General features: G+C 44.9%; 1 protein-coding gene, 1 long non-coding RNA gene, 3 other non-coding genes and 1 pseudogene across 8 annotated transcripts, besides 27 other annotated features; 4 read left to right on the top strand and 2 right to left on the bottom strand.

The window, feature by feature from the left end:
• Positions 2,186-2,685: an enhancer, noted in NCBI's record as "H3K4me1 hESC enhancer chr7:129442517-129443016 (GRCh37/hg19 assembly coordinates)". NCBI's record gives its function as "activates a minimal SCP1, AML or CMV promoter by ChIP-STARR-seq in naive H9 embryonic stem cells {active_cell/tissue: H9 hESC(naive)}" and the evidence as "EXISTENCE:reporter gene assay evidence [ECO:0000049][PMID:30033119]".
• Positions 2,686-3,187: an enhancer, noted in NCBI's record as "H3K4me1 hESC enhancer chr7:129442015-129442516 (GRCh37/hg19 assembly coordinates)". NCBI's record gives its function as "activates a minimal SCP1, AML or CMV promoter by ChIP-STARR-seq in naive H9 embryonic stem cells {active_cell/tissue: H9 hESC(naive)}" and the evidence as "EXISTENCE:reporter gene assay evidence [ECO:0000049][PMID:30033119]".
• Positions 5,139-5,750: an enhancer, noted in NCBI's record as "H3K4me1 hESC enhancer chr7:129439452-129440063 (GRCh37/hg19 assembly coordinates)". NCBI's record gives its function as "activates a minimal SCP1, AML or CMV promoter by ChIP-STARR-seq in primed H9 embryonic stem cells {active_cell/tissue: H9 hESC(primed)}" and the evidence as "EXISTENCE:reporter gene assay evidence [ECO:0000049][PMID:30033119]".
• Positions 12,440-12,940: an enhancer, noted in NCBI's record as "H3K4me1 hESC enhancer chr7:129432262-129432762 (GRCh37/hg19 assembly coordinates)". NCBI's record gives its function as "activates a minimal SCP1, AML or CMV promoter by ChIP-STARR-seq in primed H9 embryonic stem cells {active_cell/tissue: H9 hESC(primed)}" and the evidence as "EXISTENCE:reporter gene assay evidence [ECO:0000049][PMID:30033119]".
• Positions 16,855-17,364: an enhancer, noted in NCBI's record as "H3K4me1 hESC enhancer chr7:129427838-129428347 (GRCh37/hg19 assembly coordinates)". NCBI's record gives its function as "activates a minimal SCP1, AML or CMV promoter by ChIP-STARR-seq in naive H9 embryonic stem cells {active_cell/tissue: H9 hESC(naive)}" and the evidence as "EXISTENCE:reporter gene assay evidence [ECO:0000049][PMID:30033119]".
• Positions 17,365-17,875: an enhancer, noted in NCBI's record as "H3K4me1 hESC enhancer chr7:129427327-129427837 (GRCh37/hg19 assembly coordinates)". NCBI's record gives its function as "activates a minimal SCP1, AML or CMV promoter by ChIP-STARR-seq in naive H9 embryonic stem cells {active_cell/tissue: H9 hESC(naive)}" and the evidence as "EXISTENCE:reporter gene assay evidence [ECO:0000049][PMID:30033119]".
• Positions 17,876-18,386: an enhancer, noted in NCBI's record as "NANOG-H3K4me1 hESC enhancer chr7:129426816-129427326 (GRCh37/hg19 assembly coordinates)". NCBI's record gives its function as "activates a minimal SCP1, AML or CMV promoter by ChIP-STARR-seq in naive H9 embryonic stem cells {active_cell/tissue: H9 hESC(naive)}" and the evidence as "EXISTENCE:reporter gene assay evidence [ECO:0000049][PMID:30033119]".
• Positions 19,506-19,555: an enhancer, noted in NCBI's record as "active region_26634". NCBI's record gives its function as "activates an Ori minimal core promoter by ATAC-STARR-seq in GM12878 lymphoblastoid cells {active_cell/tissue: GM12878}" and the evidence as "EXISTENCE:reporter gene assay evidence [ECO:0000049][PMID:35858748]".
• Positions 19,626-19,685: an enhancer, noted in NCBI's record as "active region_26633". NCBI's record gives its function as "activates an Ori minimal core promoter by ATAC-STARR-seq in GM12878 lymphoblastoid cells {active_cell/tissue: GM12878}" and the evidence as "EXISTENCE:reporter gene assay evidence [ECO:0000049][PMID:35858748]".
• Positions 19,921-20,431: an enhancer, noted in NCBI's record as "H3K27ac-H3K4me1 hESC enhancer chr7:129424771-129425281 (GRCh37/hg19 assembly coordinates)". NCBI's record gives its function as "activates a minimal SCP1, AML or CMV promoter by ChIP-STARR-seq in naive H9 embryonic stem cells {active_cell/tissue: H9 hESC(naive)}" and the evidence as "EXISTENCE:reporter gene assay evidence [ECO:0000049][PMID:30033119]".
• Positions 20,432-20,943: an enhancer, noted in NCBI's record as "H3K4me1 hESC enhancer chr7:129424259-129424770 (GRCh37/hg19 assembly coordinates)". NCBI's record gives its function as "activates a minimal SCP1, AML or CMV promoter by ChIP-STARR-seq in primed H9 embryonic stem cells {active_cell/tissue: H9 hESC(primed)}" and the evidence as "EXISTENCE:reporter gene assay evidence [ECO:0000049][PMID:30033119]".
• Positions 21,657-22,501: an enhancer, noted in NCBI's record as "H3K27ac-H3K4me1 hESC enhancer chr7:129422701-129423545 (GRCh37/hg19 assembly coordinates)". NCBI's record gives its function as "activates a minimal SCP1, AML or CMV promoter by ChIP-STARR-seq in naive H9 embryonic stem cells {active_cell/tissue: H9 hESC(naive)}" and the evidence as "EXISTENCE:reporter gene assay evidence [ECO:0000049][PMID:30033119]".
• Positions 22,502-23,347: an enhancer, noted in NCBI's record as "H3K27ac-H3K4me1 hESC enhancer chr7:129421855-129422700 (GRCh37/hg19 assembly coordinates)". NCBI's record gives its function as "activates a minimal SCP1, AML or CMV promoter by ChIP-STARR-seq in naive H9 embryonic stem cells {active_cell/tissue: H9 hESC(naive)}" and the evidence as "EXISTENCE:reporter gene assay evidence [ECO:0000049][PMID:30033119]".
• Positions 24,194-25,039: an enhancer, noted in NCBI's record as "H3K27ac-H3K4me1 hESC enhancer chr7:129420163-129421008 (GRCh37/hg19 assembly coordinates)". NCBI's record gives its function as "activates a minimal SCP1, AML or CMV promoter by ChIP-STARR-seq in naive H9 embryonic stem cells {active_cell/tissue: H9 hESC(naive)}" and the evidence as "EXISTENCE:reporter gene assay evidence [ECO:0000049][PMID:30033119]".
• Positions 24,194-25,459: a biological region, named in NCBI's record as "H3K27ac-H3K4me1 hESC enhancer GRCh37_chr7:129420163-129421008".
• Positions 24,660-25,459: a silencer, noted in NCBI's record as "silent region_18635". NCBI's record gives its function as "represses an Ori minimal core promoter by ATAC-STARR-seq in GM12878 lymphoblastoid cells {active_cell/tissue: GM12878}" and the evidence as "EXISTENCE:reporter gene assay evidence [ECO:0000049][PMID:35858748]".
• Positions 25,520-25,599: a silencer, noted in NCBI's record as "silent region_18634". NCBI's record gives its function as "represses an Ori minimal core promoter by ATAC-STARR-seq in GM12878 lymphoblastoid cells {active_cell/tissue: GM12878}" and the evidence as "EXISTENCE:reporter gene assay evidence [ECO:0000049][PMID:35858748]".
• Positions 25,750-25,879: a silencer, noted in NCBI's record as "silent region_18633". NCBI's record gives its function as "represses an Ori minimal core promoter by ATAC-STARR-seq in GM12878 lymphoblastoid cells {active_cell/tissue: GM12878}" and the evidence as "EXISTENCE:reporter gene assay evidence [ECO:0000049][PMID:35858748]".
• Positions 27,578-28,424: an enhancer, noted in NCBI's record as "H3K4me1 hESC enhancer chr7:129416778-129417624 (GRCh37/hg19 assembly coordinates)". NCBI's record gives its function as "activates a minimal SCP1, AML or CMV promoter by ChIP-STARR-seq in primed H9 embryonic stem cells {active_cell/tissue: H9 hESC(primed)}" and the evidence as "EXISTENCE:reporter gene assay evidence [ECO:0000049][PMID:30033119]".
• On the top strand, positions 30,348-30,457 carry MIR183 (microRNA 183). Its single transcript, NR_029615.1, has one exon. It is a non-coding gene; the product is annotated as a microRNA 183 (primary transcript).
• On the top strand, positions 30,593-30,670 carry MIR96 (microRNA 96). The gene has a single exon (NR_029512.1). It is a non-coding gene; the product is annotated as a microRNA 96 (primary transcript).
• Positions 31,268-32,129: an enhancer, noted in NCBI's record as "H3K27ac-H3K4me1 hESC enhancer chr7:129413073-129413934 (GRCh37/hg19 assembly coordinates)". NCBI's record gives its function as "activates a minimal SCP1, AML or CMV promoter by ChIP-STARR-seq in naive H9 embryonic stem cells {active_cell/tissue: H9 hESC(naive)}" and the evidence as "EXISTENCE:reporter gene assay evidence [ECO:0000049][PMID:30033119]".
• Positions 33,856-34,719: an enhancer, noted in NCBI's record as "H3K27ac-H3K4me1 hESC enhancer chr7:129410483-129411346 (GRCh37/hg19 assembly coordinates)". NCBI's record gives its function as "activates a minimal SCP1, AML or CMV promoter by ChIP-STARR-seq in primed H9 embryonic stem cells {active_cell/tissue: H9 hESC(primed)}" and the evidence as "EXISTENCE:reporter gene assay evidence [ECO:0000049][PMID:30033119]".
• MIR182 (microRNA 182) lies at positions 34,870-34,979 on the top strand. The gene has a single exon (NR_029614.1). It is a non-coding gene; the product is annotated as a microRNA 182 (primary transcript).
• LOC105375501 (uncharacterized) lies at positions 36,157-42,380 on the top strand. The gene is made up of 3 exons (XR_927963.4): positions 36,157-36,674; positions 37,404-37,475; positions 41,956-42,380. It is a non-coding gene; the product is annotated as an uncharacterized LOC105375501 (long non-coding RNA).
• Positions 42,381-48,285: 5,905 nt separating this feature from the next.
• On the bottom strand, positions 48,286-193,642 carry NRF1 (nuclear respiratory factor 1). 4 transcript variants are annotated; one of them, NM_001293163.2, is made up of 12 exons: positions 193,538-193,642; positions 147,788-148,019; positions 133,819-133,933; positions 127,604-127,730; positions 114,816-114,956; positions 96,129-96,287; positions 94,791-94,988; positions 93,786-93,887; positions 87,986-88,143; positions 77,997-78,121; positions 61,133-61,189; positions 48,286-50,344 (listed from the first exon to the last, which is right to left on the bottom strand). In NM_001293163.2, exons 2-12 carry the CDS (start codon positions 148,008-148,010, stop codon positions 50,181-50,183), a joined length of 1,569 nt encoding a protein of 522 aa, NP_001280092.1. In that variant the 5' UTR covers positions 148,011-148,019; positions 193,538-193,642; the 3' UTR covers positions 48,286-50,180. The 4 variants fall into 4 exon arrangements, with proteins under 4 accessions (NP_001280092.1, NP_005002.3, NP_001035199.1 ...); NM_005011.5 differs by lacking the exon at positions 61,133-61,189 and having other exon boundaries at positions 147,788-148,016; NM_001040110.2 differs by lacking the exons at positions 61,133-61,189; positions 193,538-193,642 and adding an exon at positions 175,194-175,294.
• RNA5SP244 (RNA, 5S ribosomal pseudogene 244) lies at positions 48,985-49,096 on the bottom strand (annotated as a pseudogene).
• Positions 120,219-120,513: a silencer, noted in NCBI's record as "tiled region #6855; K562 Repressive DNase unmatched - State 15:Elon". NCBI's record gives its function as "represses a minimal TATA promoter and a strong SV40 promoter by Sharpr-MPRA in K562 cells {active_cell/tissue: K562}" and the evidence as "EXISTENCE:reporter gene assay evidence [ECO:0000049][PMID:27701403]".
• Positions 192,355-192,494: an enhancer, noted in NCBI's record as "active region_26632". NCBI's record gives its function as "activates an Ori minimal core promoter by ATAC-STARR-seq in GM12878 lymphoblastoid cells {active_cell/tissue: GM12878}" and the evidence as "EXISTENCE:reporter gene assay evidence [ECO:0000049][PMID:35858748]".
• Positions 192,795-193,784: a silencer, noted in NCBI's record as "silent region_18632". NCBI's record gives its function as "represses an Ori minimal core promoter by ATAC-STARR-seq in GM12878 lymphoblastoid cells {active_cell/tissue: GM12878}" and the evidence as "EXISTENCE:reporter gene assay evidence [ECO:0000049][PMID:35858748]".
• Positions 194,175-194,224: an enhancer, noted in NCBI's record as "active region_26631". NCBI's record gives its function as "activates an Ori minimal core promoter by ATAC-STARR-seq in GM12878 lymphoblastoid cells {active_cell/tissue: GM12878}" and the evidence as "EXISTENCE:reporter gene assay evidence [ECO:0000049][PMID:35858748]".
• Positions 198,459-198,548: an enhancer, noted in NCBI's record as "active region_26630". NCBI's record gives its function as "activates an Ori minimal core promoter by ATAC-STARR-seq in GM12878 lymphoblastoid cells {active_cell/tissue: GM12878}" and the evidence as "EXISTENCE:reporter gene assay evidence [ECO:0000049][PMID:35858748]".
• Positions 198,559-198,608: an enhancer, noted in NCBI's record as "active region_26629". NCBI's record gives its function as "activates an Ori minimal core promoter by ATAC-STARR-seq in GM12878 lymphoblastoid cells {active_cell/tissue: GM12878}" and the evidence as "EXISTENCE:reporter gene assay evidence [ECO:0000049][PMID:35858748]".

The following is a 205,381-nucleotide window of genomic DNA, read 5'->3' as shown; positions in this document are numbered from 1 at the left end:
GACAGGCCACAGGCTCAGGACGGAGCCTGGGTCCCTCGAGAGACATCCCAGAGCTGCTGGGAGTGAAAGGTTTGCCAGGTGGGTGCAGGGGGAGAGGCAGGGCTGAAGGCCCTTCCCAGGAAGGTAAGAAGAGCTGCCTCCAGTCTCAGGCTGGATAAATGTCCCAGGGGTCCCCCCATCCCGCAGGCCTGCCCCCTGAGCTGAGGCACCCCCCCCACTCACCAGTGCTCTCTGGATCCACCCATCCTCCAGGCCTGCTTCATCCCCTAATGCCCCCACCCCCAGGAGCCTCTGCCACTGGGCCGTGTTGCTGTCACCACACACGGTCTAGCCTGCTATGGTCTGACCGGGTCCCCTCCACCAGAGTGACCCCCCACATTAGGGCAAGCAATGGGCCCCAGGACCCCAGAACATCAGTGCCAGTGACAGCCTCAGAACAGACCTGTCCACCCCCAGTAAGGAAACTGAGGCCCAGCCCAGGAAGGCCTCACATCTGCGCAAGGTGTCCTCAGAGGCCTCCCTGGGTCTTTCCTAACGCTTCCCATCCAGAAACCTCTCTATGAAGTGATGGTGGGAACAGCTAACGCCCAGGACGTTGAGGAGACATCGCTGGTTTGTGTTTCTCTTCATTTCGATGCAGAGCTGAGAACAAGGAAAAGTAGAGGCATTCAATGGCCCCAGCAACGTAGGGTGGAGCCTGGAGGCAGTGGGCAGCCGGGCTCAGATTACTGCCCCACTCTGGAAACAGGGCGCGGGGCCAGCAGGATCAGTGGCCATTACTAATGCATATGCTGGCTGGGGCCGAGCGGCCATCTCAGCCTCCCTAGCTGGGCGGCCCGGACAGGCCTGGAGGCCTTAGGGCCTGGGGTCGTCCCAGGGCCCCCTTTATGCCAGCCCTGCCTCCGCTATGGCTCTGGGGCAGTGCCGAGAATGACCTGGGCGGTGGGACAGTCAGCCCCCACAGCCTGAGGGCTCAGAGTCACAGGAGGGAGGGGTCAGGCCGAATCCTGGTCCGGTGCTCTCATGTGACATGATCCGCTGCCCCCAGATCCTCCCAAGACACATCTGTGCCCAGCTGCCTCCCCTGGCACTGATGCCACCTCAGATTTGAATTTCATCTTTGCAAGGGAAATGGCCTGTGTTCCTGGCAGGGCCTCCATCTGGGATGTCTCCTTGCTCTTCCCGGGGTGCTCTACCCAGACCCTAGATGGGTAGCTTGCTTTTCCCTAAAGGCAGGATGGAGACAATCCCCGGATCCTTGGGCACAGGGCTTTCCTGGGCTGGGCCTCAGTTTCCCCACCAGGATTCCTGATGCCTTCAGTTTTATTGATAGGTCTGTGTATGCCCTGCCTTGCTGTGGAAAGGACTTCAGGCATTTTGTACCTAACAACCCACTCAGTCTCCTGAGGTACGGAGGCCGATCTCTGGCCTGTTTTCCATGCGCGGTCACATGCTTCAGCACAGAGAGCTTAAGCGACTTGCTCAAAGCCAAACAGAACTCACCCAAGGTCACAGGCCAATCTCCTTATCGCCAGCCCAGGGTTCTTTCCACCGGACTTGTATACCTTCCCATGCATTATTTGCACCCGGCTGGCAGGGCAGTCATCGACCACATCCCTCGTCTCACTTTTCTGGAACATCGACACCGGCCTCTCTGCACTCCCTCTAGCTGCTCTTGACCCACTCCTGTGAGCTGGAGGACGTGAGTGTTTAAAATTCTTAGCCAAATCCTTACCCTCCGGAAAGAAGACAGCCAAATAATGTCTCTGTCCTTCTCCGGGGAGGTCTCATCCCTCGAAAGCCGCCTGTGTCATCCTCATTAGAGTCTCATTCTAAAGTCATTCATTCAGGTCCGGCCCAAATGCAAATATGACACATTCACACACACACACACACACACACACACACACACACACACACACACATTCACATTGCAAGAGCAGCTACAATAAAACATCTTTAATTCATAATTTGACATTTGTGATAATAAGAGCGGGAGAGAATGTACCTTTGCACCCTATATGAAGAAAAAAAAAAGGCTGGGTGAGGTGGCTCACACCTGTAATCCCAGCACTTTGGGAGCCTGAGGCAAGCAGATCCTCACCTGAGGTCAGGAGTTTGAGACCAGCCTGGCCAACATGGTGAAACCCCATCTCTACTAAAAATACAAAAAATTACCCGGGCAAGGTGGCGGAGGCCTGTAACCCCAGATACTCGGAAGGCTGAGGCATGGTAATTGCTTGAACCGGGAGGCGGAGGTTGCAGTGAGCCAAGATTGTGCCACTGCCCTCCAGCCTGGGCCACAGAACAATACTCTGTCTCAAAAAAAATAAAAAGTGTTGAGTAAATAAATAGCATGACTGTGAAAAGAGACATATTTAATATCCTACAAGAATCATATCCACTGGTTCAAGGTTGTCTTCCAGAGTTATGGCAGGGAGACCCGAGGACAGGAATCTGTCTCCTCAGCTGAATCCTGGCCTCCGAGACTCTTCGTATGAAACAGACCTCAGCACCATTTGGGCTCCTGCAGAGCACTTATGAGCTTCCTCTGTGTATGCTAACGGTGCCACACTTCCTAAACCCCAGGCTCCACTCCCTCCTGTGTTACCTACCAAGATGAAGAGCCCTAATTAGGCAGCGGACTCCAAACCTCCTCAAAGGCTGTGGGCCTCCCTGAAGTGCAGTTTGTGGTTGAGTGTCTGGCTCAAGCATCAGTTCTTGGTGCCCTCGATCATGGACAGGATGGTGGGGGATTTCTCCGAAATCGGGATATGTTCTGAAAGAGACACCCAGTAGGCTTGCACAGAACAAGGCTGCAGATACAGAACCTCTCTAAAATGCCAGAACTGACTGTTTCCGGGTGCTTCAGAAATAGACCTGACAACCCGAATGTCCACAAAAGGGAGTAGTCATAGGGATACTCCCTGAGAAGTGCATGCTTAGGTGATTTTGTCATTGTGTGAGCATCACAGGGTGTCCTTACACAAACCTAGATGGCGGAGCCTACTCTAATTCATGATGAGGTCTGGCTGTTTTGTCCAGGCTGGTCTTGAACACCTGGGCTCAATCTTCCTGAGGTAGGAGGCAGGACTCCACTCAGGAGGTGAAACTTGACTCCAGAGGCTGGGCTGGGACACCACACCGAATTGATTTGACGACTCTAGCTACAATAGAAATGGGGCGAAAGCACCTGCCCATATGACACACCCACAGATGCTATTGCAGTTTACTGTTGCCATGCAACAACCGGAAGTTACCACCCCTTTCATGGCAAGATCCCCAAGTTACCACCCCTTCCCATGGCAATGACCTGATGACCTGGAAGTTACCACCCCTTTTCTAGAAATGTCTGCATAATCTGCCCCTTAATTTGCATGTACTTAAAGGGAGCATCGGTAGGAGTGCAGAACTGCCTTTGACCATAAGTCACCTCATTAGCAGAAACTCAAGTGGTATGGAAAGGGCTTCTTATCAATAACAAAAGAGGCTTCCATCACTCAGAAAATTCCAAGGGTTTGGGAACTCTGTGCCAGGACCCAGGAACAAAGACCAGATATTTTTCATATTATACCACACTGCCCACGGCGCCACTGGGAATAGAGATCTGAAATTTGGATGGACACCATCCTGGAGGGACAGACTTGCCATCAACAGTTTATGGCTGTCGTGGACGTTGGGGGTGTGGGTGACATCCCAGAACACCAGCTACATTTGTTTCCTGAAGCTGCTATGACACGTGACCACAATGAGGGGCTTCAAACAACAGAAATTGGTTCTCACAGTTCTGGAAGCCAGAAGTTCAAAATCGAGGCAGGGGCAGGGCCTTCCCCACCTGCTGAGTGTGTCTGTTCCAGGGGTCTCTCCTGGCTGGTGGGAGCTATGGCAGTCCCTGGCGCTCCTGGTAGACGCGTCACTCCAGGCTCTGTCTGCACCATCACCTTGTCTCCTGCTCTGCTGTGTCCATCTCCCCGTGTGTCTCTTATAAGGACACTTGTCATCGCACTTAGGAACCACCTGATAATCCAGGATGACCTCCTCATCTCAAAATCCTTAATTTAATTACATCTGCAAAAGGCCCTTTTTCCAAATAAGGTCCCATTCACAGGTTCTGGGGATCCAGATGTGTATGTATCTTTTGGAGGACACCATTCACTCCACTACACCAACCTTGAAGAAGGAGAACCCAGGCGAGGACCCTGGCTTCCCAGTAGGGAAAGAGTCTGCAGGCACAGGGACGCTGTGGCCCGGTGTGACGAGGGCAAGGGTGTGGGAGACGGAGCTGGGAGGCATTGGGGTAATGATCTGCCTCTCTGAGGTCCTTCGACCTGGGGAAGTGGGAGTCTGGGTGCTGAAAGCAGAGAAGCCCCTTGGTGGAGGAACATCTTAGCAGGTTCCCCTACTTAGGTCATTGGAAGGCTTGCAGATGAGCACGTGCCTGGGGCAGGAAGGCCTCTTGTCCAGTTCTGATTCCCCAGGCCTGACACTGCTTTCCCAGAGAACTGTCGGGAAGAGAGTGTACACCCTGCCTCATGCTGCAGATGCTGGTCCTCAGGAAGTCCTGCTTAGCATCTCTCCTCATGCCCTCATGCTGCAGCCCTGGCAGATGGCCCCGTGTTGGGCTGGGAGACATAGGCACAAGGTCTTTTGTTTTATTTTTATTTTGGGGACAGGGTCTTGCTCTGTCATCCAGGCTGTAGTTCAGTGGTGCAATCTCAGCTCACTGCAGCCTGGACCTGGGCTCAAGCGATCCCCCCACCTCAGTCTCCCGAGTAGCTGGGACCACAGATGCATGTCACCATGCCCGGCTAATTTTTTATTTTTTTGTAGAGATGGGGGCCTCCCTGTGTTGCCCAGGCTGGCCTTGAATTCCTGGGCTCGAATGATCCTCCTGCCTCGATCTCCCAAAGTACTGGGATTATAGGTGTGAGCCTATAATCCTGGGCAGCAGAGGGTCTCTTGGAAAAAAACACACGTCAGGATTGGAGGCTGCTTCCCAGCTCCCTGGTGACAACTACGTGTCTTTGGCTTTGGGGGACAGGTGGGTGGGGAGGGACCCAGCTGCCACCTGGAAGAGACGGGCCAGTCGGTCTTGGAGCTTCATTCCCAGCCTCTGTCAACTTCAAAAGCAATTTCCTTTATTGCTGGTGCCATGGGCTGCAACTCTGGATGAGCGAATCAATGGCAGGAGCAGGTGGGCACAGTTAATACCTGTGTTCAGCTTTATGTTTTCTCAGTGGTAAACAAAGATAACCTGAACTCTAAACAGTCAGTTCCAGGCAGCCCGCAGAGCTCCCCACCCACACTCCTCTCCCTCATTAGATGATGGGCTCATTTGAGCAAAAGGCCTCAGAGCCCTTCCTGGACACCAAGACTAGGGCTGGGTGGGAGTGCAGGGTTCCAGGATGAGAGTCCTGGCACCCCGGCTGGTGGGACGAGCGACTCTGCCTGAGGAAGCTTCCTGCCACTCTCCCGGCCCCCCGCCTGCTCCAGCATCTCAGTGCTCCACAAGCAGACAGTCCTATCTCGCTGCAATTGCTGTGATTATCTCGTTACTCCTGGGGCCTCCAGGCCTGGCTGGCAGAAGGGCACAGGGGCACCTGGGCACCCCTACCACCTGCCCCCCATCCAGTGGGCAGGGGCTGCTTCTGCATCCTGCTGGACCCAGGGCTGGAAGCTGGGGGCAGCTCTCTGCTGGGTGGGCACCTGGGCCTGTGTTCAGTCTCCGGAGGCTGCTAGGGGCGGGGTCCCTCCCCTCCTAGCCTCCTCCCTACCCATGTCTCTGAGGGCAGGACATCATAACTTGGCAGGCCCTCCCTGGCTGACAGTGCACAGCCCCTCAGGGGGCGCCCCTGCAACACCCCAGATGTCAACCCCAGGCTGACCACGGGGATCCCACAGCAGTTCCCATGGGCTTAAGGGGTAAGCCCCCTAGTTACTAGGCTTTCGAACTCTTACCCCAAATGTGCTGAATGCTTTCCATACCTGGGCCTGCAAGGCAGGCACGTTAACCTCATCTACTCCAGGTAAGGAAATAGACTCAGAGACTGGTGGTGTGAGCCCAGGGCACTGAGGGGTTCCCTGAACTTTCCACCCATTGCTTTGTTTGACCCCACGAAGCCCCTTAAGGTGGGCACGCTTGTTATGCCCTGTGCATAGGTCAGGAAATGCGGTGCCTTGCATGAGGTCAGCCAGCCAGGGCATGGCAGCCACCATGGTGCCACGCTGCATGGACCCGAAGGAGGCTGATTTGAACCCCACCTCTCCGGCTAGGGACACCTGGACATTGGGCCTTTGACGCTTCTCTCAGCCCTGACCCCACAGTCAGCAAAAAAGTCAATTCTAGAAGCCGCCTCTATGAAGCCCCACATTCTCTCTCCCATGCTCACACCCCGCATCGTCTCTGGGATTTCCAGCTGTCTCCTCTCCTCCTGCCCTCGGCTTCTGTCCATCCTCACCGCCTGTCACTGCCGTCCCCCCACTGCCTATGGGATCACATGGAAAGCTCCTACCCTCCAAGACCCACCATAACATGACTTTCTGGGCCTCCTGCCCAGAGAAGGAAGGGTCTCGCCAACCCAGGCCGCTCCTCTCCCACCTCAAGCCCCGGGCCCATCCCCCAGGAGGGAGGGGTCTCCCCCATCCTCACTGGGGGGTCTGTCCCAGGTACTGCAGGAGGGAAGAAGCACTTCTGGCTGAGGATCAGAGAAGCTTTCAGTAAGAAGCAGCTTTTCAGGTGGGCCTGAAGGTGGGCTGGGGGTGGGTCAGGTGGGTGGGGGCAAAGCTGAGGTAGGAAGGCTGGCTCTCTTCTGCCACCCAGCCCAGCTGGCCCCAGGTCCCCAGGTATCAATATTGAATCGTCCATGTTTCTGCGGGTGCGGGACCCCTGCAGCCTGAGGTGGGGGGATGGCCAACCTCGAACCCGAGGACAGACAAGCAGGGCAGATCCCATCTCTCCTCCCCATGAAGAACTTTCTAGGCTCCCTAGGCAGCCAACCCACATCAGCTCAGCCCAAGTCAGCCCTCCTCAAGCCTCTGCCTGCAGCCAGGGCCCAGCGCCTGCTGGAATTATGACAGTGTGTTTTGTGTGTGTGTGTGTGTGTGTGTGTGTGTGTGTGCGCGTGTGTGTGCGTGTGTGTGTGTGTGCGCGCGCGCGCGTGCGCAGCTTCTGTAATATGAACCAATAAATGTTTTCGATTTGCACACCTTTGACCCGAAGACACCACTCATCAGAATGTATCCTAAAGAAATTCGCTCTTTCGCAACAGCCAGAAATTGGAAACTGCTCAGCTGTCCTTAGGATGGGCTTTGAATCAATCAGTCAAAGCCAGAAGATGAAACACTATGCAGCTGGTCATTGTCAACAGAATAGAATTTTCCCAAATGGGAAAAGGTTACGCAGTGAGAAAAGGAAGATACAAAAACAGTGTATACAAAATGGTCCCATTTTTTATTAAAACGAAGTGCACATTGGAAAAAAGATGCAGGAACCTGCAGCCGACGGCAGCCAGCGCTTTTCTGGGGTTTGCGTTGTCTGCCGTGGGCTTCCCTGCGATAGGCAGGACTTCTGTAATGGAGGCCAAACATATGTTTTCAAAGGAAATTAGAGAAAAAAGAAAAATAAAATCCCAAAGCATCCAACAAATTCTGCTGGGCCACACACCCAAGGCACACAGGCATGCGGGCCTGGCACCACCCCCAACACCCTCCCACCCCCGCCCCCAGCTTTTTCCCCAGCTTCTCTCACTCAGGTAATGTGATCCCCCCAGGGGAGGGTCTCCTTCCCCAGACTCCTCTCCATAAGGCCAGCCGTGTTTCCTGGGCCCAGGCCCAGAAGGGAAAGGCCTCCTCAGGCCTCGTCTGAGAGCAAAATTATCTCTGCTTCCCATACATGGTACTTCTGGAGTTGCAGTGGGTCTGCAGGACCCTCTGAGATTGGGAGGTAGAGGGGGCGCTCCCTGCCTCCCCATTGGTTAATTATTGTGTAATAAGATACGGAATTGGCTCCTGGCCGGCAGAGACAAAGAGAAGAAATATGCCTCAAGGGTGTCCCATTTCTGTGCACTGTGCTAAGAGCTTGACCTAGATGATTGAATTGAAGCCCATCATGCTCATGAGGTAGGTATGTTTCTAGCCCCATATTGCAGGTGAGGAAACTGAGGCTCACAGAGCTTAGGTAACTTGTTTAAAGTCACACAAGTCTGGGCATGGTGGCTCATGCCTGTAATCCCAGCACTTTGGGAGGCTGAGGCGGGCAGATCGCCTGAAGTCAGGAGTTCAAGACCAGCCTGGCCAACATGGTGAAACCCCGTCTCTATTAAAAATACAAAAAACTGGCTGGGTGTGGTGGCAGGTGCCTGTAATCCCAGCTACTCTGGAGGCTGAGGCAGGAGAATCACTTGAACCTGGGAGGCAAAGGTTGCAGTGAATCGAGATCACACCACTGCACTCTAGCCTGGGCGACAGAGCGAGACTCCGTCCCAAGAAAAATAATAATAAAATAAAATAAAAATAAAGTCACATGAGCCAGGAAGCCAGCACAGTGCTGGTCTCCCAGGCTTGTCCCAGTGGTGCCAGGTCCTAGCCCCTTTCCTGGGTCATCAGGGAAGAGGGAGCTCACTTCTGTTGCTTAGCTGAGGGCCGTGGGTGGGACAGGTCTGGTGAAGCCCTCTGTTCCCAGCCCTCGTCAGCTCTGCCACAGGCAGGTGGGACCTGGGAGCCCAGCCATGGACCGGCTGTTCCTGCTGCCTGCCCCTCTCCCAGGACAGAAGGGACAGGGCTTACCCCTTTAGGGCACGTGCCTGATTGCCTTCTGGATGGTAGAACCTGTTCCCAGGTGAAGCGGGCTCTCCCAGGTGGCTGGAGTGGGAGGGGCTGGAGTTTGGAGTCCTGGGTTTTCCCCATATCCAGGGAAGCAGGGACCAGTCCCCTACGCTCCTCTCACCCTCAGGGGACCCCCTTTGGCTGTGCAGGCTGGCCCTTTGGGGAGCCTGAGTCCTCAGCACCAGGTGTACTAGTCATGTTGCTCAGCGTCACCTTGCAGGACAGCAGGGAACGCAGAGGGAGGCTGAGGAGGGACTGTCTGAGGTAGACAGCAGGGGACAGGAGGGCGAGACTCAAGCAGACAGAAGTGAGAGAAACAGAGCCTGCAAGATCAGGAGCACACAGATTCACAGAGACACTCAAAGCTTGGGAGGGCGCCCACTGGGCACCGGCAGCCTCTGTGGGACATTTTAGCAGCAGGGACTGAGGGGTGGGCCAGGGGATAGGACCAAGGTAGAGTCACCAGACTTAGAAATAAAAATACAAGGCCAGACGCAATGGCTCATGCCTGTAATCCCAGCACTTTGGGAGGCTGAGGTGGGCGGATCACTTGAGGTCAGGAGTTCAAGGCCGACCTGGCCATCATGGCGAAACCCCATCTCTACTAAAAATACAAAAATTAGCCAGGCATGGTGGTGCACACCTGTAATCCTAGATACTTGAGAGGCTGAGGCAGGAGAATCGCTTGAACCCGGGAGGCGGAGGTTGCAGTGAGCCAAGATTGCACCACTGCACTCCCAGCGTGGGCAACAGAGTGAGACTCCGTCTCAAAAACAAACCAAGAAAAAGAAAAGTACAAGATTCCCAGTCAAACTTGAACTTCAGACAAATAACAAATACTTCCAGTATAAGTATATTCTGTGCAATATTTGGGACATACTTATACTAAAAATGTACTCATTGTTTATCTGAAGTTCCAATCTGAATGGTGTCCTGTATTCAACTGGGCACCCAAGACCCAGGGCCTTTTTCTTCAGCTGCAGAGGGCACTTGGAGGGCGTCTCATTGCTCCTTTGGGCCAGGGACGTCCATCTCCATGCAGCTGGGAAGGGGCCTTCAGTCCTGTGCACGCACAGTGGAGGCCAGGCCTTGCCCCAGTGTGGGGAAATGCTGAGCCCCCATCCCCCCGACCAGGACCCCGCCCTCGAGTGCCGGCTCAGACCTAGAAGCCACTCTGCACGACCTGCACCGCACTGTCCTATGGTCCTGGAAACGTGTCAAGGAGCTCGGGTGGGCTGAGGGACTAAGCCTGTGGGTTCCTCAAGGGGTGGGACAAGTGCCCAGAGGAGACACAGCCTCTGCTAAGGGTGTCCAGGGGCCCAGGCCTGGTGGGGAGTGACCAGGGAAATACCACCACCCCACCACCCATAGGCAGCTTGGAACAGCACAGAGTGCCCGGCTGGAAGGGAGCTCCAGCCCTTTGCTTTAATAGATGAGCATCCGAAGGCCTCCAGAGGCCGCTCAGGGTCTAGAGCCCAAGCCCTGGGGCCCTCAGGGCAGTGCTGTCTGCTGTGGTGTGGAGTGCTCCCTTACCTCGGTGGCCTCTGGCCATGACATGTGACTGCCCCTCATGGAGGTCTAGCATTTTCTTTCTTTTTTTGAGACGGAGTCTTGCTCTGTCACCCAGGCTGGAGTGCAGTGGCATGATCTTGGCTCACTGCAACCTCTGCCTCCTGGGTTCAAGCAATTCTCTGCCTCAGCCTCCTGAGTAGAGTAGCTGGGATTACAGGCACCTGCCACCACACCTGGCTAATTTTTGTATTTTTAGTACAGACGGGGTTTCACCATCTTGGCCAGGCTGGTCTTGAACTCCTGACCTCGTGATTCGCCCACCTCGGCTTCCCAAAGTGCTGGGATTGCAGGGCATGAGCCACCGTGACTGGCCGGGTCTAGCATTTTCTACTTAGCAAAGTTCTCTCCCCTCCTCTGTCCCATTTGAGGTGCATAGCCACTCCAGACAACAGACGGACCGGCCAGCACTGCCCTGGTGCACAGCTGGAAACCAAGGCACACACGTCTAGCCCAAAGTTGTACAGAGAGATGGTGGAAGAGCTCCAACCAGAAGCAGAACCCATCTTGGCTGGGGACAGAAGGAGGAACCCAGGGCAACGTGTTGCTCATTCTTCAGCCAGTCTGGGGTGGCCTGGGAGCCCAGAGCTCAGAATTCCCCAGTGCCTGCTGGGCTGAAAGGGATTACTTCTGACCCTCTCCATCACCTCAGTTTCCCCACCTGTGAAGTGGGTGGAACTACGCTGTCATCTCAGGCTCATAGGGGCCCAGAGAGATGCCCTGTTTGATTACAAAATGGATTAAAAGTCTTGGTGTACTTGATACAAGTAATTCTATCCTGCACACAGATAGTTTCATTGAAAAGCAGCCTCGGGTGGCCTTTCACCAGCCTCCCTGTCCCCTGCTCAAGCCCCTGCTGAATGGGCTGTGAGGGAGAGAGACAGAAAGGCGATAAGCTCCTCCTGGAGCCCCAGACGTATTGCTGCAGCTATGTGTTCCTACTGAGGGTTCCCAGTTGGGCAAGGGCTTCCAGGCTGGGCCCTGATCTTGCCCTGCTCCTGCCCACTTTGGGTGCTGGTCTCTGTGGGAAGGGCCATGGTGGCCCTGGCAAAAGGGCTGCAGGCCAGAGGGCAGGGTGCCTGCAGGACACAGGGAAACGCTTGGGTGCCAACCACCTGGCCACAGTGTTCCCAAATTCCACTCACACTGGGCACCGTTGCCAGAGCCTGTGTCTCTCAATGCGAGAGAATCCTGAGTGAAAAATGCTCAGATCTGGCATCTGGCCAAGACCTGGTCCCCTCATGTCCCCTGGACTATCAGGTGGAGGAAAAGTGAGTCAACCCAGGGGAAGCAGCCACGCTGCTACAAAGGCCACCTGAAGACTGTCCCTTGCCACATCACCACTGGCTGGAGGTTCCGTGTAACTCTGTCCCCTCCTTCTGTGGGGCTTTTGTTATTCTTTTTCCATGAACAGCTCTTTTTTTTTTTTTGACACAGTTTCTTCATTATTTTTTTTTTGAGATGGAGTCTCGCTCTGTCACCCAGCCTGGAGTGTGCAACAGCACAATCTTGGCCCACTGCAACCTTCGCCTCCCAGGTTCAAGCGATTCTCCTGCCTCAGCCTCCCAAGTAGCTGGGATTACAGGCGCCTGCCGCCACGCCTGGCTAATGTTTTTTGTATTTGTTGTTTGTTTGTTTGTTTGTTTTTGAGACAGAGTCTCACTCTGTCACCCAGGCTGGAATGCAGTGGTGCGATGTCGACTCGCTGCAACCTCCACCTTCCGGGTTCAAGTGATTCTTTTTTTTGTATTTTTAGTAGAGACAGGGTTTCACCATGTTGGCCAGGCTGGTCTCAAACTTCTGACCTCAGGTGATCTACCCGCCCGGCCTCCCAAAGTGCTGGGATTACAGGCATGAGCCACTGCGCCTGGCCCGTGAACAGCAATTCTGTCGGTGGTCTTTCATTGTCTGCTCCTCGGAGCCCTTCTGGAAGCAGGCCTGAGATAAACAAGCACATAAACGAAATGTGTCCCGGTGGTTTTCAGGAAGTTGGACATTCATGGAGCAGCATTATCATCTCCACAATGACCCCCTCTCCTCCTCCCCGGCGGGGGGCTGGGAACCATCATGCTGGTATCCGGGCCTCTGGTGAACTTGGCCAGTAGCAACCACAAGCTGCAAATGGCTGCTGTGTGTGGCCTGAGACAGGCACAGGCTGGGATGGCAGGGGCTGGACTGCTGATTTCAAAATGGTTGGAAAGTCCCCTGGACTAGAGACTGCTACTTTGGAGCAGAGCAGCTTTCTCTGTTGTTCAGCTGATGCTGTATTGGAATACAGCTCTAGAGTAAAGTTTGAAATTCATAGCTTTTGACCAGGATCTGTGACTGACACAGTCAGCCCAATGAGGCCAAGGCATCTCTAGAGCCCAGGATCTCAGGCTGGCTCCCTGCCCACTGGAAGCCTCTGGGCTTATCCAGGGACACCCAGGATTTCTCTCCTCATGTACAATGGACAGAGGGTCAGTGTGGCACTCAGACCCAGTTCAAATGCTGGCTCTACCCCATCCTAGCTGAGTAACCAAATTATTGAACCCCTCAAGCTTCCATTTTCTTTCTTTTTTTTATTTTTTGAGATGGAGTCTCGCTCTGTCACCCAGGCTGGAGTGCAGTGATGTGATCTCGGCTCACTGCAACCTCCACCTCCTGGATTCAAGCGATTCTCCTGCCTCAGCCTCCCAAGTAGCTGGGACTACAGGCGTGTGCCACCACATCTGGCTAATTTTTTTGTATTTTAGTAGAGACAGGGTTTTGCTATGTTGGTCAGGCTGGTCTTGAACTCCTGAGCTCAGGTAATTTGCCTGCCTCGGCCTCCCAAAATGCTGGGATTACAGGCGTGAGCCACCGCACCCAGCCTTAGCTTCCATTTTCTCATCCATAAAATGGCATAATAATGCTAACCTCACACGGCAGAGGTGAGGAATGGAAAGACCTACCCAATAAATGTCACTTCCCTCCTCTTGGGTTTTAAAATTAATCACAGTTCAGGAAAAGGAAGCCGTGTTCATTAACAAATCCCATTCAACGAACCCCATTCAAATTCATTCAACGAACATTTAATGAATGCCTACTATGTGTCAGACAGGTACTGTCAACTTATGGGCTTTGGGACCATCGGAGATGGGGGTCTGAGCTTGCAGGTAGTGAATAAAGTCAGGGCGAGATCTCACCCTGTGTGGTAATAAGGCATTTTGTACCTGGATTTTTTTTTTTTTTTAGACAGAGTCTCGCTCTGTTGCCAGGCTGTAGTACAGTGGCGTGATCTCGGCTCACTGCAACCTCCGTCTCCCAGGTTCAAGCCATTCTCCTGCCTCAGCCTCCTGGATAGCTGGGACTACAGGCATGCACCACCGCGCCCAGCTAATTTTTGTGTTTTTATTAAAGATGACATTTCACCACGTTGGCCAGGATCGTCTCGATCTCTTGACCTCGTGATTCGCCCGCCTCGGCCTCCCAAAGTGCTGGGATTACAGGCGTGAGCCACCACACCCGGCCATATCTGGATTTTCATGATTAAAACAGAAGATACAACAAATGTGAGAAGAGTCTTTGGGAGGAATATCTTGGTTTTCTAATCTCATGACTGAGAGCAACCTGAGTGAGGTGGCCAGGGGTCTTACAGGTAAGGTCAACACCACCATGTTAACAGTTCTCTAAATGTGGCTCAGCTGAAACTAAGTCGGGACTGGCTCAGCACCTAGGACAGGTGGTCTGAGTAAGTTCCTGCAGTTGCCCCCAGCAGAGTTAAGCAGGGCAGAGCGGACTCCATCAATCCCAACAAGAGAGGTGGAGGTCAGATGAGCCTCTCTAGGGACAAACGGAGGAGCCCGAGGAGTCTCCTCTGCTCTGCAGCTCACTAGCTGGATGGCTTGAGCAAGCCACTCAATCTCTCCAAGTCTCAGTTTTCTCACTCGTAAAATGGGGTTATCCTGAGAATCAGATGAGATGATGTCCATGAAAGCACTTTGTAAACAGCAAAGTGGTACTATGGAGGCCGGGAGCGAGAACGCTTGGGTCTGAGCCTTCATCTGCCAAGTGCCCTCTGAGTGAACTTGGAAAATGCACACTCACAGGAAGCCTCAGATCTTCCCACCCTTCAGAGATCTGAGGGGAAAATGAAAAAGTGTTTGGGTCCTGGCACAGTAGCTCACACCTGCAATCCTAGCACTTTGGGAGGCTGAGGTGTGCAGATCACTTGAGCTCAGGAGCTCAAGCCCAGCCTGGCCAACATGGTAAAACTCTGTCTCTACCAAAATACAAAAATTAGCCCAGGTGGTGGCGGGCTCCTGTAATCCCAGCTACTCGGGAGGCTCAGGTAGGAGAATCGCTTGAACTCAGGAGGCGGAGGTTGCAGTGAGCTGAGATCACACCCCTGCACTTCAGCCTGGGCAACAAATGTCTCAAAAAAAAAAAAAAAGGGTTCAGGGAAGAATTTTGTGCACCATGATCCATCTGGCCTCAGTTGAAGCTGCTTGCTTCCTTGGCTCTCTCTTGGCTCACCTGTGCCCAGTTTCCACAGTGAGCTCCGAAGTGCCTGGAGCCCTTCATTGTGGCGTCTCACTCTGCAACATTCCCCTAACGCTCCAGAGCCAGGCCTTTCTTCTGTCTCCCTCACACTCAGTCACACAGGCACGTAAGCCCATGAAAAGATGCTCACATCATTTGTCATCAAGGAAATGTAAATTAAAACCATGATGAGATATTATTACACACGCACTGGAATGCCCAAACTAAGACATGCTAACATGTATGTGATACCAGTGAATTCACATGTTGCACACCCCAGTACCAATCCGGGATGTGCACCATAGCAGTGAATTTGCATGGTGCATACCCCAGTTTCAATCTTAGAGAAAAATCAAGCCAATGGCTGTCTCTATAGGATAGGCAATGGGGGGAAGCTATTTTGAAGCAGGAAATTTACCTCCTCCTCCAAGTTATACTTACTCCAAGATAGGCCAGGGCCAGCTGGTGTCAGGGATGGCAAGAGTGGGCAGAGGCTACTCCCTGCCTCAGAGACCACCCCCTCCACTTCCTACCCTCCCTTGAAGAAGTTGGCACCCTGTGGATGCTGACTGACTAAAGCCTTGTCATTTCCCCCAAAGGCTGGTGGAACAGAGATAACTAGGGTCATTGATGCTTAGAGGAGAGATGATGGGGGAGGGGGCTCTGAGTGGAGAAGGGACCAAGAACATGCTGCTATTCACCATGTGTGCTTGGAGGGGGAGCATATGGCTAATAATGACCAGCTGTTCTCTGTCAATTCCAGATGGAATCAGAGAAAAATGGGCTTCCCCAGTAGCAAGAAACGTTTAGGTGGGACATAATGATGAACTTCCTGAGAGAGTTGTTGAGAACAGTGGATGTGTGTGTGCACACCCATGCAGGTGCATGTGTGTGCACACCCATGCAGGTGCATGTGTGTGTTGGAGTGTATGCGTGCTGTCACTGGAGCAAGGGAAGACGGCGCTCGGTATAATTCAGAGCACTTTAGGAATTGGAAAGGCAAACCTCAAAGTGACATGAGCCTGTGTCCCTCTGGGCTGGGGACAGAGAGATGGACTCGGGCCCTTTCTCTAGGTACCTCCGAGGGCAATTAGCTAGCTGGTCCATCAGTAAGAACCCCAAACCAGAAATCTGCGGAGCCAGATGGGTACTTACTTTCATGGCCTGACCCCTCCCAGCGGCCTGTGCATTCTCCTCCCCATTAGGGTAGAAGAGTCCATCCATCACCATTGCAGCTGTGATGTCACCACTGCAGGCCTCCACTGCACAGGAAGACGGTTCCAACCCCTCCAAGGCGCTAAATCATTCATGGGCCAGAAAGCCTGGGTGGCAGGAGATTTACTGCCGAAGAAACACTTCAGGGACTTGTGGAAATCAATTCCTTAAAGAGACCCCATCAGCTGGCAGGTGGCCTAGGGCTGAGGCCTGGGTTTGTGTTGGGGACCCATTGAAGTAGGGTTGGAGGGGAGCAGCTCCCTAACTCCAAAACCAAGGATGGAAGGGAGCCCAAGGCTAGGCCCAAGGTTAGGATACATTCCTGACACCCTAGCTTGGGGAGGTGGGAGGAAGAGGAAGAGGAGCGTTCCCCGAATCCAGCCCTGGCTCAGCCGCTCCTCCTGTCACCTGATGGCTGGACTTATACCCATGGGGGCTCTGCTGGTGAATAAGACCAAATGAGGAGGATTGTCAGCATGTGTTTGCTGAGTCTGTTGGCTCCTCAATCTCAGACCACCCCACTTAGTCTCTGCTGGCAGGGGAGCAGGCCAGCTTTGGTTTCTCTGCAGCAGAGGCTGGGAGCATTATCCAGCATGCTTCCTTTTCATCTCAAGGAGAATGTGAGCTCCTCGAAGGCCCACATGGTCTCTGCTTTAAGATCCAGACCAGGCGCAGTGGCTCAGGCCTGTAATCCCAGCACTTTGGGAGGCTGAGGTGGGCAGCTCACTTGAGGCCAGGAGTTCAAGGCTAGCCTGGCCAACATGGCAAAACCCTGTCTTTACTAAAAATATAAAAACTAGCTGGGGTGGGGTGGCATGTGCCTGTAATCCCGGCTACTTTGGAGGCTGAGGCACAAGAATCACTTGAATGGAGGTTGTAGTGAGCCGAGATTGTGCCACTGTACTCCAGCTTGGGTGACACAGAGAAGACTCTGTCTAAAAAAAAAACCAAACAAAAACAAAAACCCAGACCTGTGGGACTTGATGATTAAGTTCTTGGGGTAGCATGTGCTAGTTTTGTTTTGTTTTGTTTTGTTTTGAGACGGAGTCTCGCTCTGTCGCCCAGGCTGGAGTGCAGTGGCGCCATCTCGGCTCACTGCAAGCTCCGCCTACCAGGTTCACACCATTCTCCTGCCTCAGCCTCCGGAGTAGCTGGGACTACAGGCACCCGCCACCACGCCAGGCTAATTTTTTGTATTTTTAGTAGAGACGGGGGTTTCACCGTGTTAGCCAGGATGGTCTCGATCTCCTGACCTCGTGATCCGCCCGCCTCGGCCTTCCAAAGTGCTGGGATTACAGGCATGAGCCACCAAGCCCCACCGCATGTGCTAGTTTAACCAGTTAGAAGAGCATGTGACATCCAGAAGCGGCGTGGGACGTCTGTTGTCCCATGCATATCTAGCATAGTGGGCTCCGTTGGTCCAAGTGCAGCCCAGCTTGTCTGCCTCTGTTTCTGCCTCAACGTGTCTTGGAAAAGAAAAATAAAGGGATGAAGGAAGACAGGAAAGGCTTTTCCTTCCAGCCCTCACTTTACAAATGAGGAAACTGAAGCCTAGAGGTGGAATTGGCTCACTCAAAGACCATATCCATGAGACAGGAAAAAGGGAAGAGGAGAATACCCCTAAAGCCATACTGAGGAGTTTCTGCCTCCCTTGAAATGACCTCCCAAGAGGAAGCCCAGGCATGGCCATTGCTAGCTAAAAGGGGTAGCACAGAGCAGGCAGCTGTGATGGACAGAAAGAAGTCCAGGCCAGCATGTGCTGCCTAGCCTGCCTGAGCCTTAGTTTCTCCGCTCACTGTCCTGCGGGAGAATCCCGCTGGCCCCTGGTTGTGACTGCACCCTGCACAGCCCTTGCTCATTAATTCAAACACATATTCATGGAGCACCTTCCGAGAAAGTCAGGCAGGAGATACCGCAGTCTACAAGGCAGATGTGGCCCTTGCCCTAGTGGGGCTTGCATTTTCCATTAGGAGGGACTTATGCTAAATGCTGGGCAGGAATTCCCCCAAGCTAGCCCATCTGGAGGCTGAGGCCAGGTTCCAACCCAGCATCTGCAGGGAGCTCACAGCAGCTCCAAGTCCTCGACACAGGCCACAGGCTGCTTCCCTTAGGGCAGGGCCTGCTGTTGCTGTGGGAACTCCATCCCCACTGCCTTGGCCAGACCCTCCCTTCTACCGGGGGCCCAGCAGGTTCCCACAGCAGGTACTGCGGAGAGACTGCTGGATTCTGGTTATTGGGGGAGGTTCCTAAAGAGCAGATCAAAGGATTCTGGTTATTGGTGGAGGTTCCTAAAGAGCAGATCAAAGGATTCTGGTTATTGGTGGAGGTTCCTAAAGAGCAGATCAAAGGGCTGGGCACCGTGGCTCATGCCTGTAATCCCAGCACTTTGAGAGGCCGAGGCGGGCGGACCACTTCAGGTCGGAAGGGAAGTTCGAGACCAGCCTGATCAACATTGAGAAATCCGGTCTCTACTAAAAATACAAAATTAACTGGGCATGGTGGCGCACGCCTGTAATCCCAGCTACTGAGGAGGCTGAGGCAGGAGAATCTCTTGAACCCGGGAGGCGGAGGTTGTGGTGAGCCGAGATTGTGCCACTGCCCTCCACCCTGCGCAACGAGAGGGAAACTCCGTCTCAAAAAACAAACAAACAGCAAAGAAAAAAAAAAAAAAAAAAAGAGCAGATCAAAGAACGAACAAAGAGCTTCGGGGATTCTTGATCATTCTTGATCACCTCCCCCCCACCCCCGCAACCCACACACCCCCTCCCCTCCCAACAACCCAAACCGCCTGTGGTCTTTCTCCTCCATCCCCTCCTTCCACACCCGTGCATCCCCTACCCTCTGCCCTGCCTTTTCTCCAAGCAGGAGCGGCTGTGAGCCGGCAGCCAGGGACCCCATGATAACCCTCTTTCTAGGCATCCCAGCAGGAGCTTCGCACCTACCCCTCAGGAGTGTGCCCAGGAAAATCTCTGCAGCTCCCGAGGCCTCTGCTGCCCCACTGGTCCAGAGACCGGAGCCTGCCCAGGGGACCAGGGTGGCCCCACTCCCCAGGTTTCTCTCTGCATTTCTTTAATTTCCGGTTGCGGGAGTTCTCTCCAGACCCACCCAACCTGGCCTAGTGAAAAAAGCCCCAGGAAAGCCTCCAGAGAACTGGGCTCCGTAGGGCTCTGTCTGGAATTAGAAGCCTAGCTGGGCTTCAGATCCCTCCTCTTAAAAACGAGGGGTTGGACCACGCGACTCCCCGCCAGGGCCCAGACACGAACGCGGATGCCCTGCCCCTCCTCCCGCGCCCTGGGAGGGTCGGAGGCGGTGTGCGGTAACCCGGAGGGACGCCCAGGCAGACAGCAAGAGGGGATATTCGCGAAGACGCCGCGGCAGAAAGCAACCCCAGCAGGGCCGGCGGCGTGCAGAGGACAGAGGAGGCGTCCTGGGGAAGAGCGCACCTCAGGCTGGGGGCAAAGAGGCGGTACGCGTCGGGGGAGCTGCCCGCTGTGAGCCGAGGGTGGAGGGAGAAAGGGACTCCTAGGTCCTGGACAGAGCGCATCGCCCCCTCCACAGCGGACTCCTAGCAAGGAAAAGACCGTCCCATCCCCGGGCTGGAGCCGGGCATTCTCATCCAAGAAAGGCACAACGATCTTCCGAATTTGGGTGGTGACTGCAGAGCTAAAAAAAAATTGACCCCTGAAGAAGCGCTTTGCTGCTTACAAAGCACTTGCAAAAACACTTCCTTATTCGAATATTTCCAATTCCAACAGTCCTCCGACCTGGGTAAGCTCCCAATTTACAGACGAAGAAACTGAGGCTCAGAAAGGTCAGGCAGCCAACCAACAAATAACTGTTAAGTGGTTAATAATGCAGATTATTCTAATTTGAGACAGAAAAATCCCAACTCCGAAGAATCCCCAAACGGAAATAAGAGCGTTTTGTTTGGTTTGGGGTCCGAATTATTCAGCTAAATTCTGCTTGGGGCACAGGAAGTGAAACATGGCCCGTGGCCAAAACCATATCTGGGTCACTGACCTTTGGATAATCTGCTGAAGGCTGCGGGGCCCCTCCCCCAACGACCGCAGACACAATCTGCGAGGGAACCTCGCTGGAGTCTTCTGAGCCCTGAAACCTGGTCCTCAGGGCTGGGACCCGGGCTCCACGCATGTGGTGCGTCGAAGGCCGGCTCTTGGGTCTGGGTGCAGAGGGTTGGGGGGCGTTAGGGGATGCAGCGCGGGTCCCTGCTGGGTAGGGGTGGGGAAGCTGGGTTTCTAACCCTGGAGGGACCCAGCCTGTGCAGAGTTCCGCATGGGCCGGAGGGGCTCCTCGCCAGGGCCTGCGCGCAGTTTCTCTCTGGCATCCTCCCAGCCTTCTCCAGAAAGAGGCGCGGATGTTCTCGGCTTATTTTACAGATGAGGAAACCGAGGCTGGACTCGATCCTTTAACCTGGCAGGCCACCTTCTCCTCTGACTTGGGTAGGGGACCCCTCTGGGGTGGACGCTTATGTTTCACCTGCTCGGGGGTCAAAGTCGACCGGGGTGTCGCCTGGTAAAAAGCAGCAAGGGCCGCACCCGCACGCTTCTCTCTCCTCTCGCCTTTGCTCCGAGCGACGATTCTCTACTCATCGAGGATTCATGGGAGCCAAGAGCCCGGGCAAGGCCCGCCGCCCCAGTGCCTCCGCTCTGCAGCTCGCCCTCTGATTCAACTCCTGCAGGCTTCAGCATCCCGAATGCTTATTTTATTTTATTTTATTTCATTTTATTTATTGAGACGGAGTTTCGTTCTTGTTGCCCAGGCTGGAGTGCAATGGCGCGATCTCGGCTCACCGCAACCTCCTCTTTCCGGGTTCAAGCGATTCTCCTGCCTCAGCCTCCGGAGTAGCTGGCATTACAGGCGAGTGCCGCCACACCCGGCTAATTTTGTATTTTTAGTAGAGATGGGCTTTCTCCATGTTAGTCACGCTGGTTGGTCTCGAACTTCTGATCTCAGGTGATCCACCCGCCTCGGCCTCCCAAAGAGCTGGGATTGCAGGCGTGAGCCACTGCGCCCGGCCCAGGTTGCTTTTTAAAAAATCAATTTATTGGCCGGGCGCGGTGGCTCACGCCTGTGATCCCAACACTTTGGGAGACCGAGGTGGGCGGATCACGAGGTCAGGAGATCGAGACCATCCTGACTAACACGGTGAAACCCCGCCTCTACTAAAAAAAAAAAAAAAAAGAAAAAAGGAAAAAAAATTAGCCGGGCGTGGTGGCACGCGCCTGTAATCCCAGCTACTCGGGAGACTGAGGCAGGAGAATCGCTTGAGCCCAGGAGGCGGAGGTTGCAGTGAGCCTAAATAGCGCCACTGCACTCCAGTCTGGGCTACAGAGCGAGACTCCGTCTCAAAACAAACAAACAAACAAAAAACAATTCCTGCAGTTTCTTTTTTTAATTGAAAATTCAATGCAAGAATATGGTAAGCAACACACATTGGCTTCGAACAGTCCCGAAAGACATACAATGAAAAGAAAAATCTCCAACCCTCTGCGCTGAGACCTTTCGTGCAGAAAAAACCTGATGTTTAACCCCCTGCCCCATTTATATTTTTACACAAATAGGAATCCACGTGCCTTTTGCGTTTTTCACTGAACGCCTAGGCGACTTTCCAGGATATATAAAGACCCCATGTTTTCCTCATTCTTTTAAAGAGCTGGGTCGATTCCGAAGACAGAATCTCCTTTCATTTGACAGTCTCTGTGTTTCTCCTTCTTTCGAATCTCTGCATCCTCCGACCCCGCAGCCGGGAAGGAACCACTCCAGCCTCCCGTCCAAACAGAACCCTACAGGGCCCTACCTCGATCAGAGGAAAAACGCACAGAAGCACACGCATACGGTTTTCGAAAAATGTCGGGAAGTTCGTTGGGTTTCCAGTGACTTTGTTGACCCACGAGAATCTAGATGCTAGAGCAAAGGACCGAGGGCTAAGGGCTGGGCCAAGATCGAAAGACTCCCGCTTTGGCTTCCCCGGCACGTGGCCCTGGCGGAGGAAGCACCAGGGACACAGCGGCTGGGGCGGGCACCCGGCGGCAGTCGCGCGGACGAGGGTGCAGGGCGTGCTGAGGCCATCTCGCTGGGCCTGCAGTTTGCAGAGATCTCCGGGTCGCCAAGTACCCACGTGCTCACATGTGCATTTTCTTCATCCCCAGAGGTGCGAGTCATTCTGCCCATTTTGCAAATGGGAAACTGAGGCTTAGAGAGGTGAAGTGAATCCCTCGAGATCGAGATCACAGAGGGACTGGAGCAGGGGAGGACTGGAACTCTGGGTTCCTCTCACTGGGGTTATACTAGTTATGCCATGGGGCCAGGGTTAGCAGGAGAACCTCACCATTCGGAGAGGGGCCAATGGCAGAACCACGGCCGCATCAGTGGGTCTGCGTGAGGGGCTTGTATCCCGGGCACCTTTCCCCCTAGTCCTGCCGCCGGAGGAATGGGAAGGGAGGGGAAGACCGATGGTTACTTCTTTGCCCAAGGTCTTCAGCACGAGTGGGATTGTCATGGAGCTGGCGAAGGGAGCCGTGTGGGGTAGGGACTAGGAGGGAGCAAGCCAGAGGGACAAGCCGCGACACCATTAAAAAGGACGGAGCGCAAGGCGCCGAGTCTCCTAGGTGGGGGCAGCAAGGAAGACAGCGGGTCTTTCCTAAACCTGGCCAAGCGTCGAGGAACCCAAAACTACCCGTCCCGGGGCGCACGACTCCGGGCAGCGTGGGACGCCTGTGGCGAGGCGGAAGGGATCTCTCCAGCGAGAGGGAATGGGGCAATTGCCAGACGGACATTGGATCTGCAGAAGGAGGGGGTAGGATACACGCGGGCTTAGGATGCGCTGGACAGGCCAGCAAAGTGAGGACCCCAGGTCGTCCTGAGCCACCTCTTCCCCCGCCTGAGCCCTGAGCCGTAAGGGATCCAGGGTATCAGGTCCCCGGGGGCCGCCCCCTCACCGTCCGAGTCCAGCTCCGGTTACCTGCCTGGCCTGCTCCTTAAAATATGTATGAGGCCCTTGCGGGTGCAGTTTCGCGGCCCCTCCCGGAGTGGGGCTGGGGGACTCAGGGTGCGAGGGGAGCTGAGGGGGGAGGAAGCGACGCGAGCTCCCCGGCCGGGGCCTTCTCGACTTTCAGCAGCGCATTTAAGAAAAGGTGGAAATCGGATCTGTCTCGGCGGCGCCCCAGCCCCGCCCGCTCCGACGGCCGGACCTCGCGGCCCAGCGGCTAGCTTTCTGCTGCGCGGTGTCTGGTTCTCGACAGCAGGTGAATGGGCCAGGGCGGGGCGCCCGGAGCGCGGGGGGCGGGGCGCGCGTTATAAAGGGGAGCAGCAGGCCGCGGGGGCCACTCGCAGTCCGCAAGGCCTGCGCTTCCCGCTTTGCGGTCCTGGGCACACCCGGCCCGGGTTGCCCAGCATCGCATGGGTCTGAGGACCAGGTAGGGCGCGGGTGCAGAGACAGCCAGGGAGGCTCGAGGCGACCTAGATGGGCGGGGGAATGCTAGTAGGACGGGGAGGGGTTAATGTGGAGCTATCACCCCCTTTTGGCCCGTTGGGCTCTGTGACGTGCTCATTATCTCCGCTGTCCGGGTTCTCGCTCACCGTGCCCATCCCTGGCTGCATGGGGAGAGGGGCCCCGAGGCCCTGAGACTCGTCCAGTTATCCACCTGGGGTGGGAATCTTGCTTCCCGATCCATCTGGCTGCGACATCTACGGCTTCAGCAGGCCCTGCCCGGGAGTCGGGCATATTGAAGGGTTCGTATCCTTGCCGTCACCCTTGGCCCCTCCCGGCTCGGCAGGAGCTGGGGGTGGGGAAACTATAGATTTCCCGGGCCCCGCTTCCACTGCCTCACCCCCTTCTTTTGCTCGAGCCCAAGACAAGGTGTTAACGGTCTTCAAGTGCAAGGGTTAGGTTTGGTGGGAGCATAGGCTAAGCACCACCCTCATTTTACAGGGGCTTCTAGGGTGCCAGATCTGCGGGGGTCGATTGGGAAGAACTAGAAGCTAAAAAGGAGAAGGGCGGATTAACGTTTTATTTTAATCTGGTTTTGAGCTGCCGTTGCCGTCTGGGGCGGCCGGGCGGGGCGGAGCTGGGACTGCCAAGGGCAGCCAAAGCAGCAGGGAGGGAGGGGGCGCTCCGGTGCTCAGGATGCTGGGGAAGAAGGAAGAGGCCACCCCAACGCTGACAGCTTGGAGGACCTAGCCCCTGCCCCCCGGTCCCTTCTGAATGCTCCGGGTGGTGTCAGACCAAAGGACGGTTGAGAAGGATCTAATCCGCGTCCGCGCCCCAGCCCCGGCTGGCCCCGCCCCCTCCCGAGGGAGCCACTGTCGCAGTGGGGGGAGGGGGAGATGGGAACGGGTCTGGGGGGCGGCTCCCCTCCCCCTCCCTCTCTTGGGACAGACAGCCTTTGTTCCCGGCGGCGGCGGCAGCGGTGGCCAGACACCTGTGAGGCCGCAGAACTGGCCGAGGGTGGGCGTGTGAGGACATGGAGGCCCCTTGTCCCCATTCCAGCCCTGCGCCCCTGGGTCCGGGTGCGCCCCCTGAGACAGGTCAGCCTTGAGCACCTTTCTGCGGGGAGACTGCAGAGATCGTCCAGTGGCCCTACGGTGCGCCCCAGCTCCCAACGCACTTCCCCTCCCCCCTCCCAGGGTCGGATTTCCAAGCACGCCACGCCACACACACCTCGGCTAGCTCCGGGCTCAGAGGGCGCTGGGGTGGCAGGGCGTCCGGGCGCACCTCGGCTAGCGGCACCCTAGCCCGAGGGCAGGAGGCGGGGATAGAAGGCGGGCGACGGGACCCCTTGGGGCCAGACCCGGCCGGGTTGGGCAAGCAGGCGGGGCTCCCGGCGTCTCCGCAGTCCCGGACGGGCGTGCCCTGCGCCGCGCACCAACCGGAGCCACATTCAAGGTGAATCATCCCCGGCCCGCCCCCTGCCCCTCCCCGCCTCGCGGCACCTGAGCCAATGGCGCTGCGCGAGGGGCGGGCGGGGCCCGGGGCGGGGGGCGGTAAAACCCTCCTGGAGTCATTCTCTGTGCACTCCGTCGAGCCCCCGCGCAGCCGTGCCGGAGCCGCAGGGCCTCCGTCCAGCCGCGCGGTCCGGGCAGCCCGCGCCCCCTGTTCTTCCGGTCCTCGGGCCCAGGTACCCCTCTGGACCTCCCCCGCCTGCAGCGCGGAGGCGGCTCCTCTTCAGGTGGCCGGGCCGGGGCCTTCCCCGGCAGACCTGTCACCCGACACCCAGGAAGCGCGCGGCCGGGTCCCGGCTCCCCTTTGTTCCCCCGCTGGGCTCGGCGCTCCGGCGCCGCCCCCTCTCGCGGGGCAGCGGAGGTTTGGGCCCGGGCCGGGCGCGCTTCAAGCTCCGTCCATGCGGCTCTTTCCAAACCGGGGCCGTTTTTGCCTGGCTTCTCTGGTGTGGACTCCGCGCGGAGCTGAGAGGCGGCTGTGCGCCCAGCCTGGAGCCGGCGCAGGTGAGTGTCTGGGGCCGGGAGCGGGGGGGCGGGCCGGGCGGAGCCAGAGCGGGGCTCAGTAGAGGAGGCGGAGGCGGGCGCCCGGGACCGGCCGCACTAGAACCCGGGTGCAGGGCAGAAGTCCCGGCGCAGCTGGCTTTCGGGGATGACGCGGCAGTGCCTACTCGCTCTTCCGCGCCTTCAGGCGGAGGCGCCCACGGGGCGCCTGGGTCCCGGGTCCGCCAGTGGCGTCTGCCCAGCGCCCAGCGCTGTTCCCGGGCGGGGGCGGGGGCGGGAGCGGCTGCGGTCCGAGTGCGGCCGGTGCTTGCGAGGTGCCTACCCGCGAGGAGTTTGGCTGGGGTCGGGCTGCGTTTCGCCGCCCTGGTGGGCTCAGGCGGAAGCGCCAGGCTGGGAGGGGGCTGCGGAGAGCGCCGGGGCCCCGGAGCTGGCCCCTCCAGCGTCTTGTCAGGGCTGCGCGGCTGGTTCGAGGCTGCTTCCGTGGCCCGGAGCCGCCCCGCCCAGTCTCTGGGGGAAAGCGGCTCTCAGACCTCCCGTGTGCCTCCACTTCGCGGCCACTCATCCCGGGAACCCCGGCGCACGCGAATGAGACACCGTTCCCCGCCCTCAACTGCCCCATTCCTGTTAATAGCGCTAGTGGCACCCAGGTTCCCAGCCCTTCCCCAAGATCGGCGGCTGGACGGCTTGCCTCTGGCGCCTCACCGGTCAGCGCATCCCAGGACTATGGGCAGTGAGGGTGTCACCCGGGGTCAGGGGTCGCCCGATTCCACGGTGTCCTCCAGGCTGAGCCATTCGTTTGCTCTTCCAACCCGGGCTCCCGGACACCGTGTACAGTAATACCCGCCGGGGGCAGGGGCACTGAGGCCGGCTCTGAGCGATTAGGGCCGAGGGCGGGCGGTGCCGTAATCGACCTCCCCACCCCCACAGGCAAGGTGCGGCGGCGCCTCCCAGGTTTGCGCCCGTCTTCGCAAAGCTCCTGAGGGCGAAAATCCTGCGAGCCAGGTGGCGGATTCTCGGGCCGGGTCACTCAGCTCTACGGGTGCGCATCACCCTCTACCTGTCACCCAGTGAGCCCGACCGATGGGCACCGAGTCGGCGGATCTCTGATCCGAGGCCGAGCCTTCGGAGAAATCTGTCCTAGTGGCCTCATCGTGGCCTGAGCGAACGCAAAGGAACCTGCCCCAAGCCCAGCTCTCAGCCTCGACCCCCACATTCCCCGCGCGGCTCTCGGTTCGGACCTGGGCTCGGAGCGGCAGCCTCCACCACTGCTCGTTTCTTTACCGCTCAAGGCCGCCCCTTCATGCTCCTGCGGGGGAGTTAGCGGGACCTCTGGAGTCGGCCTTACGCAAAGAAGAGAAAATTCTAGGATGCCGGCCTCACTTGTGAGGATTTCGTTTATTCTTTTTCTCCTACCGGGGCCCAGTGGCTCTTGGAGTGAGCTCCGCACCCCAGACACCTGAGTATTTATTTAATGGGTCGGTGGCGGCCTGGGCTTCGGGGAAAGGAGCTCTGGGCCCCTCTCCCAGCACCTCATGGGGACACAGGATGACAGGCGCAGCGTCCAGGGCATGCCCGTTCAAGGGCCCCAGCAGCCTCTAGCCCCTGGGACCTCAGGGGCATTTGATAGAGACTGGAGGGATCAGGACCAGACCGGTTGTGGGTGGCGCGGCTGGGACCCTGGACTCCAGATTCGTTGTGTAGAGGTGGAGAGGAGAGCCAGGAGTCGAGCGGTAGGCTATGTGCTGTCTAAGGACCCCGGAGTACCCATAGCCCAGAGTCCTGCAACACTCACCTCTAACACTGGAAGGGGTTGGGGGCCTGCCCTTTGCATTGGGCACCAGTGCCCAGGAAGGGACACCCCTAGGGGAAAGGGGACTCGAGTTTTAAGAAGGCCCAAGTAGAGTTCAGGAGGGTGGGGCTGAGAGCGACCGAAGGTGGGAGGGGGCGCTTTGTGGAGACCTCCTAGGATGTGTAGGACCCCCACACACCCTGTGAGTCCCTGGCTGCCCAGCCTGGCCTGCAAGTTGCATCTCTTTTGGTCCTCTTCCATTGCCAGGCGCTGACGCCCAGCGGGTGTGGGAGACCTTGTCTTCATCTTCCCACTCCAGAAGCGGATTTCTGTGCCTTTGATCTCAAGGTCAGGGCTGTGTCCTGCAGGGAGGGCAGAAGAGGCTGCTATCCTGACCTGCGCCAAGCCATAGGCCTCTGTTTTCCCTTTTGAGATTCCGAGTGGGGATTCTGCTGCTGATGTCGGAGAGCTCCTCTTACCCGCTTTTCGAGAGAGCTGGGAGACCTTGCTTCCCTAGGGCCCAGGCCCCAGCCTCCCTCCACCAGGATGGAGAGGCCCCAGCGGGCGTGGCACCCCCCAGGCACTGCGGCACTTGGGCTTCCTGTCGCATTTGGGTTAGGAGGGGTGAGGCAGGCGCAGGGGAGGAACCTGGCCCAGCCGACTAGAACTGGAAGTGGAGAGGGATTTGGCTTTGCGAGCTGCTCCCTGTATTCCATCCTATGTCAGTTACAAAGATGAGGAAAACAGACCAAGGAGCTCGACAGAGATGCCACAATTTGAAGGAGCGTACGTGTTTGGCTGCTTTGTTACAGGGCTCTCTCCTCTACCTGGGGTCCCTTTTATTCCTTCCTGGGCTGGGGAGAGCAGAATCCCTGGCTCCATCTGTTCTCCAGCTCTAAGGCCTCTGTGGCTCCTTGGTTGCAAGGTGCTGCGTGTTCCCCTTCCCTAACACCTGCCTCTCCCCATCCTTGGCTGTCCCCAAAAGAAGAATGAAGAATTCTTTTTTTTTTTTTTTTTTTTTTTGTTGTTGTTGAGACAGAATCTCGCTCTGTTGTTGCCCAGGCTGGAGTGCAGTGGTGCGATCTCTGCTCACTGCAACCTCCACCTCCCGGGTTCAAGCGATTCTCCTGCCTCAGCTTCGGGCGCCTGCTACCACGCCTGGCTAATTTTTGTATTTTTAGTAGAGACGGGGGTTTCACCATGCTAACCAGGCTGGTCTCGAGCTTCTAACCTCAGGCGATCCTCCCGTCTCCCAAAGTGCGCTGGGATTACAGGTGTGAGCCACTGCGCCCAGCCAGAAGAAAGAAGAATTCTGCATTCTGTTTAATTATCCCAGGGTGAGGCTTCTTGGGAAAGATTTCTCAAAATAGATCTTCCCACCCCCACCCCCACCCCATGCTGAGCTGTCAGGGTGCTATTAAAATGCAGATTTCCAGGCAGGCTCAAGAATCTACATTTCAACAGGCTCCTTGGGTGATGCTTATGGCTACACCCTAAGCAATGTTCATAACTACCCACCCCATACTCTTTGCTAACACCCTGCCATCACCCCTTCCCCTCCCCACCCAAGGCTGGGAAGTCTGGTCTCTCTTCCTTAGTAGAGTTCAGAAAATTGTAGTAAGGGAAACTGAGGCAGAAGGCTGAGGAGTGACTTCCTGAGATCACCACCTCATCAAGCTGGATTGTCCTCTGGGGAGATAGACCAGCTAGAAGGGCAGAGCCCTGTAGTGGGGGTGTGTGGGAGCAGGACAAAGAGTCCTCGGGAGCAGGAAGGGTGGAGCATTAAGCAGTGTCTAGGGGAGAGCGGATGGCTTTGGCCAAGGTACCCAGATGGAGCTCTGAGGTCCACGGGAGGTAGTTCCTGGGGGTAACATCGCCAAGAGGTCTGCATAGTTTCTGGGCCAGGGCACCTGCTCTGACCCTTCCAGGATATTTTCTAGCCACCCTGCCTTCTGGGCCACCGCTGACCTGGAGTAGGCTGAGACTCTAGTGGCCACTCTGCGGAGGCCCCAGCTTGCCTGCCCTGGGTGCCAGCTCCCCAGAGACCCTCCCTCCCACCCTCTCCCTTCTTCCCGTCCTTCCCCAGGGCCTGTGACACCAGAGGCAGGGCCTCCACAGCAACTTCTCTCTAGGCAGCTGCTCTGGCAACCACTGATGCAACCTTCCCAGCCCCTCCCTCGCTCCTGAGCCTCCGCTTTCCTCCGCAGTCACTCCAGAGCCAGCCAGGAGCCACTCCCTTGCTAGAGTGCATCCGTGCCTCCGGCTCCCTCCAAGCCACCTGGGTGGCTGCAGGACTTCTCTTCTGCCCTCCTTTCCTGGCCTTTTCCTGCCTTGATCCTAGGCCGGCAGCAGAGATGCCCAGCCTGGGCGGTTCACAGTCTGGCCCAATCTGGTCTGGTTTGGGATGGGAGTGGGGGTGAGCAGCAGATTCGGTTTGTTCCTGGGGCTCTGTTTCTGCCACAGGGCAGGCTGGGGGGTGGAGGATAATGGAGACCAAAGTGCCTAGGAGCCTGGGCTGCTGGTGTCTGGGCTCAGAGGCTACGAGAGGCATCTTGGATGTCCCACTGGTCACTGCCCCTGTGGCAGGTTGGGTAGAGAGGAGGCTCTGGCCAGCTGCTTGCCTCTCCGAGCCAGAGTTACTCTGGCAAGGAGATGGATGGTCCTGACCCACTCCCTCCCCAGCCTGGAGGCGCAGTCTGGGTGATGTGGAGGGATGTGGGCCTTCAGGTGGAGATAGGAGACACCTTGGTGTGGTCTTCTCCTCTGCAAGGCCAGAAGGTCAGCTCCTCTCCCGCACTGTCCCTGTCTCCTTGAAGGTCATCTTGGGCTGATGGGGCATGTGGATCTTGTGAAGAGGTGGGATGGGGTGGGGGGTAGAGACCGTAGCAGCCGCTGCTGAGGGCCTGCTGGGGGGCCCCCAAGGGAGTGGGCAGGCTAGGAGCAGGGAACGGGCATCGTGGGCCGCTGGTCTCTCCGCAGGGTCGGCAGGCCGCAGAGTGTGACTCCTGTTCTGTGTATGGCACTGGTAGAATTCACTGTGAACAGTCTCAGTCAGTGAATTACCGAAGGGCCATAAACAGAGCAGAGACAGATCCACGAGGGCCTCCGGAGCACCTTACCCACTTCTGCCTTGAGTGCTCCTAGACGTCGGAAACAGGCTGCTTCCAAGGGTGCAGGGATGCAAGGCCCCTCGTCCAGTGTGTCCCCAGAGAGCCCGCACCAGTGCCATCTGCTTGGCCGATTTTGGCACTAGCACATTTTTGCTTGTGTCTCTCCGCTCTGAGCAATCATGTGCAGTGCCAATATGGGAAAAGCAGGACCCGCAGCTGCGTCCGCCTCCCCTGCATCCTTGTGTCAGGGCCCCAGCCTGCTCCTCCTCAAGGCCTCCTCACCGCCTCCCCAGCCCATCTGGCTCAGCTGCTGTGTGAGGGCCCAGCGCTGGTGGGCAGCCAGATCGCCTTACACTGCCTGGGGCCACGGTAGAGCTGGGAGCCCAGCAATCTGAGCTGGGCCAGCAGATGGGGCCGCCCAGGGCAGAGGTGGGGGAGTCTGAAACCATCTGTAGGGCCATCCTGAATGGTGCCGTGGGTTGGAAAGGCCCAGCCAGGCTCCCAGCACACGCTTGGGGTGAGACCTTGGCTGGCAGCACAGGGCCTGGTCTTTTCTGCTGCAGGTTGTGAAGGGGGCAGCTCCAGGCAGGTGGGCTGCCCTTGAGGTCAGCCTGGGTGTTTCCAGGGGGGCTACCGTCTCTGGAGCTGTAGCCTGCTGTGGAGTGGGTCATCTCCGAACAGCTCCAAGAGGAGGATACTTAGTGGGGCTCGGAGTTGGAGGGCATTTTCAGGCCTGCCCCTAGAAGGTTCTGGAGCAGAGGCCAATGTTCCCCTTCACACACCACACACTGGTAATGTAGCTTCCTGGGTCCCTGGATCTGGGCTATGACTAACTGGCCTATGCTCTCCATCTGGGTGTCAGGTGACATTACATATATAATCCCAACAGTTCCCACCTCAGCCCTGTGGGGCTTGTAATTTTTTAAAATAGTTATCTCATAGATGGGGAACCTGAGGCTTTGAGAGGAAAGGCTTGGCTGAAGAGGTTGGTGAGTGGTAGAGCTGGGTCACTGTGGCTCTTCCGCCACCAGCCACACCTTCCATGGAGGCACCCAGGGCCTGGAGGTGTCTCAGCTCTGAATCTACAGGCCTGGGCTCCCAAGGATGCCCCAGATGGCAGAGACTGAGGCTGGGAGGCCTGGACCTAGTCTGTCAAAGCTGGGGAGAGCCTGGCCAGCCAGGCTGGACCCATGTGAAATCTGGTGGTCAGCAATCAAGCAGGAGACCAGTGGCCGACTTGGGACCAGCTGGGAGCTATCATGCCCCAGGTCACTGGGCCAGCCCCTGATGGGGCTGCTTCTCCCCAGGGAGCCTCAGGCAAGGGTTGGTGGACTTAGCCCAGATCAGTGGGAGTCATTTTAGGTGTCTGAGCCAGGGAGTGCCCGGGTGGGGGATGTGTGTGGTTGAAGCTGGCAGCTGGAGGATGACGGGTCCAGTTGACTGCACAGCAGGAACATGGTGACCAGTGCTGCCTGCCTGGGTGCCCTGGGGACTGCCTTGGGTGGGTTGGGCCTTTTTTTTCTTGTCAGTTAGCTATCACCAAACCGCGAGGAGCCCCCAATAAATTCCCTCTGGGGTGTGGTGCCCGTGTTTCTCTACAGAAGCTCTCCAAGCCCCTGCAGAAAAAAGGAGGGGCTTGTTTATTTCAGGATAGAAGGGGACTTCTGCCCTGGTGAGGTGTCCCTGTAGCTAGGTCTCTCTTCTGATGGCCCCAGCTCTCCCTCTGCCCCTCGGAACCTGGCTGGCCTGTGCCGCACCCTGTCTCTGTGCTCCAGTCCTCCGCCCCGGGTGCTTCCTTAGGGCGTCCTGCTGCAGGTCCCATGGGATAGGAAAGAAGGGATTTCCCGGCCTGAGTGAGAATGAGCCCTGGAGGTGGGGTGGGCACAGAGACCCAGCAAGGGGGGGTGGAAGGCCCCTGGCAGTGACCGGTTCTAGAGCTTTTCCCTGGAGCCTCTGGAGTGTCTGGCCAGGGTTCTGCTCCTTCCTGCCTAGCGGGGAAGGCCGGATGACAGAAGCTGCCCTCAGCCCCTGGGTGGTCTGCAGCTGGGCTCCACCTCCTCACACCTGCCCAGGTGGGCGCCTTTGCTGAGCCCCGAGTGCAGGCACTGGTGTGGGGGCGTGCCTCCACCAGGCTTCAGGCCCGGCTGCTCTGGGGCCCTGCTCCAGCGCTCCAGGGGAGGACCTCAGGCCAAAGCTAGTTTCTAGATCTCCTAATTTACCTAGTTCCGGGCCAGACCTGGGTGGTGAGTTCACCCACAACAGTGACTGTCCCAGAGAGTGGGGGCCACCACAGCTGGCCCTCCTCCCTAAAGACACAATTTCCTACCACCCAGGCTGGGGGCACTTAGGATAGGAGAGGGCCCCTCTTCACCTCCCCACCCTGCAGAACAGGTCCTGGATCCTCCCTTGTGTGGCTTCCAGAAGGTCTGTGAGATGGGCAAAAGGTTCTGCCCATGATCTGTCCAATGGTGTCCAGTGTCAGGCAGGAACGCTGTCCCACTGCAGCGAAGGCCTTTCTTGCTGGAGCGGGAGGGTCACTGAGAAGCACTTTTTGCTTTGTTTTTCTGTTTGTCAAAAGCAGCGGCTCCCAGATGCCCGGGTTTAGGGCGTCCCCCATGTCGGGCACCTTGCTTGGCCTGTCTGGGTGCGTGGAGCGGCAGGAGGGGCAGCTCCCTGGAGGGCTGTATGAGTGGGTTTTCCAGACTCCCCGCCTCCCCCACCACTCCATTTGCTTATTCATTCCAGGCCATTATCCCAGCCTCTGCCCAGCCTCAGGCGGGTCGAAATGCGATCCGGCACCATTGATCGCCTGCAGCCCCAGGCTGCCGATGGAGCCCGGCTGGTGCGGCCACAGCTGGGTGGGGAGGAGGACAGGACCCCCCACATACACACTGGAGGAGGGTGGGAGTGGCCTCCTCAGCAAGTCCCAGGCTTGGGGGCTCCATGGGACCAAGAGAGCCCAGTGCTGCTGATGTCCCAAAGCAGGCCCGCCCACCCTCGGAGAGGCTTCCAGAGTCGTGCCTCTGCTCAGAGGCCAAACCTTCCCCACCAAGCCTCTCCTTTCGGGCAGAGGTGTCCTCCCCAGCGCCCAAGCCCAGGCTGCCGGTCCGGTCTGGGTGCCACCGAGGTCCTGGACTTGGCCCTGGGGATGGCCTGGATCTGTTTGCATCTTAAGCCATCATCCCATCTCACTCCACCCTAAAGGGCAGGCAGGATGGGAGGGGTGGTGGCGGTGGCGGCGGCAGCGGTGTCATTTTGGGGGCCCTGCCAAGTCAGCTGCTCCCCCAGCCGGGGCATGTTCGGAAAATGAGCCTGCTCATGGTGGGCCCATACTGCCCAGGAGGCTTGAGGGCAAAGAGTCCCTTCCAGGCTGCAGGGGAGGCATGGGGATGCAGGGTTGGGGGCAGGCAGCCTGCACCCTTGCTAAAGGCTTGAGATGCCTTCAGGACACTTCAACACCCCTTGGGAAAGGACCTGGCCTCATCAGGGGAAGTGGGAACACGGAAGTGTGCTGCCCTTGGGTAAGTGACTGGCGGTCTGGGGAAATGCCACTCCGAGAATCAGATCGCAGCCAGCCCTCAAAGGGTCTGGGTGTGTGCAGGGCTGCTGGGTGTGTGCAGTGGGTTCTGTGGTCAGGAGAGTGCCGTCTGGATGGGAGATATTTGGTTGGTTTTAGCTTGGCCCATTCCTGCCACTGACTGATGGCCCCAGAGGCTGCCTGTTCCCGTTCCTGGGTAGAAGGTCCCAGCGCCATTGTTTGTCCACTGCTTTTAGGGAAGAGGCCTTGGCAAGTGGAATGCTCTTCCTCCCTTGGACTTGATAGGGAGGAGGAATGTTTTGTGTAGCAACTTCCCTCTCTCCCTTTGGGGTGGGCAGCCTGTGAGCTTTAGGCTCTAGGGAATGGCTTGGGAGCATCTCTCTGGATTAAATGGAGCAGTGACGTGGGCTTAGTAAATAGCAAAACCCAGCCCACATTAGCCATCTCTTCCCCAGCGCCCAGGGGCAGGGCTCTCTGGCCTGGCTTGTGCTGGTTCCCAGAGTCCCTGCTGTCAGGTGCTGGGAGTGGAGGTGCCCTCGGGTTCCCTTGGGAGTGGTGACCACAGCTCAGGGCCTGGGTTGGATCCTGGTGGCTGCCCTAGGGATGGTGTCTGCTCCATGCCTGCCCACAGGAACTGCAGGTTACAGATATGAGGGGAAGGGAGGAGAGGAGGGGGCTGAGGAGGGACCGGGACCAGCAGGAAGGGGGACTGTGGGGTTGGGCCTCCACACCAGGGCGACCCTGCAGGAAGGACCTTGTCGCAGTTGCGGGGATGGGCGCCTCTGTCCTGGCCCTGCCTGGACCATCCTAACTGTCTCTGTCTCTTCCTCAGCACAGACCGAGGCCTCCCCAGCTCCTGGGGGGAGCTGCTTGCCTCCCCCCGTTTTTGGCAATGGTAGAACTCACACTGGTGAGGTAACAGGATCCGGTGGTTCTAGACTTGCCAACTATGGGGCGAGGACTCAGCCGGCACCCTGTGCACAGCCAGCGAGGGAAGGGCCGGCCATGCTGGACCTGCTGTTCTCCGCGAGGAAGGAGGGGACTCAGGTCCCGGACTGCTGGGTAGTGGCAGAGGGCAGGTGCAGCTGGAAGTGACACTCTGTGTTTCCCTGCATCCCCCTGAGGTCACAGGTCCTCAAGTCAGCTGGGAAGCCGTTCTCTGGCCCTCAGGGGTGCTGCCAAGAGGAGCTGGGGTCCAGCTCTGCTCCAGGCTGTGGCCCTGGAGTCTGAATCGAGGAGTGAGGGAACTGGGGGATGTTTGGTTTCAGGGCTTTGGCCTGGCTCCTCTGGGTGGTGAACCTTCTCACCCTCTCCCCTGAAAGGCCCTGTTCAGGGTGGGCTCTAGGGCCCCGAGGGAGGGTCTCCTAACCTTCCACAGGTCACTAAGAGTGGTTCCTTCCTGGGCTGCTGGCTGGGAGGATGAGGGCAGGGAGGGCACGCCGTGCATCACGGACATCCAGTGATCCTGCTGAGGCCATGGAGGGCCAGATGGGATAAGCCTCCAGAGATGTGCAGGAGGAGAGTGTACAAGTCACTTGTGTAAATGCGGGACTGGCCCCCTGGGGTGCAGGTGGCCCATGGGCTGGACCTCTATGCCTCCAGCATTCCACTTCATGGATTTGTTCCTCCTGACGCCTCAGAACCTGAGACAAAGCCTCCACTCACCTTCCCAGAGCTTGTGTTTGCAGTGGGAGCTCCCCTGAGCCGGAGCCGGGCCACAGGGTCAGAGTGAGTGGCACTTCCCAGAGAGTTGGGCTTGGTGGGCAGACCTGCTGGGGAAGCCCGGCCCTGGAGTCTCCTGGCCTGCAGATGGCTCAGGAGCCAGAGTGGGAGCTGCGCGTGTGGTTGAGAGGGTGTGGGTGCAGGTGTAAGTGTGTGTGTGAGTGTGGCCTAGCCCGCAGTGAACGGTGCAAATGCAAATGTGAAGGCCTATCCCCTGCTCCCCAGCCCTCGGCCTGCCAGCCTTCCTTCTCTGGTGCTCCCCATCCCCCAAACCCCTTCTATCAGCCCCCATCAGCCCTCCTTTCTCCTCACCTGCCCTCGGAGGGTCATGTGTGGTTCCATGACCCACCAACCCCTGTGGCTGGGCAGGGCGGGGCAGACATCTATCTGGTGGCTCCAGGCTCAACCGGCTCCGTGCAGCTCACTGCGCTCTTTTGGGGAGACACAGGCCGAGTAGGGAAGGTCTGAGCCGGCAGCTCTTGAGACAGAAAGAGAAGGGAACTGTTCTCCCGCAGGCTGCACTATGCATGTTACATGCCGTGAGCACAAGCAGACGCTGCGTAAACAGGCTGGCTCTGCAGGGCATGAAGAAGGCTGCTCTGAGCTAGGGCCACACGGCACCTGCTGGGACACAGGGAGGGGTGGGGAGTCCTGGAAGATGAGTGACCCTCAGGGAGAGGAGGAGACTCCTGTTGGAGAGCACACAGATTTCCTGGGGTCTATGCCGGGCTGGAAGGCTGGCCATCTTAAGGCTGCATTTGTTCCCGAACCTAAGGACCATGGGAGCCACGCAGCCAGAGGGGGTGTGATCAGATGTGTGTTCTGGTTGGATGGCTCTTGTGGCTGTGTGCAGAATGAAAGGAGGAGTTGGACTTGGCCATTAAGTCCACGATGGCAGAGGAAGCAGGTGCCATGGGAGAAGGACCTTGGATACATGCCCAGGAAGGTGAGTAGGGGTCTGCCAGAGACCAGGGCCTGAAACGGCTCTGCTCTCTGTTCTTTTTTTTTTTTTTTTTTGAGACTTGAGTCTTGCTCTGTCGCCCAGGCTGGAGTGCAGTGGCGCCATCTCGGCTCACTGCAAACCCCGCCTCCCGGGTTCACGCCATTGTCCTGCTTCAGCCTCCTGAGTAGCTGGGACTACAGGCGCCCACCACCACGCCTGGCTAATTTTTTGTATTTTTAGTAGAGACGGGGGTTTCACCGTGTTAGCCAGGATGGTCTCGATCTCCTGACCTCGTGATCTGCCCGCCTTGGTCTCCCAAAGTGCTGGGATTACAGGCATGAGCCACTGCGCCCGGCCTGCTCTCTGTTCTTAAGCTTGTAAATAACAAAACCAGGAGATGTGGGCTGAACGGTTTAGTGTAGTGATCAACAGCAGCATAATCGCGGTGCCCAAGTACTGCTAAGTGCTAAGCATGGAGGTAAGGTCAGTGATTAGAATGCGTTTTATAGTCCAAGCTGGCGTGGAGGAGCCTTGCATCATCTTTGTCCCCCGACCCACATAGCTTCATTTGGCTGGTACAGCTGCTGGTGCTCCATGCTGGCAGGAATAGAATTATTATGGGGCCTCAGCAGGGTGGGCGCTGAAGAAGAAATTGGGGGCTTTGGGCAGATTGAGTCACAGTAAAGCTATTGATCTTTGAGCACAGACTGTGCTACATTTTCATGATTTCAGTGAATCCTCACAACCACGGGCAGCGCACAGATGAGCAAACAGGATCAGGACAATGAAGTGTTTATAGCCAAGGTGAGTGGTGGAGCAGGGAACCCGGGCCCTGGCAACTGCTCCCAGAGGCTGCAGGCCCCGTGCCACACAGCCAGGGGAGGGGGCTGCACTGTGGCCAGTGGACCCTGACCTTCTCCCTGGTGCCCCTTTAGCCCCTGCAGAGACTTCTGCCTTTCCCTAGGATACATGGTTGCTGGGGGTGGCAGAGCTAGAACCAGGGTGGTGGGAAGGCAGGACTGATCAGTGGGATGGTCCCTACGGAATGGAATGTCCCAGCTGCCGTCACCACTGCCACCTCCCCATCTCTGTCCTGCCCTGCTCCACTGACCGTCCTCTGAGCTAATCTGACCACAGTATCCCCACCCTCTCCCTTGGGATAAGCCCAAGCGCCTTACCTGGTTTATGGGGCCTGGTATGACCCAGCCTTGCCATGCAAACTACCCTCCTGCTCCCCCCACCTGTCTTCCTGCTCGCCAGGAAGAAATTGTTTCGCCTTCCTCATGTGGCCTGCCCTCCCCGCCAGCTCTTCCTCCCTTCGAAGCTGGTAAGGCAGCATGTCTCAAATGCCCTGCACACACCTTCCCAGCCTGCCAGTGCTAAAACCACAGGGCTAGGGGTGAGGGTTGAGGTTAGTAGGTCAGCTTCACCCATCAACTGTGGAGGCTTTTTGGGTCCAGGCTGTATCTCACTCACACTTTCATGCCCAGGGCTGGCCTTGGCCTGGTATGGGGCCTGGCATGTGGCAGGGAGGCTGTGGAATTCCAGACCTGGGTGATGCATTCTGACTTCCACACTCTGCGTAACCTCTGACCTCAAGCATCTCCGAAAGTCTTGTCACCCCCCCAAGAGTCTCAGTTCCCGCAGTGGAAGGGACCCTCGTGCATGGGTAGCCCATGGGCCCCCTGAGGTCATAGGAAGGCCTGCCTGGCTCTGACCTCCAAAAGGGAGGGGCTGCCCTGGTGTCAGGGCCTAGGGCGTACAGATGGCTCCACAAGGCAGCTCCTCCAGGTCAGGCAGCTGGAGCCCGGGCACCTTTTGGAGCACAGAGTAAGTGTGCACAAAGTACCATCAAAACCACATGTGAGAGGTTTCCACAAAGACCAGCTTTCCAGCAGAAAGAAGATGGCTGCATTAAGTCCACCAATATTCATTTTTTTTTTTTAAGAGGCATCCAACATTCCTGCAGGGGAAGAGGCTGTTAGGGATGAACTCAGCTGTTCTTTTTTTTTCTTTTTGAGACAGAGTGTTGCTCTGTTTCCCAGGCTGGAGTGTGCTGGCACGATCTTGGTTCACTGCAACCTCTACCTCCTGGGTTCAAGCAATTCTCCTGCCTCAGCCTCCCAAGTAGCTGGGATTACAGGTGCCTGTCACCAAGCCTGGCTAATTTTTGTATTTTTAGTAGAGATGGGGTTTCACCATGTTGGCCAGGCTGGTCTCGAACTCCTGGCCTCAAGTGATCTGCCCACCTCGGCCTCCCAAAGTGCTGGCGTTACAGGTGTGAGCCACCGCGCTCGGCCCCCATCAAGATTCTTGTTAAACACTAACAGCAAAGGGCTGGGCTTGCTGCAGGAGGCATGGCACCCAATGCCAATGGGTCTGCCCTCCTGGTACACACAGCTCAACGCGGGAGCTGGGCTGGGCACGGTTACAAGCCCCACTGGGCAGTGTGGATGGGGCAGGTGCATGTAGTACAGACAGGAAGAGGTGCTGGGGCTGAAGAAAGGCATGGCCTCCAGGGCTGGGGTGGTGCATGGGCTCTGAGTGGAGGGAGCCACCTACATTGAGCCTGAGTAGAGAGAGAAGGGGGAAAGAGCAGGTCCCAGGGGGAGGAATACAGGGGCAAAGTGTGGTGCTTGGAAGGACAGGCTGCAGCCAACTTACAGCAGCAGATTCCTGGAGGAGAATCATGGGAGATGAAGGTTGTGAAGCCCTTGACGTTATCCCTCAGTCTGGGCTCAGTTTGGAGGGCACCCGTGCTGTGGTGTGCGCTGGACCAGACCAGAGATGGTCTGGCTATCCAGGTCCCTTCTGTGGCTTACTCGCTATATTGCTGTGCATTGGAAGACGTTTCAAAACATAAAATCCAGGATTTTTGGTTTTCGTTGGGGGCCACTCAGGAAATTCCAGTTCACTCCATTTCTGGAAACAACTCACCCATCTCCAGGAAAAATGGAAACTGGAGATTTTAGCTATGAAAGATTTGGGTGGTAATGTGAGGTTATTTTCAAGTAGTTGAAAGAATTCTAGTTCTCTATGACTTAAGAGAGCAGAAGCAGGGGCAGTAGCCGACCCCAGACAGGCATGTTCTATACATCACACAGAGCTTCCTGACTGCACCAATGAGGGCCTCGGGTCTGGACCCTCCATCTCTGGAGATGGCCAAGCAAAGGTGCTGGAGTGGGATGCCAACCTCAGGTGGGGACCAGATCAGATGCCCTGTCAGCATGACAATCCTAAGTTTATGTCGAGGCTGGTTCCTCACCCAAGTTGGGGCCTCTCACAACTCCCTAAATTCCCCAGCCATAATCTAGGCATTTAAAAATGTATATAATTGGGAGGCTGAGGCAGGCAGATCGCAAGGTCAGGAGTTCAAGACCAGCCTGGCCAATATGGTGAAACCCCGTCTCTACTAAAAATACAAAAATTAGCTAGGCGTGGTGGTGGGCACCTGTGACCCCAGCTACTCCGGAGGCTGAGGCAGGAGAATCACTTGAACCCAGGAGGTGGAGGTTGCGGTGAGCCAAGATCGCACCACTGCACTCCAGCCTGGGTGACAAAGCGAGACTCCATTTCAAAAAAAAAAGTATAAATGCTGTGATGAGAAAACTGAACACGAAGAGTTTTGCATTCACAGTGGATGTGTCTTTTCTCAAAGAGCAGAAGCTGAACAGTCAGCCCCTGTAGTGGGAGGTGGGCAAGTCCTGTAGGGAGGGTTCTCCAAGCTCTGCTACACGTGTTGGCCCAGGCATGACCTCAATCTTCCAGGGATTGAGGCCTCTCCTTGCACTGGCTTCGCTGGTGTTTCCTGGGGTGAGAGGCCGGCTGGAAAAGGAGGCAGCAGGCCTTGAAGTGGCAGAGAAGGCTCCATCATCAGATGCTAAAACTGCCAGTTTCAACTTTTCCTGGAGATGGAGTTGTTTTCAATAATGGAGTGAACTGGATTTCCTGAACAAGCCTCCCAGTGAAGAGGAAGCACAGCACCCACTGGAGCTTGTCAGGGGAGGTGAGCCACAGGCAGAGGTGCCCATCCCCCATATCCTTGGGGCAGGGTGGGGCTCACACTTTTATGAAAACGGATTTGTGTCTCTTAGGGTTGGGTGGAAATGGAACCTTTCCTTGCCACTGACTAACCCACAAGTCTGAGGTGTCTTCTGTTCATGGAACCAAAGGCATCAGGCTTCTTGATTTGGTGGATCTGGACACAACATGGTTTTATTTTCTATGGTCACTGCCTTGACCTTGTTTGACCTTGTTCTGTTGACTTTCCCTTCTAGCTCCTTTTTTTTTTTTTGAGATGGAGTCTCGCTCTGTCACTCAGGCTGGAGTGCAGTGGCGGGATCTCAGCTCACTGCAACCTCTGCCTCCCAGGTTCAAATGATTCTCCTGCCTCAGCCTCCTGAGTAGTGATCCACCTGCCTTGGCCTCCCAAAGTGCTGGGATTACAGGCGTGAGCCACTGTGCCCGGCCCATTCTAGCTCCTTAATGACATTTTGGGTGAATTCTGTATCTGTGTAAGCATGTACCATCATTCAACCTATCACTTTCAAGCTTCAGTCTCAAACTTGAGTTCAAGTACATGTGCTGCCCTTTTCCTGAGGGGAGGCAGGACCTCGGTGTTGGGAACGTGGTCTTCCTGGTAGACACTTCCCTTCTCTGCTCATGGTCCAGATCCTCCAGAAGCAGGGGGTGGGGGTTTGGGTGGGGGATAGAGGGGTGGGCAAGGAGGGAGGATGGGAAAGGGAAGGCAGAAATCCTTAAGCACTTTCCCCCAGACCTGCGACTCTAATAGCTCCACCCATCTTTGCAGATCTTAGATGGCCCATGGCGGGACCACTGGGGTGGTGGCCAGGGGCAGCTGAGCCCGTTGTATCCTTGTGCTCCCGTGGTTGGCGGTTCTCTTGAGAATGTGGGGTTCCAATATGGGGAGAACTCTGTGTCCACAGTTGTGGCTCTGATCATCCATCCCAGGAAATGGAAAAAGTCACACGCCATTCCTTGCTCAAGCAGCCATTTCAGATGGCCAGTTCACCATACCCGTCTCCCCTCCATCCTTTCCTTAATGCTCTGTAAATAAACACTGAAATGCCACATTAGTTTGGCCCCTCCCAGGAAACTTTCAAAATTGAGGTTTTAAGGTCTAAGGAAATAAAGCTATTTCTTTGGCTATAAAAATGTTGTGAAAGATGCTGAATATAAAATAACTTGGCGTTCTCTTAAACTTAAAAAAAAAAGTACTTAGTGCTTTGTTTCTTCGAGTAACTGTGTCTTGTTCCCTTTCTAGTAATTCCAACCTCTTAGCCAAGACCAGAGCTAAAAGGGCACCTTCATCACACCGCCGACGTTGACCCCAGGCTGACAAATGTGACCTGCTTCCGTTGGTCTTTGAATCCTCATTTCTATTTGCTTTTCAACTTTATTGTATATATCTTTTATGTAACTTACTTCAAGTTATTTTGTAGGGAAATGTGTAAAAAACCCCTGCTTTTTGGGATCATGAAAATATTTCAAAGTTAGATTATGGTGATGGTTGCCCAACTTTGTAAATATACTAAAGATCGTTCAATGGTACGCTTTAAACGGATGAACTTAATGGTATATAAATTATCTCAATAAAACGATTTGAAAAAATTCTTGAGGCTACTGGGGATGGTGGGAGGCGGAGACGGCACACAGCTACCCAAATGACCCCTAATTTACTAAGGCAGGCCTCCACAGACCCAGATAGGCAGTATGGCCCGTGGGGAAGCCGGGGATGCCCGCGCCATCATTCCCCGGCTGCAGCACCCTGGCACATAAAGGCGGCCACTGGCACTCGGGGGTTGCTTTTCCCAGCTCGCTTCCCCCGAGAGCGGCCCATACCCTGCGGTCTGGACCAGGCCTTCCGGATGTCCTGCCATCGCTGATTGGGCCGCAGGTGGACACGTGGTCTCAGCCGGCCAATCGGGTGCGCCCCCGACGGCGGCTCTGGGTTCGGGATGCGCTCGGGCTCTGAGTGACCCCGCGTCGCGTCTCCCGCACCCGGGCCGCCTTCGCCCAGGCCATCTGCGGGCTTCCGCGCTCACAGTCGGGCAGGTGTTGAGCCCCGGCAGGCCTCAGGCGCTTCCCTGCATCGTGGCGTTCAGGCTGGGCTAGAAGACAGGGCCCGCACTGGCTGGGTCCTACGGGAGGAGTGGGCGTCGGCATGGACGGGAGGCCCCTGGGCCAGGGACCCTCAGCTCGGCCGTGCCCCACAGCCCCGCACGAATGCCCTGCTCCCAAGGACCTCAGCAGGGCCCACGAAGTCTTCATCGTCCTTGTCGTTTGACCGCTGTTTTGGACAGATGAGTACCCAGAGGCCCAGGTTAGAGAATCCTATTATGTGATGAGTTACCCCGAACTTCGGCTAACTTAAAAAACATTACTGTATTTAAAAAAAAAAAAAAAAAAAAAAGGTCTATCTTCATGGTTGTTTTCTGCAACCATTTTGGTAAATTCCAGAATTACACATTAATTTATTTGGTGTAAACGTTGCTCTTGCTTTCTATAAAAATAGCTCTGGTAAAGGAAATACCTAACTTCTAAATTAAAAATTTCAGATTTTGAGAATCTGGATGGTAACCCGGGCAGGAGGAGCTGAGTAGGAAAGGGAGCAGAGTGATTTGGGGGATGAGCCAGCCATGTGACCCGGGGCTTCAACTTTCATAGCCCAAATGAGGAGTGGTGGCTAACTTCCCTCGCAGATTAAAGTCCACTATGAGAGGGCCAAGCTTTGGCTTCGTTTCCTGATCACCCAGGGGTTTTTGAGTTCTCCTAGTCTCATTGGGCCCTGAGGTTTTTAAAGACCAACACAGTGCAACTGTTAGTGACCAAGAATGTGTTCAGCATCAACATTTCACTATCCGTCACCCCTGCCAGGATATCACATAGCCAGATTTTTCTTAAGAATACAATCAATGTTATTTTTACATAAAATTATTTAACATTGGATTTTTGCAGAAATATATATATATATATATATATATATATATTTTTTTTTTTTTTTGTAGAGACTGGTGTTGCTCTGTCACCCAGGCTGGTCTCGAACTCCTGGCCCTAAAGCTATCCTCCTGTCCTGGTCTCCCAAAGTCGTGGGATAACAGGTGTGAGCCACCATGCTGGCCAGACTTTTTTGAGTAATGAAAATGTGTGGGAATAGGTGTTTTGGGTTCTCTGAATTTTCTGATTAAACTACCACTGGAAAACTAGGTTCACTCATCCTATGAGATGTATTGAGGCCCTGCTGCATGTAAGGGCACGCGTGTGTGTGGGGGGGGTGGGGAGCGGTAAAAAGGTCCAGCCACGGGAGGCTATTCCAGGTCTATCAAGCTCAGGACACAGTGGAGGTTACTTTATAATCCTGATGTGCAGTTTTGTCCTCTGAATGGTTGGCATAGAGAGCAGAGCTGTAACAGACAGACACATCAGGCCTTATTTCAGCCCTCCAGTTTTTAGTTCTTGGGGAAGATGCCAAGTCTCAGTTTCCACCCCCATAAAATGGAGTCTCTTCTTACCGGATTGTGAAGAGGATTAGAAATAAGGGTGTAAGGTGTTTTACACAGTAAAATGCTAGTAGCCATTTAGTAATTGATAGCTGTAACTTATTATTTTTTGGATAGAGTCTTGCCCTGTCACCCAGGCTGGAGTGCAGTGGCATGATCATGGCAGTCTCAACCTCTTGGGCCCCAGCGAACCTCCCACCTCAGCCTCCTGAGTAGCTGGGACTATAGGCATGGACCACCACACCAGGCTGATTTTTATATTTTTTGTAGAGATGGGGTTTCACCATGTTGCCCAGGCTGATCTCAAACTTCTGGGTTCAAGCAATACACCTGCCTTGGCCTCCTAAAGTGTATTAAGCTTCTTAAAGGGTAGATAAATTCAGAAGTTTCAGTTGAGACCCAGTAAACTTAAATTTCACTAAAAATTTTATTTGCCAAGTACATAAAATTTGGGGAGAACCTCCCAAAAATTAATTAAGCTACTTAAAAAATAACTGAATGCTTTTTTTTTTTTTTTTGAGATGGGAGTCTCACTCTGTCACCCAGGCAGGAGTGCAGTGGCACGATCTCAGCTCACTGCAAGCTCCACCTCCCAGGTTCACGCCATTCTCCTGCCTCAGCCTCCTGAGTAGCTGGGACTACAGGCTCCCGCCACCACGCCCGGCTAATTTTTTGTGTTTTTAGCAGAGATGGGGTTTCACCGTGTTAGCCGGGATGGTCTCGATCTCCTGACCTCGTGATCCGCCCGCCTTGGCCTCCCAAAGTGCTGGGATTACAGGCGTGAGCCACTGCGCCGGGCCCCAACTGAATGCTCTTATACCCTCCACTTTCATCCATTCCAGGCCACAAGAAAAGTGTATCATCGGGGCCTGGCGCAGTGGCTCACACCTGTAATCCCAGCACTTAAGAGAGGCTGAGGCAGGTGGATCACTTGAGGTCAGTTCAAGACCAGCTTGGCCAACAGGGTGAAAGCCCATCTCTACTAAAAATACAAAAAAATTAGCTGGGTGTGGTGGGCACCTGTAATCCCAGCTACTAGGGAGGCTGAGGCAGGAGAATTGCTTGAACTCGGGAGGTGGAGGTTGCAGTGAGCCGAGATCACACCACTGCACTCCAGCCTGGGTGACAGAGTGATGAGGCTCAAGTCATGTTTTTCTAGGCACAGATTCTGGGACCAGCCAGCCTGCCCGCCCAGGTTTGTACCTTAGCTCTGCCTCTTACCAGCAGTGTGAACTTGGCTCAGTTGTTTAACTTAACCTCTCTGTATTTCAGTTTGCTCATCTATAAAACGGGGATGATAGTATTTTGTAAAGGTTAAATAAATTAATATATAGGTAAATCTTTTAATACAGTACAAGGCATATTGTAAGGGCTAAGTGTTCACTGTTATCATTGCTACCATACACTCTGTGTAGACAAACCATAGTTCTCGTAAGCAAGCTAGCAAAGCTTGAGCCCTGGAGAGGGCTCAGGACCCAGGCCTATTCCTGCCTCCTAAGGAGGCTCTAGGTTCTCAGGGCACCTTGGTTCCCCTCTGCAGATGACTGTTATCCCTTCTTCCTCCTTTCCTCACTATATATTCCAGGCCTCCAATACTCAACAAATGTTTGGTAGCAGCCCAGTGGTTTTCAGGATGGAGAAACTCATATTCAGAGGGGCTTGGGGACTAAGAGGAAACCCACGCTCTTCAGTGATTTCAGTCGGAGCCCAGTCCCGGAGCCCTGCCTCCCCTCTCTATTGTACCCCTTCCTCCATGCTGCCGCCAGCATCCTGGGTGACCTCCAAGAGCTGCCTCCTGGAGTAAACAGCAGAGGCCGGGTGGGAGTGCAGGGATGGGGCATCTGAAGCCCCAGTTGTGATGACCAAGGTGCCACCAGCCTGCTGAGGTGGAGTGAGAGGGAAAACACGGACTCTACTCCCTCACCCCACGTAGCTTCTGCTCCAAATAATTAAGCTCCAGTTTCCTCCCTGATGAGTTTTGGTGCTGACACCAAAAGGAAACACCAGGAGCCCGGTACGACTCTGCCATGCCCAGAGCTCAAGCTTCGGAGGCATTACTGAGAGGGGGAGAGAGCGTTCCTTGGGCGTGAGTGAGGCCCAGGGCAAGGAACCCCTCCTCTGCTCTGCCCTTCTGGTTCTCCTCAGCTAATTTGTTCAAGTTTGGAGAATGCCAGTAGTCACCTGTATCACCAGTGGGCCTTCTCAGATGCAAGACTTAAAGCCAGTAACTTTTAGACCAGTCTCCTGGTTTCTGTGAGCACCAGATCCTTGTGTGGAGCCTAGATGATAAACTACGTAACAGAGGACCTTTGAGGGCTCAAATGCGGTAAACAGCTCATTCTGCACTAGTGCTCTGTCCAGATGGTGCCTCATCACCTTGGACTGCAGCGGTTGGTTTATGTAAAGGTCTCCTCCTCACTCCTTGTTTCTCACAGGCAACTACCATGCTTCATTCACCTGGCACATGACAAGCATTCACGTAGTTAAGTGCAACTGACCGTCAGGTCAGGTCTGGTCTACAGATGGGTTTTATTTTGCTTGCAGAGTATGTAAATTTTTTATTTGTTGCGATCACATCTCGTACAAAAATCTGGATTCCCCAGATTCTCTGGACAATTTTGAAGTTGGGGCATTAGGGTCCATCTTCCTGCATGGTGACAATCAGCACCTAGGACAGGCTGCCCCGTTTAGATGGATGCTGTCCACTGTGCCTGTCCCCATCACTCCCTCCTCTCACATGGGAATTGCCTCAGCTTCCTTCATTGATTTGACCTCCCTGGTCTCTATAGACAGCGGAGTTAGCAGCTCCTGTTGGTGACTTAGGCAGGAATGGAAGAGGTCTCCATCGGCCCCACCAAAACCAGTTGTCAATACATGCCTGTGGCAAAGGCAGCATCTGAGGCTTGCCAGGCAAACAGCAGCTAGAAGACGCCTCTGGAGAGACCCTTGGTCAGCAGGTATTCTAAACAACCCAGCTATTTCATGGTAGTCAATAGCACGGATGTGTGGTTGATTTGGCTGCACTCAATCCTTTTTCTAGTCCAGTCTCTGGTGAAAAATAGGCGAGGGTATGCCATTTGTGCAAGAAGGGGGAAAGGTAGGCACTTGGCTTCACTGAACCACCATCAGGCATCAAGGAAAAGGCTTCTTGGCCTTCCCATCCAAGCAAGCATTCTAATCATGGTCACCAGGAAAGTGGCCAAGACACCCAACAATATAAAGAAAGGGTGGTGGGGGTGACAGCAGGTCATTCCAGGCTGAGGCCAGGGCATGCAGAAGCATGGAGGTGCAGGCTACTGGGGTCTATGAAGGGCCTAAGGATGGGGCAGGAGGAACAGCTGGAGCGATGGCATATGCCATGTTAAGAGAGTAAGCTGTGTGAGAAACCAGGGAGTGAGGATGCAGGGGAACAAGTCATGGCTTGAGGCTTCTGCTTGGAGAAAGAAAGACAATTCACTTTAATAGTAATTCCCAAGATGGAGAGGCACCATCACTCACCCTCATTTTTTATTTTTATTTTTTTTTTGAGATGGAGTCTCGCTCTGTTGCCCAGGTTGGAGTGCAGTGGTGTGATCTCAGCTCACTGCAACTTCCGCCTCCTGGGTTCAAGCGATTCTCCTGCCTCAGCCTCCTGAATAGCTGGGATTACAGGCGCCCGCCACCATGCCCAGCTAATTTTTCTATTTTTAGTAGAGACAAGGTTTCACCATGTTGGCCAGGCTGGTCTGGAACTCCTGACCTCAAGTGATCCACTCACCTTGGCCTCCCAAAGTGCTGGGATTACAGGCGGGAGCCACTGTGCCCGGCCTAGGATTTTTTAAATACGATTTTTTCCCCAGAACGTCAGTATAAGAAAACACGTTATATATGAAATGTATGAAATGGAGCAGGTCTGGTGATGGGGCTCGCAGGGGGCTCTGGGCAATCTTCAGTGTCTTCTTTACGGAGGTCCCCAGCGTCGGAGTGGCACAGGTCGGAGACCGCTGATCTCGAGTAGGACTGCATTTTAAACGCAGAACGAGCTGCCCCAAGATAGAGTTCCTTTTGCCTAAGAAGCCAAGAGCTCCTATAGAGATGAACAATTCCACTTCCTGTTGCCACATTTTTAACTATTTATTGAATGAGGCAGTCAAAGACAGAATGGGAAACAACACAGAATCCATGCTCTGCTACTGGGGTTTTGCTTTTTTCTTCGTCTTGGCAACTTCTCAAACTATTTGGAGGTTATTTCACCACAAAGGAACATGGACTTTAAAGTCCCTGGACAACTTCACAATGACGATAAAAAATAATAATTAAAAAAATAACAAATTGTAGAACTAGGACTATTTATATGTAAATTTCCCTCCCCTCCCCCCATTACGTACAGAAAAGAACATATAAAGAACATTAGATAGTTTTATATAAAACAAGCAAATACAAGAATCTGAAACTTCTCTCAAAGGTTGAGCAAGACGTGGAGAATCTTTTAATGTCGCATTAAAAAAACACATTAAATACACCATCACACACATGGGGAGAGCTGGGAGGAGGGAGGAGGAGCTGTCCCTGTACTCAAGGTTCAGAGATTTGGCCTGTTGAAAAGTCAGGTGAATTCAGCTACTGGAGACTCAGGGCTTGCAGCTGAGAAAGACAGAGTTAACGGTTACCAAGAACACCCAGATAGTCAACACCTCTGAGGAGGCAAGCTGCTCCCGGCCTGGGCCACGAGGTTGCATCAAGGAACATGGGCCTCCAGGAGTCCCTTCTGAAGCAGGGCCTGATCCAGGAACACAGCAAACACCCTCAGCTGTTTTCTATGGCCAGGTGTCCCTTCTTCCCTTCCGCGTACTGACCGGGCCCAACCAAGCTTAGCTTCCAAGATCACACAAGATCAGGGGCGTTCAGGGTGCTGTGGCCACAGACCAGATGTCTCTTCTTGTTCATTCCAGCGCCTCCTCTGTGAAGCTACAGACAGTAGAGAAAATTGCTCCCACGGGTGTATCCTGGTCTAGGACGATTTTTCTTTCCTTCCTTTCCCTTCCACTGCCCCCGCCCCCTTCCCATCCTCTCCCCCACCATGCACGCACACACACAAGCACACTTACACGCACGCACTCCTCAAACCCCTAATACTTCGGTTACCTTCAGTTCATATATACGAGCAATTCAGGACTGACCTTAAAACCAGAGCAACATTTTAATAGTCATGAGATCAAGGATTCCTGGGAAGGAGAGGAGATGGGAGGCTGAGGCCCGGGAGCTTTCAAGACATTCATCTGCCTGTGGCAAGGTCAGCACCTGGGCCAGCCCGAGGAGCATCTCAGCTGGCAGACCACGCAGTCCCTGGACCTTGCAAGCACATCTCTGACCCACCCCATGCTGGAGCCTCTTTCCTCAGGTGAGTCCAGCAGGGAGAGTTCTGTGTGGCCACTGGGAGGCAGCTTTGGTGAAGGGCATGGTCACCTCCGCCTGAGTTTGTCAGTAGCTCAACGCATGACCCTGGTATGAACAAAAACTGGGTGACTGTGTCTGGCCACGTACCCTACCACCCACTAAACTGGGTGAATTATTGTTTCCACAGCGCACCTTGATTTCATACAGATAATTCCATGCGGGTTTCATACATATATATATATATATATGTATATATATACTTTATATATATGTAAATGTGTATGTCCATATGTACACATATACATATATTCACACTCACACATACACACACATAAGTATACACACACATTTCCGCAGAAAGAAGTCCTGCCACAATTTGGCTTTTTTGGGACAGTGAAATTGACAATGCAGTTTCTTCACCAATCCCAGAAAATCAAGAGTGGTGCTTTAAAAAATGCAATTCCAAAATCCGCTTTCTTCCTTTTAAAAAAAAAAAGGTTAACAAAACTTTCCTTCCAAAGTCGAGAGACTTAATTCCATTTGATTGCACCTCTGCAAACGTGTAAAAAATTTTGAAGTAGACTAGAAAACGATGCCATAATATGGCTGTATGTCACTGTTCCAATGTCACCACCTCCACAGCTTGGCCGTCCATGGTGACTGCGCTGTCTGATATCCTGGTGGTCACAGGGGCCATGGCCACCTGCACTGGTCCGTTGCCCTGGGCGAGGCTGGTCACCACAGTCTGGTACATGCTCACAGGGATCTGGACCAGGCCTGGAGAGACAAAGAGAAGACCGTTGGTGGGGCTCAGGCTCAAGTTCCCAGATGCTGGCTGGACGGGGGCACCCAAGTCTTGCCTTTGAGGTATCGTGGTCACCAGCCTCAGGTGATCACATACCCATGGCCCAGGCACAAAGACATCTCTTTCCCACCCCATTAAAATTTTTTTCATTAATTTTTAAGATTTATAATTGATATATAGTAACTGTTCATGTTTATGGGGTACAATGTGATGTTTCAATGCATGTATACACTGTAGAATGATCAAATCAAGAAAATTACCATATTAATCTCTTTAAAGATTTATCATTCATTGTGGTGACAACATTCAAAATCTAGCTATCTTGAAACACAGACTACATTGTTATTCGCTACAGTCACCCTACTGTGTAACTGAACACCAGAACTTATTCTTCCTTTGCACCTGCTGGCCAACCTCTCCTGCCCCCCTCCCCAACCCTTCCCCAGACTCTGGTAACTATTATTCTACTCTCTACTTCTAGGAAATCAACTTTTTTCCATTTTAACTTTTTTTTTTTTTTTTTTTAAGAGACAGGGTCTGGCTCTGTAGCCTAGGCTGGAGTGCAGTGGCGTGACCACAGCTCACTGCAACCTCGAACTCCTGGATTCAAGTGATCCTCTCACCTCGGTCTCCTGAGTAGCTGGAACCACAGGCGTGTGCCACCATGCCTGGCTAATATAATTTTTTTTTTTTTTGAGATGGAGTCTTGCTGTGTTGCCCAGGCTGGTCTTGAACTCGTGGCCTCAAGTGATCCTCCCACCTTGGCCTCCTGAATAGCTGGGATTACAGGCGTGAACCACCAACCCTGACCATTTTGATTTTTTTAAAACAGACTATCAGAAAAGAAAAGTTTAGAGAAATTGTGGAAACATGCCTTAGGGTAGGGCCTTCCCAGCTTGCCGTGAGAGGGCCCTGCCTGCCTCCGCATCTAGGAAGCACAGGCCCGTCAGGTGTGAATGTCCCCGGCCTGTCTTCTCCCTCTCAGAACAGGCCACCATTATTTTTCTTTGATATTTGGCTACACTGCCTTCTTCAACCCTCTTTCTGCCTATGCTTAAGTCTCTCTCAGCTTGAAAAGAAAAATCTTGTCCCTCTCCTATCCTGTCTTCTGGCCACTGCTCCGTCTATGTGCCTTCCTTCATAGTCAAGCTTATTTTATTTATTTATTTATTTTTAAAGCCTAGGTCACTTGTTTCCTGATTTCTAGATTTCACACACCAGTAAAATGTAAAAACACATTTTGGGGTCAACTTAAAAAAAAAAGACCCCAGCTACTCCCTAATATCACTATTATTTCAGAGTAGAAAGGATGGCTTAAAGGAAGAAGCACATAACCTCCATAAAGGTAGTCCTGCCTAAAAAGGGAAAGCTGATAATACATTAAAAAAAAGGATTCCCAGTAAGGCAGTAACTAACATATACATCAATCTCTCTTCCTTCTGAAACTAGAATTACAGTGAATGAGGAAAAAAGGATATAACCGAGGGATGTCAACATTTTTTGGGAAGATGCAAAGCAAATGTGAAATGGTTCTGATTGAACAGAGAAGTGGAAGGGGCAACTCCTATGCTCACACAGGGCTCAGCACATAGAGGCCTAGCTACGGCAGAAAGAGGGATGAGGCTAAAAATGAGAATGAGTGGAAAGTTTGAATTTAATTGATTAGACCAACCCCAACATCCAGACCCAAAGACCTTTGCTGACTGGGCCTCTGAGGTTCACCCACTGTATTGAGAAACTGACCCAGAGAGGCCCCTTTTAGTTCTTTTTGACATTTAAACCATAGGCTACTTTGATGAAGATAAAAATTATTTTAAAAAGGGTTGTCAAAATATTTTCTAATGCAAAAAAAATCAAATATAAGATTTTCTTTTCCAATGTTAAATTGTATGTAACTTTTTTCTAAGAGTAAGTTTTGCCAGTTTAGGGATAAGGGGTAAGCATTTGATGATGCAGTGAGACTTCATGAAATGAGACTTGCTGTTATGGTGACGCATCACTAGAAACCCTGGCTCCTCTGGTGTGCCCTCACCGAAATGGAAGACGTGGCCAGTCGCCCCCACACTTGCAATGCAGGCCTGAAAGGAGGAGGAGAGAGGCCAGCCTCCAAGTGCACGTGGGCATGGGGGAAGCACGCAGAAGGGCCAGGCCTTGGCCTACAAAACTGTGGGCTTCAATTTCTTTCAACTAAACCTTTGCAAATTGCTCTTAACTGTCTTTAATTAATCTCTCTTTCAGTTCACCCCTTCCCAGTCACTCAAATTATCTTTCTTTATTATTATTTATTTTTTATTTTTTTAAATAGTGACGAGGTCTCACTATGTTGCCCAGGTTGGTCTTGAACTCCTGAGCTCAAGTGATCCTCCTGCCTCGGCTTTCCAAAGTGCTAGGATTACAGGCATGAGCTACCACACCCAGCCAAAATATCTTTCCATAATGTTACTCCCCTCATCTCAAACATTTAAATTCCATGGTTTTTAAAAGGTTTCCAAAGCTTGTAACAAAGTTCAAATGATTTAGCATGGTCTTCAAGGCCTTTCGTGGTTTGCCCTGGTCCATCTTTCCAGTCTCATCTCCCTCACTCTCTCACAGGTGCCCTGTCCTCTAGGTGCCCCCCACCCCCAGACTACTCTCAGTTCCCCCAATCTATCAGCCACACTCTTTTGGGCCTTTGCTCAGGTTATTCATGAGATAGACTTATCCCCCACTCCTTCCTTTTACACTGGGGTGAGCTTTCCCTCCTTGTGGAACCTGCCCCATCCCAGCCTTATCAATGCTGGAGCAGCCTCCTCTGGATTCACAGGAGGCCCAGGGACAGCCATGGATAAGCCAGCTGGGCCAGTTGATGCATGTCTGCAACAGGCCTTCCCACTTGACAGAGGGTTCTTTCAAGATCAGGCCTGGCTCTGGCTTATTTCATGTTCCTCACAGTATGAAGTACAAAGTGTGCCACAAGTTGCTATCAGCATAGCCTCAAGGGCCATGTACTGCTGGCCTCAACCAACGTGCAGCTGGGCCCTCTCCCCAGCCTCTAGACTCAAGGCATGGGACTGAGTGTATATATATGTGAAGATTGTATAACCCCGTCAGTCCCCCGCCTCCTCCTATCACGATCAGGCTCTCTTCTGGTCAAAACAGGCAAAGTTAACGAAATCACCCAAAATGCCCAGTGGCAAAGCCAAGACACCTGTGTGTTCCTCCAGGGAACCCACATACTGGCAAGTAGCAAGCAAAACCAGAAGCAAAGGTCAGCCTCATTTCACTGCTCTTGCCTCTGGGCTCCATTCAGTTCCAAAAGCTCCAGGCTTGGGGAACAAGTCCCTTGCTGTACAAATACAGTGACTACAGTGTGCAGGGAGATCTTTTCTAACTAACTGTGAGCAACCATCTGGGTTAGGGCTGGTGTGAATAGAAACTAAAAGAATTGTCAAAGTTAAATTTCTTTCACCCTGGCTGTGATGTGTTTGGGTTTCCTATGATGTGGGCCCATGCCCAATTGTTAAAATAGTTTTCATAGTATCACGGAAGATTTTCCCCAGAATAAATGAAGCAAGGTTCTAATGCAAAAATCTATCTATTGGCTGATACTGCCATCATCAGAATGATCTTCTGAACATCTGACCTGATCTTGCTGTTCTCCTTCACAGTTCTTCAGTGGTTTCTAGTGGCCCACGGGATATAAAGTCCAAACCCCTTTGCAGGTATTTAAACTCTTCACGTCGGCCACTGTTGTTCAGTTAAGCCTGGTGATCCACTAATCCCCACTCACTTCACACGCCAGCCAGATGAACTACTTGACTGAGGTTCTCCAAGCACACACCTCCATGCCTTCTGCCTGGAGGGGGCTCCTCCCCAGCCTCTCTCCTCCCCATCTTGGGTCCTCTTCTCCGATGCTCCTCCTCTGCTCCCTGTACAGGCTCCTTGGAGACAGCGGCCTCATTCATCCTCACTGCTCGTATGTCTTGTCCCCAAGGAGACCGTAGATTCCTTAAGGGAGGAATTAAGTCTCCATCTTTGAGTGGCCAGCAGTCAGCAGGTGCTGGAATGTTTTCTACTACCATGAATGAAACCTGCTTACTAAGATTTAACTTGTGTCCCTTCTAGGGACTGCGTGATTAAGGTGGGTGAGCCTTAGGGTGATGAGGCTGTTCTGGAACAAGAGCTTCCAGCCCAGAAAAAAAGCAGCTTCAAAAATACTATATTCAAGACTCACCCAAATAAAGCTGTTTTTGAAAGATTCCATCTTCTGTACTCCACCCCAGACAGGGAAGAAGCATATTTGGCCACACCTGGGTGAGGAAATGGTCCCCACCCAAAGCTCCCAGGGATGAGTAACTGGTGAGGACAGCCACACACCTTAGAAGCACAGGAGAGGGAGGCCATGATGGGAGTCATTTCATAACCTCGCATGCCTTGGAACCCCAATTCCGCTGTTTTCTACATAGAGTTTCTGTCTACTGCCACCTTAAATAAATGCATGACCACTGTAGGGATTTTAAGACCTCTGTCTCTCTCACACACAGCCATTTTGACATGGGATTAGATTAAATCGCCTCAGTGTCTCTGACCTAACAGCCTTCATGTCCCTGGCAAGGGAAAGGGGGAGGGGCTGGAGGCCTGGAAACCCAGCGTGCCCTAAGTCGGGCGGCTGCCCTTGGAAGAGAGATGATTAAATGCTGAGGTACAGTAATCAGGCTGGGACTGTCCCTGCATCTGCTCAGCCTGCCCCTGATTAGCCCTAATCTAGAGGCGCATGTTAATCCAAGCTTGTATTCTGGGTCATTTCGATTGATTAAGCAACAGGAAGCCCTTCGTGTTCTACTTTAAGGGGTGGAAGTGCTCCTTTTTCTTACAGGGCCCTTGTAGAGTCCTGGTAATGAGACCCTTGGCCTCAGTACAGCCCCTTTCTGAGCCCTCTCACCCCCGCTGCATGTCACTTGACTTCTGCTGAGACCCTAGAGAAGTCCACAGGGCAGGGCTCCTTCCCTTTCACGAGTCAGAGCCAGAACCACGGGCTCATCATAAAGGCACATACTTCTAATGTCCTGAAGACTTTAGTATTTCAGAGCTACACACAACCTTGGAGTTAACTCAGTTTAGTAAATACAACCCGTCTTTTTATTTGAACTCAAAAGTAAACATAAAAATTTTATTAAAAAAAAAAACCTCAACACAGATCAAAGGAGGACTGATTTTGTTCCCCAAATGACTGAGTTGATGGTAAAGTCAGGGACCCAGGCCTTTGATTTGGGAGTCTTTTTCCATATATTAGAATGTCCTTAAACACTTAACACCAGGGCCAGGAAGGATCCAGAAGGGAGAGGACTGTCCTCTTTGGGCCCCCTGCTGCTTTTCTTCTCAAGCTTCATGGTAAGGTTTATAGAATTGGTCAAAATGGAAAAAAAGTCAAAGGTGACTCAGAAACTTCAGGTGCCAACATAAAGATTTCCTCGTCAAGCAGCAGTTGGACCCAAATCTCTGGAAGAACTGGCTGCAGGACCATGTTTCCCTGTCAAGGACAATGAGGCCTGACATGGCTCTATTTTTTTTTTTTTTTAATGTGTATCATTCTTGAGCCAAAATGGTGAAACATGCTTTTCCCAAGTCTCCTCTCTTCCCAAATAAATGGCAATAACATTCTTCTAGTTGCTCAGGCCAAAAGCTCTGAAGTCATCCTTTACTTCACACATCCAATGCACCAGCTGATTCTCTCCCTTCAAATACAGAACCCAAATTCAACACTTTTCCCCCTGCCTCCCTGGACAGACACTACCATCTCTTGCCTTCCTTTGTAATAACCCTACTTTAGCGCCTGCCAGAGGGATCTTTTAAAACTTCCGTACAAAGTGATGCCTCTCAGATCACATTACATGGGTGGCAGATGATGATATCTATTCATAAGCCTGGCCTTGCACGCTGCAAAACAAGGGGCCATGAGGTTTTACAGTGGTCTGTCTCTGATGGTGGCACCAGGGGAGCACTGTGGTAGACCACGGGCACCAGTGAGATTTGCTTTAAAGGTTAGGGTCACAGTCTTGCACACTCTGGATTTATCATTCATGAGCCAATCTACTCTATTCCAGATCTCTCCTGGGGCAATGAGTTTCATCACTTGCCTATTGTGTAATGAAATTTACACACATAAACATATGTGCATGTATCCGTGGAAATGGAATTTATTTAGTTATTTTGAGGGACTTTATTTTTCCCAAGGCTAACTTCTTTCAGTATTCAGTATTATTGGATGAATAAGTATGTTTATCATGGTTAACATCTTAAAATATTGTTTGGCAAAAGCCATCCCATCCCATCAAAAACATTACTTTGCTTTCTCCTATCAGGAAAATAAAGTCTAAATAGCTAATAGTTGAAGGAGTTTATGTAGCCTTTCCTGCTAACACCCTACACTATCCCCTCATTACAATCACATGTGTCCCTTGGATGCCATGTGAACTTCCTCAGGCAGGTCTCTCTGTCTGGAATTAGGCCCTGCCAGTCTCAGGCCAGTTCTTCTAGCAGTTTCCACATGGTTCATGGGGTTGCCTCTGAGGGGACAGCCCACCTGGTTTCTCCCTCCTGTGACTTTATTGCCGCCACCATTCATTTGGCCCCAGGTATGTGCTGACCTGTTCCCAAGGAGTTGCTGCTTTTCTGTCTATAAATCTGCATGCTTGCATTGTTGGCAAGACTGTCTTTTTTTTTTTTTTTTTTTTTTGAGACGGAGTCTTGCTTTGTTGCTCAGGCTGGAGTGCAGTGGCCTGATCTCGGCTCACTGCAGCCTCTGCCTCCCAGGTTCAAGTGATTCTCCTGCCTCAGCCTCCTGAGTAGCTGGGATTACAGGCGCGCACCACCACGCCCGGCTAATTTTTGTATTTTTAGTAGAGGTGGGGGTTTCACCATGTTAGTCAGGCTGGTCTTGAACTCCTGACCTCGTGATTCACCTGCCTCGGCCTCCCAAAGTGCTGGGATTATAGGCATGAGCCACCGCGCCCGGCCGAGGACTGTCTTTTAATGTTGAGCAACTTGAACACAGTAGGTGCTCAATAATTGAATATGATATGAAAATGTATCATTGATCATACTCTTCATGAATTTCAGAAACTTGATGGTAGTCCCTTTAGTCTTGCCCTCCACAGACCAAACAGCCTTAACACCTTTTACTCTGATTCAGAATGAAGTCGAATTTTCTCCACAACCATTCTCATGGTGCTGCAGATCAGGTGCATTTTATGTGAGAAAAAGTAGGCTGTTTATTTCCATTAAAGGCTTCCCAGTCAGAAAGACCTACATGTGAATCTTGGTTCTGCTGTTTAATGGCTTGTGAGCCTGTTTCCTCATATGTAAAATGGTGATCACTCATCTCACAGGGCTGCTAAACTAGATAGATGGGATGACACATTAAAATCTATTACAGTGCTTGGCACATAGTAGGTATATAATAAATGCCACTGCTTTTCAAAGATGACTTTGAGTATGAAGTTTGATGGAGTCTGGCTGGGGTCACAGATGTTAGACTAAAGCTCTCGGGAAACAGAAAGAAAAGCAGAGACAACACAGATCTCCTTTCAGCAGTGATTTTCTCCTGCCAGGAAGCACATCATTCACCAAAGGCCTTCAAAGATGTAAAGATTAAAGATAACAGCCATGAAATCAGGGCAGATGGACTGGCAGGCAGCTTCCCTTCTGAAACACAGTGATGGTCAGAACTGGCACTGCACATGACGTAGATGAAGTGGTTGCTAATCGAGTGCACTGGTCAATAAGCAACCAGGCAGAACCACTCCTCAATATTAAGAATGTGAAAAATACAATCAGGGCAGTATGATGTGATGTCATCACCCTGATACATTTCTGAAGTCCTCCAGAAACTAACAGACTTGAGCCAGGCAGAGCACAGGGCTGCAGGGCTGTTGAAGTTATCCAGCACCATAGCTGGCCCTCCTCCCCTCACCCCACGACAAGATAGAGCAGGACAGACAACCTGAGGAAGAATGGGCCTTTCATTTGCCCTCACAGTCTGGGAAACCTTTGGGAATTGTTGTTTGCTGTAACTGAATCTTTCAGCCTGAAGGCCTTCCAAGGTGGTCATGGAAATATCTTTAGTTGGGAGAAAAATATTGATGGCTGTTGAGAGAAAAAGAGAGAGCTAAACAAATAATAAACATGACAGTAGGTGGAAAAGAAATAATTCTTAAAACCCAAAGGGAAATTTACATTACGTAATGCCTTCTTTAGTTTATGAACATGAACGCTAACCATGTACATCAAAGAAATACTGGCCCAAATGGGAACCGGGACCATGATTAGAAAGGAGAGGAATACGTGAGTAAGAAATTAAATTCCGGATTATATTGCTTGAGTTTTTAAGGAGCCAGCAACGGTATCTATAGGTGTTTCTAGGGGTGACAGGCAGGAAGGAAGTCCTTTAAAAATCTTCCATTTACAGGCCTGGAAAAATATTTACATCAGTGGCTGACGTCTAAGGAAAGCCACTATATGAAGAAAAACAGGCATGGTATGTGCCAGTATAGAAGTGGAAGAAGATAACAGGAAATCAGTAAAGAAGCTAGTCTAGCAGGCAGACAGCAGTTAGACAGGCTGAGAATACCAAGGACTAGATGGAAAGAGGACATATGTAGGGCAAGAAGAGGAAGGTCATGAAGAGAATGTCAATATCAAACAAAAAGGAGGTCCAAGTAACCTCATGATAGTAGGGCAAACGGGGAAGAGAAAAAGCATTTCTTTCCCAGTGGTTCTGTTTCTGTTCTATTAGCTGCTTTTGGGACATTTAATCTCCCTTTTCCGTGTTTCCTAAGTCCAAGCTTTTGGGTACATTTGGGGGATTTATGGATTAAAATATGTCTTACATCTGGCAAGTACTGAATATTCTCATGAAGCCAAGAGCAGCCTCACAGGTGCCTTGGTGCACAGGGTGCTTTTCAGCACTCAAAGAGTTTTCTTCTCTCTTGCTGGACCATCTCAAGACTAAGAAAAACTGCTTTCTGGAATAACATTCAAAGGAGTGACTCTGGTTGAGACAGGCTCACTCTATCTTTTGCCTGCTTTTGCAGACCACCAGGAAGCTTTTCATGCCCCTCATCCCATAAGCCAAATATTAAAACTGAATTCATTTTTACTTTATTAGTAAATATATCTCAAGACCTATTTTGGAGATACAATGTCATGATTTCCTCTTGAAATTACTGGCAATGCCCAGGAGCGTTATGAAACGCTCTGTGTTTCAGTATTCAGAACCACCATGGTTTATTATCCTGAAAATTGAGCTCCCAACGTGGGGATGAACAAGCTAACTGCAAGGCCTGTTGACCCTGCCAAGAAGGCTTTAAACTGAAAATGGCAGGAGAGAAAGCGTTCTGCTGAAGCTTGTGGAATATGCACGTGCTCTGGAGCAGCGGTCCCGAGCATTTTTGGCAGCAGGGACTAGTTTCATGGAAGACAGTATTTCCATGGATGGGGGGGGGGTTGAGGGGGATGGTTTGGGGATGAAACTATTCCACCTTAGATCATCAGTTCACAATAGGTTCGTGCTCCTATGAGAATCTGATGCCGCTGATGATCTGACAGTAGGTGGAGCTCGGGCGGTGATGCTTGCTCACCTGCCACCCACCTCCTGCCGTGCCAGGGACTGGGGACCCCTGCTCTGGAGGACATCTGATCTGACTGTACAGAGCAAGGCAAGGGGTACCCAGTAAATTCCCAGAAGAAATCACTAGGAAGAAGGGTGGGAACAACACTCAGGTTGAAGTCTGTGTCCCAGAGGATAGATCATGGCAATATGCAGAGTGCACCAATATTTTAAAATGGAAAGTGGAGCCCAGATGACAAACCTCAGAAGAAGAAAGTCACCAGGAGCCTGCAACAGTCAGGTGCAGAAATGAACAGCAGGCCCACTCAGGAGTTACTCAGAGTTAGGAAGGGAGATTTATTTATTTTTCTGTTATTATTACTTTCAAACTTTTTTTTTTCTTCAAACTTTTTATGATGGAAAATGTCAAATAGGCACCAGGAGAGGGAGGAGTACAATGAACCCCCATGTGCCTGTCATCCAGTCCCTGCCTCTTCTATCTGAGCAGGGATACGCTGAGGCAAGGAAGCTTCCAAAGATGTACTCGTGACTTTTCATCCCCTCACTCAGCATAATCTGTAGAGCACCATTTAGGAAAAAAACCACAAAAAAACTAAAACTTTTTAAGAGCACATAAAGGGCAGAATTAAATTTGCTCTAGGCAGTGAGACACCTGAAAAAAGCAGATCAGTAAGTGGAAATAGACAGTAATGGGGCTTTAGAGTAAGATGGAAAGAACTCTATCCCAATAAAGTTCATCTTCATCAAGTTTTTCTCCTGCTTTTCCTATCTGAACTGTACTTAGCATAGCCAAATTGTTAATGGGGACAAGTTCTTTATAAAAGAATCCCAACTAGAGGTGGGAGGATCACTTGAGGCCAGCAGTTCGAACCTGTAGTCTGGGAATAGCCACTGCACTCCAGCCTGGGTAATGTAGTAAGACCCTGTCTCTTAAAAAAGAATTCCAGCTAATAAATGAAAAGGAAACATTTAACACTAGAAAAATCAGATAATCAATGGAATCAATGGTTACTAAAACTATCAGGTGACCGAGTGAGGGGGACTGCACAGTAGAGGAATCCCACCATCCAAGCAGGAAGCAGCGCCTGGAATGACAGCCTCACAGTGACTCTATCCTCCAGCTGCTTCCTTCTTTCCCCAAAGATGAACCCACCTGTGGCTTTGTCAGTCAGGATCCACTTGCGACCTGCACGATCTGCCATAAAGAGGCCTGACAATAACACAGAACTGTTAAAAAAAAAAAAAAAAAAAAGCACCGGGCAAGATGGGCCACCAGCCCCGCTGCGGCGCTTGCAGCCTCCCATGCACATCTGGTGCAGGGTGCACAGCCTCGCTCCTTCCACCCGTGAGGAAAGCCTTCGGCAAGCATGCCAGCACCAAGTGCTAATGTGCACTTAGACCACCAGATCTTAGTTCAGTTGAAGGGAGAGGAGGTCATTTCCCTCATATTTCCCCCTCGCCGTTGGAATTTGTGATGTGATTTTCTTGTAGCAGACTTACCTTCCTAATTATGTCTTCTTTAAGCTAATATGAAAACTAATTTGTATTCCCTAAGTACCCAGCAGCTGGGTCGGGGGGCAGAGGAGATGGTCCAGGCTTACACTGGCTCGCTCAGAGAAATTGCCCAAGGATTTAAAATGTGTCACGAGTAATCTGCGTGACAGATAATCTGTAGGTAACAAGTAAGAGTTGACTATATTCACATTTGTAAAACCAACAGGCCACTTCTGTATCTTAGGACCACTATGAGGATAAATAACATCATGCTTACATGATTTAAGTTCTTGAGAAAAAAAGACACTGTCTAAATTTGAAGTAGTATTGTTATTTTACGTGGGCTTTCTCCAGGAGTCAAAGCAACTGTGTAGTAGCTACTAGACACAGACAAATGGAAGAAGCAAGATTAAAGGCCCTGTCCTTGGTCCCAAGAGTTGCTGAAAATGGAAAGTGTTGGCAGCCCAGCGTTCCACACCCAGCAGCATTGTCCACACAATGCACAACTTGTTTACACACTCTTGGCCCGAGTGTTCACATGCCCTCTTGTTTTACTAAGGTGCTCCATTTAATGAGAAAAGGACTGTCTGGTCCAACAGCAGGGCTGTGAAAGTTTAATTAGGAGAAGGCCAAGGAGAAGGTCAGCTGAAAGTGGACATTCCTAAAATTAAATTTCCTTTTCATTGTTATAATTCAGGTTTTTTTTTTTTTTTAAACAAGGGGTAGGAGTAGGCAAAGGACATGAAATCCTTGGAGAAAAAAATACAAAAAGGTGAAAAAGAACACAGTCTAGGTAACATGGCTGGAAGGAGTTGTTCCAGAAACATTGAGGCAAATTTCATTTTTTCCTTCCAACAAGCCTGCAATAGAAACTCCCAGGCTTCCTTAAGCAGCCGAGGCATTTCAAGAGGTTCAGACCAACCTCAAACAGTGTGGTCCACTGGAGCTTCCTGTGATGATGGGCACGTTCTGTTTGAGTGCTGTCCGACACAGTGGCTACAGAGTGCTTGAAATGTGGCCAGCGTGACTGAGGAACTGATTTTTAAATTTTATTCTGTTTTAATTAAGTTTAAATAGCCAGAGCACAGCTCTAAAACCTTTCCAGAGCTTCCAGTGTGCCAACTCCATATCATAAACGTGCCTCCGACAGACAGACACATACACTCACACTGTGCAACACTCTTAAGAGTTGCCTTTGTTTAAATGGAAACTCAATCTAAATTGGATGCTTTGTATTCACCTAAAATATAGATTTCTGGTATTTCCCTTATTTAAGTCACAGGTTCTTTCCTTTACTGCCATACCTCATCAACTTATTTTAACACCCTCCAGCCCCTCCCCCACCAGGCCTCTGCATGAGAAACTATCAGCATGTGAGAGCAATGCAGTGTAGGTATCTGCATGTTACAGTGCTACGGGAATAAGGAGAGGATGGGCTGGGCAGAGTCGGAAGACTGCTGGACGCCTCTCTAGCGAGCCAATCTGATAGCATGGTCTTTGTAGTCTCACTCACAGCAGTGTCTCGGTTTCCATATTTAGACCCCTTCAATGATTCTCAGATGCAATTGCTAGGCTTTATGATGGCAAAGTTTTTTGTTTTTTTTTTTTTTTTTAATCAATTTCACTTAGAAAATCCCATTTAGGCTCTGAAAATCTCTAAATTGGGGCCTTTCTAATAATGAAGATTTGGTGTAATTATAATGTCACAGGCAATTGTGCTGACAAAGCAAAACCAGTATGTCTCCTTGCCAGGCCTTTGCTCTCAGTCTGACCAATAGGAGGAGAAAAGAGGCTTTGTCAGGAGCAGATGTGCACTGGGAGGCCCCAGGAAAGCAGATCTGTTGAATGAAGCAGGTGCCACTTAGACATTCACTTCACTGACTCCAACCACAACCTCCCCTTCATTTGATATCCTGCTCTTGGCAGAAGGATGGAGAAAGAGCATCGCACAAAGAGGAAGCATGTTTATCCTGTTCAGATTACTGCTTCTGCCAGGCTGCTGCTGCTGTTGGGTTCTGCACATTTGCTCTTTATTAAGCAAATGTCAGAGCTGGGTGCTGGCAAGTGAATCCCTGTATTTACACAGGTAACCTGAGAGCCAGAGGGCCCCAAACCATCCTGGCTGCGAGGGACAAGCTATTAGAGTTAATAACAGTGCACTGGCATTCCTTCAAAATCCTAATGGAAGCATAAATAAAAAGAGGAAAGTCCCCTTTACCCAAGAACCTGAAAAACTTTATAAGAATTTTTCCTGTTCTAATATTGTGATTCCTGTGTGAACAGTGATTAATGCCCTTTTTACATGCTCAATTAAAACCCACTTTGCCATCCATGTATTGAATAGAAATGACTCCAATTAAACTTGTCCAATTATGGCTCTGGATTTGGTATGCCAGAAAAAAAAATCCCTTTACAGAATAGCGCTCACAATGACAGGCACAAGATTCAGTCTTGGTTTATAAGGAGCTGGAATAATCTAAGACCAAAATCTGCCTTTACATACAAAGACTCCGAAAGATCTGCGGACCTAAAGGGAAGGAGAATGAGACAAAGAAGCATGTAACTTGGCCTTGAGGACACCGTGGATGGAGAGGAGACCACAGTCAGTGGTGTCCATCTGCCAGATGGCAGGGACCTTGGGAATCTGTCCGGAAGCCCTGACCTGAGTTGTCTGCTCGGAATGTCCCTGGCTCAGATTGGTGTTCTGTTCATAGGATGGTGTGCTGGCTCATTGAGTTTCCCCAAGCTGAGAATACCCAACACAGGCAGACCAAAGAGTAAATGAATTTGCATCTATTGAAGTACAGAAAAACAAAAAAAAGAGGACATGAAGGTATGCCAAAGGGACTTGATTCCTTTGGGGCCCTGACATGTCGACTAGAGGTATCCAGTCTTTCACATGAAAAGTATCTAAAAGCTACATCTGAAGGACATGGTCATGGCTTAGATGAGCACTAAGAATAAAGAATGACAGCTACTGGCCTATCATCTCATTGTAAAGGCCCTCTGTGTCTACTTTTGATCTGCAGTCTTTAAGCCTTCAAATAGCAGAGCTTAGGTTAGCAATTCCTGGCATATAAACGATGAATGCCCGAGGCCACCCCAGGTTATAATGGTAGAGAGAGAATGACACATCCCCTCTGGATGTGCAGACTACACAAGGAACCTAAACCCGCAAAGAGGGACAGGAGATACTCTCATGAGGCAGTGCTGGTCTTTCTGAAGGTGTCCACAGCTCAGCATCTCTGCAGGAGGCAAAGAAAAGCACCAAAGAACCCTGGCAACTGGAAATCCCTCCAGCTACGGGGGGTATGCCTGAGGAGTGACAGAAAAGGCCTGGTAATTCTAGAGAAGAGAATCTCAGTATGCCTGAGGGATATGATGGGACTTCCACCAGGAACACAGGCTTCCCGAAGTAGGGATCCTTGTGGGAGATTCACTACCACCTCTCTGCGAATGAAGACTCACTGGCCCTGGCCCTAAGCATATGTGCCAGAAGTACTAAGAGTGAACCTCTGAAGGTTACTTCCCTTCCCATTCGGTGTGAGTGATTAATCATTATAATGGTAATAATCATAACAGCAGTTGTAGCAGTGGTAGTCAACAGTTACTGCATGCCTCCAATGCCCCAGCCAGTAAAGAGAGTAGGACTATAGTCTCTGCTACCCCGCAAATTAGTGCCATCAACACATCTCCCAGGATGGGGGAGATTGGGGAGTCAGGAAACTGCCACCTCTTTCCAAGAGCTATTTTGGAAGGCACTTTGGACTTCAGGAGGTCATTATGAAGACAGAGGAGGAGGACACGTTTGAGAAGTGAAGAATCACCACTGAGCTGTCCCTTCCCCTCCTCAACACCATGAAAAGGTTGGGTGAGAAACACACATGGGGCAGAGAACTGTACCCCTCTTTGAGTGTCTAGAATCAAGAGCCCCAGTGAACAGCTCTGTGCTCCCATTTTTCAGCAGCAGCTCTGTTTCACTGTGAAATCTGGAATTCATGCAATAGTCATGGCTCCTGTCAGCTTTGTGACCCGTCAGGCTTCAGATATTTGATCTTTTGGCGGGCTACTATAAATCCATTACAGCACCTGGCTGCAGATACCTGTAGCCTAGAAGAGAAACTTGCACTTGTGAGGAATCCAAGTGGAAATATGCACATGGCCTGAGTCATGAATAAACTCACTAGGAAGTGAGTCTTGATGTCACCACTGTCTCCGGTCTCAGGTTTTCCTGCTTGGACTCTGCAGTGCATAAAAATAGATCAGTTCTCCTCGCAACCCTCCCACCCTGCTGTTTACTGGCTGCGGATTACTGCAGTCACATGGGTAGATTTTTTTTTTTTTTTTAAAAGCAAAGCCATGCTGTTTATGAGCTGAGAAGGTCACTGGAAGACAAAGCTCATGAAGTATTTGTGTTGTCCTCCCCTGTACAGAGAGGGTACAACTTGCCAGGAGACCACAGTGTTATTGATATAGCCCTTAGATCAGCACCACCCAATAGAACTGTCTTCAGTGATAGACATGTTCTGTATCTACACAGTCCATTAAAGTGGCTACTAGGTACATGTGCCTGTTTACATTTAAATGTGAATAAATTATAATTAAATTAAAAATTCAGTATCTCAGGGCGTATGTGGCTATTCAGCACTTGAAATATGATTGTGACTAATAACTACCTTTTACATTTTATTTCATTTTAATCAACTTGCATTTAAATTCAAATAGCCACATGTAGCTAACAGCTATCATACTGGACAGTACAGATTTAGATGTTAGGTTTTGGTATCATGTTTTTATTTGCCTCTGCTAAGATTTACCGTGAGTCTTTGACTTCTAAAGTGAGTAAAACATAGCTGCCACCATTCTTTAAAATAATCCTGCAAAGGAGTCACCACACCAAGTACTAGCATAACCAGATGAATAATAAAGGCCATGATTTTCATTTGTATTATGCCTTCTTTACTTCCTAGGTAGGCTAAGCTGGCAAGAGGGAGTGAAGGGGAAGAAGGGAGTTTCATTGGGCAGTAGAAAGAGTACTGGAGATCTGGTATGATTTCCAGTCTTACTATTTAAGAGCTGACAGATCCTGGGCAAGTCCCGGTTTTAGCTGCTTCTGAACAGGGCTCAGAAGATCTATTCTACTCAGTTTACTGGGTGAAGGTAGAATAATGCAGACACTGCTTAGCCATTTGCAAGAAGATGATGGTGGCAGTGGTGGTGGTTGTAGCAGTAGTAAAAAAACAAAATGAAAGAATGGACAATGAAAGGAAAAAGATGAAGACCCTAAATAATTATGCTCAATGTGTATAGCCAAAAGGCAAAATTACAGCCGACTGAAATGGTTATTTTCCTGGTATGACATCTACCAACATGCTTCCCAGAATGAAAACGATTCATCTTAGAGAAAAGTTAGCTGACTTAAATGGGAAAGTCCCTGTCTGCAAAGAAAGCCTATTTCCCAGGGGGGCGTGTGGAAGACACTAAGAGACACTGCTGTCCCAAGGTGCTGCACCACATACAGTTCCCAGGAAAAGCCGCCGGCTCCCAGCTCAGCTGGAGCCACAGGCAACGCTGCATACTCCCCTCACTCCTCTTCATTTTGATCCACAGCTCACAGCTCTCCTTATATTACAAGAAGGAATCTTTTCAGGTCTAGGACTATCCCCTCCTCCCCCTCTATTTAAAAAAGGCCTGTGATTCCAAAGGAGAAACAGTTGTAATACACATGAATCTTCATTTGCTTTTTCTTACAGAACAGGCGATGCCTCAGCGCAGTCTGAGACCAGCACTCTAGTGTCTTCATTTTCTCTCAAGGCACTCTATCAACAAGGGAGTGGGTGGAAAAGACCATTTACCTTACAGGAGGGCAGCCTAAAAATCCACAGCTACCAGCTGTGCTGCTCTTTGGGGACCTTGAAGATGAGAGGCTTGTATCCTGGGACTCACAGCTCACACAAAAAACAGTTGCTTAGGGGCTGCCTGCTTCAAGTCCTGAGGCACTGAGCTTACCATCTTTGGATAAAAGCTACAAATAGTATCACAGTGTCATAGAACACAACAGCACTTTTAAGGCTATTATGCTTATGGTGACTGAAAACGCACTCTTACACTAAGACTATTTAATACATTCATTTATTTAAACTTTAAAATAATGAGGCAAAAAGTGATTTAGTACACACTGGAATAGCACATCAGCAACCTTTTTGGGGAGAAACAATAATACAGTTCCTAAATTAACATTTACATCTCAGTGGACTCTTGTGAGAACAAGCCCATATACTGATGTGTCCAGGGAACAAGGAACACAGAAAAAGGTGGAAGGAGATGTGTTTTACAGTCTAACATGTGGAGGATTGGCATCATCCCTCTCATTTTTAAAGAGTTGGAACAGTGGGACATGCAGTAAGTAAAAATGGATGATGGTGGTGACAAAAAGGAAAAAATGGCAAAAGCTACCTTTCATGATAGAGTTGAAATACAATGCATCTGTTGAGATTTGAAGACACATTGTGCCATTTTAGGAGTAAAAAGGCCACACTCATGACCGCAAACTATGTGCAGAAGAGAACAGCAGCCCTAGACAAAGGCAAGTGATAGAGCCTTTAAACAATGTCACCTTGTATTTTCTTCAGTCAAGGTTACAGAAAGGGCTTCTAATCTAGTCCCATTTTTACAGCATCCACCTCTGCAACATACATCTTCATCTGCGAAAGGCAAGCATTCGGATCCGTCTTAAAGACAGGAAAGCAGCGTCTACATAGTACTGTGCACTCCAACATATGTGAGGAATGATGGAGAAGAAATTGATGCTGACAGCTAAAGAATTTTATATTTATGATGCATCCCTGTGCCAGGCACTATGCTAAGAACTTGACAGGAATCATCTTGTTTAATGCTCACAACTTCCTTCTGAGTACAGAACTATCATTATCCTAATTTTTACAGTTAAGGCTTAGAGAGGTTAATTTGCTTGCCTAAGATTACAGAGCTTGTTAGAGGTTCAGCTTTTAGGGTCTCCAGCTCTGCGGGACCTCCCCTCTCCATTGCTCCTCCTTTTACTCTCAGTGCTATACCAGGTATCTACAAAGTTAAATGATCCTCACCACCACCTTCTGTAGCAGAGGTTCTTAACCTTTTTTTGTGGGCTGGAGATGAACAGGGGTGGGGGTGGGGGTGGGAATGCCTCTGGTCTAGTTACACATTCAATCAAAGCTAATACCCTCCCTGCTGCTAGCGGAGGCAAAGAAAAAAAAAAAAGCTATAGATACCAAAAAAAAATACAAATACCTTTGTATAGAATTTCTCAGGGTCCATAGACCCCAGGTTAAGAATATCCTATTGGGCTGGGCGTGATGGCTCATGCCTGAAATCCCAGCACTTTGGGAGGCCGGATCATTTGAGGTCAGGAGTTCGAGACCAGCCTGGCCAACATGGTGAAACCCCATCTCTACTAAAAATTTAAAAAATTAGCTGGGCTCTCTCAGGAGGCTGAGGCAGGAGAATCGCTTGAACCCAGGAGGTGGAGGTTGCAGTGAGCTAAGATTGTGCCACTGCACTCCAGCCTGGGCAAGACAGAGTAAGACTCTGCCTCAAAAAAAAAAAAAAAAAAAAAAATTCTATTGAGCATTGCTGAGATTAAATTCTGCTGAGAAAACATACATATTTTAAAAAGTTTTTAATAAGGTCAAAGAAAACAGGGATGTGAAAAGGTGAAGATTGTCTAGTGTAAAAAGATAGAATGTTTTTCCCTAAAGAAATGTCTATATTAATTTAATTTGGCAGTTGGAATGCATAGTAAAATGTACGTTTGTTTTACAGCACAGTAAGGCAGGGTGGGGTCTTATAATTTTATTTTTTTATTTTGTATTTTATTTATTTATTTTTTTGAGACGGAGTCTCGCTCTGTCACCCAGGCTGGACTGCAGTGGTCTAGGCTTACTGCAAGCTCCACCTCCCAGGTTCACGCCATTCTCCTGCCTCAGCCTCCCAAGTAGCTGGGACTACAGGTGCCTGCCACCACGCATGGCTAATATTTGTATTTTTTAGTAGAGACGGGGTTTCACCGTGTTAGTCAGGATGGTCTCGATCTCCTGACCTCGTGATCCATCTGCCTCGGCCTCCCAAAGTGCTGGGATTACAGGCGTCAGCCACCGCGCCCGGTGGTCTTATAGTTTCAGAAAATATGACGTTGAAGTCTTAAGGTGGAACCTCAGCAGCAAGACTGTTGCCAGGACCAGCCCAGAACGTGGGACACGCTACCCTGAGGATACTTGCGAAGGGCTGTTCCTTCTCTAAGTGTAATGACAATGCCTTGTCATCAGCTTTAATTTTTATTCTATTTTATTTTTATTTTTTATTTACTAGGAAGTCTCACTCTGTCAGCCTGGCTGGAGTGCAGTGGCACAATCTTGGCTCACCGCAACCTCTGCCTCCCGGGTTCAAGCGATTCTCCTGCCTCAGCCTCCCAAGTAGCTGGGACTACAGGCGTGTGCCACCACGCCCGGCTAAATTTTATATTTTTAGTATAGACAGGGTTTCACCATATTGGCCAGGCTGGTCTCGAACTCCTGACCTTGTGATCCGCCCGCGTCGGCATCCCAAAGTGCTGGGATTACAGGCGTGAGCCACCGCACCCAGCAGCTTTAATTTTTAAACAGCCCTCCAGTCCATTTCTCTTCATTCAGAACATGAGGAGGGAGGGTTGAGACCCTAGTCTTAACCAGGGCAGCATAGGTGGTTTCTGAGTCTTCAGTGCTGACCAGCGGAGACAGATGTGCTCTTCAAAATCTCTGGGGGACCCCAAGCAAGGGCTGTAGGCAGAGCCAAGTGGAAGACCCGGTGAGGAGCTGGGGAAACAAATAAGCCAATAAACTCGCTCCAGGCAAAAATGAACACGCCCCTGACCCTTTCCCCAGGATCCACAGCCCTACCACCTTGGTCTCAACTTTGTTAGAGACAGGTGGGAAGGCTGAAAGAGTCCTGGCCTAAACTGAAGGGCAGCAGGAAGGCTTGAGCAGAGGCTTCTAGGAGCTGATGAAACAACTCGTCTGCTGGGGTTCCTTCCTTCTGAATATCATCTACTTCCCCTTAGTTTCCCTGGCTCTAAATAGCACCCGTAGCCCACCACCCAACTCCAGTCAAGAAGACACATTCACTAATTGCAAAGTACTCTGCTCACTGAAAATGTTTAAGGCTGACAGCCAGCCAATGATGAGTTCTGCAACCGGAGAAGCATACAGACCTGTCGGCTCCTCTGGCCAGCAAAGGCAAGCCTGTGTGTGTGCAGAGGGAGGGCTGCTGAGCCCGGGGCACTCAGCAGCATGAACCTCCAGGGTACCCCTACAGCCCTCGGAACAGCTGGGCAGATGGGTGCTGTGGCTAAACTAGACTAAGGCAAGCAGCCTCTGGCAGGGGTGGGGAAAGGTTTGACATTTCCAAATTTATTTGTTCAACAATGGTTATCACCCTGTATTTGTGGAGTCTAGGCAGGAACCCAGAGCTCACATCAAAGGGAGACAGTGTAGTACAGTGGTTTGGAAACAAATTGCCTGAATTGTCTGCCACTCTCTATGTGAACTTGGTTAAGTTACTGAAACTTTCTGTGTCTCAGCTTCCCTATGTGTTAAATCAGTTTAACAGTGTTTACTCATAAAGTTATCATGCGTTTTAAATATAATGCATGTAAAACACTTAGAATGCTTATACATAGTAAGATTATGTAAATTTTGTTAAATGAATAAAATAATGATACAACAGGATTGAGAGACAGAATGCAAGGTCAACAGCTGAGAAGTATGTTGATGTCCTAGGTCAGAGAGCTCCACAAGTGGGGTATGCCTTGCTAACATCTTTTTTTTTTCTTTTTTGAAATGGAGTCTCACTCTGTCATCCTGGCTGGAGTGCAGCGGCATGATCTTGGCTCACTGCAGCCTCGACCTCCTGGGCTCAAGGAATCCTCTCACCTTAGCCTCCTGAGTAGCTGTGACTATAGGCATGAGCCCAGTGCTGGGCTAATTTTTATATTTTTTGTAGAAACAGGGTTTCACCATGTTGCCCAGGCTGGTCTTGAACTCCTGAGCTCAAGCAATCCACCTGCCTCAACCTTTCAAAGCGTTAGGATTATAGGCATGAACTACTTTGTCGGGCCTCCACTAACATCTTTATTACAAAAAATGAAATTGAAAAAAATCAAAAGAATATAAAGGAGAAAGTGAAATTTCAAAGTGCAAGAACACTTGCTTCCCTCACCTGGTCCATCTCTGTGATGAAAACTCCCTATAACCCTGAACCTGGGGAAAGCTGGGGTAGAAGCAGAGGAGAAAACTTGAGTCAATTTTACAGTTTATTAGTGGTTCTGTTTAAAGGCTTGTTAGCATAAAAAATGGCTAAGATAGGGTTTTCTTTCCTTTTCTTTTTTTTTTTTGAGACGGAGTCTCGCTCTATACCCAGGCTGGAGTGCAGTGGCGCAATCTCGGATCACTGCAAACTCCACCTCCCAGGTTCACGCCGTTCTCCTGCCTCAGCCTCCCGAGTAGCTGGGACTACAGGCACCCGCCACCGCGCCTGGCTAATTTTTGGTGTTTTTAGTAGAGACGGGGTTTCACTGTGTTAGCCAGGATGGTCTCAATCTCCTGACCTCATGATCCACCCGCCTCGGCCTCCCAAAGTGCTGGGATTACAGGCGTGAGCCACCGCACACGGCAGGTTTTATTCTTTCAAATGAACTTTAAAATCAGTATAAAGTTCATATTCCCAAAACACTCTTTGGAATTTTGAATAAAAGTTTTTTCAAATTTAAAAGATGAACCTTTTGTTTGTTTGAGACAGTCTCGCTTTGTTGCCCAGGCTGGAGTGCAATGGTGCAATCTCAGCTCACTGCAACCTCTGCCTCCTGGGTTCAAGCAATTCTCCTGCCTCAGCCTCCTGAGTAGCTGGGATTATAGGTGCCCACCACCATGCCCGGCTAATTTTTGTATTTTTAGTAGAGATGGGGTTTGACCATGTTGCCCAGGCTGGTCTGGAACTTTGGGAGGCTGAGGCGGGCAGATCACCTGAGGTCGGGAGTTCGAGACCAGCCTGACCAACATGGAGAAACCCTGTCTCTACTGAAAATACAAAAATAGCTGGGTGTGGTGGTACATGCCTGTAATCCCAGCTACTCGGGAGGCTGAGGCAAGAGAATCACTTGAACCTAGGAGGCAGAGGTTGCGGTGAGCTGAGATTGAGCCACTGCACTCCAGCCTGGACAACAAGAGTGAAACTCCGTCTCAAAAACAAACAAACAAACAAAAACCCCAAAGGACAAAACCCAAAAAAACCCCACTCCAAACCAGCAAATGCTACATCCTCTCTTTTTTCTTGTAGCATCATTAGGAAAAGTGTCAGCTATATTAAAAAATGCTGATGCTTTCTTAGCAGCTCTGCTAAGAGGCTTATTAGGTTGGTGTGAAAGTAATTGCACCAACTTCAAATATGCCATTCCTTCTAATGGCAAAAAAACCCACAATTACTTTTGCACCAACCAATACTTACGAACTTGTTAATCTATTTTGTTTTCCCCCATCTACTTTTCAGGAATGAAAGATAGCTGTATAAATCTGCAATAAGATCTCAGACAGAAGAGTGTTTCTGAGGTGGCCAAGTCCCAATATAATCCTTCTCTTTCATTACGTTTGCTGCAATAGGAAGGAAGAGAAAGGTCTATAGGCCTGGTTTTCTGAGGCTTGCCAACAATGGGTGTTAAGGTCTGGGTGAGAGGTGAGAGGCACTCAGCAAAGAGCTCCTCAAGTCTGAGTGAATGCCTGTATCTGTCAGTCCTGGAGGTCAGGAGTCCTGGAACACAGGGGGTTCTGGGGACCAGCAGAGAGGAAGGCAGAGTGAAGAAAAACAAATGGGCTGAACTGTATGACTTCTTACATTAAGGTGTATAAGATGAAAAGAGTATTGAGATAACTATGTTCAAAAAATGAAGTAAAGGGCCGGGTGTAGTGGCTCATGCCTATAATCCTAACACTTTGGGAGACTAAGGCGGGAGGATCATTTTGAGCCCAGGAGTTTGAGACCAGCCTGGGCAACAAAGGGAGATCCCATCTCTACAAAAAATATAATTTAAAAAATTAGCGCGGTGTGGCAGTGCGCACCTGTGGTCCCAGCGTCTCAGTAGGCTGAGGTGGGAGGATAGCTTTAGCCTGAGGTCAAGGCTGCAGTGAACCAGTCTAGGTGACAGAGTGAGACCCTGTCTCAAAACAAACAAACAAACAAACAAACAAACAAACAAGTAAAGGAAGGAATTAATCTGGTAGCCTTCACCAGCCTTAGGCAATTCTACCTACATCTAAATGAAAAGGCATCTGTGAAAATCTTTATATTGAACCGAACCATGAAACTCCATCCTAAGAGACCAAAGACTCTATTGAAAAAGACAGAGAACATAGAAATAAAGTAATGTGAGTGCTTGGGTAGTTCCTTTAGTGTCGGGGTAGTGTGGGGTACATGTCCAGAAAGAAGTCTTCAGGGTGCGCAGGTGCTAGGTGCAATGTCTTCATCAGGTCTGCTTTGGTGATCCAAAATTTAAACTTCTGGCTTGCATGGGTCATTACCTTTTTTTTTTTTTTTTTCAAGACGGAGTCTTGCTCTGTCGCCCAGGCCGGAGTGCAGTGGCATGATCTCAGCTCATTGCAATCTCCATCTCCTGGGTTCAAGCGATTCTCGTGCCTGGAACTCCCGATTCGCTGGGATTACAGGTGTTGCCACCATGCCTGTCTAATTTTTTGTATTTTAGTAGAAACAGGGTTTCACCATGTTGGTCAGGCTGGTCTCAAACTCCTGACCTCAGGTCATCCACCCACCTTGGCCTCCCAAAGTAGTGGGATTACAGGTGTGAGCCACTGAGCCTGGCTTTTTTTTTTTTTTGAGACAGGGTCTTGATCTCTCACCCAGACTGGAGTGCAGTGGTGTGATCATGGCTCACTGCAGCTTTGACTTCCTGGGCTCTAGCAGTCCTCTCACCTCAGACCCCCAAGTAGCTGGGACTACAGGTGTGCACCACCACTCCTGGCTAATTTTTTAAAATTTTTGTAGAGATGGGGTCTTACTATGTTGTTCAGGTTGGTCTTGGACTCCTGGACTCAAGCAATCCTCCTACCTCGGCCTCCCAAAGTGCTGGGATTACAGGCATGAGCTACTGTGCCTGGCCTATGGGTCATTATCTCTAACTTGAAAAACACCATCCCCTAGGATACTGCTTCATAACCTCACCCGCCCGCGCCACTTCCCAATGGTTATGGACTTCATCAGGCTCCACATGCAGTGGTCCTCTATCCCTGCTAGTTCCATCCCACAAACTCTTTCTACTTCAGAACTGAATGATATCCAAATTGCTCTCAGAAGAGTCATCTGCTATTCCAATTTTGATTTAAACCATACTCTGAAATATGGGATACATGTTTTCCCCTAAGTAGTATCTGTTTCCAAGTTAGTTCTATGTCAACAAACAGCACCTTGTTCTGCTATCATCTGGTTCTTCCTGATAATAAACTCTTTCTGATTAAAAAAACTTGGCCTGGACAGGGTGTGGTGGCTCATGCCTATAATCCCAGCACTTTGGGAGGCAAAAGTGGGAGGATCGCTCGAGCCCGAGAGTTTGAGACCAGCCAGAGCAATATGGAGAGGCCTCATTTCTATTAAAAAAAGAAAAAAGATTAAAAAAAAATGTGACCTACTGGCAGATACCATAAGCTTGTCTGCCCAGAAGTGACAAACATAGGCCCGGCACAGTGGCTTACGCCTGTATTCCCAGTACTTTGGGAGGCTGAGGTGGGTGGATCACCTGAGGCCAGAGTTCAAGACCAGTCATGGCCCATCTCCATTAAAAACACAAAAATTATCTGGGCGTGGTGTGGCACGTCTATAATCCCAGCTACTCGGGAGGCTGAGGCACGAGAATCATTGGAACTTCCAGGAAGCAGAAGTTGCAATGAGTTGAGATTGTGCCACTGCACTCCAGCCTGGGTGACAGAGCAAGACTCTGTCTCAAAAAACAAAAACAAAAACAAAAAGAAGCAACAAACTCTGGCAACAGGACAGAATCCGAAAGAATGATGAAAAAGAGAACCTCTAAAAGTCTAGCCAGATATCAAAATTGCTGATTAAGAGGGAAAAATCTGGTTCCAATCCCAAAGTAAATACTATAGCACTGTGGGCAAAAATGTTAGAAGATAAGAGGATTATCAAAGTTACTTGGATCATATCCCATATGAGATTCATTCTTTGGATTCCCAAGGGCAGATGAAATGATTGGCCTTTGCCTAAAACTGCTGGGATACGGCACAACTCAAGGGTCTGATTTGATACAGAAATGCTGCATTCAGAAAGAGATAACTTCCAACTCTCAAGGCCTGAGTTCAGCAAGTACTGGCAGTCACAGACTGAGGATGGCCTGCTTTGGGGGAAATACTGGCTTTTAGGATGCGAACCAGAATTTTCCCAGATCACAAATGTAGCCAACAACATGAAATCACACCAAATGATTCACACAACCCAATGCTACTGAAAAGAGGCAGCTTCCAGTAATCAATAGTAGCGGGTGTGGTTCAACTTTATTGTATGGCTGAACGGTTCTACTTGGCCGAGAGCCAGAGGGTCCTTGGACTTATTATAAATTCATCCATCTGAAAAGGTGATGCTGGGGAGGAGCCAGAATTATAAAGCAGTCTGTTCTCTCCCAGACAGGTCAAGTCGATTAGAATGGATAATAAAGTTTCCTACTGAACCCACATGGGAAGTTATTTTTAGCAGTTCCATAGTGAATAAGAGCAATCACACTTCACATGAATGCCACATAAGCCAGATATCCTACCCTTTGCTCAGGGTGCCTTAGGACTCTGATGAGGAATAGAAAAAGGTAAAAAAATAGAAGTAGGAGTCTAGCTAGAGAGAGAGGTTCTCCTTAATTCCAACCATGGTCCATTTCATCCTGAACATGTGTGGCTATAAGATGTCCTTTGTCCTACAGCATTCTGGTTGAGATCAACTCTGTCTAGATTTAGATAAGCACAAAAGCCTCTTTCCCTACAGAAAAAGTAGGCTATAGTTTTAGAATTGAATTTGTTTGGCATCTTTGGAAAATGATTCTCAGAAGCCACGATGGCTCTTTGCATTTCCTATGTTATTCTTCTCTGGCGGGACAGAGGTACTTTGTTTCCTCCTATTCCAAAGGAGGACACAGCACTATGTCTTTCTTCAAAGACTTTTCCAACTAACAGAGCATTCGGTTCTTAGGCACCTACCATAAACAAAGTGCCAGGTACTTTTCTTTCTGCCACTAATGCCATTAAGGAACCTTCTGCCTACATGATGAAAGTATGTTATTTATCTATCCTCATTCCAGGATTGGTTTTTTTTTTTTTTTTTTTTTTTTTTGAGACGGAGTCTCATTCTGTCACCCAGGTTGGAGTGCAGTGGCGCAATCTCAGGTCACTGCAACCTCTGCCTCTCGGGTTCAAGCGATTTTCTTGCCTCAGCCTCGCACACCACCATGGACAGGGTTTTGCCATGTTGGCCAGGCTGGTCTTGAACTCCTGACCTCAGGTGATCCACCCACTTTGGCTTCCCAAAGTGCTGGGATTAATAGGCATGAGCCACCGTGCCCAGCCCCATTCCAGGACTTTAAAGCAACAATTTCCCCAAAGCCATGGAGTATTTAATTTGTCCTGCTTAATTATATATTATTTAAAAATATAACAATCACATAGGGTCTCACAGAACAGATCTGGCCCTCCTCTTTGACCCAGACTTCTGAGGCACTTCCTTGGGCAGCTTGTCTTGCCAACTGACTCCTTACCAACATGGACCCAAAGAACTGGGCTGAAGTTGTATATTTTTGCCACCATATTTCTATGAATTTTATCCCTTTTGCTTATTCAGGATATTCACCAATGTCCAGGAAGTCAAAGAGCTGGGGAAGAAGCTCAGGGTAGGGGCATGTAATTGGCTAAATCCAAAGGTCCTTCGTGAGGCTACATATAACAGGAAGCAGAACCACAGTACCAACCAGAGAGGCACCGGCATCACAGCCTGCTGCCTGACCCCAAGCACAGGTGAGACATTGGCGCCTTTCTTGATGTAGTCAGAACTTTCCATGATGGTCCTGCCCATGAGAGAGTCTCTGCTACAGTAAAGGACATTGATCTACCCTATCCGATGAGACAGTAAAAGACAAAATGTGGCTCACAGTGAATTTTAAGGTGCTTCTCAGCAAGTCTTGTCACAAGACGATAATCACTTTTTAAGTAACAATTCAATTAGGTAGCCATTATCACAGTATTTTCCTTCAGGAACCCCCATGTTTCCTACTAGTGAAAGGAATCACAGGCTCCCAGAATATTCCTAGGCATGAAATGTCTACCAATGAAGAAAAAAAAATCGAAGCTCAAACTCTTTCTGAAGGCTTTGTTGCCAGTCATGTCAGGAAGGTTTAAGTGGAAACAGGGAAGAAATTTAATAAAATATTTATGCTCTCTTACCATTAGCATCTTGGACTCCAGTAAGTGCTCCGACGGCTGCTGCGGTTTCCCCAGACAAGACGATCTGTCCCCCACCTTGTAAGGTGGCCTCAGCCAGGGTGGCGACAGCATGGGCGGCAGCTTCGCTGCGGGCACAGGAACAGGAGAGAGGATGATGAATAGAGGAACAGCACTGCAGCCAAGACAAACCATCCTTTCAATGCCTTCCTTGGGTCTTTCTACTGACTCCATGGTTGTGATCCTACCAGCAAATATGTGATAACAGTGCTAATAGATAAAGCCAAGAGTAATTTTGAAATAATATTAATGGCTAGAGAAATCTCAAGTCTTACATAGCTATAAAGCTAATGGTGAGAGTTTCTCAGAACCTCGGTAATTGAGTGTTTGAGGACAGAAGGCACTCATTATCAGTTTCTTCCTTATCAATATCAGCTGAGTGCTTGCAAGCCATAGTGAAAGCTCTGATCCATATTCACAATGCAAAAGCCATTTTGGTTGTCAATCACAAGGTTTTCCTTTTCTCTTTTCTCCTCACAGTAACATAAGGCAGACCATCTGAGACTGTCCTTTTATAGCCAAGGATGAATGATAATATGAGGAGTCAGCAGCAACCTGGACTCACTCTTCAATTAACACTAAATATTAATTTGATTTATAGTTATGCTTTTCAAATACAGAGTAATGGCTGATTAATATCCTGAAAAGTCCAGCTCTTCCCTTTGACTCACTGTATATCCAGGCAGGGCTAAAACAAAGACTTAAAGTTTAAAATTATCACTGCAAGTCCAAACTGTATAAATACAGTTTGCCTCTATAATTACAACAAAATAATAAACCTCCCTACATAGCACAAATGCTCTGTAGAATAGGAAGACATTAACCATTTGTTTATAGCAAGTACTATTTTAGCAGTGTGTCCCATTTTTCTTTCTTTTCCTTGCTATATGCTTTTACTATGTGCATAAATACCCATTTTTCTTGATTCTATGATGCTACAAACTGTAAGACATACTATTATTTCATGGGCCAGTAAGGAAGAAAAATTCCTGACAATTGTAAGATTATAATTTGCCATCCAAATTTCAGAGATGTAAAAATGTGAAAAAACAGGCAATTTCATTATCCCTTCTGGTAAAGTATCAGGTGTCAATTTGCAATTACTGAGGGACTATCGAATTCCAGTAGGCACAGAATAGAGATGGTGGTGCCATTTAGTTTAGCAGAAGTGGACAAATAAGCCAGTCGAGTCAGCTTTGCTCTGAAGCTGCAGGATTTGCTGTAACATGGCAGTGGTCTTGTAAGCACAAGCCGTAAGTGGAGGTGGGTAAGGGGACAGGGACTAATTGGAGTAAACATGTTAGGACTGTGGGCAAAGCAACATGTACCAAACTCAATACAGTCTCCTTTACCTAAGACAGTCAGCACACAAGTAAAACAACAGATATAGTAATTCCCCTGCAAAAGACTTCTTGGTCACTGTAAGGATTTTAGGAAGCAGGAAAAGAAACCGAATGGACAGAAAAGTGTCATTAAATAGAAGAATTTCCTCTTCTTACTAATTTGTCTTGCTTTTTAATTTTTATGCCTGTGTTTTAAACAGTTATCTTTTTCTGATAATAAAAGCAGTATACTTGCTTTTATAGAAAGTTTGAGCAAACTCTATTAAGTATAAAAGAAAATTTTAAATATCATAATTATTTCCTTCTAATCTTAAATACAACTTCAAAAAGATAAGATAAGGCCAGGCATGGTGGCTCACGCCTGTAATCCTAGCTCTTTGGGAGGCCAAGGCGGGCGGATCACCTGAGGTCGGGAGTTCGAGACCAGCCTGACCAACATGGAGAAACCCCGTCTTTACTAAAAATACAAAATTAGCCAGGTGTGGTGGTGCATGCCTGTAATCCCAGCTACTCAGGAGGCTGAGGCAGGAGAATTGCTTGAACCCGGGAGGTGGAGATTGCAGTGGGCCGATATCATGCCATTGCACTCCAGCCTGGGCAATAAGAGTGAAACTGTCTCAAAAAAAAAAAAAAGATAATAATTAGGATTGTACTGTACAGTTTGAAAAATTATTTTGTTGTGGTAAAATGCACATAAAATTTACATTCTTAACACTTAAGTGTGCAGTTCAGGGAGTTAAATACACTCAGAATGCTGTGCAGCCATCACCATCATTCATCTCCACAACTCTCTTCATCTTGTAAAACTGGAACTTTAAACTGGACCATTAAACTTCCTATTCTACCATCTCCCTAGCCCCTGGCAACCACCATTCTACTTTCTGCCTCGATGATTTTTTCATTTTTGTTTTTATTTTTTTAGAGATGGGATCTTGCTATGCTGCCCAGGCTGGTCTTGAATTCCCGGGCTCAAGCAATCCTGCTTTAGCCTCCTGACGCAAATAGCTGGAACTATAGGTGTGTGTGCCTTTGTTGTCATATCTAAGAAATCACAGGCAAATCCAATGTCATTACATTTTGCCCCCATGTTTTCTTCTAAGAGTTTGATAGTTTTAGGTCTTAGATCCATTTTGAGTTATTTTTTGTCTCTGTGATTTTGACTACTCTATCTCACATAAATACAACCACACAGTATTTGTCCTTTTGTGTCTGGCTTATTTCACTTGGCAGAATGTGCTCAAGATTCATCCACATCGTAGCATTTGTCAGAATTTCCTTCCTTTTAAAGGCCGAATAATATTCCATTGTGTATCCATTCATCTGTCGATGATCACTTGGTTGCTCCCATGTTTTAGCTATTGTGAATAATGCTGCTGTGAACATGGGCATACAAATATTTCTCTGAGATCCTGCTTTCAATTCTTTGGGATATGTACCCAGAAGTGGATTTGCTGCAACATACGGTAGTCCCATTTTTAACTTTTTGATGAATTATCATATTGTTTTCCACAGTGGCTATGTCATTTTACATTCCCACCAACAGTGCACAAGGGTTCCAATTTCTCCACATCCTCACCAACACTTGTTATTTTCTGTTTTTTGGATTGTGGCCATCTTAATGGGTGTGAGGTGATATCTCATTGTAGTTTGGATTAGTGATGCTGCACATCTTTTCCTGTGCTTATTGGCCATCTGCATATCTTCTCTGGAGAAATTTGGAGAAATGTCTATTCAAGACCTTTGCCCATTTTTGAATAGAGTTTTTGTTGTTGTTGAGTTTTAGACATTCCCTATATATTCTGGATATCAATCCCTTATCAGATACAATTTGCAAATATTTTCTCCCATTCTGTGGCTTGCCTTTTTCCTCTACTGATAGTCTTTTGATGCACACATTTTAAGAATTTTCGTAAAGTCCAATTTGTCTATTTTTCCTTTGCCATATCCAAGAAATTACTGGCAAATCCAATGTCATGAAGTTTTGCCCCATGTTTTCTTCAAAGAGTTTTATAGTTGTAGGTCATGGAACCACTCTGAGTTAATTTTTATACACTGTGTTAGGTAAAGGTCCAACTTCATTCTTTTGTATGTAGATATCCAGTTTTCCCAGCACCACCACTCACACTTCTGATTTCAAAACTTAACACAAAGCTGTAGTAATCAAAACAGTGTATAGTACTGGCATAAAGACAAACATATAGACCAGTGGAATAAAATTGAGAGCTTAGAAATAAACCTTCACCTATATGGTCACATGGTTTTTGACAAGGGTGCCAACACCATTCAATAGGGAAAGGACTGTCTTTTCAACAGGAGACCCTTGATCTGGAATTACTACTAAGACTGTTCTTTACATTTTTCATGACAGAATTTAATTTTAAAGTGCTTTAAAGTATTTATTAGAGAGACTTTAATGAATATTTTTTAGTACCTAGGCCCTTAATTTTTAATATTTTGCTAAGAAAGTTATGTTAATAAACACTACTACCAACCACTGGGAAAAAAATTTTTTTTTTTTTTTTGAGATAGAGTTTCGCTCTTGTTGCCCAGGCTAGAGTGCAATGGCATGATCTTGGCTCACCGCAACCTCTGCCTCCCAGGTTCAAGCGATTCTCCTGCCTCAGCCTCCCGAGTAGCTGGGATTACAGGCACCCGCCACCATGCCCGGCTAATTTTGTATTTTTAGTAGAGACGGGGTTTCTCCATGTTGGCCAGGCTGGTCTCGAACTCCCAACCTCAGGTGATCCACCCGCCTCGGCCTCCCAAAGTGCTGGGATTACAGGCATGAGCCACCGCACCCGGCCTGGAAATTTTATTAATTACCTATGTCGGAGAAAAAAAAAGAAAAAGATACATAAATATATGACCAGCCAATTTTACAGCATCCACCTGTCAATGATTAATGATACAAATATTTACGCTGTGACCTGAGACTTTATGGAAAGCAGAAAAGTATACTCTTTGGAAAAAGCTGTGTGATAGTCTGAAGAAGAAAACTGTAAATGAGAATTGTTTATATGGAATTAGGATCTTTGTTTATAGGTCACCTCAGTGACTGCTTATTTCCTGTAATTATTCTTACAATTTACAATAATCTCATCTTTATGACCATCAAAGATGACATCCTGCCACTCCTGTACATCCTGAACACACTCTGGCAGAATGAGTTTCATGGGCAGTGAAGGGAGAGGGCAGCTCCCCAAGCCTTGACAGGAAAGTGTACCTGCAACTGATCATACTCATTTCCACTTAAAGCCCTAAAAACTTGAAGTTATCTTCTTTAACTTCTTTCTAAAATGTGGTATGGTAGAAGAAAAGCTGAAAACCAGCAACAACCTAAAACAATCTGGAATGCCAGGGATGAGGGGTCCAATGCAATGGGGGTGACAGGTTGACAGATCAGTACGATTAATTATTCAGTCCCCAGTTAAGGTCTTTACGTGGGGCATGAAGACAACGATGATGCCTATGGTAAGCAGGGCTATCATTTCCAGAGTGATTCTAACCTTTTACACTCAACTTTATGGGAAACGACCAAACTAAACTGCTAGAAAGATTTTTTTTTTTTTTTTCTGAGACGGAGTTTCGCTCTTGTGGCCCAGGCTGGAGTGCACTGGTGTGATCTCGGCTCACTGCAACCTCCGCCTCCCAGGTTCAAGCAATTCTCCTGCCTCAGCCTCCCGACTAGCTGGGATTACAGGCATGCACCACCACGCCCGGCTACTTTTGTATTTTTAGTAGAGACGGGGTTTCTCCATGTTGAGGCTGGTCTCAAACTCCTGACCACAGGTGATTCACCCACCTCGGCTTCCCAAAGTGCTGGGATTACAGGCGTGAGCCACCACGCCCAGCCTAGAAAAAGATTATGTTCACTTAAAAAGGTGAATAGGGATTAAAAAGGCCCTGAGCTAGACCACTTCACAATTTTTAGACAAAAGTCATTTCAAAACCAAAGCTATAAATAAGAGGTTTCCATCAACCTTTTATCTGTAAGCGTCTAATCTTTACCTGTAGGAAAGAAAAGCAGTTGTACCATCCCTGACTTCTCTTCCAGAGAAGATTTCTGATCTAAGTTTTCCATCCCATTTTATTGGACAAATATCACTCCGTATATAAAAGCCCCATTTTATTTTAATAATATGTCTAATTTTAAGTCAATAATATTTCATCTTAAAGACTAAGAGCAGCCAGGCCTGGTGGCTCATGCCTGTAATCCCAGCACTTTGGGAGGCTGAGGCGGGTGGATCACGAGGTCAGGAGATCGAGACCATCCTGGCTAACACAGTGAAACCCCCTCTCTACTAAAAATATAAAAAATTAGCTGGGCGTGGTGGTGGGCGCCTGTAGTCCCAGCTACTTGGGAGACCGAGGCAGGAGAATGGTGTGAACCCAGGAGGCGGAGCTTGCAGTGAGCCGAGATCGCGCCACTGCACTCCAGCCTGGGTGACAGAGCAAGACTCTGTCTCAATAAAAAAAAAAAAAAAAGACTAAGAGCAAATTTTTCTTTCAAAATATGACTTTTAAAAGCAAAATCTTCACAACAAAAAAAAAGACAAATTCTAAAATTCCTTGAGAAGAGGAATTAATCTAAATATTTCCCCATAGCACTGAGTCACAGCCCTGCACACAGTAGACACACAATAAATACTGTCTCAGTGTTAACAATATACTATCAAGTAAGTTTCCACTACTTTAGAAACGTAGAGTAAGTCTACAAAGCCAAATCATGATCTCTACATGCAAGGACTATACTGGCCATATTCAGGAAATGGGTTTGTAGAAGGACATGTTTAAGAGGAACTACAAGTCCAGGACAGCTTAACCAAAGAACTGAAAGTTCAAATTAATCACTGTATCACAAGTAAATGATAATATTACTTCCTTTCCTCTCTGGTTGTTCAGGCTAAATAGCTTATATATAAGCTATTTTTTATATACATATATATGGTATTATATATATGTATGTATGTATATACACACACATACACACACAAATTTTTTTAAAGCTGTGATGTTCTGCTCATTTGTTCACTTTGATTCCCTTCCCACCTCCTTTCCAAAAGTGCTGATTTATTCTTTATTTTGAAAATGAAAATTAACATAGTTTTTAGGTTTTTAAAGGACAATTTCTCCATACCCACTTTGGGTTGTTAGAAAGCCAGGGTGGGCTAAAGGCCGTGGAGCCCTGGGCCCTTGTGACTTGCAGTATGAAATTCTCTTAACAGCGTGGTTGAGAAACAAGTCTGTCCTGCAACTGTCCTGATCCCATTTTACCCTGTAAAAGATGAAGGAGCCCCTCTGCCTCCTTATTCCCCAACCTGCCATTGCACGTAGCTTCCTCTCCCTTCTCACCCTGCGCCCACATCTGCTGTTTACATTGCAGCAGAGGTGCAGGTGGTTATTAGAGAACCATGCTTGTTTTATCTGCACCCAAAACAGAGCAAGCTGCAAGAGGGCAGATTATGAAACTGCTTTGTCATCATAGGAACAAAGACCAGATTTCTCTGTGTATTTCTTACTGAGATGACTTCCAACAGCAAATTCTGTGGAGAGGCTCAGAGTGCAAGGACTAAATGATTCTACTGCATCTCGTCCACAAAGAAGCGAATGTTAAGGGCTTGTTTCTTACATCCAACCCTCCTGACTAAGACATTAGACCATGGGTTACCTCTGTTGGGTTCAGAAAGCCCTGATATTCCCCTAATAGTCTGCTATAGTCTAGTCTCTGCTGCCAGGCTTGGTTTCTTCATCCCCAGCAGAAGCTGCAATCCACCAACCCCTAACACTCATTGGGGCATCGAACTACCTGATTGCAAAGAGATTTCAACATCTCTTTATTCCTCCTCTATGCCACAGTGAACACATTCTCCTTCCTTTGGAGTAAACACTGAGCCACCTCAGCTGCATCTAAGTTTGTTAACAAGCCCTCAGGGGATACCATTACCCGCTTGCCTTTAGAAACAAGCCCTGGTCCTTATAACAAAGAGAGCCCAAATGTGCCTCATATTTTCCACTATGTACAGAGTTCCCAGGACACACACACTTCACTGGAATATCCAAGGTGTTGGCTGCAAGTCTCAATGAAATCAAGTTTTGCTGGTCTTTAATGAGGGCCTGTTAGACCCCAAGCTACAGTCGGGCGGAGAATGGGGGGTGTTACTGGACTAAAGGGACGGAGGGTCTCACTTGGCCATGCCTTTCAGGAAGTTTATCTGGGTGTTTCTCTCAAAGAGAGGGGTAGAATTGAGCCAAGTGTAAGGAACCAAGTAAGACTTTCATGTTACTGAAAAGCAACATGATGAGTATATACGTGAGTGGGGGAAAAAAAGAAATGAAGAGCAACAAGAGCAACATGGCTCAATGGGCTGAAAAAAATGTTCTGATCACTAGGGACTAACTAGGTAACTCTGAGAAGATGTGTTGTGTGTGTGTGTGTGTGTGTGTGTGTGTGTGTGTGTGTGTGTGTGTTTCAGTTTCCTATTCCTAATCAACCACCAATCTCTGGCCATACTTCTTTTAAAATGAAATCACTTAGGCTGGGCGTGGTGGCTTACGCCTGTAATCCCAGCACTTTGGGAGGCTGAGGCGGGTGGATCACCTGAGGTTAGGAGTTTGAGACCAGCCTGACCAACATGGAGAAACCCTGTCTGTACTAAAAATACAAACTTAGCCGTGTGTGGTGGAGCATGCCTGTAATCCTGGCTACTTGGGAGGCTGAGGCAGGAGAATCACTTGAACCCGGCAGGCGGAGGTTGTGGTGAGCCGAGAACATGCCATTGTACTTCAGCCTAGGCAACAAGAGTGAAAATCCGTTTCAAATAAAAAAAAAAGAATCACTTTACCTCCATTCTTACTACTTCAGTTTCCAAGACCTTAACAAGGCGCTCCTGGAGTGCCTCTTCCTAACTGATCTTCTAATCTCCTCTCACTATAATCAATTCAGAATAGACAACTCTTAAAATACAACTTAAATGATAATAACTATAATTCTTGAAATGCTAACTATAGGTTGGACACCGCGATGAGAATTTTATCTATATTATCTCATATACATGATTCTGTGTGATGAGTCTTATCCTCATTATAACAATGGGGAAAACAAGGCTCAGAGGTTATGTTTCTCAGGATCAAATGGTGGAGCCAGGATTCAAACCTGAATCTATGTGACGTTGGAACCCTGCTCTCAGCCACCATACTATACAGCCTCATACAGTGAACTGTATACAAATCCATCACAGCTCTCTAGTATCTATCATAATCAATCTAAACTTTCACTGATTTTATATTTAGGGGAGGTGATCACCCTCCTCTGAATTTCTACAACGTTCACAGTCTTTACCATACAATTCAATAGTGAGTTACACTCTAAGTAATACTGTTTGCTAAGTGTTTTACTTAAATCAGTCTCCGCAATAAGAGTATGATTTCTTTGAGGGCAGAGTATATGCTAGAGCACTCTATTCTCTATTTACAGCCTTACCCAGTAGAGCTGGCATGCCGCAAGAGTTCAGCCCTTACTGTATACAAGACACTGACCTAAGGATTTCACATGGAGTAATTCAGTTCTCATAACACTCCTAGAAGAATGTACTGTTATCACTCCCATTTTACAGAATAGGAGAGCCTGGCTACTGAGAGTTCAAATCAACTGCTCGATGCCAAACAGCTTGTAAGTGACAGAGCTGGGCTTCAAACCCAAGTAGTCTGGCGTCAAGGCTCACACTCTTGACCATTAATTTAAATCCCTGAGCCCATTAAAAATAAAATTGCATCAGGAATGAAGAAGAGGGAGAATGATATGAAGCTGATCTTTCCTGTCAACAACCAGTAGAAAGAACCAGGCAGGGAATAATACAATCGAGTTTCAGAAACCACCTCTTGGAGCATCCCATTTGGCAGCACCCTTCCTAACATACCTGAAGAAAAAAGTTCATTATTTTCCCCAATAATCCAAAACTTATTTATCTTGAGCTCGCTGATAAGCAAGGGCAACACATTTTTCTCAAAAGCAAGTAAAATCAGCCATTTGCTGCTTAAACATGGATTAATACCCCCAACAAAATGCAGTTTCTTTTGTAGGGCAAAAGGACAATAATCCGAAGCCTCTTAATTTGTTCTGTATCCCTTGAAAACATGAAGCACTCAAGCCTTACTGCTTCTGCTTACTGGACACAGAATAGGATAAACGGGAAGGCTTGACCAGCTTGGGCTGGAAGTCAGAAAGGCTACACTGGTTGTTGGGGCTGGGTGGCGGCAGGAGTGAAGAATGATGCGGAGATGATCTTTCCATCAACAGCCAGTAGAAGGAACTAAGCAGGAAACAATACATTGAGTTTTGGAAACTACCTTTTACTGGAGGATTCCATTTCACATCACCTTTCCTAAGCACACCTGAAGGAAAGAAGTTTAATTTTTCTTGGTAAGGACTGACCTATTATAGGCCAAACTACAATATCGTATGGGCCAAGAGTGTTAAGTTCCAACTGCCAACTGTGGCAAACAGAGACACATTTCTCTTTAAGGGGCCTCCACCCATATCTGCAGGGACAGATTTGCGATCCTCACTTATTCCCACACTCTTGCCACCACCTGTTAAGCGCCATAGTGACTGTAGCTCCCTGCTGCATCTCCTGAGAAGCTGCCACTGCGGCCTCTGCCAACGATGCCACCGCCTGGGTGGCCTCTGATGCTTGCGTCGTCTGGATGGTCATCTCACCTCCCTGTAACGTGGCCCAATTTTGTTCCACCTGAGGCAGAAAGGACAAGATAGTAAAAAAACAAAGCCACAAAAGTACAATTTTACAAGTAATTTTTCTAATAATTGCTACTTTTTGGCTAAATACACATACTCTTTAAAATTAACATGACCTGCAATATACAGAACAGAGCTTTAAGCATGCTACCTTTTGCATAAAAAAGGGGGTATTAGAATATATACCTGAATTTGCTTGCATTTGCATGAAGAAATTCTGGAAGGACACACAAAAGCCACTGAATATATTCTCTGGATTGTATGTGTGGGGTTGAGAGGAGTTGGAAACAAGTTGGATGGGAGACAGAAAGCAAGACCTTCCACTGTACCTTTTTTTTTTTTTTGAGAGGGAGTCTCCCTCTGTCGCCCAAGCCGGAGTGCAATGGCACGATCTTGGCTCACTGCAACCTCCACATCCCAGGTTGAGCGATTCTCCTGCCTCAGGCTCCCAAGTAGTTGGGACTATAGGTGTGTACCACCACCCCTGGCTAATTTTTGTATTTTTGGTAAAGATGGGGTTTCACCACGTTGGCCAGGCTGGTCTCAAACTCCTGACCTTAGGTAATCCACCTGCCTCAGTCTCCCAAAGTGCTGGGATTACAGGCATGAGTCACCACGCCCGGCCCACTCTACACTTTTAAATACGTTTCTCAATTTACTTCCCGATATATACATACTTCAAAACAACATGTTGTGCCAGATAAATATATACAATTTTTTGTTAATTTAAATAAATACATAATAAAGTTTAAAAATATATAGGCTGGGTTGTTAGAAATGGGCCATGAGAGGAAAAAAAAATTCAAACTATACCAAAATTTCAAACTGTATCAAAGGGAATATGATACCAGTACTCTAGACCCTTTGTCCAAAGGGTCTACAACTGTGCCTATTTTCTCTTTTATTATTTTATCATTATACAATATTTCCATGTAATGTACCTATTTTCTCGTGTACCTTTGTAGAGCTATTCCTGCTATATGGAAGTATATTTACACAGACACACACACACATTCACCCCATTTCCCCTTTCTACTCCCTCCTCTAAAATAAAAATGGCAGCATATTCTACATATCTTTTGTATCTTGCTTTTTTCACAAACAGTACATCTCTGAAATGATTCCATTTTGGAACATATAAAACTACTTTACTCATTCATGATTCTTAAAAATGGCTGCATAGAATGGCTTTTTTTTTTTTGTTGTTGGAGACGGAGTTTTGCTCTTGTTGCCCAGGCTGGAGTGCAGTGGCGCGATCTCGGCTCACCGCAACCTCCGCCTCCCAGGTTCAAGCGATTCTCCTGCCTCAGCCTCCCAAGTAGCTGGGATTACAGGCACCCCACCACCACACCCAGCTAATTTTGTATTTTTAGTAGAAACGGGGTTTCTCCATGTTGGTTAAGCTGGTCTTGAACTCCCGACTTCAGGTGATCCACCTGCCTCCGCCTCCCAAAGTGCTGGGAAGCATTGCATTATATAGAAACATCATGATTTATTTAACAAGTCATCTTTTCATGCACATTTAAGTGGTTTACAGTCTTTTGCTATTAACAAACAGTGCTGTGATGAATATCCTTATATACTATTATACTTTGTATATTACATGTGAGTCTATTTATAGGGTAAATGCCTAGAGGTAGAATTATAGATCAAAGTTATTTGGCATGTTTATTTTTGATAGAAACTGCTAAACTCAGAAACTAATTTTTTAAAGTGTAGCAAAAACTGCTTTCTTTTTAGTAGGGGAGAAGTTATGAAGACTCTCCCACTGCCCACAGCAAAAAACCCAAAAATAAAAATCATACTCTCTGGTGACAGGATACATGAGAATCCAGGTTTGCTAGGCCTACAGTCTCTCAGTCTTGGCATGCTAACATTTTGGCCCAGGTATCCTTGGTTGTGGGGCTGTCCTGTGCATTGCAGGATGGTTAGCAGCATCCCGGCTTGTACCCGCTAGATGCCAATAGCACCCTCCCCAGTCAGGACGGTAAAAAATGTCTCCAGGTATTGCCAAATGTCCCCTCTGGTCTGGGGTACAGAACTACTGATTTTAGTACAATTCTCTGTGTTTAGAGACTTAGTTCTGAATACCTGTATCTAGTTACTTCAGTCCGTTTTGCTCAATAAATACTGGTTGATTAACTACCCACCCTCAAAACTGAAAAGCAGCAGGGGCAGTAAAAGCAATTTCTATTTGGAAGTACAGCAGGTGATCCATCAGCTCAGGTGTATCTGTCTTTGGACTCCTGGGTCTCAGGACCTTAGCAGTGCTTACTGCAGCTCTTGCTATTCCTGCTTCACATTGCTGGGGCCTAGTGAGTAGTTACCTTGTGCCTGCTTGTTACTGTGTCCCAAAGAAAGTGCTCCAAGCTCTAGGAGGTAGATATTTTAAATGCTTCCTGCTTTAGTTATATTACCATACTTAGATTATGATAATGCTTTTCAGAATGTTTGCCAAAAGCCTCTCAGAGAAAGAGACATTCCTTTGAGTTACCTTCGTGTTTGCCCTGAGTTCTCATGGGCAGTGGATTGTGCCAGCAAGCCTTCAGGGCCCATCACTCCTGAGGCAGAGATATCCTAGAGCTGCAAAATTGCCCCTCAGGAACTCCAAAGCTCTTGCTTTCCAAGGTTGGTTGCTTTGATCTCATTGCTCCAATGAACATCACTACCAACACTGCCACCATAAGAGGCAAGCTGCACTATCAATTCTTAGGTGGCTGATGAGTCCGCTCAAAACATCCACTGAAGCCGGGCAGTGCTGTTGCCTACTGCTAGGGAATGGTCTTCCTGTTTCTGATCTGCCCCTCTATTTCAGTCTGGCCCATGCTGCTGCTCTCACTTGAGTTTGGCCCAGTGAGGCTCTCTCAAGTCCTCAAACTCCAAAGGCAGCAAGTCAATATAGATACTTTTAGTTACAACTATATTTGTAGTGAAAATGGCATTAGAATGCTGCCATATACAGTATAATTTAAGAAAGTTAAATTATATGGCATGGAATGACAGTAAACGGTGAAGAGAAAATAGGAGGAGAAACAGAGAAGAGATTTCTAATCAGAAACACGGCAGGTGATCAAGAAATCAGCTCAAGTGCCAGCATCTCTTCGGAATTTCCTATTCCTGAGTCTCAGTGCTTTCTTAAACTGTGTTTACTTGAGCTCTTGTTGCACTCCCTTCCCCAAAGAAAGGGCCACAAGCCCTAGGAGAGGAAGATATTCAGAAGATATCTCATTAGCTACTATGCATTTCTGAGAGAGGCCCACTACCACAAGGCCCTTCAAACTGTGGCTGTTCCATGCTTTCACAAGTCAATGCACTGAATGTGTTGCTCTCTTTGACAGGATAGAACTCCCATCCCTCTCCTTTGTTTGGCTAGTTCCCACTCTAGTCTAAGCTCAGGGGCTACACCTCTGGGAAGTGTTTCCTGAGACAATTCCACTCCCCTGAAGTCCAGATGAGAGCCTCTCCTCTGCTGTTCCACAGCACCCTGGGCTTGCTGCCAGTAGACCCTTATCTCACTGCAATTGTTCTTTGCTTTTCTCTACCGCCTACCTATGTGCTCCTTAAGGGAAAGGGGAGTCTTTATTATCTTTTATCTATAGTCTCTACAGTGCCTGGCACAGGGCTCAAAAAGTGTTTACTGAAGGGATGGATGGAAAAATACTATTGATATTTTCCTATTTGTTATTCAGCCTGCCCATATTTAAGGTAAACTGACATTCATAAAAATGCACCTAAAATGAGTTATGCAATTCAAAACTGTTACATATATTGATGGTTCAGTTTAAAATTCACGTCTCTAATGTTTTTGCACTTTGGCTTTCTCTTCTAACAGAATTATATATACTATATATCATCCTAGCACTTTGGGAGGCCAAGGCAGGCGGATCATGAGGTCAAGAGATCGAGACCATCCTGGCCAACATGGTAAAACCCCGTTTCTACTGAAAATACAAAAATTAGCTGGGCATGGTGGTGCGTGCCTGGTGCTACTCGGGAGGCTGAGGCAGAAGAATCGCTTGAACCTGGGAGGCGGAGGTTGCAGTGAGCTGAGATCGTGCCACTACACTCCAGCCTGGGCCACAGAGTGAGATTCCGTCTCAGGAAAAAAAAAAAAAAAAAAGGAAACGCAACTCCATTAATGTTATAAATATTATGTGTCAAAAACAAATTATTTTATACAGAAGGAAACGAAGTTACTTTCTTTAAATAGTACCAAGAAACATTCAGTAGAGACATATGGTTGATAACTTTGTCTAAGCCAAAAACTAACACATCTCCTAACTGTACCCCTCGTTGTCTTTTCCACCTCTTTCAGACTTTAAGGAGTGTCATCTTGTTCTAGTGTTCTGGGACTGACAAATTCTTTGCTTTGCTAATCCATATCCTTTAATGATGTTTATATACTTAGAAAGTAAGTGTCCTGTCAACCTTCACCTTTCCTCACCCAATAACCAAGTTTTTCAGTGTCCCAAACTTTCCCAGGCTCCTTAGGTGGAAAGGAGGCACATACGCTTTGCAGCATCCCTTACAGGAAGGCTAGAGTTCATTCACGTAGACATCTCTCTTCCCCACTAGACTGGAGTCCCATGACAGCAAGGATCCTGTGCGAATCAACTCCACACAGCTGCAGCTACACAGGGGTTTGGCACATGCAGGGTGGCCAAGGAGCCTGTGGTGCACTCTCCCTCCATCTCCCAGCCATGTGGCCTTTGCCAGCTCTCCCCCTCTCCTGAGGGGCACAAATGAAAGTGACTTTGTGGTGTTCTAAGGGGAAATGCTCCATGGCTCTCAACAAGGGTGAGATAATACTCTTAGCTTTATTTCTGATACTGCTCTTTGACATCTGTTGGCTATTTTTCAAACTTCAGCACACCACATCAGTATCTTCAAGGGAAACACTCATGGTGACGTAACAAACCCCTTCCTTCACTGTTGCATCTTCACCAATGGCTCAGAGCCTAGGTAATGTTTTTCTCAATGCATTATCCAGCTTCAACACTGCTATGGGACTTTGGGCAAATCATCTAAGCTCTGTTATGTCTCGGTTTTCTCATCTCTAAAGTGAAGATAACAGAACTTTATACTTCATAGGGTTGAGTGTTTAGCCCACCAAGTGATCAATAAAGGTTGGCTGTCTTTAGGTTAATGTCCCATAATTATCCCAATTTTGGTAAGGAAGAATTCTCCTAAGAAATCTTTTCAAAGGCATATTTAAGATGTAATAAATCATGTTACTGACTTGCAAACATATTTATCCTTTCAAAGAAGGCTTCCCTTAGTCAGTTCCAGTTTTAATGTGACATTTTTTTTTCATAAAGACCAAAGATGAAATTCTTTGGGATTCACAGCATAAAAATGGTAAAGGGATAATCCCTTTGTATTGTGTATAATACCAAATGCTATACATTCAAATGTAAAATTCTAAGTTCCTGACATACTAATCCATGAATCTTAATTGTTACAATTAATACACATAGCATAAGACACTTTCTAAAACTTTCATGGTCTCATGCTCTTTAAAAGGTTTAAATGAAAGAGTGCCGCAGACATGCAGGCTACTCCATCTTCTGGACCCTTGCTTTTCCCTCATTATACATTCAAGTATTTAAGAAGATGCAGATGGAATCTCTTTCTTACCTCTCCATCAGCCACGGCAGAATAATTCACTTGGGCAACGGTGACCGTGGTTGGCAATTCTGAAGCATCAGCCAATGTGGCTACTGTTGCCCCCGTACCAACCTAAAGAAAAATATGGAAAGTGGTTAAGTGTCAGTGGATGGATCCTTCCACCTCTTTACTCAGAAGCTGAGACTCATTTAATCCCAAATTCAGCACAGATAACAAAGAATATGCCTTATGATGTGAAATCTAAAATCATAGCTCACTAAAATCATAGTTCAGAGACTATCACGAGTTTCAGAATTTTACTTCAACCAAATAAGTCCATATGAGAAAAGCTATCACATCGCCACATCCATGCCCAGTGTTGGTCAACCAACTTTCTATTCTCACCTCAATCTGAACTTTAGAGGTTCCCAATCAACAAATTGTGTTTTACCTCAGAAGAGGTCATTCAGAAGGAATATTCCCTGATCACTGAGAGTGAAACTGTAAAACAGAAGTCATTTTAAGGCCAGACATGGTGGCCCACATCTGTAATCCCAGCATTTTAGGAGGCCGAGGCAGGAGGATCACTTGAGCTCAGGAGTTTGAGACCAGCCTGGGCAACATAGCAAGACCTCATCTCTACTTAAAAAAAAAAAAAAAATTCAGCCAGGCCTGGTGGCATACACCTGTAGTCCCAGCTACTCGGGAGGCTGAGGAGGGAGAATCACTTGAGCCCGGGAGGTTGAGGCTGCAGTGAGCTGTGATGACAGAGAGAGATCTTGTCTCAAAAAAAAAAAGAGCCCTTTAAAAGTGCTTTGTTTTGGAAATGTCCAGGAAGCTACTCATAGCTCTGTATTTAGCAAATGCAAAGAATTTAAACTATTCTTCAGAAATCAATTTCAGGTAGGAAGATCTTGGGGAGCTATATAAAGTTCATACAAGAGTTCGCACAAAGGAAACTTTCCCTAGTCTGAGGTGAGGTGCCCACTGATCCATCTCAGAAGCCACAGTCTGGTAGCCCTCAGGTTTACTCACCTGGATAAGTGAGACAGTGCCATCAGGGTTACTAAAAGTCTGGACTACAGTCTGTGATGGTACAAGATGAGCTATACTATGTGTGGCTGTGGCCTGTGTTTGCGTTTGCTGATCTTCAAAGGCATACAAAAGGTCTTCCCGCCCATGCTGTTTATAACAGTTTTTAACTATGGTCCGTAGTGCCTGGGTCCATGAAACCTGTCACCAAATGACCGGAAAAGCACATTAAGCCACAAAGAACTTTGGTTATTTAGTCCCAATATGCAATAAGCAGCTACTTCTTTATCAAATCAAACCAAACCAAACCTCTTATTAGACTCTCCTAGGATTACCTCCCACAGACTGGTTCTGGTAGAAAGAAGCTGTGTACGAAGTATCAAAGAGGGCTTCTCATTGGTTTCTTCTTGATCAAAGTCTAGTTTACACCCTATTCCAACCTGAGGCCAAACTCTTAAACTTCTTGCAAAGAAAGATTATTCTGATCAAGAATGGCATATTAAGATTCTCAGTAAACTTCCAAGCTAAATGAAAAATAAATACGTGGCCAGGCATGGTGGCTCACGCCTGTAATCCCAGCACTTTGGGAGGCTGAGGAGGGCGGATGGCCTGAGGTCGGGAGTTCGAGACCAGCCTGACCAGCATGGAGAAACCCCATCTCTACTGAAAATACAAAATTAGCTGGGCATGGTGGTGCATGCCTGTAATCCCAACTACTCGGGAGGCTGAGACAGAAGAATTGCTTGAACCCGGGAGGCAGAGGTTGCGGCGAGCCGAGGTCACGTCATTGCACTCCAGCCTGGGCAACAAGAGTGAGACTCTGTCTCAAAAAAAAAAAAAAAAAAGAAAGAAAAGAAAGAAAAAGAAAAATAAATACGCAAAAAAAGTAAGGAATGGTAGGTAGTTTAGTCTTTCTTGTAAAAGTTTTGTTATTAGCAGACTCAGCTGGCAGACTTCATATCCCTCTAATTCCATATTTACATTTTCAACAATGATTTTTAGTAACCAGAAATAAAAGCATTTCTAAGTGTTCAAAGTGATTAATACTTTTACTTCAAGTTTCTTTGACTTTCCCAAGCACTTCATAAAATTAAAACTGCTCCAAAAGGCAACCCCGAAGACACATTTTAAATTCATCAACTCAACCCAGTCTTCTCTTTATAGTATAGTGATGGAGCGACAAATGGAAAAGGCTATAAATCAAAGAATATCAGTCTTTGGAGGGACAGGCTTAACTATTACACAAAGACTTTCTAGCACAAGATGTAGAAATGACAAAAATTGAGGTGGTTAATTTAGGATGGAAAAGCAACCAGGCAACTCAGTCAGAGGAACTCTCACCCTCTGCTTTTGCTCTTCTGTGCGGACATCACTCCGGACATTTGCCCAGGGGATATCTTCAGGCCACCAGATGGGCTTGCAGCTTTCTTTCCCCCAGCCTGGTTTTCCCCGACCTGTAGAGTACTTGAGCATCTCTGGGATAAATGCCCGAAGCTGGGCCTGGAAGAGAACAGTGTGGTCATCAATACTCATGAAAGACATCTGGGGTGTGTTTATGACTCCTTAAATTCTAACCTTATAAAACAGAGAGGTTTCCAGGAAGGTCCCAGAGAATTCTAAGATGTGACTGATGAAAACCCACTGTTTTCCATAGGTTCCTATATCTCCATGGGTGGTTGAGAATTATAAATATGTTGATAAAGTGCACCTTAGGCTGCATTTTGTAGACTTGTTCCTCTAAGAGTAAGAATATCTACCCCTAAGTTTAATTTCTGCTTCCCAAGATATTACTGGTACTATAGCTTATTTCCCTTCTACAGTTTTCATGCATGTAAGGTGCCAAACTCGGGGTGTTTTCAACACTGTTCTGGAAGTAGGAATCCATGCAATTAGATAAGAGAGAAATAAGAGGCGAGCTGATAAAATCATTATTATTTATAGATGAAGTCACCTTATATCTAGAGAATTCCAAAGAGATCAAATGAAAAACTACTACAAACAATAATGAGAATTCAATAAGGTGGCTGATTATAAAATATAGGAAAACAAACAGGCCTTTAACTTAATAAAAAGGGAAAATAACCCTAAAACTCTTCTAGAAATTTTCCAGTAAGCTAGGCCACTGTCCATGAGTCTGACATATAGACATAGTAAAGCATGTGTGAATTTAAATGCATTATGGACTTCATTCAGATTTATTTTACAAATCAAATCCAGACCAAACAGGTTTTAAACCACAAAGACAACTGCCATTCTTATTTCCTGGCATAGTAACCACACTCTGTGTGTGTTGGGGGAGGGTCTACTTTGTGAATATTCTTAATCGCTGATAATGATTTCTGGCAAGAAAAGCAGTTTATCAATTTATGATCTATTCCTCCTTCCCAGACCTACTGTCTTCCTTTTAACCTGGTGGTCTATAGCACTCCAGATATAAGTAGCATCCTGCAACTAAGGATGCACCCATACTGCCCCTGCAGCTGAAAACCAAAAAGAGGCCACTTTTAGCAATGAATCAGACTCGGGGGTGTGGATTTGTAGTTACAAAGTAAAACAAGAAAAAACAGAAATGAGAATAATTAAGTATTAATGAGAGAATGAGTACAGCAACACTTTAATATTAAAGATTTCTATAAATATCAGGTATTCTTATCATTCTTATAATAAATATTAGATATTATTTTACGAGAAGATGATACAAATTGTTACATAATAGGGAACCATGAACCCAATCAGTAATGTTGACCTAATAAAGTTCTGGTTGACGGTAGCCATGCTGTTAATTCCTGTGCCAAGCCTGCCACTTCACCTCTCTAAGTCCCCCAATGCCCCAACAGTCTCCTGCCTACAGGATATGATATAATACACTCCATATATATTTGGCTCTGGCATCAAGCAGCAGGCTGATAGAAACGTATCCATTTAAAAACCCATCAGCTGGCTCATGCGGTCATTACTTCAGTTATTTTAAGAAAGTACATCTCAAAGTCATTTTTCCCTTTATTCTAATTTCTTGGGAGTGTGTCTTTTTCTAGGCTCAAATACATAGAGCAAGAAAGGGCTTAATCTTCACACACAATATTTTATACTTCTTCATGTTAAAAAAAATGGCTTTCTCAGAGGTATAGATTAAATTGATATAGACTTTCATAAACTCCCTTTTCTTTGAATACCATTAACAGTTTCCAAAAAGGAGAATTCTTTATATTCATACCTAGGAGAGTCTGGAGAAAATGAAATGAGAAGGCTAAATAATTCTAAATTAACAAAATCCTAAAGTGGGTTGGGTGCAGTGGCTCATGCCTATAATCCCTGCACCTTGGGAGGCTCAGGCAGGCAGAATGCTTGAGACCAGGAGTTTGAGACCAGCTTGGGCAACACAGTGGGACTCTGTCTCTACCAAAAATACAAAACTCAGTCGGTTACAGTGGCACGTGCCTGTAGTCCCAGCTACTAGAGAGGCTGAGGCAGGAGGATCGCTTGAGCTCAGGAGGTCAAGGATGCAGTGAGCCATGATGGTGCCACTTCACTCCAGCCTGGGTGACAGAGTGAGACCTTGTCTCAAAACAAAACAAAACAAAACAAAACAAAAATCCTAAAGCGGGTGACAGAGCAAGACCCTGTCTTAAACCAAACAAACAAAACAGAAATCCTAAAGTGATCAGAAAGCACTCACTGTGGAGAATACTAGACTGACAGAGTCTGCTCAGATCCACCTGGAACCCTCTATATTCCCTAATTCTGGTGATCGCTTCACTTCTGACGCCTCACCCTATTTGCACCAATAGTTCCTTATGCTCCTCAGTTCTGGGTCACGTTGGCACCTGGACGTGGATATCTTTCACCCTCAAGTCTTCCTTCGGCTCTCCCACCAGGCCTTCCAACTGAGTTCCAATAACTCAATGTTACTTGAAAGGTGGGCTCAGCATCAGCCTCTTCACTTAAACTCCTACCCTACCCTCTCTCCAATCTACTTGTCTTCTCAACTTTTTTATCTTAGCAAGTAGAAAACCACCCTTTCCCCGGCCACTCAAACTAAAAATGTCAAAGTTATCTTTACTTTTCTCCTTCAACACTTACCTAGTCACACATTGCAAGTCCAGTTCTTTTGTTTTCTTTGAAACGTCTCTGGTGTCTATCCCTTCTTCTCCGGCCCCACCTTTATTCTAATTTTTTGGCCCAAGGCTAGTGTATCCTTCTAGTTGGCTTTCTTGGGAAACTCCAAGTTCTCCCTTCATTCCCTCTTCCCACATATCCTTGCCTGAGAGGTTTTCCTAAATGTTACCTACATAGCTCCAATGCTCAAAACACCTCCAAATGTCTTTTAACTATGGCAACTAAACTAGATCCTTCTGCCCAGCTTTTCAGACCCACCACAATCTGGCCTCACACTACAGTCAGTTCCCATTAATTCCCACCACTCAGCCTTGGTCCTCCATCAGACAAATCTCTGCACTGTCTTAAGAGCTGCTAAGCCCATTCCCGCTTCTTTGCCTTTGTTCTGTCCCCTGGCTGGACTATTTTCCATGCTACTATTCTAATGCCGCCACTCATTCTTTAGTGCCCAGAAAAGTCCTACATTCTTTGTGGAACATATACTAACTATTCATTCATTCTCTCTCTCTCTCTCTCTCACTCTCGGATCTTGCTCTGTGGCCCAGGCTGGAGTGCAGTGGCATGATCACAGTTCAATGCAGCCTCAACCTCCAGGGCTCAAGGGATCCTCCTGTTTCAGCCTTCAGTAGTTGGGACTAAAGGCGCATGCCACCATGCCCAGCTATTTTTTTTCTTTACTTTTCCTTCTTTTCTTTTTTTTCTTTTTGTAGAGAAGGGGTCTCCCTACATTGCCCAGGCCAATCTCCAACTCCTGGACTGAAGCAATCCTCCTGCCTCAACCACCCAAAGTGCTGGGATTTCAGGTGTGAGTCAGTGCACTCAGACTCACTTCTCTTAAGTTAGCTCTTTCTACCAAAAAGAACACAAGGGCCGGGCTTGGTGGCTCACGCCTGTAATCCCAGCACTCTGGAAGGTCAAGGAGAGCAGACTGCCTGAGGTCAGGAATTTGAGACCCACCTGGCCAACATGGTGAAACACCGTCTTTACTAAAAATACAAAAATTAGCCAGGCATGGTGGCACATACCTGTAATGCCAGCTACTCAGGAGGCTGAGGCAGGAGAATCGCTTAATCCCGGGAGGCGGAGGTTGCAGTGAGCTACGATCGCTCAACTACACTCCAGCCTGGGCAACAGAGCAAGACTCCATCTCAAAAACAAAAAACAAACCAAGAAACAAAAAAAACCCACAAGACTCAGAGTTGGCTCTGAATATTAATGTTCTCATCTGCAAAACAGTAATAATAGCAAATATACAAGGTCAATGAAGAGGCTGAGATAGCAGGTATATTAATTAATAGAAGTTTTATTATTATTACCTCAGTCATCAAGCCATCTTTTTTCAGCAACTTCTCCAGTATTCATAACTTTTGTTCTAAAATTTAGAGCTTAATTTGTTATAAAATTTAGGTGCACCATAGCTCTTTGGCAACTGATTGGTAATTCTGATTTTATAATAAGAAAAAGCTGTTTCTTTTTTTTTAAAAAAGTAGATGCTTTAAGCATCCACTCTTCAAATCTATTAAATAAAACTACTCTAAATGTAAAACAAATAAGGACTCAGAAACATCATGGCTTTAATCCAGCACAGTTTTAATCCTTAATCTGGAGAGATTGAGCATCCCTAATTTGAAGATCTGAAATCTGGAATGTTTCAAGTGTCACATGTGGAAAATTCCACCCATGACCTCAAGTCGCTGTCAAAACTTTATTTCATGCACAAAATTATTAAAAATACCCTAAGAAATTACCACCAGGCTATAGTGCATAAGGTGTATATAAAACACAAATAAATTCTGTGTTTAGATTGTGGTCCTATCCCCAAGATATCTCACTAGGTATATGCAAATGTTAAAAAAATCCAAAAATATATGAAATCCAACGTACTTCTGGTCCCAAACATTTCAGGCAGGGGGTACTCAATCTATATTAAGTTTCTATCAAAGTCTAAATGTGACCATTTGCCAAAAATAAATATTTCAAAGGTAAATGAGATTTTACTTTTAAATCAGGGAAAATAGGGAATTTATTCTCCCAATGCAAACAAATAGCTAGCTTTCTGAAATGGTTTACTAATACTGAACACACTGTAATGTACATTAAGACATTCATCATTAGTTTTTCAAGGATGGGTAAAGTGGAAAAAAGCAGAAGGCGGCAGAAGAATGAGTTTATATGTATCTGAAACAAGGTTGAGGATGAGAAATAAAGGGTGCTAGAACCAAGAAGGAACAAATTGATCATTTGGACCAATGATCAATGGCAAGCTATTACCAACCCACCCACAATGTACAGAAAGTTTAGGTGCCTTGTTCTGCTCGGTCCTTGAGCATTAAAAATACGTATTAATACAAGCAGCTCCCTCTCGCACATGCACTGTTTCTCTCCCTTCAATTAAAAAAAAACGGGGGGTGGGGGGATGTACAAGCAGATTACTAATGGAAATTGTCAGAAAAAAGGGTAACCATAATTAGAGGAAAGACAGAACTGGGAAACTTTTCAAAGATGATTTATTTGCTAGAAATCTCTGGATGAGAAATGTTTCAAATTCCTAGGAAGATGATCCTAGAGGCTAATATGTGAGGCAGGAGAAACAGAAACAGTACAAAAAGAAGGTTACTTCCACAGGCAGAAACCTCATCAAGTCAAAAAATGGAACCAGACTGAAATCAGCTGCTGGCATACAAGTTCTAATTCAGGAGCAGATCATAGCTTTTAAAAATGCTAATTATCAAGCATATAAAATTTGCCCCTATACCAAAAGAAGTAAAAGGTATTTTCTACTATAAGAGTTTGTTTTTCAGGTGTGTACATTTTGGGAATGAAGGGTATTTTTTACTTTTAAATGCTTAAGAGATAATTTGACTTCATTGAAAAAGGCAATCTTCCTACAGGTTCTTTTTATACTGTCCCAAATAAACAGTGCTAAGGCTAAAGAGACTATTAATAAAGGGAAACTAGCAGTCCAGTACAGGAAGAGTCAAATGATTCCTTTCCAGAATTCGGAACTGTGCTCTCATTACCAGTTGAATTAATTACTGGTCCTGGAGAGTTCTGGAAACCAGAGCTTCTTGAAGTGCTTGTTAAGGAAGGTTTGTCTTTAATACACAGGGAGACAATCAACAGGATCAGCAAAGCTAAAGCCTAACCTCTCAGACCGTCCTTTAATTGAGCTGGAACAAGCTTTCCTGGACTCTCATTCTGATTTAGGGCTCTAGGTGGGCCTAAGGTACTCTAGCTTGGTCAGTACAGCCACACCAAATCAGCAAAGAATAGAAAATACTACCACTTCCCGGGACAATCAGCAAAGATAAGGATATCAAATTCATGCCTGTGTCAGTGAAAAGTAAAGATTATGTGGAAACCACAGATAGGTTTAAAATAAAAGGTTCTCTAAAACTCTAAAACGTCTTATCCAATTAAAAAAAAATTCTTGCTATGCTAGAAATTTCCTTTGTAAATTCAGTTAGTTCTTTGCTATCCAACAATGCATTATCCTTACACATCCTCCAAATACCCTCTCCTCTTGTTCCCTCTATCTTTGCTCTGCATTTATCTGAGTCTAGGGATTTTGAGGCTCCTGATGTCCATTTAGGCTCAATTACCAAGAAAAGGTCTTTCAGACCAACATATCTGCCAACTCCACCTCTACTGAAGAGGTCAGAGAATACATAATAAATTTAAAGAGAAGGCAGTTGAAAGCAAACCATGTTGAAAGGTTATGTTTGTATAGCCTACAGAAAACAGGAATGTAGCAGGGAAGGAAAAATGGAGATTTTTCAGACTGTGGCAACATTACTTTAACTTAAAATTATTACCGTCCAGGCTGACAGACCCAATTTTATTTGAATGGATATTTAAAGGGCATTAAAGAGCTAAAGCAAAGTGATTCATTTGCCCTATATTGGGAATTATTTGTAGTACTGATCTCTGTTCAGAGAGATGACTATGGTGGTTATTATCAGAAACACCACTCCCTAGTAGTGCCAAGCAAAACACTGGCTTCTCTTAATCTCATTTTCCCTAAAAACACATTCCCATAGAAACCACAAGAGCAAGTTTGGAGAAAAGATCAACGTAACTTCAGAATTAGTGAATTTGAAGGCCAGTCAATGGAGACACTCATTTAGACTCCTCTCTCAAGGCAAGACTTCTGCTTCTGTATCTCGGCACCCCCAACCTATCAAACTTTCTCTCTCTTTTTAATCAAAATGCTCTTAAAGTCCTACCTTCTCTTTGAAGGAGACAGTTTGGTTAGTTTCTGTTACCTTATGCTTGTTGTACTCTTCTGTACAAAAATGTAAATAATATAGATAAAGTCAAAGTCCTCTTTGCCATGTATCCTCCCTCAATCCAGTCTCCTATCCAGAGGCATGGGCTTGATGAACAGCCTTCCTTCTAGGCCAAATTCTATACATTTACATAAATACATGCTAGAAAGGCAGTTTTATGTGATTAAAGAAAAACACAAATGGTACCATATTGTACACTATTTTATAACTTGTTTTTTCCACTCAACATTTTGTCATAGAGATCTTCTCATGGTAGTGCAACTAGAATAATCTAATTTTTAAAAACAGTTGCCTAGTATCCATGGTATAGAATTTCCATTTTATTTAGCCATTCCCCTACTGATAAACATTTAGATTGCTTACAGTTTATGAAATCAGTTTAGCAGAAATTCAGAAAAGTGGAATTGCTGATTAAAGGGTATATGGATTTAACATTTTAACACACTGCCAAATTGTCCTCCAGAAAGACTTTGCCAATCCCACTGTCACTAAGAGTACCAGACAATACCCATTCATCCTCTTCCACATTTTATTACCAAGTTTTCTCTCTTTTTTTTTTCTTTTTCTTTTTTTTTTTTGAGACAGCCTCACTCATCACCCAGGCTGGAGTGCAGTGGTGTGGTCTCGGCTCACTGCAACCTCCACCTCCCGGGTTCAAGTGATTCTCCTGCCTCAACCTGTAGTTGGGACTACAGGCATGCGTTACCATGGCCGGCTAATTGTTTTGTATTTTTAGTAGAGACGGGGTTTCACCATGTTGGCCAGGCTGGTCTTGAACTCCTGACCTCAAGTGATCCACCCACCTCAGCCTCCCAAAGTGCTGGGATACAGGCATGAGCCACTGCACCCAGCCTTATTATCAAGTTTTCTTATTTTGGCTCATCTGATATGGGGGAAATGTTTTCTTATTTTAATTTCCATTACTAGTGAGTTGACAATCTTTTTATATATTTACTGGTTATTTTTCCTTTCTGTGAACTGCTTATAATGTTTGCTTATTTTTCTAATTATCTTTTTCTTATGAATATGAAGAAAATATTAATCTGCTCTGGATATTAATTGTCATATAAATGTAAATATTTCCTTAGTCAAGTTGTATCCTATGTAAGTAATTTATATGGCTATTTTCTTCTCTTTAGTATTTCTGAATATACCCTTATTCTTTACTCACAATATGCCATGTTCTATTTAAGAACACATCCAGTGTTTTTATTTGTTACGTATATATTCTCTCTTTCTTTTCCTTTCTTTTTTGAGACAGGGTCTCGCTCTTTTGCTCAGGCTGAAGTACAGTGGCATGATCATGGCTCACTGCAGCCTTGAACTCCTGGGCTCAAGTGATCCTACCACCTCAGCCTCCTGAGTAGGTGGGACTATGGATGCACCACCATGCCTGGCTAATTTTTAAATTTTTAGTAGAGATGAGGTCTTGCTGTGTTGCCCAGGTTGTCTCAAAACTCCTGGCCTCAAACCATCCGCCTACCTCGACCTCCCAAAGTGCTGGGATTACAGGCATGGGCCACCACATCTGGCCCATATATATTCTCTTAATTTCATTATGCCTACTAAACATGGAAAGACATCATATATGTAAACATTTTTTGATAATTTCAGACAGTAAGAAGAGCCTGCTTTGCCAGTAAATTCTGACACTACAGTATGGAGAAGCAGTTTGGAATTGTGATCCATCATAGTGGTTCTCAAAGTTGCCTGCATGCTGGAATCACTTGGAGAGTTTAAACATTGCAGATGCCTAGATCCATCCCTGAAGACTATGACTTAATTGGTCTGGAGTGTGGCCGGGGCACTAGGATTTTAAGTTCCCTAGGTGACTCTACTATGCAGCCAATTTTGAGAACCACCAAACTAAAATACTTTTTATCCAGCCCTTTTCAAAAAAATTTTGTAAAATAATGGCAAAATACACATAACATAACATTATCATTTTAACATGTACCATTTAGTGGCACTAAATATGTTCACAATGTTGTATAACCATCATAATTATTTCTAGGACTTTTTTTTTTTTGAGATGGAGTCTCACACTGTCTCTCAGGCTGGAGTGCAATGGTGCCATCTCAGCTCACTGCAACCTCCACCTCCTAGGTTCAAGCGATTCTCCTGCCCCAGCCTCCCGAGTAGCTGGGATTACAGACACCTGCCACCATGCCCGGCTAAATTTTTTTTTTTTTTTAGTGGAGACGGGGTTTCACTATGTTGGTCAGGCTGGTCTCAAACTCCTGACCTCGTGATCTGCCCGCCTTGGCCTCCCAAAGTGCTGGGATTACAGGCATGAGCCACTGCGCCCGGCCTATTTCTAGAACTTTAAAATTATCATCTCAAACAAATTCTGTGCCCATTAAAACGATAACTCCTGACTTCTACCTCCCCATGGTCCCTGGTAACTTATATTTTCTTTCTTTTTTTTTCTTTTTTTTTGAGATGGAGTCTCTCTCTGTCACCCAGGCTGGAGTGCAGTGGCGCGATCTCGGCTCACTACAACCTTTACCTCCTGGGTTCAAGCTATTCTCCTGCCTCAGCGTCCCCAGTAGCTAGGATTGCAGGCACCTGCCATCATACCTGGCTAATTTTTTTGTAAATAATACAAAAAAATTTTTAGTAGAGACGGGGTTTCACCATGTTGATGAGGCTGGTCTCAAACTCCAGACCTCAAGTGATCCGCTTGCCTTGGCCTTCTAAAGTGTTGGTATTACAGGCATGAGCCATCATGCCCAGCCACTTCTATTTTCTATCTTTATCATTTTGCCAACTCTAGAAACCCAATATTTTCCTTCTGTGTCTGGCTTATTTCACTTAGCATAATGTTTTCTACTCTTTGGGTAGAAGAGGTGAGACCAATGTTTTTTCAAAACAGAACAAAACTCTCAAAAAACCTAAGCAGATAACTGACTGACTGTTTTGTAAGTAAAACATCTCAAAAGCCGTGTGAATAACTCCTTCCTAATGAAGCAACCACTCTGCTGAACATTTCAGAAGGTTTACCTGAAACTGCTGTAAATTACTATCCTGTTGCATCATCATGCCACGGGAATATTAAAGCAACAAAGATTGCCCCAATGACAGTAAGAGGAGGGCAGTAAGTTCAAGGAAGGTGAGGGAAGGGAGAAGGGAAAGAAGAGTGGATTTTAATCAATAATACCGCCCAGGTCTTTCCAGTGATGATTCTTCTATAATTATATCTTTGCCTGGATGTCTTCTAATACAGATTCCAAAGAGATTTACCACCTCCCAAGAACAAGAGATGCCTACAGGACCCAAGTCTGGTAAAGAGCAGAACTGATTTTCCACTAGCAAAATCATAATTATTGCTTAAAGACTCTGCAAGAAGCTATGCAATTCCTTGAATTCAAAGCATAGTCTGAGAAACAGCAGCATTGGCATCACCTGGGGGCTCACCAGCAAGGCAGAACCTCAGGCCCATTCCAGACCTACTGATTCCTAATCTGCATTTGAACACCACTTCTCAGGTGACTGCTGCACACTCTGAAGTTTGAGAGGAACTGACTTAGCCCATCCACTAGGCCCTGGTCTGTAGTATCCTAAAAGAAATTTACTAACCTGACTTTCAAAATCTGAAAAAGGAGACTTCATTGTAAATGAATTCTGGGGTTACAGAACCTACCCCAAACTAAGGATCCCTTTTGCTAAGCTTTATCTCAACCTCCTCCAATTCTAAAATAGATATGGAGTAAGTATAGAATAAGTTCCAGCCACTATTCTTAAAGGTGCCTAGAAATCCAAATTTTCATTTTAATAACTAAAAATATCATAGAGCTATGTAGTTTTCTAACGTGCAGACCCACCCCCCACCCCCCTGCCAAAATGAGGACTATAATCCAAGTCATGGCACCAAAAGAAGAGACTAAAAACTTTAATATAGTTATAATAATAAAAACAGAAACTTTCCAGGTAAAACATCCTATTTACTAATAAAGAATCATGCTTTCAACAAAACAAAAAAGACAAAAGACAAAAACCAAGAGAGCTGCTTCCTAAAAGAACAGAGCATTTAGTTCTCACAGAACTGCAGACATTGCTATGTACAATTTTTATATGTGTAGGAGACAAGTTTGAGAGTTTTGGGGCAAGTAAAAAATTCTTTTAAAAAGTAAATGTTGGCTGGGTGCAGTGGCTCACACCTGTAATCCTAAAACTTTGGAAGGCCAAGACCGGCAGATTGCCTGAGCTCAGCAGTTCGAGACCAGCCTGACATGGTGAAACCCCTTCTCTACTAAAAATACAAAAAATTAACCTAGCGTGGTGGCGTCCGCCTGTAATCCAAGCTACTGGGGAGGCTGAGGCAGGAGAATCGCTTGAACCCAGGAGGTGGAGGTTGCAGTGAGCTGAGATCGCACCATTTCACTCCAGCCTGGGCAACAGAGTGAGACTCTGTCTCAAAAACAAAAACAAAAACAAAAAAAGTAAATGTTTAGTGCAGACTAGCTGAAAGAGTCAATCTGAATAATGAACACAATACAGTTTTATACAAAAAAGATTTTTTAAAAAGCACTGGCAATATGAATGCAGCCCTAAGTTCTATCTGTCACTAGCTTGCTTCATAAATTTCATTTTCTATTTATGCCTCAATTTTTTTTTTTTTTGAGACTGCGTCTCACTCTGTCGCCCAAGCTGGAGTGCAGTGGTGTGATCTCGGCTCACTGCAACCTCCGCCTCCCGGGTTCAAGCGATTCTCCTGTCTCGCCCTCCCAAGTAGCTGGGACTACAGGCATGTGCCAGCACACCGGGCTGATTTTTTTTTTTAAATTTTTAGTGGAGACGGGGTTTCACCATGTTAGCCAGGATGGTCTCGATCTCCTGACCTCATGATCTGCCCACCTCAGCCTCCCAAAGTGCTGGGATTACATGCGTGAGCCACCGCGCCCGGCTATTTATGCCTCAATTTTCAATCTGAAAAATATTTTGTTTTCGTAGACACCAGGGAAAAGAAAAAAAAAGCCACCTGTGTTGTCTCACTTAATTGTTGAGAAAAATTAAAATTCTTGGTTCATGAACTTTCTCTAATAAAGCATGGCTGAGAGATGGTATGTTCAGGTTATTCAAAAATGAATATAGGCAATACATATAATTAACATTAATAATTAGTAATAATACCTTGGTGTGATGCTTTAGTTTTCAAAACATTTTCCTACACCAAATTTTATTTTTCTTCCTCTAACTCCTTAAGGTAGGAGGGCATATATTTCATCAGAAGATGAAAGTGAGAACCATGGTTATATGTAGTAGAATTGAGACTAGAGAATAGATCTTCTCACTCTGAGTTAGTATTCTTTCCAATAAATCATGCTAACCTTCTCATTTATAAAGATACAAAATAGTGCAACACATAATATTAGAACAATATTGAATATAATTTACTCTCTTTAGATGATTCAGAATGTATCTTAGGATCCTATATAGATTTCTAAGTTAGGGTCATCAATATCAAGTTATCTCTATACCATTAAGTGCAGATAAGATGATTAATAGAGTTGTCTGGTTAACCCAAGTCTATCTCTATTACAGTCCAATTTGATAGTTCTAGAATTTTATCACTTCAAGGAAGCCATAAATTACCCACATGTTCTGAAATCTAGAATTAATGTCCAGTAAAATGTACTTGTTCTTTATGGCTATAAGCTATATCTGAGCTCTGCTTCCTTGACTATAAAATAAGAATTTTTTACAACACACATACACACACACAGAAAGGTGGATTAAATGAGATGCCCCTGTAAAGAACTTAGTAATGTGCCTTCCAACACACAGTATCTATTTAAGAGGAAAATAAGGGGGGAAAAAGAGAGTTGTTGACATCTTCATGTTAACATAAAGTAATCTTTGCGTAAAACAAAGCAGAAACATTATCAAACTTTGCACTTTATTTATTTATTTTTATTTTCTTTGAGACGGAGTTTCGCTCTTGTTGCCCCAGGCTGGAGTGCGATGGCATGATCTCGGCTCACTGCAACCTCCGCCTCCTGGGTTCAAGCGATTCTCCTGCCTCAGCCTCCTGAGTAGCTGGGATTACAGGCATGTACCACTAAGCCCGGCTAATTTGGTTGTTTTTTTTTTTTTTTTTTTTTTTTTTAGTAGAGACGGGGTTTATCCATGTTGGTCAGGCTGGTCTCGAACTCCTGACCTCAGGTGATCCACCTGCCTCGGCCTCCCAAAGTGCTGGGATTACAGGTGTGAGCCACTGCGCCCGGCCTAACTTTGCACTTTAAAATATTCAAGTTTAATATAAAATAGGAAAATAGTTTTTTGTATTTCTATTATAAAAGCAATTCATGCTTATTTAGATAAAGAAAATGAAAATCACCTATAATGCCACCATGTGTAGATAATTAGTGTTAATATTTTAATGTACATCCCTCCAAGTTCTAAACACACAGAGGTGGGCATATTTTATGTTAATGTTTTAGAAAATGAGATAAATCAGATCAATTCTGTGTTCCCAGATTAAAAAAAAAAAAATCTCCCAAAAGAAAGAGAAAAATAAAGCCCTAAACCCCTCAAACTACAGTATATAAGAAATGCTACTTTACAATCAGTTTTTTTTGTTTTTTTTTTTTTGAGATCGAGTCTTGCTCTGTCACCCAGGCTGGAGTGCAGTGGCATGATCTCGGCTCAATGTAACCTCCGCCTCCCAGGGTGAAGCGATTCTTCTGCCTCAGCCTCCCGAGTAGCTGGATTACAGGGGCGTGCCACCACACCTGGCTGATTTTTGTATTTTTAGTAGAGACAGGGTTTTGCCATGTTGGCCAGGCTGCTCTCGAACTCCTGACCTCAGGTGATCCACCCACCTCAGCCTCTCAAAGTGCTGTGATTACAGGAGTGAGCCACCATGCCCGGCAGTGTTAAGATTTTAATGTGCATCCCTCCAAAGTTCTATACACACAGAGGTGGGCATGTTTTATGTTAATGTTATAGAAAATGAGATAAATCAGCTCAATTCTGTGTTCCCAGAATTTTTTTTAAATCTCCCAAAAGAAACAGAAAAATAAAGCCCTAAACTCCTCAAATTACAGTATATAAAAAATGCTACTTTACAATCAGTTTTTTAATTTAACATACCACAAATATAATTCACTGCAATAAAGAGCAAATCATCATTTTTAGTGTCTAACAGTTCACGGAATCATCTCTTTTGGGCTATGCTGCTCGTCTTCCTATATAAATTCTAAACACCATCATAATTTAACCAATCACATTGTTCCCAATTTTCCTATTGTAAGCATGCTGTAATAAACAATGTACATCTGTGTTTAACTGGAGGGCATGATACACACCTTTTAGACTTTGATATGCATTGCCAACCTGCCATCTAGAGAAAGTGTACCAATCTGCATTCTCACTAACAGTGTATTAAACTGCTTGCAGTCCCATACCCTTGTCTATCTAGGTTTGGGTGGAAATAAAACCCTCCTTTTACTCCCATTAATAGTGAAAGTCTTTAGGATCAATTATAAAAGAGAGCTATTGGCTGGGCGCAGTGGCTCGTGCCTGCAATCCCAGCACTTTGGGAGGCCAAGATGGGAGAATCACTCAAGGTCAGGAGTTCAAGAGCAGTCTGGTCAACGTGGTGAAACCCTGTCTCTACTAAAAATCCAAAAAAAATTAGCCAGGCATGGTGGCGCATGCCTGTAGTCCCAGCTACTCAGGAGGCTGAGGTGGGAGAATTGCCTCAATCTGGAAGGCGGAGGTTGCAGTGAGCCGAGATCGTGCCATTGCACTCCAGCCTGGGCAACAGAGTGAGACTCCATCCCCAAAAAAAAAGAGAGACAGAGACAAAGAGGAGCTATTTAGCTCAAGTTAAGAAAAAAGTATTCAATGAAAACAAACAACAATAAAACGTTGAGGGGGGAAAATGCCAGGATCCAAATACTTGGAAATTCCCATTCAATTGGGAGCTGGGTTTTTCATCATCCTGCTCCCTCTTCCTCCTCATTTGTTTGTTTTATTTTATTTGTTATGGTTGACTTTTTAGTCATCATCTTTGGTAAGAAGGGGAAAGAGGGAGCATATGATAGAGAAAATGTGCACCTCCAACAAAGTATCTATGAGTTTGACAACTGAGATCCAGCTCCTCATTCACCAGCACACCAAGCTCTACTGAGTGTGGTTTTGACAAATATGGAAAACAACACTTTCAAATGTCTTACCTCCAAAATGATAATAACTAAACTGTTTGCTGACTTTTGTGGCCAATCCACGATGATATAATATAATCAAAACCTCAGACTGCTTTACCCTAACACACCAAATGTGACAAAGAACAAAAAATACCCATCACAGGAGAGGAGTTTACCTAACACAGTATTAGAAACCAAAGGCTTAGGCAGTAGATGTACTTTACATCTGAGACAGAGTAGATTCTTCACATCAACTAGATAAAAATAATTCACTTTATGTTTTCTTTACTTGAACCAGTCAGAATGCCTCTAGAAACAGAATAATAGAAACTGTAAAAAGACAGTAAAGAAAAGTTTAGATCGGGGTGTCCAATCTTTTGGCTTCCCTAGGCCACATTAGAGGAAGAATTATCTTGGGCCACACATAAAATACACTAACATTAATAACAGCCAATGAGCTGAAGAAAAAAAAAACGCCAAAAAATCTCATAATGTTTTAAGAAAGTTTACGAATTTGTGTTGGGCCACATTCAAAGCCATTCTGGGTCACATGCGTCTTGCGGGACGTGGGTTGGACAAGCTTGGTTTAGATATGCTTTCCTTTCTGAACCACTATTTAGAGATCCTTCCAGTGTCCACAGAAAGGGCTATGAATCCAACAATCAAAAGATCACTATTTAGGTTTATATTTATAAAATATAGTATTACTTCAGACCAAGTTGCTGGTTCAGATGGAATAAAAAATAAAAGTGCCACCCCTGAGCAGCAGCGTCAGCGTCCACACTGAGTAAACAACTGCCCAGGGGACTTGCGATCCTGTTCCCCACCACTGCGCTTAACTCATTTTTGCTCTAACTCTGAAGTCATTTACTGAACAGATACTATTATTTAGATAACATGTTATTTCAGAAGCTGAGCAGCTATACTGAACAGAAGTAAAGGACAGAAACTAAATTCCTGAAATTCTAGCTGGGGAGACCACAAATAAGTATACAAGTTAATAAATGAGACAATTCCAGGTAGTAACAAGTGTTATACAGACAAGAACACAGAGGATGTATTAGTGGCTTGGTAGGGAGAAGAAAGCTTCATTTAGGTGGGATAATCAAGAAAGGCTTGTCTCAGAGGTGATATTTGAGCTAGACTTTGAATAAGATAAAGTCCATCATGCAATCATCTGGGAGAACAATACTCAGGCAAAGGGAACAGCAAAAGCAAAATAACGGATGCAGGGTGTTTGAGGAAAAGAGGGCTACAGTGGCCGCAGCCCAGTGACTGAGGGGAAGATGATGAGGCAGGAAGAGGTCAGATTACATAGGGCCTTCAAAGCCATGGCAGAGTCTGAATTTGATTCTAGGAATAGTGGAAAACCATTACAGGGCTTAAACAAGGAAGTGATATGGCCTGAATTAAATAAATAAATAAATTTATTCATTCATTCATTCATTATTCACTCATTTATTTGAGGCAGGATCTCGCTCTGTCACCTAGGCTGGAGTGCAGTGGCACAATCTCGGCTCACTGCAGCCTCAACCTCTGGGGCTCAAACGATCCTCCCACCTCAGCCTTCCAAGTATTTGAGACTACATGCATACACCACCATGGCCCCAGCTAATTTTTGTATTTTTTGTAGAGACAAAAAAAATACCAGCCTGCTGCCCAGGCTGATATCGAACTCCTGGACTCAAGGGATCCTCCTCTTGATTACAGGCATGAGCTACAACGTCCGGCATGATTTAAGTTTTTTAAAAAACTACTATGATGGCTACATGGAGAATGGACTGCAGCAGACCACAGTGGATAGGCTATATGAGAGATGCTAAAGGCTTGGACTTGGGTGCTGATGGGAAGTGAGAAGAATGGCCAGAGTCAGGGTACATTTCAGAGGTGAACTGACATGACCTGCCACCGGGAGGGTGGCAGGGGAATGTGGAGGGAGAGGGCAAAACAAGGAAATCAGGATTACTTCTATACTGGGACTTGAGCAACCAGATGGACAGTAGTTCGATTAACTGATATGGGGAACGCCTGGAGAGGAACAGATGTGGAGTGGAGAGTAGGAACAACCAAAGGTTCTGTTTGGGGCGTGTGAGGACCAGACATCTAACAGTGAGGGTAAACTGGGTGAAAACAGCATATCGATGATCAGGTAAGAAGAGGAAGAGGGGCCCCAGAAGGGATGAGGGGAGCACCTAGTGAAGGATGAGGATCTTCAGAAGAGGGTGTGGTCAAGAGACAGAGAGAAGATGCTTTAAGGAGTAATCAACTATGTCAAATGCTGCTGAAGACTGAATAAGATAAGGAAAAAAACCTGACAAGTGGATTTAGCAAGATAGAAGTAAATTAATAAAGAAATAGGGTGGGCTGGGTGTGGTGGCTCACGCCTGTAATCCCAGCACTTTGGGAGGCCGAGGCAGGCGGATCACATGAGGTCAGGAGTTTGAGACGATCCTGGCTAACACAGCAAAACCCCATCTCTACTAAAAAAACAAAAATTAGCCAGGTGTGGTAGCCCGCACCTATAATCACAGCTATTCGGAGGCACGAGTAGCGCTTGAACCCAGGAGGCGGAGGTTGCAGTGAGCCAAGATCACACCACTGCCCTCCAGCCTGGGCCACAGCTCGAGACTCTGTCTCAAAAAAAAAAAAAAATAATAATAATAATAAATAAATAAATAGGGTGGGAAAATATGTTAAAAAGGTGTTTGATTTTGATGAAGCTAAACTAAAAATATATAAAGGGGATAATTTCATAAAAATTACTAAGGTATGCTGATTTATCATGCTAAGTACATTTTTGACTTCCCTTCTTAAAGGAAGAGGAAATCAGGCTGGCACAGTGGCTCATGCCTGTAATCCCAGCACTTTGGGAGGCTGAGGCAGGAGGATCGCTTGAGCCTAGGAGTTTGAGATCAGCCTGGGCAACACAGTGAGACCCTCATCTTTAGAAATCGTAAAATTTAAATAAAAATTTTAAAAAGGAAGAGGAAATCAACGACTCAGAAGACTGTCACTCTGACTTTTACATTCTTGCGGAAGGAAGCTGTACTTAGTAATAATTATGGAAGTATTTAGAATTTACATTGAAAGAGGAGCAGAGCAGCCCGAGGGCTAAAAGTTTACTTGGCTACCTTGACTGTGATTCATTAAACTCCTAATGTTCTTTTGTTCAGACCAACCCCAAGCTAAAAGTTTTTTTGTTTTTTTTTAAATCCAACCCAAAGGCCCAAGTGAAAGGGAAAAAAAAACTGCCAGAAGAAAGAGGAGACCACAGCCATGCCCTTGGTTGGGAGCACTTTTCTGGCACTATAATGTCTTTTCCAAGGCTGCTACTGTTTCACTACAAGACTCCAGTCAGCATCTCACTCCCTGGTCAGATCACTGAGGACAAAATGCAGAAAAGTGATCAGAGGCCCGCCCACACCTGTGCCACTTGTCTTTGAGTCTCCTCCTCACCTCCCACCCCTCACCTGGGTCATTTTGTCCACAGAGACTGGAATTCCGTCGATGGTGAGAGGCGGCAGTTCTGAGTTAACCTCCTGTGGCGCAGGGGCGTGTTCTGCCAGAGCAGACTCCAGGTCTTCCAGGATCATGCTCTTGTACTTACGCACCTGCAGGGAATTAAGGGCAGAAGTAAACAAGATGCCCAACAACCAGGGAGGATTGGTGCCAAGCAACAAGAGAGTGGGTGGGGCTGGCCTTCCTGAGCCATTGCATAGCCTTAAAAACAAACACTTCTACAAGCAAATAAAAATACCCACTGGTCCCAAAGACATCATACTGAACATAATTAAATGAAAAGATGATGAAATTGCAGGTAACAACAATAGAAGAGAGCCAGTGAAAAAATTTTCCAGAAATACTGCTTCTTAGTCAAAATCACATTTTCTCAATGAGGGTGCCATTGCCTGTTCCAGGTCTAACAGGCATGGTATTCATGGTTCTGCATTTCCCAGGCCATTGCTTGAACAACCAGCTGTGGCAGCTCATCACCAAAATCATTTTCAAGATCTTCAAGGACTTACATTTCTAAAACTTAAAGTAACCAATTCATTCAAAACTGCTGCTACATTCCTGCAAAGCCAGACTACCAAACAGACAGGAGATTCAAGCATACAAGAGACTGGACTGAAAAGAATCAGAGAAAAAAAACTGATAGGTGTATGTTGTAGCTGAGTGCCACTACTGGTAAGGCCCGGGCCAAAGGGAGCCCCATAGGTCAAATCTCCCTTGCTTCTGGTAGGGCTTGGTGACAGAAGTGAACCTCCAACCCATGACGCCTTTAGCTCTAGCCCAGGTTGGAACCAGATATTGTTGTTCGTTGTCTGCATTCCCACTACTGCCAGTTACATGTCTCAACTTAACAGTAACACACTGGACATGCACACATTCGATCATGAACAGAAAGGGTGGACAGACGCTGGGTCTTCCAACCACCAATATAATGGGTTCATCTGAATGCCTGGAACTTGGGAGAGGAAAAAATGGGTTCATTCACTTAGGAGAATACACAAGGGGTATGAGGATACCTCTGGGAATAACAAAGAAGCCATGGAATTATGGAAATGTGACAAGTGGGCTAGGAAATTAACTTGCTTTCTGGGCTCAAGGCACTATTTTAGGGAAACAAATGGAAGAGAAAATGAGGTTTGACTAGAAGTTCCAGCAATGTTTGAATCCTGGGTTGTCTGCTGAGTGGGCTGGACTCTATACACTTCCTTATAAATACCTCATTATGTGGATTAAAAAAGAAAAATTCCCATACTCTACCCCAAGCATCTGGAAAAATAAATATTATTACTGGCTACATGGTGCAACTTCTGCAGTTGAAGAATCCTCCAAATAGGTCAATAACTAAGGGGATAAGAGAAAAATAGCACAAACTGGTAGACTCATTATCTTTCCAGAGATTCAGTTGTATCCTGGTCTCTAATAAAAAATAAAGTTTCAAAAATTATTGCCATTATATTTATTGCAACATAAGCAGCTGATGTTGCCACAGCAACTTTACAGGATTGTATTTTCTGCTATGTTCCTGTAGTCTAGATAGTATTTATGCTGCCTACTCACACACACACACACACAAATGAATCTTATAAGCCTAGTGATATGGTTTGGCTCTATGTCCCCACCCAAATTTCATCTTGATTGTAATTCCTACATTCTGAGGGAGGGACCTGGTGGGAGGTGACTGGATCATGGGGGCAGTTTCTCCCATGTTGTTCTCGTGATAGTGAGTTCTCATAAGAGCTGATGGTTTAAAAGTGTTTGGCAGTTCCACCGGCATTCCCTCTCCGCACCTGTCTCTCTTTGTCTCTCTCTCTGTCTCTCTCCTGCCACTATGTAAGACGTGCCTTGCTTCCCCTTCTGCCATGATTGTTAAGTTTCCTGAAGCCTCCCTAGCCATGTGGAACTGTAAGTCAATTAAACCTCTTTTATTTATAAATTACCCAGTCACAGTTAGTTCTTTATAGCAGTGTGAAAACGGACTAATACACCTAGCTTCTGGTCTTAGAACTTTAAGGTTTATAAGGTTAAATCCTTCTATTAGGTATAAGCCAATAGGAAGAATGATCATATTAGAAAAACAGGCTGTGTGCAGTGGCTCACACCTGTAATCCCAGCACATTGGGAAGTTGAGGCAGGCAGATCCCTTGAGCCCAGGAGTTTGAGACCAGCCTAGGCAACATGGTGAGACCCTGTGTCTACTAAAAATACAAAAATTAGCCAGGCATGGTAGTGCGCACCTGTGGTCCCAGCTACTCGGGAGGCTGAGGTAGGAGGATGGCTTAAGCCCAGGAGGTGGAGGTTGCAGTGAGCCAAGATAGTGCCACTCCAGCCAGGGTGACAGAGCCAGACCTTGTCTCAAAAATAAATAATTTTAAAATAAAAACAAACTTCATCTGGCTTTTAGAAACACCTGGCATTCAAAAATGGAAAATCATTAGGTTACTACTTCTTTATTAGCCAGTTTCAAACAATTTCAGCCATTTTTATGAGTCAGCTTATCAGTGCTATATAATTCTTTTAAAACATCTTTTGTTTGTTTGTTTTTTAGTGCTAGTAGAGCATCCCTAAGTAATTTGCAACAAAACAACTTCAGGTATTACCAAAGCATTTCTATCTAAGCTTGCTTACTAAAGTTAAGTAACCTTCTCAGAATTACTGACCTCATGTTTTAATTCTATCTGATCTATCAATTCTGAGATGCATTTTTCTTTCATATTTATCAGTCTTCTGAAATTGGGATACATCTTAAAATTGCTATGGACAAGGCAACAACAGGGCATAGCTGTCATTGCCTGCAGCCATGTGAACATGTTTGCTATCCCTGGCCTTTTTACTCAACAAATCATTTAGCACCATTTCAGAAGAGAATGTGAGTCTTGGCTGTTGTCTACTACCTTCCCAATGACAATTTCTGTTAAGATCAAGAAGCATCGCCAGGCACGGTGGCTCACGCCTGTAATCCCAGCACTTTGGGAGGCCGAGGCGGGCAGATCACCTGAGGTCAGAAGTTCGAGACCAGCCTGACCAACATGGTGAAACCCTGTCTATACTAAAAATACAAAAATTAGCTGGGCGTGGTGGTGGGCGCCTGTAATCCCAGCTACTTGGGAGGCTGAGGTAGGAGAATTGCTTGAACCCGGGAGGTGGAGGTTGCAGTGAGCTGAGATTTGCACCATTGTACTCCAGCCTGGGCAACAGGGTGAGACTCCGCCTCAAAAAAAAAAAAAAAAGGACTTGCATCAAACCTGTTGCTGCTTGGGGGCAAAAATTCAGACAATAACAGAGCACTTTTTAAAGAAATATAGCATTGCCTGTTTTCATGATGGCACAGAGGACAATATTACATGAAAAAACACAGACAATGATGACTGAAACAAGAAGTAATTCAAAAGGGTTGGACTCTGAATGTGAAGAAGTTTTAGGAATACCTTATTTCACTTACATTTTCCTTTTTATATATGTATACAAAAATGATATATGATTAAAAGCTATGTCTAAGCCTTGAAAGAGCTCTTTCAATAAGTAGAAAATAAAAATTCTAAGTGATAGCATTGTGTCAACATTTATCAATGTTTTTTCTTTCTTCATAGTACACAAATAACAGCACATCTTATAATCAATGGTGTCACAGATGAGATAAAATACAGGTTTGTGTTCCAACTTATGCCTCCTATTCCAAAAACCATAGCTTACGCCTTTGTCACTTCATACCAACATGTCAATTGGTTGCACAACTAAGGTAAACAACCACTTAAATCAAAATCAGTTACCATTCTCTTGCCTCAATTCATCTTGTATACCACTGCCATTTGAAATTTTGGAAACACTTATTGTCATCAAACACCGTTTATTGAGCACTTACTTTGTGCCAAGCACTACATGTGTTGTCTCAAATAATCCTTACCATAATTCTATAAGGAAAATATTATGTTCATTTTGCAAATAAGAAAACTGAGGCTTAATAAACTTAAGTAACTTTCTCCAAATCATATTAACTAGTAAGAAGTGTAGCCAAAAATCAAACAAATTTTTATGTAGCTCTAAAGCTGGTATATTTAGCCACATCACTATCATTTATCTTTTTTTCTCAAGAAACTGCTATAGTTCCTCACTTCTTATAGGACAAAGTCCAAGTTTCTCTGGCCAGCATTTCAATCTTTCCAATTATTTATTTTTCCAATACTCCTTTGCCAGAGCCTCCAGATAAAGTTGTGCCTGCCTAACCCTGGAGACTATGTGAATGACACCTCTTGAGCTCCCAGCATACAACCTCCATGGAGTCCTATACTGAGCAACTTTGCTCACCTTCTTCCTTCTTTAGCTGCCCAACCTCGTCGCTCACCTTGGCATCTAGCAAGTTCTCTTCTTTGAAACTTCTAAAGACCTTTTTTTTTTTTTTTTTTTTGAGATACAGTCCTACTCTGTTGCCTAGGCTGGAGTGCAGTGGTGTGATCTCGGCTCACTGCCACCTCCATCTCCTGGGTTCAAGAGATTCTCCTGCCTCAGCCTCCTGAGTAGCCAGGATTACAGGTGCCTGCCACCATGCCCGGCTATTTTTTTGCATTTTTAGTACAGACAGGGTTTCAACCAGGCTGGTCTCAAACTCCTGACCTCAAGTGATCTGCCCACCTAGACCTCCCAAAGTGCTGGGATTACAGACATGAGCCACCACATAAATCTGCTTCTTATCCAAATATTTTCCATTTTTCTAGGCCCAATTCAATTCCCACTTGCTCTGAAAAAACTTCCCAAGTATCCTTGCCATAATTCTCTTCCTCCTTTAAATTCCTACTGACACAAATAAACATGTGTCACTTATACTGTTATTTCCAGAATACACTATACACAACCAGTGCATGACATTGCTGAGCATAGGGACCAGGTCTTTTGCTTATTTTTCATACACACACACACACACACACACACACACACACACACACACACACACACTTGAATGAGACAGGGTCTTACATGTTGCCCAGGCTGAAATATAAAATATTTTAAATATACATATACAGGTAACACATTAACAAACATTTTATAATTACCAGAGATGGAGGGTGTTTAGGGTATTTGCAGGAGCCATTAGAGTTTTATTTTGTTTTGTTCTTTGAAACAAGGTCTTGCTCTGTCACGCAGGTTTGTTCACTGCAGCCTCGAATTCCTGAGCTCCAGTGATCCTCCCACCTCAGCCTCCCAAGTAGCTGGGATCACAGGTGTGTGCCACCACACTTGGCTAATTTTCAAAATGTTTGCTATAAGGTCACTGGGCCTTCAGTTGGGTTGCAAAAATAGTCCCAGACAAGATACCATAATTTTTTTGTATTCCTGAAGCTTAACTGGATAAAGGAAGAGTCTTTGGGAAGGTCTCATAAAAAAAATTTTTTTTTAAATTTTCTACAAGCTCCTATGAGACTAAAAACACATTATCATCTGAGGTATGTAACAAAGAGCTGCTGCCCTCAGACCTGTGACTGTGAAGCACATCTGGCTTCCAGCCAGGCTGCAGGCTGTGGCCCCTGAAGTTATGTTGACTTCATCCTATTGTCTCTCCAGCCCCAGTGTCTGCCTCCTTTGTTCTCCTGCCTCAGTTCAGGGCTCTCATTTCCCCTTAGTCCTTTGGGATTCCCAGTTTTGAACCCTGAAACCCCAAAGGACTCAGATGGAATCCTTATCTCATACCTTGTATCCAATAGTGTTAAATAGTTATATGTTGACGAAGTAAATACATGAGCAACGGGGCTTTCACTATACTACTTTCCACATATCTTCCACATTGCATGCAACTCCCACGGTTCTTCATTGCCCTAAAGACAATGATTATTTATCATTAATCATTAGGGAAATGAAAATCAAAATTTGATTATTAATGATAAATGACTATAATAAGACTAGGGTATAAGATTAGGGAATTATTTGTACCTTAAATGTTTAACAGAAGTCAACCAAAATAATTGGGGCCTAGGGTCTCTTTGAGGGATGTAGTTCTTTAATCACTTTTCCAATTTTGTATATGTTTATTACTCTATTGAGGTTTTCGGTTAATATTTATTCTGAGGTTTGGATGTGTTTTGGTTATTTTATTTTCTTACTAAGTTAATCCACTTGGCTGAGATTTTAACTTGCAAGAACAGAACTAATACATAGCCTTTTCTTACAATTTTCAATCTCTTCTTGTCTGCAATTACAGCTATCTTGTTTCTAAAGCTACGTATTAGTTTTCTTCTCCCTTTTCCTCATTAGCATGTAGCAGTTTTTCTGTTTTATCAGACTTTTTATAGAACCAATTCTTGAATTTAACAAGTCTACTTTTCCCTGTTCGCTAACTCATTCATTTCTTTCACGTTTATTTATTCTATTTTTTCTTAGACTTATTTTATTATTCTCTTTCTACCTTCTTTAGCTAGATGGAGTTTCTTTCTTTTCCAACTTTCTCATATAAATTTTTTTGAAAATAAGACAATGAATATTCCTTTGAATACCAGTTTAGATAATACCTTCTAAGTTTTTATTTTTGGTTATCATTTTTGTTTCTAAATAACCTGTAAATTAAGATTTTCTTTTAAAAATTTCCAGCCAGGAGGGGTGGCTCACGCCTGTAATCCCAGCACTTTGGGAGGCTGAGGCAGGAGGATCACCTGAGGTTAGGAGTTCAAGACCAGCCTGGCCAACATGGTGAAGCCTCCTCTCTAGTAAAAATACAAAAATTAGCCGGGCATGGTGGCAGGAGCCTGTAATCCCAACTACTCGGAGGCTGAGGCAGAGAATTGCTTGAACCTGGGAGGCAAAGGCTGCAGTGAGCCGAGATCGCACCACTGCACTCTAGCCTGGGTGATAGAGTGAGACTCCATCTCAAAAAAAAAAAAAAAAAAATTCCGGCCAGTTGTGGTGGCTCATGCCTGTAATCGCAGCACTTTGGGAAGCCGAGGCAGGTGGATTACCTGAGGTCTGGAGTTTGAGACCAGCCTGGCCAACATGGTGAAACCCCGTCTCTAGTAAAAACATAAAAAATAGCCGGGCATGGTGGCACGCACCTGTAATCCCAGCTACTCAGGAGGCTGAAGCAGGGAGAATCACTTGAACACAGGAAGCAGAGGTTGCAGTTAGCTGAGATCGCACCATTGCACTCTAGCCTGGGCAATAGAGCAAGTCTCTCTCTTTCTCTCTCTCTCTCTCTCTCTCTCTCACACACACACACACACACACACACACACACACTCTCCACATGATTGAAATTTTTTTCTTGTCTTTTGAAATTCTAAAATTCTGAATTTTCTGTACTATGATCAGAAAATATTCTCTGGGGCCAGGGCTGGTGGCTCACACCTATAATCCCAACGCTTTGGGAGGCCAAGGCAGGCAAATCACTTGAGGTCAGGAGTTCAAGACCAGCCCGGCCAACATGGTGAAACCCTGTCTGTACTAAAAATATAAAAATTAGCCAGCTACTCAGGAGGCTGAGGCAGGAGAACTGTTTGAACTGGTGAGGCAGAGGTTGCAGTGAGCTGAGACTGCACCACTGCACTCCAGCCTGGGCAACAGAACAAGATCTTGTTTCAAAAAAAAAATTATTTGAGGCCTGGTAGTAATAAATGGTCAATTCTTATAATCCATTTATGTAATTTTTCAAATATGATATATTTATCCCCTTGTAAGGTGTCAATGCTCCTGTATCTATTGTATCAGCTTCTTTTGTTTGTTTTTTGGGCCATTGTCTCACTCTGTCACCCAGGCTGGAGCACAGTGGAATAATCATAGTTCACTGCATCCTTGAACTCCTAGGCTCAAGTAATCCTCCTGCCTCAGCATCTCAAATAGCTGGGATTACAAGTGCACACCACCACACCCAGATCCTTTTTTTTTTTTTTTTTTTTTTACATTTTTTTGCAGAGACAGGGTCTCACTATGTTGCCTAGACTGTCAACCTTATTAAATCTGTTATTCAGATCTCTATATTCTTGTTTATATTTTGCTTTGTTGATCTGGCAAGGATAGTAAATCCTCTTACTATCATTGCGGGGTTTTTTTGTTTTGTTTTTTTTTTCCTTTGGGACAGGGTCTTGCTCTGTCATCCAGGCTAGAGTGCAGTGGTGCAATCACAGCTCACTGCAGACTTGACCTCTGGGCTCAAGCAATCTTCACATCTCAGCCTCCCAAGAAGCTAAGATTATAAGCATGTGCTACCACATCTGGCTAATTTTTAAATTTTTTGTAGAGATGAAGTCTCATTATGTTGCCTGGGCTGGTCTCAAACTCCTGGCCTCAACCAATCCTCCCACCTCAGCTCCCAAAGTGCTGGGATTATACATATGTGCCACCATGCCCCCCCATGGTGGGTTTTAACTATCTTTTTTCCTTACATTTCTAACTTTTTGATCTACATGCTTGGGTATGTATATATGTCTGGTTGACTGACTAACTGATTGAGACAGGGTCTCACTCTGTCACCCAGGCTGGAGTGCAGTGGCATCATTATGGCTCACTGTAGCCTTGATCTCCTGGGCTCAAGCAATCCTCCTGCCTCAGCCTCCCAAGTAGCTGGGAGTACAGATGTGGGCCAGTATGCCTGGCTTTTTTTTTTTTTGTAGAGATGAGGTCCCACTATGTTGCCCAGGCTTGTCTTGAACTCTTGGCCTCAAGCAATCCTCCCACCTCAGCCTTCCAAGTGCTGGGATTACAGGCATGAGCCACTGTACCTGACCCCATGTTTTGCTTTAAAGTTACTTGAAGAATATAAAGGTTCATGATAAATATGTACTTCTTATCTTAGCTGGGTGTGGCGGCACCTGCCTATAGTTCCAGCTACTCAGGAGGCTGAGGCGGGAGGATCGCTTGAACCCAAGAGGAGGAGATTGCAGTGAGCTGAGATTGTGCCACTACACTCTAAGGTGGGCAACTGAGTGCGACCTTGTCTCTAAATAAATAAATTAATAAATAAATACTTCTTATCAATATTAAATGACCCCTGGTTGCCAGTTAATACTTTTTTGCCTTGACAATTAGGCTTTGTCTGATATTAATGCCGTGATCCATGATTTATTTTTGTAGGCATTTTTCTGACAAACTTTTGCCTGTTATTTTACATTCAACATTTGTAACAGATTTACTGATACATAGTTCACACACCATATGTATTTGTTTCCTATGGCTCCCACAAATCACCACAAACTGGGTGGTTTAAACCCATACAAATTTATTTTCTTGGTTTCACTTGGCTAAAGTCAAGGTGTTGGCAGGGCCAGGTCCTTCTGCAGTCTCTAAGGGAGCATCTCTAAGACAGAATTGTTTCTTTGCCTTGTCTAGCTTCTGTCTAGCCTGTATCACTGGCTCCGGACCCCCTCCTTGCATCCAACCTCTTGCTTCCACCAACACATCTACTTCTATGCCAATCTCCCTTTGCTTCCCTCTTATAAAGACACTTGTGATTACATTTAGGGCCTACCTGGATAATCGAGAATAATCTCCCCATTCAAGACCCTTTTAATTACAACTGCACTTTTGCTGTATAAGGTAATAGTCACAGGTTCCAGGGATGGGACCTGCACATCTCTGGGGGTCATTATTTAGTTTGTCATACCATACAATTCACCCATTTAAAGGGTAAGACTTTATACTCATAGGGTCCTAAAATTACCACCAAAATCTAATTTTAGAGCATTTCATTCCACCTAAAAGAAACCCCATGCCCACTGGCGTCACTCTCTTCCCCTTCCCCAGTCTCTGGCAACCACTAATCCACTCTCTCTCTATAAATAAGATTTATCTATCCTGGACATTGCATATAAATGGAATCATACAACATGTGATCTTTTGTGACTGGGTTCTTTTGCTTAGCACAATGTTTTAAAGGTTCATCCATGCTGTAGTATAATATCAGTACTTCTTCCCTTTTTCTTGCTGAATAATATTCCATCCTATGGATATGCCACATTTTATTTATCCATTCATCAGCCGATGAACATTTGAGTTGTTTCCACTTTTTGGCAATTATAAATAATGCTGCTATAAACACTGTATACAAGTTTGTGTATGAACATATGCTTTCAGTTCTCTTGGGTATAACTTAGGAATAGAACTGCTAGGACACATGGCAACTTTACTTTTACCATTTTGAGAGACTGACAAATTGTTTTCCAAAGCAGCTGTACCATTTTGCTTTTTCTTTCTCCAAATCTTCACCAACTTCACCATCCCTGTGGGTATGAAGAGGTATCTTACTGTGGTTTTTATTTTCATTTCCCTAATGACTATGATTATTAATCATCAGCATTAGGGAAATGAAAATCGAAATGTGATTATTAATGATAAATGACTATAATAATGATTAATGATAAATAATTATTTATCATTAGTTCTCATGTGCTTGTTGGACATTTCTACATCTTCTTTGAAGAAATATCTATTCAGACCTTTTGCCTATTTTTATTTTTATTATTATTATTTTTTTGAGACAGAGTCTGGCTGTGTTGCCCAGGCTGGAGTGCAGTGGCATGTGATCTGGGCTCACTGCAACCTCTGCCTCCTGGGTTCAAGAGATTTTCCTGCCTCAGCCTCCAGAGTAGCTGGGATTACAGGCGCCCGCCACCACGTCTGGCTAATTTTTGTATTTTTAGTAGAGATGGGGTTTCACCATATTGGCCAGGCTGGTCTTGAACTCCTGACTTCAAGTGATCTACCCACCTTGGCCTCCCAAAGTGCTAGGATTACAGGCGTGAGCCACTGTGTGTGGCCCTTTTGCCTATTTTTAAATTGGGTTGTCTTTCTTTTCTTTCTTTCTTTTTTTTGAGATGGAGTCTTGATCTGTTGCCCAGGCTGGAGTGCAGTGGCACGATCTTGGCTCACTGCAACCTCTGCCTCCTGGGTTCAAGAGATTCTTCTGCCTCAGCCTCCCGAGTAGCTGGGACTACAGGCATGTGCCACCAGGCCCGGCTAAGTTTTTTTGTATTTTTAGTAGAGATGGGGTTTCACCATATTGGCCAGGCTGGTCTCGAACTCCTGACCTCATGATCTGCCTGCTTTTTATTGTTGAGTTGTAAGAATTCTTTATATATTCTCAATATATATCAGTTTTTTTATCAGACATATCAGAATTCTTTATATATTCTCTACATATGATAAAAGTTTTTTTATCAGACATGATTTGCAAATATTTCTCCCACTCTGCATGTTGTCTTTTCACTTTCTTGATTCTATTACTTGCAGCTGCTTTTAACATTTGTGAGTGGCTGTGAGTATGACACATACATTGAATAGAGGAAGGTTTGATTTGGATTGTTGTTCCAACCTGAAAGAACATCTATGCCTTTAACAAGGCACTTTAACCCATTTATATGTATGGTTTATAACAGAATTAACTGGCCTCACTTGTATTATTGTGTTCTAGACTATGTGTTTTATTCAGTTTTTAAACATTTCTTCCTTGTTTTCTATCTTTTATACAGAGACTTGGTTTTGTTTTTTTTCTTCGGTGCTCTGGAAGATATATTCTGCTTCTAATTTTACTGGTACTTGCAAGTCCCTAACCTGTATTTATCAATGTCAGTCAAAGGTAAAATGCTTTTTATCTCAGTCTAGTGCATCCTGTTTAACAGAGTCTATATCTTCTTGTATTCTATGGAGGACTCCAACAGTTTCCCAAAACTTAAAAAGTTTTTTTTGCAGTGAGTAATTTTCTGAAGTATTTTTCTGAGTCTTCTAGATGAATCTTTTTCATAGATTGCATCATCTTTACTACTACCAGTAGTAGTATTGTTTTAGATTTTCAGTACTAAAGAAGAGAAGAAATGCCCAGATTTCATGTTTGTCAACAGTGTGACAGTAAAGGCTATTTCTCAGGCACCATTTTGAACTAGGAGCCTTCTACTATATTCTTCTAAGGAAAGGTCCTAACACATCCTAATTGTAGGGCTTCAGGAATTTTTGGAAAAACTCAAAACAGAACTCAAAAATGTTAAGAAATACCCACAACATTTCAGGGACAGGAAGATGGTGTGAAAAAAATACAACAAACAGAATTTCGATCAATTGATTACTAATTCTGAACTCAAAAAATGCCTATATTCAATATGGGAGACATCTAATAAATGTCATTTTAAGCTAATAAATTTTACCCTAATAAAAACAAAATGCAATTTAAATCTTTACAGATCATTAATCTACTAATGATTCAAAGTTAATTTGGCGCAAGAAAGAATAGTTCCTATTGTATAAGTATGCAGGGGCAAAAGACTATTTTTATAAAATTAGCTCTGGATAGTTATACAATCAAAATGTTCAAATATAGTTCTATATTTGGAGCACAGTATTAAATCAATTCTTTGATAAATGTAAGATATTTCAAATATGTAACTCAAATAAACTGATCAATAAAATGCCCCCAGGTTTCCCTCAGGAAGTTGACACCTTGGAATTATCTATTATTTTGTTTCTGATATAAATCAGTAATTTTCTTAGAAAATCCTGCATTGGTTTCCTAACAAACAAAACACCTTGTTTCCCCGCCCCCTCCCCCCTTCCCCCGGCCACCCATTGCATCTGGGGAGGTAAAATACCTTGACGTAGGAAGTAAAAAGAGTAATGATCATTTTGTTTTGATATGCATAAAGCAGTCTGAAAACTAGTCCCCACTCCCATGCCTGGATTAGGGGGTAACAGAAATGCCAACTGTTATACTTGACAGAGGATCAGAAGAATGGAAGCAGCCGACAGAAAGCAAAGGGCAAATGAGAACAGCTTGGTTCTGACTTACCACATTCTCCAAAGGTGCTGCACCAAACACTTTAAAGACAGGGTTAGGTTTGGAGGGTGAGATACAGAGGACAATAGCTTGCTGTCCCACACGAGTAGTATATTCATCTAACGTGGCTCGAAGTTTCCTGAATCAGAAAAGGAAACAAGAATAAAAAGTTTTAAAAAGACGGAAATTACAGTGACATAGACACAAATGAGGTAAGACAGTTTATTCTGATCAGATATGCTCTTTTACGTAAAATGTGAAAAGGGGAATGTGAGGTTTGCTATCCTATTCAGCAGAAATATGTACATACCTTTTTCTTAAAGACTACTGATAGAAGGCTCAACTGAAGGTTTTGCTTTGGGACATAGCCATGACACAATTTTGAACATGGTATCATTCTTCTTGATCTGAGCAACATCACTTACTGCTACTTACAATTATAAAGATTACAACTGGCCAGGCATGGTGGCTCATGCCTGCTGTAATCCCAGCACTTTGGGAGGCCAAGGCAGGCGGATCACTTGAGGCCACGAGTTCGAGACCAGCCTGGCCAACATGGTGTAAAACCCGTCTCTACTAAAAATACAAAAACATTACCCAGACATGGTGGCACACGCCTGTAATCCTAGATTCTTGGGAGGCTGAGGCACGAGAATTGCTTGAATCCAGGAGGTGGAGGTTGCAGTGAACCAAGATGGTGCCACTGCACTCCAGCCTGAGCAACAGAGCAAGACTTTTTCTCAAAAAAAAAAAAAAAAAAAAATGCAACCAAGATGTGCTCTTACAGAATTTATTATATCATCTCCATGCTTAATAAAAGGGGTTCAAATGATTTGCTTTTACTATCTTTTATTGATTGTTTATATCTCATTGTTTATATTTCATTGAGATAATTTTGTCCAAAAATACTACAAGCATACCTAGTTTTATTGTGCTTTGTTATTTTGTGTTTCACAGATACTATCTGGGATCTTTCTTTAAAACAAATTAAAGGTTTGTGGCAACCCTATGTCAAGCAAGTTGATCAGTGCCATTTTTTTCCAACAGCATGTGCTCACTTCGTGTCTCTGTGTCACATTTTGGTAACTCTAGCAATATTTCAAACTTCTTCATTATTATAATCTGTTATAGTGATCTGTGATCAGTGATCTTCGATGTTACTATTTTAATTGTTTTGGGGCACGACAGTGCCCACAAAAGATGGCAAACTTGACTGATAAATGTTGTGTGTGTTCTGAATGCCCCACTGACCAACTGTTTCCTGCCTCTCTCCCACTCCTCAGGCCTTCCTGTTCCCTGAGACACAGTATTGAAATTAGGCCAACTGATAACCCTACAATGGCCTCTAAGTGTTCAACTTTAAGGAAGAGTCGCACATCTCCCACTTTTAATCAAAAGCTAGACATGACTAAGCTTAGTGAGGAAGGCATGTTGAAAGCCAAGATAGGCTGACAGCAAGGCCGCTTATGCCAAACAGTTGGCCACGTTGTTAATGCAAAGAAAAGTCCTTGAGGGAAATTACAAATGCTACTCCAATGAACACACAAATGATAAGAAAGCAAAACAGTTTTATTGCTGATATGGAGAAAGTTTTAGTGGTCCGGATAAAAGATCAAACCAGCCACAACATTCTCATAGGCCAAAGCCTAATGCAGAGCAAAGCCCTGACTCTTTCAGAGGTTGGTTCATGAGGTTCAAGGAAAGAAGCCATCTCCATTACATAAAAGTACAAAGTGAAGCTGCAAGTGCTGATGTAGAAGCTGGAGCAAGTTATCCAGAAGATCTAGATAAGTGGCTACACTAAACAACAGATTTTCAATGTAGATAAAACAGCCTTCTACTGGAAGAAGATACAATCTAGGACTTTCCTAGCTAGAGAGGAGAAGTCAATGCCAGGTTTCAAAGCTTCAAAGGACAGGTTGACTCTCTTGTTAGGGGCTAATGCAGCTAGTGACTTTAGGGTCCTTTAAAAATCATGCTAAATCTACTCTGCCTGTCCTCTATAAATAGAACAATAAAACCTGGATGGCAGTACATCTGTTTACAGCATGGTTTATGGAATATTTTAAGACCACTGTTGAGACCCACTGCTCAGAAAAAAAAATTCCTTTCAAACTATTGTTGCACATTGACAATGCACCTAGTCACCCAAGAGCTCTAACGGAGACGTACAAGGAGATTAATGCTGTTTTCATGCCTGCTAAGATAACATCCATTCTGCAGCCCATGGATCAAGGAGTCATTTCAACATTCAGGTCTTTTTATGTAAGAAATACATTTTGAAAGGATATAGCTGCTATAGTGATTCCTCTGATGGATCTGGGTAAAATAAATTGAAAACCTTCTAGAACGGATTCACCATTCAAGATGCCATTAAGAGTACTTGTAATTCATGTGCAAGTACATGGGAGGAGGTCAAACTATCAACATTAATGGAAGTTTGGAAGAACTTGATTCCAAGCCTTACGGATGATTTTAAGGAGTTCAACACTTCAGTGGAGGAAGTAACTGCGGATGCAGTAGAAACAGTGAAAGAACCAGAATTAAAAGTGGACCCTGAAAATGGGACTGAATTGCTACAATATCATGATAAAATTCCAATGGATGAGAGGTGCTTCTTATTGATGAGCAAAGAAAGCGGTTTCCTGAGATGAAATCCACTCCTGATGAAGATGTTATGTATATTGTTGAAATGACAATAAAAGATTTAGAATATTACACAAACTGAATTTATGAAGCAGCAGCAGAGTTGGAGGGGATTAACTCCAATTTTGAAAGTCTTACTGTGGGTAAAATGCTATCAAACAGCACCACGTTACAGAGAAATCGTTCAGGAAAGGAAGAGTCAATCGATAGGGCAAAATTTGTTGTATTATTTTTAAGAAATTGCCGCAGCCACCCCAACCTTCAGCAACAACCACCCTGATCAGTCAGCAGTCATCAACATCGAGGCAAGACCGTCAACCAGCAATAAGATTATGAGTCACTGCAGGCTCAGATGAGCCCTAACATCTTTTAGCAATTAAGTGTTTTAGTGGTCAGGCCCAGTGGCTCACACCTGTAATCCCAGCACTTTGGGAGGTTGAGGTGGGAGGATTGCTTGAGCCCAGGAGTTCAAGCCCAGCCTGGGCAACATAGTGAGACCCCGTCTTTACAGAAAGAAGAAAAAATTCGCCAGGTATGGTGACATGCACCTATTGTCCCAACTACTTGGGAGGCTAAGTGAGAGGATCACTTGAGCCCAGGAGATTGAGGCTGCAGTGAGCCATGATCACACCACTGCACTCTAGCTTGGACAGCAGAGCTAGACTCTGTCTCCAAAAAAAAAGTATTTTAAAATTACGGTATGTACATTGCTTTTTTTTTTTAGATATAATACCACTGCAACACTTAACAGAGTATAGTGTTAACACAACTTTTTTATGTACTGAGAAACCAAAAAATTTCTGTGACTTATTGTGATACTTGCTTTATTGTAGTGGTCTGGAACCAAACCTGCAATATCTCTGAGGTATACCTATGCTTTTAAAATGTTGTAGCTTCAGATTTTCATTGTGATATAAATAATTATTCTTAGTCCTACAGTATTTCACAAGTGAGGATGAAATGAAAACAGCTTTTTTTTTTTTTTAGATGGAGTTTCACTCTGTCGCCTAGGCTAAAGTACAGTGGTGCGATCTCGGCTCACTGCAGCCTCCGCCTCCTGGGTTAAAGCTATTCTCCTGCCTCAGCCTCCCGACTAGCTGGGATTGTAGGTGCCTGCCACCATGCCTGGCTTATATTTTCTATTTTTAGTAGAGATGGGGTTTCACCATGGTGGCCAAGCTGGTCTCAAACTCCCGACCTCAGGTGATCCGCCCACCTCGGCCTCCCAAAGTGCTGGGATTATAGGCATGAGCCACCATGCCCAGCCAAAAACAGCTTAAAAAAATTTTTTTTTAATTTTACTTTAAGTTCTGGGATACATGTGCAGGTTTGTTACAAAGGTATACATGTGACATGGTGGTCTGCTGCACCCATCAAACCGAAAACAGCTTTTTTTTTTTTTTTTTTTGAGACGGAGTCTCGCTCTGTCGCCCAGGCGGGAGTGCTGTGGCGCGATCTCCGCTCACTGCAAGCTCCGCCTCCCGGGTTCACGCCATTCTCCTGCCTCAGCCTCCCGAGTAGCTGGGACTACAGGCGCCCGCCACTGCGCCCGGCTAATTTTTTGTATTTTTAGTAGAGACGAGGTTTCACCATGGTCTCGATCTCCTGACCTCGTGATCCGCCCGCCTCGGCCTCCCAAAGTGCTGGGATTACAGGCGTGAGCCACCGCGCCCGACCCCGAAAACAGCTTTTTAAAATATAGTAACAATGGATGAAACAGAAACACTGCCTCTTCCCTCTGAAATCATGGGAGATGATTTCAAAGTTCTACATTTCAGAATTCTGAAATGTGGTGGGCAAAGGACCACTTATCAAACAAGAAATCTGATGGAATTCCTTGAAACAATGGTTTATATTCACTGTCTCCAATTCCTCTCTCCCTATTCTCTCTTAAAGCTATTCCAATCTTTTCACCCTTACCACTCCTTTGAATATACTCTTGTCAAGTTCAATCATGAACTCCATGTTACTAAATCTAATAGTCAGTTGGCATCTTTTTCAACCCATCAGCAGCATTTGATAGCTGATCACATGCTCTCCTTCCTGACACACTTTTTGTACCTGGTTTCCAGGATACCACTCTCTTGGTTTGTTTCCTGACTCACTGGTTGCTTCTTAGATTCTTTTGCTGGTTCCTTTAATCTCTCTAACCTCTAAAAGGTGGAGTGCTTCAGGCCTCAGTCCATACTCACTCCCTAAGTGACCTCATCCAGTCTCCTAGTTCTAAATACTACCTATATGCTTATAATATCTTCAGCTAAGGCCTCTCATTTCAATTCCAGACTCATATATCCAACTGCTTATTTTGTATCTCCACTTAATGGTTAGAGGCATCACAAACTTACCATGTCCAAAACCAAATTCCTGATTCTGCCTCACCCTCACTGCCATGCTCGCTCCTCCTCCAGTAAATGTCATCGCAATCCTTCTAGTAATCAGACCAAAAATCACCCAGCACTCCTTTCTCTCAAACTCCATGTCAATGAATCATGATGAGTTGACTTTCGAAATACATCTAGAACCTGATCACTTCTTACTATCCATGATGCTGCCATGTTGGTTTTAAGACACTATCATTTCTGGCCTAGATTACTATAATCACCACCTAATTGGTCTCCCTGATTCCATTCTTGTATCCCCACAGTCTATTCTCAACACAGTAGCCTGAGTGATTCTTTAAAAATATAAGTCAGATGATACTACTGCTCTGGTCAAAAGCCTACAATGACATCTCATCTCACTCAGAGTAAGAGTCAAGCCCCTGATATTGGACTATAAGATCTCCTAGGCTGGGTGAAGTGACCCACACCTGTAATCCCAGCATTTTGGGGGCTGAGGCACGAGGATCGCTTGAGGCCAGGAGTCCCAGACCAGCCTGGACAACATAGCAAGACCACATCTATCAAAAAAAAAAAAAAAAAAAAGATCTCCTGGCGTGGCTCTTCTCTACTGCTCTGAACATCCTCTCATATCTCCCTGGCTGTTCCTCAAACACAACTACCACATTCACACCTCGGGGCCTTTGCTCTTGATACTCACCCTGCCTGAGATGTTCTTCCCCCCAGCATCAACATGTGTGCTCTTTCAGCACCTTCAAGTCTCTGTTCAAAGGCTGCCTTAACAAAAAGGATTTCCCAGACCATCCCCGTAATAGAGAAAACTGACTATATCCCCCTACCTCCTGACTTTTCTATTTTCCTTACTCCACTGTATTTTTTTCCCATTGCACTTATCATCAGCTGACATATTGCATATTGTTTTTTTCTTTCCCCCTCTAGCAGGATACAAGCTCTTTAAGGCAATTTGTTTTGTTCACTCTTCCATGCCCAATGTCTACAACAATGGCTTGCACATAGCAGGCATACAACTTTTCTGAATGAATTAATGTGATATTACGTATCTGTTAAATCGTATTTCTTTGTTTTCATGCATTTAATTTTGTAAGAATACTTTTAAGTCTACATCTGTCATCAAGGAATCGAACCAAGCATCCTTGACAAACCTAATCACATATGTTCTAAGTCTGTCATCCACAGGAAGTATTTGAGGAATAGTAACAATATGGATAAGGGAGCCCTCACCGAAGCAAACGTGTTTGTTGCCTCTTCCGGATAGATGGATTAGACTCAAATACATGAGGCCGTTTCCGTTTCTTTCCTGTTGCCACAGCAGCAGCAGCGGCCATTCCCACAGGACCTGAAATAATAACGTATGTGCTGAGATTAGGCAGCTGCCTGTAAACTGTTCAAGACAGAAACAATTAAAGGTACAAAAAAGGTAGCACTGCTTTCCTAATATTGTTGTCGGTAAATAAAGAATGATCCTGATATTATCAATATACTTCACTATTGTTTAACATGATTCATATTATGATTTACCAATAAAACATACAATGAATCTTTTAAAAAAGCAAATGACTTACACCTCCCCATCACACACTAGTTTGAATTTTGTATAATGTTGTTTTTCTTTGGCTTTGTTTTGCCAGCATGCCCATACTGTAAAGGCAATATTCTTAGAGGTGCTAGGAAAAATTGTAGCACTGAGAGGAGAAGTTTGCCAAAATTGAAAAAATTTACAGATTTCAGTATTTACTTCTATCCCTGTACCCCTGTTTCCATTACTCCAAGACAATGCCAAGTTAAGGAAGTTGGAGATAATCACTCACATTTGGAACTCCAACAACACCTAAAGGAGTATCTGAATGAATAACATCTTAATTGAAAAAATTTTCTTCTACATCTGGGAATTGTGCCAAAAATGGAGATGTTCAACACAAGGTCAAGTTGATGAAGGCATTCTGGCAGAAAAGAGATAACTTTCCCACTCTGAGAAAATGTTAATAAAAGTTAGTCTGGCTTGCCTTGAAACTAATGTATAATGTCTTGTTTTGTCTTTTGAAGGGTAGATGGAGGGTAGACTCAAAGGAACTATTGAAGTCTCTGATTCCTGGGACCTCAACATATCAAAGACAATCTTTTTAAAAAGACATTTTACCTTTATCCTTATTTATGAATCTTGTAAAAGGCTTAAATAAAAATTAAATTGCTCATCTGTATATTGGCATATATATTCTAAGTGGCTCAAATAAAATAAACCTCCCTGTAAACCTAAATGAACTTTTCTACATGTTGTTAGTAATATAATCAGCCTGACTTAAACCCCTCTAAAGAACCTCAAAGCAAATAAAAAATAAGCAACTGCTTTTTACCTTTCTTTCCATCATAAATAGCTGTTACAGAAAAAATTTTATGGCTGCATTTACCAACATTTTACTTATTTTTCAAAATTGTGGTAAGAACACTTAACATGTTTGTTATCTACTCTCTTAAAATGTAAAGTGGACAACACATCATTGCTAACTATAAGCCCAATGTTGTACGGCTATCCAGAACTTATTCCCCTTGCATCACTGAAGAGCAACTCCCCATCTGTCCCTCACCCCCAGACCCTGGCAACCACCATTCTCCTCTGTTTCTATGACTATTTTAGATACCTTCTATAAGTAGAATCATGCAGTATTTGTCTTTCTATGACTGGTTTGTTTCACTTATCATAATGTCCCCAAGGTTGAACCATGTTGTCACATATGACAGCATTTCCTTGTGTTTTTAAGGGTGAATAATGTTCCATTGTACATACAGATCACATTTGCTTTAGCCATTCATCCGCTGGTGGGCATTTAGGCTATTTTCACATCTTGCTATTGTGAATAATACAACAATGAACAAGGGAGTGTGGATATCTCTTTGGGGTCCTGATTTCAATTCTGTTGGATAAATACCCAGAAGTGAGACACCAGGATCATATATGGTAGTTCTATTTTTAATTTTTTGGAGGAATCTCCATACTGTTTTCCAGAGCGGCTGGACCACTGTACATTCCCACCTATAGTATATAAGGGTTCCAGTTGCTCTACGACCTCACCGCCACTAGTTTATATTTTTGATAATAGTTGAGCATCTAACCTGTTGGTGATTTCTAAGTCTTCCTTACAGAGATGTTTATTCGAGTCCCTTGCCCATTTTTTATATTGAGTTATTTGGTTTCTTGCAGCTGAGTTGTAGGAGTCCAATATTTTATTATGAAAACTTAAAAACATATGTGCAAAGTTGAATTTTAACATCTTATTATACATATCTATCCATCGTTCTATCCATTCATCAACTCACACTGGGGTTTTTAAAATGTGTTTCAAAGCAAACTGCAAATATCAATATGATCCCCCTAAATACTTCAGCAGGCATAGCATTAGCTAGAGTTCAATATTTTATAATTTTTTTCTTTTGAGGTAAAATTTGCATATAGTGAAGTATACAAATCCAAGTATACATTCAATACATTTTAAAAATGTATATACTCATAAAACTCAAGATCTGGCCAGGCGCAGTGGCTCACACCTGTAATCTCAGCACTTTGGGAGGCTGAGGTGGGAGGATCACCTAAGGTCAGGAGTTTGAGACCAGCCTGGCCAATATGGTGAAACCCCATCTCTACTAAAAATACAAAATTAGCTGGGCATGGTGGTGCACCTCTGTAGTCCCAGCTACTCAGGAGACTGAGGCAGGAAAATCGCTTGAATCTGGGAGGTGGAGGTTGCAGTGAACCGAGATCACTCCACTGCACTCTGGCCTGGGTGAAGGAGCAAGACTCCGTCTCAAAAAAGGAGAGGAGACAGGAGGGGAGGGGAGGGGAAAGGAGAGGAAACTCAAGACCTATAACATCACTCCAGAAAGTCCTTTCATGTCCCTTCTCAGTCAATTCCCATCCTTACTTCTCAGCAATACCTAGAATTCTTCTTTTTTTCACCATACATTAGAGTTTTGCCTATTCTAGAGCTTTAAATAAATGGAATCATATAGTAAGTAGTAAATCATATAGTAATACTCTTTCACTTAAAACTTCACTTAGAATAATGTTTCTAGATTCATCCATGCTGCCACATGAACCAGTTGTTTTTTCCTTTTTGTTGCCAAGTAATATTCCATTGTTTGGATAAACCAGTTTGTTTACCTATTCTTCTATCTGATGGATACTTGGACTATTTCCAGTTTTAGGCTACTGTGCATAAAGCTGCTTGATTTGATTGATTTATAAATTTAATACAGTTCAAATAAAACTCTCAACATGGGATTTTGTGGAATTTGATAAACTGATCCCAGTATTTAAATAGAAGTGCAAATGGCCAAAAATAGCCAAAACAATTCATAAGATTTTAAGAATTTGAAGGCATTCATCCTACCACATATTAGTAATTACAAGGCTATACTCATTAAGGTTATATCTCCACTGATTAGAAGGATGAGATGAGATAAATAAATAAGAGCATAACTATAGTCATTAAACTAGTGTGGAACTGACTCAGGGATAGACAAATCAAAGCAACTGAATTGCAGATTTCATAAACATCCTCCTGTGTCAGAAAGATAAAAAAAAGTATGGGCTATTAAATATATGATGCTGGTTATCCATATGGAAAAATAATGAAATTAGATCCTTACATACAAAAATAAATTACAGGTGGATTAAAGGCCTAAATGTAAAACAATAACCTCAATAAAACAATGAAAAACAAAAGAAAGCTTGTAATCCAGCACTTTGGAAGGACAAGGCAGGAGGACTGCTTGAGGCCAGGAGTTCAAGACTAGCCTGGGCACCATAGCAAGACTCCGTATCTACAAAAAAATTTAAAACCAGGCATGGTGCTGCACACCTGAGGTCCCAGCTACTTGGGAGGCTGAGGCAGGAGGATCACTTGAGACTAAGAGTTTGAGGCTGCAGAGAACTATGATTGCATCACTGCACTCCAGCCTGGGTGACAGAGTAAGATCCTATCTCTAATAAATAAATAAATAAATAAATAAATAAATAAATAAATAAATACCTTTAAAATTGAAAATTAAAAAAATTATAACTTCTACAATAAACTACTATAGAATATTTTATAAAGTCAGAGTTAAGAAGAATTCCTTAAACAAGATCCCGAAAGGATAAACTATAAGGTAAAAGATTAATAAATTTCACAATAATATAAATAAAAACCTTCATGAACAAAAAAATAAATAAATGGGGGTGGGCAACAAACTGGGAGAAAATAATTACAATACATATTATTGGGAAAGGAATACAAAATATAGATCAATAATTTTTATAAATTGACATAAAAAAGACCAAAAAACTGAGTTGGGAAATGGGCAAAGGTATAAACAGGAAATAGGCAAAGAAAGAAAATTGAGACGTCAATAAAGATCCAAAATGGTGCTCTACTTTGTCTTACTGCACTCGCTGGAACCTCTAGCTCAAAAACACAAATTAAACCAACACTGAGATGCCATTTTATACCTACCAGATCTGCAAAAATGAAAAAGACTGGTAACACCGATGGTGAGAATGAGAAGTAACAGGCGCTACAGCATACTGCTTGTGGGGATGTAAATGAACAGGATTTGGAAAGACATTTAGCAATATCTAGTAAAGTTGAAAATGGACATCTTTGGCCCTCCAATTCCCCTCCTGGGTATATCTTCCAGTAGTACTTTTCAAGCTACAGCTAGTATGACCTTTCAGTGACTCATGAGTGTATTTTTTTCTAATAAAATAGAACAGACTAGAACATATCACAGAGTATACAATTTGCAGTAGGGGTTAAGTATTATTTCATTAAAAATTGTAGTTTTGGCTATATGTGTACTCATTTATTCTGGGTCACAATGTAAAATGTATTACTGTGCTACATTGTCAAAACAGAAAAAATTACAAACAACCTGATTATCTACCAATATGTGAAATATTCAGGCTGGATGCGGTGGCTCTCGCCTGTAATCCCAACACTTTGGGAGGCTGGGGTAGGCAGATCACTTGAGGTCAGGAGTTCGAGACCAGCCTGGCCAACATGGTAAACCCCATCTCTACTAAAAATACAAAAATTAGCCAGGTATGGTGGTGTGTGCCTCTAGTCCCAGCTACTCAGGAGGCTGAGGCAGGAGAATTGCTTGAACCCAGGAGGCAGAGGTTGCAGTGAGCAGAGATCGTGCCACTGCACTCCAGCCAGGGCAACAGAGTGAAACTCCATCTCAAAAAACAACAACAGAAAAAGAAATACTCAGATAATGAATGGAATACCATATAACAGTTAAAAACAGCCACATTATCAACATGGGTGAATCTCAGAAAAATGTTGAACGAGATAAACATATTACAGAAACATAGTATCAGAGTGATACCATTAATATAAAATTTAACACATGCAAAACAATGCTAAATATTGTTTAATCATACAGACACATAATAGCAAATATAGACAAATGCAAGAGAATGACAAAGACCAAATCTAGAATACTGGTTACCCCAGTGGAGGGAGGGAGGGAAGGGAGCAGGATTAGAAAGAGTTCCACTGAGAATTTCAACCATATCTGTACTTTTTATTTCTTAAAAAACATTTGATGCAAACATGTGAAAGCAGTAATAACTGACAAAGCTGGGCAGTGGGTGCACATGCATTTGTTATGTCAATCTTGATACTTCTCCATATGATTCAAATATTCAAGTATTTTCTACTTGCTGCACAATTTACCAAAACTATCACTCTCAAGATATTAATTACGTCTATAGACCACGTGAATCTTTCTCCACTTCTTTATTAACCTATCCTTTATCATTTCAAAGAAAATGAAATAATAAATCCAATTTTGTTTAAAAAGAAGTCCTCTAGGGCTAGGCCCAGTGGCTCACGCCTGTAATCCCAACACTCTGGGAGGCCAAGGCAGGAGGATCACTTGAGCCCCGGAGTTCAAGACCAGCCCTGGGCAACATGGCAAAACGGCATGTCTGCAAAAATTTAAAAAATTAGCTGGGCATGGTGGCGTGCACCTGTCCACGAGGATGAGGTGGGAGGATCATCTGAGCCCAAGGAGGTTGAGGCTGCAGTAAGCCATGATTGTACCACTGCACTCCAGTCTGGACAACAGAGTGAAACCCTGTCTCAAAAAAAACCAACAACAACAACAACAACAAACAACATACTGGTGATTGATACTAAAAGAGGTCAACCAACTTGAGATATTGTTTTTATTACTTGAAGATTTCGTTTAGTTGCACTACAAATAAACTTTTTTTTCTTGAAAATCAACAATAATCAGGGGCTGTCTGTGCTGCAGAGAATTAGAAGTGTTTCTGACAGGCAACACAATATAGTGAATGGTCATTTACCTTTTCTGGGTCACCTTTCAGATATGATGAATGCTACAGACCAGCTCCTCAGAAAAATCCCCACGCTGGTTAAGTGGAGTTGGGATTCCAACCCAGGAAGCCTGATTCCAGAGCCTGGGCAGGTAAGCCCTGTGCTCTGCTGCCTCTCGAAATTCCTTACCACACACAGCCCCTAGGCCCTGGGTGGTCTGACTCATGCCTGCCTCACAAGGCTCCAACCACACTGGCCTCCTTCCCATTTCCCATCTGCAAGTCCTTGCTTTCAGTGTTTCTCAGTCTGAAATGCACTTCCCTTTGCTGACACCTAACTGCCTGTCAGTCACAACCTTCCTCCTCAGAGAAGCCTTCCCAGACCACCCAAACTAGCAGCAATCTGCTGTCCTTCTCTCTCCATTACCTTCCCGCATTATTTTATTCAGAGCATCCAATGCTTTCTCAAATTATTTTACTTTATTATTGGTAGCTCTCCCCCACCACTGGATGAAAGCTCCTTCAGAAACAAACTCTTTTCTCCCCCCAATAAGCCTTTCGCACTCCTAAGAAGCAAACTCTTGCCTGCCTTGTGCATAGTATCTACATAGGTTACATATATGTACTATACATTATAATTCCTCAATAATTGAATATTAAATGATCAAATGGAAGTCATTTCTACCAGCTGTGTCTCACTTTCCACATGTGCCACACAAAGGGGTCAAATTAAAGTCTTTGCCTGGTCTTAACACTATCACAAAGCAGTACAGTAATACAGCAAAGCCATGTCTTAAAACCATCTTCCTTCATAGAAAAGCAGTGGACCTGGATTCATTATGTCAAGATGCCCTCTGCTGGGACACATAAGCATTTCACAAAATATATTTTACAAACATTTCAAGTGTTTTGCCCCTAAGACTTATTTTTAAATTCACCACTCCGGAAATACACAGTGGACAGTAACTGACAGTAATAAAGTTGTTGTTCATTGAATCTGTCTTCCTCTTCTTAAATACAGCATATATTCAAAACATGTAGTATTTTGGCCACTCCTCATCATTAATTTCTTGTCTAGCTTTTCTAAATACCTTCTAAGATCAATATCTAATACCATACCCATTCAGGCATGGTTTATATGAAGTCTTTTCACCATGGTGCTAAATGTTCAATGTAAACAGGAAAGTGAAAGATATAAAATGTAGCCCAGCTTTAAGTCATTTAGTAGCCCAGAAAATTTTAAAACCTTAAATTGGATCCCTCTCCCTCTCCCTCTCCCCTACCCTCTCCCTCCCTTTCCCCCTCCCCCTCCCCCTTTCCCGTCTCCACTGTCTCCCTCTCTTGGGGAGCCTGGACTGTACTGCCAAGATCTCCGCTCCCTGCAACCTCCCTGCCCTGGGCTCCGGTGATTCTCCTGCCTCGGCCTGGCGAGTGCCTGGGATTCCAGGCACACGCCGCCACTCCTGACTGGTTTTCGTATTTTTGGTGGAGACGGGGTTTCGCCGTGTTGACCGGACTGGTCTCCAGCTCCTGGCCTCGGGTGATCTGCCCACCTCGGCCTCCCGAGGTGCTGGGATTGCAGACGGAGTCTCGCTCACTCAATGCTCAATGTTGCCCAGGCTGGAGTACAGTGGCGTGATCTTGGCTCGCTACAACCTCCACCTCCCAGCTGCCTGCCTTGGCCTCCCAAAGTGCTAAGATTACAGCCTCTGCCCGCCCGCCACCCCGTCTAGGAAGTGAGCAGCGTCTCTGCCTGGCCGCCCATCGTCTGGGATGTGAGGAGCCCCTCTGCCCGCCCGCCCCGTCTGGGAAGTGAGGAGCGCCTCTGCCCAGCCGCCACCCCGTCTAGGAAGTGAGGAGCGTCTCTGCCTGGCCGCCCATCGTCTGGGATGTGAGCAGCCCTCTGCCCGGCCACCCCGTCTGGGAGGTGGGGAGCGCCTCTGCCCGGCCGCCCCGTCTGGGAGGTGAGGAGCACCTCTGCTCGGCCGCCCATTGTCTGGGATGTGAGGAGCGCCTCTGCCCGGCCGCCACCCCGTCTGGGAGGTGAGGAGCGCCTCTGTCCGGCCACCACCCCGTCTGGGAAGTGAGGTGCGCCTCTGCCCGGCCACCCCGTCTGGGAAGTGGGGAGCGCCTCTGCTCGGCCGCCCCGTCTGGGAAGTGTACCCAACAGCTCCGAAGAGACAGCGACCATCGAGAGCGGGCCATGATGACGATGGCGGTTTTGTCGAAAAGAAAAGGGGGAAATGTGGGGAAAAGGAAGAGAGGTCAGATTTGTACTGTGTCTGTGTAGAAAGAAGTAGACATAGGAGACTCCATTTTGTTCTGTACTAAGAAAAATTCTTCTGCCTTGGGATGCTGTTAATCTTTAACTTACCCCCAACCCCATGCTCTCTGAAACATGTGCTGTGTCCACTCAGGGTTAAATGGATTAAGGGCGGTGCAAGATGTGCTTTGTTAAACAGATGCTTGAAGACAGCATGCTCGTTAAGAGTCATCACCACTCCCTAATCTCAAGTACCCAGGGACACAAACAGGGCCGAAGGCCGCAGGGACCTCTGCCTAGGAAAACCAGAGACCTTTGTTCTCGTGTTTATCTGCTGACCTTCTCTCCACTATTATCCTATGACCCTGCCACATCCCCCTCTCTGAGAAACACCCAAGAATGATCAATAAATACTAAAATAAATAAATAAATAAATAAATAAACCTTAAATTGGATTAAGATGATCCAGGATTGCTAGTGCCCTCGGGCATCTCGCAGAAGCAAACAAAAATCCTCTCTAGAGGAAGATAACATTATACTAGACCCCAAATTATTTCTAGAAATAATTTTCCAAACACAGCATCCAGTATTCATTGAAATATAATAGTACACCAAGAAAAGAGCCAACGTGAACAAGAAATGACATTAACAACATGTAACAGAAACTTGAGAGAGAATTACCAGGTAAATTATAAAATTATTTGTTTAAAAGAAATTTTTTTCCACTATTGGAAACCGTTCAGTGCAAATCTCGGAGGAAACACACACACACACACACACACACACACACACACACACACTAGAAATTCTAAAACTGGAGGAAAAAAAACACTTGGTTAGTAGTTTTGGTTAAACTATTAACAATTACCAAAATTAATAAGTCAATGAACAGATTTAGAAGCACCTTAATAAATAAAGAAAAAACAAAGAAAAGAGAACATAAAAAAGGCACCTTAAACACAGCTGATATGGTTTGGCTGTGTCCCCACCCAAATCTCATCTTGAATTGTACTCTCATAACTCCCACATGTTGTGGGAGGAACCTAGTGGGAGGTAACTGAATCATGCGGGCAGGTCTTTCCGGTGCTGTTCTTGTGATAGTGAATAAGTCTCATTAGGTCTGGGGGTTTAAAAAAAGAGGAATTCCACTGCACAAGCTCTCTCACTCTTTGACTGCTGTTATCCATGTAAGACATGACTTGCTCCTCCTTGCCTTCTGCCATGGTTGTGAGGCCTCCCCAGCCACATAGATCTGTAAGTCCACCGAAACCTCTTTTCTTCCCAGTCTTGAGTATGTCCTTATCAGCAGCATGAAAATGGACTAATATAGTAAATTGGTACCAGGAGTGGGGTGCTGCTGAAAAGATACCTAAAAATGTGGAAGTGACTTTGGAACTGGGTAATAGGCTGGGGTTGGAACAGTTTGGAGGGCTCAAAAGAAGACGGGAAAATGTAGGAAAGTTTGGAACTTCCAAGAGACTTGATGAATGGCTTTGCCCAAAATGCTGATAGTGATATGGACAATAAAGTCCAGGTTGATGTGGTCTCAGGTGGAAATAAGAAACTTGTTGGGAACTGGAGCAAAGGTGACTCTTGTTATGCTTCGGCAAAGAGACTGGTGGCATTTTGCCCCTGCCCTAGAGATTTGTGGAACTTTGAACTTGAGAGAGATGATTTAGGGTATCTGGCAGAAGAAATTTCTAAGCAGCAAAGCATTCAAGAGGTGACTTGGGTGCTGTTAAAGGCATTGTTTTATAAGGGAAGGAAAACATGAAAGTTTGGAAAATTTGCAGCCTGATAATGCAACAGAAAAGAAAATCCCATTTTCTGAGGAAAACTTCAAGCTGGCTGCAGAAATTTGCATAAGCAACAAGGAGACGAATGTTAATCCCCAAGACAATGGAAAAAATGTCTCCAGGGCATGTCAGAGGTCTTCACAGTAGCCCCTCCCATCATAGGCCTGGAGACCTAGGAGGTTTCAAGGGCTGGGCCCAGGGTCCCTGTGCTGGGCACAGCCTAGGGGCTTGGTGCCCTGTATCCCAGCTGCTCCAGCTGTGGCTGAAAGGGGCCAACACAGAGCTCGGGCCATGGCTTCAGGGGCTGCAAGCCCCAAGCCTTAGCAGCTTCCACAAAGGTGTTGAGCCTGCAAGTGTACAGAAGTCAAGGATTGGAGTTTGGGAACCTATGCCTGGATTTCAGAGGATGTATGAAAACTCCTGGATATCCAGGCAGAAGTTTGCTGCAGGGGCGGGACCCTCATAGAGAACCTCTGCAAGTACAGTGTGTAAGGGAAATGTGGGGTTGGGTCGGAGACCTCACACAGAGTCCCTTCGGGGGCACTGCCTAGTAGAGCTGTGAGAAGAGGGCCACTGTCCTCCAGCCCCCAGAATAGTAGATCCACCGACAGCTTGCATCTTTTGCCTGGAAAAGCCACAGACACTCAACAACAGCCCATGAAAGCAGCTGGGAGGGAGGCTGTACCCTGCAAAGCCACAGGGGGCAGAGCTGTCCAAGACCATGGGACCCCACCTCTTGTATCAGCATGACCTGGATGTGAGACATGGAATCAAAGGAGATCATTTTGGAGCTTTAAGATTTGACGGCCCTGCTGGATTTCGGACTTGCATGGGGCCTGTAGCCCTTTTATTTGGCCAATTTCTCCCACTTGGAATGCCTGTATTTACCCAATCCCTGTACCCCCACTGTATCTAGGAAGTAACTAACTTGCTTTTGATTTTACAGGCTCATAGGCAGAGGGACTTGCCTTGTCTCAGATGAGAATTTGGACTGTGGACTTTTAAGTTAATGCTGAAATGAGTTAAGACTTTGGGGGACTGTTAGAAAGGCATGATTGGTTTTGAAATGTGAGGACATGAAATTTGGGAGGGGCCAGGGGTGGAATAATATGGTTTGGCTCTATGTCCCCACTCAAATCTCATCTTGAATTGTACTCTCATAATTCCCACATGTTGTGGGAAGGACCCGGTGGGAGGTAATTGAATCATGGGGGCAGATCTTTCCCATGCTGTTCTTGTGATAGTGAATAAGTCTCACAAGATCTGATGGTTTTAAAAGGAGGAGTTTCCCTGCACAAGCTCTCTCTCTTTTTGCCTGCTGTCATCCATGTAAGATGCGACCTGCTCTTCCTTGCCTTCCACCATGATTGTGAGGCCTCCCTAGCCAGGTGGAACTGTAAGTCCATTAAAACCTCTTTCTTCCCAGTCTTGGGTATCTCTTATCAGCAGCATGAAAATGGACTAATACAACAGCTAAAGAAGAAAATCTTCTGTCTTTCACAAGCTGAAAGACAGAAGAAACTACACAGAAAGATGATACATACAGAACAGATGGTTAAGAGACATACAAGTGAGGAAGACTAACATAAGTAACTGGAGCCATGGAATGAAAAGAGATGGAATGCAGCAGAAGCAAAATCTCATGGCTAAAATTTCCGGGAGAGGGGGGCAGGCCATGTGGGAGATAATCTTTGAAAGAGTAGCGGTTAGAATGAAATAGCTGAATTCTCAATAGCAGCAATGGAATCCAGAAGACAGTGGAACAGTACCTTCAACATGAGGAAAGAATAACCACCAAGCTAGAATTCCATACTCAGTGAAAACATCCTTCAAGGTTGAAGTTTAAGTAAAAACATTCACAGACAAGCAAAAATAGAACTTGTTACTAGCAGATCCATGTTAAAGCAAATATTAAATGGTGTCTTTAGGCAGAAGTAAAACCATCTCAGGAGACCAGTTGGAGATGCAGGAAAAAAAATTAACATTATTTTTTAAATAAAAATATTGTTCGCTGGATGCGGTGGCTCACGCCTATAATCCCAGCACTCTGGGAGGCCGAGATGGGTGGATCACCCGAGGTCAGGAATTCAAGACCGGCCTGGCCAACAGGGTGAAACCCCATCTCTACTAAAAACACAAAAATTAGCTGGGCATGGTGACGCACACCTGTAATCCCAGCTACTCGGGAGGCTGAGACAGGAGAGTTGCTCCAACCCAGGAGGCAGAAGCTGCAGTGAGCCAAGATTGTGCCACTGCACTCCAGCCTGGGCGACAGAGTGAGACTCCATCTCAAAAAAAAAAAAAAAAAAAAAAAGTCCTGTGGTGTTTAAAATACAGTTGTCCCTTCAAATCCTCTTGAGATTGTTTCTAGCATCTTGATGTGTAGATGCTCAAGTCCCTGATATAAAATGGTGTAGTAGTTTCACATGACCTATTCACGTCCTTCTGTATCATTTCTAGGTTACTAATACTAATATTATAATACCTAATACAGTGTAAATGCTATACAAATAGTTGTTGTATTGGCCTTTTATTTGTATTATTTTTAATTGTTATATTGTTACTTTTAATTTTTTCCTAATACTTTTGATCAAAATTGGTTGAATGTGCAGATGTGGAGCCCACAGATAAAGAGAGCCAACTGTATACCAAAAATGAATACAAAGGACAACAATAGCATATAGGATGGGCGCATGAAATGCAAGTGTTCTAAGAAATTTGTATTATCCCTGTAGAGGTTAAAAGTTCCAAGTACATACAACGTTTTGCTTTTCCTTTTTTTTTTTTTTTTCAACTGGACACAGGCTCTCACTCTGTCACTCACGCTGTAGTGCAGTGGTGTAATCATAGCTCACTGCACCCTCAAACACCTGGGCTCAAGTGATCAGTCATCCCACCACAGCCTCCCAAGTAGCTGGGACTAGGGAGCACGTCACCACACCCAGCTAATTTTTTTTTGGTAGAGATGGGATTGCACTACATTGCCCAGGCTGGTCTCAAACTCCTGGGCTCAAGTGATCCTCCCACCTTGGCCTCCCAAAGTGCTGGGATTACAGGTGTGAGCCACTGAGCCTAGTCAACATAAGGCATTGATAAATAAAGGATGTATGTTACAATTTCTACAGGTATTGATAATAGTAAAAGCTTATAACTTTCAAACTAACAAGAAAAAAATGAAAAAATACAAAATTTTCAATCACTACAAAAGAAAACGCCAAGAAAGAGAAAAGTAAACAGAACAGGTAGGGCAAAGAGAAAGCATATAGAAAAGAAGGTAAATTTAAATCTAAATACATGTCAGTGATTCTGTTTAACGTAATTGGAATAAATGCTTCAGTTTAAAGCCAAAACATAGGCAGAATAGATGAAAAAATAAAACCAAAGCCATAACACTGATAGTAAGTGATTACAGACCTCAAGTCTCAGTATAATACAGGCTCAAGTTATAACTGCAAGGCTTAAAAAAGTTGTGATAAAGGCCAGGCATAGTAACTCACACCCGTAATGCCAATAATTTAGGAGGCCGAGGCAGAAGGATCGCTTGAGCCCAGGACTTTGAGGCCAACCTGGGTAACACAGTGACATTTCTGTCTCTACAAAATATACAAAAATTAGCCAGATGTGGTGGTACACATCAGCAGTCCCAGCTACTCCAGAGGCTGAGATGGGAGAATCACTTGAACCCGGAAGATCAAGGCTGCAGTGAATCATGATTGTGCTGCTGCACCCCAGCCTGAGCAACAGAGTGAGACGCTGTCTCCAAAAAAAAAAAAAAAAAAATTAAAGAAGAGCTTCTAATCCAAACAACACTACCTGCAGCTGCCAGATGAGCTGTCACCTCATCAGCTGCTGTGGAGTTGAGTATATCTGAGTCATCGTAAGAGGTGTCCTCGGGAGAAGAAGGCGAGTCTTCATCAGCACTCAGCATACTATGCTCGGTGTAAGTAGCCACATGGACCTGCTGCACTTGCTGGGCCACTGCATGTGCTTCTATGGTAGCCATATGTTCGGTTTGGGTCACTCCGTGTTCCTCCATGAAGTTCTACTGTCAGACAAAAAAGAAAAAGAACAGGATTCAGTGTGTAATATAACACAATGTTTAAACTAAGAGATATTTTATTCAAGAGCAGAGGAACCTTGACAAAATTCCAATTTCACTACTTACCGTGCCACACCAAGTCACAGGAAATGGGAAGCACCATGCAAATGTGACATAAAAATGACAGAGTGGTGTTCTTACGTGAAACCATTTTGATGGAAATTCGCTGTACTAATTTTATACCTCAGATCACAAAACAACAGATACCCTTAATAATAAAAAGACATTCAAATATAACAATAAAAACATACTTAAGATAGCTCAGTGACTAGCATTTGGCCTTGTGAACATAAGAACACTTAGTAAATAAGTGAAATACTTAACATTTTCTTTGTATGTCAAAGACGAGTGAGAGTCAAATAACTTTTTTCCCAAAAATTCAAATTGGTCTTTCTGCTTATAAAACTGCTTCTTGAGGGCATGGCGGCAAGTGCCTGTAGTCCCAGCACTTTGGGAGGCCCAGGCAGGTGGATCATCTGAGGTCAGGAGTTCGAGACCAGCCTGGCCAACATGGCAAAACCCTGTCTCTATTAAAAATACAAAAAAATTAGCCAGGCGTGGTGGTGGGCGCCTGTAATCCCAGCTACTTGGGAGGCTGAGGCAGGAGAAGTGCTTGAACTCGGGAGGCAGAGGTTGCAGTGAGCCAAGGTTGTGCCATTGTACTCCAGCCTGGGAGACAGAGCAAGACTCTGTCTCAAAAACAAACAAACACCCCCTCCAAAAAAAAACCCAAAAAACTGTGCTTCTTGTAAACCCCAAAATGATACAGTAATGTATAAAGCAGTAAGGTTAAAAGTTGGCTCTTCTATTACACTTATAATCTCCACTCCCCCCCACCCCAGAAGTTCATTATTTTTGAAAAATAAATTTGGAGCATACATATATATAGATTTAAAATAAAAACAGGTTCATATTATACATATTGTCTGTCTTTTTCATATTACAATATATCTGGACATTGTTACATGTCAAAACATAACAGATCTACCATATCTTTTTTAAACAGCTGCATAATACTTTATTATATGCATGTGTCATAATTTATATAACCAGTCACTTGCTGATCAAATATGCTGCCAAGTTTTTGCTATTATAAACTAAACATCAATGCAGTATAAAATATGTCCTTGTATATAAAACTTTACATATTAGTTCCTCAAAAAAAAAACAAAAATAGAAGTACCACATGATCCAGCTATTCTTGAATAGACATCTGTACACCCATGTTCATAGCAGCTTTATTCGCAACAGCCAAAATGTGGAAGCAACCCAAGTGACCATCGATGAATGCATGGGTAAAAAAAATGTGGTATACACATACCACTTATTATTCAGTTTTAAAAAGGAAGAAAATGCTAATTAGAAAGAGGGGAATTTCCTCAACCTGATAAAGAACAGCTACAAAAAACCTACTATTAACATCATAATGTGAAAAACTAGAAGCTTTCCCATTAAGATTAGGAAGAAGGCTGGCCGAGGTGGCTCACGCCTGTAATCCCAGCACTTTGGGAGGCCGAGGCAGGTGTATCACCTGAGGTAGGGAGTTCGGGACCAGCCTGGCCAACATGGAAAAACCCTGTCTCTACTAAAAATATAAAAATTAGCCAGGTGTGGTGGTACACATCTGTAATCCCAGCTACTCAGGAGGCTGAGGCAGAAGAATCGCTTGAACCCAGAAGGTGGAGGTTGCAGTGAGCTGAGATCATGCCACTACGCTCCAGCCTGGGTGACACAGCAACGGCGGGACTCTGTCTCAAAAAAAAAAAGATCAGGAAGAAGACAAGGAAATCTCCTCTCACCACTTCTTTTTAACATTGTACTGGAAGTCTTAACTAATGCAATAAGATTTTTAAAAAGAAATAAAGGGTACCCTGATTGGGAAGGAAGAAATAGAACTGTCTTTCTTCATAGATGACATGATTGTTGATGTAGAAAATCCAAAATAATCAATAAAAAAAACTCCTGGAACTAGTAAGTAATTACAGCAAGGTTGCAGGGACAAGGTTGTTTTCCTAAATACTAGAAATGAATAAGTGGAATCTGAAATCAAAAACACAATACCATTTACATTTGCACCACCAAAAAGTGAAATACTGAGTAAGGTATAAATCTAACAAAATATGTACAAGATCTATATGAAAAAAAACACAAAACTCTGATGAAAATAATCAAATAAAAACTAAATAGAGAGAGATATTCCATGTTCATGCATAGGAAGACACAATACTGTCAAGATGTCAGTTCTTCCAACCTGATCTCTAGATTCAACATTGTCCCAATCAAAATCCCAGCAAGTTATTTTGTGGATACCAACCAACTGACACTAAAGTTTACATGGAGAGGCAAAAGACCCAGAACAGCCAAAAAAATACTGAAAGAACAAAATCAGAAGACTGATACCACACAACTTTAAGACTTACCATAAACCTACAGTAATCAAGATAGTATGGTATTGGTGAAACACCAGAGAAATAGACCAATGTAACAGAAGAGAAGGTCCAGAAATAGACCCACATAAATAGAGCCAGCTGATCTCTGAGAAAGGAGCAAAGGCAATACATTAGTTTGGCAAAGTTAGTCTTTTCAATGAATGGTGCTGGAACAAGTGAACAGTCACACATCAAAAAAATGAAATCTAGACATAGACCTTCACAAAAACTGATACAAAATGGATCATAAACCTAAATGTAAAATGCAAAACCATAAAACTCCTATAAGATAACATAGGAGAAAATCTAGTTGACCTTGGGTATGGCAATGACTTTTAAGATACAATGCCAAAGGCGCAATCCATAAAAGCAAAAAATCGATAAGCTGGACTTCATTAAAACAAGAAACTTCTGCCCTGTGAAAGACACTGCCAAAAGAATGAGAAGACAGGACATAGACAGGGAGGAAATAGTTGTAAAAGATGAATCAGAAGGATTGTTATCCAAAATAAGGAATTCTTAAAAACTCAACAATAAGAAAATGAACCCAATTTAAAAAAGGGCAAAACACCTGAAGAGATCTCACCAAGGAAGATATATAGATGGTAAATAAGCATATGAAAAGATGCTCAACATCATATGTCAAGGGAGAATTACAAATTAAAACAGTGAGATATCACTACGCATCTATTTAAATATCTAAACCTCAAAACACTGCCAACACCAAACGCTGTTGAGGATGTGGAGCAACAGGAACTCTATTTCACTGCTGGTGGGAATGCAACATAGTACAGCCACTTTGGAAGACAGTGTGGCAGTCTGTTATAAAATTAAACATACTCTTACCATACAATCCAGCAATTACACGCCTTTGTATTGACCCAAAGGAGTTGAAAACTTACATCCACATAAAAACCTGCACATGGATGTTTATAATTTTATTCATAATTGCCCAAACTTGGAAGCACCAAAATGTCCTTCCGTAGGTGAATGGATAAACTGTGGTACATCCAGACAATAGAATATCATTCAGCACTAAAAAGAAATGAGCTTTCAAGCTATGAGAAAATGTAGAAGAAGCTTAAATGCATATTGCTAAGTGAAAAAAGCCAATCTGAAAAGGCTACACACTTATGATTCCAATTACATGGCCTTCTGGAAAAGCAAAACTATGGGGACGGTAAAAAGATTAGAGGTTGCCAAGGATTGGGGGAAGGGAGGGATGAACAGGCGGAGCATTTTCAGGGCAGTGAAACTACTCTGTATGATACAATAATGGTGGATATGGGTTATACATTTGTTCAAATCCATAGAATGTACAATACCATGAGGGAACCCTAATGTAAACTATGTAATGTACAATACCATGAGGGAACCCTAATGTAAACTATGGACTTTGGGTAATAATGACGTGTCAATGTGGGCTCATCAATTGGAACCAAATGTACCACTCTGGTGCAGGATGTTGATAGTGGGGGAGGCTGTGCAAGTGTAAGGAAGAGAAGTATATGGGAATTATCTGTATCTTCCACTCAATTTTGCTGTGAACTTAAAACTGCTATAAAAAATACAGTTTTATTTAAAACCAATTTTTAAAAAAAGGAAATTCTGACTCATGCTACAACATGGATCAACCTTGAGGATATTCTGCTCAGTGAAATAAGCCAGCCACAAAAAAGAACAAATACTGTATGATTCTACTTATGTGAGGCACCTAGAGTAGTCAAATTCATAGAGACAGAAAGTAGACTATTAGTCGCCAGGGGCTGGGAGTACAGAGTTTCAGTTCTGCAAGATAAAGAGTTCTGGAGATTGGCTGCACAACAGTGTGAATGTACTTAACATTACTGAACTATATGCCTAAAAATGATTATGATGGTAAATTTATTGTTATGTATATTTTACAACTAACTTTTTAAAATTACCCTATATACCAGTGTAATTTCTGTGCAAAGAAGTGACTAATCTGGCCGGGCGCGGTGGCTCACGCCTGTAATCCCAGCACTTTGGGAGGCCAAGGCAGGCAGATCACGAGGTCAGGAGATCGAGACCATCCTGGCTAACATGGTGAAACCCTGTCTCTACTAAAAAAATACAAAAAATTAGCCGGGAGTGGTGGCGGGCGCCTGCAGTCCCAGCTACTCGGGAGGCTGAGGTAGGAGAATGGCGTGAACCCGGAAGGCGGAGCTTGCAGTGAGATGCGCCACTGCACTCCAGCCTGGGCGACAGAGCGAGACTCCGTCTCAAATAAATAAATAAATAAAAATAAATTTTAAAAAAGGAAGAAGTGACTAATCTTACAGGAGAATAATATAACCAGCCTGTATTATCTTTATTAAAAATCTTGTATATTATTTGATTATTTTAAAAAATAAATTCTTTTAAGAATAACAAACTCTTGAAGGTAAATTGCTGGGTCAAAAGGCATATGTATTTTAAATTTTGATGTATATTGAAAAGCTGAGTGCTTCAGTTGTACACTAACACTATCTCTACTTGTATTAATACAAACCCACATGAACATATACACACATTTAAAATTTGACTATCATGTAACAGTATACAGCACTACACATCTGGAGTTTACCAAAAAATGTCAACCACATAGATATAGAAATATGACCTCTATGGCTGCATGTAAAAGAACATAATTATTTATTTATGTAAAATTTTTCTCTTATTTTGTCCCACTCTACTATAGAAGTCTTTCTCCATCTTGAGATCTTTTGATTCTAAAATCCTTTGTTCCTCTGAGTAACTGCTCTCTTAAACTAATCCTGCTATGTCTTTATTCTTTAGGTGATTTGTTTCTATGTAGATAATCAAATTTTCAATTTTCTGAGGTCTTTGAAAACACAGTAAAATGTGAACATTTGGAAAATCTGGGTAAAGGGTACATGAGAATTCTTTGTACTATTCTTGCAACTTTTCCCAAAGTCTGAAATTATGGCAAAATTAGAAAAGAATTTTTAAGCTACCTGATAAGCTACCCTTCCATATCCTGTTTTATGTGAGTTTCAGAATATCCAAGGGAATATATCCTAGCCCCCAGATTTGTACTACTCTAAAACAATTTAACACACTAAGTCACACAATTGAATATAATATATGAGAGAAAGATACCATTAAAATGCTATTTTTCCATCCATTTCACTGTTCTTCGAGACAAACTGCTTAGGGCATTTTAGAATTCTGGGTACTTCAGAATTATTTTTAAATGATTTGGGATTAGATGGCACCTAACTGCTTTTCAAAGGGATTTGTAGGCTATGCGCTTGGCATAATGGATTTCAATTCTTTGCTCCAGAATGCAGTTCACAGCATGAATCAATAGGGCTGTCTGCTTCACAGGCTTGCCATTTCTGCCCAGAGCCTCATCTCTTTCCACCTCTCTCCCTCTCCCATTCTTTGGCCTCTCTAACCATTTTTTTTTTTTTTTTGAGACAGAGTCTCACTCTGTTGCCCAGGCTGGAGGGCAGTGGTGTGATCTTGGCTCACAGCAACCTCTGCCTCCTGGGTTCAAGCAATTCTCGTGCCTCAGCCTCCCAAGTAGCTAGGATTACAAGTGCACCACCAAGCCCAGCTGATTTTTGTATTTTTAGCAGAGACGGGGTTTTACCATATCAGCCAGGCTGGTCTCAAACTCCTGACCTCAGGTGATCCATCTGCCTCGGTCTCTCAAAGTGCTGGGATTACAGGCTTGAGCCACCGCACCCGGCCTCTCTAACCATTTTTATTCAGCACACCCTGTGAAAAGCAAAGGCAAAGGTATTTCTGACTTCTTTTAACTAGAGTGGGATACTTATGAATGATACTTACAATGTTTCCATAAAATCATAAAAGAAGCAGGTTGGTTAATGCCAGATATGACTGATATGACATATGACATATTGCTGGACATCATCAGACCCCACTCTCCCAAGTCAATTTAGTGAAGCATTTTAGCTTTCCTCCATGAGGAGTTAGATTCCCTGGATAGCTAAAGTGATGTGAACTGTCAATAGGTAAAAATATATTAAATATTCTCTATTTTATAAAACAGCACAGTCTATCACCAAGATATCCAGAACCCCTGGACAAGTTACTCAACCTCTAAGCTACAATTCTATCATTTTTTTTAAGTGAAAAAAAAAATGACTACCTATTCGCAAAAGGATGATATGAGGATTAAATGAGATAACCCAGATAAAGTGAGGAACACAGTGCCCAGCAATAAGTGCCTGACATTAATTATGATGATGCCAGAATCTCTATGTCTTCCCGATTCTACCCTTCTTGACTCATTACTTGACTAGTCTCACAAGCACTGGGCCTCAATTTCTTCATTTCTAAATCAGACAGTCATCTCTGAGGATGGTTTTCTTAACTGTGTAAGAGACTGAATCAGGCATCTAAAAAGCCCTATATTAACTCCAGCAACTGAAATATTGTTCTCCTAGACATAAAATAAAGAAACTATAGGAAACCAAGGCCCCTAGCATAATTTCACAACAGTGCACAAAATGAAGAGGCAGCAGATGGACTTGAGAGTGATTCCTCTGAACTGATATAAAAAGTAAGACGAAAGCGCCGGCAATACATAATGACCTGTGACTCAACACCACATTCAAATAAAACAGCATACCTATCACCCAGAGCCAGTGGTGTTCAGCAGATTAGTCAATACTTCATTTAAAAAAAAAAAAAAGGAAAAAGAAAAAAAATTCCCCCAAGCAATAACTTAACATGGTAACAATTTTACTAAAATCTTTCTTACCCTGGATCATCACCTGGGGTGCAATATATCCTTCATCTAAAGGTCCTTCTTGGCCGGACACAGTGGCTCACACTCGTAATCCCAGCACTTTGGGAGGCCAAGGTGGGAGGATTGCTTATGTCCAGGAGTTCGAGACAAGCCTGGGCAACATAGGGAGACCCCCTCTCTACAAAAAATGAAAAATTAGCTGGGCATGATGGCACATGCCTATAGCCCCAGCTACTCAGGAGGCTAAGGCAAGAGGATTGCTTGAGCCTGGGAGGACAAGGCTTCAGTGAGCCAAGATCGCACCACTGCACTCCTGTGTGAGTGACAGAGTGAGACCCTCTCTCTTAAAAAAAAAATTAAATTAAAAAGTCCTTCTTTATAATATAAACTACAAGAGGTTGGGGTAGGGGTACTCTCTGGTACAGAAGAGCTGCTACTTTTGTCCCTCTAGGCCAGTATGGGTGGGTTAGTGGAAGAAAACACAGAAAAAGATTGTCTTGGCCCAGAGCACCCTGGTACTTGTAGTCAATAATACCTAAGGAGCTACTGGAATTTGAAGGAAATGTCCAAGGGAGTTAAATTTAGTCTAATCCACACATAATGGATGAGATTAAGTGTAGAGTATTTTAAAAATCAAAGCAGAAAGAAAAGCAGGCCAGGAAATCTAATCAAAGTGTAACTAAATGTAAAAGAAAGCATTAGTCTAATCAATAGCATTATCATATCAAAAGAAAAACCACAAGAACTGCCTAAGGGAAAATCTGACACCTAGCCTCAGTCTACAGTCCAAACCCGGGGTGGGGTGGGGGGAACCTAGGCTGGCTCAACTTACATTCTTGAACATATCCAGAATATAAACTGCATAACTAGGATAGAAATTTTACCCTTTCTCAAGAAGCCTAAAGAAGCCTAAAGTCAACTATAGGGTTTGCTCCTCAGGGGGACACTAGGGTAATGGATGGAAATCTCACCACAGCAGTAAAAATTAAAAACAATTCCACAGCTCAAGTCAGAGTGAAAATAGAATCAAAGTAAAATGTGGCTTAATTGTGAGTAAAAATGGAACATAAGAAAAGAAAAATCCATTTGACCTAGGATAATTCTCTTTCAAAGAGTGTATGAGTGATGATATCAGACATGGAAAGAAAAAAAATACCCTCCCACACCACTGGGCTCTACAGTTGAAAAAAAAAAAAAATGAAGCTATAGTTGTACATGTAGTTCCATCTCCAGACCCCGACTACAGACCAAAATACAGAAAATGAAATATAATACAAAACAGCAGGTAAAAGTTATGAACCATGACAATGAAAAAGCAAAGATAAGGCTGACAGAAATTTGGAGGCGGGAGAGGGACAGAAAGGTGGAAGAATGGCTAGGAGTATAGAGTATTAATATCCTATCCTTACATGGTGAGGGAGTCAGGAGACATTATTAGCAGGAGATGGAAACAGTATTACAATGTAACTATCAAAAGTACAAGGGAAAGGAAAAGTACTAAAAAAATAAGTACCTTATATTCCATAAAAGAAAGTCAAGCTGGGTGTGGTGGCTCACGCCTGTAATCTCAGCACTTTGGGAGGCTGAGAAGGGCGGATCACGAGGTCAGGAGGTAGAGACCATCCTGGCTAACACGGTGAAACCCCGTCTCTACTAAAAATACAAAAAGTTAGCCGGGCGTGGTGGCGGGCACCTGTAGTCCCAGCTACTCGGGAGGCAGAGGCAGGAGAATGGCGTGAACCCGGGAGGCGGAGCTTGCAGTGAGCCGAGATTGTGCCACTGCACTCCAGCCTGGGCGACAGAGCGAGACTCCTTCTCAAAAAAAAAAAAAAAAAAAAAAAGTCAATAATGCCCATTTGATAAATCAAGAAATAGTGGTATAGACATATTATTTAGAGTTATGGAGGCATTACTGTTTGATGATACTATAAACAAAACAGTTAAACTATAAACAAAAAACAGCTAATTGTCTCTGAAAAGTGGGACTCGGGATGGGGAAAGAGTGGCAAAAGACTATTGATTTTTATTGTAAGTCCTTCTATTTCATCTTTTATTATATGAATGTATTACTTTGACTTTTAACAAAATGAGCTTTAAAAACAAATAGCTATGATATAGTCTTCCAAACTGATCCTTTTGAAAATTAAAATTAAATGACATGTTAGAGCAAACTGTCACTAGATAAATAAAGCTCCCTTCTTACGTTAAGAACTGAGAACAGCACAGTTCAAGTTTAGAAGTGGCCTTGCCTTGAGGAAGACAAACTCCTAATTTGCGGCATCTAAAACTAACAAAATTGTATGACTAATCAAATATTTTTCATACCAATAGGTTAACTTTGTAAATATTCCTTAATACTAATAACACGATAATCCAGTTAACAATGATGCTTTTATATAATGCTTAAGAAAAATAAGCTTTGGGCTGGGCGTGGTGGCTCACGCCTGTAATCCCAGCACTTTGGGAGGCCAAGGCTGGGGGATCGCGAGGTCAGAAGTTTGAGACTAGCCTGACCAACATGGTGAAACCCTATCTCTACTAAAAATACAAAAATTAGCCAGGGGTGGTGGCTTTAATTCCAGCTATTCTGGAGGCTGAGACAGGAGAATCACTTAAACCTGGGAGTCGGAGGTTGCAGTGAGCAAAGATCGCACCACTGCACTCCAGCCTGGGCAACACAGCGAGACTCTGTCTCAAAAAAAAAAAAAAAAGCAAGAAAAGAAAAAAAAGCTTTACCACACAACTTCATAATGACTTAGGGATGAGTGGATGATTTTATGAAAATACTGTAAGCGCCAGGCATGGTGGCTCATGCCCGTAATCCCGAGAGGCCAGAGGCGGGCAGATCGCGAGGTCTGGAGTCAGCCGGGCCAACATGGTAAAACCCCGTCTCTACTAAAGATACAAAAAATTAGCCGGACATGGTGGCACATGACTGTAATCCCAGCTACTCTGGAGACTGAGGCAGGAGAATTGCTTGAACCCGGGAGGCGGAGGTTGCAGTGAGCCAAGATCGCGCCACTGCATTCTCCAGCCTGGGCGACAGGGTGCGACTCCATCTCGAAGAAAAAAAGAAAAGAAAATACTGTAAGCTCACTGAAGTCAGGGCTCGGGTCCATAAAGTCTCTATGAATAGATCTATCATAATGTGCTCTTTGATAAATGATTGTGGGTAATCAGCTGCACATTTTAATAACTAAAGCTACACCCAGGCAGTTACAGTTTCTGTAACTCTCCTACAAGGTTATGCTTGCTGTTTATCTCTCTCTCTCCGTCTCACTTCCAAGCCCTGTCTTCTATTCTTGTCAGAGTTGCACTATTCCTCGCTCTGGGGCTGAGCCTGCCAACCATGTTTTCCAGACTTTACTGCCAGTATCCTGTTAGGTTTTGCCTAGGGAGACTGGAAGGGGAGAGAAGAAGGGATTTCTTTGCTGTTTTCATTGTTATAATATCAGCATTGCTCCAGCAAGAGGAGTGTTGCACCTCCCAACTCCAGCTGTGCCTCTTCTCTCCTGGTGGTTGAGTACCAGCTGAATGGCATTCCACTAGGAGATCAGATTACCAGCTGCAGGAGGACCTCTCTGAGCTTCCAGGTTCTTCTCTTCTGTTCCCCCAAACCTAGGGGTGGTAGTGCTTCCTATCTGGATTACCCCAGTGTCTTTTGTGCTCTTTCATCTTGTAACACCTGTGTACCCAGTTCCCAGAATTAAATTATCTGAAATGCCACACATGGTTTTCTAGGCCCCGATTAATACTTAAAGAAGAAAATACATACTTGCATTCAAAATTACTCATACAGTGCTGGTAAGCAGCAATCCGGGATTCTCATACCCTCAATAAAGAAGTGATGTAAAAAATGAAGCCCATTTTTACAAGACTACAATTAGAGTTTCTGTTTTCAGACACTGATGAATCTCAAATTTAATGAATCATTAAAAAGATGCTAAGCTATAGAGTATAAAATGTCTCACAGGCCTGGCGCGGTGGCTCACGCCTGTAATCCTAACACCTTGGGAGGCAGGTGGATCAGCTGAGGTCAGAAGTTCAAGACCAGCCTGGCCAACATGATGAAACCCTGTCTCTACTAAAAATACAAAAATCAGCCGGGTGTGGTGGTACACGCCTGTAGTCCCAGCTGCTCGGGAGGCTGAGGCAGGAGAATCGCTTGAACCCGGGAGGCGGAGGCTGCAGTGAGTTGAGATGATGCCACTGCACTCCAGCCTGGGCAACAAAGTGAAACTGTATCTCAGAATACATAAATACATAAAAATAAAATGCTTCACACAGACAGAAATGGGACACTTAGAAGTGAGAAGGGAGCATAGACAGGAAAGTAGGTGATATCAACACAAACTTATGTTTGTGAGTCTATCTGACCTACTCTTTAAGTCTAACATTCCTGCAAACCTCAAAATCAACATCATAGTACTATACTGTCTCTTCATAGAAATAACACTGACAAACAGAAAATAATTTGTCATATTACTCGATGAATAGATCAGGTTTTTGGAAACCAAAGAAAATGTGGTAGCAATGGTACCTTTGACCTTTATCTACCATCCTAACTCCCTAGCGGACTGCGTAGACCTACTGAAAATCAGTGGTGGGTAATGGCTATCATTTCCAGCATGGGAAAGAGCGATTTAGAGTTACCATTCTTTTTTCTTATTATACAACTGGGCTCAGCATGTACAAGTGTCTGGAGAGTCTCCTCTCCATTCTACCTCATGCCTACTTAAACACATCCTCACTTCTCCGGCGGGGTGGTACAAACTCTGGAACCAGAATACTGTATTCCATTTCTTGCTCTGCCACTTACTAGCAACTTGGAGAAGTTTCATTTGACTTTTTCTGTCTTAGTTGTAACATCTGTCAAATGAAGGAAAATAACAGAATCTACTTCATAGAATTACTGGGGACAAAATGAATTACTATTTGAAAAAGGGCTTAAGGGGACATGGTATATAGTGAGTGCTATATAAGTGTAACTTATTCTTATTCCATGTACAAAGATGAGGACAGCAAAGAAATGTTGAAGGGACAGTTACATGATTTTTTTTTTTTTTTTTACACTGGGTGAAATAATGTTTACAGATCACATTAGGAATTTTGACCATACAAATACCTCTATCATAGAGTTCTTAATCGTTTTTGAATCATAAACTTTCTTGGGGATGGGTGAAAGCTACAGAGCTCCTCCCTAGAAAAATGCTACACATACAGAATTCTCCAAAATATTCCAATCTTCTTCTATTCAAATTATAAATAGACTATGTATTACTAGAACACTAGAGGGTGCCACAAGCAAAGGAAAAAATGTAAAGACAGCATGGGGAATTTTGGCTTGCCGGAACATCTTTCCATAGAGAAGAGTTAAGTCAATGTACTTCATCAAATGCTTAAAATATGTCAACTCTCTTATAGGTTCTGGATTAGCACTGTCTGGTAGAACTTTCTGCAATGATGGAAATATTCTAAATGTGTGCTGTCCAAAACTGTAGCTGGACATGTGGACTACTGACCACATGAGATCATAAGGAATTAAATGTTTAATTTTAATTAATATTAAATGGCCATATGTGGCTTGTGGCTACTATATTGAACAGTGCAGTTCTACATTCTAAAAAGTTTTGACTTGCTTCTTATCACAGGCCATTATCTATCAGTGTGAAGGTAATTTCTAATAGAGTGGGTTCATACAATTATTCAGGCCATTTGTCCCTTGTGATAATTCAGCACTATAGAGACAGAAATAAAGATTGTCAGCGTTTTGTCCTTGCCCTACAGACGTTCACAGTCAAAAGTACGCTGTCTTTTTACTCATTATAGATGACCCTACCTACCTAATTTCCTATGTTTCTTTACTGAAACATCTCTCTAAGCCCCTGGGTTATAAGAGCTTAAAAAATAAATAAGTGTATACTGAAAGACTGAATTAATACAGTTAAGTAAGTAGGCTTTCGCCATTTAAAAAACAAATCCTATTCTAGTGATATTTGCTAAGGGTTAAGGGAGCACAGAGAAGACAAAACTGCAAGGACATGGGGCAGGCATCCTGAAGGAAATGACAGAGTCTACAGTCAGAAGCTCGTCAGGCTCCAGAATGAAAAAAAGGGCACTGCAGGCAGCAGCAACGGCTTGTGAAAGCACATGGCATAGCAAGGGGACATCAATGAACGCGCAGACAGCAGATTCAGGGGGAGTCTGGGGACCAAAGGAACACAGCTCCCAACTGCCTCCACACCAGATTCTTTCTTTACACTGCCATTTAGTCTACTAAAAATAAAGCTAATGCTGACCCACCTGTCAAAATGAAAGCAGTCTATCCACACTGTATAACATCTTGTAGCTTACAACCCTGTGTCTGGCACACTGCCTGAATGAAGTAGGTGCCTAGTGAAGGTTGGTGACAACAATAAAAAAGCATTAGAGAGTGCATTCTCAAATATGTAGACGCTTACCAGAAGCTACACATATCAATAAAAAGCAGGTGAGTTGTTAAAGCTATCCCTGGTTTAGAAAGATGGTGAATAGGAAGTTTGGTCTACCCAAGCATTTGCAACTGGGTCAGAATGCAGCTGGCATGGCTCTTTTTGCAGAATAATTGTTTGTCCACAGCTGCTCCCAAATTACCAAAAATCAAATAAGTAGTTGCCATGTGTGATAGCAGGATTAGAGGCTGCCTCAATTTCCATTATGGAAAAATAACGTAAATTGCCACAAGTCCCGCCCCCCAGTCTCAAATAAGCACAAAGGACACTTTTATTCAGATCCTGCATACTGTGAAACAGCATTGTTGCCTGGCTGCTTCAGTGGCGGGCTCAATTCTGCTGGATCTGTCACTACACAACCAACAGCCAGTTAAAGCTATTTCCTAGCTTCTGCAGGACAGCTCAATTCATGATTTTTCTTCTGAAATAACTGAACTAAGGATTTGTTTCTGGATAAAATTATGAAAGTATTTAAGTGCCAATACCACAGACCTAGGAATCTCTGCTATTCAATCATTCTCTCCTTCATTCAACAAATATTTACTGAATTCTTATCAGGTACTCCTACATTATTGTAGCATGTGTATTCCAAGAAAACCTATGACTGGCAATTCTAATTTTGTATCTCTAAGTTTAAAAAGTGTATTCTCAGCCTGGGTGAAATGGTGAAACCCCATCTCTACTAAAAATACAAAAACCAGCTGCGTGTGGTAGTGCATGCCTGTAGTCCCAGCTACTTGGGAGGCTAAGGTGGGAGGATGGAGTGAGCCCAGGAGGCAGAAGTTGCAGTGACTTGAGATTGCACCACTGTACTCCAGCCTGGAAAACAATGGGACCCTATCTCATTTAAAAAAAAAAAAAAAAAAATTTTTTAAAGAATGTATTCTTTTAGAAGTGACTTGTGTTCTTTGGGGGTAACTGAGAAAATATAGGGGAATTAAAAATAAACACAAATCACTGTAACCTGAGATAGCTACATTACCAAGTTAACTATTTTATGTATATGCTTCCAGCATTTCCCCTGCTAGTTTCTTATACAGTTGGTTTTGTTTCATTGTTTTTAAACAAAAATGAGCCTATATTGTATATACTGTATTACAAATATTTTTTCACTTAATATAGATTAAAATATTCCATGTTATTAACATTTTTGTATCTTTTTTAAATGTCTACAGAGCATTCCCTGTAAGAACATACAGTAGTTTAGTTTACCAATCCTCTGAAGTCATTTAGGTTATTTCCAATTTCTCACTATTATAAATAGCACTGTTAATGATAACTAGTATTCAATAAATATCTCTTGAATAATGAGTAAATAAATGGTTTAATAAGCTGAGTCTTGGCTGGGCGCGGTGGCTCACGTCTGTAATCACAGCACTTTGGGAGGCTGAGGCGGGCATATAACTTGAGGTCAGGAGTTCAAGACCAGCCTGGCCAACTGGGTGAAACCCTGTCTCTACTAAAAAAAAATACAAAAAATTAGCTGGGCATGGTGGCGAGTGCCTGTAATCCCAGCTACTAGGGAGGCTGAGGCAGGAGAATTGCTGGAACCTGGGAGGCGGAGGTTGCAGTGAGCCGAGGTTGTGCCACTGCACTCCAGCCTAGGCAACAGAATGAGGCTCTGTCTCAAAAAATAAAATAAGCTAGGCTGGGTGCGGTGGCTCACACCTGTAATCTCAGCACTTTGGGAGGCTGAGGCGGGTGGATCACAAGGTCAGGAGATCGAGACCATCCTGGCTAACATGGTGAAACTCCATCTCTACTAAAAATACAAAAAATTAGCTGGGCGTGGTGGCACGCACCTGTAGTCCCAACTACTCGGGAGGCTGAGGCAGTAGAATCGCTTGAACCCGGGATGTGGAAGTTGCAGAGAGCCGAGATCACACCACTGCACTCCAGCCTGGGTGACAAAGCGAGATTCCATTTCAAAAAAATAAATAAATAAAAATAAAATAAGCTGAGTCTTTAAGCACATACCAAATTATTTCCTTAGCTTTTAAAAGACATAAACATTTTGAGTAATCGTACACTTATGATTCTGCATATGTTCACAGCAGGCAGAGAAAGCGAATGCAATAAAAACAGCAATCTAAATATAAAGGAAAGCACACAATACTTGGTGGTGAATGGAAGACAGAATAAAAATATTAACCTTTTATAACCTAGACAATATGCAAGTTGAGTACAGGTATCAGAAGGTAGAATATAAAAAGAGGGACGTGAAGGGGGTATTTACAATCCCATTTTCCAAAATGGCAAGTTAAGAGGCCCTACAGGAAGTTGATGGATCAAAAAATTAAAGTTTATCATTTAAAATTATAAAGATAATTAATAAATGACTTTCAAAGTAATATAAATATCAAATAATGACAGGGGTAAAAAAGTGAGTTAAATTCTCATTTTTCACATCAAAAACTTCACAGGTATCATCTAAAGTTGATAAATCAAGGAACAGAAGTCTAAACACATTATTAAGGCTTATGGAAGTAACCACAAGTGAAGCTAAAAACAGAAATAGTGAAAAAGTTTTTAAAGGCTGTCTCTGGATAGTAGGACTGGGATGGCAAGAAAAGGGAAGAGCCAGGAGGCTTATGGTTATTCATCATAAGGTCTCCACGGCTCTGTGATTTGTTAGGATGTACAAATAACACCCTGATGAAGACTGGCTGAAAAATCTGGAACTGTTTACTTTGGTTCCCAAAGATATAATCTTACCTTGATAACTGGTCAAATCCAACTGTCCACAGAGCATTCCTTTAACCAGAGGCAAACCTAAAATGCTTAAGACTTTGGAGACTAGTTTGATGTTCTCATTTTCCAAATTGTGACCAAGAAAGACCCAGTGAGTTACCCAAAGTCACATCTCTAATTGGTGGCAAATCCAAAACTTGAACCCCTATCTCCTGCTTCTCAATCAAGTGTTCCAGCTGCTCCATCAGAGTCCCACCCTTTGTACCCGAGCACAGTCTCCACTCATTATTTGCTTGGGCTCCTTAACTGCTAATGCAAGCTATTATGTATTAATAGCTTAATAATTAAGCTATTAATTAATTAATCTTCAAGCCAAAATTTGGGTTTTACTGGGGGTACGGTAAATTTGGGTTTTGTCTTTTAAGAGACAGGGTCTCACTCAATCACCTAGGCTGGAGTGCAGTGGTGCAATCATGGCTCACTGCAGCCTTGACCTCCTGGGACCCTCCTGCCTCAGCCTCCAGAGTAGCTGGGACTACAGACGGGAGCCACCACGCCCAGCTAATTAAAAAAATTTTTTTGTAGGGACCAGGTCTCACTATGTTGCCAGGCTGGTCTTAAACTCCTGGGCTCATGCGATCCTCCTACCTTGGCCTCCTAAAGTACTTGGATTACAGGCATGAACCACAGCACCCAGCCGTGAATTTGTATTATAAAACGGTATGTGTGTTGAATTGATTTTTCAAATTGTACCTGCAGCCACCCATCCTGGTCCCTCTAATACATCTCCTGCTCCCTCAACCCTCAACCCCACCATCACTGCCTTAGATAATATACAATAGCTACTTTGAGAGTTGATTCCCACAAACTGAGAGGTCTGACAGCATGATTCTCAGCCACAGGAATAAATGCAGTTTATAAAGTTGCCAAAGCAGTCTTGTGAAGCTACAGTATTCTGTGAGCGCCAGAGTGTTCAACTGACTTTATGTTCTTCTTCACCTATATTAAATTGTTTAGCTAACTATCCATTCCCATTTTCAGTAGATGGAAAGAGAAAAATATTACTTTTTTTAAAAAAGGGGGGGCGGAAGAGCGCAGTGGCTCACGCCTGTAATCCCAGCACTTTGGGAGGCTGAGGCAGGCGGATCACCTGAGGCCAGGAGTTCGAGACCAGCCTGGCCAGCATGGTGAAACCCTGTTTCTACTAAAGACACAAAAATTAGCTGGGTGTGGTGGCATGCACCTATAATCCCAGCTACTCGGGAGGCTGAGGCAGGAGAATGGCTTGAACCCAGGAGGTGGAGGTTGCAGTGAGCCCTGAGATCATGCCACTGCACTGCAGCCTGGGCGACAGAGCAAGACTCCATCTCGCAAAAAAAAAAAAAAAAGGGTTGTGGGGACAAGGGGCTGACTTTTTAAGGAAAATGGAGAGTTGGGCACACCATTTCTATGTTTGTATTAAACCAATTTATAAAAATTATTTTAAGTTGAATTTTAAAAGGTATGAAAATCTGTACAAATTATTATTTATATAAATTTAGGAACAAGGAAACAACAAAATGTAAAACTGGAACCACGCCAATTACTGGAAATCAAGTATATATGGAAGAGTCAAGATCAAATAACCAAAATCCCCATAAATTGTCAGGAGTTTGAGAGCAGCCTGGCCAAAATAGTGAAACCCCATCTCTACTAAAAACACAATAATTAGCCAGGCATGGTGGCGCACGCCTATAATCCCAGCTACTCGGGAGGCTGAGAAGGGAGGATCAGTAAAGCCATGGAGGTCGAGGCTGCAGTAAGCAGAGACTGTGTCACTGCACTGCAGCCTGGGGGACAGAGTGAGAACCTGTCCCAAAAAAAATTCCCATATTTACTTTGTGAGTTAATTCATTGAGATAAACTGTATCTTGAATTACTTAGAAAATTAAAGATGCCATATAATCAAAATTAGAGGCACAGTAGTAAGAAGGAAAAAAAATCAAATTAGAATCCTACACAAGGATGTTAAAGTAAAAAAGCATATTATATTTCAAGACTAAAGCAAAATTTAGAAAGTAATTGAACATAAAATTAAAATGCCTTTACCTAAAACTAGGCATAACATCTCCATTTTAGAATTTAAGTCTATAAAAGATATCACTAAACTCACAGAAGGAGGGGAGAAATGCTACCTAAGTTCCTAAAGAAATCAAAACTACCTAAATAACATTTACACTATATTTCCTGTTTAAAAAAACCAATCACCAAAATTTTTCCATGACTACTACCAATGTTGCCATTTACAAGAAGTATAGGCTAGAGAAGAGAATAATTATCCCATAAGAATAAAAAATATTTTTCTCAATACCACTTTCTCAGTGTAATCTTTGATAAAATTCTCAAAAACAGAAGGGGAAAAGAGGCCATCAAATGTAATTTACCATACCCACATTTATCAGCAGCTACTCGGTCCTGGCCACAATGGATGTCCTGCAGCTGGCTGTCAAACCACCAAAAGCTGCTCATCATCCACCTTCCTAGTCTCTTAGAACTAAGCTCACTTGGGTCAAAACAAGTCAACCGTCTTTCTCGCCAGCAGTAATATGCTGGAATAAAGTGTCAAGTATAATTCTGGCTGCCAAGATTTTGTTCTGAAGAACAGACTTGTAACTATGAAAGGGGACATTAAATTAGAGCTATTGTCTGAAAGAAAAGGGCAATCTGTATCTGTAGCTTGACTGGGATAACACAGGTCTTGATCTGTAGTCAAACCAGAGGAAAAGGAAGCAACCAGAAAAAAACACCACATATCACAACCCCCAAAAAGAGTGAACTATTGAAAAAAAAAAAACTGTGCCAGTAGCAATGTACAAAAAAAACTAGAGTCTACTTTAGAATAGACTCCATGTGCTGTGCAACAAGGAATATTAACTCTTGGTACAGAGAAATATCACAGAAGCCTTAAAGCAGAGGTGTCCAATCTTCTGGCTTCCCCAGGCCACGTTGGAAGAATTGTCTTGGGCCACACATAAAATACACTAACACTAACGATAGCTGATGAGCTTAGAAAAAAAAAAACAAAAAATAAAATCACAAAAAAATCTCATAATGTTTTAAGAAAGTTTATGAATTTGTGTTGGGCTACATTCAAAGGCATCCTGGGCCGCATGCAGCTTGTGGGCTGCGGGTTGGATAAGCTTGTCTTAAAGGATGAAATAGATTTATGTGTATTGACACACAAAAAAATCCATAAAATGATGGAAATTGAAAACAACAGGTTATAAAATCTGCTAGAATGAGTGTGGTCTCATTTTTTTAAGTGTAAATAAATATGGTTGTGGACAAACAAAATAATTTCAAAAGATATACTAAAACTATTAAGAATACTTTTTATCTATGCAAAATAGAATTATGGATTATAAAAACTTTATTTCTGCTTTATAGATTTATTTCTCCCTTCAAAATAATAAGACTGTGATTACTTTTATAACCATTGTTATGTCCAGGTTTGAGAAAGAAAAGACAAACAGCATAAGCTCTTCTTCTTTTTACCAAATGAAATACCAGAGGCCTCCAAACTCATGAAATCAGGGACACATACAGACTTTCCAAGCTGCCCAGTGTCCTCTGGGAGCCATTTTCTTCCTTGCTTTTTTGCAGGGGTTTCCAATGAATCTTCTTCTTCTTTTTTTTTTTTTTCAGCAGAGCCTTTTCTTTAAGCAGAATCCTGTACAGAACCTCAAAATGTAAGGTAACAGTGGAATTTCTTCTATTGAAGGGTATGGGAATGCAGAGAGTTAAAGCCATTCATCCTCCTCACCACTCAGAACTCCAGAGCACAAGTGGAAACATGGTGATTAATCCAAGTATTTCACTGTACAGTTGGGAAACTGAGGACCAAGGATTACTCTCCTGTTAAGCCCTGTCTTATTGACTGGTCTGTGGGTCATTTTACTTACTAGGCATTATAGACACAGTAACTGGGGCCTGCAAGCTTTTCAAATACATACTGAAAGTTTAAGAGAAACTGAAAACACACAAATTGGCTCCAATAACTGTCAAAAAGACAAAGAAACATAATGGTTCTTGAAGTTCAATATGATTCAAGCACTCCAAACACCCTGGCAGCTTTGCAAATGAATACGTTTTTCTATTGTCTAAGGTTTATGTTTAGCCATACGTATCTATCGAAGCAACACAAACTAGAATCAGCTATTGAGAAAAGACAAGTGGAAGAAAAGCAGCAGCAGAGGGATAGTTTTCGAAACTGAAAAGAGACAGAAAAGATACATTGATCAAATTCCCCAAACACCCCAATGGCTTAGTGAGCATAATCTAACAAGATAAATGTTCACAGGCATAAACATATCATTCTAAACTTTGTTCTAAAAAAACCCATTGAAAAGCCAGGTGCAGTGGCTGACGCCTGTAATCCCAGCACTTTGGGAGGCCAAGGTAGGCAGATCACCTGAGGTCAGCAGTTTGAGGTCAGGAGTTTGAGACCAGCCTGGCCAACATGGTGAGACCCCATCTCTACTAAAAATACAAAAATTAGTCGGGTGTGGGGCACACACCTGTAATCCCAGCTATTTGAGAGGCTGAGACACAAGAATCGCTTGAACCCAGGAGATGGAGGTTGCAGTGAGCCGAGATCACACCACTGTACTCCAGCCTGGGCAACACAGTGAGACTCTGTTTTGAAAAAAAAGGAAAAAAACCCACAATCCATTGAACAAAAACAGGATGATGGAGACTTGTGTCATCATCACAGAGAAAGTAAAAAGATTCAGAAACACTGGCTCACAGTAAATTTAGTCTGGAAAAAAAAGTATCACATGACAAGCAACATATGCACAATGTGAACAAAGACCACTCCTGTACTTAGCCCTGGGCACTCCACTTTTAAAGATACGAGAAAAAGCCCGTTACATTTCACTGGGACTATGAAAATGCTTAATTAATGAATAGTTAGAAAAATAAGAGGTGTTTAAATCTAAAGAAGGACTTTAGGAATCTCTCTCATAAAATATTAAAAGACCATTATGAGGAAGAGGAATTAGATTAAGTCTGTGACCCTAATAAAAAAAAAAGGTAGGAAATTATGGCAAAATTCTGGTCAACAGATCATTTTTCTAACGGGGTGTATAGACAGAGTGGCTGGAAGCAGTGAGTTCTCCCATCACTAGATGTCCTCTTGCAAAACCTAGACAACCACTTGGGGGCACTGGAGACGTGGGCCTTGCATGCATCCTGACTTAAACGAGCAGGCAGAAAGAAAGGTAACAAAAAAAGATTCCACCCCAGGAGAGTCTGAACCCTGCGGTCCAAAAGTGTTTATTAGGAAGACTGTCTTAGGTCATTTGGATACATACCCCAGATAAGATTGGATACAGTCCTTGCCCTTCTCCTGGGAGAACAGAATCTATTGATATTCTGCTGCAGCTGGGGGTATGTACAAATGCACATACAAACAGAATTATACAAACAGTATGAAGCTAGCCTTAAGCAAAGGCTCGGTCCTCTTTAAAGAACTGTAACACTCCCAAAGGTGGTGTGCTTAAAAAACAAACAAACAAACAAAAACTGTAACAGTAGAAGCTGAAAAGCTCTCCCAGAGAAAGGTAGGAAAAAAACCAAAACTCTTCTGCTATCATAGTCTTAAAACATTTTATACAGTTGCCCTATAATTAACAAATTACAAAGGAAAGCAAGTTTTATTAACGTATTGTTTCCCTTTTCCCATCTCTGAAGATTATATTCTATATAGTCAAATTAATGCTCCAACAATACCTTACTTAATGCTACAATCTCAACCATCCCCAACCGCCTAGAGACCCTGAGAAAGGACTTGGACTTGTTTTATTTTGCCTTTTAAATTTATACACTATTCCAACAAATGCAGTCCTCTGATTTCTGAGGACAAAGCAGAACTGGTAAAGCAAGATAAAGAGAGTAAAAACACATGGAAAAGGAAAAAAATAGATAAAGAAAAGAGAAAGCAAACAAGAACAAGCGAAGTACAACCAGCTGGTATTATTTATGTAGGGACAACCAGCCCCACAGACCTCAATTACTTGTAATCCTATCACAGGGCAAGCAGTCCATCAATATACCTGAGTAAGGTGTTTTTGAAAAACACACGAGCAACCTGAAAATATATACATCAGCCACTTTGGAAGCCTGTTTGGCAATTTCTTACAAAACTAAACATAGTCTTACCATAGGATCCAACAACTGCACTCCTTGGTATTTACTCAAATATGCTGAAACTTATGTCCACACAAAAACCAGCACACAAATAAATATTCACAGCAGTTTTATTCACAATTGCTAAAACTTGAACACAACCAAGATGTTACTCAGTATGTGAATGATAAACAACTTGTGGTACATCCATACAGTGAAATATTATTCAGCATTAAAAAGAAATGAGTTATCAAGCCATGAAAAGTTATCAAGCCATTAAATACATATTGCTTAGTGACAGAAGCCAATCTGAAAAGGCTACATTTGTATGATTCCAACCATAGGACATTTTTGGAAAAGGCAAAACTATGGAGACAGTAAAAAAAAATAGTTGTCAGGGGTTAGAGAAAGGAGGGAAGACAGGAGCACCAGGAGACTTCTGGATTAGTGAAACCATTCTGAATGATTATATATTTGTCAAAATCCACAGACTGCACAAACACACAGAATGAACTTGAATGTAAACTATGGACTTCTGTTAATATTGGTTCATCAACTGTAACAAATCTACCACACAACAGCAAGATATTAATAAAGGAAATGGGTAGGAGAGAATATGGTAACTCTCCATACTCTCCACTCAATTTTTCTGTAAAGCTAAAACTGCTCTAAAAAATAAAGTGTGTGTGTGTGTGTGTGTGTGTATATATATATATATATATCTTTTTTTTTTTTTAAATACAGATGTAAAAAAACAATATTCCCTTAAAAAATCACGGTCAAAGTGGGGTACAGGGATTTTCAGGCATGGTCAGGAGCTCCACCAATCTAAATCACCACAGCCTGCCGTTATATAATGCTGAATACTTTCACAGATTTATAGTTTATATATTATAAATTTGTTACACATATAGTTTATATATATTTATTCTTAAAGTACAGTTTTATATATATATACACATACACACACACACACATCACTTATAGTTAATAAGTATGGTTATCTAGTGCTGAATACATCTGAACATAAAGGGTGAGCAGTGGTGGGAAAAGACTGAGAAGTCAGGAGGGTTGGTCAGCTGCATCCACTGAAGATTCCATGTTGCTGGTGGAAGTCTCCCCCTCCTGCCACTGGTGAGAAAAATGGCTCAGACTGTTGCTTCTTCACTTTAAAAAGTTTGGTGGAGCTCTTGTTTGCCAACAGTAGCCTATGGTGGCACTTGTCTTAAATTGTGTATCATGCTTTTCCTGCTCCCTCCCTGCAGTGGCATAGCATGTTAATAAAGATCTAACTAAAAAGTGCACAAGGGTTCAAAGGCACCTAGAACAAAAGAAGTCACAACACAGTTCAGTAATCAGTGCTTTCCACAGTGACATCAAGTTGCCAAGAAAAGATAAAATTATAAGCACACCACAGTATTCTGGCTTAATGAGCACAGAAATACTTGTAGGCTTTTTATTTTCCTTTTTCCCATAAAAAATGGTTAAAACCAAAACAGTATTTAACGTTTAAAAAGATAAGCATCACCTATCTGGAAAATTTGTTTACTAGAAAAATCTCATATAAATTTAAAAGCATGTTCAGTAATACAGCCTCTTTCCAGATGCCACTTCTATGGTGTTTGCATATTAAGAAATAGACTATCAATATCTGGTATAGGTAGTAAATTTACCAAGTATGTCTGATATATAATGCTCATTCATTTTCTTTCCCCCTTTTCAACTAAGAATCAATTAAAATGGGATTACAGGCTTTATGTAGCTGTTTTGCAATTTTATGTAATCCTTAAAACTGGGTCCCTTTTATATTAAAGGGTACCAAAAAATACATACATAAGTGGGAAGACAAGAAGCAAAGGAAAAAACCAAAATATTGACTGTAGTATCTCTGGATAGCTGGGCTACAAATTTTTATCATCTTCATACTTCCCTTTATTTTTAAAATTCCCTACAAAAAACATGTATTACTTTCACACTCCATTATATCAAATATCTACAGCATTTAAAGTGAGTAAACTATAACTACATGTACCAATAAAGTTTAACCTCTTATACAAAGCTTAAAAACATATAAAACAATATTACACTTTTTAGTTTTCCCTGCAATCCAAACATTGTTTTTTTTTTCAGTGGATACATATATATATACAGAAAAAGTTTGTAAAAATGCAGGGAGAGAATAAATATCAAATTGAGAATAATGGTCACAGCTGGGAAGGGAGAGGACTAGGATGGGGAAGGGGTGCCCAATAAGCTTCAACAATAACTGTGATTTTTATTACTTTAGGTAGTAGGTATATGGAATTTATTATATTGTTCTATATCCTTTTTTATGCCTAAAGTATTTCAAAAATTGTTTAAAGTGGCAACTACTGTAGTCATACTAAAAACAGTAGGACTTAACCCTAATCTCTTCAAACTACTTAAATGGGGTTATAGTACTGAGTAAATCAGAGATAAATGTATCTATTATAATAAGAAAATTCTTTTAAGAGACAGGGTCTCCCTTTGTCATCCAGGCTGGAGTGCAGTGGCATGATCACACCTCACTGTAGCCTCAAACTCCTAGGCTCAAGCAATCCTTCAGCCTCAACCTCCCAAGCAGCTGGGACTACGTGCACATTACCCACGCTCAGCTAATTTTTAAAATTTTTTTAGAGATGCAGTCTTATTATGTTGCCCAGTCTGGTCTCGAACTACTGGCCTCAAGCAGTCCTCCTGACTTAGCCTCCCAAGTAGCTGGGATTACAGACACAAGCCACTAAGCCTGGCATATAATGAGAAAATTTTTTGAGAAATTTAAAGCAGTTCTGAAGGTCAGCAGTCATGCATATTTATAAGCAAACAGCAATCTGAAATCCGTGTTCCAAAAAATACCTGTAGCAAACATTCCAATCTATGCCTTACACAAAGAACACAAATTTAAATCTGTCCAGTAAACTTAAATATATACATTATTTTGAATATGCCTTTTTTTACACACTTATAACTCTAAAAGAAGATTTTTTACTTTGGTCAGTTTTAAACAGTCTTTTAAGAATGTCATAAAAATAGAATTAATTTCTGACTGGTATTTCCCAGGTTGGTGATTTCAAATCAGATGGTTTCAGTTTATCATCTTATAATATGCTATGATAAAACCAGGCTGAGGAAGTCCAAGGAAACACTGAATAGGCTTCTCCCTGAAAATCAAGTTCCTGGCCAGCCTCCATGGCTCACACCTATAATCCCAACACTTTAGGAGGCCAAGGTGGGAGAACTGATTGAGCTAGGAATTTAAGACCAGCCTGGGCAATATAGCGAGACCTCGTTTCTAGAAAAAATTTAAAACCAGCCTTGGCAACATAGGGAGACCCCATCTCTACAAAAAAATTAAAAAGAAGGAAGGCATGGTGGCGCACGCTTGTGATCCCAGCTATTCAGGAGGCTCAGGTGGAAGGACTGCTTGAGTCAGGGAGATCAAGGCTACAGTGAGCAGTGATCACATCAGGGTAACAAATCAAGACCCTGTCTCAAAAAAAAAAAAAAATTAAATCAAATTCCTTAGAAAGATTCAGAAATATTCAAGGATGTTAAGATGTCCCTGGGTCTCTTGCTATAGTCTCGCTCAACTCTATGAAAAGTAAGTAAGCAAACTGATATAAGAAAGCTCATGAAAATGTCCCACATAAAGGCAGAAACTTTGGCTCAAGTATTTTAAGTATCAACTTCAAAGTTATAATATTTTCATAATATAAAAAATTTTGCTCAAAACAACATATGAGTGTTTCATTTACTGGTCCTCAGCATTTGATACTGATTTAAAATCAATTTAGGACAAAAAGGAGGTCAAACTTCGAAATGCCTACAAAATAATTTTTTTAGGTTAACATAAAACTGGTTTAAATATTCCAGGTATTTGAACTGATCAATCTTTTTATTAATCTACTTTCTTTAAAAGAATAAATAAAAATACTCTTTCAAAGCAATGCCCTCACCCAATTTTACACTTTAACTTCTGTGAGGACAAAATAATCTGACAATTTACCCAGTGTAGTCAGACTCTTTCTTATTCAGGAAACTGCCTCTTCCAATCCAAAGAATATCAGGATTTATAGAAAACAAAGGTTTCCTCGGACTATGCCTCACAACGACAAAACAAGAAAGAAGCCCAACATATTACTTAGAAAGCAGAAGAGGAACAACAAAATGTATTTCTTAACTCACTATGGAAAATCAAAATGATTTGTTTTAACATTCACCTTCTATAATCCCTTTTGAAAAGACATTACTAGATCAAGCACAAGCAGAGAACTATTGAAATTTAAATTGAATGTTTGCTTTTCAGATCAGATCCATCCTAGTTGAGGACCCTCTCTCTAAGAGACCATTACAAATTTAAAGACACAGAAAGTAGAAGACTCATTAATAGGACCCAGGCAAGGCTCAGACTGTTAGCTCTGTAAGTACTATCACCTTATATTTTGTTCTTTTATTTCATCATTTGCATTTACCAAGTGTATATCATCCACATTCCATTTGTTCACTCTATTCTCACAAACGTCTATGGAAAAGCTGCCTGAATGGATGGGAGACTGCCTACATTAATTTTACTCACCAAGTTTTGTCCTGTTTAAATGTCAGCATACCACATTCATTAAACAAATATCCTTTGAGCACCTTTTCTGTGTAAAGTTCTGGACCAGGAACTGAAAGGGGATATTAGGATGATTAGTTCGACCCTCAAATAGCTTAACAGCAGTTCTCAAAGTAAACCATGGGACCCTGGGGGTCCTTGAGATTCTTCAAGTCATCAATGAGGTCAAAATTATTTTCATAATAAATAAGATGCTATTTGCCTTTTCTCAATGCATTTATATTTACACTTATGATGCAAAAGCAATGGTGGGGTAAAACTACTGACACTTAGCACAATTTAAGGTAACAGCACAAAACTATACTAGTAGCCATTATATCTTTCACCTTCATGTGCTCACGATAAAAAGGAGAAAAAAGTCCATTTTATTTAAGAATGTGCTTGATGAGAGTAAATATTATTAATTTTATTAACTCTTCTCCCCAGAGTTATGTCTTTCTACTATTCTGCGTAACAAATGGAAAGTATGCATAAAGCGCTTCTGTTGCATTCAGAAGTGTTGCATTCAGCTTTCTGCTGCATTCAGAAATGGCTGTCTCAAAAAGCGTGTGTGCGGGCCGGGTGCAGTGGCTCACACCTGTAATCCCAGCACTTTGGGAGGCTGAGGCTGACAGATCACCTGAGGTCAGGAGTTTGAGAACAGCCTGGCCAACATGGCAAAACCCCGTCTCACTAAAAGTACAAAATTCAGCCAGGCGTGTGGTGGCAGCTGTAACCCCAGCTACTCAGGAGGCTGAGGCAGAGAATCGCTTGAACCCGGGAGGCGGAGGTTGCAGTGAGCTGAGACTGCGCCACTGTACTCCAGCCTGGGTGACAAGAGCAAGACTCCATCTCAGGAAAAAAAAAAAAAAAGCGTGTGTGCTATGTTTTATGTTGTAAGCTGAATTAGCTGCTTTTTTTCACAAGGAATACAATTTTTACTCCAAAGAGTGGCTGACAGACAAACTATATTGTTCTTCAGACCTCGGTATTTGACAGACATTTTCTCAAAAATTAAAAGTGGGTCTGTCACTTCAAGGAAAACAACTGACAATATTTTTTGCCAATGATGGAAATTTGATATTTGAAGTGATAATTAGAATTTCGGAAAACTTGTATCTGCTACAGTGAGTCTAATAGTTTTCCATTACTTAAAAGCCTTTTCTGATGAGACTGGTGGTGATGTTAAAGAATGTGATTTTTGTGTCAATATTTGAAAGATCTCCATAAACTTGATGAATTAATATTTTCCAAATTACCAATAGATGATGTTACAAAATCATGCATCAGTTAAAATATCCATTCATAGAGCATGATAAACCAATAGGTTTTAATGTAAGAGTAGTTACCATTTCAGATTTCACATTGCAACTCATCTTTAAGAAACTACCACTGCTGAGTTTTAATATATCAAAGAATATCCACAATTATCTGAAAAGGCTCTTAAAATACTCTTCCAACCACATATTTGGTATGAGACCAGATCTTCTTTTTATACTTTAACCAAAGCAACATACTACAGCAGACTGAGTGCAAAAGCAGATGAGACTTCAGCTGTCTTCTCTTAAGCCAGACATTAAAGAGATTTGCAAAAACTGTAAAATATAATGTTTCTCACTAAAGTGTTCTGTTTTGAAAAAGTTGTTTTTCATAAAATAGTAACATAATTAAAATATTAACTTTTTAACATGTACAGGGTTATTTTTTAAATTAAGCACTTTTAAATTTTCTCAGTTTTAATTTCTAATATAGTATCAAAAGTTATAACATACATAAATAAAAGCTATTATATTTGGAGTCCTCAATAATTTTTATGAGAGTAAAAGGGTCAGGAGAGCAAAGATTAAGAACCACCGAGACGGGCAGATCACGAGGTCAGGAGATTGAGACCATCCTGGCTAACACGGTGAAACCCCATCTCTACTAAAAAAACAAAAAAATTAGCCGGGCGTGGTGGCGGGCACCTGTAGTCCCAGCTACTTGGGAGGCTGAGGTAGGAGAATGGAGTGAACCCAGGAGGCAGAGCTTGCAGTGAGCCAAGATCATGCCACTGCACTCCTGCCTGGGCGACAGAGCAAGACTCCGTCTCAAAAAAAAAAAAAAAAAAAAAAAAAAAGAACCATTGGCTTATAGTACAGTAAGAGAGAAAAAAACACAAATAATAATCCAAGGTAGAATGTGATGATTGCCAGAGTCCTTCTATTCCTGGGCATTCCTGCTCTTCCTAAACTAGACCTATGCTACTTACCAGGCTCTTGAAATAATTTATTTAGCTCTGCTGTCAATATAATCAAAATGAGTCATTCATTTAGCAACCATGAAAAGGGTACAAGCAATACCAAGATAATGTGTTAAATCAATTTCAATTGATGGGTTTTTCTTTACTTGCTTTCTAAATAAGTGACCTGAATTAAAATTAGTTTTATTTCCCTGGTAGAAACTGAGTCAGCCTATAAGGACAATTCTTTCACAAAAGACTATATATAATAGTCAATTCTCTTGGAAATGCACCCCACACAATCAAATTGTAATGGAAAGCTATGGAATTTGGTGCCCTATCAACAACAGGACAAAAAACTTGGAGTCCTACAAAGGTCTTGAGGATCAGGATACAAAATGTTACTCTTTTTTAAAAAAGCACTTTTGCTGGGCAAGGTGGTTCATGCCTGTAATCCCAACACTTTGGAGGATTGCTTGAGCCCAGGAGTTTGAGACCAGCCTGGGCAAGATGGTGAGACCTTGTATCTACGAAAAAAATAAAAAGAAAAAAAAATGGCCAAGCATGATGACAGGCACCTGTAGTCCCAGCTACTGGGGAAACTAAGGTGGGAGGACTGCTTGAGCAGGGGAGACTGAGGCTGCAGTGAGCCGAGACTGTGCTAACTACACTCCAGCCTGAGCAACAGAGGGAGATCCTGTCTCAAAAAATTAATTAATTAACAAAAGCACTTTCTGGAGAACCATATGCATATATGCTATCATTTGTGTTTTAAAAAGGGAAGGACACAAACACACAATTTCTGCTTAGCCTACGTGGAAGAATACGCAAGAAACTGCTAGCAGTGGTGGTTTCCAGAAAGGGAAACTGGGAAACCCACTTTTTACTGTATTCCTTTTAACCATGTGCATGTAATACTTATTAGAAACCACACTAACCTAGTTAGTTTGAATATTTTAAAAATACCACTTCACCTATGTCTCTAGTCTTTTATATCAAATGCAAATTCCAAAACTACTAGTAGATATGAAAATCATTAGATGTACATTTGTTACTTTAGCAATGGATACACATCTCACACTTGACAGAAGCATCAAAAGCAAGCTGTCCATCAACCTGAAGGTGATCAGCCATTGATTACCTGAAGGAGTACCTGATTTCCTGATCACAGAAGGAGAATAAAGATGCATCCATCTGCCCAACATAATTGGTGTAGTTGCTACTTCTTCCCCTTTTTGTATTCATCACAGCATTTAAGAAATCTGATAGCACCAAAGTAGGTAAGTTTAAATGCTCCTTTAAGTCACCCAGTAACATTAAATTCAGCATTCATTCAGCTCCTACTATGCACTACGCAGTATGACTTAATGTAACACTTGTAACACACAATGTAATATGTTAGAGGGTGCCCTTGCATCCAAATACTTTATCCAATATAAGTTCAATCACCAATGACAAAGATTTGGAGGTTTTAACCAATTCTAAGTTTAATGAGCCAATCTTATGATGTGGCTACAGATAAACCTAATTCAAACTTAGACTGCCTCACAGTTGGCTAAATGATGTCCAGAACGCAAAAAAAATCGGAGCCACTGCAGCCTGTACTTATCGGACCAGCCCTACAACTCTCATGCTGGGTTCTAGGCCACACAGGATACTCAGGGACTCTGACAGTAGTGCAACTACTGTATGTCGAAGGCAACATTGAATGAGTTAGCTACCATGTGCCAAGTATTTAATATGAATTTTCCTTATATCTTCACAAATCAATAATAAAGGCATTATTGTCCCTGTCTTAAAATTAAGGCAATTCAGCCAGGGATGGTGGCTCATGCCTGTAATCCCAGCACTGTGGCAGGCCAAGGTGGGAGGATCACTTGAAGCCAGGTGTTTGAGACCAGCCTGGCCAACACAGTAAGACCCTGTCTCTAAAACAAAAATTAAAACATGGGGCTGGGTGTGGTGGCTCATGCTTGTAATCCCAGCACTTTGGGAGGCCAAGGCGGGTGGATCACAAGGTCGGAAAATCAAGACCATCCTGGCTAACATGGTGAAACCCCATCTCTACTAAAAATACCAAAAAATTAGCCAGGTGTGGTGGCAGGCACCCGACGTCCCAGCTACTCGGGAGGCTGAGGCAGGAGAATGGCGTGAACCCGGGAGGCAGAGCTTGCAGTGAGCTGAGATCGCACCACTGCACTCCAGCCTGGGCAACAGAGCGAGACTCCGTCTCAAAAAAAAAAAAAAAAAAAAAAAATTAAAACATTAGCCGGGCATGGTGGCACATGCCTGCAGTCCCAGCTACTCAGGAGGCTAACACAGGAAGACTGCCCGAGCCCAGGAGTTTAAGGCAACAGTGAGCCATGACTGAGCCACTGCACTCCAGTTGGGGAGACAGAAAGAGACTGTTTCTAAAAAACTAATAAATTTAAAAATAAATAAATAAATAAAATTAAGATGATTCAGACTCAGAAAAGTTAAATAACATGCTCAAGGTTGCAAACTTAGTAAGTGACATTAACAGAATTTAAGCCCAGAGCTCCTATAGTGGGTTGGACTGTGGCTCCCAAAAAGATATGTTCACATGCTTACCATTGGCACCTGTGAATACTACCTCACTTGAAGAAAGCGTCCTTAGAGATGTAACTAAGGATCTTGAGATCATCCTGAAATATCTAGGTGGGTTCTAAATCCAGTGACAAGTGTCCTTTTAAGGGTGAAGCAGATAGAGATTACACGGAGAGGAGACAATGAGACCATGGAGGCAGAAACTGGAGTGATGTAGCCACAAGTCAAGGAATGCCACCAAAGGCTGGAAGAGACAAAGAACAGATTCTCCCCCAGAGTCTCCTGAGGGAGCGCCACCCTGTGAACACCTTGATTCCAGACTCCTAGCCTCCAGAACTGTGAGAGAATACATTTCTGTTTCTTGAAACCACTAAGTTTGTGGTTTTATGGCAGCCCCAGGAAACGAATGCAGTCCACAAACTCTCTCTCTCCAGCATTCCCTATTGCCTTCCCAAGGTTGAAGGATCTAGGGATATGTAAACTAAAATAGGGACGACTCGGACAATAAGGAAAATGAAAACTATACTTGCTTTTGCAAGCCCTAGAGAACAGAGTAAAATCAGTAGGTAAAAATTTTAGGGATACCACTTGGGAGACTGAGGCAGGAGGATCCCTTCAGCACAGGAGTCTGAGAGCAGCCTGGGCAACACAGAGACGTTGTCTCCAAAAAATAATAATAATAATAAAAAGGCTCAGGGAGAAATTTCAGTTGGGAAAACTTTCCAACCATCCAAATATCTTAAAGACCAACCAGACTTTTGGTAGGTGGTTACGTTTCCTATCACTGGATGTGTTCAAGAAGAGACTGAAGACTTTTAACTTTGGAGAGCAGAGCTTTCTTAGATGATTTAGAATCTCTTCCCATCCTGAGTTCCTAAAATTATAAAATGTTAGATAGTACCACAAAAGCCTAAGTAAAGTAAAATATTACAAATGAGTTTCGCCAGGTTTCTACAATCATTCAAATAAATACTGCTTGCTATGTCTCAGGCACTGTGCTTGGTAATGAACACCAACACAGTATCTACTCTCACGAAGCTTACAATCTGGTGGAACAGACATATATCAAGCAATATGCAAACAAATGTAAAATTATATATATATGACCACCTATGATGAAGGAAAAACGCAAAAAAGAGGGAGACCAGGTAAAACTTCCCTAAGGAAATGATGTTTGAGCAGAGACCTGATGGATTTAGTCATCCTTTGGTATCTGGGGGTGAATCAAAATCCACAGATGCTCATGTCCCTTTCAGCTGGGCCTCCATATCCACAGGTTCTGTATTCTCGGATGGAAAATACCATACCATCTGGCTACAAAATGGATTTCTTCAGAATGAAAGCAATCATTGTGGTGGATTCTCAAGTGAGAATTAGCTCTTGCTTTCATACCTTTCAGATACAGAAGTTTAAGAGAGAAAAAGTTTGCACTTTTTATTCTCAGATTCTCTACCTCCCGCCATGTCTGGAAGATACTGATTTAAGAATCTTGTGAAGCATACATTCTAAAAGTTCTTCTTTTGGAAAAGATCTTAATCTTTCAAAGTAGAAGGGAAGAGAATAAACAAGTCGGACTTTGTCATCGTCACCTCTACAGGCTTTACTATACTTAAGAGAAAAAAATGACATTAGTTTAGATACTAAATGCAGTCACTAAGAAATGATTTACCCTAGATTTGCTTTCCATTTTGTATAAAAAATAAAAACAAAAACAAATCAGTTACCAGAGGGATTAAAAACAGAATTAAATGAGTAGGCAGGAAAATTGGGTTACACTACTAGCTCTAAATAGGATTCTACCATATAAATTTTTTAAGAAAGATACCTTTGAGAAAGTTCCAGTTATTCTTTACACAGAATTAGAATTATATATATCACATATTTCACTGAGTGTATGAGTTGGATTACACAGCATTTTGAATATTTATATTTTATCTATACAAAATCTTTTGAATTCCCTAGAGATAATGCAAAAAAAAAAAAACAGGTATTTTTAACACTACTGTATTATACTATTGCTACTACTAATACTTCACGTGCTGACAACTAGAGTAACTCAGAAGCTCCCAGGGTAAAATAAAAGACCAATGCTATCTTGAGACAAGGTTCTTCACTTCAGAAACTAACCTGCAAATAGAAATCTTAGCTCAGGAAGTATCATGGCAGAGTCAAGAAAAAGCAAGTTAATATGTGAAGGAAATCGAGGTTAACCCAGGATTTAGCTTTCATTCTGCACTAAGTTAGCTTTCATTGGCAAGCCCTTACACCCTTACTCCAAGTTACCCTTACCTCAGCAAGACCATAAAGAGTATGAAATGGTAAGCATTTCCTCAACAAATATGTATTAGGAGAGAAAATTTAAAAATATCTTTTACATTTCATTAAAACAAATGGATCTGTAACTGTCTCATTAAGAATGTTTCAAGGTAAAAATAAATTGATAGTGTGAATATGTATTGTGTATATCCATGTGTGCTTAGAAAAATATCTAAACCAGCTGGTCGCAGTGGCTCAAGCTGGTAATCCCAACACTTTGGGAGGCCAAGGTGGGCGGATCACCTGAGGTCAGGAGTTCAAAACTAGCCTAGCTAACGTGGTGAAATCCTGTCTCAACTAAAAATGCAAAAATCTGCTGGGCACAGTGGCGGGCACCTGTAATCCCAGCTACTCAGGAGGCTGAGGTGGCAGAATCGCTTGAACCTGGGAGCCAGAGGTTGCAGTGAGCCAAGATTGTGCCACTGCACTCCAGTCTGGGCAACAGAGCGAGACATTGTCTCAAAAAAAAAAAAAAAAGAAAAGAAAAGAAAGAAAAATATCTAAACCATGCATATTAAAGTATCTTTGCATTGTAGAATTATCTTTAATTTTCTTCTGTTTTTCTACAATGAACATGACATAGCTTTTTCCATTAAGAGAAAAATATATTTATTGTTTAACATGTAACACAGACTTAGAATCGATTTTGGAAGAAATTTTAATTTAGAAGAAAATTTAAATATCATTTCTGTCCTCCTCATTTTTCAAATGGGGAAAAAGCCCAGTAAAGATAAGTAACTTGCCTATCCAAAATCTGACAGTGAAGTCATTAGGGCCATAATTGTGTTATCTGTATTTATGTTTATTTTTTCTGCTCGTAAACGCTAATGCATTTTCATTAAGGATAACTTGAAAAACAATGGAAGGTATAAGAAAGAACATGAAAATCACCTAATAAGCTTATAGACCAAAGACAACCACTAATGGGGGGTGCTTTTCTTCTAAATTTTTCACTATAAATACATTTCGGCCGGTCACGGTGGCTCACACCTGTAATCCCAGCACTTTGGGAGGCCGAGGCGGGCAGATTACAAGGTCGTGAGTTCTAGACCAGCCTGACCAACATGGTGAAACCCTGTCTCTACTAAAAACACAAAAATTAGCCCGGCATGGTGGCGGGTGCCTGTAATCCCAGCTACTCAGGAGGCTGAGGCAGGATAATCGCTTGAACCCGAGAGGCGGAAGTTACAGTGAGCCAAGATCATGCCACTGCACTCCAGCCCGGGCGACAGAGCGAGATAGTATCTCAAAAAAAAAAAAAAAAAAATTCTATGGAGAAAAACTTTTAAAATAATAGAGCCAAAAATTAAAGAAGACAACAATTTTAACACTCAGTCGCATTACCACATAATTCTGGTAACATATCAGAATTACTTCTTCTTTAGACTTAGCACCTACAGCTAGTTTTGGGGTAAGAGACTAGTTCTATGATGGTATTCCATGATGTGTTCTTACTTAGCAAATCTTGGCTAGTTCTTTGATTTGTGGGCTATTTTTACATGGAAGATCTGTTACCAAAAATTTTATTTCATAATTGTTTAATGAAAGAAAGAACCAAAAAAAGTTCCCAAAGGAAAAGACAAAATACTCCATTCTATCTGGGCCCTCTTTGGAGATTTACTGAATGTAAAGATCATCCACAAACACAAGCTAATTACAAATCACATAACACAAGTTTAAGATTACCCAACATATTTATTCATATCATTCTTGTATTTACCAAGACTACTGGTAAAATAAATAAAAGTTGTAGACCCTCTCCCCAGAAAAATCACAAATTAATCCCAAGTGGCATTAATTTATTTTGAGGGTGGCAAGCAAAAGTATGGATATCACTGCCCCAGAAACTAGGGCCTAGCTGACAAAACTGCCTCCTAATCTAATTTCAAAGATGCAAAGATTAGCAGAAGGAAGTAAAAATTACCAATTATCTAAAATTTCAAAAAGAAATATTTTGGAAATCAAGTAAGATCTAGTGAACACATAATGTGCTTGAATTTCTTAATTTTATTCACGACTTTAGAAATGTGAATGCCAGCAATTTCTTAGCATTAAATCATCCTGGATCTCAAAGTATTCCATAATCGTCATATTTCAGAAAGACACTACAAAAACCATCAACGGTATTTTCATTTCATGGTCAGAAAAAATTTGCAAGGAGAAAATAAATGTCTTGCCCCATATCACTAGACTGAAATATTTGTGCATTTAAAATTTTTTCCAAAGCATAAGCAACACCTAACTTAAAAATGAATTTTTTCTGACAGATGAGCCAGCTTGGTAGAAAAATTTTTTTCCAACAAGCACAATCTATCAATTTGTTTTCTTTCAAAACACTTTCCCTTTAAAACAATAGTAATTTGGGCCCAGTGCGGTGGCTCATGCCTGTAATCCCAGCACTTTGGGAGGCCAAGGCGGGCGGATCACAAGGTCAGGAATTCAAGACCAGCCTGTCCAATATGGTGAAATCCCATCTCTACTAAAAATAAAAAATTAGCTGGGCATGGTGGCAGGCGCCTGTAATCCCAGCTGCTTGGGAGGCTGAGGCAGAAGAATCGCTTGAACCCGGGAGGCGGAGGTTGCAGTCAGCCAAGATCATACCACTGCACTCCAGTCTGGGTGACAAAGCGAGACTCTATCTCAAAAAAAAAAAAAAAAAAGTGATTTGATTCCCCTACCCCATAAAGCCTACTGTATCTACAGTGCATGAATAAACATATACTAAGTGTCAGTCCTAGAGTATAAAAAAACCAAGCAATCCAGAGACTTGACAAAATTCTGAAATCGGTTAAGCTTTGCTTTGGCATTCCTCCTACCTTCCTTCTGGTGCTCCTACTCCCATTTCTAAGAAGTTCCTCGTATCTTTCCAAAGTTCTTCACCTGAGACACCTACTCAAGATTTCTTTCCCTTGATCTGTCTCACTTGTTGAGATAACTGATTTCAGCCAACGAACACAACCAACACTTGATTTAATCATTAACATTTAGTAAAGGCCCTTGACTTTTCTGTGTGTCAACAGCCCCCTTGAAAAATCTCATAAATGTTGTGGACCCTCTCCCCAGAAAAATCACACATGCACTCACACATAACTTTTCAAACAATTTTAAGGGATTCAGGGTCACACAGCCAAAATATATAAACCCCAGAACCAGAAAACCCCAGGTTAAAAACCCCCATACTTAACATATTAATATCATAAAACCTCAAAACTCTGCAAGAGGTTATTTGTATTTTAAGACACTGTCAACTCAAATGAAATCTCCAATTCTCAGAATTTAAGACAATGTAAAAGAGGCAAAAAAAAAAAAAAACAACCCAAACAATATGGAGATTTTTAGGCAGCCTTGTCATTGGGGGTCATCTCCCAAAGCATTTAAGCTGCAACTCCCATTGCAGAGAGACATGGAAGAACAGGACCTATTTCTAAGCATGGGTCTTCTACTAAGTTAGATTCTGTAGGACCTACCCCTGAATTTAGTAATGCTCTAGAAATCTATTCTGTCTAAACTATCATGGTTCCCAGCAAAACAATACATATATATATATATATATATATACACACACACACACACACACACACACACACACGTGTATATATATGTGTGTGTGTGTGTATATATATATATATATATATATATATATATATATATACACGTATGCCAAGTCCAGTTTTTATCCCAATGATTTTTTTTTTTTTAATAGATACGAGGTCTTGCTATGTTGCTCAGGCTGGTCTTGAAGTGCTGGGTTCAAGCGATCCTCCGGCATTGCCCTCCAAACCAATGAACTCTGTGGTATTTCACACGGCTAACTTCCCTGTCAGTATTCACTTAATCCCTCTCTTCAGCTTCTTCAACCCTATAACCTTATCTGTTTAGCCATTCTTTCTCAACTTACTTCATAGGTTTCTATTCTTCTACTTGACCCTCAGATGTAGATGCTCTTCAAGGTTGCCCTTAGTTTTTTTTCTTCACTCCTGATATGGTTAAGCATTCCTAATCCAAAAGTTTAAAATCTGAAATGCTCCAAAATCTGAAACTTTCTGAGTGTTGACATGATGCCACAAGTGGAAAATTCCACACCTGACCTCAGGTGACATGTTGCAGTCAGAATGGAATCAAAACTTTGTTTCCTGCACAAAATTATTTAAAATATTGTATAAAACTGCATCCAGGTTGTAAGATGTATATGAAACACAAATGAATTTCAAGTTTAGACTTGGGCCCTATCTCCAGGGTATCTCATTATATGCATACCAACATTACAAAGTCAAAAAAAACTCCAAAACATTTCTGGTCCTAAGCATTTTGGATAAAGGATACTCAATCTGTACTATTTTCTCTTTCTTTTTTATAGACAGGGTCTTACACTGACACCCAAGCTGGAGTGCAGTGGCCCTATCATAGCTTGCTACAGCCTCAAACTCCTGGGCTCAAGTCATACTCCAGCCTCAGCCTCCCGAGTAGCTGAGACCACAGGTGGCTACCACTATACCTGACAAATTTTTTAAATTTTTGTAGAAACAGGGTCTCACAACGTTGCCCAGACTGGTTTTGAACTCCTGGCCTTAAGTGATCCTCTGCCTTGGCCTCCTAAAGTGTTAGGATTACAGGTGTGAGGCACCATGCCTGGCTTTCTGCAGTTTCTATATGGCATTATACTGATGAATGCAAATCCCCTAATTTATCCCAATGTCCCCTTGAGCTCCAGCCCAAATACCCAGGTACTTACTTGACCTTTCTTGATTCCCAGATATCTTAACACATCTGGAGTCATACTCTATTACCTTCCTCCTCAAATTCTGTTCTTCCTATACATTCCCTATCTTAAAGGCATCATCATCACCCAATAACCACACTATAATCTTTAACTCTTTACTCAATTGTCACTCAAATCTGACAACTGTGAAGTAAAAATTATCCCCAGAATCGATGTCCTTTTACATCACAATTCAATACTCTCACAAGTCTCTAGTCAAATCTTTACATGTCATCTTTTTAAAAACCATAGTGGATGTCCTACTCAAACCTCTTATGGTCCCTAAATGCCTATAGAATAAAGTTCACACTCATGAGCATGGAATTACAAACTCTTCCCAATATGGCCACAACCTTATCAGTTTCACTTTCCACTATTCTCCAAGTCGAGCAAAATCCACTTGCTAGTTCTCAAATCAGACTACTGATGCCCTTCCTCTCAGCCCCTCTTCTCCATCAGTAATGCAGCTACTCCCCCTTCCAAGTCCTACTCAAACTTCCCCTATGTGAAAAGTCTTCCCTAACCTCACTTTTCTCTGTGTATCATTCTCCTCTCCCTAGAAGGAATTTCTCCCTCCTCCTATAATCCCACACCACTCTTTGTTTGCTCTATTTTGGTTCTCTAGAAGTTGTAACATAGCTAGTTGAGCCCATACCTTTCTGCTCTACACGACAAGGCCCAAGATTTGTTACTCTAGCACCTAGTACATGCCCAGAATGTGGTATATCTTTAATCATCGTCAGGTGAATGAATGAGTGGCAAAACTCCAAAGTGAGAATACACTTAAGGAGGTTATTTCTTAATGGAGAGAATGCTTCACTCTCCTTTGAACATAAAACAAGAATCAGGTCCCCTAGTCCCCAACTCCCCATTTCTAGTCCACTGCGCAAACAGTTTTAAGCAATGTTTCATTGGGACATTTCCTCATTTCCCCTTGTTCTTTGTAGGTTTAGCTGCCAGCCTAACCACATTAGCATTCAGTAGCAGCAACAAAACGGACTCTTAAAGTTCTAAAAAGCAAAAACTTTACAATTACCAACAGTAAAATACATGCTCTTTTTAAAAAAAACTGTCTTAATATATATGCATACAAAGCTCATTCTTCATGAAGATTCAGAAAATGGCTTGGCATAGTTTATCCCAACAGGCACCACTTAAAGAGTTCTTAAGAAAATGTCCACTTAAGCCATCAGCCAAACTTTTCACATTTGTTACCACAGAAATCAGCATGCATGAATTAATCGAAATACAATGCATATTAAACAATGCAATTACTATAGTCTAAATCACCAAACTGATAACCCATACAAAAGTAGCTCTTACAACTTTTTTTGAGAATATTTCCCCTAAAAAATTCCAGTGATCATCCCAACCTACAAAACTAGATTATTTTACTAGTATCATCTTCTCTTTACCCCTCTTCTCCCCACCAACACTCCCTCCAACACACACACACTTCTCCTTAAGAGAAACGGCTTCCTCAAGAAATTATCTGATGGTTCAGTAGCAGTTGGAGTTTTACACAAACTATGTTGTGATTGGGCAAGGCAGACTACCAGATCTGGGATTCAGTAGACCATTCCTTACTGTCAGATTATCTTCTAAGTGACTGCTCTTAGAGAAACAACACAGATTTGCCTCAAGAGATTACAAATGTGGTAGGCCTACCTTAACAGCAACTAGTTTTTTTTAAGAAACACGGTCGCACTGTCGCCCAGGCAGGAACACAATGGCATGATTATGCTCACTGCAACCTCAAACTCCTAAGTTCAAGTGATCCTCCTGCCTCAGCCTCCTGAATAGCTCAAACTATAGGCATATGCCACCATACCCAGCTAGTTTTTCGTTTTTTTGTTTTTTTAAATATTCTGTAAAGACAGGATGTCACTACATTGCCCAGGCTGGTCTAGAATTCCTAGCCTCAAGCAATCTTCCTGCCTTGGCCTCCCAAAGTGCTGGGATTATAGGCATGAACCACCATAACCAGCCATTGTTTTCTAATATACTAGAACATCTCTGTAAAGTTTTATTTCTAGCCCTTCTTTGGGTCATAGAAAGTTTACTTGGTATCACATAAATGTTCACATTTTAAAACATTTTAGGCCTAAAGACCACAACATGATGAAGCCTTTTGGATGTTTTGCTAACTACACTGCATTAAGTTGGGCTGAAAATACATTAGCCCAATTCTGAAGTGCACTTTTGAAAAAATAAAAAATATATATATGTGTGTGTGTATATATATATATTCTAAGGTATAAGCAATCCACTTATTTTTCTTGAGCAGTCAAAAATTCCTTTCCCAAGTTTTGTCCATATTGCACTAAAATAACTTCAAACAAAGCATTGTTGTTGCTTGAGGATTAAAAGTTTCCAATAGCTCAATATGGTTTTAATCTCCTGGAAACACCTGAAATTCATTTGTTTCACCTCCTTTTACTATTTATCTTCCAGTCTGTTTACCTTAGTAGAAAACTGATGGATAAAAGTACTAACTGAAAACCCAAGAAAGTGGGTAATCCACCCTCTAGTTAATAAGGAAGGAAATATGATACACAAGGCACAAAAATTAACATGTATCTTGAGACTCAAAAAACATTGGACTTGGTCTAAATAAAATGTTTCTAAAATAACAAGTGGATTCCTTTTTCATTGCTGTTTTACTAAGCATTCATGGAAAATTATATTTGGGTAAGCTCAGGCTGAAAACACTAGCTTTAGCTATCAAGGAAAACATGAAAGAACATAAAGAAAATGTATTTTAGTATAGAACATTTCCTGAAATGTTTTTTACAAAATCAAAGATTTGCATTTTAAGATTGATTTTCCAAATACTCTATATATACATATTAATAAGCATCACACAGTCACACACAAACATCTAAATTCAGATATCCCATTTCCTAGATGATTACTGGCCCAGAAAGGGCGCATCTAAACTCTTGAGGTTAAAGTAGACATTTGTGAAATTCAACAGCCCAGGGAGTTTCCCCTCACCCTTCAATTTTTCACAGTGGCACTGTGTGAATGAATAAGCCTGCTTCAGCATGAAGCAACAGGCTTGTCTAAAGACATCTGACAGAAGCTGAATGTATACATTAACTTCCTGTTGAGGTAGGACTGTAGACTGTTTCTAAAGACTGACAGTTCATAGTTCCTCCAGAAACCAAAAAATCAGCATGCCTTTTCAAATACTCAGGGAAAAATTTTAATTTCAGTAATTACTGTTCATTGTTATTATTCTTCAACTTTACTGAATGCCTTATTCCATACAAGAAAAGGCATAAAAATTTAATCCCAGACCACAGGAGCTTAAATTTCCCTTAAAACAAGTCACTCATTCGTGATTATTTACATAAAATGCTTCTAAAGACAACCCAGAGATTTGGTTGAACCTACAGTGTGCAGGCAATGCAAATTCAGGTATTTAAATCATGGGAAGTTGGCCTTCGGTTCCCTAACAAAATTAGACAAGTGCATAATTATCGTTTAATAAAACAAAAAACCTACAATTTGGGGTCCTAACGACATACACAGGAATTCAGAAGGAAACCTGAAATCCTTTCTCCTTTAAACCTTCTATATCTGGACAAGGGCCCTCATTATCTTCTACTTCTATAGCTCCTTCTCTTAACACAGGAGCTAAATTTCCTTGAAACATGTTATGAAGCCACTGCCAGCACGGTGGCACTTGCCTATAGTCTCAGCTACTGGGGAGGCTGAGGTGGGTGCATTCCTTGAGCCCAGGAGTTCAAGGCCAGCTTAGGCAACATAGCAAGATCCCCATCTCTAACTTAAAAAAAAAAATTATATATATGTATGTACACACACACACACACACACACAAATACATATTTTTATAAGAAAATTATTGGGCCAGGCGCATTGGCTCATGCCTGTAATCCCAGCACTTTCGGAGGCCAAGCCCAGCAGATCACCTTAGGTCAGAAGTTCGAGACCAGCCTGGCCAACACGCCAAAACCCCGTCTCTACTAAAAATACAAAAATTAGCCGGGCATGGTGGCCCACGCCTGTAATCCCAGCTACTCGGGAGGCTGAGGCCGAAGAATCGCTTGAACCCAGGAGGCAGATGTTGCAGTGAGCCGAGATCGCACCACTGCACTCCAGCCTGGGTGACAGAGTGAGACTCCGTCTAAGAAAAGAAAAAGAAAAAGAGAACTATTTCCACAAAAATTGCCGACTTGGGGATAAGAACTTTTCTTTGTTACAGGAGACTATGACCACTGACTACTAAGCAAAAAGTCATTTTCCCTCCTATATGTCGAGTTTGAGGCTGTGTGAGGAAATTAAAGGACTTCAAATAAGGATGGGCCAAAAGATTAAGTAGAGTTTTTGTTTTTGTTTTTTTAGATGAAGTCTCGCTCTTGTCCCCCGGGCTGGAGTGCAATGGCGCGATCTCCATCTCGGCTCACTGCAACTTCTGCCTCCCAGGTTCAAGCGATTCTCTTGCCTCGGCAGCCCCCGCCCCCGCCCCTCCCAGCAGCTGGGATTACTGGCGCCTGCCACCACGCCCAGCTAATTTTTGTATTTTTAACAGAGATGGGCTTTCACCATGTTGGCCAGGCTGGTCTCGAACTCCTGACCTCAGGTGATCCACCCCGCCTCGGCCTCCCAAAGTGCTGGGATTACAGGTGTGAGCCACCGCACCCGGCCGTAAAGAGTTTTCTTAATCTGATTATTGTTTTTTTTGGTCATGGGCCCTGTTGAAAGCCACTAAGTCCTATCAAAAGAAAAAAAAACCCCTTGACACAAAAAAATTCTGCCCACAATTTAGGATCCAAGTTAAGAATAAATATTCTACATTGCATGTGATAATTATGTCTGCTTTCGGACTCATAAAATAAGGAAATTACACTCAGATGCACGGAGAGAACTAGTCATATTTTCACTGTCTTACGGGGTAACCTGTCAAGAACTGTCAAATACAATTTTAGGGAGTCGGGATACTAATGAATCAAACACACACACACACACAAACAGCATCTCCAAGACTCCAGCACCCCCCTTTCCCAATTACTTACTGGTCAAGCCCAAAGGAAAAATAATTTTTTAAAAGGCTAGGCTGAGATGGAATGGGAAAAAGGATCACTGTGAGCACAGATGATGTCCCGGGACAAAAGCTCTGCCCAACACTGCCCAAGCTGACAGGCTCACTCACACTACCTTTCTCCTTATGCGTCTCTCAATACGCAGTCTCTGAACACTTAAAAAAATGTGAATTTTGCTCTGACCACATAAAGAAATCAGCACGATTGACACCAGCTCTAAAATAAGCAATTAATATATTCTAATCTAATGCTTAAGAAGAATGGAGAGCAGGCAACAGCTCCTCCAACTGGTTGGAGCAGATATCACTGGAAGCCCCCCAAGTATTAAGATTTTTAAACAACTTCAAGTTCTGGTGGGCACAGCCAAATACACTGCAGAAACTTTGGGACCAGCAGCCACGACACAACAGGTGAGAGAGGCAGCAGACATCATTGCACGATGGAGTGCACAACATTCAATGACAAACCCGAAAAGGTCTGGGGATATGGGAAAATACCATGCACACGGCCATCTCAGAGCCCCTGTCTTTCCAGTGGCAAAAGGTTCTGTTCCTTCGGAGGGGCGTGCCACTCCCCCTCTCCCTCACCCAGGGGACCACCACCCCAGGCACAGGAAGAACCGCGGCCCCTCCGCGGGCACATCTCAGCTGGGGAAGAAAACACAATGTCGCTCCTTATTTCTGCGTACAAAAGGACTTTGCGCCCTCCTCCTCGAACTGCCGCCCCGGCCACCTCCTAACTTGCAAGAAGGTGGGCAACGCGCCATATTCCAGCGTCCCCCAGTCTACCTGGGTAACAAGCCCACGCCACCCCGGCAGGAGGGAAGCTTCGGAGGTCGCCCAAAGAGCCAGCCTCCTCTCCCGCAGGAGACAGCGGCTCCCGCGCCCCAGCCCGGCCCCACCGCGCCGCCCGCCCGCCCGCCCGCGTACGAGAGCCGGGAAGGGCCGAGGGGGCGAGCCGAGAGCCGCGGCTCCGGTCCCGCGCAGCCCGCCCACCTCCCGCTCCCGGGCCCGGCGCACTCTCCCGCGCCTCCCGCTCCCGAGCTGCGGGAAGGCCGGGCCCCGGGTTCCACGGCGGGGAGAAGGCCGCGGCCCCGAGAGCCCCAGGCGGCGGAGGAGGCCGGAACCCTGGGGCTCTCGGGAGGGCAGCGCCTCCCTCCCGAGCCCGCCAGGACGCCTGGGGCCTAGTGCGGCCTGCGCATCCTCGGGGTGGCGGTTTGGCTGGGCCGGGCCGGGGCCCCCCGCCCGAGGCGGGCCGAATCCGGCGGGGGCCCAGGCCCAGAGCCGGGGGCGGCAGGGTGCCGGCTGCGGGGCGGGCCGGCCGGCCGGCGGGCGGGCGGCGTGTTGCGGCTGCGCCGGGGCTGAAATAGCTGGAGATTGCGCGGTAGGGCACTCACCTCAGAGCGGCTGCGCTACCGTGGGCCTGCGCCGTGGAGACTGCGACCGCGCCGGCTCCTCGCAGCCTCCTGCCACCAGCGGCAATGGCGAGCGCTGCCGCTTCTGCCGCCGCCGCCGCCGCCGAGGAGGGGGAGGGGAGGGAGAGGGCACGCACGCGACGCACGGCCCGGCTTCCCCGCCCGGCCGCCGCCATGATGAGGAGGTCGGCGCGGCTGTGCTGCGGGCAGGCAGCGGAGAGGGCTCGCGGCGAGGGCTCCAGCTTACCCCGCCGCCGCGTCGCGTGCACGGAGCGCTTCAGAGGTTTGGAGGGGGCCGGAACCTCAAAAGCAACTGGATGAGCACAACGCGGACGCCCCGGAGAAGCGGCGCAAGCGGGCCCAAAATGGTTGCTGATCAGACGAGTGGCATCTCTCGCCCCCCTACCGCGGGAATTGGGACCTCCAGACTGTGCCTGGGGGATCGGCAAGTGGTTCCCCTCTGGTTTTTTCGGCGCTGCCTTCCCGGTGGTATCCTCACTCTCTCTCTTTGAAATGACCTCTGCTTTCCTATCTCTAACTCTTCCCAGATATTTGAAAGCAAGTTTTTGTACAAAGCAACATATGAATGTATTCAGCCATTCGATCGTTCGGCGAACATTTCTAGGTGTCTCGTGCTGTGCCAGATATTGTTCTGAGTGCGCTGAAGATGCACCTGTTAGCAAGACAAAGTCCTGGCTCCCACGGAGCTTATTCGAAGCAATAGGGGCCCCCAAGCAGGTGCCTGAGAAGTAGGGAGGGGTGGACAGTGGGAAAACAACCTAACGGTGGAGACACACGAGGGGTCTTTTTTTACTTTTAGAAACGGGGGTGGGTGGTCACCCTATGTTGCCTAGGCTGGTCTCGAACTCCTGGGCCCAAGCGATCCTCCCGACTCAGCCTCCCAAAGTGCTGGTATTACAGGACACCATGCCCGGCAGAGGGGTCGTTTTTGTTGTTTTTTTAGTGTCGTCAGGAGACTCCCTCCATCAGAATTACTCAGGCTGATTGTTTTGAGTCCTGGGACCCAGTTGGTATCCAGAATCTTGGCTTGTTTGCCTAGGAACCTGCATTTTCACATCCCCATCTCCACACCCCTGGTGATTCTTATGCATATAATAATGTGAAAAGCATTGCATTGAAGAATTGCTAAAGGGTGTCAGAAAACGGATTAACAAAATCAGGAAGCTTTAATTTTCAAGATTCTATTAACCTCAAAATTCAACATATCCAAAAATTGAATGTCTTTTTCTCCAGTGTTTTCTAGGAGAGTGCCAACACTAGCCACCCAAGTGCTCAAGCCAGAAACCTGGAAATGATCCATTACTCTTTCCTCTGTCTCTGGAGTCCCCATGTTAAATTAGATGTGTTTGTTTGTGAGACAGATTCTCACTCTATTACCTAGGCTGGAGGGCAGTGGTGCAATCATTGTTCACTGCAGCCTCGACCTCTCTGGGCTCAAGGATCCTCCCACCTCAGCCTCCCCAGTAGCTGGGACTACAGGTCCCCACCACCACGCCCGGCTAATTTTTGTATTTTTAGTAGAGATGAGGTTTCATCTTGTTGGCCCGGGCTGGTCTCGAACTCCTAGGCTCAAGTGATCTGCCTGCCTTAACCTCCCAAAGTGCTGGGATTACAGCCGTGAGCCACTGCACCCAGCCCCAATTAGATTTTTAAAACTGTTGTTCCCTGTCAGTTCTTACTCTGGTTCAGGCTACTGTCATCTCTCCTAGAGACACTGCGGTAGACTCCTCTTGGTCTCCCTGCCACCGAAATTGCCCTCTCCAAATCCACTACAGCTTGAATGGTCTTTCAAGAAAGAAAATCATGTTTTTTCCCTGTTTAAGACTCTTAAAAAGATCTGATTAACACGTAGGATAAAGTCTAAAATTCTTTGAGGTGGCTACAGGGCCATTGGTGATCTCATCCCTGTTGCCATCTCTGACCTCATCTGCCACAGATATTTCTCAGGCTACACTCAAAACTGGGAAGCTCTCAGGTCATTTAAGCCTGGAAATTGTGCCACCTCACAACTGTTGCAAGGGCTGTTCCCTTTGCCCATAACTTCATTTCTCTCTACACCATCTATGCACTTACTTGAATCCTCACCTGAATAATTCTTACCATTCTTTCAGATCCCAACATTAATACCATCGCCTCCAGGCAGCATTTTTTCATCTCCCAAGATTGGGTGCATTAGACCCTTTGTCATCACACCCAGTACTCCCCACGTTTATTGAGCGCTCACGATGCGTCAGGCCCTAGTGGAAGCCTTTATGCACATTATCTTCTTTCTCATTTAATTATCAAGTAGAGCCCACAAGGTAGGTACTACCTTTTTTTTAACTTTTGAGACAGGGTCTCACTGTATCTCCCAGACTGGAATACAGTGGCGCAAACACAGCTCACTGCAGTCTCATCCTGGGCTCAAGCAATCCTCCCATCTCAGCCTCCTGAGTAGCTGGGACCACAGGCAGATGCCTGTTGCCCAGGCTGGTCTCCAACTCCTGGGCTCAAGCCGTTCTACCTTAGCCTCCTAAAGTGCAGGGATTACAGGTGTGCAACTGTGCCCGGCCTGGGTAGTTACTAATATTATCCCATTTTACAGATGAAGAAACAAGGACATATAGGGGTTACTTGCCCAAACCCAGACAATAAGCTAGATCTGAAAGTCATCAGCCTGACCTCAGAGTTGTACTTTTAACCATTATCAGGGTCTCAGGCCAGTACCCACTGATGAAACACATAAGTAACTTAGTGGGTCATTACCAACATTTCATTAAAGAAATAGAAAATGGCAGAGAACATCAAACTTAGTAAGGCTCTTGTTTCGTGAAACTTGTCAGATTCTCTAATATGATAAATACTAAATCTTACAAACATTGAAAATACAAAATTAAACAAAATATTACCAAGGTTAACACAAAAGTATGAATACTGCAGATCTGATTTATTTTACTATCCTCATCTTTAATGCAGAACCTTCTTAGGATTAAATGACATTTACCATTCTGAGCAAACTGAGGTTACTGCCCCAAACGGACTGGGCTTACCTTTGCAGGAGAACAGGGGAGGCTGTGTTTTGGCTGGAGATTTTTGGCTAAGAGTCAAGACACAGAGATTCTTCTGCTACCACTGTGAACACATCAAGTCCCTTTCACATAGATGCTGTTTCCACAAGGGTCTCCCCACACCCTTCCCTACAGATTAGATTCCCGTGATGCCTTATTTAATTCTTGTTGGATCTGTTGATTTGGTTATGAAGTAGGTGAAATTCTGGTAACCTCACCCAGGTTCCTTCCCCTCTTGATTAGATCCAGCCAGTCTGTTCGCTGGATGATTAAATTTGGCATTCATTTTTCTGTGCTTTCCCTATCTGCTACTATCCTAAAGTCATTCTAATGACCAAAAAAGGTGCCTTGAGCCAGACTGTAGAGGGTTCTAATGGCCTCCTTAGAAATTGTGTTTTTTTGTTTTTTTTTTGAGATGAGGTTTCGCTCTTGTTGCCCAGGTTGGAGTGCAATGGTGCGATCTTGGCTCACTGCAACCTCCGCCTCCCGGGTTCAAGCGATTCTCCTGCCTCAGCCTCTCAAATAGCTGGGACTACAGGCATGCGCCACCACGCCCGGCTAATTTTGTGTTTTTAGTAGAGACGGGGTTTCACCATGTTGCCCAGGCTGGTCTCGAACCCCTGACCTCAGGTGACCCACCCACCTCGGCCTCCCAAAGTGCTGGGATTACAGGCCTGAGCCACCATGCCTGCCAAGGAACTGGTTCTTAGTAGGCAATAGACAGTTGACAATTTTGAGCTAAGCACTAAGGTCATAGGAGTGTAGATTCACCAGGGAGTGAGTTGGGCTTCTGGTCTCTAGAGGGCGCTCAAGGCTTCTCCCTCCCCACCCTCTTCCTTCCCCCAAGGTGGAGGTAGGATGGTGAAGAAATTTCATCTCCCCACCACCAAACACACACAAAGGAAGAAAATCTTACTAAAATTGGAGAATATGGAATAACATTTTCTTGGGATGGAGCCCTTAAAAGATAACACGTTCAACAGAAAGTGCTGCGTCTTTCCCGTTCTTCAACATACTCTGAGTGGTAACAAGGGCTGCCCTTGCCTTTCTCAGAGGCAGCCCAGCCAGCTTGTTCTCTTTCCCTCTCCCACAAGGTAGCCAGGCCCTAAGGCTATGGCCCACAGAAAAAGTCTTAGCAAGGCCCCGGGCTTGGGGCAAAGAGGCTGTGGATTTGTCTTTCTCTCTACTTTTTCTGGTTAGTGTGCCTCTATCCCACTCGGAAGAAAAGTTCCAAGACTCAAATTTGGGCATTGATGTGGGGAGGATAGACAGAGATGACCAGAATCCAGCCTATCTTTCCTGACTTCTGCATTGTGGTTCATACCCAGCTAATAATAAAGTGTTCCTTTCCCTGGTGTGTCATTGCACATGTACTCCCCACACTCCTGATGAGTAGAGATGGCTGGCCAAGACAGGATTCAGACATTCCCACATCCCCAACCAAACATCCTCTCCATACCATCTTATTAATCAGTCTTTGAACAATTTCCTAAACTCCCTAACAGGTTGGAGATGGCTGGAAGAAATGAAAAGAAGAACGCCAACAAAGGCGATAAAGAAAAATTCAACACTGCTTGATAACTGATGAGATAGTGAAGGAGTAGGAGGGCAAAAGTCAGAAGTAATTCCAGGTGTTCAAGAACTAAATGCTGAAGAGATGTTAGTGTCGTTGACGGTCTTCTAATGGGAAGTGAATTTCAATAGAAAGAGGATGTGTTTGGTTTCAGACAGACCGAGTGACTGGTGACAACAGGAAAGCCACGTGTTTGGAGCAGATTACTCGGTACAGTCAGCAGCTGGAATGGAAGTGAAGAAGGCCCAGCAGAGCATCAGACCTGAGTGCAAACTATGGTGGTGTTGGTGGAATAGAGGGAAGGGAGAGATTTGAGAGACATTGGGAAGAAAGGTTTTGGTTTTTGAGACAGAGTCTTGCCCTGTCATCCAGGCTGGAGTGCAGTGGCATAATCTTGGCTTACAGCAAACTCCACCTCCCGGGTTCAAGCAATTATCATGCCTCAGCCCCCTAAGTAGCTGGAATTACAGGCAAGTGCCACCACATTCAGCTAATTTTTGTATTTTTAGTAGAGACAGGGTTTCACCATCTTAGCCAGGCTGGTCTCAAACTCCTGACCTCAGGTGATCCACCTGCCTCGGCCTCCCAAAGTGCCGGGATTACAGGTGTGAGTCACCATGCCCAGCCACCAGAAGTTTAATCAAGGCTCAGAGACTGATTCCAGTTTGAGTTTTCTAATAACTGTCTAATACTTAGCTAATAGCTTTGGACAGTTGCTCTTTTTAAAATGAGATCATTCAATCATTGCATTCATCTTTGGGTATGACTCACTAGTCAACAGAGTCCCCCTTCTGTAGAAACTGCCTCATTCACAGAGATGACCTCCACCAGTCATGCCTATATTTGAGACCCTGTCTCTCTTTATCCCCCATTGCTGCGTGATTCAAGGGTGGTCACCTGACCCAGGCAGTGCCAAGTTTATTCTCTGTCTTGGGAATTTAGAATGTTTGTTTGGCTAAGAGACACAGAAACTGGAAGCTGGAGCTGATGATGGAGCTGATCACGCTAATGATGGAGCTATAGAGATAAGATGCATGAACACCACCGAGGTCCCCAAGATTGCCATATTCCTGCAGTGCCTTCTGGCCACAGATAGTTGGTCCAGAAGCAGGTTCCTGACTCAACCTGGGCCAATTAGAGCCTTTCACGGAGATTTTGAAATCAAAGTTGAGATCTCTCTTTCTCTCTATGCCCTTTGGTGTATGTGTACTTGAGCTACAAGTTACCCAACTTTGGAAGCTGTAGACAGAGGCAATTTTCCACTAAATGAAGTGAGAAACAGAAAGTCCATCATTAGTGAGAGAGGAGCAAGGCAGATGCACACAGAGAAGCAGATAGAGGGGAAGCGGGCGGGAGTGGGGCGGGAGTTCCTGGAGTCCCCACAGTGCTCTAGTTTCTGATTCTCTTCCTAAGACCCACAGGATTCCTGCCTTTGGGTTTCTTAAGTTCCTGAATAGCTCCTGATTGCCTTTGTCTTTTTTACGAAAGTCCTTTGAGCATGGTTTCAGGTGAGCAGACAGTCCTAACCTAAAGAGCTGTAACAAATACACGTGGGCTGTGTGTGAGATTCGGGGAGAGGCACCAGGGATCCAGTGTGGGTCAGGCGTGGTGCCGCCCTCAAGGAACTTAGTGGGGAGAAAATGAAGTCTGTACTTCAATAACTACAGTGCAGGCTAGGAAGAGAACACCCTTAGAGATGTGCAAATCAAGCTCTTTGGGAGTTTAGAGGAGGCCTAGGACTGCTAAGGAAAGGCTGGGACTAGGAAGAGGTAAGCAAGTCACTGAGGAGGCAAAATTTAAGAAGCCACCCACTCTCAGGGTGTGTGAATGCAGCGTTGGCACTTGCATGACCCTGAGAATGAGCAACCCCTTAAATGTATCTTAGGCACCTTGCCAGACTCACTTTTAGCTTGCTGGACTAATTGTGGGGATCAGTAGGCCTTCAGAGGAAAGTTAGTGTCTGAGCTGAACTGAAGGATGGGGTGGTTTTGGACTTGGTGGCAATGTCATCTACCTCAAGGTAAAGTAACAATATGGAAAACGCTCCCGTGAAAATTCACAAGGTCTGTTCTAGGATCATCAGGCTCTTCGGTGTGACTTAAGAGTTCAGAGCATGAAGGAGGAGGGGGCAGTAAGAAAAATGGAGAGAACGTAGCATCAGATTCTGCAGGCAAGGAGAAAATTGCTAAGCTGGGAAATAACATAATCAGAGCGGTACTTAAGATGAATCTAACGGAATAGCATGAAATAAAGGAAAGGCTAAGGAGAGGACAAACAGGAGGCTATTGTGGCAATCCAGGCGTGAAAGTCTAAACTAATCAGCACTGGGAATAGAGATGCCATAGGAAAAATAATACATCATTAATATAACTTGGCAATTGAGTAGATGTTGGAGACAAGAGAGAAATCAGAAACACTGCTAAACACTATGCAGCTATAACAAAGAATGAGAGAGCATTCAGTAAGATCACATCCAAGATATGTACATGAAAAACACAAGGGATAGAACTGTGTATATGGCAAGCTATCACTTGCATTTTTTATTTTTTAAATGGTATTTATTTATTTCTTGTTTTTTCCTTTTTTTAAGACTAAAAAATCAATTATAAAATCCTCAACCACTTGACTTTTTTTTTAAGTTCCTGGGTACATGTGCAGGACGTACAGGTTTATTATATAGGTAAACGTGTGCTATGGTGGTTTGCTGCACCTATCAACCCATCACCTAGGTTTAAGCCCCGCATGCATTAGCTCTTTTCCCTAGTGCTCTTCCCCCACCATCCTCCCCTGACAGGCCCCGGTAAGTGTTGTTCCCCTCCCTGTGTTCTCATTGTTCAGCTCCCACTTATAAGTGAGAACATGTAATGTTTGGTTTTCTATTCCTGCATTAGTTTGCTAAGGATAATGGCTTCCAGCTCCATTTATGTCCCTGTAAAGGACATGATCTTGTTTTTTTATGGCTGCGTAGTATTCCATGGTGTATATGTACCACATTTTCTTTATTCAGTCTATCATTGATGGGCATTTGGGTTGATTCCATGTCTTTGCTATTGTGAATAGTGCTGCAATGAACATACGTGTACATGTATCTTTATAACAGAGTGATTTATATTCCTTTGGGTATACACCCTGTAATGGGATTGCTGGGTCAAATGGTATTTCCAGTTCTAAATCTTTGAGGAATCGCCACACTGTCTTCCACAATGGTTGAACTAATTTACATTCCCACGAACAGTGTAAAAGCATTCCTATTTCTCTGCAATCTCACCAGCATCTGTCATTTCTTGACTTTTTAATAATCGCCATTCTGACTGGTGTAAGATGGTATCTCATTGTGGTTTTGATTTGCATTTCTCTTTTTTTTTTTTTTTTTTTTTGAGACAGTTTCAAAAACTTGTTGCCAAGGCTGGAGTGCAATGGTGTGATCTTGGCTCACTACAACCTCTGCCTCCTGGGTTCAAGTGATTCTTCTGCCTCAGCCTCCCAAGTAGCTAGGATTACAGGTGTATGCCACCACGCCCAGCTAATTTTTGTATTTTTACTAGAGACGGGGTTTCACTATGTTGGCCAGGCTGATCTTGAACTCCTGACCTCAAGAGATCTGCCCACCTCCGCCTCCCAAAGTGCAGGGATTACAGGCGTAAGCTTCCACGCCCAGCTGATGGTAGTTTCTTTTGCTATGCATAAGCTCTTTAGTTTAATTAGATCCCATTTGTTGAATTTTGCTTTTGTTGCGATTGTTTTTGGCAATTTTATCATAAAATCTTTGCCCATTCCTATGTCCTGAATGGTATTGTCTAGATTTTCTTCTAGGGTTTTTGTAGTTTGGGGTTTTACATTTAAGGCTTTAATCCATCTTGAGTTAATTTTTGTATAAAGGTGTAAGGAAAGGATCGAGTTTCAGTTTTCTGCATATGGCTAGCCAGTTCTCCCATCACCATTTATTAAACAGGAAATCCTTTCCCCATTGCTTGTTTTGGTTTGTCAAAGATCAGATGGTTGTAGATGTGCGATTTTATATGTGCTGCCAAAGTGAGCACTATTTATTTATTTTTTTAAACAGAGTCTCACTGTGTTGCCCAGGCTGGAGTGCAGTGGCATGAACATAGCTCACGTAGCCTTATTTGCATTTGTAAAAGGGAAATATGTTTTGTTTTGTTTTTTGAGACAGAGACTCACTCAGTCGCCCAGGCTGGAGTGCAGTGGCACCATCATGGCTCACCACAGTCTCAACCTCCCCAGGCTCAGGTGATTCTTCCACCTCAGCCTCTGGAGTAGCTAGGATTACAGGTGTGCGCCACTACACCCAGATAATTTTTTTTTTCTTGAGATGGTGTCTCGCTCTGTCACCCAGGGCTGGAGTGCAATGGTGTGATCTCGGCTCACTGCAACCTCCGCCTCCCAGGTTCAAGTGATTCTCCTACCTCAGCCTCCCAAGTAACTGGGACTACAGGCACCTGCCACCACACCCAGCTACTTTCTGTATTTATAGTAGAGATGGGGTTTCGCCATGTTGGCCAGACTGATCTTGAACTCCTGACCTCAGGTGATCCACCCGCCTCAGCCCCCCAAAGTGCTGGGGTTACAGGCACAAGCCACCGTGCCTGGCCCTTTTTTTTTTTTTTTTGTATTTTTTTAGTAGAGACGGTGTTTCACTGTGTTGTCCATGTTAGTCTTAAACTCTTGGGCTCAAGAGATCTGCCCAACTTGGCTTCCCAAAGTGCCATAAAGGCATGAGCCACTGCACCTGGCCATAAAAAGGAAATATGTAAACAAACATCTTTGCTTACATATGTTTATATATCCCTAGAGAAATACGTACAAAATTGATGACATTAAGTGGCCTGTTTAAGAGAAGTGGGGTGGCTGGGGGTCAGTAGTGAAAGAGAGTCTTTTTAGTGTTTATAATTTGAATATTTTAAATCTTGAACCTTTTGGATGAATTAGCTAATGAAGAAAATTAGTTTAAATTGCTTTTAAAAATAAATAAGTATGAGCCGGGTGCGGGGGCTCATGCCTGTAATCCCAGCACTTTGGGAGGCTGAGGCGGGCGGATCATCTGAGGTCAGGAGTTCGAGACCAGCATGGCCAACATGGTGAAACCCCGTCTCTACTAAAAATACAAAAATCAGCCAGGTCTGGTGGCAGGCGTCTGTAATCCCAGCTACTCAGGAGGTTGAGGCAGGAGAATCGCCTGAACCTGGGAGGTGGAGGTTGCAGTGAACTGAGATCACGCCATTGCACTCCAGCCTGGGTGACAAGGGCGAGACTTCATCTCAAGAATAAATAAATAGGCCAGGCACGGTGGCTTACGCCTGTGATCCCAGCACTTTGGGAGGCCGAGGCGGGCGGTTCACAAGGTCAGGAGATCGAGACCATCCTGGCTAACATGGTGAAACCCCGTCCTACGAAAAATAGAAAAAAATTAGCCAGGTGTGGTGGCGGGCGCCTCCCAGCTACTGGGGAGGCTGAGGCAGGAGAATGGCGTGAACCCAGGAGGCAGAGCTTGCAGTGAGCCAAGATCACTCCACTGCACTCCAGCCTGGACGACAGAGCGAGACTCCGTCTCAAACAAACAATAAAAATAAATAAATAAATAAATAAAATAATTAATAAATAAATAAATAAATATGTAATCCCAGCACATTGGGAGGTCAAGGAGGGTGGATCATCTGAGGTCAGGAGTTCGAGACCAGCCTGGCCCAGATGGTGAAACCCCGTCTGTACTAAAAACATGAAATTAGCTGGCTGTGGTGCTGCATGCCTGTAATCCCAGCTACCAGGAGGCTGAGGCGGGAGAATTGCTTGAACCCGGGAGGTGGAGGTTGGAGGTGGAGGTGGCAATGAGCTGAGATCACGCCATTGCACTCCATCCTGGGTGATAGAGCCAGACTCCATCTCGAAAAAAAAAAAAAAAAGACATAAATAAATAAATAACCCCAAAGCCCAAATACGATACTGAAGTATGGAGCTGAGTGACAGTAGCTCCATTAACAAAAATAAAGAACTCAGGAAGGGAAGTGCACTTGAGAAAAATAATGATGTGTTTGGCTTGGGATATACAGAGTCTGAGATGCCAGTTGTACATACATAAAAGAGAAGAAGCCCATAAGCAACGGAGGAGGGCAAGCAATCCAATAGGAAGTTTGAAACAGCTTTGTCGGAATAGTTACTGTGGAGTGGTGCGAGCAAAAGCCAGAATTCAAGAGGCAGCAGGATGAAGGGAAAGTGGGAATGTATTGGTAACTAGAGTAGTGTCCTTTAAGAGTGGTGGATGGAAAGGGAGTGATGGAGAGGTTGTGATAGCTAGCGAAAGCTTGGGATCAAGGCAGCATGTATGTATTGGGCATGAGGGAGATTGAACCTAGTTAGAGGCTTCTGGAAAGGAATCAGTAGAAAAAGAGGTTGAAGTGATGTTTTTTGTTTTGTTTTTTAAAAAAAGAGAATTATGAATGCAGGGGGTTAGAAAACAAAAAACAAGGGGAAGAAATTGATGGAGGAAGCGTTCTAAGGTGAGAAAGCACAAAAATGGCGGGGGACTGAAAGGATGTGGGGCACCTCCACGTTTGAGAGACTGGAGGGGAAGAAGGAAGGACAGGAGAGGGTGTGGACTTGAGTGTTTGCAGGGGCCCTGGGAGGGAGAGAGATGTCAGGCTGGTTGGTCCCTGCTTTTCTATGAGGCAAGAAACAAAGTCATCTGCTGGAAGGGCCCCCCACCGCCAGTCAACAGGGAGCGGGCAGCAATGGCGAAGGTGTGGAACAGGCCTTGTGGAGGGAGAAGGTGCCAAACAAGGGCAGGCAAGGGAGCTGACCGCCAGCGTTGAGGACCCAGCTGAAACTAGGACCCACTCAGATATGTTGACACCAGTTGACATGGCTCATGCTTTCTGGAAACTTCAACAGCAGACCACAGACATTCAGGTGGCTAACGCATACTTTTGTTTGCTTGTTTTGAGCTTTCTGTTCTGTTAAGTGTCAACTTAGGGTTTTCTTGCTGGTTGGTTGGTTGGTTGGTTTTTCTAATTATGGTAAAATATATTGTATTAGTTTTCTAGGGCTGCCTTAAAATCCCACAAACTGGGTGGCTTACACAACAGAAATGTATTCTCTCACAGTTCAGGAGGCTGGAAGTCTGACATCAGGTGTCAACAGGGTTGGTTTCTCCTAAGGCCCCTCTCCTTGGCT

This window comes from Homo sapiens, chromosome 7 (assembly GCF_000001405.40).
Source record: "Homo sapiens chromosome 7, GRCh38.p14 Primary Assembly".
Classification (NCBI taxonomy): Eukaryota; Metazoa; Chordata; class Mammalia; order Primates; family Hominidae; genus Homo; species Homo sapiens.
This window is presented reverse-complemented; position numbering and strand designations above follow the sequence as displayed.

Coding starts and splice junctions, on each gene's coding strand:
- NRF1 (NM_001293163.2), bottom strand. CDS start 148,010: ATGGAGGAACACGGAGTGACCCAAACCGAACATATGGCTACCATAGAA. Junction 127,731..133,818: donor CAACAAACACGTTTGCTTCG/GTGAGGGCTCCC, acceptor TTTCTGATTCAG/GAAACTTCGAGCCACGTTAG. Junction 88,144..93,785: donor CTGCCGTGGCTGATGGAGAG/GTAAGAAAGAGA, acceptor TTTCTGCCTCAG/GTGGAACAAAATTGGGCCAC.